Below are 237,548 nucleotides of genomic sequence, written 5' to 3'. Positions count from 1 at the left end.
TTCAAAAGGGGAATCTGGAAACAAGCACTTTTTAAAGTCTATCAGCCTAATAAACCATTGTATTCTACTGTGAATTCAATTTTTTGGAAGGTTCTCTTACACCATTTTAGTTCTCTTTCCTTTGATTAAGGCTACAGTGATTCGTGTACCTGGCTAACAGCCAGGAAGAAAGCCTTGTAACATAAAGGATTATGTTACAGGGTGAAAGTATCATCCCAGAGAAACAATCTTTACCATTGCTCTCTCCTTAATGACTTAAAATTATGAAAGGTTTAAAGGGTGCAGGACGGGTCTTCAAGAGAAGAAAACAGCCAATTAAACACAGAACTTCATCGCCGACTGTCTCCTGCTAACCTCGCTGCTACACCCCTGCAGATTTTCTGCACGACAAACAAAAGCAGCTGCCTCAAGTCTGGCACCCTTGTCCTTTCCTCTGGCAGCCAGGTGAAGAGCCGGACCCGGAGCCCCTCTCCCTGTTACCTGTCGGGAACGCGTGAGCTGTGCTGGGTCAGCAGCAGATCCCGGCCCCCGGGGTCACGGTGCAGGTGGGAATTGCTCAGAAGCACCTTCTCCACGAGTCACACCCACCTAAAGCATTACACAAGTGATACCCAACATCACTTAGCGAGCTTCAGGAAATAAATGCTGCCAAAACAACTGGACTGCAATAAGTTGGATTGGGGTATATCCTTCGTAAGGAAAGCAGCCATGAGACCTGCTTGTTAACATCCTTGCATGCTCATGCCGGTGCCTGTCTTCATCCTCACAATGAACTGGTCTTCACTGGCTCTCTGCAAGACCATGTCACAGTGGGACAGTGCAGGACAGGATTACCTTGCCTTAGAAATGAGTTAGACAAACACTGCCGAGACAGACTGTGAAAACCTCTGTTACTAATGGGAGACATGAAGCTGGAACACACACAGAGAGAAGCAAATCTTGCAGCCCAACGACTCCCTCTAATATGCACAGAAAGGCTGCAGATCCACAGCAGGAGGGTAAGCAGAAAGCAGCAAGGATGACTGGAAAGTCTTTGAAAGGGGTTCCAGGCATAAAATGCTTTGCTGTAGCTCTTTTCAGTACCTGCTGTCAAACACTTCAAAGAAAAGCTCAAGAGATACCAGCTGGAATATGAGAATAAGCTACTTACTCAAACATCTCAGCTTAATTCCTACTTGGAGACTCAGAGGTGATTGCTTATATCCCTGACTGGTTCTAAAGCACAAATTTAAACACTGTTCTTAGTCAAAAGTATCCAACTTCTCTTGATTCTCATAGATTTTTTTTTTTTTTTTGTCCAAGGACAAGAAAACTGAAGGAATCCAATGCCTAAGGAAAAAATGTATTTCCTTAAATTCATGTCTACTTCTTCCAAAAAGAAATTTAGTTTTGACAGCAACCTAGAATGTGAGAATCCTACCATGAAAGAAAAGTATAAAAATGCTTCATTCTAAAGTCTTTTTCAAGAAAAACAGTCTGATCAGGTTTTGGGGGGGGGGGGGGGGGGCGGGGTTTGTGGGAAGAACAACCTCCTTCTGCATGGAAGTGCTTTTCTGTCAGGAGACTATAAAGATACCTGTTAGCACCCACTAATTTTCACTGTCATCAAATGTTTCTGTTACCAAAGAAAATCAAAAATTTAATCCATTTACATGTTTATATATTTCAACTCTCCTATTATTTATTTTTTCAGCCTATATAGATAGGTGGTATATAATATATATAAAATATATAGATTACTGCCTTTGCTTCTAACAGAAATGCACTTTTACTATCTTCTTCAATAGCACTATAAGGTCCCTTTTTTTTTTTAATGCAGCAATTAGAATCAACATATTACTTTATGGAAGAACTCAAGAAATTTTATCATGTCACTACTTAGTCTGGCTTGCACTCTTTTTCTCTACCACTGAAGCTCAGCTTCACATTGACTAGATTGCTGGAGAACTTTAATTTTTACTGTAGTTATTGATGAATAAAATTAGCACTTCAGAATTCTTTACAGGTAGGCTTTTCTGCTTCCTTAAGCATGAAAAACAGGATAATTCAATTGCAATTCATTTTCAACATAAAGAAGTTACTGGAAATTCTTCTGAATTTGCTCCTTCTGAATTTAAAACCCATTTAAGTCAGGCATAAAGGAAGAATATTGAAAGTCATGACAATATGATCATAAAGAACTGAAACCATGGTTTTGTCATGCAGTCTGATGAAAATGAACAAAATATTCAAGTTTATATCCAATTTCTTACTGGGGGCTAGTTCTGCCTTTGATAGCACTGAGCCCATGTACGTTATATTTTAGATTATAAAGTATAATGCAATGGATTGCATTAAATGAGAAAAAAGTGGAAAATGCAGAAAATAGGATAATAAAGAGTGTCACTTGCATTTAAAAATCAGTATCTTTAGGGTCCTCTATCATGTGATAATGACAGAAGCAAATGTGATTTTTTGGATACAAGTTAATCTGTTAGGAGGTGCGTGTTCCACAACCAGATATTACACAACACTTCTCCAATTCACTCTGTGTGGTGGGCTGGACACCAGGCACCCATCAAAGCCAGTTTTTCACTCCTCTTCACAAGTGGATAGGGGAGAGAAAATATAATGAAAGGTTCATGCTTTACAGTCCAGGAGAGAGATTACTCACCAAATACCATCACAGGCAAGACAAACTCAAATTCAGCATATTAATTGAATTTATTGTTTACAAGTCAGAGCAGGATAATGAGAAGTAAAATAAACCTTAAAACTACCTTCCTCCTACTCCTCTCTCCTTCCCAAGTTCTGTCTCCTGTCCCCAGCAGCACAGGGAGACAGGGAATGGGGCTGATGGTTAGTTCATTACAGGTTGTTTCAGCCACTGCTCAAAGAGTCATTCCCTCCTCTAGCATGGGGTTCCTTACATGGAATATAGTCCTGCATCAACTTTGCCAGTGTGAGTCCATGCCATCTTCAACAACCACATGCTTTTAAAATACCTATACAGTTTGCACCCATTCAAAAGTGTTTTGGTTGCACAAACATATTCCATTGGAAGACAAGAAACTGATATTAATACAACAGAACCATAAAAGCTCTTTAGAACAACGTTCCAGTTATCACCATTTTATTCACCAAATAGATTATGGAATTGGCTTCATCCACCTACTTCTGCAAAGTATCCTAGGTGCTATTTTTACCTTGGCTGTTAAGTCAAGCAGTTGAAGTTTAACAGCTAAAAGTGTGTATCGAGTATCAGAGATGCCTCTAGCAATAGATAGAGCTTTCTTCAATTTGTCACCTTATTTGCATCACCCTTTCCAATGCAGTAAGTGAAATTCTCAAAATTTCTGTTAATTTTGTCATATGCAGTTCTACACAGTTTCCACTGATGAGGAAACTGCCGGCCATTAGGAAATCACTGGCCATTACTGCTGCACAGACAGGAAAAACAGGGTTTCATTTGCTGAAATCTGTTGATTCCAGAACTGCATATCCACACGACATCTTTGCCACCTGCCAGCCCTCAGTGTGCACAGCACAGCTGATCACTCCATGCCCACGCTGCAGGAGAGCTCCAGCTGCTGTGCAATCTCAGCCTTGCTTCATCAGGGGGAATCCACTCCTGCCACAGCAATGGCACATTCAAGTGCCCATTAAAAGGCTCCAAATGCAGGCACAAAGCTCCAAACACACAGCAAAGCAAATATGAATCAAGAAGAAACACTTCTACTTGCTCAGTCATCAGTGTAAATGCACATCCAGCAGGAAACAGCACTGGGATACCCCAGCTGCACATATTTTCAGGGATATCACATCAGTGAGGACAGAGGATTCCAGCATCTATTTTGTGTTGTAGTCTCCTCAGACACAAAAATAAAGATAAATGACAAACAGTAGCACCTTGTTGGAATGCAAGTCTTCCCAGCTTCCTTCCCACTTTTCATGTAGGAGTTTCCTCAGTCAAACAGCCCATACCTCTCCCACCAGGTGGCTGATAAGGATGTTCCTGCTATCTACAAGCAGCTCCACAGCATCAGTGTGCTAAAGCTTTTTGCCCTCTTTCGAATGTATTTACAACCAAGCTATCACCAAAATCAGACAGTCCAATGTACGCTGAACAGTTAAGACAGCTTTTACAGATAACAGAAACACACTACATGCTCTAGCATGTGGGATATGGGTTATAATTGTTAAAGTTGTTAAGAAGGCCCTGCAATAAAGCAATCTTCAGATGCATGAGGGGTCACATTTATAAACACCTGTCAGTTGCAAACAATTTCTTTACCGGGGGAACAGCTGCACTGTCAGAGACACTGTATTACAATTTGAACTTCAGAAAACATTCTTCTGTTATGCCCCTCTTAGCAAAGGATTTTACCTCATCATCACTAAGAAAATACAGCTATTGCAAAGGAAGGATGAAAGCATTTTTACATAAATTTTTTTACCGCTGTTTCACATCAGAATTAAACATCCCTTCTCTATTAGTTTAGCTTAAAAACTAAGAGAGAGAAGGTGTTATATTGAATTTGCCTATAAAGCGGTATAATTACCCCAAATTTTACAAGCATGTGTTCTCCTAGAAAAGGAATGCAAGCCACTATTTGCAGGGCAAGGTTTTTATAAAAATCAAATAAATTAAAACAAAAGCCCGACTTAGAGTTGAACAGTCCCACGAACATAATGTGAATATGCATAGCCACATACTTGTCATTAAACAGAAGCTCCCTTTGGAGAGAAGTGTTAAATCATCTCTGCACTTGGTCATATTTCTATCATTACTGCAGAAGGCAACTAGGGACGCGAGTTTTTATGAAAGCCGGACAGACTATTCCAACTCCCGTTACTATTACTAAAGGCGGCAGAGAAGCTCTGGAACCCCTAAAATAAATCCATTTTAGGGTGTAGCGGACCCGCCGGCTGGGAGGGAGGAGCCGTCCGGCCCGAGGCGGGCCCCGCCGCGGCTGCTGAGGGGGCCGCGGTGCAGGGCGCTGACAGGAACCTCGTTATAACAGCGGCTGCACAGGGGTCACCCCGGGTGCAGAGCGCGATTCCCCGCTAACCGCGGTGCCGAGGGAACACTCGTTAGTAACAGGGCCGCTGACACGGACCCCCGGATAGCAGGAGGTCCTGAGCGGATAACATATCCCCGTCAGTCTCGGGGCCTGCCCGGCTGTGCCCTGTGGCGGGGGAGCGCGGAGCCAAGCGCCGCCCGGCGGCCGCCGCCGTCACCAGCGCGCTGCCCATGCGCGCGGCGGGCGCGCAGGCGCAGGGGCGGGCCGGGCCGGGCCGGCGGGCAGCCATGGTGTACATCTCCAACGGTGAGGGGCCGGGGCGCCCGGGGGGCCGGGGCGGCCGCGGTGTGCGATTCCAGAGGTGAGGGGCCGGGCCGGGGGCAGGCCAGCGGCCGGGGGCGGCCCGGGCCCGCGCTGCGCAGAACGCGGCCCCCCAGAGCCGCCGCAGCCGGGACAGCCCGGCAGGGTCCGCCCGCTGCCGGTGTCGCGTCACCCCCCGCTGCCCTGCGGCCGAGCCTTGTTTGCTTCTAAAGCGGGTTTAGGGACTTTGACGAGTCCGAGTGCGTGCTGCAGACACCGGGAGCGGCACAGGGCAGCACGTTACTCTTTCGCGGGGAATCGGACACTGCGCTGCTGCTTCCTGTAGGTTTCCTGGACGCGGAGCCCCTGTGACGGTGCTGATCCCTTTAGTTCAAGTACTTGGGCAGTAACCTGCAGGAAATGAAACTCGCTGTCATGAAGTGCAGTTTCACTGTCCCAGCTGCAAACCCTGGACTTAGCAGATCTGGGTTTGTGTAATATACTGTATAGTATACACACTGAACGTCACCGGATGTTTTGTATCTGGATACGTTACAGGACAAGTTTTGGATAACCGGAGTCGGGCTCCCTGGAGTTTGTCATCTATAACAGATTTCTTCTGGTCAATAGCAGATTTTGTGGTTCTGTTGTAAGTAGAAGTTAATTCTTTTGGTGAACTTCATTTTAGATTTGACATCTTGTGGGAGTTACACCATGCTATCAGTAACACAACAATAAAAATGTTGTATTTACTTTCTAGAATTCCATATGTATAAATGCTTTACTACAACTATGTGGATTTGTTTATTAAGCACAGTATACTTAAAGTGAATGAAAAGTGACACTAATTTATTGGTAGTTCAAATGAGTTTTCTTACATTTCATCTATTTTGATACTCCAAAAAGAAAATACACACTCTTGTAAAAAGCATATACTAGCTGATGAAATAATTTTGCTGTTTGGATAATTTCTACCAGTGACAATAGATTCTGACTACGTAAAATTAATCACACAGCAGTAAACACAAACTTGTGGCCCCAGATCAAAGCCAGGTAACAAACAGAAAGTTCATGTGATGTATTCAACAGTTCTTAGTGGTTTCAGTTGCACATTTATGCATTTCTTACAGATTAACAAGAAAACTAGGTTTTATAGTTTAAGATTCACTGTAATTTGGAATTATTTCAGGTTTTAGTTTCATATGTAGAAGACAAATTGCCAAGATTTAAACAATAGTGACCATGACAAGATACACTTTTCATTCCTGAACACTACTTACTGTTTTTCAGGCCATTTCTTATCTTCCAAATAAAAAGTTAAAAAACTACGTGTAGCTATTAATTCACCTAACCCTTGTTTTAATTTTTCAGTTTCCAGAGCATTATTCAACCAGATTTGAGAAGAAGAGGCTACACGTCTTCCTCCTATTCAGGATACCATGATGGAAGAGGGTATTTTTTTTCATATTCACACCAGTTTTTTCCCCTATCTTAGTGAAGTGACATGAATCTGAGTAGATTACAGTTGTGATTTGCATTGAATTGGTTTGTCCAGGAAGGCCAAAATGGTTATCTGTAGTGTTCCAGGGCTGCAGGATCATGTCCAGGGAGACTACAGTTCCAGTGACTGACATGAGACTCCAGCAAGACAGGCTTTTGCTCAAGAAACCATTTATTCAACATAGGAACAAATTCAGCTTAGATCCAGAGACAGAGGGCGCTGAACAGAAGCAGGGTGATGGGTTTTGTGGGACAGAACCCAGGGCGGAGTTTAAGGTCTGGGTCTAATACGGACAGTGTAAGGGAGAAACCCCAGGGGCTCAAACCCAATCAGAACCCCTGGGCTGGCACCCTACAAGGGGTCCATCTCCTGAGGCAGAGGAATGGAATTCACACTTCCCAGGCTTTAAAGCCTCACCTCTCACTTTAATAGTGCTTATCTGAAAATAAATCTTTGCCTTTCTGGGCGGAGGGACCTCACAGTTACCTGCACTAGTGTTGGTAATGATACCCAGCTCTGGACAGCTGCAATAGCAGTACAGGCTAACACCTCTCTGAAAATATTTTTGAAGCCTGCCTAGGAGACAAGATATACCTTTGTTAAGATTCTTTTCTTAGACATGTTTATATTCAGCATTTGACTTGCATTAGTGTAGTAATTTCTTGTATTACATTACCTACAGATAAAACAAAATACTGTTACAGGGGTATAATTCCTATGAACACCACAGCCTAAGTGTTTGGTAGGACTGTGTAAAAGCATCAGTGATCTGTAGCTTTCTCACATCACACAGCAGTAATGAAACAGGAGAGGATTTTTGTGAAAGTGGGGCTGGGGTTTTCTTACAGCTTCTCAGGTGAAACTCAACTTTTCAGAGGTTCAGACTTTCTCACTACTGACATTCAAAGATGGTGTTACTGTATTTTTAGTTGAAAAGTTTAATGACAATAGAATTCCTTTCTTTTCAGGCCTCCAGCACATCCTCGCCGTAGGATGGGCCGAATAAATCACTGGGGTGGAGGCCCAAGTCCACCACCAATGGCTGGAGGTGGATGAGGAAGGTAATTCCAAATCTGCTGTATCCTGCTTTGCAGGGTTTGGGGTTTTTTTGATAGCAGTGTTAATTCAGGGTTAAGGTAGAATGGAGTGTTTTGTCTTCCTGCTGCAGAAGTTACCAAAACAGGAAAATAATCAAAATTATTCAATAATCAAAGAATTAAATATACTTCCAGTACAAGGGGAGAAAAAGCAGGGGGAAGGGATGTTAAAAAGGATTTTGGTTTAGGAATGGTGGGCTTTCAGTTTTACTTGCACAGAAGTTGATAAAGTGTGGCAAAGATTTTTTAGCACAGCTGATAAGTTATTCATAGCTTCTCATCTTTTTTGGCTGCTAACTTAAAGATCAGATTGTTAGAAAATGCATTTTTTGCTTTTTCTTGCATTTCTAATAGTTCTATGATACGTGAGGGGTTTTGTTAAAGTTGATATTTCTCAACAGAAAAGAAAGAAAAAATCAAGTTTTTACAAGACAGTAAAAATGGGGTTTTTCCCCTGTTACAATGATGCAGCCACACCAATCTTGAATTCCACTAAAGTGTAAAAATCAGAATTTCTTAAAAATAAAGGTAAAAAAGGTTTTAAATTTTTTACAGCTGCCTGATCATTTAATTCTGTTTAACAATCAGTTTGGCTGCTATGAGTTACAGCTGACACTGAGTGTATTTACAGTATGGTTTAATTTAACACTTAAGTAAACAATCCGTGTTTTTCATCAGTCACTCCCATTGTTACTATAATAAAAGTTACTATGAAAAAAAATCCCCATGTAGATGGTTAATACCTATAAACCTTGTAGGAAAAAGTTCATATCCCAGGAAACACATACACCAGTATTTCAGTTCACTAGAGCAAGGATAAGCTTCTTCCCAGTGGGAGAAAAACCCTGGGACATTGTGAGGTTTTTTTCTTGTTGAGTAGACACAAGGCCAGCAAAGACTTTGGAGATAGCTTTTGTGTAATCACAGCAATGCTCAGAAATAAAGTAAGCAAGTCTTTAGCATGTCACATTTAGCTAAATTAAAAACAATATTATTTTAAATGTTTTACTTAATTTTATCTCACAAAGAAAGGCCTCTTTAAATGTAGTGTTATTACTTTATCTTTCAGGTAAACGCCTGCTGAAGAGGCAGGCATAAGCATACACATCTACCAGATGAAGAGTTAGTGGTGGACCAAATGGGGATGTGTATGCCTGACTGGAAACTGTTCTGTGATAGAAGCAGGTTAATGAAGTTGTACTGGGAACTCCTTCTTCAAGGATCCGGTGTAACTGAACCACAGTTTCATTAAATACATGTTTACTGTCTAAAGTCTTTGTATAGTTTCTGAACATTTTACTGTAGTTGCAAAGTACTAAGTAAATTATATTTGGCTTGTCACAAGGCTGATTTTCTCATAATTTTTAGAAACTGAAAAAATCTGAAGTATAATGAGCCTTCTGCTATTCAGATGAGAAAAAATACATATTTATAGTTGATACAGATGGTCCCTCAAGAGCCAAAGCAGCACTTCGTAAGAGGTTTTGTATTCACTCTCTCGGGACGAACACCCTGTACTTTGCTGTATTTTCATCATATTAATAATACTCTAAAAGCACTTCAAAAATGCAGTTAACAAATTACTTTGTTTACAACCCTTGCTTCACTAAGGCACATAATGGGTTTTATAACAGAAACACCTCTTGAAACAGCTTCATTCCCTACTATAAACTTACTGAAATGTGTAAACAAATTTACTGTACAAATTTTGAGAGTTTTTTAAAATAAAATTAAGTATTGTTTTTATTACATGAAGAAAAAAGAGGTCAACTCAAATCCTGACAGCTATCCCAGAATAGTTATTTTCTTTCAAATGGGAACTATCTTTTATCTAATATACCTGTTTTCAGGATGGGAGTTTCTCAGTGTTCATGGAGTTCATTTGGGATTTATGGGGTTTGGGGTTTTTTTTTGCTTAAAGAGGGCTGCATCTATTTGAGAAAAAATTAGCTGACAAGAGCCCAGATTGAATTATTTTCCATATAGTGCCACTGCAAATTTTTTACTTAAGCCTCCTTAATAATTTCTTGTTAAGGAAACGTTCCTGTCTGACCATCCAGGCACCTCTCTGGCAGCTACATCCACACCCAGTAAGCTGAGATCTGAACTTGGCTGCTTGACTCCCTACACACACCATACACACAGTCAGACCAGGTTTCCCAAAGCAGAGTCTCAGTCCAGATCCTTAAAATAATTTAATCTTGGCACAATAAATAAATAACAGCGACGGTGCCTCTGAGGAAGGACCCCGAACAAAGGAATCCCAGGGCTTTTAAACCCTCAGTGTAAGCATGGCAGACTCTGGGGGTCATGGGCTGCTCCCGTGCCTGGGTTCCCTGCCCTGGCTGTGCCAAGGGCTGCCAGCTCTCGGCCTCACCGGGGGCTCCTGCGGCCCCGAGCTCAACGAGCAGCTCCAACTGCAGCTGCACCCCGGCCTACCTGAACTGAATTCGCGCTTGGCTGTGTGCCAGCAACTTCCAGCCTTTAAAACCCACATCTCCCCCAGCTTCAAACATCCTATCTGCACAGTTCATAAAGGAACTCGCTGCCCACAAACAGGAATGCCGGTCATCGTTAGCCCTTTACAGCGGTACCACGTACAACAGCTGTACTACAGCCTTTGTAATAGAGTATTTTAAGCTGTAGGAGGGCCGTATCCCCCTCCTGCAGCCCCACCAGCAGTACCAGCCCAGCTGACAGACTTTGGCTGGGCTCCACCAAACCCGCGGCAGCGGCGGGGCTGCTCCCCAGGCTCCCTGTGCGGCTGCTGGGCTCCTCAGCGCCGGGGCAGGAGCCCCGCACTCCGCTACAAGCGGGGCCATCCCGGGCAGCGTCCAGGAGCCGCCGAGCCCCCTTCGGTACCTGCTCGAGGGGCGGTGCCGGGCCAGGGCCCGCCCGCTTCCGCCCCGCGCCGGGCTCGGCGCCGCTGGGGCCCGGCAGCCGCGGCTTCCGCCCGGCCGGAGCATGACCCAGGCGGAGAAAGGCGAGGCGGAGAACGGCAAGGACAAGGAGCGCGACCGGGAGCGCGAGCAGCGCGGCGTGAAGCGGCCCATCGTCCCCGCCGCCGTGCCCGAGTCCCTGCAGGAGGTGAGGCCCGGAGCCGAGCGCGGCTGCTCGGGCGCTGCTCCCCCCCTGCCGGGGCGGGCCCGGCCCGGGCTCGGCCTTTTAAAGGCCTGCGGAGGGGGGTCCGGGTGGTCGCGGGGACTCGGTCTGACTCCGTGCGCGTTGTGCTGCTTTCAGCAAATACAGAGCAACTTCATCGTGGTGATCCACCCCGGCTCCACCACCCTGCGGCTCGGGCGGGCCACGGACACGCTGCCCGCGGGCATCCCGCACGTGATCGCGCGGCGGCACAAGCAGCAGGGCCAGGCGGCCTACAGGGACAGCTGGCTCCTCAGGGACGGCCTCAATGTAAGCGGGCCCCGCCGCGCCGGAATCCGCGGGGCCAGCGCCTGTTCGGGGCCGTTCGGTTTGCTGTGCAGTCCCTCATCCTTCGTGTTTTACCGGAAGACAATACGCCTCCTGCAAAACTTTTTTTCACCCCTTTAAGGGTTGTAGATGCCACCTACTTAAGTCAGTAGCCTTGCACCAGTCTCCTTGGGTTTTGTTTTATTTTATTTGTTTGCAATTAACTAAAACTGAAAAATGGATAGGTAGAGGGTTTGTACGTGTTGATTTCCCTGTGCTGTGGTCTGGTGCCACACTCAGTGTTTCCTCTGATAGAATGCCAGCTGTAGGATTAGAATCTGACTTCTCAGTTTGTGGATGTGTTGGTTACTCGTTAATTTGTGACTTGGATAACAGCAAGTCATTTTAGTCCAGCCTGGTTAAAAAAGCATACATAATAATCTTATTTGTAATCTGAATCTGTAAAAATCAAATTAACCTCTCTAATATTAAACCTCACCTTTAAATAATTGAGATCTGTTTAAACATTTTTGTTCCTACTTCATATGTCTGTAGAGTAAGTAGATAATGGCCTGAGCACATCGCTAGAGATGAAGTCTTGCAGCCACTAAAGGCAGTTAAAAGATTCAAGTTGACTTGAATAGGTGTTGGGAACTCCAACATAAAAAATAGTTTCTTTTAAAATGAGCTTAAGTCCATTTTGCATTGTACAAACATCTGTCCCTTCTACGTACTATCAACCACAGTAATGATTGTATTGTTTCCTAATAGTTTCAGTATTACCAGTATACAGACGTGGTTTGAAAGTACTTACATTGCATATTTGGGGTTTTCCTTAGAAACCTGAAAGTACTGAGCAGAGACAAAATGGCCTTAAAATGGTGGACCAAGCCATATGGTCCAAAAAGATGTCGAATGGAGCAAGGCGCATACCAGTGTCACCTGATCAGGTAATTCATTCTTAAGGTCTTATTAAATTATTCATTCATACAGCCCTTGGGTGTGATGCTAGGCTTTGTACCCTTTATAGACCAAATATGGATAAGTGCTGTTGTGTTATCTAACTGAAAGGGTGAGAAAATTAAGTTTGTGTTTCCTCAAGGGCTGGGTTCAAAGGCATGTTTCATTTCCTTCCATGCATGAAAAGTGACCAGTAAAATATTTATCAACAGGATTTGGTTTGTTTTTTACATTTCAGGCCAGGTCATACAACAGACAGATGAGGCCTGCCATTTTGGATCACAGCTCTGGGGCCAAGTGGACAAACACATCAAATCATCCCGAATTTTTGGTAGGAGAAGAGGTAAGATTGATTTTCCTGCTGATTGAGGCTTCATGTGTTTTAATGCAGCCATTGATCAGTTGCAGTCTGCTATAAGTTGGTATGTACTTAAAGAGTGGAAAGCTAACCAAGCACACTTGAGAAACTTTACTGCGGAGTAACTGAGTATTTGTTATCATTCAGCAAGACAAGAGGGTTTCCCCCATTTGCTTAACAAGTATCTTGGATCCTTTGCTGCTATAAATCAGGGTTTTTGCAGGGAGTAGGTGAGAACTTCTCCCATATGGTATAATTGAGAGAAAAGGCAAGAAATTGATAAAAGTATCACTTATGTGGAATTGCTACTGAGTAACTTGATATTTGTGGGCTTCAAAGTGTTTAAATTATTTTAGTTTCTAATATGAGATCATGGAAGAATATGCCTTTATATGCACTAGATGGCTGTGGGTAAGAACATTCAGACAATTTCAATGATGAATTTGCTGTCTTTTTATTTTAATGGCTTATAATCAAACCCTGTTACAAAGAAATCCACTGTATTGCTGTTATATATGTCTGAGCTCTGCAGTGCCTTCTTGCATCTGCTTCTGAAATACTTTTCTTCCCGGTTGTTACTCATTTTGATACTATTTTATTGGGAAAAGCAATGAAAAATCTTTCGTTTTCAGGCACTGTATGTTAATCCATTAGATTGTTATAATATCCATTGGCCCATTAGAAGAGGACAGCTGAATCTCCATTCAGGACCTGGTGGCTCCCTCACTGCAGTACTGGCAGACCTGGAAGTTATATGGTCACATGCAATACAAAAATACCTGGAAATACCACTGAAAGACCTGAAGGTGAGCTGTGAACAGCACATTTATGTGGTGTGGGCTGTATCCATTTCTCTAAGTGTTATTGTAAAAGAGAAGCAACTTGCTGTTATTGGTAGCCTCTTACTGGTGCTTTTCCTAATAAATACCTTCTTTCTGCTAGTGAGCAGGGTTCCCAAGACTTCATCTGGAATTTTGTCCATGTTTTTAAGACAAAAGCTGTTGATAGAACTTCTTACAAGGCTGTTTAGAAATCCCATGATAGTCATTTCATAGTCTTACTCTTTGATTGGGGTTTTTTGTTGACTGTAAAGGAAGCACCTGGGGAAGGGTTACCTAATACTTGTATAGTTTCTTATCCTTGCCAAATAGATGTTTGTCTCATGCCTCATGTACTTTTAAACATTCTAATGGCTACAGACTCTTGGCACTTACTTTGAACAACATTTTTTAAAGTATTAAAAGCCTACGCCTTTCCTAAGATTTTGGGATTTTTTTTTAATAAGTTGTATATTAAACTTTATTTGAGAGCTGGCTTTAATTTACTGTTCTTGTCTTCAGTACTACAGATGCATTTTGCTAATTCCAGACATCTATAATAAACAACACGTGAAAGAACTGGTAAATATGATCCTAATGAAGATGGGCTTCTCAGGTAAAAACCATAATGAAGCAAGTACTTAACGATTAATTGCATAAAGATTTTTTTTTTTTTCTTTTAAAGCACATTTTTGCATGTCAATCCCAGGTTAGCTGGGACTAGCACCCTCATCTTTTGCCAATTACATAACTGCTGTCTCTTTTAAAGGGACAAAAGGGTTGGCTAATATTGAAACAAGTATTTTGGTTTGTTGAAAAAAAATTAGGAAAACAGTTTATGTACATCTGGTAGCCAAGACCCTGCACTACCAGATTAAAAAAATAATTAAAATTTGGAGACAATACCTTTAATCTTGCAAAGGAAGGATCATTTGACCTTGCTCTTAACTTTTTTCAGGACTTTTAAAGCCTTATGCAAAAAAAAAAATAAATCTCTAAGTACCCCCACCCCATCTTAACTAAATATACAGGCTTTCAGTGCAGACTCAGGCTATTTGTAGATCTTTAAAAGACATTAAAATGTCCTTTAAATGTCAGCAACATGACTGTAAAGTTTGACATTAATTTAATATTTTTTTTATTCTCATTTTGCTAGGAATTATTGTACACCAGGAGTCTGTCTGTGCTACCTTTGGAAGTGGTTTAAGCAGTGCATGTATTGTAGATGTGGGAGATCAGAAGACAAGTGTTTGCTGTGTAGAAGATGGTGTTTCCCATCGCAACACCAGGTACCTTAGAGTGTGCAGAACTATTATAATCATGGACTTATTTGCTTACCAAAGACTTGACCTTTAAAAGGAGATAAAATTTCTATAAATTAGAGGTTTTCTTACTCTGAGGCATTTAACAGAGTCAACTGTTACAATGTGAACCTTAAAGAATTATTTTTAAAAGAACAGGCACAACTGATCCAGAAGTAATACTGTATTCTCCAAATTCTGTGGAAGTCATGATCCCAGCATGTCTAAAATATTCCTAGTATTTTTCTCCCTATCACTGCAGTCAGCCAGTATTTCAGCAACTACATTAAAAGAGCTTTTGTTTCTCCGTGCTTTAGGCTGTGCCTTGCATATGGAGGATCTGATGTGTCAAGGTGTTTTTATTGGCTTATGCAACGAGCAGGATTCCCATACAGAGACTGCCAGTTAACCAATAAGTTGGATTGCCTGCTGCTTCAGCACCTAAAGGAGACATTTTGTCATCTAGATCAGGTGAGAAGGGGCATTATTGTGTGTTATCCAAGTAATTTTCTTTTCCTTTACAGAATGTTATGCTGGAGAGTCCTTTTGTGTGAGTCCAAGTTAATTGTAAATATTTTACTCAGGAGTATAATGGCAAAAGCTGTAGAAGCTTTAGACTTGAAGTGATTGTAATTTGGTGCATTCTTCCTCTAGCTAAAAGGATTTCCAAACCATAGAAAGATAAGAACAAAGAAATTATTACTGAAAGAAGCTGATATTTGCATTCTTGTTGGTTTTCAGTTTCAGTTCTGTAAGATCTGCCAGCAGGTCTCTTCTTCCTGCAAAACGCTCATTGTAGAGGCTTGGGCATGTAGAAAGCTGTCTGGCACATCTTAATACATAGAAAAGACTTTAAAAAACTCAAGAATAGGTAAATAAAATCCATAATTGGAAAATAATTTTGTTACTTTTTGTTGTTTTCTGTAGTTAGATATGCAGCTTGATAAATACAAAATATACCTGTTTTCTTTTGTTTCCATTGTTTCTGACCTTAGGATATTTCTGGATTACAAGACCATGAGTTCCAAATTCGGCATCCAGACTCTCCAGCTTTATTGTACCAGTTCCGATTAGGGGATGAAAAATTACAGGTGATTTTTGATTAAATTACAAGTATATTGAGCATTCAGCCTCAGAGCCTCAATTTGTCTCAGTCCAGTGCTATTAAGCCCATGTGATTTATGGATTGTTCTTAAACTTTGCCTGTAGATAAAACTAATTCCTATATGGACAGGTGGGCCTAATGCAGCACTGGTGGATGCACAAGACTTTCTAAGTAGCTTTAGCCACAATGGTTGTTGCTTCATTTAAATATGGTAATTATCCTTCAAGTGCAAAGCATTAATGTTAATTTTGTAAGTTTTTCACCACTGAATTTTCTAGTGTATTTTGTAACAAACTACATTTGGGTACTTATTTATCATACAATGCTAAATCTGTAAAAAAACTTGTGTATTTGTTGGGATTTTTTTAATTATAAAAAACAGAAGACACTTTAGTATTTTACAAACTACCTGGAAAAAAAACACTGCTATGTAATTTTGAATTGTGAGAAAAATAAAACAAGACTTTTCTTTTAGCAGTAGTAAATGCCAAAAGAAGGAGTACTGTAGTAAAACCATGCCAATTCTCTCTTCAGGCACCCATGGCTCTGTTTTATCCAGCAACTTTTGGAATTGTTGGACAAAAAATGACAATTTTGCAGCACAGGTCACAAGGTGACCCTGAGGATCCTCATGATGAACATTACCTGCTGGCCACACAAAGTAAGCAAGAACAGGTGTGTGATTGCTGTTTTTATTTTTCATTAACTATCATTTAGTTGGGGAATGAGGACTCATTAGTTCATCTCAGAAATCAGAGTTTGTTACCTCAGTCAGAAGTATTAAAGAATAAATTTAAAGTAAGTAGTTACAGATGCCAAAACAATTCTTTAATTAGAAGTATGCATGTTTTAAGTCCTATAAGGCTTCATATTATGGAATTGATCAATCTGATGGGGTTCAAAATAAGCCCTTACTTAGAACATGAGGATTACAATGAAAATTAAATAAGGTAATAATGCAGGGCTTAGCTTTGCTGTGCAAAAAGGTGAAGGGACGTACAATGGTTCTTAGTTAAGTCTTTGTACTGTTCTGTAATCTGCTGTAACCTTTCTGCATTTTTCATATTTCAACTTGTTTTCTCATTTTTAAGTCTGCAAAAGCTACAGCTGACAGAAAATCTATGTCAAAGCCTGGTGCATTTGAGGGAGAATTGAGAGGTCAATCCTCAGACATTTCAGAGAGGATCTACCCGCAAGAAGTGGAATTGGGATCTTCCCAGGGTGACTGCATGATACCTGGCAATGATTCAGAGGAGCCTTTAACTGCACACATGTCCAGGAAAACTGCAATTTCTCAGTTTGAAGGCAAAGCCTTGGGCCTGGACAAAGCCATCCTTCACAGTATTGACTGCTGTGGTAAGAATTACATTTGTACAAATCTGTAAAATCCACCTCAGGGTGGATTTATGTAACTCCTATATTCCACCAAAGAAAGACTTGTCTCTAGGTTTTATCACAGGGAGAGTAGCTACACTGTTTCTTATGCTTGCATCTTTGTTGATATTTCTCAAGCTACATGTCCAAGGAATAGAAGAATTTTAGAAGCAATTGGTTTCTATCTGGTTTGACTTGCACTAAATTAATTGTAATACAGGCCATATTAACTTTAAAAAACAGATATATTTCTGTGTATTCATTCCTTCCAGCATCTGATGATACAAAAAAGAAGATGTACAGCTCCATCTTAGTAGTGGGAGGAGGCCTTATGTTTCATAAAGCTCAAGAGTTTCTTCAACACCGAATTCTCAACAAAATGCCACCTTCTTTCAGAAGAGTTGTTGAAAATGTTGAGGTCATCACAAGGCCTAAGGTAACTATTAAACTGGTTGAAATCTTTGAAAGAGTAAAAGAAAAAGATCTTCTTTTAACATCCCAGAGTAGGTGAATATCTGAGGTTTGAGGGAGCTTTCAGCCTGTAACATAGCACTGGCTGGTTAGAGGCAGGGAGTTAAAGGCATAGCAAGAGTGTGACTGGTACAGATCACTGAAGTGTTTATTAGCTCAAGGCCCTATTCAAAAAGAAGCAGTTAGTGTTGGCCCATGAAGGTAACCTGTCTCCTCAGCAAGAAATTGTATATAATTTATTTTTTAGTACTATCAAGATAGTAGAAAAACAGGCATTGAGATAAATTTTTATTTGGCATTAATCAGGCAAAACTTGTAAATATACTTCTATTTCAGAGCCTCCATTACTGAAGGCAAGATTTTCATGATGTGCTTAGAAAGCATCTTAAAAAGTGGCTTCTCTAAGCATCTTGAATATCAATTACATATTTTTATCTCACTATTTTTTCCTGGATAATACTGAAAAACTTTTCTCCTCCCCTACCCCACCATATTCTACCTGGTGAATACTGTTGGAAAAGTTGGATACAACTTTGGAGAACTATGCAAAATGAGACAAATGATTGTGCGCAATCTGTGTTTTGAATTTAGGATATGGATCCACGTTTAATTGCCTGGAAAGGGGGTGCAGTTTTGGCCTGTCTGGACACAACTCAGGAGCTATGGATATACCAGAGGGAGTGGCAGCGTTTTGGTGTCAGGATGTTACGGGAGCGAGCTGCGTTTGTGTGGTAACGGAGGTGCTTACAGAGGAACCTGTAGGAATGTCACTGAAGGGCCCTTTCTCCAAATGCCCTTTTTTTCCAGTGCACACAACTTGATCTTCTGCTGATATATATATTTTGTATTTTATTAGTATTAACTTCAACTGAGATTTTTCTGGAAGTGTTGTAAAAAAACTGAATTCGCTTGACTTCAGCTACCCATCATCTTTTGAATTGTATGCATTGAATTCTGCATACAGAGTACCACTGTCATCTCCAAAATAACTATATTTATATTATACAGGTTATGGATATTAAAATTGCACAATGTAGGAACTTAAGGTATAAAATATTATGTGACAGATGTTAAGCCAAGGTTCATTCCAGAAACATGTACACAGAAGCAATAGCTGAAGAGTGCAGCTGTGGGTTTAATGTAATATTCTGATTCCTACTCTAATGTTAGCAGGAGATGAAGTTGTTATATAAGTGATCATTATGGTAAGAGAAATGAAGAACTAAAACTGCAGTCACTGTTTGTACTTTACTATGTAATAAATTATTTTATTCAGTGGAAAGACAAAGAATTTGGAAGTGGAGTAATTTTTTCTTGCCCTGTACTTACCATCAGAACCTCTTGTTAGCTTTTCATTATTTGTTGTAAAGTCCACCTTTTTCCCTATTTTACAAAAGTCAATTTAATACACCCAAAAGATTTAGCTGCAATTTTATACAGCTAGCACATCTTCCAGTTTCATTCCACCTGGGGGCAGCGAGGCTGTGCTCCTCAACCATCCTGCAGCACCAACCGAACCTGGTTTGGTTGGGCAGCTGCCTTCAAAAGCACAGGGACTGGTTTGAACTGAAATATTGAAGCTGTAGAGCTTCCTGAACAAACTTGAGGGCATTCCTATTGCAGTATATATCTAAATATATAAAAATATCTAAAAGGCAGTCTTGAATGACCTTATCTAAAAGGATGCTTGCAGCAAAACTACAGAATACAAAAGCTCAAGAAGGTGAGAACTCTTACCTCAGTCTGAGATGGCACAAGCTGCCATAGCAATGAGACAGTCACAAATAGAGCAGCAAGGAGAAAACACTCACATCCTCTAACAAGTGATTGAAAGAGAAAAAAAATCACTTCAAAACAAGTCTCTAAAAGCTATTGTCAGTTGTAATAGTACTTATCAATATATAGTATTTATGGTTTCATTTATGTGTATTTTAATAGAATTTAGAGAAAATGCAGACAGAATTATTGAAATCATCATTTCCAATGTCTGTACATAGAAAGTATGCTAAAAAGCAGTGCAAAATGATTAATCATCAATATTGGAGTTGTTGATTACTGAGTTTTCTTCCCTCCTTTGAAAGAAGCAAGGCATATCAGTCTGAACCTGCTCCATGCCAATTCCTCCCATGTTACTGGAATGTATCTCCCCCTGCAACCTGCTGTCTCATGAGTCATCATCTCATCTCCCTTTTTGTTCAGTTTTACCCTGAGCAAGAGCTAAAAAATAACAAATTCCTGAAGTGCAGCATTACTCTAATAGGCATGAAACTTAAGAGAAGGAAGTCAAAAAGCAAAATTTGCCAAGGCTAGTATATATAAAGTCAGCTAAGACCAAAATCATCCACATCTTAACAGGATTTTAACATTCAAACATCTGTAAAACCAAAGCATTTATTTTTCCCAGATTTTTGCAAACATTCAGGTATCATATCATGAATACACCTGATAAACTTTGCAACAGAAAACTGAGTAGTTTTAGCTTAGTTTGCAGTGAATACTGACTTGAGAATGATAAATATTCAAGTATCCATGCATTAAAAAATAACAAATTCACCTGCACAGAATTCTTGAAATTTCTTTTTAAAGGCCATGTGCATTATTCAGTTGGCAACAAAGGGATAAGATATCATCACCAATTCCAAGTCCGCAAACCCATGAAATACTGGACACCTGCAGGAGCTCTTACAGTGAAGTAAAAACTCTATTTTTTCACATTCCAAACAATGAACACACTTAGAATTTTGTGCTCTACATCTACCCCTACTTAACTGCTGAAATTACTCAGTTATTTCATTAAACTTTTATACTCTCACATGTTTAGTGCATATTTTCTATAGACTTGTTATTTGCTTACTGAATAAGAGCATTGAAAGTGTACAAAATTATTTCAACACTGCAAATACACATCAGTGTGGTTTCAAGCATTCTTAATCACTGCAAAGATTAAAAACCACTTATATCAAGTACACATTTACTCAGTTCCACAGGGATCATTTACTCTTTGAGTAATTTTGGAGTAACTTTTTGAGTAAAAATGAATAATTATTCAGAATTGGCACTTGAGTGTAAATAACCAACCATCCAGAGACTGTCCATGGTCTTCTTAGCTGATTCAGAACAATAACATTAATATAATTTATCTAGAAAATTATTTATGGTTCAATACATTCTGAGTCATAAAGAAGGATTGGAAAAAAGCCCAGCATCTACATGCAACATCAAAGATATTGCAGCAGAGACCATAGTCCTTAGTTAATTTCAGGAAAAAGTACAAGATGTCACAACAACCTTGGTTTGTCTTCATTATATCAGCTTTGCTCTGCCATGAGCATTCTGAAAGGGTAAACAAGACTCCTGCGTTTACCGTCCAGACTGGCACTGACTTTTCACACAATCCAGTCGCTGGCCGTTTCTCAGGGAATTATGAGATACTCTCACCAGCAGCACGTTTTAACGCAGTTTAGTCACAACACGCACTACATCAGCATATCCTGAAGATATTCAGAGGACAAAGCCAATAGAGAAGTAACTTGTCTGAGTTATATTGTGGAAATATTAATTCTTCTGCCTACCTAGTGGGAAACCGTTCAGCATTAAGATTGAACACACACTTATCAATGATACAACCAAACCCGAAACCCGTCACTGCTGAGGTAATGAATCAGTCAACACAGACCGGCCCGGCGGGACAGCGCGTTTGCTGCTCTCCCTTCCAAGGCAAGGCTTTCTGCTGGAAACTCGCCTTGCACAGGTAAGGATCGCAATGAAAGCCTTTGGCTGCAAATTCCAGCTCAGCTTTCACGGACTGCCTTCGAGCGCAGCGCCCAGCGCTCACACACACAGAGATACCGTGCGGGGCACGGAGCGGGGACACCTGGGGCTTTCATCCCCAGCCTCGCTGCAGCTCCCAGCGCTTCCTCTGGAAAGCTTTCACAGCCGAGAGTGGGGGAAACGTTTTTTTCCGCCCCACTAAGAGCGGGGTGAAGTTGGAGCGCTCCGGGAAGGAGCGTGGTGAGGTCGCCTCAGCGCGGGGCTGGGTCTGGCCCGCGGCCCGGAGCCGGCGGTAAACCCATCCCGGGGGAACCTGGCCGAGCCGGCAGCCCCGTCCCGGGGGAACCTGGCCTAGCCGGCGGCAAACCCATCCCGGGGGAACCTGGCCGAGCCGGGGCACTGGCGGAGCCTGCAGGGTGCGGGAGCTGCGGGGCAGCGCAGCCGCCCGGAGACTCCGGCGGGATGGGCGAGGCTGAGGACTTCGCCCGGTGCCCCTCTGGGCGCTTTCGAAACGGCGTGAAGCCGCTCCAGCACATCCTGCACAGCGGCCAAAGGGTGCGTTCCGGGGGGAAGTCCCAGCCGAGCTCTCCCTCCGCGGCCCCGCGCTCGCAGGGACCACCCCGCGCTCCGCCCGCCGCGCTGGGCGGCGGCTGCCGAGGGTCGGCGGCAGCCCCCACACACAGCGGCCTCCCCAGCCTGGGCTGAGACAGACGCGGCCTGTGGGTGCCCCGTGGACCGGGACAGACCCATCTCCCTCCCGCTCCGCGGTCCAGGAGCGGTGCAGGAGGCCCCAGAGCTCACAGACACGCTTGTGCACAGAGCAGGAAGCAGGGAGGTAAGTCGGCTTCAACACTTTCAGCCCTGGAAGTGAAACTCGCCACAAAGTTTTTGAAAGTGAATGAACTTTCTCCACAGCAGGACGGAAGGGAAAGTTAGTCCGAAACATTCTGCAGCAGATACATTTAAACCTGTTACACAGCCTGCAGCAGGGAAAAACAAACAGACAAACAAAAAGCAGCCTGAGGAGCTCTTCCTCCTGCATTTTACACAGCCAGGCCCGACGGCATTTGGTGGTAACATGAAGGGTTAATGTCCTGACAAAGCCCCATTGTTCCTCTGCACTGTGTTGTCTATGTTGTGGACATCCCTGGGAGAGGGTCATGTTTTACATCTGCCAAAGAGGATATTCTTGTTTCTCCTCTGTAAACAGAAAAGAATAAGTGTTTCAGGCACAGTGACCCTCTCCTTTTCGTTTCAAAATCAGTTTAGAAGAAATGGGGTAGGATAGTGCTCATGCAGAGGGACCACTGAAAGAGGAGAGTGGATGTGAATCAATATGGCAAAAAGAATTGTGCATTGAAACTAGCATTTTAGTCCACTGAAATTACTGTTTTAATCCATTCAATCAAAACGTGTGCTAGATTTATATTAAATGAGTGACTTGATTTTTGACCTCTGCACTTCAGAACTCAAAAGCACCAAGGTTTGTGAATCATCTACACACTGACTGCCAAAGCCACTTGACTGTTACAGCCAGGACACTGCTGACTGACTTCACTCCCAGCTCTCTTTGCATGATAAAAATTCCCTCAGGTGTTATTCTGCCAGTCCTGTTCCAGTGGAAGTAAAAAAACAACAAAATGAGAAGAAAACCATGAAATAACATCTAACTATATAGCTGAAAAATATAAGGTGGAGAAGATTTAAAATGTACTACTTAAGTTACTTAAAAGAAACATTAGGTTTAGTTTTCTTGGTTGGCAGTTCAGCCTTCTATCCCAGACTGAGCGTGACCTGTCTTGAGTCCCTTAGAGAAGTCTTCACATATAACCCCAGACAGAGTTGCAGTTGTAGGTACCCATGGATTACATCAGCCTGATACAGTATTCAGAAATGTGTTACAATGACACAAAGAGCCCCAACACCTGGTTTCAGAATTCCACTGCCCACCTCTAGCTAACCAGTGTATGGTTAGCTGTATTATTATACTGTAGCAACAGAGTTTTCCTGCCGAGATGCTCCTGCTTTCCTGGGTCTTGTACTCGGGCACAGGCCCTCCTGAACAGCAGCTTCGTAAATACAAGCTTTTTTAAAACGAGTTCCAGATTTTGAAGCTCTACTGCAATACATTGTATTTTTTGGGAGTGTATTTTATGTTGCTGTCATATGCGTTTCTGCAACTCTGCTCACTGATTACTGAGGAACATTTTACTAGATGTTCATAAAGAGGTCATGACATAGGGGAGGCCCAGAAAAAGACATCCAGTAAGGTCCAAAAGATGTTTTTTGTAGGTAGTAAGTCCTACCCCTGTAGGACCACAACATATAAACCTCCCTATTTCTACCCTCTTTCCTTTTGACACAGCCACTGCAAAATTTAGAAGTGTTGGCCATAAAATTATAGTTCCCTACTGAGACAGTATCTTTCCCAGATTACCAGGGCCCAGGCCCATATTCTATCAACCCCTTCACCAATCTGCTGCTCCTGTACCAATAAAGTCCTGTGGCCCACCAGGTCTGCAGGTTAAACACAGGTACTACAAAACCATAACCCTCCTCACCACAACCAAAACAAGTAAAAAAACCTCTCAACCTTTGCATCCTCTGCTGTATCACAAGAAGCTGATAAACCTTTTTCTTCAAGAAAGAATCCTTTAATAGACTTCACCTGAAGAAAAAAAAAACCCCCTTGACACTGTCCCCATCTTCAGCTGGGAACGATTTTGAATTGTTTTCCATGTAAGGAGAATCAGCTGTGCAAACTTTAGGCTCAACATCTTTTTTTTTTTTTTTTATAGAACAAATTGTTCTCCATGTCTGGTTGTTCATTCAGAAGTTCTGGGGTTTGTAGCCCCAAACAAGTTTATTTCAAGTTTTTCTAAGAAAGGCCAGAGAGTTATGCTTCTTTCCATCTGTTCCCCAAGAGTAAAGGAACATACTTTTGAAAATGGGATTGTGTATAAAATTGTAATTGTACATGAAAATTTTTAACATTAAGCAGCAATTTACACCTAATTTTGTTACAGAGGATTCAACATATTTCAGGAGAATGCTTGCTTATCTCTTCAGCTGGACAGTGCTGGAAGAGATAAATGTAATGGACCCTGGATAAGTTGCTTTCTCTAGAATACCTAACAGCTTAGACATTGGCCAGGAAGCAGTATTATTTACTGCCCAAGGACACCCCATTTCACTAATTGTGTAGACCAGAAGGAACAGTTTCAGGGGGAGAGAGCAGGAGAAGCCCTTCAGGCTGGACAGCAGGCCTGTGACACACAGAAAACCTGGCACTGAGTGCCTGTGCCCGAACTAGTGCAACACAGAGATAAACCTGTGGTACTTCCAAGGCTCACTAGCTTCTCTGAAAGTAAAAAACTTGTCATTCCTACTCAGCCTAAGGATCTGGTGGTGTTAGATTGTACCTGTACTCTTGAAAGTTTAGTAGAAAGGCACAGATGAACAGATTTTGCTGTTCCCTGGGTTAGGAGACACACCTGCAAGGGTAGTTGGAAATGAGTTTGTTACATGTTTGTTTTGTGGAGACACTCTCTGGCAGAATGTGCGGTGAGAATACTCATCATTTCCATTGTGAATTGCCTTGTGTGATATCACAGAGAAGTTTTTGAAATTGTTATTGTTCTTGAATTCTTGCCTATTAGAGATGGATAAAGAGAAACTACAAGTAATGCAAAAGTTTCCGCCTCTTATGGGTTTGACAAATACTTGAAAATGTTCATCTACCCCAGGATCCAGAAGCAAAGCAAAATCAGACTACATATAATATAGGGTAGTATATTTGACTGCTGCATAGACCTCATTAAAAGAATAAAAAGACAGTAAATGGTTACTGGTTTACCAACATTGTTATTAATTTTTTGGATAGTGAAAATGGGTAAAGTATATACCGTTGTCACCTAAAAATGACTGACATTTTAGAGGTAGTAATGCTTACATCTTAATTGGTATCTTTGGGTTTTTTTCTAGGGTAAACCACTGGATTTTTGACAGAAATTCTGCAAAAGTGACTGTCACTAAAGATGTCATATTTAATGAAAGGATTTAAAGGTCACAGTCCTGTGATGTGCAAAGTAGCAGGAAACCTGTTTAAAGCACACACATTAAAGAACACATTAGGCATCAGTGAACAACAATTCAAAATTTCACGTGCATCATCTCAGCTGAGCTCTGAGAAGGCAAACTCTTATAGCTACATCATTGTAGGAGCTGGCTCAGCGGGCTGTGTATTGGCCAACAGGCTGACAGAGGACCCGCAGAGTTCCGTGCTGCTTTTGGAAGCGGGCCCTAAAGACACCCTGCTCGGCAGTACAAGGCTGATGTGGAAGATCCACATGCCGGCTGCGCTAACCTACAACCTGTGCGATGAGAAGTACAACTGGTACTACCACACGAGAGCCCAGCGGCACATGGATAACCGGGTGCTGTACTGGCCCCGGGGCAGGGTGTGGGGCGGCTCCTCCTCCCTCAATGCCATGGTTTACATCCGCGGGCACGCCGAGGATTACAACCGCTGGAGCAGGGAGGGGGCTCCGGGCTGGGACTACGAGCATTGCCTGCCCTATTTCAAGAAGGCACAGACGCACGAACTGGGGCCGGATCGGTACAGAGGTGGGAGCGGGCCCCTGCACGTGTCCAGAGGGAAAACAAACCATCCCCTCCATCGGGCGTTCCTGGAGGCAGCCCAGCAGGCCGGGTACCCCTTCACGGATGACATGAATGGATATCAGCAGGAGGGCTTTGGCTGGATGGACATGACCATACACCGAGGTAAAACATAAAGGGGTCCTCAAGTAATTTCTATTTCTGACCCAGAAATGATTTTGAAGTACGGATGTGTAATCTGCACTGAATGCCATTTGAGTGTTTAGGTTAGTAGCCAGCTGTGGCACTCTGTACTTACACCCCACTCAGCAGTTTGCTGTCGGTGTGCTGTGCATTTCATTGCAAGTTGCAGTGGTAGGAAAGTCCTGATTCTCAGTTAAATTCTGCCATTCTGAAATTTGCTTTGTTAAAATAATATCTTTAACTGTTATATCAAATCACATTTTCTTTGAACTCTATAAACTCTGTGAAGACTTTCCCTCTGTGGAAATCCTGGTGGTTATTGGCCAAAATCTGAAGCATCCTGAGCATGACTATTTTGATGTTTAATGTAAATATACATTGTAGGTCAAAGATGGAGCACAGCTAGTGCTTATCTTCGCCCAGCCATATCACGCCCAAATTTCTCAGTTGCAGAGAAGACACTTGTAACAAAAATCTTGTTCCAAGGAACAAAATGCATTGGTGTTGAGTATGTGAAAAATGGGCAAAGGAAAAAGGTAAGAGATTTTTAATTTCTAGTATGAAAGGTATGAATCAAAGCTAAATTATATAATTTTTAAAAAGTCTATTAAAAATGGAACTTTACTGTGCAAAATGTTCTTTTTTTTAGAGGTTATATTGTTTCTTTCAGTATATGATTCCTTGTCAGTTATCTTACAGTGGGTGATATTCCAGTGGTACTGATTTAGAGATTAACTTCGTCATCCCATGTCCATCTCCCAGTGCTGAGGGGACAGGCCATAACTTGATGTTACACAGAGTGTTGTGTAAGATGTCTGACTGGAGCCTGTGGTGCAACCGTGCCCTGTCCCAGCACATTCACCAGAGTGCTGCAATGGGGATGTTTCTGAAAAACAAGTCTGGCAGAGGAAAATCTGTTAAAGCCAGATACTGAAATCTGAATGGCTCAAGGGATAGATGATAAATCTTGCCTTATGGCTGGCTGTGGAATGAGTATTTCTGAGTTTCAGTTCAACTTCCACTGAAAATGTGATTGTGTAGGAGGAAGATTGAATTGTCATTACAAAACTCTGTGGTTCATTTTATGCCTCTTTCAATCCACTGACTTTTGTAAGACCTAAACCGTCCTCACTTCCCTTAAGAGCTGATTATGGACTGGTCTGTAACTAGGATATTGCCCAAAAGGGGTTTGTCTGCTAATAACCTAAAATATTTAGTCACAAATTATTATAAAAAAATTACAAAGTGTAATAATAATATCCTAGAGAGAGCTGAGTATAAGTCTTGATGGTTTGAATTCAGTAAGCCTTATAAAGCAGCAGACAAGTTCTGTGATTGAGTACCTGCCAGTATAAATAAGCTGTTCTTTGATTTTCTAAAGAACAGATCAAATCTGCTGCTTTCTAACTGGATTGCAAATTATAATCATTTTACCGATATGAAATAGAAGTTGCAGAAACTGTAACTGATTTCATAAGCTATTAAATTTCTGTGAAAACAGTAACTCTAATTGCTGTTCTTGTGCCATTATCAAGATCAATTTTGTTGAAGTCTTGGAAACCCAATTACACATGATCAAAGATTTTCCTAACTCTGGACCATTTAATTGTGAAATTCTGCAATTGCTATGAATTTTCATGCATATTAATACATGTATGAATTCTACATAGTGAATAATATATATTTATATCATGTATTGTACAAAATACACCTTCAAAGTATTTTCCCTCCTTCTCTCTCCCCTACTCCCCCGACCCCAGCATCAAAACTGCAGAATTAGTCTGCTTTTACTTTCTGAAAAATTTTATACCCATCAGGATGGAAGAACTAATAATTTTATTGCATTATAAACATCAAGGTGAAGCAACTGACGAGACTGAAGTGTTTTTGTTTTTACAGTCTATTTTAGATAGAATCTCTTTTACGTCAATCAACAACATAGTGAAAAGATCACCAAACCTGATTCAAAAATGATTCAAAACCTATTCACCAGCCAGTGACTTGTTATTTGTCTTACACTGAAGTCCTGGAGAACTCCCAGGTCCTCAGTAAGCTCTCTGACAAAAGTAGGAAAGGTAGACTGAAGATTTTTAAGTCTAGAATCAAGCAGAAAAGTATATTTATACTTTATATTTCATATAAAGGATGATATATTTTCATATAAAGGATGTTTTAATTTTTTATTTTCATATATTTTCATATAAAGGATGTTTTAATGTATTATAGACTAACCCAAAAAAAGTGTATCAAAGTCACTTTTCCCTCTTAGCATGTTAGCTGTGACATTTTGAAAAACTCTGTGTGGGCTAGGAATAACTACAGTGCTGACTTTGCAGTGGGTTTAGACTGAGCAAGCATCATTTGAATGCTGCTCTGAGCAAACTGGTACCAGTTCTGTGTGTACCATAAAAAATGTAAATAAGTTTGTCCATGCAAAATACAGCTCTAGGTACTGATTCGACAGACTCTGACAAGGTGTTTATTAGTCTTAGCACACTAAAGATTTCCCAGAGCAAAGCAATAATAAATAAAAGATAACAGCACTGGCCATCTGTTGGCCATATGGGATAAATAGTGGCAAAATTATTATTATTATTATTATTATTATTATTATTATTACACTTGGATGTTGCTGTAGCAACAATCTCATTTGCCATCATTCTGTACAGCTGAGGTGTCATTCAGAAAGGACAGGATTACAAATTAGTATGCATTCCATGCTAATCTGTTAAAACTCCAAGTCAAAGGTAGGGGAATAATTCAGCAGCCTGTATCATGACCAGCTCAGGGCTCAGGCCAAACCATTTGACGACAAGACTGTCAGCAAAACAAAATCTATGCTTGCAGTCAATTTAATCAGTAGTGCTTTAGTGAATGGAGGGGCTTTTGAGGACTACCATGAAATCAAACTTGGTTGATTAAAAAAATATAAGTTCTTGAGAATTTTTGAGCTTTGACCATGTCTATGAATTTCAAATCTTCCTTAGGAGTTTCAGTTTTAATTTATAAAGAGTTACTGAAAATGGCAGAGAAGCTTAGCTGCCTGATCCGAGTGCCACAGGTACCTTTTCCCTGACAAGTAGGACAGGAGCTGGGCTGAATGTTTCTGTGCCATACAGTTTGAATGGATTGTAAAGATGGGAATAAATACAGGAATGATCAAAGTAAAAGCTTGATTACTCCTCTCTGTGGAAAATTCTGACAAGACAGGAATACATTTAAATGAGAAAAATGTGAGGGAAGGGTGTCTAATCTGTTCCAGAGCAGAATATCCAAAGAGCAGTCCCTGAGCTTGCATTCAGCTCAGGCTTAATAATCTTAGGGCTTTTGTGCTCACTTCCTTTTAGGTTTTTGCCAATAAGGAAGTTATTTTAAGTGGAGGTGCCATAAATTCTCCCCAGCTGCTTATGTTGTCTGGAATTGGAAATGCAGATGATCTAAAAAAACTCGGGATCCCTGTTGTTTGCCATCTTCCTGGTAATTTTTTTTTCTTCTTTCATCTTCCTATGGATGCAAGTGAACAACCATTAAATTAAATTAATCATAAAATTGAGTTTTCTTTATATCAAGTTACAAAACACATGTTGAAGACATGTTTGTTACAAATCATTGGAAAGATGTATTGATTTTGTACAAATCAGTGGAAACATGCATTGATTTTAGAACTAAGCAACAAACTCCTACTCTTCCTTCACCACATTTGACAGTGAAAAATGCCTTTCTGAAGGCGTATTTTTATAGTTAAGCAGCACACTTTTCATTATGAGTTTTGAATTAGTTTTGATCCACAACAGATTGTATAAACTCCCACTGATATAAATATTCAAATATAGAAGAAATAACATGAACTTTTCCTTAAAGCTAAAGAAGTAAGCACCGTATTTAGAAGCTATATCTGGCAATATTAGAACAACTGATTTAACTTCCTATTTTCATTCTTGTTATGCTATGTTTATCTCAAACCTTATTCTGACATGAGCAAAAGGCTAATGTGGCTCATGGCCTTGGTCTGTGTCATCACTGCCCTTGCAAGAGGTTCCCTGCTTGAAACACAGTGGGCAATGCTTCTGTGTGAAATAACATTTTTTTCCCTCTCACTTTCTTCTCCCTCCCCCCTTTCAGGAGTAGGCCAGAACCTTCAAGATCATTTAGAAGTGTATGTCCAGCAAAAGTGCACCAAACCTATTACTCTCTATAGTGCACAAAAGCCACTTAACATGGTGAGGATTGGTCTGGAATGGCTTTGGAAATTTACAGGTATGAAGCAACGTGTGCATTCATTCTACCATTGACTGAGTTAGAATTATGACAGCCTTTTATCTGTGAGTTTTATAGTCTGGGAGCTTTAATATATAATCTTTTTCATGTTCTGGGAAATAACTGGAACTTGCAAATGGGCTTGAACTATTTCATTTCCTCTACACTGGAATATTTTCAAGTTTTTGTATCTTTGGAATGAAGGAAATCATTATACACCACTTTTAGTATTCCTAGATCTCGTGCAAAGACAAGTTCTACATTTTAAAATCAGTGCTACTAAGAAAAGCTATTGCAAAAAAGATGGAGAAAATATTCTATTTTAAATCAATGTGGTGTCAATAAAACATATTGTTGAAGTGACTTAAGTTTTCTGTATAATTATCTCAAAAAAAATTGTTTGTTGCTCTGATCAGAATCCCTTTGGCCTGCAAGTAAATGTTAGTAGACTTACCTTAAAATGACACAAGTATTTTACAGTACCTGGGTTGTACCTTAAGAATAATCTGTTAACATAACCCTTGATGTCAGTTAAATAGCTTGGCCAAAGTCGTGCTCTACATCACTTGCTGAATTATGTTATTATTTGGCAACTTATTCTGGGTATATGTGGCTTTTTACCATGCAAGTAAATATTGAGGGCTAGCTCACAGTTTTAAACAGAAATTAAAATAACATAAGGCAGATTGCAGGGCTTTCATCTTTCCCTTCAGGGCAGGCACTGTGGATGGCTCTGCCTTTTCCATGTGACGGATGGGATAACTGGAGTGCACGTCACGGAGGGAGCAGTGCAGGAATATCAGCATGTGCAGCCAGTTCCCTGCACACCTGTTAGGATCCAAATCTGCTTCTGGAGACAGACCCTTGGCCTGCCAGTTACAGTGAGATAACTGTAACACCCCCACTCTCAGACCAGTGGGATTTCCCAAGTTATGTGTATTTACATTTATCCAGGAATTAAAAAGCAGATGAAAGCGATGCACACTCCTTAAACTATGAGCCGTTCATGACGGATTTGCATTCCTTGCAATTGACCCTGGACATAGAAATCATTCACAGTAGTGCAACTAAGGGTTAACAACAAGTGGACTTGTTACTCTTCCGAGGTATTTAATGGCATCTTCTCCCTCCTCTGCGCTCTCTAGGTGAGGGAGCCACTGCCCACTTAGAATCTGGTGGTTTCATCCGAAGCGAAGCAGGGGTTCCTCACCCCGACATTCAGTTCCACTTTCTTCCTTCTCAGGTGATTGACCATGGCCGGGTTGCTTCCACAATGGAAGCTTACCAGGTGAGTTGGAGAGAATGTGCCAGTAAGGTTTTCTAGACATTGGCACAGAGCTTTATGCTCCATTATAGATGTTGATAATTTGGCTATATACTGAAAAATATTTTTTTCAGTATAATATGAAACTGACTGCTTAACCTCCTTCATTGGGGAAAAAAACACAGCCTTGTTATTTGATATTGCCACCAAATTTATGTTAGTTTTTATCTCTGGGAAAGAAGGCAAGAACTGAATTAAGTATTCACTCTACTGAAGTGCCCTAGAGCTGTGGGTTAGGACACAATTTTGTAGTGGAATCAGGTGTCCCCTGTTCCACTGTAGTTTAGACAAAGGTTTAAGTGAAAATGTATAGAAACACACATTTATTCACTGGCACAAATCCAAGCCCATTTTCAGATTATCATCTTGATCCAAAACTGAATTCCAGTTCTGGGGAACTGTCTCTGAATATATGTGTTTTTCCTTGTTAATCTCTTTCCTTCAGAGGCATAATAATTTGGTCCAGTTGCTGATTGTATTAGAGTGCTCTGATACTACTAAATGGGAATGGTTGTATTTTAAATGAAAAGAGCAGCTGTGACTTGATGTGACAGGCATATTTCCTCCCTGCAATGGAACTACATATTTACAAAAGAAATTATATAAAATGGAAAACTTTTCAATGGTATTTTCCACTATCTCTGGTTAATGTTTACATTTGCTGAATTTGTAGTCTGTCTAAATTAAAAAAAAAAAAAACAAACAAAAAAAACCCATGCTGAGTTTGGAAGTAGATCAGGTGGGATTGTGTCATGAGTACAGTGTGGGTGTTGCAGGTCCACGTGGGACCCATGAGGAGCACAAGTGTCGGCTGGCTGAAGCTGAAGAGCTCAGACCCAAACGAGCACCCCATCATTGAGCCCAACTACCTGTCAACAGGTAAATGCAGCCTCTCCTTGCTCTGGTGTCAGCTTATTTCCCACCTGTTCCAGTAGCTGATTTTTGTACCTACTCAATACCAGTTCAGAAGTGCTGGTTGGTACATCGTTATTTATTTTTCATTTATAACTAAGTCAACTAGTATGAAAAGAGGTGATTATGCAAAGCATTGTGTAAACTAGGAAGAATTTCCTGTTGGGGATGACATCGGAATTGTCAGTATCTGCTATGTCTTGCTGTTTGTTTCATGCCCACCTCTGCTTGTGAAGGAATGAATTTCTTTTGCTTCTTTGTGCTGAGACTATTTTCCTTTTCCTAGACAGTGGGTACAGCAAGATAAAGTGCAATTTCTCATAGTTCACATCTTCTCTTTTGGGGTTGTGCAATATAAGTGACAGTTTTGTTCACAATGAATGTAAATATCTGTGACTTTGAAAAATATTCTGCTTTATTATGGCTTTCAGCAAGAAGTGAGAGACTTTCCTTCCAGCCTTTTTTCTGCAATGCTGCTTTTTTCTGTTTTGCATTACTGCTAAATTAAATATGTACAATTTTTTTATTTTCTCTCTATACAGAAAGAGATATTTGGGAGTTCCGCCAGTGCGTCAAGCTGACCAGAGAGATCTTTGCTCAGAAAGCTTTTGAAAAATTTCGTGGGCCTGAACTTCAACCAGGAAGTCATGTTCAATCTGACAAAGAAATAGATGCTTTCATAAGGCAGAAGGCTGATAGCGCTTATCATCCTTCCTGCACCTGTAAAATGGGTCAGCCTTCAGACAGCACTGCTGTAGTGGATCCCCAAACAAAAGTAATTGGTGTTGAAAACCTGAGAGTAGTTGATGCTTCAATAATGCCCAGTGTTGTCACTGGAAACCTGAATGCCCCAACTATCATGATAGCAGAGAAAGCTGCAGATATAATTAAGGGTCTCCCATCACTTCAGGAGAAAAATGTTCCTGTATATAAGCCCAAGACCTTGGAAACACAGAGATAAGTAAATGTTCTCATCCTTTCATAAAATTTGCTATTTAGGCTTTCATCCGTATGTTGGTATCTCATACTGAATCATGAAAAACAACATATCCTATTAAAATAACTATTAATTTCAATTTTTTTTTGGTATCTACTGTTCTTTTAATCAGTCGGCTTAAGTTCCTTTTTTAGAATTATGGAATATACTGAGTTTGAAGTGACGAATCAGGATCACTGAGTGCAAGCTCTGGCCCTGTGCAGGCCACTCCAAGAATCATAAATCTAGTTAAATATGACCTTCTGTGGTAAATTCAAATTTTCTGTTGGAGAGAAGTTGTTTCTGAATGACAAGATGGTTGTACACATCAGTGAGAAATACCACACGATTGCACAAGGGATGGAAGAGATTTATGTGTGCTATTTTGAAAATGATTTTGTTATTTGATGAATTCAGACCATCTGAACTTCATGTTCAAGAGCTGAATTAGTTTGTATCAGAATTCATAGGAAATGGAGGAACCTGCATGTGCTCAGAATTTGTCAAATGTAGTTTTTACAAAAGGGATGCATGATTCACAAATCCTCACTCAAAGTTAGATTTCACTAAGCTCAGCAGTCTCCAACTGTATAGCATTCAGGGAGAAGACACAGTGTATTTATTGGAAACTTATTTTGCTAAAAAATGCAGAACTGGAGTTGATATTTATAAAAATCTACTGGAAAATTGTTATTTCTGGCTTGCTTTTTTTTTTTTCCCACAAGGAGCTTAGTAGAATTCTTCTCACAATTTAAGCTGATGTAGTTGTACCACTCTAGCAGTAAGAGATCTGCTCTTCCTATAACATCTTTAAAGTGACTGGTCTTGGCTCAGATGATTGTTTACAAATTACAATTAAAATGAAATGTTACTCACAATAACTGTATAAGGTCAGATATTGATGATGTGGGAAGAGGTCTTTTTAAATTAGAAGGCAAATATCTTATTCAGTGAACCACTGCTATATTCTAGTTAGGACTTGAAGCTTTGCTTTTTTTAATTTTCGGATGTGTAAGTTAAGATACTTGAACTTTCATGGCTGTTTTGGGTGTCAAACTAACTGTCAGGTACTGATTTAAAAAAAAGAAACTAAAGAAACTGAACTGACTGAAAGAAGGTGATTCCATTGATTATTTTGTATTTATTAAGTATTCCAAAGTAACTTCTGACTAAGCAGATGTCAAATCATAAAGTAAAAGCTTCTGTAGCCTAAGACTGCTCAGGAGTTGTGGCAAAGAGAATAAGCATTTTTTCAGAAAGAAAGAATGGAATTTTACACCGTTTTAACAGACTGTAGAAAACCTTGCTGACTCAGATGTTGGCTGGAGGGACAACTGCAGATGTTTAAGGCAGATACTTGTACCTGCTCTCTGTGAGGCAATGACTGGAAGCTCTGCTGAAGGAAAGGACTTAATTCCTTACAGCATCTGCATAAACATAAACAAAACCACTGAAGATGGAAGATGACAGCACTGAACTCTGCTCCAAAAGAAACAGGTAAACCCTTTCTGTGTATGTGATGCCTTCTTTTGAAATGAGGGGAGGAACAAGAATATTTCACATCATAGGTGATCAATTAGCAGAGTTAAGGAGACAATCCATCTAGTGCAACTTTTCTGTACTTCCTAATGGCAAATTATTCTTTCTCACCACTTATGTTTGTGATATTTCTCTTTAAAGATATTCAGTAAGTTCTAGTGTCATTTGGAATACAATTGGGATATTTTAAGTTATATACACTGGCGAGACTTACCACAGTCCTGTGCGGGTGAGAAGGGAGGCGATTTGGCAAGATGAGACACTGAAGTTCCTGCATTTGCAGAATTACAACATGGGTTTCCACTCAAGGCATGCAAGATGGGAATTGTTATTATGCAACTGCAGATGATTAACTAGCCACTGGCTTATGTAACTTACCACTGAACATGCACAGGCCTTTTCTCTGCTCTTACACCAAGCTCTAAAAAGAGGAGTAAATAGCAAGGTTAGGTATCCATGTGTCTGTCTTATGTTCAGGAGACATTGCTGCACTGAGAAATCAGATTAGCAGGCATTTTCTCTGAAACATCATCATCTTTTCTTGCAGTTCTAAGCACAGACATCTTGCAGATTCCTCCCCTTCTAAACACTTAAACAATTTCACTGCTGTAAACTGCAGTTGCTTTATTAATTCCAGCCTCGCTGCTGCAGAACATTGAAGCTCCTTCATGAGATCCCTTTGATGAAGTTCTGAAGGGTTTGTTGCCCTGGGGAAATCTAAGTAGCATCAATTTACCATTAGTTTCTCCTGTGTTGTATCTGGTTGCTGATATTGAATTCCTGCTAAAAATTTCTCTGAATTCCAGCAGCAAAGTCAAGTCTGCTAAAGGGTCCTTAGAACAGGTCTAGGTTATTCTAACACATCCTGAGGAACACTGGTAGTCTCATAGCTAAAATTAACCACCTTTTACCCCATATTGGACTGCAGAACACAGGTTGTAATTCCACAGTTTTACCTGCTTAGCACAATAGTGTGATTGTTCCCAATTCTACTCATATATAAATTTTATAAACATACAGATAATATATTATGTGTTCAAAACCAGTTAACAGTAAAAGCTGTTTGATTCAAGAATTATTAGACCTGCCAGCATGGCTTGGACCAGCAATGGTACTGCAAGAGAGAACACCAGCATCTCCATGGAAATGGCTTGCTGCAGATGCTCAGGCAGTTGAAGGTCTCAGACTGGGGACAATGACATTAAGAAAGAAAAGTGACCAAAAACATTTCTGTACACACATTTCAGCTGCAGTTTCAGTATGAGAAGTGCTTTTGAAAGTAGCAGAATATAGCAGTATTTGTAAAATTGCATTGTATTTAATTTCTGTAAGATTTTGTACAGCACAACCTTAAAAGGCACTTTCCAAGTGCCTCCTTTCAATTACTCTAAGACCTAATTGATCTGTAACCAAATTAGGCAGCTATATGAACACTGGAAAGGTGGGCTTGGAATACACATTCTCTATAAAATAAATATAGAAACAGATTTTGAGGAATAATAAAAGCATAAATAAATAATATATATATATCATTAAATAATAATGTAATTACTTTTTATATTATAGTTAAAATTAAGAGGGAGAACACAAGTATATATTATTACTCTCTCATAATTTTTAGTATCAATTTTTCTGTCAGCCAAGATCTAACAGAAGACACTGTTCAAATAAGAATATATTTTATAAATTCATTTTTTCAGTGAATTTACTGTAGAATCCTTACCAGTGTTTAATTCTTCACTAGTATTTTCTCTCCTTAAATATATATATAAACAAATGTGGAGTCTCATAAATGATAACTTAATTCTTGAGAGAACTTCTAGGTTTTTTGTACTAATGACTATGATTGGTAGCATTCTAAGGGTGCCAATTACCATATAATTATGTTTATATTGATTACTTGTTACCACATATCTCTGTAGTAAAACTGAACAAGTATTCTTTGAATCTATACAAATGTTCTCCCCCAAGCCAATAACTGTGTAGATCATGGTCTGCAACTAAATTTCCTCAATTGTTTGTTTTTGCAAACACTTCTCTCATAAAATTTCTTATCTACCATAAAGACTCTCTCATCTCACTGCTGAAGGCTGAGGACAAAGAGCATGAAAATACAGTAAGGTCAGCATATGGTTTTCTGTCTCCTTGGAGAAATCACTAATTATAAATCCTGTCACCCTGCTCAATCTGCTAAACCTGACCTGCTATCAAACATCCATGCAGGACAAAATACAAGTCTGAGATTGCTTTCCTCTTTTTTTTTTTTTTTAAGTTTAACTTCAGTTGCCTTGAAGGTGGTTATCAGAAGTGGATTTACCACAGTAGGTAGAAATTTGAAATCTACTCATTGTTATTTCATAGGGATAGCTCCATTTTGGCCTCCCAGATTTTGTTTCTGTAAGCTGGGAATGTGCAACAAAGTGAATATTGCTGGGTAACCTACCCAAGAGCTTCCCAAGACAGGATGGAAAATTTATTTAGATGCTTCAGGTATTTTAGTCAAATTTTCCTAATCGTTTCCATAGGTTTGTCTTTAGGGAAGTAGTAGTCCCTTTGGCACATGAATGCTCTAATTACTTTATTTCTTTGTGGTTAACAGCAACCATCCAAATACGACTTGCACAGTGTGATACTGCAGACTGATACCCTATTTCACACATTCCCTCCCATTCTCATAACATTGCAAATTTAACTTAACCTTTGCAACTTCTTGGTGAAAAATTATTAGTAAAAGAACTCCCAAGTATAATAAAATTATTACACAGTTTTATTTTGAAGAACATTTTGCATTTGTTTTTAATACAAAATGATGTAGGTCAAGAAATAATTTACAAACCTTTAAGTTCTTATCCTGGCATTTGAAATAAGAATGATTTCAGAGGAAGTCTGTAAGCTATTCATAGGAAACTGTCATTATGTACAAAATGTTTATTGACATGTTTTAAACATCACATTTGTAAAAATGTGAACTGGATTGCTATCTAGCATAGGAACCACAGGTAAAACCTGATAAGATAACTTGTTAGAACAAGTCATTGTTATCCAGTGCTAACAAAATAGACAGTAGCTTTCAGGGTGTTTTAATTATCCTCCAAGGTCATTTCAGCCTCAAAGACATTTCAGGGTTTTACTGCATTGTGAACAATATCGAAGCCCTCTCTTGATTGCATAAAAATAAATCTTTGAAATAGTACACATAGAACAACAGAAGGGTAGAGGCAATAAAATATTTTTTATATCAAGGTTTTTGGTTCTGTGTGGAATCATACTATCACATTTCTTCTCATTCCAAGCAGAGTAAATAGTACTGAAGTAAAGCATTTTCATTTACCTGTGAAGTATTTTCTGCCTCAGATATTTCCTGTGTCAATTTAGGGTATGTAGGTATTACATTTTGTCAAAACTAATTGCCTCATGACCAGGAATACCCTGGCATGAACTTGACAAGGTCTTTGGGTTTTGGGGTTTTTTGCATGGGGTTATTACAAAAATAAAATTAGAACTTACTTTTCAGAAAAAAAAAAAAAAAAAAGTTGAAATTACTTTAAATTTTTTACCTTTCCAAGTATAAGACTGAGTAGTCAACAGTACATCCCTTATGCAGAGAGATTCTTTTGACTCAATTATTTTTAAAAAAAATCTGATCTGTTGCCAAGTTCAAACTTGACACTTTATCCCAAAAAGAGATTTACACTGAGAGGTGGCTCTATTTAAATATTTATCCTATAGATCTATATATTCCAAGTAAAAATACTTCTATCTAGAATTCTGTGGAGAGTTACAATAATTAGGGTCCATAAATATTGCTGCAGTTCAATTACGGTACAATAATTACAAAATATAGAACATCTCTTTACAAATACAAATCATTGTATATTACAATTAATTTACAATATTTTCTACTATATAATTTTTAGCAAACTATCTTATCTAATTCTACTATAACCTGGTTGCAAGTGCATTAGTAAGAATGCAATTATTCCAGTATATTTTGCCCTTAACATGATAGTCATAAAACAGACCATCTGAATGATATTTTCCTATGTAAACTGATGTTACATATGACGGATTATTCTTTATATAACTTGTTTTTCCAACGATCTCTAACAGGTAGAGCGTGACAAATTGTATTTTAGAAGAGCATTAAGAAAAGAAATCAGGAGGCAAGTTTAAAAACAATGTTAGAATGGATATGCAATGGGTAGCTGATATGCTTTGAGCACTGAGGTAATGACATTATTGGTTGTCATCACTCATCTCATGTTGCTGTTTCCCACACAATCCTGTGCCAGACCTCTACAGACATTGTCACTGACAAAATCCTGCTCTACTAGGAAGGACAGCAGCACAAGGTTGAAAGACAGGCAAGATATTACACCTCAGAATCCTGCTCTAGCCCTCAAAAAACTGATTGTCACAATCTGCTTGGTTTCTAAATAACCTTATTCCTACAGAGGAACTGAAGACTCTGTGGGAGGAGACTTGACCTACCGCAGCTCTGTTCACATTTCGGCAACCTGGAGATAATAAATTTATTAGTTATGGCTTCCTTGAGGTGTGACATCTCTCATACAAAACTTGGATTGGTTATTCACTCCAGCTAGTGCCTAGCATCTTGAAACTACGAGGCACTTTTTCTGTTATTAGAACATTTTCCTTGCTAAATACTATAAGCTTGTAATGCATATCATTTCATCAGCTAAGTCTTCCTCGTATCGTCCCGTTTCCGGCTCTTCGTCGCTGTAACCAGGACCAAAATCTTGAAGTTCGTAATCTTGTCTACTTAAAATCGGGAACATATCCCCGTTGGTCCCATTGCTGATATTTCCATTGAGAAGGTTACTTGCTGCACTCTCCATCTCGTCAATAGTCATGTCACATGCATCAGCAATCTCGTGTTTCGTAGCCGAAACAAATTTAGGGTCCTTTGCATACCTTCCTAGGCCTTCAGATATAAGTACCTGGCAGAGGGAGGGGAGAGGGAGTTTCAGTGGAATTACAGAACAACAGACAGATCACAACACTGCTCACTGATGGAAAGCACCAGAAACCCCACGCTGAATCACTGGAGCAACCCACAGCCAAAGTGTACAGGTAAATACCAATTAAATCAACAATGAAAAGTCTGCAAAGCCCACCATGATGTGTGCTAATGTAAGTGGTGCTGCACTACATCTGACACTTCTCAGAGATTTGGCAGTAGTCTTTGCTAAACATCAATCATCAGGCTGATACACTAAAGACAACAGTTAATACGTCTCAGATGGTGCAGTTAAAACAACTGTCTGAAATACAGAATTTTATATGTTCTCAGTACTTTAGAGTTACATGGAAAAAAGATGTTGAACTCCCATTTGCAAAACACAACAAAATGTGTTATTTAGCTCACAGCAATGGAAAGGAAGTGATGGATGGAAGCTACAACCTTAACTATGATCAGAAATGCTGCACACACTTTATCTTCAAATCTTTATAAATATAAAAGGGAATTCTTATCATCCTTTAGTGCCCCTACAAATCCATCCTTGCAGTTGTTATTCTCCTCTCTGCACTTAGTACACTGATTCATGGAGGTTTTTTATCTTTTTTTTTTTTATCTTTTATTCAGATTACTGCAAAAATGGGGATTTATTTCTATAGAAACAACAGAGAGAACAGGCATATACGTCATTTCTTATTGCTATTGTGGAAGGATACTTCAGAACTGATGCACATTTAGAAAACTTACATTTCAACATTCTGAAATATCTTTAGTTCTCTGATCAATCTCTCACTAACATGAAGATCTGGATTCAGTAGAAATCCTTTACTACATGGCAGCTATGAATAAATTCCACTCTACCTAAAACCAATTTGTGGCTATAAAAGTAAACATCCATTTTCCATCAGAGAGCTGATGTGAACTTAATCATGCACTTTTAAAAGTTAACCCCAAAACTTCACAGACAGACTCTTGGCTCCTCCAGAGGCTCCTGCGGCACTCACCGCTTCCACCAGGCTGTCTGCACTCCTCTGCTTGTCGCTGTGCTTGTGCCTGAAGTCGTTGGGGACGGTCAGGCTGGCTGGTGTGAATGTCCTGTAGGAAATGTCGGGGTCATCCGTGTACCAGGAGCTCCTGTGCAGGGAAGGCAGGCTGCCATTCATGTGCTCTGTGGAGTCAGCCCTGTCCACCTGGATCAGAGGGGTGTAATAGGGGGAGCGGTCCCTGTTGGGAGGGGTGGCAGGTGGGGTGGCCCAGGAACGCGTTGAACGACTCGGTGAATGTTTATGAGCTTTGCTGGAATCCAGACCTGCCACAGCCATCACCTGGTAAAGGAAAGAATTTTACAAGTTAGTGATTTCAAATACTCAGTCATACTCATTTCTCGCTTCAGCAGTTAGCCCAAACCAATTATTTAGGCAGCAAAGTTAACATTTTCTGATGTGTAGTAGCCATGTAGCAGAGGAACGGGACTGAAATTGGTAAACTGACACAACAAAATGGTATTTTTTCCATTTTACTCATATCACTAAATCTTTTTGCTTATACAATATATTAAAGAAAACAAAGTATAGAAACATTCCTTCTGTCCAAGGCAGGATAGGAAGCTGACAGAATTTTCCAAGCTGGGCACTGAGCCTCAGAAGGTGTCTATCTTGTACTTGCAAATTGTAACAAATGGAGTTGAGATAGGTAAATAATAATAGACAGCTGCTGTATTATGCAGTCCTGGTCAAAATTTAGGGCATGGTGACTCTGAACACTGAGAGTCAAAGGGGCAGGCTACTCATTCTGTGTTTTGTACAAGGTCGATGTTTGATAAGCCTTGTGTCTAGCAAATATTACACTGGTTCTGCTTCAAACAGCAGTGAAAGTCAGGAGCGCAGAGTGGAGGCTGGAAAGATGTCATTCACTCTTAGTTAAGGAAGAGTTTGAGTTTACCTGCTGTTGCATTAAGTGAAGTGGCAGGGCCGTGCGATGGTGAAAATTAGGAGAGAGTGGAATGTCATCTTGGCTACTTTGTCGGCGGAGGCATTCGAAGTTAAAGGAGGATCGTCTATGTGCTACAGGGAAACCATAATTCATTAGAAAAACTAAACATTTTTCTCAAAGTCTATTATTTCCAGAATTCTGGGGCAAGTGAACTATGATACAAATAAAAACAGGTAAGAAACAAGTCGTGCTAATAGAATATGGCTGGTTATAAGATAAAGGACAGATTAATCACATAAGCAAAAGCAGTCCAAGGTAGAAATCATAGAAGCAACCTAACATAGGAAAATTGGAAGCAGCTGTTTCAGAAAACAAGCTTGTCTGATGCAGCTGTCTGGCTCAGACACTCAGCTGCAGAGTTTTGCCATAAACTGTTGTGACTTTCTTCTTCCCTCCCCCCATGGCTTCAAGCTTGGTTCTAACAAACCCGATTTCCCAAAGGAAATTTGAAGTCTCCAGTTCCTTGGAAGCAATGTGCAGTATATAAAACTGTGTCCAAGTCAACTCAGGTTGTCAGTTCCTGATGTTTATTCTGCTGCTTAGGACAGCAATCCTCCATTGTCCCTGCTGTTATGTGCACTTTCATGATAGAAAAGAAAAAGTAGAACTCTCAACTGAATCAAGATGTTTTGGCTGATGTGAAGCTGTTTCAGCTGATCTTGTTGAAATCCTGCAGAATGATGGGAAGCATGCGGGTACCATTCCCCTGTGCCAGCTTCAGTGCACAGAAAGCCTGGACACTGAGCTGCAGCTGGAATCCAGACCAACCCTCACAGCTGCGAGCACTGGAGTGGGACACTGGAGAGAACCTGGCTGTATCAAGTGTAGTGCCATGGAATTATGGCACCCCACAGTTGTCACCAGACACTTCATGCTGGATACTATCAAAGAGCCACTGAACTAAAATAGGCAACTCCACAAGGTGATTCTGTCTAACTAATGTGGATCTCTCCCTTGTCTCTATGACAAATCCAAATACAGGAAAGCAAGCCTTAGCTCCTGATCCTAATATGCTAAATTTCCCAATACCAAAATGCAATCCAAAAGTCCCTTCATCCAAAACAAGGCACTTCTTTGCATATGCTTCTCTGCAGAGAAGAGGCTGAAAGAAAATCTCAATCATTCCTCACTTCTGGAAGCTGCTCAAGTCCAGTGGTGAGATGAGTTTGGTACAGAAACATCCAGAAAGCTTGACACAGAGCTCAGTTTACTGACAGCACTGGATGTTATGTTCACATGGACTGAATCAGATGCTAGCAGGAACTGTTTAGTGCAATGCCCCGTGTTCTTTTTTTTTTCTTTTTCTTTCTTTATTTATGTGAGATGATCAAGGCTTCCTCCCAGTCCATACACTAGTTACAAATAACAGATTTGAAATTCTTTAAAATCTGCTTAGATACTGAGCTGCTAAAATCTCTCACCTCTTTTCCAGAATTATAAATAAATAGTTATGACAGGAGGTCTGACACCAATTGCTCTTATGCCATTACATTGGTGAAAGTCAAAGACTTCCTAAATTACCCTTATGCAACTTTGATCAGAACTAGGTCCTCTTATCCTGGGATATCAAATATTCTTATCTAGTACCTTAGCCTAGTCTCCTGTAGATGAGATAAAAAGCATAACTTCCGCTAAATAAATGACTGCCAAACACTGTCATTAAAACTTTATCTCCAAGACTGCAGTTAGAGGAAACCTTCAACCCTCCACTCAAAACATTTTCATGTGCAGACCCAAGAAAATTTCTGTATGAAGGCTTTTCTCCTGCAATCTGTGAAATGGATATGCAAAGCACCTATCTGCTTCTTTGGCTTAAAATTCTTCTGCTATCAGAAAAGCCTGTAGAAAGATATTCAGGGGTCTCCTTTCACAGTCCTTCCTTCATCTGATGTATTTCCCTTCTGCTACTGAAAGACAGCAGCTTTCTGTACCCTTCACTATTGCTCAGCTGAGTTATTTTCTCTCCGTGGTGCAAGACTCATTCTGCCCCTGTGCGCCTTAAGGACAGAAATCCAAACAGCAGAGACCATTGCCAGTCTTGTCATAAGGAGGTGGGAGCCTAAAGTGTGGATCTAATACTGGCAGTATTGCTGAAGAATGCAACCTTTATTGTATAAAAATATATCTTGCTGCTGCCTTTTACCACTGCTTTCTGTAGCTTTAAACAGTCTGAGACTGTAGCCCAGATATAAAATTATCTCAGTACACTTGAGAATCTCTGAGACAAGAAAAAACCTTAAAAAGAGGTTGCTTTTGCACTTGTAGTGCCACCCCAAGGACTTCCTCTCTGTGAAGTGTCAGAGGTCAAAGACCAAACCCGAGAATGTTGAGTCTGTGCCTGGTTTCACCAGAGGATTAGCACTGCTAATCTCTGCTCTAGGGCCTGGAACACATAAAGACAGAATTACAAGATAAGAAGAAATGTAGATAAGAAGAAATGTAGAAATGCAGATAATGCAATATTGTTCTTGAGATAAGGAAAAACCAAGGGATGCAGATATAAGGAAGAGAAGAAATAAAAATTAAAGAAACAGGAAAAAACATCTGTTGACAGTGCTATCTCTATAAATTGAAACATCTTCTCCCTCAGAAGAAACAGAATTTTAAGCATTGTTCCTGAGATAGCAGAATAAAGTACCAATGGAAATCTGAAATAAGATGCTTAAAATCCAAGGTTTTTTTTAAAAAGCCTTTTTAAACTGGAATCTGTCTGAATGCATTTGAATTATTTCAGATTTGCAAGCAAATTGTCCTGAATGTACTTACGTGGTGGTGTTGGAGGTAGCAGCCGTCTCCTAGGAGATCTTTTTGTATCATAACACATCTGTGAATCATCTTCCTCAAAAAAACCATGTGGGTGATGGTAACCTTTTGGTCTCTCAAAGTCTGAGTCATGGCAGTGATATCTACAGTGGTAATCATATCTATGCCTGCATTAAAAAACAAAAAAGAAAATATTCCTTCAGTGAAATTTTGTAAACAGTTCCAAAATTAGTTTCCTTCTAATTTTCAGGTATACTCTTTCTCCAGCAAGATAATTAACCACTGCATTCTGTAATTGCGCAACTCATATTTAAAATCCAATTTCTGTAAGATTTTGAGAGAGGGCATATACTTTTGTACTAGTAAAGTTACATGGTCAATTCTTAGGCTAAATTTTTAATCATACTGTATTTTCAATTAATTTAATCTTACCAGTACAGGCAGAAATATAAGACCTCAGTTGCTTAAAAAAATAAAATAAATACTCTCTTCTAGTCCTGCCATGCTCTCTTGAGAGCCCTGGTTAAGGTGCAGAAGCTCAGAATGGATTTAAGCTTCTTACACTCTGGATATTCTCATGTTTAAAATTAGATTTTGGAAGGGTGTTACTTGATGCTAACTGTCATACAAAAAAATAAGTGACCTGAGGCTTCTGTAAAATTTAGCTTTCATGCAAATCTCAGCCTTTATGCAAACCAACACAAATGCAGATTAGGGTGCCAATCTTACCAGAATTCAGCTGGTGAATGTAGAGGAGAAGGAGGAGGAGAATTAAGCATGTCTGGCACTTGAGCATATGCACTTCTGCATCTAAGATAAAATTGCAATAAATTCCTCTACTTCTGGGCCAGACTTGAAAATTTTAAAAAAATGGACTGAAGTGGAGATTATTTTTGAGATGCTACTGAATGTATTCAGTAGAAGAGAAACATCTTTGGAATACTCTCTGTTCCTACTCATCATTTCCCATTTCAGCAGTTGTGGAGTATTAATTTAATTAGAGAATTTGCAGTGTGAGTGTACTTAGTGAAGCCTTTACATCTGTGTACCTAAAATACTGGAATATTTTTGCATGCTATTTTATTTAACAAATATTTTTATTTAACAACAATATTTTATGAAACAAATATCCTCACCTGTTTCCTGACAACATACTGTCATCTTCATAATATTCTTCTCCACTGTAATACTCCTGCTCTCCCAAATAATGATCATCATTGCAATAGTCTTGGACTTCATGTTCTTCCCTGCGAATCGTAGGTCGGCGTCCATCACCAGTGTCAGATCTGTAAGCAGCAACCAAATAGTGTTTTTTTTCTATTTTTATCATTTATATGTTGTTTATTGTATAAGAGCTCCTTTAATGTGCTTCAAAGAGGAAGAGAAAAAGACAAGCATTAACAGCTTTCTAGTTCAGAATGTGGTGTTACAGCAGTGCAGAGCAGTGCAGTTCAGAACATGAATTATGTATCTGCTTCTTCTTTATTTCCTTGTGGTGCAACAGAAAAACAATAAAAGGATGCTCAGTGAAATTAAATACATTCTAGATAGTTTTATATGGTACACACTGTCATTTGGAAAAACACTGCCTCTCTCCAATGCCTGAGGTTTGTCAAATGGCTCAACTATTAAGAAGTTCTCACTGAAGTGTTAAAAAAAAAATCTGAAATGGATATGCAAATCTAGACACTCAAACCACCACTGAGCACCCATTTACCAATGCACTTCAATTCAGCCAATCCACCTCATATTTTAAAAAGTGTCTTCGAAAATATTTAGACAGAAGACTAGGAAAGATTTTGGGTCTCCTATGAAAGGAAATGTACACATTAACACTTATCAAAGCTATCACCAGTGGTTTTTCCAGTCTTGGTAAGTCAATTTTTAACAAGGGCTACAATCAGATGTGATCTTTAGCCTGTTGAAAACTGCAGAAACCTGCCTGGACTTTCAAAAGGACTTGAATAATTTTGAACTTTACCAAAAGTTTGTCCTTTTAAAATGGGCAGTAAAAAAATTGACTTAAAAATTGTCACTTGAGTTACTGAGCACATGCACTGTTATACAGTTAATTTAGAAATGAAACAGGAAAGGAGAAAAAAATAAAAAAAGGAAGAAGAAAAACTCCCTGTCCAATTTTGTCATAAAAATATCAACTCACCTAATATATGTTTCATAGTAGCGTGTTCTATCCAGGTAGGCCATGAAAATGAGAAAAATATTTTAAGAAAAAGTCATTTAGAGAAATTCTTCAGTGATTACAATGTCTGTGCTGTAACACAGCACAGTGTAATGAATTCACTTTAAAGAAAGCTGCTACTTTCAAACCCCAGTGAATCTTTATGCATCTCCCATTCATCAGAGCTAGACTTTAAAAACAGCTCATACATCAGAAGGCAACAGAAATGAAGATTCAAATTAATTTCACTTAGCTAACATTTCCTATAGTGTATTTATAAATGATTTAAAAACAAGGATGTATTTAAGTTTACCTCCGACTGCTTGGCCGTCTGCGCCTCTCGTGGTCAGTCCTGGAGTGTGAGCGGTAACTGTTTTCAGATCTATGCTCACGATTTCCAAAACTTGCATGTCTTCCATGGACTTTGGACACGTTGGCATTATTGAGATTGGCATTTGTTGAGTTTGGAACGTGCTTTCCTACCGAGTTGTGATTGTGATGATTGTGGTACACAGAGTTTCCTGCCTGATGATACATGTTTTTCTCAGTATCACTTGCAGAGGGAATTGAAGGCCGCTGGACGTGTAAGGGACGGTGTGTGGTGTTGATCTGCTGAAATGAATCTCGTCTGTCACTGCTAATGTGGTTTATGTGGTTGCCAAAGAGGGCACCATTCCTCTGTTTTAGGGGAAGAGAAAGAAAAAAATTATATCAGGTATCTTAACAGAACATGCTCTTGACAGTGACAACTGACTTTTCTCTCCTACATGCATAGAAAAGTAGCAATTCAAGTAACCTGTGATTTTTCTTTCTAATTTTATGATGCTTCAGATGGGATCTCCTGAAGTGACAGAGATGTGATTGTGGTGATGACAATATTGTATTTCAGAGTCAAATAAACAGTATGCCGTGATCATTATTCTTTTCCACACAACTAAAAGTGACACATCCAGCTTTCTCCACATTTTATTACGCAGGAGAAACCTAGATTCCCATACATGAACATGCACCAGCTTCCTCAGAAAGAGACATGTTTGCTGAATTTTTGGGAAGGCTTTGGTGGAGCTCTGTCCTGCTCTCCCGGAGCCCCGGTTTGCAGCAGGCTTCACTCAGACAGGATGGAGTGCCATGCAACAGCTTGCAAGCAAATCCCAGGTAGGGAACATTCAGCTTCAGTGCTCCCATTCTTTCTTCTCGCAGAGGTATAAGAAAGAGTAGTTTCTGTTCATCAGCCCTGGGGGTGTAATGGATGGTGAAAGGGAGGATGAGGTGCTAAGTTATGACTGTGACATGCAGCTCTCTTGGACACCTGACCCAGGTTAGGGAGCCTCCCTGTCTAGCCAGGTGTGGGTCCTGGATGACAGCAGTCTGAGTTGCAGCTCAATCTAGAGAAGACAGGAGGTAATGATGGTTGGCAGAGAAATGCATCTATTGATGGCAGCTGAGCCACTGTCTCCAGTGCCACGTCCTCCTTTTTGCAGAGGACGCTAGCAAGCTATGGGGCTTCTGCTGTAATTCCTGCAGAAACATGATTTTACATCTGCTTCTTATGAAATGCTTGGGAAAAATAAAGTTTTCTTGCTGGCTGACAAATGGTTTGCAGACCGCCTCTGATTATAACACCAAATTTACACATTCACCATTTAGGACTAAATAGGATAACGAGGAAACCAAATCTTTTTTCTGATTGATTCTTACTGAGATCCCTCATGGGACTGGAAATGGCATTTATATTTAGTTGATTTCTATGTAAACCCATGCATCCATTTTAAAATACACAACTCCCTGTCTGCTGTAGTTTGCTAGCATGTTTTCATTTTCTTCTTCCTATCTACCACAGCAGAGGTAAATACAAGTTTCAGCCTTGCTAGTATCAAAGTTTGAGATGGCAAGGTTCATGCCTTTTGATAGGATTTGCTCAAGAAAAAATAAGAATTAATGAGAAATAATTAGGGGCAGGAGAACCACCCTGCAGGAACTGCTTTCTAAACTTATGAAGAAATGCAAGTGTCCTGTTACTACCATTTCTATAGATTTATATATAAAATATACTTATTTATAAAATATTTATATTTTCTGATTTGAGGGGTTTAAAAGTATTACTAATATTGTATTATTTCATATTCAAGGTCACTCTTTACTCTCATATTATACAAAAAACAATTCACATGGTTGTGTTCTGACATTACTTTATAAACATCTTCCTCCTCCTCTGGATTGTTTTCCTCTGGTTCATCATCTTGCAAGTCACAGGATATAGCTCGGCGTATTTCTGGGCCAATATCATGAAGTGTCCTTAGTCCTGCCTAAATCAATGACAATACCATAATACATTAGGAAAGCAAATTCCTTTTTGCTCTTTAATTACAGGTGTTAAGTTTATTTTAAAGGACAATTAACAGTTTTTGTATCCTGACATCCACAGAGGATGCACCTTGCTGTAAGTTCCTTTACTGTTACTAATAAAAAGTTTTATATATTCCAGTACCACCCTGTTGAGGTGATCGTGTCTTTATTATCTCACAGTGTAGACACTGACTAAAACACCACTGATGTTTATGGACCACTATAGAAGAAAAATTAATCTTATTAAAAGGTGTAAGTAATCAGCAAGAGCTATAATAAAATGCATTTCAATGAGATGTATATTCAATGTCCAAAACATGTTTGCAGCCTGTGTCAACAAAGAAACGCAAGGAGATCTTTGCTATAGCAACAGCAATTTTAGCAGAGCTCAGATGGAAAAGAAAGCAGTGAAATAATTCCAGCTCATCTGCACTGCACTATGATTTGCAGATATTTGGTGTAAAGCTTCAGTTTAGGACAGAAACCCTTTGAGTTGGAGCAGCAGAGGCTCGGTGTACATCGCTTCATATTCCTCTCAAGTTTGCTACCACAAGCAACATTTAGGAAAAGGGATAATGCTGAAACAGTCCTGGACAGACCTGCACATCAGGAGGAAAGAGACATCATACACCACTCAGCCAAGAACTCAGTGCTTTGTACAGGCCTTCCTGCAACAAGGAGACATTTTTCCTGATTTAAGTCTGGCTGTTATGGTCCAAAGCAAGAAACACAATCTCTTGCTTTCCAGCAACTTCTTTCATCTTGTCAGGTTCAGAAGAAATCCAAGATGTGTGTGTGTTTAACCCTTCACTACCACTACACTTCCACTACTAAAAATCCTGCACAGCACTTGGCTCAATTTTTTATTATGATCTAAAAATCTGATTTATTCTTTTTTAGCATTTTTGAAGGAGATGTGAGGGCTGTCCCAGCACAGCACTGACATTGCATGTTACTTGCCCTGGGGGGAGCATGAGGATGTGTAGAGAATTTTGTGTGTTTCAGAGCTGCAGAAGGAGCTGAGAGACCCTGGAGGACCCCAAACATGGCTTGGTCTCACTGATGCTGTTTCTTCACACATTCCCAGGAGCACACTCAAAACTTCTGCTCAAAACAGAAACAGCTGCTTTGCTGGGGAGAAATGGCATTTATGCAGTGTGGGCAATCAGAACCTGGAAAGGGATGAACCAAAAAGCTTTGAACCTTAATGGTGTAGATTTACTTACTACAGGCTCCACTTCAGCTTTCACTCACTCCAGTATTTCCCTTCCTGAAAAAGGTGCTTGACTAATCTTACTATCTACATCTATTTGGCAATTCCATTTTCTTCCTCAGGGATGAACTTTGAGAGTTATGCTATAATTGAACAAGACTCTAAAAATCATTTACTAGTGAGTTAATATACAGTACTAGTTTCATGAATACATTGTGCTTTTTCCCACTTTTATGCTAATTGCACAGTCAAAACCTCAGCAAGGTTGCTAATGTCATCCTTTTGCAAGGTGCTAAAGGGAAGAAAAATTAACACTTTGAAGTACAGCTATTCAAGTGGAAGACCAGAGGTGTCTATTTACTTAGCAGAGACAAAGACAGTATTTATTTACTAGAGGACTGCTATTATATTTTGTTTATTTGACCATTAGCTACAAGAGCCACTTGCACTTCACACTCACTACCTGCTGACTTTAGAGCAAAGAGAACTAAAAAGAAAAAACCTTCAACTGTCACTTTAACATAAAAATAAACTGAGCTTAGTATCAACAGAATACAATTTTAAAATTGCTAAAAGAAGGAAATTAGCATCCAAAAAAATACCTGAATAGACCTACACTACAGCACTGAACATAAGAGACACAGCAAAGTCTTGATTGTCCAGAGGAGCCCATCTCTCAGCTCTGGCTGAGTGTGCTGCTCTAAAACTGCCCAAGAGCTCTGAGTTTTCAGCCAGCCTGGGCTGCCTTCAAGCTGTGCCCTTCTGTGAACACAGCACTGTCAGAGAGCAGCACCAGACAAAATTTAACTCTGACAAAATCTACTAGCTCATACTCCTGTCTGCCAAATTGTGGTAAAGCCCCACAAGTATATGCTTGGAAGCTGAGAAAAGCCACGTGTTTGACAGCAACACACTGAATAGTAATTTAATTTTGATTACATTTCTAACTGCCTTCTGGCTTACTTCTTGGTGAATTACCCCTCCTTTACTCAAGAGAAAGCAGGCAGCCTTTATCATCTCATCTCTCTCCAGCAGTACTCATTTCCAAGTAACAGACCTCTTGCATTTACAGTCAGCAGGGGAAGAGAGGAACCTGGCTCATGATATACAAAGGTATATGTTAGTTACATCAAACCCAGCAGCTTTATTCACTCACAGCCAGCACTGAATCTCTCAAGCAACACCAGTCTACAGAACTGAAATATTCCTCAGTTTATTTGCTCTAATGAACGACCTACAATAATTTTGTGAACTCTCTCCTCAAAATGACTGCTCCCACTCACTGTCTCATTTTACCTGGTGCAATCCAACAGCTTTCTAAGTAATCTAAGAAACATTTCTATGACAGGGAGCACCACATAATGTTACAAATGCTCATTCTGAGCTCTTACTGATAAGACAATTCTTCATTAAATCAGTCAACTACCACTAAAGTGGGACTGACATAAAAGCACAGGAATTGGTACCTTTATGTCAGTAGGAAAATCCCTTCTTTGAGCCACACTTAATGTCTTCTGCGAAGACTGAAGAGGCAGCATGGACTGATCAAACACTTGACTTTACCTTCAAGTGCTTCAACACCAAAGATCTCTTAAACAAAAGAGCACAAACAAATATCAAACCAGCCTTCCCCAAATCTCTTCTTTAGTTTACAGGGAAGAAGGGTCCTTCAGATACACATTCCCTACATAACATTGCACATTTCAGTCTACCCAACAAGAACCTGGGTGACAATGTAAAACACAAGAGAGCAGTGGGAGCACTCCATGCCCTTCATTTGTGAGGTTCTAAAAATTGTTACATTTAAATCAGAGATAAAAGCTGAGCAGATGGGGCTTTTCAAAAAAAGAGAGCCTGGATAGTGAATTGTCTACCCTTGCCAGAGGTGTGCTTGTTTCTTTTTCACTAAGACTGCTAAAGTTCTTAGGAGGTGGTTATTGCCCTAAGTAGAACTTCGTAAGACTTTTATTACATATAGAGATTCAAGATGTGCCACATTCCTGAAGCATCATGAATATTTAAAAAGTCAAATTTGAGTGTTACAGAGGAATTATTTCCTCACAGCCCTTGATCATGGCTCTAACTCTGTTCTACAGATTTCAATAGAAGTTTGCAAAAGAAGTTATTTCTTGTTCAGACACAGTGTTTATCCAAAATTTAGTTTTTGATTCCTTCCTTGCTTAATCTTTTTTATCTTGTAGGTGAGAGAAAGAGAAGTATCAGTCCAAAGATTACTTAGCAAAGCAGTGACACAGAATGCTGAACAACATAATTACATGCAAAACCCAAGAATGTCTTTAATTAGGCTTTCTCATAAATGCCCAGAATGACTTCAGATGAACATGGTAATTCTGTGCAGCTGTGCTCGGGAGGCACAACAGCACCTGCAATGTTTTCTGGATGGCACAAAGCACGGATACACCAGTGCTGGGTCCTAAATAGCATCTCAAGAGACAATGACTGATGCTTCTGTCTCTGACAGACCATTGAGACAATACAGATGTGTTTTCAAAAGCAGAAATAACAGAAATGTAGGAGTCCCTCATCCTCAGTGAGAAAAGATATCATATGACAAATAACTGTACGACTAGACAGGTTATTTATGCCTTAAGGGGCTTGAAAAGCACCTCACACCAAAACATCAAAACATTTGGAAGTTAAACATGTAAACATTTTGAAAAGTCTGCTTTTTACAAATGCCAAAAAGATTTTAAATCAACTTCCCACATCTACAGTATGCATAAAAGAGTAACACCATTTAAAATATATGTCTTATATTAAGAAATCTGTGTATAAAGCAGGACTCCAGTCATGAATTTCAGAAAAAATTCAAATGCTCATAAATACTGAAACTACAAAAAGATAATTTTCCATATACCTAAACTCAGTCCACAACCATTTTAAGATATGGTTCAACCTACATATAGATGCAGTTTAAGCTTAGTTCAAGAAGTGCAAGCACAATACCCTTATTTAAATAATATCACTCTCACCTACACTATTTCCAATCGGTAAAATACCTAGTGGTTCCTCTTCTGAGCCATCTTAGAGTGATACCAGGAACTGGAAGACACTGGCAAGCTTTGCTTCACAGACTTTACAACAATGCTGTATATTTATGTATATTGCTATATAAACTCACTAGAACTGGAAAAAAAACACAAACATTAATTCTAAATGCTTAGGCTTTCAGAGCTTCACAATCCTGGAAGCCTATGACTCTAAAAACATTCCTGTAAACCTTAAAAATGTAGATTACATTTATAGGCAAAGAACATGTTTTTACTATCGGCTTATTTTAGAGCAAAGAAAACTACAAGAGTAAAACACCTCACAGCTACACTGACACTTCAACATAAAAATAAACTGAGCTTAGTATGAACAGAATACAATGACAGAACTACTCTAAAAAGGAAATAAGCATGCAGAAAAATAGCTGAATAACCTACACTATAGCAGTGGACATAAGAGACATAGTAGTCAAGCCTTGATTGCCCAGAGTTCTCCATCCTGGCAGAGGCCGGCTCCCAGCGCTGAGCGCGCCGCAACTGCACAGAGCCCTGAGCCAGCCCAGGCTGCCAGAGCTGAGCCCTTCTGAGAGCACCACATGAACATGAGAGCACAATTAAATGGAACTTGAGCAACAAACCAACCCTCAGCTGACGCCTACCAGAGGGTTTGGCTTCTTCCTTTTTCTGTAACAGTTTACTGCAGGGTTAATAATAGTTGTAACGTTTGCAGAGAGAAAAAAGCATAATTAGTTTAATCTGAAATATGTTTCCAAAATCAGTCTCAGGTCAATAAATCAGTGCTTGTATGTACTTGGGATGTGAAAGAAAATATCCTTTAGCTTTTATTTTTGTATATTAACAAAGAGGGCTACACATAAATAGATATGAAATATAGATGTGTTGCATAGTTTTTACAATAAGTGTTTTCCATAGGAAACATAGTATAGAATTAGTTCATTCCCTCTCTGTGCTAGATGAAAGTAATTAAAATTGTTCATGCTTCACTTAACATCTATTTTACTAGCAATGTGACCACTGTTTGGCTCAATACAAGTTTCCAGCATTACATAAAGACATCCCTTTCTGACCCAGAAAATATATTTGTTGTCACTGCATAATTATCAGTCAATAGAACAAGAAAGGCAATGGAAGCCTTTTTTGTTAGTGACCTCAGGGCATGTGTAACACCACAAAAATGGCAAAAACAGCTGACTCAAACTGCTCACCCATCATTTCACAGCACTTGTCCTCTTGCCTTCAAAAGGGTGTGAATTCCCCTGGGTCTGCAGAAGACAAAGTGTGGGGTTCCAAGGGATGTTGTTATTGCAGCTCTGAAGATGATTTTGGTGATAATATGCAAGTTTAAACAAACTGTGGTTGCTTATCATTTGAAGTGTACTTTTCTGAATGAGGAGGAATTTGAAACTTCATGGCAGAAAGACTTCCTTGACTTAACAGCAGGAGCAGATAATCATTCCCTCTTTAGGCTCCTGCCTCCTCTCTGACACGTACCCAAACAGCAGCCTAGGTTAGGCTAACAGTGAATGCTACACCCTTGAGGAAAACCTGAGCTCTACAGAATAAAAATCACCCTGAATGAAGTTACTGTGGAGCAAGAAGAGGAATTCCTGCCTGCTGCATGCTCTGGCATACACAAGCAAATCCAGTTTTGCAGGGCGAGCTACTCTAATTTTCTAACTCAACCCAAATTTCCATGGTTTCTTTTCCTGCACCAAACATCTCCAATCCAATGTCAGAAAGAACTGCTTCCTTTATTGGAGTTGGGTGGAGGTTCTGGCCCCTAAACATGAGGGGGCTGCCAGGGACATTCTTGTGACACAGTTCACAAGTTTTGAGTTCACATAACCAAGAAAAAATTTGGGCAAAGGATGCAAGTTTCAGTTTCATGTGTTAAAATGCCTAAGTTTCAATGGCAAAAAACCCCTATTCTGTATATTCTAGTGTTCATTCATCCTGAAATTAAATGCTCTGTGCCTCCCTCTGAAGATAACATCTTCTAAGAACAGTATTTTTACACATGCTCCTTTGGTCACTCTGACTTCCTGAGTCCACAGACTGGATCTTCAGCTAAGTAATGTGACTTCCAAGGGAAGATTTATTCCCACACCTGGTGAAACAAAACTTATTAAAACAACTACTGTAGGCCACCAGAAAGCCTCAGTGGACTTTCTGAGCTCAGAATTTTACTCTGTGTTATGCAATTCTCTTCAGCTGACTAAAGACAGTGTGGATGGCTCCCTGTCTTTCATACTACACCTTTTCTGGAAGTGCTATTCTTGCTGAAAACGTTACATTTTATGACCTTGAACTCTAGTTGTAATATTGTGGAGATTTTGTTTTGCAGTTCTAAAAACCTTTTTTATCTTGCATATAAAAGATTTTAAATTATTCTGCATCACTTTTCTGCCTGTGTTAATGTAAGGTGCTCTGTCAGAGACAGCAGCATAAGAAGAACAAGTTTTTAAAAGTTTTAACTAAAAGCATGGCATTCAATTTAATATCCCAGGTTACAACCAAAGGACTAGTTTAAAAAAAGTGTAATTCCCTTGGAAAAACAGGGCCTTAGGCTATTTGACAGTTACAGGGTTTCCCTTCAGTGTCTTCAAAAGTACAGAACGAAATTATTGTAAAAAATTCCTCCTGAGTATGAGGAATAAAAGAGGGCAAAGAAATTATTATATATATATATATATATATATATAATTTTTAAAAAGCTGTTTCAGTCTCATAAAGCAGGGGAAATGGCAACATCCATTAATGTTTTGCCCAACAGGTGTCCTTTGAATTAAAACACAATGGATTCTGTCACAAGGAGCCTTCTGTCTCACAGGGGCTATTTGCTCTCTCAAGGCAGGAAAGTGTGACATGGCCAACTGTAAGAATCAGCAAGATTATGAAATTGTAACACATGTTTTTCTTCACTCAAAGTTTAGGAAGGGACCGTAAATCTCAATAGCAGGTTGTTTTTCTTCATCTCTTGCAAGAAACAGGAGATAAGGAAAGTCAGAAGCCAAGAGAGATTTCCTGGGCTTGCCCATCTTTAAAATGTGAATCTCACAGAGGCAGATCTGGCTGTCTAAATGGTTTAATAGGCTGTCAATTCTCAGAGCTAGCCAGATATTGTTTTTTTTGCTAGGCACAGAGGAAGCTCTTAGCAGGTTTTCTCAGAAAAATCATTTCTGTGGGGTTGTTCTTCCCTCCTCACCAAATGTCAATTAATGCAAAAACAGCACACCAGGCTAGATAATCCAGGAACTACAGGGTTTATTATATCCTTAGGAACCATGTTCTTCACTAATTAACTAGTTCGTTCACCCCAAGAGAAAGACACAGGTATCAGCTAAAACACAAGAGCATTTATAGCTCATATGGCCTTTGACACAAATTGGAACAGGTGACATTGCTTTTACCTGCTGATTTGGTTAAGGATTTTGCAGCATGACAACTGGTCTAAAATGGGGTGAGATATGAACTAGAATATGAAAATACAGTTGCTCTTGTTCTTTACAAGTAGAAGAATGAGATGGCTGGAAAACCTTTTCTTAATAGCCTAGTAAAAGTACTTTCCTTGTCTTATTTAAAGCTCTAAGCAAGCAGTTCCAATATAGAAAGGTTCTAAATGACAGAGTTCAAAAAATCACAGCCAGATGTAGGCCAGCTTCTGCTGCTCTCATCTCCAGTTCAGAAAGCAGGGGCTCTTAGCAGTGATATGACCATGACTACCAGACACTGTGAAATTGAGTTCAGAGAAACTTAATAAAAGCTGCTGCTGAAGTGACATGCCTGCCCTGACAGTAGGAAGCTGCTAATTAAAAAAAAAAAAATAGAAAGGCTCTAAATAGAAAAGGTATACATAGCCAAAACTAAAAATAAAGGTCCTGTATTTAATGTCAGATTTCAGTGTCAGGAACTCAGGCATAGCTGAGGGAGAGAAGGCTGACAAATTCTTTTTCTGTGGTTGCTCCATTCATGTCTTTATAACAAAGTCAGGTGCTGCAATAGTGAATGTGCACTGTGTTGGATTAATTAATGCTGGAGCACCTCTGCTATAGTGACACAACAATCATCACAACTTCCCTGAAAAACTGGGTAAAAGAGCGATACTGCATGTTTCTTAGTATATTGCTTACCAGAGAGATATGCAAACATTAATTGACCTAGAGTGTTTGAGAGAATAAATGGGAAAACAGTTACTATTCGTTTTCCAAGAACTGAAATAATATTTTCATGGTTACAAGGTTTTCATGGATCTTCAAAAAAAATTTCTGTAGTTGAGACACAAATTGGATCATATACCCATAAATTGGGCTGCCAAAAGTGATTGATAAGAACAAAGGTTTTTGAAAACTTTGAAGTTTGACAGCATTTAAATACAAATTTTTGGACAAAGCCTAGAAGACAGAGGTTGAAAATGGAAACATCCAATTTTTTATACATTATAAGGCCAAAAAGATTCTCTCTGATAATTTATACTAAACTGCTTATAACACATCCCACAGGACTATTCTCAGGGTCATTGATCACAAGAAATCAATTCCCTGTTGAAGTAGAACATCTCTTTTAGCAAGATATCCAGCCCTGCTTTAAAGCTGCATCCGCATATAATTGACTATTCTAACAAACACAGCATTATGACCTTGAATTTGACATGCTGTAACTTCCAGTTTAAAATTATATTATTCATTTATATGCTGGACTGGGATTTTTTTTTTTCCCCCAACCACAGGATTCAGGTCTCTTTGAAACAGTATTTCCATTTTTATTCAATCTAGTTGAGTTGCTACTGATTTTCTAGAAAGACAAAAGCAGAGAAGAGGAAGAAGGGGAAAAAGAATGCTATAATCTTCCCATCTACTAGCCCAGCTCATTTTAATACCATGAGAGCACTGTTTAAATCAGAAAAAAATGTTCCATGCCTTAAATCCCATGTTGCAGATTTCAAGTAGAGATTCATGGTCATTTTTTTTTTTAATTGAAAAATATTTGTCTAAGGAGAGAGGAAGAGCTGAGTCTTTCCAATTCCATCTTGCCCTTTTTCATTGAACAGGAAGCAGAGTCTGATACTAAACAAGAGGGCACACTCACATTTGAGAACTCAGTGGTTTTCTCTACATCATTATGTGTGCAACTTCAAAAGCACAATTGGAAAACAGCAATACTGAGGCTCAAAACCAACTCTGACCTCCTTATGCTCAAATGCTTCTGCAATAAAGAAGTCTGAAAAGTCCTTCCTAAAAATCCACCATCTTTCACTACCCTCTCAACTGTTTACAGCCTTTCTATCAGTTCCATATCCAATAATTTTCTCTTCTTTCAGGCATGCAAATGCAGTTCATACAGTCCTGGCAAGCCATGGGCACAAATACATAGCAAGGATTGTGACTCTTTCCCTGCTTGTTGCATCTCTTCTGCTTGTGGAGATTTGGAACACAATGGAAGTCAGAGCTGCCAGCAGAGACGTTCTTAGGAAATGGGAATGGAACAAATTACCCACTTAACACAGCAGAGACCATTTTGCTAAACTGAAGTACAAACCAACAGGGTTTTCATGAACAGGACCTGAATCAGGTTAACACAGTTCTCCTCTTTTAGAAAGGGATTTTCAAAACACGTTCCTAAATGTTGGCATCTGAATAAAAAATTATCAGAAGCAAACATATTTATAGTTTGTAGCAAACTGCTAATCATTAACTGAAATTCACCAGGTCCCAATCCAGTAAAAATGGTGCAGTGTATGATGTCTGGAATTATTTGAGAACAGCTTTCCATTTGCCTGTTTCAAAGTTCATTCTACAAAAGTACCAGTGGAAAGAAGTTGACAGAATTTGCTCTTTAGATCACATGTGCTCTATGGACTGCTTTCTGCAGGCCTATTGAGAGACAGAAGGCCAGATTTATTATCCTGGTTTCCATGTGATAGCTTGTTTTAAGAGATAGCAGTGTGTGACAATAATGCAGTATGTTAATACTTCCTATGAAAGAAATTAATGGATGCAAAATTCACAATTTGCAAATAATAAAAAAAAAAATAGGAAGGTATTTCACCATAGGTGGAAAAGAAAAAGAAAAATGAGAATTAATAAAAATGATACTGAATAAAACACTCTTTACTATGAGGTAATGCACAGTAGAAAGTTCCCTGAGAATCGGTTTGTAGCATTTTAGGTACACAAGAAATTGAACAGTTAAAGCAAAACAAAGAACATAAATGATAGCTCAGAGCTTTATTTATCCAATCAGCAACTTTAGACTGTGATTAATCTACTAGACTTGCTTAAAAATTTCATAACTATTGCTACTCTTTGAGTAATCCATAGAGAATAAGCTTTTGCACTTACCTTGTTACAGACAGAATAGCAGGATTAGCTTTTACTTTTCTGATGAATAAGGCCCAAAAGTGTCCCAGCTAAATAAAATCCTGGCAGCATTGCACAATCATCAATATTCATCTGCCTGCTATTTCAAGTAAGCTCACAAAATGGTTAGTTAAAAACATAAAAAAATCACCTGCAGAGCAATTGTGGTGTTCTTCGCAGGATATTTCCCCACCAGTCCTTGTTCTTTGCGTTTCTTGAATTTCCTAAAGTAGTCCTGTATCAGGAAGGTGGCATAGAACTTCCCCACGGTTACCTCATCATCTAAATGAACAGACCAGACAGATCTCTCCCAAGTCAGCACATTTATCAATAGCCTGTACACTCACATCTGATTTGGGGGGAAAATATGATGGGTGCAACAGGTACTACGCTTCCAGCTTACAACAGTGGAGCCTGTAAAGGGCCCAAAAGCAATGTTTCAGCAAGCAGGTTTGGTTCAGTCAGTTAAGTGAACTCATCCTGATAAAAGAGAAAATACAGTACTTGACCAAGACTCATGTATTTCTAAGTTTCTACCAAAACCATAAACAGGTTTGTATATACATAGAAGCTGAAGTAGTGGCTTTAGTTACTTGGAGTAAATAGATTAAATAAAACCTACTATGCCTCACATACACTGATGTTCATAAGAGTGACTCTGCCTTTTTTTTTCACTGCTGAACCAAATTTGCTTGTCAGTGTATGTCTTGTGTCAGCTCTGTAATGCTGAAAGGAATGAAAATAACTTCCATCAGTGACTTTAGTACAATTCAGACGACAGGCAAACAGCCAGGGCAGTAAAATGTAGCATTTTTACAGAGTCACTGTTGTGAACAAAAGCCAAATTTGAAAGTTCCCAAAGGCAGGTGCCTTGTGAGGATTCCAAAATGACCTGGTTCATAGCAGGTTAAGAATGGATGGGCCCGTTTATGAATGCATTGAATCATTCAGCTGGGCAAGTTTGATCTCTCAGTGACTAATGCTTGCCAGAAAACTAGAAATAGTTTTCTATTCAAAAACATTGCTTTTGTTGTCACACACTTTTTCCCCTAGAGTTATCTGACATGAAGTTCCATTTCCCTTCCTGCTGTACTGTTCCATCTCCCCGTATTTTTCAGTATCCAGAGGTAGATTTTGGCAAGAGGATTTCTGGCTCCTGTTGCACATAAAGAGGGGCCAGTGTGGTTTAGGCATCAACTGTTATTTTGTCCAGTCATGACTTGACTGAGCATGAAAATCTAACAAGCCCAGACACATTTTAACACACCTCTGTTAGAAATTATGGGCTTTTTTTAACATGTGATTAAAATAGAGTGCCCATGTATCTTATCAATAGTATGTGCAACTGCATCTCATTAAGGAGAGTATTTGTAGTACTATTTTTACCTGTAATGACTGGTTTTTATAATTTAAATTTACTTTCTTCTTTTAGTGACTTGCTGTCATCAAGGAGAGGATGGTAGGGAATCCATTCCATGGACAATACTTTTTAAATCCATTTTTACCTCTTGGATAAAATTTATCTCAAAGTGAAACCTCTACCATGCAAAATCAGCTCCTCTCATTACAATGTCTGAAGTGGGCCGTGTGCATGTGAGAAAGTGCAATAGGCTTTAACTGCAGTGAAAATGCACCCAGAATGTCTTGTCTCAGCAGTTTGTCTTTAAATTTAACAAAACAAAAATAGTTAAAATTTCTTCAAAAGATACTGGTTGGGAGACCAGTCTGCTGCAGGAAATATTTTAGCATATTAAAGAGCCTGCTCTGCCAAACTCTGACAACTCCTCAAGGGTCAGAGCCCCCCAGTTCCTGCTAGGAAAGGAGGAACTAGCAGGAAACATCAGGAACAGCTCACAAGAAATGCTCACCACCCTGTGGATTCCATCTCAGCAATAAAAAGCTTTTTAATTGACTCCATGAATCTCATTAATAAACTTTTTATGAACATTTGCTTTGATGTTCACCTGTAATCTTCTTTTGCAGCTCTTCAGGAGACTAATGGTGCATTGTACTAGGACGAGATCTCTTACACGTCACGTAACATAAACTTGCCTTCCCTAGTTCAGATCTGCAACGTAGCTCTGGTTTAACTTCCCAGATAAGCCTTTCCCCATCCTTCAAACTATTTCATTTCAAGTATTTGAACAGAACTCATAAGGAAGCGAGTTAGCAAATGGCTCCCAGAAAGAACAAGCACACAGAAGTGACAGACTCATAACAAACACTGCTATGGGTTGCACTCAGAGCATGTCTCACGTCAGGCTATGACACTGCACCACCACTGACTGTGCCTGAGATGACAACACCTGTGAAACAGCAGGATGCAGAATCAAAGGGCCCTTATTGACCACTCTGGACGTGCACCAGTTTTTCATCAGCACATCAGACAAATGCACCGCCAGTTTGCTGGGCTGTGCGTGCCCAAGTCTGTCTGTGTCCCCGCGGTGCTTGCGTACATCACAGGCACAGCCAGGCGTTCTGCAGACACGAGCACACAGGAACCGATGCCTGGCCAAGGGGAGCCAGCCTTGACTCTGTTTTCTTAGTAACACACATATAGCCAGGTATAGACAGGTAGAGGAAGGCAGCTAAGCATAACTGACCACAGAACAGACAAATTGCTAATTACAATTAGTGACAGCAATAGGAATCGTTTTGAAAGGAAGCTCTTGGAAGAGGCAAAAAGTACTAGGCAGGATTAAATGAATTTTCGGATTTTCAGGTGGAGACTGCGAATCTTAGAGAATACAGGTGAGTCTTTAGTGAGTTTTAGGTATTTCTCCTACTCTCTAGTCTCATGCATTCATTCATCAGACATTTGACTAGCATTCTATGTTTTTGCAAAGCATTTTCACCTTTCTGTACTGAAAACATGTTGCTAACTATTAACAGTCTCACTGAGTTATAGTAAGTTATTTAATCAGTACCAAGAATTAATTGTTTATCTCTAGTAGTTCTATTTATAGTCCAATGGGGGAAAAAACCCCCTTGCTATACTGATTAATTTAATTCTGCTCTGCAAATAAGTGTTCTGGAGACAAAGCCATGACACAGAGGACCCAGCATTCAGTAATATCAGCACAATACTGGAGCAAACTACTATAAACTGCACCTCTCAATAATTTCAAGTGCAAGTGATTTTAACATATTGAATTTGAATGTTTTGTTGACTTATATTGAAGAGAATTTTCCCTCTCTTGGGAAAATGTTATTATCAGCTGTCACTGGTGTTAATTCATAGACAATTTTCCATTGAATATTAAACATCAAAATTAATTTCTATTGTACACTAAGCTATTTTACACTCCTATGGCATAAGAATGTAAACTAGCTGTATTTCTCTTTTTTTCTAGGTGGTTTACAATATTTTCAATTTTCAGGTAAATCATAACAAGGTCCACAGAGGAACAAAGTAAACTGGAATTGAAAATTCATAAATCTGCAGGACTTCCCAACACATTCCCATTATACTATATGCCAAAGGCATCCTATTTCCTATCAATTGAGCACATCCAGGTTTTCAGCCTTCCAGCTACTCTGAAGAGCTACATTTGCAGAATAAACATTAGCAATGAATTTTAGTATAGCTGAAAATAAATACACAGCTTATACTCAGCAATGAAATGAAGCTGAAGTTAAGAGTGAATTACTATGTGAGATTAGTTCTAGGAATGTAATCTGTACAGGTTCTTTGTCAGATTGATTTAGGCAGGCAGAGCTCACTATTCTGAAGCATGCGTGTCTATTTCAATAAAAATGTAGGGGAATAAAGTTGGCAAGAGGCAACGCTAATTCCATGCCACCACCCTAAAACAGAATTGCTTCAGAATATTCGGAAAGACTCATAGTTGAAAGGAACAGAGGCTGCAGAAAAAGCTCAAGCACATAGTTACAACAATAACAAAGCGATTCATCTATGCCATGCAAGCATTTAGGTGTAAGGCTAAAAACAACAGAGTAGAACACAAAAGTTGTTTTAAATGTGCAGTATCAGTTCCCCTTTGGAGAGCCAATTTAGACAGATTTTTGGCTTCATCCCCACTGTTATCCAGCAGCAAGTGGCTCCTCCAGCCATAGAGGTGCTGCTGCTGCTCCTGGTGATGCCAAGAGCAGGCAGTGCTCCTCCTCCTCCTCCTCCTGGCACTGAGCATCCCCTTCCAGGGCCAGGGGCTGGAGTCTGAGCAGTCCTGGGACCTGCCATAATGCTCTGAAGGTACAATAAACTGCAGGGAACACCAGGGGATTACCATGGATCTGAGGATTGGATGTCTGGGTAAATATACCCTGGGCATGAGTGACAGTGAGACAGATCCTGCACCTTTAAAACTTTAAAAAGCAAGTAGAAAACAGTCACCTAAACCTACACTACAGCATAGTAATAAAAATGTATATATTGAAAAAGGCTAAATATATATATCAGAATATATATATTTACAAAGAGAGATATTGACATGTCATTTTACGGCACGTAAGACCATTTAATAAATGTGCCTTGTAGTTCTCACAAATGTTTGGTGTCATTTCAATTCAGATATCTCTTTAAATGGGCCACAGTCATATCTCAGTCTTACTGGCATAAATCTGAACCATTTCCATCATCTGTGCAATGGCTCTGGTTTAGATTAGTGTAACTGAGATAATTTAGCTTCTTGCTTTATTAATTTGGCAAGAAAAAATTTAAGCTGGCAATTATTTTTTCTCCTCCCAGAAGTATTCAACATATACAAGCAAATAAGCTATAATGTAGCATAGTACAAAACATGGTGTTTGCTCAATGCACTGAAATCAAGCTAGCTTATTTTGCTGAATGGTTTGAAATCAAGACTGTATTTGGGTCTAATAAGGTATTTTTTCAAGTAAGAAAATAAGCATAACATTTTTTTCCCTCTCTCTCTCATTTTGATCTAAGTTTCACTTATCAGTCCTCTATGTACTGTCTACTGCAAAAGGATATAATTGTCTCAGTATTTAATTTGCTGTTGTTTGTTGTCCTTCAATCACATTATAATTGCAAAATTTAGCTGTTTTATTTCTTTGCTTCCTGACACTCTAGAAAGACCAACATGCACAGAGAACAGCACATGGCAGAGTTTATCGGACTGACCGCCAGCAGGAGGGACAACTTGGTCAAGTAATTTCATGCTTGTTTTCTTCCATATTTTCTTTATGACTGCTCTAAGTTCTTCATTGGCTTGCTCCAGGTTACCTGTGGCAAGGAAATGGCAAAAGAGAGGATGGCAAATATGGTTCAACCAGCTGCAGTGAATGATCCTTTGGATATTAATTAGCTGTATAAAAGTAGAGACTGTGATAGAAGTCCTTTGGGGCAAACCCACGCTTTGTGATGCAGCAGACAATGCCCCAACTAAAGGGAAAAAAGGGCATATGACAGCAAATTCCTTGTGCTTTCAAATCCAGCTCTGGAGCACTGCAGAAGTCAAAGGTGATTTCCAGACCTTGGCCTCACTCTGTCATTTCTTCTGCTTAAATTGTTCAGAAAGTGATGACTTTTTTTTTATGAGCTACTTCTTCCTTGATCCAAAGCTGAGCCTTTATTTACTTAATCACAGTAATTACTCAGTTGTACAGGCTTGAAAGTTCAAGCAACTGAGTACTGAGCAGTTTTTCACCACCTGCATTTCTCACACAACAATGCCCAAGGGGCTTTATTCTAGGTTTGTTATTACCAGCAGAACCCAAATTCTCCTGAGAGCAGCAGAAGAAACAGAACTAAAAGCAGTAAAAAATGGCCAAAAAAATTTGAAAAATGTGTAAAAATACAAAGATCTTTGAAACATCCCACTATCTTTAAAAACCTTTTCCTCTTTAATGCAAATGAGAGAAATCTATTCAACCCAGTCAGAACTGGCCTTGACCAGACTGGGAACATTGCTTTCAAGTGCACAAAAGTTGCAGTTGCACCACTGTGGGATCCAAGGCACTGAGCTAAAAGGTAGAGAGGAAGGAGCACCTTGCTTGGGCAGGATGGGAAATTCATTCATTTCTTGCAGTAGAACTCCTACTATGCCAGTGCTGCACGTTTTTATCTGACCAGACGAAAACAGAATAATTTCTGAGGTGTCTTTGGCTCTGGCCTCACCATCCCTTTGCTTTCATTTTCTAGCAAATCATTCCTAGCAACAGTGAATACAATCCATGACCCAAAAGCAAACCAGATGCAGAGAGACCAAGGCAGTCCTACTCAGAACCAACAAAGAAATAAATTGTAACTTTTCCTCATTGTGCTTTCAGACAAGGGCAGTAAAGGCTTTACAGTGAAGAGCCTTACCTTCTGTTTTTATCTTTAGAGCAGTCCTAACCAAAGCAAATAAAGTAGCATTGAACATGACGGTCCCATCACTGTTTAGCGGCATATTCATGGCTACTAGCCTCTGAAAATGAGAAAAGGAAAATAAATTTTGATGCTGCTTGCTTTCAAAAATACTCCTGTAATGTTAATTTTTGAAAAGCTGATGTATTCAAAGAATAGTATTACTGAGAGGAATATAAATTATGTAAGTTCTTCAAAATAAAGTTGAGTTTTCCATCCTAGCTGTATATAATACGGAGTAATTAAGAACAATAATGCTTCTTTTTGGTATTAATTTCATGCATGCTTATGCACAAGTTGAAACTGTACAAAAGATTTCTTGAGCTATTTAATGAGCTAACTTTCAAACACTGAGTCCCAGTTTCTGACTGAGTCACACTGTGCCGTTACTAAGGACAAAAGCAGTTATTTGAGGGCATGGACTCCAGCTGCAGCTGTGTCCCAGGTCTCCCAGGGGTCCCTCATGCTCCATGAAGAGCCAGAGCACCAGCTGTGAATTGTCTCAGCCCATTCATTCCTCAGGTAACTCTTCAGTGATGGCGTGAGTCTCTTATGCCAGCTACACTGAACTGCTGTGAAAGGGGCTTTTCTCTTTGGGTCAGTCCATCCCTGCATCAGAGTTCTTCTAGAGCAGCATTGCTGTGACCCTGTCTGCCAAAATGACACAATTTCACCTATCAAAATCTTTTCCTAATGTCTGACTTGAATTTTCTTCTATTCTAGTTTAAAAGCATTAATTAATGAATAATTGATGTTAGCCTACATAGAGGTTTGATAGAGGTTTGCTGTAAGTAAAACTTGTGACATTGAGTTCCAGCCAGAGGTTTACATGACAACTTTACCTGTTTATAAAACAGATATACAAGGAATCCAAATGACAGTACTGTTGTAGCAATCCTTCAATTAACAGGTTTGATCTTATTCCCAACAAAATTGCTAAAATCTCAATATCTGTAATTCTGAAGTCATCAAATAATGTAACAATCATTCAGCTCCTTTGTATTGCTTTTCAACTTTTACATTAAAATGCCATTGATCTTCGTCAAAATTACACATTTGGCCTGACAGATTCTATAACATTTTAAACTCCTATTAATTTTCTGTCTTCTTGCTGCTACATATTGTCACATACTGTTATTCACTCCAGCCTGGTTTATCATCCTGCAATCAGACAAAATCAGGTGAAACCCACCTTGCAGGCCACTCGGTGAGGGCATAACTTGCCAAAACCAAGCGGTGGCTGAATCCGTCTCAGCAATGTCACCACATCAAGGTGCTTTATCCTTCCCCTAGAACCAACACACATCAGTTAACAAACACCCACTCCCAAAAAATACACCCTGTTCTGCTTGTATTGTTTTTACCAAATAAATCATATCAGAGAAATGATCTAACTTACTTTGCTTCAGGGTCATATTCTGACCATATTCTTTTGAATTCATCCAAATGGTGGGGGCCCAGAATAGACCAGTCACGTGTCAAATAATCAAAATTATCCATAATGACAGCCACAAATAAGTTTATGATCTAAAAAAAAATTAAAAGTAATTAAGAACAATCTTCCTTGATTATTTTGAATTTTTGTCAATTCAATATGCATTAGCTCAAGAACTCAGGTAATCAAAAGTTTTTGGCAAATATCATCAAATATCACTGAAAATATTTCCATTTAACTAAGTGGAAGTCTATCAAATAATGACATGATAGGAACATGGTTCTACTTAAGAGTACTCAATTGTTTGACATAGGTTACAACACAGTTTTCTTTCTCTTCCTCGATTTACCAGATCCCACTACATCAAACTGGAGAATGGATCCAATACACACATTATGACACAGTGTGTATCTCAGGAATAGGATTCAATTTCATGACAATACATTTTGTTAACACAGAAGGTGATACAGAGCAACAGAACATATGTTTACATCAGTTCACAGAATTTTGTTGGACCAGCTCTCCTTTTGCAAGGAAACAATTACTGTGAATAGAATAAATCAACCAGCTTATACCAGACACCTGCTATGAGGAAAAACCTATTTCAATGATTATTTCAGAGAAAATAACCCATTTGCACCACAGATTAGGGTGAAAGGTTATTGTTCACTTCTCACATGCCACACGTGAGGACATTTGTAGAAATGTACAAATCCAAGTTCTGCTAAATTCAAACAAAAAAACAGCATTAATACTCAGTCATGGGAATTGCAGCTCCATTATTAATGAATATTTAATGGTAGCATTGAGAAATGCATGAAATAACAGCTATGAAAAGACTGCTAACTCAGCTTTCAAATGTACAGCCAACCACCCTGCACACATGTGCAGTCAGAAGAAAACCTCACGTGTGGGAATTTAGCATCATAAAATAGGTTGGGTTGGTAAGGACCTCTAAAGGTCATCTACAACAGTTCCCTGCAATAAGCAAGGACATCTTCAGCCAGATCAGGCTGCTCAGGGCTCTGTCCAACCTCACTTAGGATATTCCCAGGGATGGGGTCATCTACCACCTCTCTGGGCAACCTGTGCCAGTGTCTCACCACTCTCACTGTAAAAATGGTTCGAAAATACAGGATTTAACACTCCATATGGAAAAACATAACATTGCCAAAATATTTTGGATGTTGGATTTTCAGTCATTCTCTCAACTCACAACTCTTCATTCAGAAGAAAGCCAAAATGCCAAAGTTCATTGCTGTTAATAAGCACAAGCTAAACTCACCAAGAATGCACAGAGCATGTAAAAACTGATAAAATAAATGATGGCAAAATTGCTTCCACATGTGTATTCTTCCCCAGGATTATAATCGGATTCTGGATCACAGCGCTTTCCAGGTAAACATGCCAACATGATTTCCTGCCAGGCTTCTCCAGTTGCACACCTTTATAACGCCACAAAGATAAATTCAGCATTATTTGATCAAGATGGATTAAAAATGTACTCATTTATTACATTCTGAGAAAACACTGGAAGGTGTACAAGCACAAATGTGAAGACAGACTATGAACATTTCAGAGCAGGAGCTAATTAAAGAAAAGTGCCGAGCAAGTTTCAGAACTGACAAGCATAATCTGACTTTGCAGACACATTTTATAAGGTAGACTAATGCACTTAGGCTTGCCTGTAAAAACTGTAACCCCAAACTGCGATTTACAAGTTAAATATTTATTGCAGTGGAGTTACTGTGTACAAAAGCAGTGTTGTGTATGAAAATCTGTCATAAAATTTCAATGTACATACTTGTAAAGGATGAGATTTCAGCTGTGGTTGAAGAAATGCCTGTCTCTAATTTCTGCTACTGCTTTTTTTCACATTTGCATAAAGCCTGTCTCAAGTTAAGGTTTACTCACCTGAAGAGAAGAAGCACAGCTTGGGGGAAAGTCTGAAAATTGTTGTTTCTGTTTATTTGATTGTTGTCCCTCATGGCCACTTTTCCAAATACCTACAATAAACCAGAATTTTGACTCTCATTCCAGTGACCTGTGCTGTCAGAGGCTGTAGGCCTTGCAATCTAAACTTCCTTCAGAATCCATGAAATTTCATAAAAACACTTTCATTACGCTTTAGATTTTTCATATAGTCATGTAAGTGCAGTAAATATATCACATATACAAGGAAAGGAAAAAAAAAAGCAGCACACCAAGTTCTTCTCTTGCACCTTTTGGAATTTCCTGATCAAGAAAATCAGAGCCAAATAAAAAAGCTCTGCCTTATACATAGCACCACTATCGAAGGAATGTTTCAACAAGCAACTTAAGAAACAAATCTCAGACAAATCTGTGCTGTTGTTTAGCGCTAAAAAAAAATTCTCTGATTACCTGCATTCCAATGACAGCATAGATGAAGAACAGCATGGCAATCAGAAGGGCAACGTAAGGCAGAGCCTAGAAAGGGACAGGTGAATTGTCTTTTAATAATCTCACACCATCATTTCTATTTCCATTTGCAAAAGTCATTTCTCTGTTCCACACAGATTTTTCCAAGGTTTTTCTTCCAATTATTACCTGTCACTTAATATTTGCTGCATGCAATACATACCAGCTTCATTGTATTTTAAATTACTTCTGCCAGAAATCCAGTGGGAAGATCATCTTTAGTGTTTTTAATTTTATTTTCATTACTAATTCTGACAACACAAAGATACTTCTTTCTATACAGTTACAGAGTTTCATTAACTTCACATTTATCAGTTTTCAGGAGCAATGATTGAAGTATCTATTTTGCTTCTGAAATTGTTTTTTTGTAAAAGATGTGTTAAATTCTTCTTTTCTAGTCATCTAACAAAAATGTGTGGAAGCATGAGATCTATGTATGTCAAAACTATCCCATCTCTTTTAAATATGCTAAATACCTTTTCCTGAAGTACCACAGAAACCTCACAGTAACAACTAACATTAAATGACAAAGAATGTCCCTCAGACTCACAGAAGTAATCAGTGAAATTAATTTTGTAATTAGTATGAAAATATATTTAAATACATCATTATTGATAAAATGAACTTAAATATTTTTGCATTCTACATGGTATTGCTTCATAAAATTTGATGTATAATGGTTGTAATTAAAAAGTAGATTTAAATAAATTGTGCTAACCTGAAATGACTTTATAAATGTCCAGAGTAATGTTCTGATTCCTTCTCCTCTGCTCAGCAGCTTCACCAACCTCATCACACGGAAGAGACGGAAAAAAGTGATGGAGATCCGAGCGCTGTCCTCAGAGTTCTGAAGAGCATCATGGAGAAGTCAAACCAAATACAAACTCAAACATGCAACACTTCCAGAAAAACAACATAAAGTGCAAAGGTGGAAGAGGTAAGATTTGGAAATGTATCTTGAGGGCCTGTTCACCTTGATAATCATGATATGAAAGGAAAAATTACATGCTGAAAACACAGGACCTGCAGAAATGCTTCACACACCACATGCATTTCCAAGTTTTCTGGTTTGTTAATAGGATCGCACTGGGTTTGTTTGTAATAGACTCCAAAAGAACACTGACAATGAATGCAAACCACTGCATAACACCTTTGCAGTCAGACAGGAATGAAAAATACAGAAAAACTTGGTGGAAAAAAGACATGGTAAAAAGAATAAACTCAAGTATAGGTAAAACCACTGGGGTCACTTTACTGATCTTACCCCAGACTCATCAGTTGTGACTGTTTCAGTTGGCTTTGGCTTTAAGAAATTAAGAACATTAAATATTAAAATCAAATTAAAGATTAAAAAAAAGTTAGCTTAACCATAAGCAAAATTAAGAACATTTTTAATTTCTAAAGGTAAATGAACATCTTTCAACTCAATATATGTCCTGGACAAAACATTAATTCCCTTATGAAACCATCCTCTTATGTTGGCTAACTCATGCTAAAACACTTTTGTCTGACTCATAATAAAATCTGCTGGTATAAAACATGTTTAAAAGATTCAATGGAAAGTAAATACAAAATAAAATATTTGCTCCTAGGTAGGCCAAAAAAAAAAGTTAGCCATCAATTTTCACAGGTTGTATGAAATCATAGCAGGAAGCCCAGCTAAAACTCACAAACAAAGCCTTGGAGCCAAACTAGCCTTTCAAGGTCCTTTTCTGCTCTGCCTTTTTTGAAGATTAATTACTCCATCACTGGAATCTAACCACAGTCAAGTAATTGTGTTTTAGATGACACCAGGAGCTCCCTTACAGCGAAGTTAATTCCCTTGAGGTGGCTCAGTGATGAGCACTGAGAGTGCTCAGCAGGGACAGCTCCTGCCTCTGCCAAAGTGCCAAACACTGCCAGCCCTGCAGGCTGACCCTGCCCCAGCAGTGCTCCTGAGGAGGCAACACTCAGACTCTCACCACCCCTGAGCTAACAGCATCAGGCGTGGAGAAAGGGATCAGGATTTGATTGATGTTTTGGAATCACAGATCTGTGCAGCCCTCAGGAGCTACAGGGAGCAGAGAGGCACGCACGACTTCTGTTCACAGAGCCAAACCCTGTGTGCTGTGAGGAACATCTCACTTTTCTCCTTTATTCTCTGATTTTGAAGAAACTTTCCTGAGAGCCTAAATGGTCACACACTTTGCAGAGCAGGCAGCAAAGCTTAAAGTACCAACGTTCTGTGCTTGCTTGACAAACTTGCAACAGCTTCTTCCAAAACTGGAGTGTCTTTAAAACATTTATAGCACTAGAAAAAATGGGATTCTGATGTTAGATCCCAGTGATGAGTCTTACCCTCTTGCCTAAAATATCCTCCTTTGAAAGGAGCACCTTTGAACAATTCCAGTCCTACAGAGCAGCAGTGAACACGATGCCTCCCCAGAGCTGCTCCCAGCGCACTGTGGATGCACACTCAGTGCCACACCTCACCTACTCAAATCTCACATACTGCTGCTACTCAAGACAAAACTTGAGGAGAAGGAAGGGAAAATTGTTGAAAATATATTATGTGAACATATGATGGTAAAGAAAAGCAGCAAGAGGTAGTATGTTTTAAAAATCAGATCATTGTTAAAATATTGCGTTCTCTATCATTTTTTTTTCCAAAAAAAAATAATATAAAGGCATCACTAGGGGGAAATGAGGTAAAAATAACAGTTTGCTCAACTATTTGCAAGTTATATATGGATACATTAATGTCCTGCAAGGATATCAATATATTCTGAAACAAAGAGTTTTTTAATTGTAGAGGGATTATGACTACATTTATGCATTAAATTAACCAAAACCCAGATCTCCTTATTAAACTTCAGCAAGCAGAGTATTTGTAAAATCAGCTGTAACATCTAAACTTTCTAAGAATTTATATAAAACAGAAGGAAAATCTGGTTCTATGGGAAGACAACTGGTTCATTAGAAATTCCCTGTATATTTCAGCAATTTAAATAAAATCAAAACATAATTAAGGAAAAATTCATTATCACAAACACCATAAATGTCAAAATATCACGGATCATGGAAGCAATCTTGCAAAGCTGCCTACCTAAACCAATCCCAAACCTGCACCAGTGCACACAGACCCACACTGCTACTGACTTTTTAGCACAGAAAAAAAATCCATTTAATCTAAAACTAAAGAAAAAAAGTTTAAATACACCTTCTGCAAATGAACCCTGAAATGTCATATTAATCTCTGGTGACTGACTCAGGTTAAGCTTGATACTCTCCTAAACAGTGACCAAATCACTTAATGTGCTTTGGTATTTTGTACGCTCAAAAACTGAGCATAGTATTTGACAGATAGAGATCAGATTAAATTACAGTATCATCACAAACTGACACTTGAAAAAATGAAATAAAATTTTGGGGTTGGCATTTGGGAATTTTTCCCACTATGTTTTATTGGGAGCAGGATGGGGCCCCAACTAAGTTAGCATCAGTATTAGGATGGCAATATATAATGGGACAGATAATACCAGAAAAAGGATACTTGGTCTTCCATATTTTTATTTAATCACATTTCCAAATGAAAAGAATAATGAGTTTGCATTATGACTTGGTTGTAAAAAAAAAAAATTCTCTAAAGGAAAAGGCAGTAAAAACAACATTTTCTACATATAACTGTCTTAGTAATTACTTCATTCTCACTTTTAAAAGTGCAGAAGTCAGATTACCCAACCTATGTGATCAGTTCTGCTGGAGCTGCTCCAGAATAATGATCCTTCATTTTACTTTTTGTCAGAAGGTCACTGAAGGTATTTGTGGTTGCACAGTGGTGTATGCCCAGGACTGCCCAGTGCACACTCCCCTCACAAATCTCTTTCTCAGCTTCTTTGGACTAAGAGGTCCCATTTGCCTGTTTCTGAAGGCTGATCTGATGCTGCTGGGGAGTGTTAGGATGTCATATGCAAGAGATTACAAATTACGGACACTGGAAAGTGCAGGCCAGCAATGAAAAATAAAAACACTTTGTTAACAAAAATCAAATTGTACAATAATGCCAAGGTGGAGATAAATTCTAGAAACAAAGTATGAACATGAACTCCCCATACAAGAGGAGTTTTTCCTACTGGAGCTGAAAATATTCATCACTGGGCAAGTGTTTTGAGTTCAATATTTTAGAGTGTATCTAATTTTTTACCCTCTTTGGCATTTGCATCCAATTATACAGCAGCTTAGTTTATTTTACTAATACCAATTTCACTGAAGCTAACGTAGTGATACACCACAAAAGAAAATATTATTCATACTTATTTATAAAGGAAATGCTCATCAGGGGGACAAAGTTAATGGTTATGTGTGTCCATCCAGCATGAATGTTCACATCTGGGAAACTGAGATAAAGATAAGACAATCTCCAGCAACAATAAAAGACAGACTGACAGAGTGTCTGCTTCCTACAGATAAGGAAAAAGCAGGCACTACCCAAGCACACAACTTTGTTTGCAGCACCAGTGACACTGTGTGCATGTATGCACATGAGAAGGTGGCACATTTTGATTTTGCACATATAAGGAAATATTAGAATAGACTTGAGGTTTAGGGGTACAGGCTGAGCAGAGGGATGATATCTATTGACAAGAAGGCAAATAAAAATATTACCTGTGGCCAGACAATCTACTTCCAGTCTCCTGTTTCCCCTAATTTTCCACCAATCATTCCAATGCTACTTGGTCCCAAACACTTGGGACAGGCTGGTCACTACTAGGATTTTTTTGTCCCCCTAAAGCTGGGACTGTGTGATTCCTAAGATGACAGGTGTGCTTCTGTCTGCTAGAAGTCTGGTCATGGTCACAGATGGAATAAATGGACAGCTTCTGCTTTCCCTGCTTGGCGGACAGACACACTGCAATGAGGGGAATGAGCACAGACACTGTCCTCATTGTTCTGCCTGTTCTGCCAGCCATGGACCAGTTACACTCAGGGCCCACGTCAGCAAAGCACTTCATAACCAAGAAATCTTGAACAAATCCTTAAATACCTCAAATAGGCAGTAATATATGATGTTTCTTTTTTTACTTAATTGAAGTGCAACAGAGCAGTTTTCTTCCTCAAACAATCCCAGTCCTCAATAAAAATAACCAACGATCAACCTAAATTTCTGACTCACTGATTAAAATGTTTGCAACCTGCTACAAATTTTGGTCAAGTACTAATGCTGCTTATGAAAAATGTAGCACACTTTCTAAACAGGAACTCCTTGTTACACTCCTCATGCTGCAACAAATGTTCAAAATAAACATCCTGCCTAAAAAGAACTTCAGTGTCAAAACTGTGAACAGTGTGAAACAGATTGGATCATGCATTGGAAGCAAACTCTGTGCTTAAACAAAAAATAAACATGATGAAAACCAGTGATGTTAGTAAATGGTGTTGGTCAAAAGCTTCTTTTTTACATATCATGCCAAAGGGTCCAAGAGTATGAAAAAATGACACATGATGATAATGTCCTCATCACCATAAATAAAGGAACATCTGAATGACAAACACATTTGATGACTATACCATATATAGCAAAACATTCAGGTTGCCAAAATATCTCCAGAAATGTGTGCTGTGCATCCATGTGCATAAACACACACGATTTGTTCAGAGAATAGTTACTGCAATTCAGATGTGAGCAAGAAATTTTCTTCATAGTCTTATCAGTGCCCTCTATATTCCCTGTTCAACATGAACCAAGTGGCCATAGATATCAACTAATTAAAATTTTAAGTCAATGTGAGAAACCCTCTGAAAAATTATTCATAAGCGCTTCTTCCCCTATAAAATATGTATTTATGCTCTAAATTCACAACTGATATGTTGGTATTATATGATAACTAATAAATATTCTGTTGTGCAATAATGTAAATAAATTATTTCATCATTAACACAATGAAAGCAGCTCAGAAATTTATCTCTGGCTCCAAATTAGATATTGCAACACTTTAGAGATTTGATGTTGCACTGAGACTTCACACTAACGAAGGCAAAGCTGTATGAGAATGCAGTTTTCTGACCTATCCTTAAGCCTAAAGAGAGATGTTTGCAAAACTTTACAAAATATAACAGTAGTCAAAAATACAAATTACTGGCACCAACATCTAAATTCTAACATATGATAGGGGTGCATAAAATGGTACTCAAACTGAATTGGACTCTTCTTGTTCAAAGCTGAATCCAGAATCTCTTACAGGAGGCAGGCATGAGGCTTTACTCCACTCCACTCCTCCACACAAGCACAAGATCAAGATTCAAGACAGATGGGTTTTCCTGAGGGGCTCAGGAGGAAGACATAAATGCTGTTCCTTTAAGCCCTATTTCAACAGAAAACCTGAAGATTTTTTAAATGTCAGGAATAAAATCAGTCCCATAGAGATGGCATTAATAATTTACATAAAATATGAGGAAAGGGAACTCTCTACTATTTTCTCAGTGTTTTGGCAGCACATGAATGGTAAAAGAAACTTAAATAAAAAATGTGAATTAAAACCTTCACAACCATTACTGCAACAATGTGATCATGCTTCTAAGTCATTCAGTGTTGGTCATCCAAATGGCTTCTGAGCTGACAAGTAAGATCATTCCTATACAGTCAGGCCAGATTGAAACCTGTATGTTATTTCCTTTTAACAACTTATTTATTCAGATTTTATTTCCAATTTATTTACCTGTCATTCTCATAAGTTATATATGTCCCTCTCCCAGATTGGACTGGCTACACTTTGTGTCTGCCAATCATTACTCTGCTTTTTTAGTTGAAAAAGAACCATTTCTATGACCACACAAGATCTTGCATGTCATGTGAAAGTTTCTGAAAACAAAAGGCCACAGAACCCAGAAGTAATTGTATAGGTTTTAGTAGTGGTTTTAATTATTTTTTTTATTGCTATACCACATGTATATTTACTTATATATACTTGCCTCTAATAATTTCTAAAAATAAAATGAACATGAAAACCAATTAGGTTCATAAAAGAAGGAGGTTGAAGGGAGGGATATTAAATGACAGAGTAAATTAAAAAGATAATCACAGAAAAATTTTTATTTCCAAAATATATGTTGCTCTGAGGTGGTTCATTTCTGGAGCTGGTCACTGATCCAGTCCTTGAGAGTGCTGAGCAATCCTGTAAATTGCTAAATACATTAAAGACTGACTTCCACAGACCCCAAAAATATTCAAACCACAGTAAATTTCTTGTATTATGTGAGAATGGGAGGTTACTGGATCAGAAGACTCAGCCTCAGGGAAGCATATATATTCTTATAAAATGTTAGAAAAATTAACAGCAAAATAAAAGAGATTACATTTAATTTCCAGTCTCACTGGCCTTTGCACTGGATCTAAGCATCCCCAGCTGCACTGTTAGAATGATGCTGAGCTGTTTCCACAGCCTGGGGCAATCACATCTGTAATCCTACAGGAATGTTTAGTTCACACTGAGGACATGAAATATTCACACCCACATCTCCTTTGCACTGTTCAATCAAGATGGTTGTGTCCCTGCAATTAGGACTGCAACAACACCTGATTTTCTGTCAGTGCAGGTGATTTACCCTGCTCCAAATCAGCCCTCAAACAAGGCTGAGCTTCCTCAGCTCAAGCAGTTTCTATAGTGGGAATTTTCACAGGTGCTATTTCAATCATATCAATGGGCTTGAAATCCCATTGGAAGCAAGGTCCTGTTAGCATCTCAGCAGAGATGTAGATTTCCCAGGATCACTGCCACTGTTAACAAATACAGGTAGAATGGCACAATTGAGAAGGCTGAAAAAAGATTCTGAAATACTGGATTTGGATGACAGAAATTTACACTAAACTAATCTAACACTAAACTAGGAATAGTTCAGTAGAATCAAAACAGTAAAAGTAAAAATCTATGAAATTTCCCTGGACACTCTGCAACATTAAATGTTTCATGTTGGAAATGGGAAATCAAGGCCAGAAATATACTGAAACCATAATACATTCTTGACTTGCACAAACAAAGCACAGAAAAGTGGCAAGACCAGAAACAGACAATGCTTAGTACACAAAGAGTCTGCAGTGTAAAACTAGAAGAAATCAAAGATGAGCATTTTTTCTCTTGTGAGAGTAACACGAAAACTAAAAAATGGCAGGGCTGGTAGTTGACTGTGGTGTGTATTTATCTTGGAGATCATTACTTGGTCTCCAGAATATTTTCAAGACCACTGTGAGAATTGCTAAATCCCAGTGTTCCTCACAGCTGACAGCTCAGCAGTGACCAGTTACAAGTAGTGCTGCCCAATTATCACTGCCCAAACACTGCTGAGAACAGACACATCTGCTTTGCTCATGGAAGTACCTCTGAGCTATCTTTCAATCTCTTTACAATCTTTTGCAGTTATGAGGGAAACCTATTCTAAACGATTGGTCTTTTTACTCTCCTCAAATACTCTGCTCACCTACACCAGTACTACTGTGAATGGAAATCGTGGATAAATTGCAAATACTTGAGCTCTAAGTCTAAGGGCAAAACTCTTTGGGGGGTGGGGGGGAACCCCTAAACTAAACAAAACAAAGGGAAAAAACAGTCAAAAATTAACCAGAGGCAGCTTTTAAAAGATGTGCTCCATGAAGAATAATTATACTTAAAGAAAAGTCTCAAGAGGACACTGCAGTTCTGGGCTGCCTGACCCTCCCTTGTCAGCTCAAGGTCCTTCAGTTCATGGAAAGATCCATCCCCACAGAACTGAGAAAAATCAGTCTGAAATCTAAAGGTCAGGATTAAGTTCCTCTGCTCCCATGTTCTCTCATTGCTCCTCCATTTTCTTTCCAGAAATTTAGTCAGTCATGAGATTGTCACAGTTTAACACAAGACCAGGAAGCAATTTCAGGGTGAATCTGTTGCCCAAACACCTATTATGTGCAATGGCCATCAGACAAAATTCTGGGAAAGATGGAGTTTTCCAAGTACATTAAGAGTAATTCAAACTTCCAAACACTTACTGCAGGATATAAAACACAAAAGGACTGGGAAAAAATAAACATTCTATTTTCCACAGCATGGAAAGCCTGACTTTCTACGTGCCCTTCTTCTGCTACCTCCTGAGATATGAATGCCAGCACCCCTCCCAACCCAAACCTCTGACAAAAAAAGAAATCATCGTCTGTTAAACCAAGCCACTAAAAACTTACAGAATCTCCAATTATCTTGGTCAAGTTACCTACAAAAAGCAATGGGCTTCAAGTAAGATAGCAACATAAGCTTAATTCCCTTTTATTAAATATTTTCTGTGCATATATAGAAAAACAATTTTTATTGTCTCACTGTGCTGTGTGCATGTGCAACTATACAAGTATATAAATAAATAACAGCAGCTTGTACAAACATCTGTATCAGTGTTTTGCTCTTTGATTCCAGGATTAAACATGCTTTTCTAAAAAAGGACTTTTTTGGGATTAAGTTTACATTTTCTGTATTTCTTGATGACAGCAATTTAGTGCATGAACAGTTGCTACTTACATTAACTTCTGTTATAGCAATATCAACGACGCTACCAACAACAATTAAGGCATCAAAAGTGTTCCATGCATCAGTGAAATAGTGCTGTTAGGACAAGCATTCAGCAGAAAGAGAGCAAGAGAAAAACACAAACAGAAAAAGAGAAGAAAAGGACAGTGTTATAACACAGAAACACTCTAGGCTTCTCTGATGTACCACTATACAATCTAAACTTTCCCTTTCATAGCTAAAAAAAATTGGTAGAAAAAAAAGGCTATTTATTTCCCATATCAACATAATTGACCTATGACTGGTCTGTACTCAAAACTTTAGAAACATCAGATCAAAATCTGTGACTTGTCCAGATGATGGAAATAGTGGGGAGACAGAGAAAGAGAAGTAGGGACTGGGGAAAGTAAGCTGGGATATACTCACATCAGCTTCACTGAGAACGACGTCTACTATGCTGCCAATAACGATGAGGGAGTCAAACGTATTCCAGGCATCACTAAAATAGCCCTGAACAGAGCAGGCAGGGTGCAAACGTTTGTGATTACACATGAAATGTCAAATATTTGCATACTTCTGTTTAGTTTTGCATAAACAGAAATTAGTTAAACAAAACCTGTGGTCTAATGAGAAAACAAAACAAAACCAAACAATATTGCCTACTGAAGGAAAAGCAACATATATGTGCATGTGTGTGTATATATATAATTATATATATACATGTACAGACACACACACAGACACACACACACTCTACACATGCAGAACACACCATCAGATAAGCACGATGTTGGCAAGCAAGCCATCATCCAAAATTGGTTTTGGGCTTCTAGCAAGGCTGAAAAATTCTTACCTATATACCCTAATGAGGACAAGACCCCTTTTGCTGTAATTCTGCAAAACCAAGCCAATTGAAACCTCCTTAACATCAAGGATTTTGTGGTAGTCTTACCTAAGTGATTGATAAAAATATTCAAAGGGTCAAGTCTCATCACTGGCTAAACACGCACAGTTATTAATGTGAAACTGTGCATAGAGATTAGAGAACTGATTTAATCTTCTATTCATAAACTAGGTCTAATATGGGAACTCATCCTACACTTGCAGTCAGAGGCTGATTCTGTAGCCAGTGAACCACAGCAACCTGAACAATTTCATAATGCTTTTGGTTGGTGCAGCCAGTCCAGTGTCTGAAAACTCATTTTCATCAATTGCTTCATCAGCTTTCTGACATTTTACATCTTTAAATATATTCCTCACGTGTGTGTGGGACATGGCTGCAAAGGGTTAGAAATGGCTATCATGCAATTAACTGTGGGCATAAAACTGCATGTTTGAGCAAAGAGGTACTTCAGAAGAGTCCTCCAGGTAGGTTCCAGTGTGGAACAAATCAAGATGTATTACAATTGTTAAGATGATTATGGAAACCAGAGTTTTCTGCAATATGTGGCTTTTTCCTAGCTATTATAGAAATCCAGAACTGCAAAAACTCCTGAACTTGCCCTTTACCTCATTCAGATGTATTAAACTATCATTCCACCATGACTAAAGAATGTGCATTACATGAGAAAAGCTGAAATGTACATTTTTTACATGCACATTTCTTGGTAATTAATTTTAAAATACTAACTTTTCAGCCACTATTGAAGCTCTAAAATAATACATTTAGCAAGAAGTTTAAAATTACAAACGTGCTAATCTAACCTTATATCTAGTTACACTTTTTATTACACTGTTTGCTCTAAATATAGTGTTTTAGCTGAGTAGTTTAAGTTATTACGTGAGTTGTTAGCAGAGAAAAGCCACATCCTTTCCAAAACTGATTTTAGAATTGGACTGATACTTTTCTCAAGATTTTAAACTGCTAGAATTTCTAGTAATCTCACAGTTTAAAGTAATGCACCTCAGTGCATTAATATTTGAGAAAAGGATTATTTTGAGTTCAAATTTGCTCTTGGAGACTGTGAGAGAGCTGCTACAGTAGACAACAGCTCTACATTTCTTTCTTGGAGAGGAAGCAGGGTCAGGAAAGGCTCATTACATTTCTAATGCTGCTCTTTTAAACACAAATTGCTACAATCATTCCTTTGTCTAAGGAAGGGACTGTAAGAGGAAAATGATCAGATTATTGTTATCTCTACAGCCCTTTGCGTTTCTCTGGTTCCTTGGGGTTAACCATCAATTCCAGTCTTGGGGCAAAAGCCAGCACTCGTGGATTTGGCCTCCTGAGGAAATGCCTCCACTCCAAAGAGCTCTTGCACAATTCCCTACTGCTCCCTCCTTACTCATCCTGCTCATGGGAATGAGCCATTCCCAAAGTTCTACTAAGAGTCACACTGAACCTCCCCAACAATACTGAAATGTATAATCCTAGTGAGATTAGCAGCTGCCAGCCAAAGAAAGGGAGCTGCTCTCATCATATTCTTCCTGATCATTCATATTCCTTATTTCTAAGTATCTTCCTTGATTTTAGAATACCAATATTTTTCTCTATATGTACACAAAATAAGAGACTATTGGCAAACAGCAAACACATAATCAGCACAATCCTGAGCTGTGCTATCCATCTTCCTCTACAGTGGGAACCAAAAAAGGTCCTCCAAATAAAGGATAATTTCAGCTACAGAAAAAATTAGTTTACTAGACATGCTGCAGGATAAAGCACTGAAATAAAAAAAAAATCACATTTTGGCTCAATACAGCTAAAACACTTTACAGCTAAAATAATTTACACATTTATTTATTTATTTTATGAAACTTTTTCCATCAGTATAGACAAATATTGTTCAAACTAATATGAAAAGCAAAAGCATACAAATAAACAAAAAACTAAGAGAAAATAAAGATGGTTTTGGAAAAGGGAGGAATGGACAAGTCACAGCAAATAAACATCATGCAAATAAGTTGTTTTCACCACTGCAAGGACCCAAGATCAATTCACTTACTAGCCATCTTTCCTTTTTTCTTACAAAAATCTGATGTAAAACGACATGGAAAATCATTACAAGTTTAAGCAACAACTGGCTACCAGGAGGCTGTACATACAGAATGTGTGGATGGATTATTTTTGATTCCATAGCTGTATTTTGTTTTGAATGGCACTGAACCATGCTGAGTAACAGATTTTAGCAAATGTGAAGAAAATGACCTGTTCTTTTAGCTTATATTATGAAAAATTTGCTCATTAAGGAATGTCAGAGGACAAAATCACAGATCCTGGGGAATATGTAGGCATAGAGAATTAGCAACAGAATATGTTTACAGACACCTACCACATAAATATTTTATTTCTTTTAGTAATCTCTTGGAAAATTTAGGGCCTCATTCTCCAAAGCCTTATGTGATCCAATCTCCCAGTCAAGTGTGCCAGACACCCAGCATCACCTTTACTATTGAGCACTTCTCCAGGTTTTATGTATTTCAGAGCTGGAAGGCACTCTGCAGTGCCTTGGTTTTACACAACACAATATCACAGGAGGAGCAGCAATCATTTATAGTTGCCTTAAGTTTATATGACCAGCAATACCAAAAGATCACCGTTTTCACAGGACTTTTGTCAACATATTAAGGGGACACTGTCAAGCAGATGAGATAAAAACTAACAGGTTCTTATCTATTATTTTTACAGAGTTAAATGGAGCTTTTATTTGATGCTTTGAACATCTCTGAAATAACTTTTTAAATGCACAGAATTAATAAATAAAACTTTATTCTGTCATACTAGCCTAAGAGACCCACCCACCAGTGACACAGACATAGAAGTAGTTACCAGTCTTCCCTCATGGACCCTAAAGCAAAGCATTAAGTTTGGTTTCAGATTGTTCCTACTATTATTAAACCTTAATAGAAGTTAAAGAAATTAATTGTTGTTTTAAACATGCATCTATTTTGAAATTTAGATTAAAGATGTTAAAATTCTGCTTAAGGCTGCTAGCTGATTTGTGATTATTAATGAACTATGTAATATGTGTTGCCAATAGGTTTTGTTAAAGAGAATCTGATAATTTAAAAGGTTACAATCTCCAAAGAATAACAGGAACAACCTTAAATATGTTTTATGCCATTCCTGCTAATTAATCTTTTCCAAAAGTCTGATTATTATCATGGTCTTTAAACCTTGTCCTGCTAATTAAGAAGTTTAAGGTGTTCTGCATCTATGGGGAACTTAAATTCAGGAAATGAGGCCCTTCCACTGGCAGTGTCTGCCCTTTTAACTCTCAGGGTTCAGATCCAGGGATGTCTCACAGTGAAAGCATCCAGTCAGATAGAAGCATGCTGCAACAGAATTAAAGCTCAAATTGTACAGAGTCTCAGAGACCAGTTTTAAGACATTGCATTTGCTAACGAGTAGGAAGCCCACAGTACAAATGGAGCACTGTGATTTGTACACTCATGATCAGACCACTGTGTTTGCCATTAGCTGCTATTTCTGACTACAGTCACAAGTGCATGGAGAACCATACAAGGATTCACAATCTTCTTTTAAAAAGCAGATGATAAAATGCAGCAAAGTCCTCTGTGCAAAACAAGGATATAGAACAGGAAATACAGATCAGGAAACACAACCAGCATACTCATGACACTGTGGTCCACACAGCTGAGCTATCTCCTCTGGGGCCTCATATTGTGTTATTTTTAATGTGAAACCCTTAGCATTTAAATAAGATAGCTGACACAAAAATACAAATAAATTCATTAGAAATGTACAAGGAACTGGACAGTGCAGAGCGAGACCACGGGAGAGCGGGTAAACATTCACCCCGAACTCCACAGTTCACATCTCAACACCAGATCTCAAGTGACGGATAATTTCTTCACTTCTGCAGGCAAATACGAGCTGGCTTTAAACCAAGTAGCTGTACAGCCAAGCTGAGTACTAAATGCAAGCTGAATAAATAGTTGTGTAAGTTTGGAAAGCTGCTGTCCACCTGCTGCAGCCTGAGCTCTGGGCAGCCGTGCTGGGAGCACTGAACTCCGCGCTCGGAGCAGGAGCGGGGCTGCCCACAGAGCCAGGGCTGCTTCACCAGCAAAGGGCACAGCTCACAGCCAGCCCCAAGGCAGATAGATATCCTGGCTGCTTTAAAACAAAGCCAAGGGAAAACAAAAAGTACCCATCTTGGATGGTGAGAGCACTAAACTTCAAACGGCTCATATGTGTTTTTCAAATTCCAAGTGTAGAAAGTGAACATATTTTACTTATTTACATAGCCCAGAGTAAACATTTGTTTCATTGTACTAAAAACAAATTTAGTCTGTTTTTTCATGATTAATTTCTGCCCTTCCTAAATGCAGTATGAGAACTGAACAAAAAGGCTGCATTAACTGCCACAGGACAGTTTTATCTTTTTTTTTTTCAATTATAGTTACCAGTTTCTCTTGCAAATCTACTTTTGAAAATGTGTCTGCATCATTCATATTGACAGTGTCCCTTTAAAACAAGGAATCAACCACTCAGTGTGGGGCCTTCTACCAAATATTATGTATATATAACTGAAAACATAAAAACATAAAAATCTAAAAATCTGTAAATCTAAAATCTACATTATTGCACATGTAAATTATTTATGTGTATGTTTGTAATACTTGGCTATATTTTATAAAGACAAGACATTATTTCACATTTTAGAATAAGAAATTATACAGGATACAGGTCTTTACTGGAGATTAGTGTCAAGTAATGAATGTAGTACCTAGAACAGGAGACTAAGGTAATGCTTGTAACAGGAAACTATTTATCTGAATTAGAATGGGACATTTTCATTACCTCAAAATATTCCAGATCTCATCAACCACTTTGTAAGACTTTTTTCTGATATCTGCATTTCATTTCCTGGAGTTACACTTCTACTATAATTTTTCTGACAGATAAAGGTGGGAAATGTTGGTTCTTTTTGTTCTCTGAATAATACACGAGTGTGAAACTCATTACACTTAATTCCTGTGGTGATGACCTAATTAAAGCATATCTTAAACTTACCTTGGGTTTGAATGCAATCAGTTTCAAAACCATTTCAACAGTGAACACTCCTGTGAAAACCATATTCATAATGTCCATCGCATCATTAAATAGCTTAGACTGTCCATAGTGCTGTGAATGAAAAATAAAATATTTACAAAAGTAAAGGCTTTAAAATATTCAGTGAATGCAAGGCAGACTAAGACAAAGTTGACAAAAATGCAGCATAGGGAAAAATTTTCCAGTAGAATTTACGAAGCACATCTATATACATGGAAGATTAGCTGAGTATCTCTGGTCAAGCATGGAACTGTATAAATCTGTTCTGTTTAGGCACTGAGCAGAACAAAACTGTCATTTCTCCACATCCTAAGGGAATCTCCAGAGAGAAAATTATTCCCTCAAAAGAGGAGTATTAGAGAACAATAGTTTCCCAAGTTTTCTATGCAAGGTTTTAAAATTACACACATTTGTGTCACACCTGCTTAGAAAGCCTGAAGTATGGTAGTCACAAAAGTAACACAGTGTGTAGGAGGTATATTTTTAAGAGGACAGTGTATGCAACTTTACTGAAAAGAGCAGAATGGTTTTGTAAACTGAATTCAAAATATGGCTTTTCTTATGAAAATCTGAAATACTAGGGAAAGAAAGAGACAACTAGAACATGTCACAGAAAAGTACTGTGATCAGGAGTGCTTCCTTTAAAATTCTACTTTCATAAAAAAATACAGGTTGCCATAATTTAAAGGCATTATATCATCCATATCCTTCCCCTCAATTTATGCCAACAGCTTCAAGAGAGTTTTTGCTTTTCCTACCTGCATAGCCAAGCAAAGGGTGTTCAGCATGATGAGAACAAACATGATGTATTCAAATCCAGTAGAGTTCACCACATACCAGAACTTGTACTGGTAAGGGTTTTTTGGAATATATCTACGGAGAGGACGTGCCTTCAAGGCATACTCTACACACTGACGCTGAAAAGCAAATACAGCAAAAACTGTCAGACTAAAACTCAGCAGTTAATCAACTGGTAATAAAATGATTAAGTAGAAATTGTTAAATATATCTCTCAAAACCAGTCTGTCTACTTCATTTAGGGCCTTCTGCTATTAAGCTTTAATAAAGTGCACAAGGAATTCACCAATCCTTACTTGATTATTCACAGCTCTATCTAACCATATCTACTACTCAGCCACATGCAAAAATCAAATAATGCTCATTAAATTCTGCAGGGTTTTGCCTTTGTACACTAATATATTATAGTATGTATGGGTATAGTACATAACAGGAATATTAAGTCATCTTTAAACCATTTGTTGCCTTTACTCCCTTTTCAACCACCAATAGGCCTGCATAGCATAAAACCCTAGAGTGGGCAGAATAAATACTGAGGTGTTACTGCTAATAGCTCAGTTAAATTGCCCAGCAAAATTATCTATGTAGGAACACCATGGATTCAACTCATAGTCTCTTAGTGCCCAAAATCTTCAGGGCAGGGCCTCCTACTTGTCTGGAGGAATTCTTACAAGCCCTGGCTAATGGGGCACATGGTGCAGAAAGAATCCTGGCCACAGTCTCATGCTTGGCTTTCCTTAAATGAAGTGTGTTACAGTCAGCCAAAAATACCTGGAAAGTTGTGACTTATGAATTTCTCAGTCAAAGGATTAAACAGTAAATGAGGACAGATTTTTGTAATTTTCATCCAAATATCCCCTGTGAATTTCTAAATAAACACGGGTGAGAAGTGGAACATGTTGAACCCTTGAACTTTGGACACTTTCAGACTATTCGGAACACAGAAACTGTTTTTCAGTTCTTAGTGCAAAACCTATCCATGTCTCAGGAAAACCTGGCTGTATTCTTATTAATGTGACACCAAAAAGCAAGATGCTAAGAAGCCAACAAGCTCAGTGGACACCTTTCACAACAAAAACACTGATGGGTTGGGCTCACAGAAAGGTACAACAACCTGAATACTCAATTAAATAAATACCCAGATAGTAAAAAACTCAAATTAATAAATACTAAGCTATGTGTTTGGTGCCCTCTTCTGCCCCAAAGCAGAAAGGAAGCTCTTCATGCATAAACAAAAAAGGCTACTTTCAAAATTTAAGAATTCATTATTTATTTTAACCTGATTTTTGTCCAGCTCACAGTTCTTGTACTCTTGTTCTCCCTGTTCTTGGAACGTAACAATCACAAAACCAACAAAAATGTTCATCATAAAGAAAGCAATAATGATGATATAGATGATGAAAAAAATTGAGATCTCCACTCTATAGTTGTATACAGGTCCTACATTCTCGCCATTTGAATCAATGGCTTTGTATAGCAGCCTGAAAAACAAAAAAATTTTATCTTTATTACCATTAAAATGAGAAAATAATAAAATATGCAAACTCAGAGGACAGGCTCCAGAAATGGTCTGATTTTCACTGTTACTGTTTTCTATTTACTGACAGTGCTTGCAATAATACAGAAACCAGAATAATCACAGCACACATTGTTATATTATTTTATTTTTCTGAAAGAATTAAGTTAGTGACCCAATGGTTGTAGTTTCCATTTATTTATTTCCCCAAATAAAATTTTCTCATTTAGGGAAATAGTGAGTGGCAGTTAGCTGCTCCTAGGTTTCTCTATGTGTGTACTGCTGTCTGATTTTTTACTAAAAGGTTTACTTCAAGGCCTAAAACTTTCAAATTAGCCTTATTTTAAGGCCATTGATGGATAAGCATTTAAAATTGTTACTTCCATTAGAGCTGAGGAGTAGTTCCTTATAGCAAATGTAGCAAGACCAGGCATCCAACAATATAAAAAAGTTCACCTTTTCTTACTTTTCCTGAAATATGGGATAAGTGCCCAGCATCAGGATAACAGGTTTCTTTATTTCCTCCCTTTTTATACCACCACTTAAAACTGCTTTATTGCCCAAAAATGTCTGGTAAATGATAGTGAATTGTTCTGGAAAATGCAACTCTTGTCCGAATGCTGTGCAAACATGGAGAACCCACTCACGCTGGCCAGCCTTCAAAGGTGGAGACTGTGAAAAGGGCCATCATAGCAGACAGAACATTATCAAAGTTGAAATCACTGTTTTGCCAGACTCTCTCTTTGACCATGGGACTATCGACATCTCCATCCTTATAAACGATGTAAATCCCTCTGTGGGAAAGAAACTGTCATTAGTGAAATACTGAACTGACATCAGAACTACTCAAAGCTCTAATCAAAGCTGTTTCTTACATTGCCTCCTCATGTTTGTTTTATTTCCTTGCTAACCTGTGTTTTCTGGTGGGATTAAGATGACAATTTGAATTTACACAACCCTAAGTGGCCTGACACATGCCTGCCCATACACAGTTTAAGTTATTCAGAACATAACGTGCCACATTCTTAGACCAAAGATCTCCTCACCGGCATTCCTCGGGGTTCTGTTTTGCCTCATCTGTGCACTTGTAGAATTTTCCCTACACATAAAAACAAAAAGCAATGACAAAATGCAGAATATGCAAAATACATGCTTTTATACTATGACTGTTTCAGGATGGGACCAGCCCAGTTCCAGCAGCAAACCACCAAGAATTCAACTCAGCTTTGCTTTTCTTGATGCACCCTAAGTTCTGAGAGTGTCTTACCTTAAACAGCTGCACCCCAATACAAGCAAACATGAATTGCAGCAGAGTTGTAACAATCATGATATTACCAATAGTTCTAATAGCCACAAAGACACATTGAACAACATGCTGGAAAGAAAGAAAAAAAAATGTTTCAATGCAATTTGTCACAGACTACATATCACAAAAGTAATTTTTTCATTCTTTTTTAAAATTACTATTTTCCTGTTGCCAGCATTATACCTAACACTGTAATCTGACTTTTCTAAATTTGCCTGTAAGTCTGTTGACACAGGCCTATCAACATCAACTGGCTAGAAATTACATAGGCACTATGAATAAACAACTAAAATGCACTGACAGGTTTGTTCACCACAGTCCAAACCTGCTCTCATTGGCAGCTCCTCCACACACAAACTGCTGTAACTGTGGGCAGAGCTTGGGCTGCTTAACACCAGATATATTTAAGAATCAGGAACTGATTTCTGTCCTTGCTCTGTGGACTTCTGCAGACAATTTCTTGTTAGCAAGAATTTCTAACCTGAGGCAGGACTGAGGGATCAGGCCAACAGAAATATAACTTAAAAAATAAAATTAAACACCTTAAGTCCTTTTGCTCTGTTTATTGCCCTTAGAGGCCTCAAGACCCTTAAAACTCTGAGAATCTTCACGACTGAGATAGCACTTGATCTAGGAGAAAAAAAAAATACACTGTTACTGTTAAGGTGACTGATTGTATTACAGAATAACAATATCCTTGCAAATTCCTGAAATGTGAAATTCAAAAAAACCTTCCAACTAGAACTCTCAAGATATGTATACAAGGGGTTGTTTATTCTTTATTGATTCTTTATTATTAGAAAATAGTATCTATCTCCTAAATACCATAAGAATCATTTTGATTTCTGGACCAAATTTGGAATTAACAGCTCAGAAGTTAGCCTAAGACTATAATGGCACAAAACAGTCCCCAAAGTATTCTCCCTCAAGTGTTGACAAGCTCTTTTGAAGACACTGTGTAAATCCTGTAAATCAATTAATCCTTCAATTTCCAACTAACCTGTGATCAAAAGATCTCCAATGACTTTGATTCTCTCTGTTTAGGTAGCCAGGACTGCACTTTGAGGAAGGGTGCAGAGTGTTTCACAGAACACCCTGTGGAACTGAAAGTTTGCTCAGTAGGAGCTCTGGTACCAGCAGGGTTCGGAGTGGGGAGCAGCTGCCTGACACCCTCCCCTGCTCTCTTCAAGTCACTAAGGCTTTCACAGATTATTTTTATTATGAAAAAACCTCTCAATGAATCAAGAGACACATTTAGACTCTTTTACTATGTTTAGTCTGACCAAACAAAACAAACAAAAAAAACCCTCTCCACAGCCACTTATAGTCCTGATTAAGGTACAACTTCTCCCCCCACAAACACTGCCTAGTTCCATATCCCCACAGGTCAATTCTGAAAAACCAAGCTCATAAATTAGATTGCAGATGTGACAATAGCTCCAGAGAAGGGATTTAAACCTCCTGAAGTTCCAGGCAATACCTACTGTACAGTGTCATGGTGATTTTCCCATTCTCTTGGTAATTGTGTGAAGTAGTAATTTGTTTCCAACCCATATTAGTAATGAATTACAACACTCTCCATGAAAAGCACTCCCTCTTGCCAGCCCCATCCCTGAGCACTGACACTGCACACCCACACACCATGGGGGAACAAAAGGAGCTGAAACACTGATTTCAGTATAAAAACCCAGAGCAAAAATAAATCATTCAGATTATAAGTATAGTACTTACTGAATCCCAAATGATACCAGAGAAACGCCCACAACCAGCAAATCCAGCAAATTAAAATAATTCCTGCAGAAGGACCCTTTATGAAGGAATGCTCCAAAAGCTGTCATCTAAAAATAGAATTGTTACACACTTAGTCTATATTTCAATTTATTCAAAATCACATTTAGGCTGTTTACAAGACACTTGCCTAGAGTGTGAATGCATACAATACTATTTCACTTCCTAAAATCCTTTGAGATATAAAACAATCCTTCCATGATCAGTAAATCTTTCATTAAAATCAGAAAAATTCTGCTCAAGCAACATCAATAAATATGTTAATTGTGTCTGATGTCAACAAATGTTTTATTTTTTGTAAGAACAGATGAGGCTGAGCTGATTACCCTGAATTAACTTGGCCTTTTTTAGAGAAATTGCTACAAAAAAACCATTTGAGATTTCCACATTTATTAAACTTTAGGGTCCAAATTCTGACTGCTAATTATTTGTGCTGTCTTAAGAACTAAAGGAGCTGAAAACGTACTTCAAACACCTGAGAGTCAAAGCTGCTGCAGAAGCAGGACAAGGCTGTCCTAAGGCAGCATCACAAGGCTATTTAGCTTTGGCTTATGGGAGACATGAGTGGGTATCTTGGAATAACCTGGAACAGACAATAGATGTGTATTCTGTGGAATCAGAGGTCCCTCAATTTTGCTGGTCTGGGGGGAATATAAAGCGTTGCTTTTCCTTTTAGAGTTTCTCTAAATTTTTTGTTTTCTGCCTCTATATTTGAATGAGAAAAGCTTACGAGGTGGATCTCAGATGCATCATTTGCAGGTCTCATTAGGAGTCAGTGATAGAGGCTCTATTAATTATGGCTGCAGCCAGCACCTGGGCATATAGTTTTGGGTATCACAAAGCTGAATTTGACTCCTAAATCCATTAATTAGACTTCCTACCATGACTGTAAGTACCAGTTAAAAATTGCACATAGAAATCCAATTAAACCATTAGATGCACAGAATCAGCAGCTGAAGAGATTACATAAATCTTTGCATAGTTATGGATTAAGTCTGAAGCAATGTAACTAAAAACTCATAACAAAAATAAGGATACCTCTGAAAAACACCTCGTAGTCAGCTCAGTCACATGAATTCTAATTTATTCAGCCTCAGGATCCTCTTACAGAGCCTGAATACTGAGCTATTCCTTGTTTTCCACAGGTAAGAAAATCTGATGTCATCTAGAGAACATCCCATACTGACTGTGCATTTTAATCCCTTTACTTTCTACTCTGTTCCTCAAGGAGTAGGGAAGAGATTTCATTCACTTCCCCTCACAGCAGATTACTACAGCTTTCAAGACTGCTCCTCAATGTAGAACAGAGCTACAGGCATTGGGCATCTCGGGGCACTGCATCCCAATTCAGTGTGCAGATGTTTCCAGGCCTTCTGCACAGCAAACATCACCACCAGTAAAGGCTGTACCTCTGCAAAGGAAAGGTGCATTTTTTTGGAAGCAAAAATTAATTAATCTCCTTATTCTGTTGTTAGGCTCTCTTTTTTGTGATCAAAATACTAAATATTCCCAAAAGCTAGAAGATTAAAAATCCTAAAGCTTTAACCTATGCCATGGCATGAGACATATAACATAGTTATAAAATTTCCATTAAATTAGCTCGTTCACTTACAGCTGTACAGAGCACATCTAAACTCATCAAAATCAGTGGGAGTTGAACACTAAAATAACCCTGAATACCAAACTAACATCTAGCTACAACTACACATTTACATTGCATATGATCTGAGCTGCACACAAAGTTTCATTTAACAACTCCCACAAAAAATCAGATCAATAATTGACGTTAAAGTACAGTGAGGTACCTATCTCCCCATCTTCACATGGAGATTCACTTCCATCACCACAAATCCCAGTGGAAGCATTTGCTAGAGCTCTCTAATAAGTTTAAATGGTGTAGGATCAGCACAATAGGGGGAGGTAGAAAGCACAAATCCCTAACCTGACCTTTGCTCTGATGTTTTCACCTTTCCCAAGTTATCCAAACAGGATGACAAACTGAATTTCAGTATCATGCAGGGCTTACATAAGAGAATTCTCAAACGCTTTAGAATGATGTTGCAGCTCCTCTGTTATTCACAGCCTCATTCATACCCCCAGCATTGTGCAATGTGGGAATCCCTGTTTGAGAGCAGTAACAGCAAGGGAGACTCCCTACATGTTGAGAGTTACTCTGGTTTAATGCTTGTTTTCTACAAGTTTCTTCACTACAACTGACAGTATTGCCTCTGCTTACCCTAATTTCAGTTTCTTATATTATTTTTTCCTGAAAATTAAGGAATACTATTGTTACTGCAGGTCAAGTTTTGAATTTTCTCCTTGCAGAACACACTCCTTCTGTACAGCTCAGATACTGTGGGAGGCACAGCACAGGACATGGAGGGCCCCAGCCATAAGCAAGCAAAGCCAGAGTCTGAGACATGTTAGTAAAGCAGGCACAGTGTCTGTGTCAGCTCCTGACCGCCCACTACATGTGTATGGTACAGTTTATTTTCCTTTACGTGTAAATGCACTACAGAGCTTCCTGGAGAAACTAGGGTCAGAAGTATCAACATTTTTGGCTGTGATGTAGCTTCTTGTTTCCCTGTAATTTTTATAATTCCAGATTTCAGCAGCCCAAGCTCTAGAGTTTCCTGCTTTCCTTGGATAGCTCATAAACTGCTCAGTGCCAAAATCTTTTGCAGTTTGCAGGAATGTTGCTTTTCTTAACACATCCAGTTATGCCTCTTTATCCTGCTCTTTATAATTCCTCTGCCTCCTAGAAAAACACAAATGGAACTGCAGGAGCTGGAGAACCTGCTGCTCAGAGCACGTGGAGTTTACTGACTCTCTTCTGCCCCAGATATAACAGTAACATGTTTTTATGTCCTCTCATTCAGAGCTGGGAACTATTCCAGTTTAATGCTACAGCTCTTTTCAATACTTCATTCTCTCCTTTAATTTGGCCTTTCTCTAGCAGGAAAACACCTGGATATTTATTTTAGTGTGCTACAAATAAGAATAATAAACTCTATAGCAAGCTTCTCACTGATGGCAATGTGAAATAAGGGGATAAACATTAAGCCTGGGAGAAAATTCACAAGCATAAAAATAGTCTTATTACTTACAGTACAGCTTATCTTGTAAACAGCCCAAATATTGCACCAATTAGTATTAATCAAATTGCATTGTGAAGAGTATGCACAGCAATATGAGCAAAAGCTGGGAGAAGAGATTTTGTTAAGCTTAATCCTCAACTGGAAATGCATAGTTTATGTACAGATTCTTAGTGTGCCAGCAATTTTTAAGTGTATAAATCAGGGTTACTCAACCAAAAACTTGTGGTGAGAATAAGCACAGAATGAAACAATTATGAATCATGTGTAAATCTCTGAAAAAACGTTTTTGCAATTTCCAATGAAAAAGTTTATTTCCTTGTTCAGCATTTTGTTTTATGTGAATGCAATTTTTGGTTATTTATCTTCTTTACCAGAGTGAGTCTTGTATACTGAAAATCTGAGTAACCCCAATAGATATTCTTAATAATCAGTACACAAACTATACATTAAAATACCAATTTTTGGCTCATGCATGGGTAATACATTTAAGCAAGCATAATTATGCCTGTCTGTGAATTTAAATGTATGCCCAAGATAAATGCAAAGTATCTTAGTGTGTAGATAGATAAATGCAAGATATCTTGCAAGCTCTATTGCAAGAAAATAGTTATCTACTATTTTAGCTCCGTGGATATAGTTCAGCAAAATAAATGAGAAATTACATGCTCCCTCCTTATAAGACTGATTATCTCTTTCAGAAATGCCAGAGCAAGGAGAAGGAAAAGCTCATGCGCAGTGTATTTTTCCCTTTTCTGACAACTGTAAGTTTAAAAAGGGTAAAAAATGAATTATCAAACCGATGTAATGATAAAAAATCAGCTTCTTCATGCACCCAATGGTAAAAAAATAACCAATCAAAACTATGAGGAACTGTCAAATTAAAAAATCCTCTAGTTTAAAAAAGTTTAGCTTTGATCGCTTAGAGAAAAGGCGAAGAACACTTCAAGTGCCTTTTCTTGGCAGGTGACACACAAGGAAAATCCTTTTAAACAAGCTTCCTTTAAAAACCTGTTACCTTCAAAATGATCTCAAATGTAAACATACTAGTGAAGACATAATCTGCATACCCTAGGATCTGGAAGGTAAACAAAAAGTTACAAACATTATTGCTAAAGCTGCTTTTGAGCTAACAAGGATCAATTAACAATGCATTACCTTTAACAGGATTTCAACAGTAAAGATGGCTGTGAAAGCATAGTCAAAGTAACCAAGTATCTGCAAGGTATAATACGTGCCACAGTAAGAAATCCATCTCTTAATAACTTTGACAACTTAGACCACATACACAACACCTGAATTAATCTAAGCAGATAGATGGAGAATTTAGACAAAGTAGTTTAAAATTCCAGCTACTGTGCAACCATTTTTATTTGCTTAAAAATTTAACAGATGCCACTGTGCTCAGGTATTAGATTGCACCCCTCAATAATTCACAGGACCCAATAGGCAGCAATTTCTTTCAATTCAGACTTTCCTCTACCAGCTTTCACAGATACTTTCTTCAGCCTTTAGCAGAGATACAGAATCTTAAATGAAGAATAAATACTTATAAATAATGTCTGTGTATTTTACCAAAGTATTGAATCACAAAATAAAATTTCAGTGGCTGCTTCTAGAGTGCAGATCATCCCCCATTCTGCTACATTATATTGCTCCTGTACAGGCTTGCCTAGAGTGCCACAAAGCAAATTAATGAATAACTAATCATTTAAAATCAATGCCACAACCCTTTTTCCTTGAAGTGGGAAGACAGAGCAGTGATTTATTTGTAGGAAATCTAAAAGAACCCACAAGAGTTGCACAGTGATATGAAATTTCTGAGCAGATTGTGGCTGTAGGATTGACCTCACTGCTGTCGACATGAACAGGATTTTCAGAAGCACACATAGTTGTGGCCACATCACTAACACCAAAATAAGTGAACTGCAGGAGGCTGAGAGTTTAGTCTCAAGGATCCAGCAATCCACCTAGCCAACAGTTGTGTACAAAAACCTCTTTCCCTGGGTTCAGCAACTAAACAAGTAGGAAGGAGAAATAAAATCAAGAGACAGCACACAAAGAAATTAGCCATATGAGATCAAATAAAAAGAAATAATTTCCCCCCATACTCCACTGAATATCCCATCCTTCTGTCCTTTGGTGTGGCTGAAAAAATAGGCAAATATTAAAGCCATTTGGCAAAGATTAATCAGTAACCAATTCACTCTAGACTTAAAATGAAATATTTAAAGGCATTCCAGTTTGTAGACTTTCATTCTGTTGCTGATCTGGCTGATGGAAGGAATGTGAAATTATGCAGGCCTGAGGCATCTGAGAGTACTTACAACAAGAGGGCAACACCTTCCTGAAATCCCTCACACATTTTGTCTGTGTCCCAAACAGAAATAATATTTTCAGTTACCAACCACTCTCCACTTACATTTTCCTAATGCTTCTCTAGTTACAAATACAATTATCAGCCCTTGAAGCCATTTCTATAATAACAATTTCAGTATTCTCCACCAGCTCTCTCTTTTTCCTGCCCATTAGTGTGATTTATTTATAGGATTACATTGGTCCAGCTTTATAGATATGGGAAGTACACTACTCTGCTGAATAGTGCATGAAGAGTGTCTTTGTGCTTTGGCCTCTTTTTAACTCTGGAGAAAGTTTTAGCTTTTAGCAAGTGTTTCTCTAACTCTGTAACAATCCCTACAGATCATTTGGTGTCTAAATCAGGAGATGGCTGAAAGTTCTGTCAAAGCATCCCCAAAGTCCCCACGAACCACTGCCAAGTTGCACCATCTCAGCTATTTCCTACCTAATCTAAAGAAAAGCCAACTCACAGGAACGTGAGAGTCTTGGTACACAGCTGATACAAGTGCAACAAGGCTAATAAAATCCATGGTCAGGAGAGTGGATTTATTTTTGTTTCTCTGTCTAATAATTGTGCATTTCAGTAACAGTTAACTCTTTCACCAGATTAAGCACTTGAAATGTGGGATTCAGGAATTTGTTCTGGGAGAACACAAGTGCTTAGTCCCCACATAAACTACAATTTTATTGAGTAATAGAGACAGTATTGAAATTAATGGTTTTTAGGCTGAAATGGCATTTTTCTCTGAATTAAGGCGAGAGCCGGGCACACTCAGATCCTCCTCTTACAGATGAGTTTAGAAAACAGTGAGATTTGTTTCATTTCTGATGCATCAAATCAGAAATCCAAATATCTTCGAGTCCAATGTGGGGGTAACTCAAACCCCTCAGAGTGGCCACAGAAACTTCCCTGAGAGAGGAGGGAACAGCCTTATGAACCCCTGCACTCACTAACAGAGGGACACTCCAGTGCCCCAAGACCACGTAACAGAGTCAATGAAGAGAGGACACACGAGAGTCTGTTCCAAACATGATAAACAGTGAGAATGTTAACTGGCATTTTTACATCAGCATAAAAACACTGTGAGGCAATAAGAGTGATTCAGGAATTGTACATCAGGTACTCCAGCTGCAAAGTAGGAAAAAATATGAAAATTATAGATATTATATCCAGCTTGAAAATATTTTATCCTGATATATTTATAGTCACAGAAAAAGCATTATGTAAACAATAAACACTTCTAATACTGATGATGTTCCATCAATAAAGTTAATTATCTTTAATGATTTATGCTTCTTAGAGCAAAAGGAATATAAATGTATAGCTTGAAAAAGGAGAAGGAATGTTTTTTAACATGAAAATTAAAAACCAGGCACCGTGCCCAAAGGATTGTATCCTGTGAGAGTATATTTATCTTCAGACATAAAAATGAAGGGCTTACATTATTTCGAAAAGAGTGGCTGCGAATTGGATCTTCTGCTGCTAAGGAAACACTGCTCAGCATGATGAAGACGAGGATGAGATTGGTAAAGATGTGGTGATTGATAAGTCTGTGGCATCCCACTCGAATTCTAAAGAGGAGATATAAAAATACCCCATTTTTGCACACAGAATTCAGCAGACAGTTAATACACAACATGTTTTCTGTTACTCTGCCAACACCCATGGAACAGAGCAACAGCAGTTAGAAGCAATGAGACTGCTGAAACCATTGGTCTGATTCTTCAGAATGTAAATAAATTCAAAGTCCAATTCACCCATGGTGAAGATGCACTTAAAGCAATCTGGGAAGGCTTGGTTTCCATTGGGTTATGAACACCACATGTTCCAGGGCTTGTAGCACTGTGCACGTGCAGTCACAGGTCAGAAAGACAAAGGCTAGACAACAAATCATTCCAGATCCCAAATTCAATTTGACTCTGCAAAATTACTCATCTTGTGAGATGCTGCTTTGGCTGCAGATCTCATTATGCTGCTTAGGACTCAACTCAAATCAGAATCTCCATGAAGATTTTCTTCTAGAATTACAGGACAAGTGGGTGTTGAAGGCTGCAAAGCTGTCAGGCTTTAGCCACATGACATGAAGTGTAACTGTGCATATGCTTAGAGTCATTGAGCCCTAGGTAATCACAAATACAGAGCAGGTCTGGGATTAAACTGACAAAATTAAACTGACATTGAAGTTGTCTAAATTCTGCTGAAGACTCAGAAGGTTCTTGGCTAAATTTTTTTCTCCTGTTATTAAGTAGAAGACTGAAGTGTGGTGGATCTTAATTAAGCAAATTGGCCATTTCAGACCAAGAATATACAGTGTTCTTTGAAGCTGAAAAGAATAAGTTTTCAACAAATTTAATAATTTTGCATCCAAAATATTTTATCTTCATCATCTTCTAAACTTGATAGCCTCTACCACTGAAAGGCAGCATTCTCCCATGCCAAATAAATATTAAGTAAGGGCTTCTACTGACTGACTAGTCAAGCTTGCTGTCCTTACCAGTGTAGAACTCCAAATGCTCTGGAGTTAGACCAAGTGGTGAAAGATTCCACTGCCTCCCCAAAATCCAACTATTACAGTTCTTGATTTTTTAAAATAATTTGTCTTTATCTTTGATACTTGTTTGAATCTGGGAAATGCTGTTACCCTAAGAAGAATATAAACAAACTTTCCCCTGCTTTTCACTTTTTCTGGTTTCTCCTCCACAAAGGTTACTAGGGTTACTAGAAATTGTCTCATGCAGAAGATGTTCAGATCTTTTATATCCAATGACTAACATAGTACACAGATAAAACACCTTAAAGGGTATTTTCCAGACATATGAGAACTGAGACTATATGTATTTTGTGGTAAGTAAAATAATACATTTGTCAAATTCTTCTCATTTACCATGTCAATCAGAAAATTTTAGGAGGGAAGCCAATCTCTTTTCTGTTGAAGACACTAGATTTCTACTCCTGATCTCCCTGGAAGGAGCTCTGTTACTTCACTGCTAAACCTTGATGTCTAAACCAGTATTTTTCAAAGTTATATTTACGGGTTGGTGCTGCTGAAAATGAAGAAGGCACTCCCTTCAGGGATTGGTGTTATCTTCTCCTTCATGTTGAGTTCTGATATTCTACGGGGACGTGGGCCTGCTGGTACCTCTGGTTCATCCTCCTCATCTTCTTCATCTTCACCCACTGTAAATTAAACATTATTTTTATTATAAACTAAAAAACATCGAGGTTTTGTTCATAACAGAAAAGCATAGCTTGTATGACAATACACGTGACTTGTAGGAAATATACATTCATAGCATGACTCTAAAAATCTTGAAACCAGAATGTGAATATCCAAATGTTGTCACAAGCTCTCACACAAGGCTGTGGGTGTGGGCATGCATGCCTGAGTACATGAAGACGCTTGGCTGCTCCTGAGCACCTGAGGACTCCTCTGGAGCCCCAGCTCAGCTCAGCCCCTGACAGCCCCGTCCATGCCTGAGCTCTGTTCTGGGAGAGCACTGTCTGCTCAAAATTCAGGACAGATTTCTGTGACATGCATCCAGACAATCAGGCAGAACTGATTTTTAGATAAGTATGTCCACTGGGCCAAGAAACAACTGACCAAACATCATCAGCCATGGAATGTCCTCTTTTGCCAAATGTTTCAGAGAAGTTTAGCATTTGCTCTCCCATCCAGATAGTGTTACCAAAACAGTCCTGAGGCTCACAATATTAACTCTCAAATGCTGCTTGTACTCTCTAGGAAGCTCCAGGAAAAGACAATGCTTAGAACCATTTATCCACTAATAAAAGAGCACAACTTCACAGACTTCAAAGGAATTGATTCAGTGCTCACCAAGAGCAAAAGTTTAGGATATTTTAGCAAACAAACGTGTTTCTAGCTGGGTATTCACATACCTGGTACATCACAGGGGGGATAGGGATCTTTATCCTCATCCTCTCCTTCTCCATATTCGCCAATTGTCACCTACACCAATGAAAGGGATGCACAGGAAGAAAAATAAATTTTAATACAGAGTGCAAAGCCCACAGGAAGCAAACCAAATAAGCCTCTGAAGTCAGAGAAGTAAGTTTTCTGAAGCAGAGTAACTTGAGAACATAGGAGAGCTTGACATTTTATTACTTTTTTTCAAAAATTATGCTTCTAAAGTATCCACATTTTCTGGCTGTGTAAATCACAAGAAGAATAGAACCAACACGCTTTGATAAAAGCTACCAAGAATGTTTGAACATAGGAGTTTATCATTCACTCATCTCATTCGATTTATCAAGCAAAATACCTACAGGGATCCTAAAAAAATTCACATTTTTCTAACATTAACTATTTTGTTCTCTAAGAGCTTCCCTTCCACTCTCAGGATATCTTGGAACCAAAAGGGTTTTTCTGGTTTAAGAGATACTGTGAGGATGCAAAGCATCAAAACTAAGTTTCCTTTGCCTGGAAAAAAATGTAGGGATGATTGGCTCATAAAAGAAATAGTACAATGCACAATACAAAGTAGTCCCTAGGAAAATCAGTAACATTGCTTCTTAGAAAAGAGACAAGTTTTAGGATAAACACCTTACTATCCTTGGGCTTCTTTTGATCACCTTCTGACTTCTCACTTTTTTTATTTTCCAGACTCTCCTTTCTATAAAACAATACAAAAACAATTACAATGCATGCTATGTAAAGACAGACAATTTTAAGTGAACTATACCAATTTTATGAAAAGTTGAAATCCTTATAATAAAATATTTAAAATATTTTGTACAGCTGCAGGTGTCAGAGCAATAAAATCTACTGCATTTGAATGCAATGATCCATTTAAAAGATTATGATTTTGAATACAATTCCAGAGGCTAATCCCTAAAATATTCAATGCATGATCATTACTCCTTTCTAGAGGGATAAACTGTGCCCTTGGACTCATACAAACAACTTTCATTGACTTCAACAGGCTTGCACTGATTTCAAAAGGTTTTCTACTTGTCTATATAAGGCTTAGAGAACTGATTCCACAGGGAGCTCTGCACTGTTGTGGCAACAACAGATAAATTATTGTGCTAATTGCACAATAAATCCTACTGTTGCAATGTTTAAATATCAGTAGGTTTATCATTACATTCTTAATTCACCCCAATTACTACCTTTTATCTAAAATCATAGTGTTTGTCTGTAATTCTAGTGTCTACACAAACCCTCTTATTTTTTCCTGAATCCTGCACATTTTGAAGATGGTAAAGATACTCATATTAAAAAATCCTTATGGAAGAATTCAATACCCTCCTCCCTCCCTGTCCTGCTGGTTCAACATGCCCATCTATTTTACCTTGCATTCTTTTTCCTTTCCTTTTCTTCAGCTTCTTCTTTCTGAGCTGTATTTAGACTTTCAGCATCTGCCAAGTTATCCACAGCAATGGCCAAGAAGACATTTAGCAAGATATCTATTTCAAATCATTTTAAGGACATTGTGCCTTACCATACTTGTATGGTTTATTATCAGCATAAACACTGACAATGTGAGAGATAAAAAACACATGTTCTCAACCTACAGCGTGGAGATTTGTGTAGTGCAAATAACACCCATTTAATGGACCAGACTGATACTGGCTGTAAAGTGAGCAGAGATCCATTAGGGTCACGGGTTTTAAAATAGCAGAGTGCTTGAGGTATTTTTTTTTAAATAAATTAAATTCAACTTCATGCTAGCCTGAGCAATCCCAAATATGAAATTGTCTATTATACTTGAAGACTGTTCAGGCATTTTGAAAAATTCATTTTTATAATGCACTGTCTTCATGTCTACAACAATCAGATCAAATTCTGTTCTTCAGTCCATATCAGTTAATCACAAATACTGATACAAATACCATATAATGCAGAAAATACAATGTTTTTGCCATTTCATCACCTCCTGACCTTTTAAGAACTTCTGGGAACGGCAGTAGTTTGTTTCTACATGGGGCCAAGGAAGGATTTCCAGCTGGCTGAAGGCAGGGAATGGGAATGTTCCAGCAGTCCCAGTGTGTGTGCCCTGGTCGCAGCTCACGGGGCTGCCCGAGCACTGGGGACAGACGCGGTGACGCTGCCCCACGGACCGGGCTCCAGCAGGCAGGGTCAGGCTGTGCTCCCAGGGAAGGAGGAGAGAAAATATTCCCTGCTTTCTGCCCTGGGGGTGGCTGGAGATGGCCTGGAGATCACTGACACTCATTCCTCAGGGAACAGGACACAAATCTATTTAATCTATCTACCACGAATCTATTTAAATATGTAGAGAGCACTTGCCCATAGCCGTGTACCCCCTCCCAGAGGGATTTTGTTGATGTCCCTGGCACACAGCCCCACCAGGAGATGTTTCCAGGCAGTGTAAAGGATACAGTTACCACAGATGAAGAGGATAATGAAATATATACAGACGATCATGCCTGAGGATGAGGGACCACCGTATGCCATTATGCCATCATACATGACAGCATTCCAGTCTTCACCTGTTAGGATCTAAGGAGCAGATATTAGGAGTAAATCAGCATCAAAAGCAAACAAAGAAACACATTTCCTAGGACCACACAACACAGCTAACCCACTGTATGTATAAAGCAATATCATGTTCTTTTCATGCATTGTTTTAAAATCCCCATTTAAACAAACATCTCCTGAAAGCTTGGGTTTAACTTTTATTTTCGTGCTATGCATTTATATGACTGAAAATGCAAATTTTCAAAGGTAAAAATAATAAAAAATGAAATTTAATTGAAATGTTATTGATCTTAGAAAGCCAAAGAGCCCTGGTTTTCAGTAATGCTACATATGTAGCAATGCCAAAAAATGTCTATAACTTAAAAATCAAGTTAGTATATGTTTTAAAGTTCCTTTTTTCTTCTTTTTTTAAGTACTGGCCAAAAATCTGTACTATGATAAAAATTCTAAGTATTGCAATGCAGGCTTTATAGGCACTCCTTAAATTTTTAACTAGCTTCTTAAAAATTATAAGTTCCATTCTGAGAAAACATGTACTATTCATTCTCCTTGCATTATTTCTAAAAATTAAATGGTTGTTTAAGAAAATTAAATGCACGCCATTTTCTGAAATTCATTTTTGGAGAGCTAAACTTATCCAGCTAATTTTCATTGCTGGTGAGAACCTAACAGGTTGGTTGCTCCTGAGTGTCTTCTAAAACTGAAGGAATCTCCATTCCTTTTTAAATAAGACAGCCTAAAATCTGAATAAAATCTAACTCAGCTGAATTGGAAAGTAAAGCCTTAAGTTTTTCTAGGGGCAATGTCAGATGAAATGTGAACACTCCTCCCCATAAGGAAATGTCTCATTAATATTTCCTTATCTTGAAATTAAGTGGAAAGATTTTCTGCTCTGGGCAGCCACCAGATAAGACTTCCACCAAAAAGCCAGGAAGATAACACCAAGGTGAATACTGCAGGGTCAGCTTTTAACTCTCTCCTACAATGGCTGAAACCAAATATTGTGGCAATGTACACAGCCAAGTGTGAAAATGGTGAGCAAGACCAAACCAAATAGCCTCATCCAGTATCCAAACTAGGAAAAATAAATTTTAAAAAAGCATCACAAGTAAGTGAAAAGTAAATTCTAAGTATGTCCCTACCATTTCACAAGTAGCAGACAACTTTGCCTTAAGATTTTAATAAAATCTGGTCTAAAGAAATTAATGCTTATTTTTATGTTATAGTGATATGACCCCTATGTAAATATGTACTCTTTAAAGGCTTATTATTTTTTCTTGCTTGAGAACAGCTGGAATGTTACCCAGCTAATGAAGTTAAAGAAAAGAATTCGATCAAAATAAATATAACACTCCACCTCTTTTTCTAGTCATGTGTTTGATGGATGAAGATTTAACTCTATGAAGTAACATGACAGCTATGTTGCATAGATAGATCAAAGATATGAAACAAATGGTACAAATGGTGCAAAGTTACCAGAGTACTGAATTTAATGAGCAGAATGCTACTTAAAGTAAACTGAATAAATAGTATTCATGGTTTTCTTTTCAGGCAACATGATCACTTAAACAGTTTTGTTGATCAGAGGTACAATGTCTCGTACGGCATGAAAGAAAGTTACCTGGAATACAGTTAAAAGGGCTTGTGGAAAATTATCGAAGGTGCTCCGTTTTGTTTGAGTTTCATCAAAATTAAATTTGCCTCCAAACAGCTGCATTCCAAGCAACGAGAAGATTATGATGAAGAGGAAAAGCAGAAGCAACAGTGAAGCAATGGACTTCATTGAGTTTAACAAGGATGCTACCAAGTTGCTCAGGGATGCCCAGTGCCTATAAATTAAAATGCGTGTGTTAACACACACCAAAAAAACCCCAAACAAAATAGTAAAAGAGCAGTGCATGATGAAGTATTACAAAACAATTGCTGATCACTCTTCAGCTATCCTTAGAGTTAGCAGTATTAGATAATCTTACCTTGTTACTTTAAATATACGCAGGAGACGAACACAGCGAAACACTGAAATTCCAAGGGGTGACATAATTTCCAACTCCACCAAAATGGTTTCAACAATGCCACCACAAACAACGAAGCAATCAAAGCGGTTAAAGAGAGAAACAAAATAGGCCTGTAGGCCCAAGCTGTACATCTTTACTAACATTTCACAGGTGAATAAAGCCAGAAGAACTTTATTTGCGATATCTGGAACAAAATATTAAAGAAAAAAAGTTCTGAATTGCCACATAGATTCAATTTTATTTTAACACATTAGTACGATACTTTCTATATGAGTTTGCAGCTTTTTGCTTAAAAAGGAAGTACTGCTTTTTTCATATAGGACTGTATTTAATGCTTAAGTGGCAAAAGTTACACAAGGATGTAAAGATTCCTGCCAGCTATAAACTATTCATCTTCCCAATCTGTTGTGCAGTTCACGGTTCCTGAGCTCACAGCTTGAGTCCACACTGTAACTGAAGCAACCAGCCCACAGCAAGTTCTGCTGTGCCAGTTCCCATTTCCTCCTTATCTTTCAAGCACAGTTTCATGATAAAAGTACAGGTATTTACAATTTAGCATTGTCAGGTCTGTGCTGCTGTGTTACTAAGCTGTGTTACAGCTATGGAAATCAAAGACCACACTCAGTCATTTCTTTTATCTCCCTCTGGCTGGGCTGAATATCCTTCAGACAGCAAACAACAAAATGGCAAAGTACAAAAGTTGCCACTGATGGAACGCAACTATCCATAGTCAAGACCAGGACAAATAATATTTGACTGTACCTTGGATCTGGGTCAGCCAGTCAGGTTGATTGTAATGCTCTGATGAGATAGTTAACGTGTTCAAAAAGACCAAGACAATAACAAGCCAATAAAATGTGACAGATTTTACTGCAGCCCTACATTTTCTTCTGTTAAAGCGGTTCCAGCGACGCCAGCGCCGACTGAAAGTTCAAATAAAAATAAATTTATTATTATATGGAAATAATTAAGGAGAATTTCCTCTGTGTAGAAAACAAGTGCAATTGTGTATGTGTGAGCAGGTGTATTTTCATAAATTGTGTATAATACTTCAAAAGCCGTGTAAATCATTACCAGTTGCAGATTAGGGACTGCTAATGTCTTATTCCTTTCTTTATCCTTCCTTATAGATTTCTAAATGTCAACCACACGATTTGGAGACTCCAATTGCCTGGGACATAATTAGATTAAACTGCATTTAATATTTCAGTGGGTAACAAAATACATCTATCTTTCCAAGGCCCCATACACTTAATAGCAATAAAGAAAAGTCAATGAATCAACTCATAATTCAAATTAAACTCAGTATAAAACTGTATGTTTTGTGTTAAACTACAAAGAGAATTCTGGCAGTATTGAAGAGAATAGGAATGCTGAGGTCATCTCTTAGAAATCTACCCTATAACATCAGAAATCTTCAGTAATTCCTAGAGATTTCTACTGATGTGCCATGAAATTGTGTCAGTGGGCAAATGTCTGTGGAATAAATAAGAGTGACAAGTTGAGGCTGTACCTAGATATGAGTTGGATTCACAAGTGAGGATATATCTTTGGGCTCATAAAACTAGACTCCTCTGCTTCACTTCTGGGAACTCTGGTCAAGCATTAACTAAGTTTTCTTTATGCACCTTAAATTTGTACTTGTAGTAATGGACATTAATACAGGTTTCAGATATCAGTACAAAGATGCTTCAAGCCTTTGCAGTATTCTAACCATATAAAGGAAAAATATCCTGTCCTGACCTAAATCAATGTGGTATTCAAGAACGTTCTTATCTTGCCAATCCTCTGCTATAAGGGCTGTGTCCATGGCCATCAGCAGGATGCCTCACTCCCTGGGTAGGTTAAACTGACTTTTTGTTACATTTACAGAACATCCTGTCATTGAAGTCCAAGAGACAAGAATAATAATGGTGGGATATCTCTACTTATAAAGCTCATAAGCAGGCTCAAACTGTGTAACTCCAAGCTTTCTGAAGCCAATGGGGCTATTTTTTTCTTTTCCCCAAAAGGATGTGTGGAACCAGTGACAATAAAGAATAGCTAACTGGTGTTATGAATAGGTATAAATAATACGTGAACAGGTATGAAAAACATAGGCACACATAAAGAGAAATAAAATCTCAAAAAGGAGAATAGCAGTAAATTTCTCCATTGGATTGATACAACTAAAGGCATGCTCCCAAAGATTAACTTCTATTTTGACTTGTAGTGCAGCAGGCAGGTGAGCTTGCAATGAAAAGCATTTTCTATTTTGATCCAAAGGCATTTTGACATTACGGTCAAAACAATATCCTTAATAAGTTATGGCCTGACTTACTTTGTGTTCAAACACAGTGTACTGACATTGCACGGTAACATTCCAGAAGCTGGAGCAAGGATCAGCCCAGAAGAGTGAGAATTGGACCAAGATTTTGCATTTACCTTAGAATGTGATTATAAGGAAAATACTGACCTGAACTTGGATTTTGAGATGGTTTGACTAGAAGAAAAGGAAAACACATTTTAAGAATGGAGGAAAAGTAATTAACAAATTCATTTTCTTTAGAATTTTGCATTGGCATTACATACACATAAAACAAATTTTTAACAAAATGCATCATGAATGCTGAAATTCTTTTGTCTGTTATTTATTTTCTGAAATACCATTTCTAAAGCCTTATACATTTTCTTAGTGAAAGAAAGGAAATCTCCTCTAAAACTTAGTAAATAAACCATGAATAAGCACGTAGAAGCTGCCTGGAAGTCATGAAAACCTGAGCAAATAAATATGGAACACCATGGGTTATAGAAATAATACTTGCGTACATTCAGTTATTGTCTAAAAAATACATATTTTTTAGGTAATGCACAATTTAACAGAAAACATTTAGTTTTACATGTCATTAGAAACTTCCATTCTTTTCTTATAATAATTTTGGACAAAAATCATACTTTATAAAAGCTTTCAGGAAATCACAATTCCACTGCGAGTTGAGTTGAATTGTTTTCTATCTTCTTAACCTGAGAATTTTAGGAGCTCTTTAATACTCTACTAATTTGCCTAATATCAAACTCCTGCAAGTGCCATACAAAGCCTGGCTATTTCAAGGCACTTTTGGCTGAACAAAAGAAGGATCCTTTGAAATGCTGAGATGATGAGGTGGGAGCTTGGCGCCCATCCGTGCACTCACCACAAACTCCCACAGCACGCCGGGCTCTCCCCTTCCCCGCTGACGTTCTCCGTGTTGACGGACTCGGTCTCGCTGGTGGGCATGCTCGCTGTGGGGACACAAAACTGCCTCAGAGCCAGCACCAAGCCAGGCACTGCACAGCTGGCATTTCCTGGCCTGTGGCAAGCATGTCTCCAGCTCTGCTGAGAGCTTGGAGGATCTGAGGAGTCGTAGATGAAGTCAGACACTTCATGAGAATAAAAAGTAGAGGAGGTTTGTACAGAGTATGCTAGCCCAGCAAAGGAATTAACCTGAGCTAGATTCTGTAACTTTCCACTTTGAGAAGTGTTCTGTTAACACTTTGGAGGTGCTTTTCAACTGAAGTGCTGTAAACAAGCTCGCTGATTCCAAGAAAAATCATCTAACTTCTGAAAGCAGGAACAATCACACCGTGGTCACACTGACCACTCTTTGCTTTTACTGACATTATGAATTATCGAGGCAAGATGCCAGAAAGTAAATGTGCCTGCAAATACTGTGTGAGCAGCAGGCAGGAGCATGGGGAATGGGAGAATGGTCCTTCAAAGCATGATGAGAATTACAGCTAATAAAAAGGGGACAATTACATTTGCCACAGAGTGAATTATTAGACATATAGCAGGTCATTACTGAGTGGTTAGCAATTGTAGCTGATGGTTTTTTAGACAAAAGTAATTTACAGCTGGGTCACCATTTGTCTTCAAATCAACTGAAATATAGAGGGAGGACACTTTATGTCAAAAAGTGTTAGGAAATGATGAACAGCCAAAGTTCTCAGTACTTCCTAGGGGAGAGCACTGCTACCATGTCTGCAAAGCAAGCATGAAAGGAAAACCTCAGGAACAAGAAAAGGGTGAATTAACGTTGCTGGTCTATACATTAGAAATACCATTTAAATTAGGAAACATAAGGCAGGTGCAAGATGCACTGAAATTACTGTAAAACAGCAAGAGAAAAAGAAAAACAGATCATTCTAAAGGCATTCTGGTGCGTACCCTCCATGTTTTGATGGTTTTCTTGTTTGGATTATTTTGTTTGGTTTGGTTTGTTGGGAAGGGTTTAAGGCAATGTCTGTGGACTGAGAGTACCAAGGGCAGAAGGGCTGTACTGACAACTTCTGATAGGGAAATCTCACTATTTTGGCAGCCTAAAGGATGATATGAAATTTAAGAATCAGACCCTGAATTTTCTGATTTCTGAACAAATCAGGAACAAAGTGATAACTGTTGGAACAATCTCTCTGCACAGCCCCTGTATTGCCTCAACACTGACATGAAGATAGAGGGGAGTGGGAAGTGCTGGTTTGGTTTCTGTGCCCATCAGTCCCATCCAAGCTGGAGACTGGCAGGTCTGTGCAGGCCAGGTGCTCAGCTACTGTTTGCAACAGCTGAGAATCTGTCCCCAAAGGCAAGTCACTGTCATATGAAATGCTAAACAGAGTGGCATAACAAAGAAAGATCCAAAATGTCCATGCAGGTGTTTGAATGAACAAAGCACTTCAGGCAGTAAGCACAGCAAAACCTTCTTTCACAAGGTTCTTCTGTTCTGGTGATTCTTTTAAAATATTACTGTAATGACTTTATATATTAAAAGTCTCTGGTTAGCACCTGCAAGTGTCTCAGCTCTAATATCATGCTTCCCTTTATAAATTAGTTTTAAAACAACAAATTTTTCTAGTCGTGTAAGAACTTCACAGCTTAAAGTCAGAGTTCAAAAAGAATTTCACTCAAAAGTAAAGAAAAAAAATCTTTGATGTTCAAATTCAACTATTAAAATTTCAAAGGGTTAAAGAAAAAAAAATCACAAAATTATTTCAAATGTAGTCTCAGGGCTTTGGAACTAAGAATTTTTATTTCAAAATGCCAGTGTCTTTTGAAATGTAAATAAGGGTTTTCCCTGTCTGGTAAAGAACTGAACTGGTTGTCTTATGCCAGGTGACTTGACTGCTGTTAGAAAACACATTGCAGTCACCTAGTGATGAACATTTCAGCACTTGTGATGGGAAACTACAAAATAAGAGTGCAGAAGTCTTGCTTCATACACAATTAAGAGCTGCCAGGAAAGCATAGCTAGGCCTACTTCCATCATTATTGCATATGTACAATGTGTCCCACACTTGTATTTCAAATTTATCAACTCTTCCATCCCCTGAAAAAAGTAAAATTACCTAGAATTTGGTTCTTCCTAAAGTGTCATTCCTGAGTGACAAAAAAACTACATTCAATGTAAGTAATGCAAATGCATGTAAAAGTGAAGTACTGTAATTTTAATTCAAGTCTACCCTGACTTTATGTGTTTGCCCACAGTAAGAAATACCAGCCCCTTTTGAACAGGATTTGTGAAGGAAAACAAAGTAAAAATATCTTTGTCCCTATTGAAGTAAAAGTCAGTTCTTCTAATTATTAAATACATCAGAATGTTACTGTGTTTCACACACCACAGGGATGTTGCTCCATCTCTATCAGTGACTTGCAGGTGCTGTATTACAAACAGAAGAGGGGAAAAAACCCAACAAATTCACATTAGAAACTCAGATGTCATTAAACTGTAATTCATATGTCAAAATTGAAACTTGACAGAAGTACTGAGAAAGGCACCGTGTGGAAGTCCAGCTCCAGCAATGCCAGCAAGTCATCAGGTCTTTAGCCAAGAGAAAACAGCAGCACTGCATGTCCACATCCACTCTGCTAATGCAAGCAACCTGCCAGGTCTCAAATGACTCCATTCCATGGCCACAGCTCCATAGGGGCAGGTGGTACCCATGAGGCAAACACAGCACACAATTTTGAGAGACTTTTGAGAGACTGACCTCAGCAGGGTCAGCTCTGAGATCTTGTAAAACTGGCACCCCAGTATTTAAAGGAAGATTCCAAATTTTCTCTTTTCTTTATTGACCTTTTGCCCTTATTTTGGCATTCGTCTGGAAAGATTATCTAGATTTCTAAATCTAATAATCTCTTCAATTCAGCTAACTGGTTTCAAACAAAAGAATGCTTGCATTAGACAATATAAGCAATCCATACAGCATGCAGCTTAATACTTTCCTGAGTGGATAGAAAACAGGTGAAATACATCAACTACTACATTTTGCTTCTGTGGATAAGAATGTAACATGAGAAAAACAATCCATTGTATTCACAAGGTACTCTATGGAGTTTTCAGACTTTGGAGCAGGGATTGCAATCTCCACTCCAGGATGTAACATAATTAATGCACAGCTAGAGCAAGCCACTGTCTATCAGCAGTGATGTGCCCTCGACAGGTAGAGTCAGGAGAAATAGATTCCATAATCCTGAAATACACCAATTCAGTGTCACTGTAGAATCCAGAAGCAGGCCAAATTGCAACCTGAATTACTGAATTGTGGTGTCAAGTGTTATTGTTAGAAATGTTTTCCTCTCTAATGTAAATTATTTCAACTTCAACTGTGCATTTTCAATCCATAGGCTGTTGTCATTTTCACACTGGTGCTTGTTGGGTAGCCTTGTGGTTACATGTGCTGAAGGAAAAGTGCTGTAGAAGTGGAGTGATCTGCACAGCTCATCAGTATTTGCTTCTGCAGAGAATCTTGGCATTATTTTAAACTGGTAAAATTTTAGACCAGTCTTACAAAAAAGTCATCTTCTGTTTGCTAGTAGCAGCCAACCAATTGCCTGAACTCCAAAACTGTCCTAATTCTTTCTCAAATTATGTGAATTCTCAAAATACATTAATTTTCTGAATCCTTTTTACCAAATTTTTGAGGTAGTCAAACAGTTGAACAGAGCGAAAAAAAAAAAATCCCCAAAGTGGCAACATTTTCATTACGAATTCATCTCAAATTTTCCTAAGTCTTCTGCCCAGAAAACACTTCAGAAAGAAGTGGCACTATCTCTTCTGACTGTGAAGCTTCTCAGGGTAAATTCAGTTTAAGGAGAGTCTGCTTGGAAGATGTTCTCCATGCTAGTGTAGCAAGACATCATTTTTCATAGTGCAGATTTAATGTTGTAGATCATTCTTATGGGCTCTCTCTTTTTATAGGCAGCCCATGGAAAAGCAATATAAGGTTGGCTGCATAGCAGTAGGAGTGCAAATTAATCGGGTTTTGTTACAGTAGCATCACTGAATCAACCACTTGTAGCCTGAAGGATGACACTGTGCACCTTGGGAATGTTGTATATTCTACACACATTGCTTTTAATGGAAATACAAGTAGAGGAAATACAAAGAAAAAGATTTAGTGTGGTGTTTCTAATCCAGAGACAGTCTAAGCTTCAATTCCTCAGATCAGCATAATCACCTCATGAACTCAGGAAGAAATAAACTTAGGCCATTAAGTTGTACTTTGGGAAAACCCTGCTCACAAAAGGTGCACCTGCCCTGCAAGGCAGAAGAATCCAAGTCAGTGCCCATGAGTTTGGGATGCCTTTGACTTGCAAGGTCAGGCACCAGTCATGACACAGCAGCCACAGCCAGCAGGTGACAGCAGGTTTTCAGCCAGGGCTGGGCTGCCTCCTGGCAGACATCAGAACCTGAACAGGCTAGTTTAAGGGCTGGGTTGAAATACATAGTTCAAAGTAAAATTGCAACTGTCTTCTCACAATTTTTACAGAAAAACTATTTCTATTCACATAGAGCTGAGTGAGCTATCAGACAAGATATGTAACAGTTGCACAAAGAATTTCAAGCAGAATCAGTGTTTGTACAAAATGAGTCCACGGGGTAGCAGCAATTTCTGACTTAGAATTCTGCATTCTCTAAAGTAACTGGATGAGTTTTCAACCTCAGTCTGGGCCACAACAGTGATTGTTAGGACACCAGGAAAGCCAGTTGGTCAAATAACTCAGTTGCAGATGGGATTAAAACTAGATCTCCTAATTTCTGCAACTGTGCTCATGTCCAAACAGGACATTTGGCAGTATTAAAACAGGCAGATTTGAAAATACCTGCCATACTCTAAACCTTCTATTCATCTCCATTGTGGGTGGAGAGTAGCGAATAAAACAAATTACAGAAACAAAACCATCAATAGCAAAAGGAGATATACAGTAAAAGCTTGTTGTGTTTTGTTAGATTCTACATCATAAGTATCAAAAGTAAACAGTAAATTTTATCATCACACTGTTCTAAGCTTACACTATGATGCATTATAAAACTCGTAAAAGACTTTTATTACTTTCTTCACACCTAAATTTAAAATACATTTTTGATCTGGTTTACCTGACTTTGGAAAAAGAAAACCTATCCTTCAAGAACGGCCAGAGACAAAGACACTTCAGTGGAAATCTGAAGGGATTAAACACTCTGCTTTAGGGAGGTAGAGCAGCACCTCTGTTTCAAACATGCACTTCAACCAGCAGGAGGAAGGTCTGCATGCACGAGGGGTTCCATGCTACAGAGGGTTATGCCTCGCTTATAGAAATGCAAACAATCTGTGCCCCTGAAAGCTACCACATCCAATGCAGTATTGGCACAAAAGAAAATTCAACTGCAAATCCGAACACGTTTTACCATGTTTATTGGAAGAACGGCCAAAGCAGCTAAGTCTGCTTTTCTTCTTGTCTTCCATTAAGTCAGCCAGTGTAAGCCCTGGGGAAGCACATGTAATCCCAGCAGTGACGCGGGAGGTGGCAGCAGTCGCAACGCAAAAAACAAAAACGTGTCCGTACACACAACACAGGCAAGGTTAGGCAAAACAAACGGAAATCACCGGCAGCACGACTGATCACAGCTGAACCCCTCACCTCTCACGGATCCTCGCATTTTGAGCTAAATTCGCAGTGCTTTGAAGGCAACGGAAGTTTTTACATTGACTTCAGGATAATCAGCTATTGGTTCATAATAAAGACTTCCAACTTTCACTAAAGATATGTTTACAATTCTAACGATTAAAAGGTGTTCTGTTATTCAACAGCATTGAATACCTGCCCGTTATCAGCAACAGAGATGTACAAATGCACAGGATTCATAAATAAATAACTTAATGACTTCCCTGAATAGAAATTTTCAAATGCTGGGGGTGCATTGCAGGAACTTCAACTGTAATTTTAAGTAACTACATGAGAAACTATCACTGACTTAACCATCTTTGAAATCTCTATCTTTGCCTGCCATAGAGACCTTCTGTATCCTAAACATCTTCATCTTTCATAATAAACCATTCATAAACATCTTCTACATCATTGAAGAGCACCATGGTGATCTTCCATTGCCATAAACCAGCAGTAATCTGGATCACCCAGAGGTTCAGATATTCAAAGTAGGGACACGGTTGCCGAGAAGCCTGAAAATTATTATTCTATCTTGGGACCCAGCTCTACTTCATGTTTCTAAAATGGCTCAAGAGAAAACTTCACCAATATATTTCAACTAAATTTATTTCCTAATAATATCTGAAATGCAAGGAAGTAGAGCAACTCAGCAACCCTTCCTTCTTTACAGGCTGTTGCAGTTGATATTAAGAATGAAATACCAAGCCATATATTTTAGGACATGTGCATAAATCCAGGAGTGCTAGGAGATTGCCTGTTCACTGGAAATTTCCACACAAAAGCATATATATCTCCCTGAAATTAAATTCTTGGCATTTCTCTTAAAACTCTTTTAATTACTTTCCTTCCATTTTCCCTCTGCAAGTCTTCTACAACCTTTAACTTAGCCTAAAATTATGATTAAGTTAACAGTTTAGACTTACATGTTCTTTCAAACTCAGTAGCTATGCAAAGTATTTTTTTATCTGTATGACCTCAAAGCTGTTTAAGGAATGCCAGAGCAAATGGGGTTTTTTGCAGCCTATTAACAAACATCCAATTTGAACAGGACGAGGTTCCCAGGATTTCACCTGTAAACCCAGCCCTTTGGCACCATAGCTGACAGCCCAGCCATCCAGCACTCTATGCAAACTCAACTACAATTCTACACATCAGCCTTGTACAACGTGTATTTACTCCATTAAATGTGCCATCTTTTACATTCAGGCTTAGGATTTTCTATTGGTACTCAAACCCACAGTTTATGTACTCCTTCCACACACTAGTAGCAATAACTAAGTATAGTGAACTCTGGTTTTTTTGCACTGTTCTAGATAAAAATTCTATTTGTGCAACACATTTTCCAATAGACATAAATTATTCATAAATCCTCTCCAGTGATGCTGGAATCAACACCAACCCACAGGTTGCCTTCCAGTCTCATAAAATCCATGTCCTTCCAGCCAGTAACATGGTTCCACACTCCCATACTCTGCTTTTACTGTGAGCTAAAGGACTAATAAAATTCTGAAACTCAAAGATTTTGAAAAACTACTACTACCTCTGCAATACAGAGATAAGTTTAAAAACAGATACCTCAATATGAAACGACATCATTTTTGTCACTTACTGCACCTGAAAACTACTGTGACTTAAAAGAAGAGTTCACAGTAAATTAGCAACACTAGAAGAAAAGCAATGATAATAATGTATAATTTCAGCACAGGAAATACTATTCTGAGTTGCCTTTGATAAACCATTTCCCTTTAAAAATACTCTAGCTAATCTGGTATCCCTGACTTTCCAGGGTATAACATTAATAACAAGGTACTACGTAGCATTAGAATATATACTGAAATTTGGACTTAGTGTTAAATCAGTAACCACATCCTGAGTCTGTGTTCTCATTTATGTACTGCTCTAAAACGTCTCATGAAATTTTTAACTACTACTCTGCAAACATGATAAAGAGGCTAAAATAACCTCTGCTAAATTATGACATTAAAATACTGTTGTTACTAGAATTTTCAGATATACAGAAATCAATTATAACTTCTAGTTTTTATAGGATCACAAAATTATCACAAAATTGTTCTTATACCTTGGGACTCGGGTTAGAAGCACAAGAGGGTCACTACAAGATAAATTACCTGTTTATAATAGCCTACTATCAAATAAATACATCATAAATTATATTTCTTAGTGTCAAATGAAAGTCCCACAAGATTTCATTTATTGTACACCCAGTTAAGACAAGTAGTAAAAATATTTCCTATTGTATTCTGAATATCAAAAAGAAAGACACAGAATGTCATTTTCCTACTTCAACAACAAAAAAAAATCCTCAGTATTATCACAAGGTTATTTCTTGACTGTAGCTTTGGCCATATTTTTAGGCTCTTTATTATTTCCCTTGCATGCTCCCACAGGAAAACACATTCTAAGGATTTACAATGACACTTAGTGGCACATAGCTTCTCTGCACTAATTCTTTCCAGAACATAAATAAAGCAAAGTTTGTAAGTCTCAGTAGTGACTGAGTGCAGACAGTGGTTTATACATGGACACCCCAAACAAAATTTTGTTATAAGATTCCAAATTATCTTCCACAACGCAGCATCTCCATATTAACAGACAATTGTTCTGCTAACCAACACTTCTGCAAACTGGGAAAGGGAAAGCACTGGACAGGCTGCGTTCCCTGCAGTGAAACACCCCCAGGAGGAGTCAAACCATCCCCACAGAAGCAGAGCAGAAAGAATACGTACTGTTCCTCTTGCCTTCTTCATCGGCCTCTTCATCATTCTCAGGGTCAATGTCTTCTGCCTGGGTAATCCAGTCCAAATATCCCTTCAGATCTTCTTCGAGCTGTTGTTTTTCACGTAGCTTCTGAAAGTCACCTCGGGCCTTGGCTTTTTCCCTTTCTTTGGAAAATTCTCTATCAAATGCAGATAAAGCAGAAAAAAAACACTGATTGACAAACTCCCTGGTATTTTGATCAAAGTCTTGGCACTTTGTGCAGATTAACAATGTGACATAGAAAATACACCGAAGATTTGAGCGCTGCTTTGAAAACAAGGTAGAGGTGCAAAGAAGCCATGGCAAATCCCTACCACATGACATCTCAACTTTCAGAGCTTTTATGATTCAATCAAAATTAAGCAGTATTTTTGACACTTCCCATAAGGGAAGAGTCCATTCTCATTTAATTACTGCTCTTCTTAAATCTTACAGATTTTAAAATTGCTTTTACCTACAAATATAAATTAACTTGCAATAATGAAGCAATTTCACATTTAAGTATTATGTTTCAGTGAAAATAAAATTGTAATAATTAATTCTAAAATCCTTCCTCTCCCAGCCATGTCCAAACATACAGTATTGCAGAACTCCACTATTGGGTTCTCCCTTAACTATATCACACATAGACTCCTGTGCTGTTGGAAATTTGCTCCCTGCAACACAACCAAGGAGTCCTGTTCTCACAGAAACAGAAACTTAAGCCTCTAATAATCCTTATTACCCCAGTCTCAAGACAATGTATTGGACTATCTATCCAGTTTAGTTCATGATTAGGATCAATCCCTGAATTATCATGGAATGATAATAAAAATAATAAAACCATGCTCTTTGACATGGAGATCGGATAAAATGGCTTCCTAAGGTCTTTTTCAACTTGAATTACCCTGTAAATCTAAGAGTCCCTGTATGCCATATGACTCAAGACAATTAACAAGTATATTCTCCCCCCACATCTCACCATTATTAGGATTTTTGGTGTGATCCAGAGCTCCAAAAGAGTAACCCCCTTTGCTACAAGGATCAACACATTCCAATTTATCTGTCGTTATGTAGTGTTAGGGGCAGACAAGAATCTTTTGGACTGTAAGTACACACAATTCAGTATTAAAAGTTAAGCTTGTTCTGACTAACACTTTAATCATTGAAGGGTTTGGGTTCTGAGGGACCTCAAAGCTCATCCCATTCCTTGTTCCTGCCATGGGCAGAGACATCTTCCCCTCTCCCAGGTCACCCCAAGCCCTGTCCAGCCTGGCCTAGGACACTTCCAGGGATGTGGCAGCCACAGCTTCTCTGGGAAACCTGTGCCAGGCCCTCATCACCCTCACAGGGAAAAATTTCTTCCTAATACTGAACTACCTCCATTCAGTTTTAATCTGTTTACCCCTTGTCCTATTGCTACTTACTTTAATCTTACAATAGGGCTTAAGTTAAACTTAAAAAAATGGCTAGAGCAATTTCATTTACTATGAATTTGCAACTCCTTTATTTATTGGAAAATTTCATCTGAAAATATTCCCTAATTAATATGCTCTTAAAGGGAAATTTATTGAACCATCCAATAATATCATTTTCAAGTGGAAAATACTATAAAATTAGCATAAGATAGAAAAATATTTTAAGAAGGTAAAACAATTGGCAATAAAAATACTGTCCTAAGAAAACAGAACAGAGTAACAGAAAGTCTCAATTTTTCAATATAATATTTCAGTTTAATGACATACACTATTTATTTAGAATTGGAAAGGCATAATCTCTCTAAGGGGTTTCTTATTTATTTTTATTAGCTTTTTTAGTCTTTAAACATGTCACAGCAAAAATTTAGTGTTTAGAGGACATCAGTAAATTTAAGTGTTAAGCTGTTTACATACGACCATAGAGATGCTGGAGGTTTTTTTAGTGTTATGTTGCAGAAGTTACACAGCTTTCTGCTGCAAATGCTAAGAGGCAGGCACTACATCCTTTACAGCTGAGGACTTAATTCAACAGCATTTCAGCTTGGCACATGGGGATCATCCTGTTCCATCTGATGGCACTCTAATGAAGCTGAAGAATGCCAGCGCTTGCTTTGCATTTGCTACCCTTCACCTCCCATCCAAGGACAAGATTCTGCAAGAGGCCATCATCTCCTCACAAAAATGCCAGTGAAAGAGAGAGTTCTAAAGATCTCTCTGAAAGATGATCACTCTGAAAAAAAACAGTAATTTCACAAGTCAATAAGAAGCTGTTTGGGTTAAGGAATGCTGGGTTTAAGCTTCTCCCAGAGGATTAGAGACTGTCCTTTACACCTGACTGAGGCAACGCACTCGTGACTCACTTCCCACAGGCAGTATCTTTGGAGAAAGAGCTATCATGGCAGAGTAGGAAATGAGAAGTAACAAGCCTTGCTGGCTTTTACTTAGTATTCATGTCTTTTTCATTTAAAGTCCTTCAGGTATTTCTCATTAATTCAAAGGAGATGTGATGCATGAGGGTGAAGTAAAACAAAAGTTTCTGTTATTATATAGAGTGAAGTGAACAAAATAATTTTTTAATTAATCAGCTGGCAAGGCTGATACTTTGAACAGCACTTCACCCATGGCTGAATCACTCTCTGACTTCACATTAAAACAGTGGAATGCAGAGAATTAAACCTAATTTTTTATATACACAGCTGATTCTGACCTTTCCCTTTAATGCTGCACAGAATTCAAATGCTGCCTTGCTACAGGCTGCTACAATTTATTAGTAGGGGGAGATGCAAGGGTGCTTATTTCCACAATATTTAAAAAATATAATTTTATTTTTAAAGCTTGATTGTTTATAAGGAACTATAAAACATGAGAAGACAATTTTCTTCAGAGGAGGGAAGAATCCAGGTCTATGGTATTTTTTTGCTGTCACATCCGCAATGAAGGGACATCCTTCAGACATATAGGTACATACTCCTTTTAGTGAAATGACATGAATAAGAAGGGAGAATTTAATAGAATTTGAAAGTAATGAGTTTCCTGTTGGCAAAACAAAAGCATCTCCTTTTTTTTGGCCAAGAAATAAGCAATTTGAAAAAGATGATGGAGGTGAGAAAAGGGAGATATGTTGGCTCTTTAAAGCTTCTGACAAAGACATCTAGAGAAAAAGATACTTGAATATTTAGATAAAGATACATAGACATTGGCTGATCTCCTGGAAGGAGGACTAAGGCAGCTGCTTGTGCAGCATTTCATGGCTGTGGAGTGGGAAGGGTGGGTCCAGGGCAGAAAAGAAAAGCTTTTGGCTCTGCAGGCAACAGGGACTGACATGGTCAGACTGGTGGCCTGAACTGGCCTCCCTGTCATCAACCCAGCACTCAGACCAGCAGCCTCTGAAGCTGACAGGCTCAAGAAACTGCATATTAATTGCACTAAGTGGACTTAAGCTCTGTAAATATTTGGTTTCACAAATGCCTGTGCTAAGAGCTAACTTTGAAACACATACTTCATTCGGGTTTGACAAAATGACCTGGATCTGATATTGGAAAGTATTTTGGGCAGGGGGTGCTGCATCTGCAGCACAATAGAGACATCACTTGCAAAATAAAGCATTGGATGGAGACTAATTTACATAATCTCATTTACTTTTAGTAATAACTAACCTACTATATAAAAATCAGAGTTTATTTCTGTTGCCCAAAAATTCCTTGTCTCCTAGCAGAAAGATGATCTCATTTCTCTGCTCAGGCACAACACCATCATCATCAATGGCTGTTGAAGCAGAAGCATATAAAATGCAGGGCTTGACTTCATGCTTCAATAGTCTGGGGTAATCATGTCAGATTTCTCTTTTTTCAGCAGAGTGAAATAACTCCTGCTGGTGTGCATCAGTTGGAAATGGCTTGATGCAACAAGGTGGAAGTGGCAGCAGGGAGTGCCTGCTGGGACTCAATTACATCTCCCTGGTTCTCACACCTTAAATTACAGGCAGGATCATTTGAACCAAAAATCCTAAGGCAACTTGTTGAAATGCCTTTGGTATACTCTTCCTTCTCTCTGTATATTCAGATATAAAAACTAGAGACACCTATACCAGCTCCTGACCGGCTGAAACCTTTCCCACGCTAAGGGCCAGGGATATTTCATCAGGGGCCTGTGCAGCACCACAAGAATTGCTGAAACTCCTGTGCATCTTTAGACATTGATGATATGAAGCAAATGGGTGCTTTTGATAAAGCATAAACCAGGACACAAATCCTTTGTTAGCCATATTCCTGCCCTTTTGTGTCACTGCAAATGCAGTGGGAAGGAGAGTGAATCTCCAGCAGTACAGAGCTCACTGCACACAGGCTCTGGTATGTGGAAAGTGTTAAGCTAAATCTATATGTAGAACTGCCACCCAGACATCCCAGACTCATTTATTCACAGAGAACAGTCACATAATAACAAAAATGTACTCACAGGAGTACAGTGTTGGCCACCAGACTTGCAGGAGAGGTTTCACACAGTGGTAACCATACCAACCAACAAATCAGCAGAATCAAGTCAGAGAACTAAAACTACTTCAAGTGTACAAGCTAAGCACAGACAGCAGCTCACAGCTGGGTGTAAAGTGTAACAGATGTGGAAAGACATAAAAAAGGCTAAGTAACATCACATCTTTAATTACAGGAGATTTGTATACATTATTTTCACCCCTTCTTTTAGGGGAAAAAAATTCACAGGCTGAACACTAGAATTATTACTGTAGGACAAAACCAAAAAATCCCAGCAGGAATTTTCCTTGAGCAAGGAACATTGGGCTCTTGCTGGGGAAATGCAAACTGGTATTACCTACCCATGGCTATCTCTGTGCAGTTGGTTAGTAATTAACAAAATGTGCATTCAACAGCTCCAGCAGCAGCTCTGAGGAGCAAGGGCCTGTACAGCCTCACTGTGCCAGGGTGCCCAAGGATTCTACGGGACCATCGGTAGGAACTGACAGATAGGGAACCATTTGATAGAGCAACAAAGCCGAGATCTGATGTTTCAGACCATTGTTAATTACATCTGCATATTAAGATGTGCCCCTTCTCAAGACCCATTTGGCTCAGAACACTCTGGACTTCTTGGAAGAAGAAGGGGCAGTTCTGAGCACAAGACCAAACATTGCCACCCCTTACATCAGGATGTGCCCTCTCAGTGGAGTTTCTGAAGCTTCCATGATTTGTTCCCTGCCAGGGGCTCACAGGCAAGCACCCCATGGGACTAATCCCCAAAAAATCTAGGTGTGGTGAGTTCAGACAGGACTGAAATAAAATCAGTTCCCTCCAAGTTCTTATTCAAGAGTACAGAACTGTCCACACTGACTTTAGTGGTTTCTGTCTAAGGCAATCAATTATTTACTGCTGTATACAGCTGAAAGTATTTTCTAATTATTGTTAGTATATTCAATTGACTGATCCAATATAACATTTCCTTGTCTTTTATTTATGTGAGTTTTTATTTTCACCAGGACACAGAAATTAAATGAGCTTGCTTCAGCTTATCATTTCCCGAGATCTACAGCTGGAGTCCCTCTCCTTGTTTTCAATGTAGATTCGGTTTATCTACAGGAAGGAGTTATATTTTCAGCAATAATTTTTATTTTATATTTTTCACTAAGGCCTTCCTGGTGCTGTTAAAAGGAACACTGTCAAAAACAGTTACTTTTCCTTTTGCTGAAAGGCTATGGATGGCAGTTTACTGCCGTTTTCTATTTGGTGCATCATTATTCAAATGTCTTTTTCTATGATTTTTTCCATATATACTGCAGACAACAGTTCTTAGGTCTACAAGCTTATCTGCACCAAATGTTATATTTCATATGACATTAATTGACAGATATTGCTGGGAGACTGGGGTGGATGAATGCACACCCTTAGCTTTTAGAATCGCTATGTACACACACTGCAAATATTACTAGCGGAAAGAAATTGAAAAAGTTAACATTCACTTAGTAACCTGCAAGATCACCTGTAGGAGGATGTAAGGACATGTCAAAGATTATGTTTTGGTGTCCTTTGGTAAGGTAATAAATTGAACTTATAGATTTAATAAAGTGTGTTTGAAATAAAGTGAATAAAGTGTGTTTTGTTCCCATGGCTACCCAAAGAAATACTAATGCCTTAGCAGAAAATGCCATCAGCAGAACCCATCTCCTAATGATAAGGATCATCTTCAGAATAGATTACCATGCACCATTAAAAGCCATGCCTCTTGATAAATAAGTTTTGAAGTTTTATAATTTATTTCCTCTGTTCATAGCAAACCAATTTAATACATGCTGAATTACTGACATGTCTATTTTAACTTTTTTTTTTTAATTTCAACTTTTTACACTTTCAGTATGTATGAGTATCTTCATCCTACCCTTTATTTGCTAACTTTCTAATAACCTTAACCTTATAATTTCTAACTCAATTTCAGCTCACTCTTTTGCACCAACAGCCATGATATGCTCTGGTCTTCTATGCTGGAATATCTGGAGAAGGCCTGTCCTGAGCTCCCAGTTTCTATGCTTAGTATTTTGTGCCAACAGAGAATTCACTTTTAGAGTAATGCAAATATTCCTTGTGTCTAATGCAGAGTAAAAAGAGGTTTTTAGAGTTTTTTTAGAGTTTTTTGAAAAAGCTGAATTAACTCAAGCCTATGAATTCTCTCCATCCTTGTTATTCAAGAAAATTTCTTAGGAAAAAATCTCCACAGTCAGCTGCCGTGCAAAAATTACAATATGTACCACATGCAAATTCCATACATACATTGTTTCTATTCATTTACACTACTGATATTAAAAATATTAACTGTACTTATAAGCATGTCAGCTTCTGCAGGCAAGACTGACACGGATCACCAGGAAATACTCACCTTCAGAAAGAGCTAGATGGAAAACAAAAGATCTGCCAAATCATCATTCTCATCCATTTTATAGTATCTAAATACATCAAACATGCAGTGCACAAGAGGCATTACAGAAATACAAAGGGGCAGATGGTCACAGAATAACAAAGGAGTGCAAAGAGAATAACTGAATATTTTAAAACAAAAAGCAGGTCAAAAACAGCAAACAGATTTAAATGTGCACCGCATAACCTGATATAAAGGAAGTAACACTTTCATACAGAAAAGGTATTAGGCATTCAGATTCCACTTTCAAAATCTGTATGCAAAGCCATGCTTTTCAAGTAAATTGGCATAATTTTTACTTTCTTGATATCTGATTGGTTTAGTAAAATTTAACTTTATCTGTAGATGTATCACAGACCAAGTTTTTGTGTTATGGTTTGAAGAGCACAAAACATAAGAGCCAATAACTTTTAAATAGAACCAAAAAAGGTATGTGTTATATATTCAATACTTGGCTCAGAATGAAAAATATCTTTCTACTATGAAAAACAAAAACATCCTTTGGATTTTACTAGTACAACAAATAGTATATCAAAATACTAGTAAATAAAAAAAAAAATCTGTAAAATTTAGACTAGACTAGTGGCTCTACACAGAACATATGGGGAAAATTACTTATGTACAACTGTCATATACTGATCAAAATAAATTAGAGCACCAGTATTCCACACTGGCCCTTGTTTGTCAGAGTTTCAAACAAGTATGCCAGGACATTCTCTTCACTTCTGTACCAAACATCAGTTTGCTATGATTGGTATCTTTTAGGAGTATCTCCTTTCACTTTCTCCTTGCACTTTCAATGTCAGTCTTTGGTGATATTTATACAGGATGTGTCTCAGCTCTCCAGTGTCATTGTCTTCAGAAAGAAACAAAAAATGGGAGTTTTAGGAAGATTCTTTCATGTATTTAGGGCAAACATGGATTCAGACAATTCATCAGGCACCCTGAGCACTCAATTGACCCTGGCTGACACTGCAGCAGAAAAATAAATTTAGCAATTAATGGCTTGATGAATATAAGGAAAGTTCACATCCCACTTTTCACTGCCATTTCCATGCATTGAAAATCCAAGGGAAGCCGGCAAGGATTGTGAGGAGCATTAAAGCTCTATGGATCACACAAGACCTAGAAATAGGTGGTGATTTCTAGTCTGCCAAAAGGAACCCAAGGACAAGGGGACATCTCTTCCCTCTATTGGAATGGCAGCTAAAAAACTACTCCATATTCCAAAAAATATATATATCATAATTTCGAAAACTTCACACAGTATTTTAACATATTAAATCAAATGTTAAGCTGATTTATGAGAGTATCTGTACATTTCCATGACTGCAGGAAAAGAAATTAACAAGTGCAACAAAACACCGACTTTGGTGTCATTTTCCCTGTAATTTTTTTTTTTTTTTAAAGACAGAAAAATCTGAAACCAATAACAATTTGAGTCATGGAAGGATGAATAGGAAAATTCATTATCTGTTACCAGACACCTTTACAGGACAGGAAGAAAACTAATTGGTGCTTGTGATGTTCTTAAGGGCCAGAGAAGGAACTGTGAGCCTAATCCTGTAATGACTTCAGTGGAAAGGGCAGTCACACAGCAACGTTAGGTAACAGCATCAAAAGAAGAAATAAAATACACTATAACTACACTCATTTATCTGTCCATCTTATTTCATTTTCCAGTGTGGCTGAAAGTTGGCCCTCAGTTTTGCAACAATTTTCACATTTGTCCTTGGATAAAACAAAGCTGATGTGACTGTATAAATCTTGGAAGGACGAGATAAAATCTAAAAATCGGCAGTGTTGTTCTAGCACTACCATTTTTCTTTTAAACATCTGCTTTATAAAGCAAGTCTGACAGTAAGGTAAAACTATGCTTTCCATGGTTTCCTGTGTGCAACAGTAATCTATCACAGATAAATGACTAAATATTTTAAAAAGCACATTGTAAAAGCATTCATCAAATAAAAGAGCTCTTGTAACGAAGTTACATCAACACCTGGAAATCTTGTTTGCTTATCTGATTTCCAGGAATATAATAATGCCTTATCATTTCCTTCAGATAGAATGGATCCAATGTGGCAAAACCATGAGCAGGGTTGCACACACTATCAGCATCCTGACAACCCCAGCTGCACTGTCAGGCTGCTTTCCATGCAAGGGAAGTTTTTCTGTTGGCTGACAAAGATGGCACAACTTGTCTGAGATTGCCAGAACAATATTGTTTGCTGTGTAACTAAAACCTATACGTATACAACCATAGTAATTGTCTTTCCAGCATTCAAATGGTAGTTGGATCTTTCATATATTTATCCAAAAATATCTTTACCATAAACTGAAGCTTCCCAAGCTCAAGTGTGTTAGAAATCAGGAAATGGCAAAGGAAATAGGGCTGTAAGTTCACATAAGGAGACTTTGTAAAAAGAAAATCTGGAAAACTCTTGCCACAAACTGCAGTTTTAAAGCACATTATACAGCTAGAACTGACATGGCTTTAGTTCTTGGCTGGAGCCTGGAGTGCACAAACCAACAAAAAGCTATGACAAACCCCACCACTGACAGCTATACAAAATTGATATATTATTATTGATAAATGTATCAGTTCCTGGTGCAGGTTGTCACAGCAGTTCACAGCTCTACAACCCAGGAACCACTGAACACTGTGTTGGGGTAGTGCAGCCACGCTCTCTGTGAGACAGGTCTTGAAGCACTTATTGAAAAGATTTTGCTGTATTTTGAGCAAAATATGTGACTGGTAAACATAAATAACATTCGAATGGCACTATGACTATCTGAAGAAAAGCAAAAGTTGGTCTTTCAGAAAAAGATACTTGTATATAACAACAGGGAAGAACATTTGTAAGGATGCACCACCCATCTCTCTGCACAAAATCTTTTTCCCTGCAGGAATATTATAGAATAAGTAGATTAGTGCCTCACTGAGTGAATATTTTTGGCAAGCATGGTGAACGTGATGTCAAGACAGATACAGGCACTCAAATCACACAGTTCAGTCCAAAGAGCAAACACTGCTAGGATGACATAAGAATCTCAAGTGCATGCAAAAAAGCCATTGCTGAGAAGCTGGAGTAAATGCAGAGGCCATCTTACAAGTAGCAGTAGCATACACAATGTTAACTCAACTGCTTACCCACTAAGTACACCAAGAACCAGGTTAAGTACGAAAAATGAGCCAAGGATGATAAGACTAACAAAATAGATCCATGGCCACTCACATCCTATTGCATCATTTACCTGTAAAACGCAAGGAAATAAGTTATGATTCAGTCATTCATTAAACAGCAGAGTCCTTTTTGCAGCTGCCAGATCACGTAGGTTCAACACAAAGTTTATGGCTTGTCCAGATCTTTAAAAGGTGAACGAACAATTGTTTAAATTTACTTACCCAAATTTTGATGTAGATGTGAAGCTTTAGAGGAATAGTTGAAATAACATCTACTGAGTGCATGAGAAGTGTTAGTCTTATTTTATAACTCTGCCAAAAGGACATGAAGAATATGTGCTGATAGGTCTAAATTCCGATTTTGGTGTTTGTATGTTGTTTATATGAGAGCTCCAGGAAAACTTTTTGTGCTGTAGTTAGTGGAGGAAGCAATAGAGGTTTACTGAATTATGTCATGCCAACTGAAGCTTCACCTGTATGAGATAACCTGTGTGTTCATGGCAACTGAATTCAGGACTCTGCCTTCATGATGAAAAAGGTGTATGCTTACCCGCTCAATACACCAAGAACAAGATTTAGTACGAAAAATGACCCAAAGATGACGAGACTGACAAAATACACCCATGGCAATTCAAATCCCATTGCATCATTCATCTGCAAGAAATAAGATGATCTTATAGAGTAGATCACTATATTAACAGCAATGAAGAGTCAGAGAAAGGAGAATTTGATCATTCAGGTTAGATAACATTCTAGGCATTCCTTCAGAAATCAAAGAACAATGAGAGCAAGAAGGCACTGGCCATATCCACTTTGCATTTCCAACACAAACCCCAAGATGAAATGCTGAGCGAACCTAGCATTTGGATCAGAAATACTATCAAACAAATGGAGCATTGCAACAGTTCTGTTCTTAAATGCTGAGAACATGAACTAAATTTAAATACCAATTAAGATGATGATCACAAAGCATATTGAAATATTAGGATTTTTAGTTCATGTATATCCTATTTACATGAATCATCATTTGAGAAAATAAACAGCAATGTGTATCTCAACAGTACAAGCAGTGCTACTTTTTGTAACATGGAATTACCACAGTTTTCCCTGAAATAAAGCAGACAAATGCAGTCAGACATTTTAAATCAATTAAAAAAAGAAATAAATGAGAATGAATCTGTGCAAAAAAGCAAGAACACAATTTTAGGAAAATGAAAATTTGAAAATAAATTTTTGAAGCACAATGGAAACATTCCAGGAAAACTTCTGAACATAAGTTATATCCAGATCAAAGTTGAATTAAATTTAAAAAGTTGTTGCTGATTTTATTTTTTTTTCTTTGAAGTGAGGTTGCAGTCCCTGAGCTTTCAATACTCTCTTTATAGACCCACACAAGGTTTTCTATAAAGATATCTTCCACTTGCTATTCTTAGCCAGCTCAGCATACTATCCAGGGATGGACTTCTGAAATACACACGGAGATATAAAAATACCTAGTCAGAAAAAGAGATATTTGTTTTTGTGTGTAGGATTCAGGTGCAAAAAGAAATTTTGATAAGTCACAAAAATAATTCTGACGTGAAGCTTCTTGGAAATGGCTCTTCTCGAAGAGGAATTATTCTGGCTTTTGCACTGGATTCTTGTTAAGATGCTTTATAGTCACGAAAATTCAGCAGACAATAAAATTACATATGGTACTGTAGGACAAACTATTTGCAAATCTGTTTTCTCTTCTCTGAATGTCACTGTGTTTGTTGTATCTGAAATTCGTGATTAGGCTTTGAGCTCTATTGACAGGAAAGTTTGACACCTCTCCTTAAAATCTCTTTTGGAATAAACCTACTAAACATGGGAACAAACATTTTTCAAAATTACTACTTCTATTTTTTCCCCTGTCTTTTAATTAAGTATCATAATCTCAGTTTCTACAAGAGGGCAGAACTGTGGATGGTTAGACAGAAGCATTAAGTCTTTGCAGGTTAAAGCCCAAAGGCACTTCTCTTCCATGGTGATCTGTGATAGCACCAGTTTATACTTCAAAGTAAAAAAACCTCCTAAGTAACCAAACCAGGTGAGTTTACACAGCACCTTTTAAGAATCTATATATCATCTTTTAAAATGCTTTTTTAATTGAACTGAGGTACTGAAGATTAACTTAAAGTTAATTTAAACTTAAAGTTCATACAAAACAAAAAAAGAAAACTTGGAAATACATATTTGATTTGGATTTTTTTTCCCACTTCCAATAAAACTGTATTTTGGAGAAGTTAAAATAAAAAATGGTTATAGCCATTCAGCAAGATTGGGATCATTACCTTCAATTTCAGGAGATTCCAAGCTTTCATCGTTCAGTTCTGCAATATTCATATGGGAAAATCTTTCACAATGCTGCTATAATACCTACTTAGTCTCCTGGGCAGAGCTTTCAACAACCCTTGGCACATCAGGGGCTTCTGTTAAGGACAGAGGCTGTGAAGTTTTGGGTTTTATCACCCAGAACCGTTCTGTCAAAGCGAGTCCCCTGCATTCGAGAGGTTTTAGCAATGAAGCCCCAGAGTTAATGTGTTGAACATCCCATTTCCCAGACTGAATTTCTGCCTCATCCCAGTGGATGCTGCCCTTTGCAACTTCATCCAAGCATAGGCATCCGGCCTTATGTTTTAATAATAGTTACTCCATTTTTTTAAGTATACTCATTATTTTATTACTTTAAAAATGAGTTTGCTTCATAGACTTGACTCATACCATACAGGCCAAGTGTTTCTCCAGCAATAATTGATCAAGAAAACATTTTAATTAAATTTCAAATACATCTGAATGCATTTTGCATCTAACAACTATACAATTAGCAGACAGTTGTTTCCAAGTCACCAGAGTTCAGAATGAAGACATAAATTCATCTGGTTTTGGTGCCAACATTTTTCTGCCATGTATCATTTTGAAAAACCTGAGATTTTCAATTTTACTTTGAGCAGAACTCCAAAAACAGAGCTCTGGCAGTGACTGCAATAAAACTCCATGCTCTGGTTTTGCTCATAAAGAGAACATTTTCAGGCAGCCAGGCATTCTGCTAACTTAGTTACACCCAGGAGCAAAGCTGAAATTCTCGTGGTCTGTCACAAAGGCTCTATTAGTAGGAGCAGCTGTGATTTGCATTCACTTTTTAATGTGCAACATATAAAAAATATTTCTCATTTATGCAGCTGGATTTTAAGCCCAATGTTTTAGGCTAATCTGAGACTAATGCTTCATGTAGCAAAAATTGGCAACTGCAGCTAACCAATACTAGAAGAAATGCCTCACTTCAGGCAAATGCTGAGCTATTTCAAAAGCTGTCCATAACTCAGGAACACCTGAACCTCGTAGAACACCTTGGAACTAATCTAAGATTGAATTCCTAAAAACTACTCAACAACTTTATCATTTAATTCTAGATACAATTAAACTCTAATTAAGTAATGCATTGTAATTTCTATTCATGAAGTAATATTTCAGATTGCATTAATACCAGAGATCAAAGTACAAAAATAAGTCCTTTCCTTTTGGAAAACTTTGCTGCTTATTTCATGCATGTCAAATGGCATTTTCCATAACTTCCATTTAAAGAAAGATTAAAGGAATTGATTTGCCTTCTGATTAAAAACTGAGACAGAGCCTGGTTAATATATAAGAACAGGAAAATCTCCATCCTCAAAACCAAGATATATTCGTTTGAAGGGATTAATGCTGACTTCTCACCCAAAGTGCAGAATAAGGAGTTAAAGACACAAATTCCAGATGTGCTAAAGCAACACCAGGAATTCAAGGATATCTCACATCTGAAATCCTCAGCAAAATGTCTGGCAAGAAACTCCTGCCCTATGGCTCAGGGATGTTTTGTGGCAAAGGAGGTGTCATATTTAATGGCTCTCAATGGACTTGTTCTGTCTTTCTGAGGCCATGAGGCTTTTAACTTTCAAAACACTTATGGCAAGGACACCACCAAGCACCATCCTTCTTGCCCTTTCTCATTTTAAAGTTCTAGCCCATTCTACATTTTGAATGTCAGTTCTCTGCAGTTCGTCCATCACATCAACCAGAGGGCAGATAAGATAATGGACAATATGAAGGAAAAAGATTCTTCAAATCTCTTCATTCACCATAACAGTAGAGGTGCACTACACATTATTTGTTTGGGTTACATGTAGGCGAGTCTTCAATCTTGAAGAATTATCTTGAGCTGATTGGACAAATTTGATACAGTCTGAAACTGCCTCCAGTGGCATTTGGATGAATTATCTTGTGAGTTGTGCTGTATTGGAGTCAACTATCATTACAACATGGCATAAGTGATCAGAGACCAAGACTGAAGTGAAACGGGAAAAAGTCAAGTTTACTGCAGATATAACCCTTATTACACAGCAGCAGATGGCACACTTCAAGCTAAAACATCAATTAGAAACCATTAAAATCTCATTTATCCCTATCTGTGGTAATTGTGAGTAAAATCCTCATATGCAATTGCATGCAAATCAAGGTCTTCACTTTTCTGTACACCTGGTATTCTTTTATTGCAAACTGTAGTAAACTCAATTTGCAATCAATATAAGCTCTGCCTGGGGTTAATGATAAAACCTCTAATTCTGCATTTGTAACATTACAGACACAATGTGCTGATGTATGAACCTATTTTGATTTTCCACAGTGTTTCAAACCCTCTTAAATTTGTTGAATTTCTTAGTTTAGGTTTAAACTTTGCCTTCCTCTTTTCATAACATGCCAACAGACACATAACTGGAGGGTTAATTCAGTGCTACCTGTAATCTGCCTCATCATCTTAAAAATTGTTCAGACTGACCAACTTGGTCCCTTGACAGGTGTAAAAATTCTGCAGACATCAGTATCTGGTGAAGTGAGACTATCCCTGCATTCTTGGAAGGATGGAAGGGAGGTTCACAAAACCCCAGATCAGCCTATTTATTCTACTCAGTGAAGAGCACACCAGAGAGATTTTCAAAGCTGCCTGGCTTCAAAGGTTTTGTCCTGAGATATTCTTGGCTGAACTGGAGTTAACTTAAAGCTGACTTAAAACAGGCTGTGCTTTGAAGCACAGCACTGTCCAGGTTGGTTTATAAAAGCATGGAATTTTATATTCAGTGCTCTGGAGTCAAAGCACAGATTTCCCTGACATTGTCCTGGCTGGACAGACTCAGCTTTGTTGTGCTTCTGACACAGAATATGGAGATGCACTGGTGGGCTGTGCACTGAGAGCACCCTCTCAAGCATTTCAGCTCAGCAGCACCTGGAAAAATGAAACTTCCATGGCTCAGGCATCAAGGTAGGCCTAGAGAAAGAGATTCCATCAAATGTAAAGTTGCCACAGGACCTAGAGAGCCTCATAATTGCTTAATCACCTCTTAAATTTGGCCTCTGTCTTCTGCGTGTAAACTGTACTGTGCAACTGCATATCACATATAAGTGACCCTCTCAAATTAAACCACAACTGCTTCAGCTTAATGAATTTGCTTTGATCAAACTGAACAGACATCATTTTCTTCCTTCTGTTGGTTTCATCCATTCTTTTATCCATTAAAATTTTGGTATCCCCATAAAGCATTTACTCTTTAAAACAATATTGTTTGTAAATTTTTACTATGATTGTTTGGAAACAAGTTTAGATGCCAGGTCTTTCTTTTTCATTCAGACACTGTACTGTATCTAATAGTATTTTAGCTAATTCCTGTTAGTGGCATTCCATTAATCAGCTTACTGTCTTTAACTGGGAGGAGGGGCTGGGCGGAAATCAAGTAATTGTTCCAAGGAAAGCCAAGATGTCAAACGTGACTGTTAAGAAATTGTTTTATATTTTTCAGATAATTATGCATCCCTGCTTAATCTGCAGAGCAGATGGACAGAACCATAACAAAATTAAGAGCACTACCTCTACAAAACAGTAACCCAGAGAAGGTTTGCTGTTGAGCATCACCAGGTTTAACAAAATCTGTATTCCATATATAACAAAATCCAAGTGTTTGACTCTGTCATGAATAACAGCATGTTAATTTCAGATTAATAATTTATTAGTGTTTGTACCAATTTATCTGTACAGCTCAAACTAATTTCACAAAAATTTATAAAAACTATGCTTAGATTTGGCTTGTTAAATCTAAGGGCTCAAAAATCTACTGAAATTAAGTAACAAATGCAATACAAAAATTGGATGTGTTTAGTATTGCTCACATACTGGATACAAAAAAGTAAAAATACAATGCATTTACTATTCAGATGATGTAAAATGGTTAACTTGGCTTAGGTAGCACCAACAAGCAAAGCCTCAATACTCTCGAGGATCTGAATTTATTTACTAAATTGTTATCTGGGACAGACCAGGAACCAGGATTGCTATAAAATAATTGTGGCAAAGTTTTTGGAAGAAACTCTAGCTGATGGACTAGTGGAGTTCTTAGCACTACCCCAAGTTTAGCCTCTATTTCCAATCCAGCTTCAACTCAATTTTATTTAAAATTTCTGGGGAGAAATAATAGGTTCTTCTTAGTATTTGCAATGATCTGTGACAAGAAATTAGTTCCACACTTTGACTGCAGTACAGGTCAGCAGTCAGCTGAGATACCAGATATCTTGTCAAAGTCAATCAAGTTCACCTCATGGGAAAGATATTTCCCTGTGAGTTAGTTTAAAATCCTCCTCTGGTGGGGTCTTTGTATTAAGATGCTAATTGGAAAAAAAATTATACTATAATCACGTATTATGAAATTATATATATCTCACATCCTTTTGGATCCTAATGCAAACTTTTAATCTGTACATTCCTTGGCTTGGTAGCTCTGTTTGCATGTCTGAATTGATCATTCTCTTTTTTCTATTTCTGAAATTAAGTCCTGTCTCTTTGCAATCCGAAACTGGATGCTTTAGAGCTTTTAATAACAAGAGACTATAAAGAGGTAATTAGCCCAAATCATTATGTAAAAGGCAGGGGAGTTAATCTTGATTTTTAACGTGAAACCAGATTCAAGTAATTTACACTCAAACAAAAAATTCTGCCTGAAATCTCTGGCTCTTTAGGGAGATTCATGCAGTATATTAATGCTGTCATCCAAATTTTCTATCACTCTTCCCCCAGCTGTACATCATGTGTTAACTTTCTGCCTGTGTAGTCAGGGAAGGCTGGGAGCTCTGTGCATGCAGCACATGGATGCCTTTGGGGATGAGCTGACTTGTTTCACTCCAGAGCCTCCCTCAGATGACCTGAGTGGTGCTGAGCAATGCTAGCAGAACAGCACTAAGCTTTCCCTAGGTACTTGAGGGGAAAAGGAAAAGGCAGGAATAAGTATTTTCGAAGACTTTTCAGACATGTTTCCTTACAATTTTTAACACAGTTGAATATTTGCAATTTACTGATTTACAAATGGAAAAGAGCTGTGAAGCATTCTTTGATTTCTCTCAGACAATAAGCTGAAATTCACTGCTGACCAGTATTGTTTAGATGCAGGGACAATGCCTTCCCTTTCTGTGGGTGGAATGGGACTAACACAGCTTAAATCACCCTAAGTAGTTGATTCCCACTAGCTTCTTAAATCATTAAACTCAAAGTTTAGACTATTGTTGCTTATTTGACTCTTGGTCACATTTTTGTAAAGGTATTTTTAGGAGACTCCTTGTCAGCACTCTGATGACAATTTTGATAATACTTCAAACATATTTCCCAGTTTTTTGTTTGTAGCCTATTAATACATTTTGTGCATGAGCCAGGGAGTTTTCTTGTGTGATATGTATTTGTAAAACATTTGCTTGTGTTTAGGAAATACCTTTGGCTTCACATCAGCTGGTTTCAAGTACACTATATCTGAGTCTATGCTTAAATATCCTTGAACAGGAGAATTCTAAAAGGTGTCAGGAGTAGAGATTGAGCTCCTGACCTGATCTGACTGACATTGATACAGTGGCTGTGGAGACACTTCAGCAAAAGTGCATGTAGACATACACAAGAGTGCAGCACAACCTGAACAGTCTGTGTTACAGAAATGATGGATTTTTCTCAGATGTTCAAAGACGGTTCAAGGAATATATTGGGAAAGATTAATTTCTTAAACAGGAGTCAGGTTCCTAACTGCTCCCTTTTTTGTTATAAAAGCAGAGGAACAATGAATATATGTTATTACCAAAAAAAGTAGAAACAGTTTTTAAAAGTTGACAGTAAAAGGTATATTTTTAAGGTATAAAAACCTGCCATCCATTTCCTTAAACCTTCTATGAATTTCAGGTATATTTTAGATTGCCTAGACATTTCAAGTAATGATCTCAGTATTTTAAACGAGAATCCTTCAGCAAATATCTTGTTAACATATCAGTAGGTGTGTTAATAGGCAAAACCATGTAAGACAGTGTGTCATTATTCAGCAATTTTAGCTCGAGTGCTTCAATCTCAGAAATCTCCAGATCAATCTGAACAGTGTTAGACAGTTATTAGAGAACTGGAGAGCTTTAAAATTGAAGTTGGCAATGCAGCATCTAACCATAAAATTGACCTAGTCATCAAGTTAAAATTCAGTAGCCACTAATACATTTGTCCCATCTTTGAAGGAACTATGCTGGCAACCCATCCCATGAAGTACTTGTTTCTCAGAGGCCCTGACCATCTCTCCTTCAAGCTAAAGTTGGATTATTCAAGTGTAGTAAGTCAAAATAACTTTACTACAGTGACAAAAAGAATAAAATGTGATCATTTTGGTGCTCATGGGAAAACTGGGGGTTTTGCTGGCAAGTATCGCTGCTTGTTACCTGTGTTCCCAAGTATCAAATGAAGCAGCTAAAATTAAAAAGCAATTCACTAAATACATGTTTGCCATTAATAGATTACACATTGAGATGTTTGAAAGGCATGGGAAAAATCTGGAGCCAGATATGCAAATGGAGATTCAAGTTCTGCAGTTCCTCAGAGCTTGGAAGCATAAACTGGAAATGAGGTAGAGAGGTGCTCTCAGCTTTGGAATGTGAGCCAGAGTATTAAAAACTTGGGCACACAGAGGCTGCCACTTAGCTGATAAGAACTGCACCAGGATCCAAAACTGAGAGCCTGAGCCTCCAGTGAGGGCTCCAGAGGAAACAGAAAGGACCATGACTGGGAATAAACACGGTCCCAATAGAAGAGGAGGACACTCCGTGATGCACAACCACAACCAGTTTGGGAGCACATGCGCTGCACTGGCTGCTGAGAGCAAGGACAACACCTCTTAACCTCTCAATTCAAACCTTTGCCACTAAGGAGTCGTAGTTTTTGTGGATAAACCCTGTAATGCCTGCTATGCAGCGAGTTACAAGTTAGAGAGAGTAAAGAGGCCAGAAGACACTAAAACCCAGCAGGACATATGGGATTGGACACTAAAACCCAGCAGGACACATGGGATTGGGATGCACACTGGTGAGCAGTAGGATGCCCACGTGAGTCATGACAATCTGAAGGGGGCCCAGCAGCAGCAGAATCAAGGCCTCAACTCACAACAGAGATGCATAAGAGAAAAATCATTATTGGTGTTTGGAGAATTTTCAGAGCAAGTTGACTGTCATTAACCAGGTGATAACGAGCTGTGCCAGTGAGTGCTGTTGGAAGCTGTCATTTTCAGCTGTCGTCCTTGCTGACAGAATGCCGCTTAACACAGTGCAAAATATTGCACAGATTTCACCCACTCACATTACACCTGCTAGCAAAAGAAGCCTACATAAGTTTATTTCACTGTTCACACAGTGACCAAATGAAAAATGATAATTTTGTGCAGTTTCTAATATTTGTGGGTTTGGTTTTATTTGTTTTGTATAAAACTCATTCACTCTGTATATTAATAACAGAGTTCTAAGTAAAAAGAAACCCACCAAATCCAGGCACATCGAGCTAAAATGGCTTCCTCGTATTCTTTTATTACCAACTTGGTATCCCCCTAATGCTTTTACAATTTTCAAATGAATTTCCAATTTTTAGCTAAATCTAGCCAGCTTGATCCAGTGATAAAATTAAAACACATAAATTGTCACTCCTCTTGTCCTCAGCAAGTAATTTCAGTTTGACAATGGGCAACTTGTTGGTCTATAAGATAGAAATAATCTGAATGCATAACTTAATTATATAGGCATCAGTTAAGATAGATTCAAAAGCCACCTGAATATCTGATTTTGACTGTATTTCACTAGGTCAATAAATATTTGCTTCACTGTCTAATAATCCCAGTATCATTTGTAAAAAAATGAAAAATGATGCCCAAGCAGCTGTAAATACATTCTACATTGGAAACTCCTTATAGAGAAAGAAGTAAAAACAACATGCATAGTTTTCAATTGTTTATAACTTTCTTAAACTTTTCATTTTGTCTAATCATGAAAATATTCAACATCCTATTTTAATGATTTTTTCTGCTGTCACTGGAGACTCTGCAAAGGTTTCTAAAGGGCAGCAGATTAATTAGGGCATCAAATCCCAGGGGAAAAAATGTTTAATTCTAAGATGCTAAAATTGTTTCTATATGTTTTGTAACAATTGTATTCTAAACAGAGCAACTCTCCAAAGCTTTTATATCCGTTTTCTTTGAAAAAAGTTGGATGAATTGTCAGCTCCTGAAATGCTGGTTTTCTTTTGCCTCAAAAGATACTAAAGGTGTAATTTTTTTCTAGATAGCCATGGCACACCTTCCCTTTTCAGGAAGAATTTAAATAATTGCCATCACCACGAACAAAAACCATGAAGCACATATTAATTCTACATTCACACAGCCCCCTAGAAAATTAGGGAGAGTTGGAGTGCAAACTCCAAGGAACTGAAAAACCTTTACAATGGGAAATCATGCAATAGCCTATATGTAGCCATACATAATTGTTATTCATTAGTGTTGAAGGCTTGTATGTTTCTAGCCAATTCCGTAACTAATAACAGACAGTGGAAGAAGACATCCATAGTTGCCTTGTTTTTTTGTCTTTCAATCCTAAAAGAATGTCATTTTACCACCTTAATATCTTTAACAGTGATAGGCTCCTAAAAACATGTCCATATTCTATACTTCAGTATCACAGATTTTATCTGAGACTACACTCTGTGTTATATGTTTTAGCAAGAGCTTATTTCACATTGATTTGCAACAAATGACTACATAAAATTGTGCGGTCATTCACTGGGTAAAACCACATTCTTAAATGCATCCAGTACTCCCCAACAGAGGCACTACTAGTAAATAATTCCACTTAGCCAGACAAACTTGAACAAACCCACAAAGTGAGCTGCTCTTAGCAATAAAACCTAAAGTTACACTAAGATACCCCTTGAGATAACTCATCCCTATTTAACAGCTTGCTAACAGATCCTTACCAGTAATCACTCTTCTTTCTTCCATACCTATTTTCTAACATTTGAACTGTTAGAATTGTGGTTTTTAATAAGCTAATAGCTTATTAGCTTTATTATTTCCTAATAGCTGCAAAGACTTACTGCTGAGTACCAAGTAGTACAGAATACTCTCACTGACGTTCAGCACCTTTGAGAGGTTCCATCACAGGCTTCTTGAATAACCTTGGACAAATCACTCATATCAGATATTGAGATACTCTGAGGTTCACAAAACTTAGAGTGGAGTGGGGTTAAGCAGAGACATGTCTATCTGTGTTTTTAGGTGACTCTATTCCTTTAAAATTCTGTGTGTTCATTTTCCTCCATTCTTCAGTTTTCCAGTCTGTGTCCAGCTGACTGTCGGTGTTGCAAGACTCTGGAAGTACCATACCTTACACCAAAGGAGCATTTAAGGATGAGGATTTACACAGTTAGGTTTTTGAATACCTTTTGCTGCTTCCATGGAGATGATGTCAGGGCCACAGCTCCTGTAAATCTGTAGTTTCTGAATGGTTAACATGATTTTCAGTCCCCATGGCAAACAATGTCAGTTGAGAGCTTGCATTGTTCTAATTTATGTTAACATTGTGAAAAATTCTGCACAAATACTGCAAAAAGAGAGCTCTTAAGCCTAATCAGTGAAGACATACTTAATATCTGTAGGCTCACACGAAAAAATGCTAGTCCAAAGGACATAAATGTAGTTTTACATTTATCCAAATGGAATAGGCAAAAAACCCTTAAAATAAGCAATGAATAAATTTGTTTCTAAAATGTCCTTTTAGCCTGAGGAATCCAGTAACAGGCTGTGACTGAAACAAGTATGCAGCCAAGCTTGTCTCCTGCAAAACTCACCAAGATTTCCTGTTGATGGTACCGTGAAACACAGCTCAATCCCCGCTTGAACAGAGAAGCTTGCTTAAAAGCACACAAAGCTCAGTGATTTATGAACTTACCCAGTACAACACATCAGTCCACCCTTCCATGGTTATACACTGGAACACAGTCAGCATTGCAAATGCAAAGTTATCGAAGTTGGTTATGCCTCCGTTCGGTCCAACCCATCCACCCTTACATTCAGTGCCATTCATGACACACTGACGGCCGTTCCCTGAGAATGCACAAGGTGCTGGATCATCTTCAACTAGTATATCTGGAAAAGGACCACAAAATCAGAGCTGTGAGTCCTCAAGTTTTCATGAGTTATCCCATCACATGAGGAAATATCAATGCTGTTGTGAGATAAATCCCAAATTCAAGCTGAGGAAAAGCAGCACGTCAGAGCTTTGGAGCTTTTAGTCTCTCTCAGATCTGGCCTTACAACCTCAAAAATGGGTTTATAAAAATAAGCAAGCAGTGGAAAGAAGCACAATATAATAATACACAGTTTCTTAGAAGCTTCTCCTGCTGATTTTTTCCTTCCTCTTCACTGCTGCTACTTCACTTCATGGCACTTCACATCAACACATGGACCATTAAGGAAAAATTGATCTAATTCCCACACAGAGTCATCTTCATTACTTAGCTGAATAAAAAGCACCCTTAGCCACCAGGCAGGATAGTTTCACTCTTTCAAAGTTCTCCTACAACACACACTTCCATTTCACTATTTCACCTAGACAGAAGAACACACATTTCAGAACTGCACTCCTCACCACACTGCAACAATCTGGATTTGCCCAGATTTAGTCACCCTTACTTTCTTCACTACTGGTATATCAGCTACACGTATCAGAAATGAAAACCTATTCAGAACATGGTCCAGTCTCTAACTGGTTTGATTTTTTCATGACTTTGGTATTTGGTTTCTTTTTTTTTCATTTAATGCACTGTACCTAAAACTGTGAACCAGTATAAACTGGGGTTAAAACAACTTTAGTGCTTTGGCCCCAAGTTTTATTTCAAACTGAAATCCCACAGATTTGAAAAACATCATCAAACCCTTACTATAATTAACAGTTTAATGACTTACCTGAATCAATAAGAAAACAAGATTTGTGCATTTTTCCAATAAAAAGTTCCAATCCTATAATAGCATAGATTATGATTACAAACAATACCAAAAGGGCAATATGGAGGAGGGGGACCATGGCTTTTATAATGGAGTTCAGGACAACTTGTAAACCTAAAAAAAAAAGAGGATACAAGATATGAACCATATTTCTATGTCTTACTCTATCAAATTTTATATAATTATACATTATTGGGACTAAATTATACAGACATGCAGAGACAATCAGATTTTTTTAAAAAACATCTACTACCCAGAACCACAAAATGTTCCTGTGACATAAAAATCTTTGTAAGAATCTAAAACTTTCTGTCTAATTAGTTCCTCTGTTAATAAAATTTATATCATAGGAGTCAGGGCTTGAAATGCGTCACAAGAATCTGTGGGCCCTTTTATAAAGAAATGGCACGTAGTCAGTGTGTGCCTGTAGGTCATCTTATATGACCTTTAAGAAGTTCTGAGCTAAAACAAAAACTTTTAAGAAAAAGTGCACTCAGCCAATTGTAGAACTGTCTTCTTACCCTGGGGAGAAAAATATAGTTAACTGGGAAAACACATTTCTAATCTGAACAAAATTATTCTTTCATCATTAATCCCTTTCAAAACTGCTCTATTTTCTTTTTTTTCAATTAAATATTTATCCAACTTTTGGCTTTACCAAAATGAGCTAATCCCAGACTAATAAAGTGCCAATGAGAATAAAATATGACTTTTTTATCTTGATAGACTTCCTCTCAGACATTTCATTGGACTGATTCTGTCCTCACTGAAGCCCTTTTGCAAAAAATCAATCACTTCCATGTTACAGTCCATGATATAATAAACACAGAATTAGCTTTCTTCCTTTGAATGCCTTGGAAAGAGCTGAACTGGAAGTCATGAACCTCCTATAGCCCAAATAGCTTCAATAATCAATAAAGCATTAAAATAAAATAGGAAATATCAGAAAATTCAATTTCTTTCTTAAACAATATTTTTCTACTTTTGAGCTTCCTAATTTATCTGATAGCTCTGCTGAGATAAACAGAAGGCACTCATGTGCATTGGAGGGGGCAGGAAACACAAAATGTGTAATGTGCTCTGGCATACTCTTACCAACATATAAACTATTTTAGGACCACCTACACTTTCAGAGGCAGGGTTTTAGAATAAAAAAAATAAAAAAAAATCCAAATTTTATTTTCTGGTGTATTTGCATCTTAACATGTAATTTACTTTTATATAAAACTTCTATAAAGGAAGTGTATTCCCCTGTCTGCTTATTGAACTGTGTAAGGAGATCATTCACTGACTGAATTCACAATCCCTTGTTCAACTTGGTTTAGGGTATCATTCGTCTTGAAATTCACTTTGTATACATATCCAGATAACAAAAACTCAGCTTTATCCCGTCTCATTTCTGCAGTGTCTGGAAGAAGACAGGTCAATAACCAGAGCACTCACATTCCTGATGGCAATGGAAATAAAGAGAGCAGAGCTTACTGGGCACTCCTGATACAAGTCGGAGAGGTCGCAGTACACGAAAGGCTCTTAGGGCTTTGACATCAAAGCCACCAGGTTTGCCACCTGAGTGGCTGCCACCGTCTGTTTCTTTGGTTAATTGTTCCAATATTACACTAAATAATCTAGAAAATGAGATGAAAGGCAAGGTCATCACTACCCATTTACCATGCAGTCTAAGGTATTACTTCAGAAATTATTAATATATTAATTCAGAAATCTGCAGTTGAACTGCAGATCATTCTGCAAAGCTGTTCAGATGTCAAATTGAGAGGTATATTTACACATTAAATCATGACAGACAGAGCTATGAAGCGCAAGACTTTATAATCCCTCTAGAGAATGAGGATCACACAGTTTCCAATAATTTAGCATTCAGCTTATATACACATTTTGCTATTTTTAAATAAATGAAGCTACTTTGCCACTTTTGTTCAAACATTTTAGCTTTAACATTTGGAGAATTAATCTTCCCTTTACAAGAAGAAATAGATAATAACTAAAACCATCTGGTTTAATTTTGGTGGAATACATGAACTCCAAGTAGCACAGCAGTGCAATATTCTACATACAGTCAGCAGAAACTGAATATTTTAAAAATAATTAGAGTACACCATTTAATAACACCAAAAAGATTTGTTTCTTACACATAACACCTCTGAGGAAAAATATATTCCCAGATGGCTCATTTATTATATTGTATTTTTTTCCCTGCAGAAATGAATTAGTCATTTATTAGAACAGTTTGCAAGACAAGACTTATTTTGCCTTCCCACTTTTAGCAGCAATTTAAAGTGATGCATGTTCTTGAAATTCAAATCAATCTTAGGTTTATTTTAGTTTGGAGCTCCATCTCAGATGCATGGGTTTCTAGACTGTCACTAGACCACACAAACTATATTATCCTTTGCACAGAGTCTGTAGTTCTATAGTTGCAGAGCTGCACTTCTCCTGAAAGGATTATCAAGTTAATAGAGTTTTGCAATCATGAGAAGTATTTCACACTTGTAAAGGATGCCTGAAATGTGCAGGGTTTTAGTTTGGTCATGAAAAGTTTTCACAGCTCTGGCTAAGAATTCTGTCATGCTGGGTAGTTGCTTAAAATCATGTATTATTTAATAGGTTGCCTAAAGTAGATTATTGAAGGCTTTACCCTCCCCCAGTAAGCAGCTGACCCATATCAGTCAATATCCATCCCTAGACTGCTTCATTCTGCTCCAGAGAAAAACTCGGCCCCAAAAACTCTACAGATGTCACAAGGAACATCAGCAGCCCACATACTGTTACACCAATTCCAGACACTGAATACCAGGTCCTGATTCAGCCCTCCAACTTAAGAGAAGCATAATTGCAGGAAAACAAACACCTCAATGATTTCAAGAGTCACTATTTGTGCTCTAAAGACAGACATTATTGAAAAGTCTTCTGAATCAACTCCTGAATTCAGAGAACCTTTCAGCCTGTCAGTTCATACAACATTCACAAAATAAAAGGGCAGGTACTATGAAAGCTTTATCTACTGGGACCTTATTCTTTCACAGACATGAGTGGAAATTACATGAGACCAGGAAGGTAAATAGACTACTCAAAGTAATTTGTACTCTGATGGGTTACAGAGAGAAGTGACAAAGAGTAGAAAGCATCACATTCACAGCTCTGTCTCCAGCTCTGTCATTTTGTGTTGTCCAGCTGAAACCAGGACATATGTCATTCCTAAAAAGCCATTAAGGTATAAAACTATTGATCTTCTTTATTGAAATTTACATCCATATTCCTCTACAGTTTACCAAAGTTTAAAGGTTTAATTAAGATTTGACCTTAAAAACATCTCTACATGTGTTTCCCTTTTGCTTGTAGATATTTCTTTAGATATAATTAAGATTAATGCAATTGGACTGCTACAGTTTCTGCTGAGAAAGCAGATTTCAATACATTCAATATAGGACATCATGGCAGCTCTTTCAAAGCTATTAGAATACCTAATGAAATTTCCCATTGAAGCTAGTCAAATAGAATCAGGTCCAGAAGTGATTTCATATCCACCTTGGGTTATATATGAAAATCAATTTTTCACTGGGCTTTTATGTATTAATTAAATAAATGGGACTCATGCTTGCTTAATCATGCAGGTTGTGTTCTTACTGAAAGAACAAAAACGTTGCTCACAGTTTTGTCAGTGTGTGACATGTTAGGAAAGGTCCACCTTGTCTTACAGGTAGGCTGATTACAACCTGCACAAGAGTTGATATTCCAAACTTTTGGATTTGAATTACAACTTAATTTTAGTGTGGTATTTTAGGCACTTGATAAGATATAGTCTTTTTCTATTCGTATTTTCAGCAAATTCGGTGTGAGTATTTGACCTAACTACATTTAGCCTCCAATAATAAGTGTTTTAGGAGTTAGTGGAAAATTTTTTAGTTATCATGTATTTAGGACACAGCCAAAGATAGAGGTCATGTTAATTAGACTGCTCCAGGGTTACTGTAACTCTGTGGTCACTTGACAAAAGAGAAGAGGTCTATTCAAGTGACTGCTTGGCAAGGGAACAGAGCTCGTGTGTGACAGTCTCCAACCTGCCCACGAAGCTTCCCCTTCAGGCACAGAGACCAATCTGTTGAGAATGACCTGACCTGATGAAGCATCTATTTATACACAATTTTTAGTCCTGCACCACAACTGCCTGCATGCCAAAGGACTGGCCCAAATACAACCTTCTCAGTAGCATTTAGTATCTCATAATCAAATAGTTACAAATCAGGAATTCTTATATTCCCAGTACTTCCCCAAATTTAACAATGCTTTACCACAAATTCCTTTACTTAGCATCTCCTTCTTTCCCTTAATGCAGTGACAACTTAAAAGCAGCGCACATTCTAATTTCTGAGCCTTTTCAATTACAGGCAGACCTTGATATGGTTTGAATTTAAAAACGAAATTAGAATTGTGCACTGCAAGCCAAGGTCGTGCTTGCTACTACATACAAAGTTATACACGGATAATGCTCTCTATGTTCTAGATAATAAATACTTTAAGAAAACAAAATTTAAAGTTCTGGTTGAACAGTTCTTTAACATAATCTCCACAACATTTGGGAAAGTGGTGAATAGTTACTCTCAAGATTAATTCCCTAGACAGATGAAGGTAGGCTCTAATGAAGTAGCACAACCACTGACATAGAGCTGCTGACACAAAAATAATGTATCAATAAGTAGGTGGATAATGTAAGTTCCACTCTTCTGAACCGGCACAAGGCCCTAGCAGTCCCTTCTCTGGGGCAAAGAACAAACTCTGAGGTTTCCTGGTACAGCAAGGTGCACAGGGTAAAGAATAAAAGGCATTTTTAACATATATTCTAACCCAGGCAAATCAAAACCATATCTCTGTCTGGGGCCTGACATGCAGCACCCAATTTTACTCAGATTTTGGGAATATCAAGGAATCACTGTTAATTCTGTCTCCCCAACCATTCTTCTCCACTTTGAAACATGTGGGCCCTCCCAGAGGTCTTTATGAAACAGATGAACTCCACATAACTGCAGTGAAGGGTTAAACAAATAAATAACAACGTGCGGCCCTTAAGAGATGAATATATGGAAAGACACCAGGAGTTTACCTTGAAAAAATCAGATGGAAAAGTTTCTGAAAAACAACTCTGGAAATCTCCAGCAGGACTCAGAATTCCCTAGGAACTTCTGCTATAAATACAATGCAGTCTATACCCACAGATAGCACTGAAAACTTCAGGACTTTTTAATTTTTTTTCACTCAGTTCATTCCTTTACTCCAAAGACACAGAAATCCAGCATAGGCTGCTACTCATAGCCAAACAGGCCTATACCTACCTCACTGTAAAGAGGTCACTTTAAATATTTGTATAATGGAAGATAAGCTACTTACCCTACTATTACTATTACAAAATCCAATAAATTCCATCCGTTTCTAACATATGCATTGGGGTGTAATAATAATCCATATGCTATAATCTTCAAAAATGTTTCAACTGTAAAAATTATCAGGAAGGCATATTCTACTTTTTCCTGTGGAAGACAAAAAAAGTACAATGAAAGATAATGAATGCAACAGCTCTTTTTACTATTGACAATTTACAACAAGTGGGTACTGATGAGCACTAAGGAAATACCTACACGGCAGTTTATTTCACAGGTTTTAATTGCATAACACTTAATGATAACTGTACTGACAAGGTTATAATTACATAATTCCACAAGTTTTTCTTGTTTTCACATTCTGTGAGGAAAAAAAAAGCTATTTCTGCAAACATGGAAGCATACTGTACCTGTGCTAAAGCAAACATCCCCATCCAGGTCAATAGGATTCTCTGCATTCATTATAACCAGAAAATGCTGTAGAACAGAGCCTTGGAAATATCCTTGGAAAATATACTTCGAATACTCCCAAGTATACCACTTGGAAGTGGTATACTTCCTTTCACTATTCAAAAAGTTCTAATTATTTAATATTTAATTTTACATTATCTTGCAACTTTTTAATCTTGAATTGACTTATTCTTCCTTCCATGTCACCAGAATTTCTTTAAAATACCCTACTATATCTGAAGAAATTTTAAGGTACTGTAAAACCACCTCATATCATTGAAGCTCCAACATCAGATTTAATAGTTTTTCAAATGTTATTAGTTTCTGCATTTTACCAAAATTCTTATTTCAGAGCTATATACTGAATACCTTTTCCTAGATTACTAGATAATTTAGAAAGAAGAAACCCCCAAAAATATTATTAGTATGCTTGACTTGGTAAATTGCAGAAGTCACCACTATCAAAACAGAGCAGTTGACATCTCTGTTCTTTTTACCTTCAGATGAGATGATTTCATTATATTCTGTAACATTTTGTTTATTTCTCTGTTGCTACTCAAATATTGGCTACAGCCAAGAATAAAAGGCACAAAGAGTATGTTTCAGTTTTTAAACCTGTTCAGGAACACATGATGCTGCTCATTTATCACATACAAGGTTAATTACATGACTATAACCACTCAAGATGAGCCTTCTACTATCATTACTCAAATAGACCACCAACATTACACACAGAAATACATTGTCCTTATTTGTTACACACAAAAATACACATTCCTTATTTGTCACACAGCTTGGCACTTTCATACACAACCAAAGGAAAACCCAAACCTTAATAATTTGCAACTTAAACGAAGATATTGATATTCTTATGTGCGAATCTTTAATTTGAGCAGCTAGATTTCTTCTCCTGCTAAAAAAGCCATTTAAGATAGTTATGCATTTGATGTGTTATATCCAGTTACAAATCTGACACTGGTGATTTAATGGAGTCACAAGATTACCAATAAGCTCTTCTCCAGGTCTTTACCTGCAGCATGCAGCACCCAGATCACTGTGGCAGGTAAGGCTCTCTCACTGCAAAGCAAAGAATTTCAGGATCTCATCTCCTGCTCAGCTCAGTCCTATGCCCCTGCTCTTCTCCCCTCTTTTGAGTACACTTCATTAACACTAAGGAGTTCACCCAAGGCTCCTCAGCTACTTTCCATTTTGGGTGAGATCTTCCAGCCCAGTGAAACCAATGGACGTCCTCCTTCTCCTCAAACTTCTTAATGCTTCTTTCAAAATTGTCCCTTCCAGTGACCCATCACCACTCAACGAGGACAGTTGCTAGATAACAAGAGTGAAGTGGCCTCACACAAGAAAGGTGAATGTCTTGCGCACCAAAGTCCACCAAGATCTCTTTGGCTAGAGAGCACCACAGAGATTACAATAATATGAATTATCAGCATTCCTGAGAAACACACTCAGAAATGCCTAAATACAGGAAATCCTACCACGCACACATTCCACAATAACAGATATTTCTGTCTCCCTGCAAACAACTAAATTTGCAGCTTGGTTATAGGAAGATAAATAACGTAGGAAAACATAAGGAAGACAAAAATATTATGGTTGTCATTTGCCATGGGCAAAATATGTATCAAAATCATAGTAGTAAAAGAAAATGTGAGACAAAACATATATGCTTCATCTATGCCAAATTTCAACTGCTTCTTCACTTAAAAGGAACACAGGATCCAGGACTGGATGGGACATTTTCATCCAAAAATAACATCATGGGTCCCTATGTCCACAGTCCTGTTTTATAGGCAACCATGTAATTTAACTCCATCCATTAAAGTAGCAGTTCCATCCTAAAACCCGTCTTTGCTCTTCACTGCTCCCCTTCAAAAAATATTCCAATGCTCTTCTGCTCTTTGGGCTAAACGCCAGCCCCAGTGCCAAAGTTACACAACTTCATTAAAGGTCACACAGCCCTGCAGCTCATTTTAACGGGACAAATCTGAACAACCCTGGCCTATCGTTTACCATCCATCTTTGAAAAATAATATTGGTCTCATTCCTGCTTATTTCACTTATGGAAGGAGGAGTGTTTCTTATTTCCTAAACACTATTGCAAGCATTAAATTAGAGCCATACAGAATGTAGAACAATCTCATTTTGAAACTCACCGGTGGGCTTAGGGTCAGTGTGTGTCACTTGGCAGACAGACCATAAGAAACCCTGACAGCTGCATCAACAGAAGCCATATGAATCTCAGCAAGGAAAGTGCTGCACCTTGGGTTAAATAATTCCACACCAAAGGGCTGAGAAAGGACGTGGAGGCCACAGTGGGCACTAACGTAAATTTGTTCTCATTTAAACCTAACAAATTCCAAATCTTCCCTGTTTCATTTTTCCTCCCTTCCTGCTTTCTTCCCTTTCATGCTCTCACACTTTACTTATTTATTTTAAAAGCACAACCTGTGTCTTCCACAGAGGCCAGATGATTGACTTGGGCCCACAGTTAACAACCTTCAAAGTCCAGGCTGTGCTTTCCTCCCAGACTCTGTGGCTCTTTAATGAGTAGGCAGCCAACAGATGTTCTCACGCAAACTGCAGAGTTAACAACCTGCTCACCCTCAGGAAGGCTCTGGCCGTCTCTTCTCACACTTGGATAATTTCCTGCTGGTCACTATGGACATCAATTTTTGCCTCTGCAACTCTGATACATCTGTAGGCCATACATCACCTTGTGTGTCCAGAGCTTAAGCAACCACTACTCAAGAGTAAATAACATTTAATTTTCAGTACTAATGAAAGAGTTGCAGAGGCAGAGTTGACTTGGGAAAATTAAACTAAAAAAAGTAAGAGATAAATTCAAAATACAGACTCAAGACTGCAGTTTTGATGCACACATTTATCTGTTCTCTTTTCTCCACAGTGCAGAAAACATATTTTTGTTCAAATTAGTTGATATATTCAAGTGAACACTTAAGTTCATTCAAAATGGAAGTAGGCAAACTAAAAAAGAAGACAACTACACAAAATAAGGAAATACCTGAGAGTGTGTATTGAGTGCTTGCAAAAGAAAATCTCTGTTAAAAGAAACCAAGAAGGCAGTTTTGGTTCTAAGAAACTGCAGAGATTCAAGCAGAATTTGTACATAAATTCTAATATCTATTATTGCATTTAGTTCTACCCTCCATCATAAAATTAGCATAAAAAAGTGACAGCTGTAAACCCAAAGAAGATATGAAGCACAACAATATGTCTGCATTCTGAAGGATCTAATCCTGAGGCTGTATAGATTAATACTTGTTTGTTCACTGATTTGATAAAGCTAGGTCATCTCTCCTTCCAGACAGCTGATTCCAGCAAGGCTGTCTGACACTTTTATTAATGCTGCTCGAAATCTTCAAGTCTCAGCAATCTTTTTCTGAATATATGATACAAGAGGACTGATAAGATAAACTGCTTTTCTCATGGAATTCATGGAGTTTGCCTTTGATGTGACCATGGAGCACAAAACAAAGGCTACCCTTACCCTATGAGTTTAGGTGGAATCATTAGAGCTTCATTTTCTAAAAAAAAGAAAAAGAAAAAAAAGAAAGAAAAAGAAAAGCAAGCATTTGCTTTCTTATTTTAAGTAAATCAGCTTAGCAGAAACCCTGTTGCTCAGGAAATCTTTTCCCCCACCCTAGCCAGATGGTGTACATTAGTCATCATTTATTATCTTCATATTTTCAAAATCTCTGAAAGAAATATGCAAAGCTACTGTTACATGTCAGAAGGTGACACACCAAAATTTTGCATTTACATTAAGATGTTTCACAAGATAACTGTTTCAAAATAGTAAGTCATTAATTTGCAAAACCTTAATCTACTATGCTAGATAATTAAGTCCTACTATATTAAAATTTCAATTCCCTTAGCATCAGAGAAGGGAATTATTTCTTAACTGAAGAAATGCATTTTTGCATCCAGACTAACAAACATGCATCAGTGTAAAACCTCCTCAGCAGATAAAGTGACTCAATTTAAGCAAATTAAGCAGACTGATCAACTTCCTGAAGTTTAGACACAACACAAGAGACCTTGACATTATTGATTTAGGGATCAAAAAGAAAAATCACATGCTGTTTAATAAGTTGTGTGACTGATGTTTTGACAACACATATAAAGCTATTTATCTTTTTGACAATCAGTCATTTTTTCAAGTTCTGGCACTGGGAAAAGACTACATCCATAAGACGGAAAAGTAACTTGAGTTTTGAATTTTAAAATATAACGATTTAATTTTTCACTTTGTATACCTGTATACCCCTGAAAATCACCCACGACATGCAGCACAGAAACAATTAAAAAATAGGAAAGTAAACCTGTTTATTGCCACATGTGAAAAAAATGTTATAGCAGTTTCCCAATACAGAAAATTAAACACAAATGAAATCTATACACCTGGCAAAAAGAAATCTATATACTTGCCTTTATTTAATAAACTTTAAAAGCAGAATTGAAGTCATGTACTACCAGGATTAGACATGGAAATTGCTCTCTATTAGAAGAATCGGAATTACTAATCACTCAACAATTTGGTGATAACTACTGGATTAACAGTGCCTTTAGATACATAAAAACAAACAAGGAGGGTGAGTTTGAAAAACATATTTTAAGGATTTGTGTTCTGATCAATCCAATTAAATCATGTTAAATCCTCATCAGTGCTGACCCATTGGAGGGAACAACCACTGCTCTCTTCTTTGTCAGGTGTCTGCATTACTGTCCTTGTAAGTGCAGCTTTGCTTCAGACAGTGCTCTGCAGCAACTTTAGAAAATATAATTATGTACACAAAATGATACTCCTTTAATATAGACCTGGGCAACAGATGTTGTTCCCATTATTCAAGTGCACATTTCATGTACATGAGACCTTTTATTTCTGAATACATTGAATACATGTAAAATCCAGGGCAAGACTGGGCAGGAATTTGGCATTAGGCCCAGAAACATGTCCAGTCTTTTGAGGGGCTTTATAGGACACCATCACATTACTGCAGATCCAGATGCTCTGACATTTCGGGCTGGTGCATCTGATGGCAAGGCTGATACTTGAAAGTCAACACCAAGTACAAACTCCATACTTAGAGTAGAAATAAGTAGGTGTTACACAGCATGAACATTCTTATACCAGTTCAATATTAAATGAACAAGATTTCACATTCCTAGCACCACTGCCAAGCAGCAAATCTCACAACATTTTTACTGTTTTCAAGGAGAACACAAAATCCTTTCATCTTTTTTGAACTGAGGATTCACAATCCCGTGGTCTGGTCACAATTAACAACAGTTCATTCTCCAGATCTCAAGCAAGCACTTGTGTTTGCAGGAACAGAACGTGCAATAGGAACATCTCAAATACTGAGTACAGCAAAGGAACAAAATGGATATGCATGCTATGTGCTGAGGTGTAATTAAAATTAACTGCAATTAAGTTTCTTAAAGTCCCTTTTAATCAATGTAGTCAGAGAGCATGTGAATAACCTACATCACTGAAATAGTACCTCAAGCTTCAAAGACAGTTTTAGTTTTACTTTTATCTGACAGGTTCTGGCAGCCAGAGGTAGATGAATAAGCAGAGCATATTTAACACTGATTACTTTTTTCATTATTTCCTGCAATCACTTCCTCTAAATGCACTGTAGATCTGCATTTCATCCTTGAGTGTGATTGCTTCTCATATTTTTAAGCATGTATTTTGCACTTTACATTGTAACACAAAAATGGAGATGTAAACACCTCTGTTCTGTAAATAAGCATTTGTACAGAGAGAAAAATGTTGCATCCAGATTTACAATTTTTCATACAGATTACAGGTATCTGTGTGGAGCCACATTGGTTTTATTCCTATAAAATTTCTATTTAGTACACATTAAGTATTTTCTGTTCATAAATAGGAAAAAAGCCAACCTCATTGCCTGTTTTTTCCTCTGTTATATTTAGGCAGAGCTCTGCTCTGGGACAGGTAATGCAGAGCTTTGCTGAGCAACAGCTGGGGAAAACAACAGACAAACACTCTGTGTGTACATTATTAAATCCACCATTGGCACTGCCTTGCACACCCTGACAGAGGCACAGACAACCCTTCTGCTTCATATTGTTGTGAAGAAATGAGGCAAATGCTGTGATTTTGAAGATTTTATCATAAATAACTAAAAGCAAAACTGAACTCGTGCAAATTGAGCCTCTACTAAAAAGTTATCAAGAAAGGTCCCACGAACCAATCACTTGGCAATGACCGAATTCTCACAAGGTGAGAAAGGCAGGTTGTGGAAATGCCAGCAGGCAGTGACATGTGAGTCCTTCAGTCCTAAATCCACTTGAAGATTGAGCACAGAATTCCAAAGAATCACACAAATGAAAGCCGGCCAACTAAGCAACAAAGAACATACCTGGAATAAAATCCAATTTACCTGTGTGTCTTTCTGCCCTAACTGATGATATTCAGGAAAACAAGGCCAGCAGTAGAAGAGAATATTTGTGTATACTCGCACATGGTCTCATAATTTTCCTTACATAGTTGAACAGAATCAGTGTCAAGTGATGAATTAAACCTATATCTACTCATAAAACAGCATTAATGTTAAATTATATTTTAATACCCACTATCAATTTTATTTATTTGTAAGGTACCAGGTTTTGGCCAGAACCCAGGGTATGAGAGTATTAGTAGGTCTCAGATAGCTAAGTGAACATATTCAAATTCTGAAAATTTCAAAATGAAGATAACTTTGTAATCCTTATAAATTAATTCTAATCATGCAGAAACCCACAAATAGAAAACAGACAGGAGCACTGACATCATTAAATCCTCTATTGACTTTAGAGCAAGCTAGGCAAAAAAAAACCAAACACCAAAACAACTCCAAAAGCTAAAAGAAATTGTTTTTCCTTAAAAGAGAAAAACTACAGCCCAAAATCTCACCAATTAAATCAAACTGTAATTATTTTGGCATTTCACAGTGAAACAGATAAAAAAATGTGTTTTTACAACACTCCCATCTGAGCTCTTCCTGTATTTTTTTGCTAATCATACTTCAAAAACATATATTGAGACCACTTATATAGTTCTTAAAATGCTGTCATAAAAATCTTTCAGCCATCACAAAAACTTTAATTACTCTGGTGATACTTCAATAGCCTGGATTTCAACCTACCCATTAACAATGCCTATTTTTCCCCCTTGTTTTCCAACACATGTACCTCCTTCTTTGAGCAACACAATTCTGAAGTGCCCAGGTCTGCTCACTCTGCACTCAGCTTTTCTGTAGCTGAGCTTGCCAAAGCAAAAGTCTGTCCCAACAGACGGACAATTCTCCAATGGGATCTGAGGGAATGTGGCATCCCAAATGAAAACAAAGGGAGAAGACCAAACAGGTAAGGGTTTTTGTATGTTAGCTGTTCATTCACAGCTCTATAATGATCTCATGCTGTGTTTTAAGAATGCCAAGGACTTTCTGCAAAAAAAACAAAAAAAACATTAAAACAATATGGAGAACAGATTGGGTCTGTAGTTCTGTTCTGCACTGATAGTGTCAGCAAGGAAACAGAACAAGGACACTCCTTGAGTAGGTGTTTTTCCCCTTGATTTATTCATCTGATTGCAAATCTAATTTCCACTTTCATTATGAAAGAACTGGACAAAACTGATAGAATAGTTTCATCACGATGCTTTACTCATTAATCTGTCAGATATATGACTCCATTAGCTCTTTGCTTTTGTCAGTTTAAGAACTACAGAATGATTTGTTAAGAACATACCCAGTGAGACAGCTTGTTTTTCTAAATACCTTCAGTAGGGTAGAAATATGCATTATGTAAGGCTTAATAATTTAGCTTGGTGGGGGTTTGGTTTGTTTGGTTTTGGGGGGTTTCTTTGTTAGTTGGTTTTTATTATGGTGGAACTGGTTTAACAAACACCCACCAATAAGGCTTTCAAAAACTCAAACACACTATACCTACCCCATGTCCTGGTCTGACCTTGAGGTGAATTCAAAGAGAGGATGCGGTTAGGCCTGTTACTTCTTTGGAATTTTTCTAACCATCCTTTTCAAGATCTAAGTGGAAGAGCCCCAGACCAGCAGTCAATCTGAGAGATATGTCCTTGCCTGTGTTCTACTATTGCCCCTTGCAAACCAGCAGCATCAAGAACATTTTCTCCAACCCTCTGCTTTTGGAGAGCAGTCAACTTCCATGGCCAGGATTGGGTATCTGTATCAGGACTGGCTACAAACTAAAATATTTTTTAAAAATTTCAAGGGCTTTAAAAAGTACTGGAGAATGTGAGCCCCTTACATTGGTTAAGTAATTGAAATTGCATTGAATCAATTAATTAATTTGTAATTAAGAAATTACAGCATTAAGAAATTTCTTCAGAGAAATGTGTATTTAGTTCTGACTTTGTTTTAAATACATCCTAACAACAGCTCAGCACTACAATTTCATACAGGAGATGCTGAATGCTATGCATGATGTGGATATGATGATTTGATACTGAGAGGAAGGTATGATTGCTAAATTAGTTCCAGTATGAAACATCTAATGCATTTCTGAGAACTAAATGCTGCATGGTCTAGTACCTCTTCCCAGTTTGTTTCTTTCAGAAAGAATTTCTTAACTCCTTAGACACACTTTGATTTTCTCTATCTATTTGTTAACAGGCAAAACAAAGTATTGCACTAAAACCTCTCCAACAAATATAGAAAGACTGTATTATTTATGAGCACACAGCCTGCCAGAGCACTAGAAGTCATAAACTACAGAAACATCAACAGCAATACTGCTGATGAAATACATTTTCAACTAAAAGAGAAGGCAGGATAGAATATTACCAGTAGATGTTGCCCAGAACAACAACTTAAGGAACCAAAAAAATGCATTTATCCAAACTGACAGGAGAATGGTCTGCAGTAGCCATGAAAATGTTAAAGCACAACTTTATCTTTGATAGTCTCAGTTAGCTGAACAAGATCTCCTCTGCAGTTTTCTTCTCCTGTGGTAGTTTTTGAGCCAAATGCTTGAGGTATCTATTTAATAAAAAAATTCATTTAGCAGTCAAAAAACAAATAATGCACTAAGAAAAGACTATTTTTGAAAGAATATACCATAGTGAATTCTAGATATGTGAAATACAATCTGTGGCTGTAGAAACTGGTATTTCTCTGCAGCAATAAAATGCAGGAAGATTCTCATTTTGTGTATCCACTACGTATTTGGATAATTATGAAAGGGAAGCTCTCTATGTTCTTTCAACTTGAACATGAGGCTAAATGAACATGGAAACATTTTCATCACACATCTGAGGGTTAGATTGCTCTGGCTGTTCCATAACAAAGAAAATGAGAATCTGTAGAAAAAATACAAGGGAAAGGTGCTCTTTTCCCATGACAGCGTTCAACAGAAGCCCTTTGCTCCTCTGCAAGCATAGAGCTCATGGACAAGAAATATTAAAAGGTAGAATGGCTCTCTATAAATAGAAAGGAGTTGCAAGAAAAAATTTTAAAGTTACACAGTTAAACTAACAAGTTGTGTCCAGTCCACAAACAAGACCCATGATATACCTGTTTTAATTTCAGCAGCGCTCAGGTACAACACTGATCCACTCTTACGAAAATACATTAAAAATTGACACATTTAGCTGGCTTCCAGTAACAGCACCACCATGAAGCTTTCCCCTGTTTTCTTCATTCTAACCACAGTAGAAAAGTGTTCAAAGTAACCCTAAATGTACAATATTAAAATAAAGAAAACCATGGAATGCTACTGATACCCACTGCTGAAGTATCAGAAGACTTGCCACAGTAGAAACAACTGAAATACCTGAATAAATTTGAAAACATTTTTGTTCATTTCCTCTGATCTGCAGATCAAACCTTACTGATAAAAAATCTTCAACTCCAGATAGAAAAGAAAATATTAGTCTGCCTGCTCTAAAACCGCATTTCTCGCTTCTTTATAGTTGAATCAAGTTTTTGCTCTTATCTTGTGGAATGTTGCTAACGTAACTTAGGGTCCCTCCAGCGCTTGCTACAATTACAATTCCAGATTCTGCAAATGCTTCTAAGTGCATCTTTGTAATCTCTAAGTTACAATGCAGAATCATTTTCTTCCTTTCATTTCCCATCCCATTTCCCATTTGGCATCCCAGGAGATGTATCTAGGTTTTGAATGTCTCATTTTGTTTTCCACTTCTCCACACAGAACACTTGATCAAGAAGATTATTTATTCCCATCTCAACTGCATCTAAGCCTGTTTTAATTTATTCCCCTATCTGGAATATCAGTTGTCCACAACAATATATTCTTTAAGTGCTCTGTCACTGTTTCAAGTTCACTTCTGTTATGACTATAAGACAGTTTGCTGTCTGCTTTTCTTCCACCTATAAAACTGCTTTCCAGCTGATATAGAATATCACAGTCCCTGTGATTTTTCTCCCATCTATCCAGTGGAATAGCCCCTAAAGCATATTTACAAACAGTATTCTTCAAAGTAATTACATGAAACTAGAGCCATTACCTCCCTCTTGGAAAAATTAGGTTTTCTCCACTGAAAAGCCAAAGTCTCTACTATACTCAAGGGGGGAGGCAGGGGGTGGAGGGTGGGAACTGATCAGATAAAAATCCCAGAGACCAAGAGCCAAAAACAAAAATAATTTTTTCTCTTTCAGCTATATGCACAGAATTTAAAAACCATGCCAAAGGTCATGGAATCATTAAGGTTGGAAGAGACCTTTAGAATCAACTGGTTCAAATATCAACCACCACCACCACCATAATCACCCCCGAACCTTATCCCCAAGTGCCACTTCCAGATGCCTCTTGAACACTTCAACAGATGCTGACTCCACCACCTCTCTGAGCAGCCTTTTCCAAAACCTAATCACTCCAGTTAATTTATTTTTTTTCCCTAATATCACATCTGAACCTTTCCTGACAAAATTAAATGGCCATTTCATCTTGTCCTTTCTCTTGAGATTTGGTAGAGGACAAGGGAGTTGTGGAGAGTGATAAGGAGCTCTGAATTGCCTTTCCTCCAGACTAAACAACCTCAGCTGCTCCTTGTACAACTTTCTAGACCTTTCCCCAGCTTCACTGCCCTTCTCTGGACACCAATGTCTCAATCTCCTTTTGAAATGAGGGCCCTACACTGGACATAGGATTCAAGGTAATTTGATTGCCAAAGTAAAGATATTTCTTTATTGCCAGAAGAGCTGAACTGAAAATTCTATTAGTCTCCCACTGTTTCAGTGAATTGAAGACAGCTCTAAAAATTATTTGATTCTCCTTCAGTGAGTGTAACTAGAATACAAATCTTTGTACCTTAATGGCCTGGGAGTTGCTGACATATGGAAGTCAGTTTATACTGCACATTGGTTTTTAAAATGACCACTGAAACACTTACAAATATTTTCACAATCCACTACTACACATTGAACAGCCAGTGAAAATATTGGAAAAAATAAGGTCCAAAAATTAACAATAACTCCCTTGATATGGAAGGAAGACTGACAGGAACTTACACTCCACAGGCATAATTCAGAACCACTTTGGAGTCAGCAAGCACCATTTTTTGTTTCCTTTTGTGAACTGACATTTTGACATCACAAGTTTTCTTCTCCGATTTCAACAGCAGTCCCTCGAATTTGAAAAGAAGGTCTTCGTGTCTGCAGAAAAAATGCCCAATACTCTGCAAATCAAGTCCTCAAAGTGCAACAAAATGCTTTAATTAAAGCTATTTCCTTTGCTTAGTGCTATTCCTAATTTATGATTTGCCAAAGGCACTGTTTTACTCGTGTTTCGATAGAATACTTAGCACAGCGTGAAATAGATGGCATCTCCTCTGTAGCAAAAGTGAAAGGTTGACTTCTGCCCTGGGCATCTTTTATTTTTCGTGAAAGCTTAGAGGTAGAAACTGAAGCATGATAATTGAACCTTGAAGAAAAAAGTAGTGACATTATAAGAACTGCTTCTGTCAAGTGATAAATATTCTGTGATGTGATATATTTAATTTGTACAAATCAATTCACAGTGTTAATAAAGATTAAAAGGCAGTTATGCCATCCAAAACGGGACATGCTGACAGATAGTAGACCACACCACTCCAAGTAATGGTGCAGGTTACTATCGGATGAAAACAAAAAGGATAAGTCATCTAATTTTTATTTTTTTAATAATCCTGCATTTACATTTATTATACACAGCATATTTAAAAGGTGGTTTTCATATTCTCCAGTGCCAAAGGCATAAACCTGAAAGTGCCAGTGGAAATAACAAGTGATGTAATAGAAGTGTGTAAAACCTGAGGCAATAATACGTCGCAGTCAGAACCCAATGGTTCTGCTCAAGTGACACACACATTTGCACTTAGAAGTTTTGCCTTTTTTTTCCTTTGGTTAAAGCTAGCACAGCAGCATTCTCCTAGTGAGGTGTGTCAGAACTAATGTAGCTGAATGTAGTTCACTGTAATTGAAAGTAATTCATGCTGTCACATTTACTGTAACGAGAGGTCACATCTCCAGGGCCATAAATGTTGTTCACATTAATCGTAACTGACACCTTCCTCCTCCTTCAGGGTAACGCAGCCATATTACATGGCTTACTTCACATCCTTTTTAAGCATCTGAACTTTTTTATGTTTGGCTGGTTTTGTGGTTTGGTTTGGGTTTATTGGTTTTTTAAGCTAAAAACAGGCAAAACCACCAGCAACAAATTCTTTCTTGTGCATGGTGGTAAAGTCATCTCACGGACAAGTATGTAACAATAATTATGATTACCCTGATCTCCAAAAATCCTACAGATTACTAAAAATTATGACCTAAAATCTTGCCTTTCTGGAAACAAAAAAGTTCTTACATAACAAATACATATAAGTCCATATTCTAAAAGGGCAGGCAGTATACAACACACTCCATAATGACCCCCTGGAGTACATGCATTAATTCCTAATACTTACATATATTAAGATTTAGAAATCATAAAACCCCCCAGTAAACCAGGTACTTATTTTGGAACACTTAAATTCTATACTTACATGCCAATGAATGAACCTCTATTCTCAACATGACTTTGTATACTTCAAACCTGATAATTCAACTAGGACACCATCTCCTTCTTAAATATTAACCAGTTATTTGGGAGGTTAAAGCATGTAAGTCTAAATCTTTTGATCCCTATTTAACAAAGTTACACACTCGAAGAAGTCCCCTCAAAGCACTGAACGCATGTGCACACCATAATTAACACAAGGTGTAGAAAGTGGAAAACTTCTAATCTGCATGCTTAGTTTATCCTGAAATATAAGCCAAAAGATGAAAGATGCTGAAGAAGTGCAACACGAGAGTCTGAAGTGCTTGTTGGCCAAACAATAATCTAAATTTCTTAGTTTTGTTTTGGTTGGGTTGACCAAGAACCTGGGTTTTCTCTTTGAAAAATTAAGCAGTATCCTAACTCAGAATTAAAAGCTTAGGGTTTGGGTTTTGTTCTAACAGATCCTTATGGGAACACAAAATATAAATTTAAGTTTACTCATAACAATATCCATCACAACTGATAACATTAATGAAAAAATGTTTCACTGATGACTCTCAGAATTGGGTATTAAAGAAGTGAAGAACAAAAATAGGAGCACAGATTCAAATTAATTTCTATAATAGCTTGGAATAGTGCTGTTTTTTGAAAGGCAAATTAGCCTTAAAGTTACAATTATTTGAAACTGATCAGAACTCCACAAGAAAATCAGCTGTTTGATTTCCTCTGGCATAACTCAGTAATAATGCTACTGAGACCAAATAAATTAGATGAGTATATTAATTTTAGAAGAATAAATGCTGAAAGACTCCAGACTCGCTGTCTATCATAGAACCCAGCTCTTCAGGCATAAATAAAATTGATTCTTTCAGAGACCAATTTTTCTGTTGTCTGATAATGTCATTTAATTTTGGTGAGGCATCCAGCAATTGTGCAGTTTCCTACAGTAGGATTTGGTGTAGAGATACACAAAACATTGCTGTGACCCCTGTAGTAAGTCTGCTGAATGACCTAAAACATCAAAACAACAAATGCATTACCTCACTGCAAAAAAAAAAAAGGTATTATGCTTATTCTTCTTATCTATAATTAACTTTTACTGTTGTATTTTTAGCAACATCACTCAACATTTCTCAGAAATAAATCTAGGTTTTTCTTCCAAACAGGTAAGCACTTCATGTTTCATTCTTACCACACTATTTCATAATATTTGTCCTGCACCAGTATCTACAACAGCCTTGATGGTGTTTGTTGTACCAAACATATTATCAACAAAGACAAAAACATGATTTACATTTAAAGTAGTTCCCCATCTCAGCCTTAGCTGCATTATAATTCCATCCATTTCTTACTCGGTAGAAAGGCATTTCAGCACTTCCACCAAAGTAACTCATTTATTCCTAATATCAAAGGTTATCATTAACCTATATTTTTCGAATATATTATCACTTGGGAAAGTAGCTCAAAAGTCATAGTGAAACCATATTCCAATAAATCACCATTGCCATTAATACCTCTGCACCGCTACAATTATACAGAATTAAATAACTATGGGCTTTTCTAACTAGGGAAGTGACTTTTGCTTTAGAAATAGTCTTTCCAGTTCTATAAAGATTAAGTCAGAAAGCAAAAATACATTTACATAATAAAACATGCACTCCCTATTGAGTCAGGTGAAACACAGCTACTCAAAGCAGGTCTATTATTTGCTTTGGACTTTTTATGTACTTCAATAAATCATCAACCACTAATTTCAAAGTTTTTGGTGAAAAGAAGCAGCAGCACTAATTACCAGTCTTCCTAAACTCGGAACATGGTTTTGCAGATATTCTAAAGCTCATTTTTGTACAATAATTTCACAAGGAGTATGCAGTCTAATACTTTATTAGGACTGGGGGGTAAATCAAGACAATATGGAATTCAAATTTTCCCCTTTTTCCTATTTTATTTCTTCATTCTTTGCTGCACTCTTTTCCAGCAGATTTGACAGCACTGAGAAATGAAGCTGTGGGGCCAAATCCTGCCAAAATGAATGTCCTGTTCACTCCTACTGGAAGTCTGTTCCCATATCTCACCCCTCTGGCATTTAGAAAGCTCTTCTAATCACTAATGTAACTTTACCCACAGCTAGTTGATACCCAGGTTGTTCTTGTGCCAACACTACCCTTTAGATAGAGCAGCTTTCCTCTCCCCCTCATGTTCCCCCACTGAAATTCTCTCTCATTCTTCAATTTTCCAAGCTGAAAAATGTCATGCTGTTATAGTTCCCTCTTAAGAAATAAGTTTATTTTACACAGTCATCCTATTATCCTTCCTCTGCACCTATTTATTTGAATTGATCCACAAGAGGATGATTAATTTACCCTCTGTCAGGGAGCAATTTCCATACTGTGACGAAGAATGCACATAAATCTGTTATGTAACTTTAAAATATGAATTTCTTATATGTCTGTTTCTATGAATCTCTTTAAGCTCCATCCCTTCAAATCCTTACTTTAGGGTCAAAATTGTCACCACTTGAACTCCACCAAAGAATCAACACTAGTTTCTCCAATCACATCTAACTGAAATCCTTCACATCAGTTTTTGGAGCTCCCCCGACTTCCATTTCAGTAGGCCACCTTAAGCATTTATCATTTCTATAAAAGCACATAGTGGTGCTTTACACGTCACATGTGGGGAGCCCTTTCCATAGGAATGCTTAAAAGACATCACTTTTCTGGGAGGAGAAAAGGATTATTCTGGTAGGTTTGCATAAAGTTGTCTTTTCCCTTGTTACATAAGCCTTGATGTCTGTGCTGTCAAGTATTTATCATGTCCAGAGTTAAACAGCATTTGTCTTTTAAGTCAAAAGAAGTAGGCCTGAACCCAGAATCTGGAAAGCATCCAGTTGTAGTAACGTTTTCTTTGGATGAAATATGTTGGACAAATGTAAAGCCTTTTTACTACTGCTACAAAATATGGTTGGATTAGGTCTTCAGGCTACGCACTTTGTCATTTAGATTCTGTGACAGCAACAAGCCATGAGAGGAGCAGAGAGAAGTTAGTCAGGCAATCAGCTCCTGTGATTATTAAAAACTTGACATTTATGTAAAAAAATACTTCACACTGAAAGAAATAATAATTTTCTTAACCTTTACTTGCACTCTTCTAAAAGTATGATTAATCAGGGGCTATGCTCTGTAGCTGTTTATTTCTCTGGTTTTTACTGCATGTATCGGCACAGGTCATTTAAAATGCTGTGACTTGTTCTTTCCCTGTCTCTTGAACGTGTACCTTTTCACCTTAACTTGCTTTCCCAAAAATAATAAACCTACTTCAGACAGAATCATTCTGATAATACTTAGTCCAGGTGAAAGTACCTATTTTGAAAGTCACACCATCAATTATTACAACTATTATCCCATCTGCTAAACAGGAATTCCGGAGTACATGACATTTTATGCCTCAATTAGGTTTTGGTTCATAAGAAAGGGCAGCACAGATGTGTTAGCAAATAAAATTAAATTACAGGGCATATTTTAATTCCAAACACCATTTATTCTTCCACTCTGGAAAATAATAAAAAGTCTCAGAAAAAGGCCAAGATAGGTTAGTTTAGCTTCTGAGTGATCCAGGGTATTTTCCAGACCAATACCCCCACCCCTGGCCAAGCAGCACTCTGCTTCCTTGGAGGATCTGAGACACCTCAAGCCAAGTCAGAAGTCAGGCAGCAAAATATTGGTACAGTAATGGCACAAGGAAATTCCCTTGACATGCTCAGGACAGAAAACTGAAGATAAACTGATACTAAGCTTTCGTCTCTCTAGTTTTTCTTCACCTCCAAGTTTCACTAAACTCCACAAAACATCAGTGCAAAGCACTTTTGCAAAAAGGAAAGTAAAAATATGCCATAATTGCTTATACACATTCCTGAGTGTGCTTCCTCTAAGCTAGAGAGTAATACTTTCTGCTCACTTGGTGTGACACTAGACTATGACAGCAGGTATTTTATTTCTAAATTCCTATTAAGTTTTGATCACATTTGTTAATTGGTTCAAAGGAGTCAAAAGTAATTAATACACATGTAAAATATAAAATGCATCAGAGACAGATGCATGCAGATATATTTATCTTACAATAGCAAAGTGACCATAAGATGAAAAGGTAGATTAGTATCAAATAGATCTAGCTGAGAAATAGCCTTAAAATTGCAGGAGCAAGGCACCATTATAAGTTGATAACCTGCAGCCTGAGAGGGAAGTCACTGACTTTGCAGCTGCACTGATGCTCATGCCCAAGCCAGTGAGCTTTAAATGCACCCTGCCTATTCTGTAACTAAACCTCTGGCTGCAGTGAACACCAGCTGGACCCAGCAGTTCGACAGTAAAAACCTGGTATTGGCTGGCAAATTAAGCTGTGTGATCCATGACAGCATTCTGGCTGGCCAGGGTCTCTATTCCAGCATCCAAGAGTTGTATGCAGAAATACAAACTCCACTGCGTTACATGGCGGGACAGAATCAGACACTGCAAACAAGAGCAGGAGCCCAGCCCAACACCACTCTCTGGAGCTGGGCCAGCTGAAAGGCTGCTCTGGGAAAATTCTACGTGCATCTCCTTTATGTTAATGTCTTAATGGTAGCTCAGAGAAAATACCTAATACACAGCCTGTATATTATGGACTATATATACACACAAACTGCGGTCTGCCTATAGCTAAAATAGTCTGTACACAGGTAATGCACAAACTACTGCAGAACAGAAAGTGCAACACTTTCCAGTTGTTGTAAACAGCAGTGACTCCTCACAGCTGCTCGTGCTGAGAAGTGGGGAGAAAGGAAGATCTCAAGCCAAGCCCCTCAGCTGGGCTTGTTCCCAAATCCATCTAAAGCACAGTACAAGGATAGGAGAGCATTCTCCTACCCTTCATAAACAAAGTAGGTCAATATGACCTGGCTGTGTTTCCTGACATGTTTATGCTGGCCAACTACTGCAGACTGCAAGGAAGACATTTCAAATATACATCCATCAGAAACTTTTCCATATGTTTGCTGTACCCTAACATATAGAGCCAGAGGAAGCAGGCAAAGGTGAGAAACTGAAAATACAGAGATATTTTTATTTATATCTAAATTATCTCTGCCCTGTTATTAATCTAGAGACTATTTCCTTGCCAGACAAATATAATGGTGATGAGTATTTGTTTTTCAAAAAAGTCTATTTCCTTAATTTTTTCTACTATATTATCTTTGCTCTTAAAAAAAAAAGGCAAAAATAAGTCTTCCATAACCCAGACACTGCTAATATTAAAATTACATCACTAACAATCTATTCATAGAGATTTGCATGATGTCTGGTTTGCAGCACAAAAATAGGCATAAAGTCTGAAAATTCTGTGTGTTTAGTTCAGTATTTGAACACAAATACAGAAGGTTCACTTAAGAAAAGATTACTAGAGGATTAAAACATGGGTGAAGAAAAGGTTAAAACAGGATATAGATCCTATCACCTTTCAAACATTGTTCAAACTCATTTTAGGTGCATAAGGGTTGAAATTGGATCCTTTGGGTATTCTTCTGCAGCTCCAGTATAACCAACCACCACACTCATAGCAAATCCTGCCATGAGTGCCTGTAAAACAGGTGGACAATCTGTTTGGCAGAAACTGAAAAAGCCAACAACTTCAATTGACTGACTGAATTATGGGTGAAGTTATTTTCTATTTAGCAAATATTAAAATTAACTAAAATTAAAATATTAATATATACACAAGTTTAGAGAATCTGCATTTAGCTATGGAAAGATCCAGATTCAGTGCAGGTAAAGAACTAAATAGTGAACTGAAGTGGAAATAAAGGATCATACCTACATTTACAAAAGGAAATAACTTTGTAAATCACAACTATCTATTTTCTGTTCTGTGAAGCACGATAACTGAGGAATTCAAGGAAAGAGTTGAATCCTTTAGGTATGCTGAGTGAGATCTGCCCTAAATTCTGGATTACATGGCAGGAACCATTTAATCCTTACACTGTGTCTACTTGGAAAATGCCAATTTAATAAAGTCTAGGTCAAGTTCTTCAGAATCCATCCTTATATCTGTCTTCAATCACTTGCCCAACCAGACCAAGTTCTTAGGAGATAACAGTAACTACAGTACTTGAGGCTCACAATGAGGCATCTGACGACCTGCATGAAGGCTGCCTGGATAGTATCATTTTGTAGATAAGGAAGTTCAGTCTGCTTCAAGCAATAAATTCACTTTCTGTAAAGAATGCAGATGGTTAGATACCAACAGGATGAATGCTGTATTGGCCTTACATGAAAAGATTTAAGCAAGCAGTTACTCTATTCATCAGCTATGCAAGAAATTTAATTTTTTTAGCGTTCAATTCCAAGGGAGTATTTATTATTATGGGATCACACCTAAATACAACATGTTTCATCATTTCACTGGAAAAAAACTGCATTCTGTAGAATGGATGTTCTTATATTGATTCTAAAATCACAAGCAAAAAAAACCCAAAACGTAAAGCTGGGATGCTTTCCACTCAATATTTTCATAACTACCCCACAGGAAAGCATTACAATGCCTAAACACTGAATGCTGTGCAGCACTTGTGTAGTCATTACAATACTTTGAGTCACTTGACAACTGCACATAATATTTGTACTTCCAGTGACAGAAGCAACCATGATAATGTACTTGTAATCAAACTGCCAACACCAAAAATCAGTTCCAAATTAAAGTCATTAGCCTACAAAACTTGAAGACAGAGGAGAGGAGAAAAAAGGATTCAAAAATATTCATTAAAATGTTATGCCTCAAAAGCATTACTTTTACTGTAGTTTTGGGGAATATTTTTGTAACATTTTCACATGCATTCATTCAAGCTCCAGAGATCCACAGCTGGGAGATCTGGACCCACAAGGCCCCATGTTCTTCCCTTAAAATTCTTCTCAGAGAATCCAAACCCAAGAAAAATCTGGAGGCTAAGGCTGTACATCTGCAGTATATCCATGATAGTTCAGACAGAAGTAAAAATTTGATTCACATCAGACATGGACATGACCATGCGTATCTTCAATTATTCAACATGGAACTTTTTTAAAAGTTAGACCTCTAGAGCATGTCAGATCCCTAGCAGGCCAAAGAGGCAACACCTGTGATGGATGAAGTGTCACTGAAAAGTTTATCAACTGAAAAAAAAAACATTTACCATACCTGAAAGAGTTACATGAGTCTGCACAAGCTGGGAGTGCTGCACCATGTGCACATGGCATTTCTGGTTTAGCACTTTCAGCTCCCAAACCAAATTCTACTTGCTGGACTTTGACTTGGAGGTCAAGTTTCCCACAGATTCTCATTTTACATCAGTTCTACATATAATTAAATACTTAATGGTTGTACATTCCGCCCTTTTATTCCAGCAGTGGTACTGGATTAAACAGTATTTGTCCTCACTTCCATCTTTTCACTCTTTCTCACAAAGACAAAAACATTTCAACTACATGAAAACACACTGGGCATATATTGATCCAGTTAAGTAAAAAAGGTTTATTAAAAACAATGGGGAAGGGTCATTTTCACACAGATTTGTTCATTGATCTGTCTCCCCTCACTCTGTATAGTTACTTCAGCACAGTCCAGGCAGGAAAAATATGCAATGGAGGATGAAGGCAATGTTCAGCTAAGCAAGGAGACTGAAAACTGTTCATCAAGTTAAAATCTTACATATTCCATCTTCAGGGGAAAAAAAAGAAAAAATAAATAAAGGAGGAGTTTCAGAAGAGTAAGAGTCCATACAAAATATAAAATTACACAAGAAAATACAACAGAAGACATATTTAACATATTTATCAGGGAAATTGCTGAAGACATATCAAGAGCTGGATCCTATAAGTAACTACAGCAGAAGGAGAAAAGAAGAAAGCAAAGTCAGCTTGATACCAGACTTCATCTTCCAGGAATTTGAAGAGACCATGGAAGTTACCAATAACAGCAACACAGCTAAAAGCTCAAGCAGAAACCCTTATTATCTGATCTCACACAACAAAAGCCTAGAGTGGTTTTGCCAGCCTGAAATCATGACTGCCAAAGCAACCCAGGGAAATGTTTAATAATCAGACTTCATAGCTATAAAAACAAGAACAACTCAATAAAATCTTCTCTCTTCCTCAGGGCCAAAAAGCAGTGCCCTTCAAGCAACCTAGAGGAAAGAAATTAATCTATTAATAAAGTGTCCCTTAATAAGTTCAGTAACTCCATTTTGCCCTCCAAACATACCTCTGACCAAATCTGCTCTTTCTTGGCTGAGATCCTATGTAAACTTGTCAGAAGAAAAGCACAACACATGAAACTGCGCTTAAGTACAAGTACCAAAGACTCATGCCATTCACTAAAGATGTGGGTCAGAAGCTTTGACTAGTCTCTAAACAAAGCTTTTCTTCAATTCCAAGAATGCAGAATTTTCTTCTGTCCTCTTTGAGCAGCAAAGACCATCCCATACAGCCCTGCAGACTGGTCAGATGCACATGGGCCATCTCCTGGAGCCATTCCCATACTGTGTTGTGCTGCTACTGCTCAAAGCCTTCACCTCACATCTCAAACTTTGCACAGCTTCACCATCCTGCATTAAGGTATTTGGTATCACTGTATCCAAAAGGTTTAGGACTTGAACAAAAACAGTGTAATAATACAGCCCAAGTGTTTCATGGCCTATCCAGGACTCTTTCAGTTCTATTACATGTAGGCATTGACAGATCCTAAAATGACCTTCAGAACTTTAAAAAGAGAATACACAGTAACCTACCTAAAAACAAAAGTGGAAAGAGCTACAAGATCAGCAAAGTGCTGCATGATAAAATGAGAGGTAATGCAATTAATATTAAAGAGGATACAAATATATATCTATCTAGACTAGGAAGGAAAAAAAAACTGATTAGCAAAACAAAACTTAATGAATGAACACAGTTAACAGTAGTCACAACTAAGTCAGCCTACACAGAAGTAAGTTTGGAAGAACTGAGTGAGTCTACCATAATTTTGCAGGCAGTAATTTGCTCTAGACAACATCACGAGATCTAAAGCATAATGGGAGCAAATTGGATTAGCACAAATTGCAAGGAAATTAAATGCAGGAGTACTCAAAGAGGAAAGAGACATGCAAATTGCTTTCATAGATCATGATTTTCTTTGGGACTGCAGAGATTAACCCAGCTTGTTTCAGTAACTGCAGGGGAAGTCTTGTTTAAAAGAACCTGGTTTTAACAGGGGAAAGTGAACATTTTTATGAAGACTTCTAAATGCATTTTTAAAAAGACATTACAAGATCTTTACAGCCCAGTTGAAAAGCCAAAGCTAAAAAAGACAAGACTTTGACCAAATTATTTTTTTCTTTGAATTGTCTTTTTTCCTCAGAAGTCCTTCAGGTTGTCTTTGCTCCTACAGGTCTTCCTGGAGGTAACCTTGTCCAATCTTCTAATCTCATAATGAAGAGCTCAGCAAAAGTTCACTTTACTCGAGCATTGAGTTCTTTGCTTCATACTCACTATACTCAAACCCACACCACAGAACATCAGAAAAGCCAACCAGTGGCGTGTGCTGCTTGTTCTCTTTACAAACAAATTTTGCACTGGAGTATTTTGCTGTAACAAGTTTCTTCCAATGCATGATGAAATAACCATGTTTCTAGAACACTGAGAAATTACTTGCAGCTTGGTTATACAGTACTGATCTTATTTTTTTAAATTAGCAAAAACTGTTGAAAATTCTCTAGATTCATGCTAAGGAGGCTGGAAAGGGAGAGTTCAAAAATGCAACGTCATTTTACTTTTAACAGCTTACACTAATATGTCAGTATTTACGTCAAATAGCCTGAAGAAAATATAGCTTTGTTTGGTCAATATTATTTAAATAGAGATGCTTTGTTTACTAGATTAAATTTTATTCATCTTTACTACAGTTTAATGTAGTTCTTCTAGCTATGTAATTTTTAAAAAAATCTTTCGGTTCAGATATTTTTAGTAAAACAACTGCCTTGAAAACACAAATATAAAATCCAAAATTTATCAGAATTAATTTCTCTCATATCTCTGCACCATTAAAATACTAAATGTTTAATACTGATTCTTCTTCCTATAATGAGCACCCAAGTACAAATAACAAGAAAGATCTGCTCACAAATATGATCAAAACACCTTCCTGACCACTTGGTGCAATGGATATAAAATAAATTCTCTGGAGGCTTTGCCCAACAGTGAATTCTGCAAAAAATATGGAATTCACCTGTCCCCAGAAATTATTTGTAACAGTTTTTAAAGCATTTTGCTTCAAATTCAGCAGGGTAACAAAGCCCTTTCAGGAAAAACACAGTACATGTAAATCACCTTGTGCTTCCAGAGGCTTCTCTTCTGCTTAAGAATCTCTGCAGGATTCTTAATTCCCTCCTTACAGCCATGGAATAACTTTCTAACGAGAATTCTGGCAAGACTTTAGAAGGTCATGAGCCTCAAACTATTTCTTGTTGACTACAGACATGTTGCACAAAGAAAAGTAACACATTCTCTCCACCGTGATCACAGTCCCTTCTAAGGAAATGATTGAGAACATGATGGAATCCTAAAATATTTAACAAGGATGTATTTTAGAAGCTGCTGCTGACAACTTTACTATTTCTGTGAGTATGTTTTACAGCATGACTTCCTTCCAATTCTGAAATATTACTACCTTATTTGGGAATACTGAGATCAAAATCTTACACAGGAGAAAAGCTCTTAAACTGTACAGAATGAAATGTAGGTAAATGCTGAATATTCTTTCATTACCTGTTGTATGAATTTTAATTTACAGCCTGATGACAGAAATGAAAGCTTGAATGGGCTGAAGAACATCAGGACAAGTTACAGTAACACTAAACTGGGAAAAAAAGCCCTCAAATCTGTGCTTTATCAGCATAATAGCAGTACAGAGAAATACACTCCTGCCAATACCTATGTTAGGCCAGTATTCACTGAATGACACCAATGTTCACAAAATAAATCACCAACAAGCTCAAGGACATTGGCAGTGGCCATATTAGCTGAAAAAAAAAATAATGAGAATGTACCTGAAACCAAACAGGGATCTGAGATTTCTCTGTTTACATTTATGTCCAACTCTCACATCCCTGGTCACATTCAGTAATAATATAGTCTGGAAAATTCTCATCTCCTGATAGTCATGTCAAAAAAAAATTATGCTATTTGATCTACACTTTAGAATACCTATAGAGTAAGGACTCCTTCCTCTGTCAACATACTGGGGTCCATTTCCTTTCAGTACTATGTAAGAATATAAATATTTACTAAAAATAGTTCAGCATGAAGATGAGTCACATCATCACGTCCTTGGAGACCAATTAAAAGTGAAGTCATTCTGATCAAGTGTTATAATAACCATCTAATAATCAAAACAAATACAATTACACCTTGAGTAAGTACTCTTTAATGCAAGAACAGCTGAATCATACCCGAAGCTTTAAAAGGTTGCATTGTGTGCAGAAAAAAATTCCTTACTTACAACGGGTTACACATCACAACAAGGCTTGAAATACCAGTTCTCTCTTTTGGAAGCAAGTTAGACTGTACGTGGGACATCAACTTAATTAAATTTTGCTAAAGAACTCACTTATTCCCACTCATTTGCCACATATCACAAATGAGAAAAAATTGGCAGGAGAAGGTACTGCTCCCTTTGGGAAGGAGACCAAGCAAAGGCCAGCTTTGAAATTTTTTTGACCTTGGCTCACACAAGTCCATAGGGCTGTGAGCCTGGTATCTCGTGTAAGGCTAGTGAATAAAAATGCCAGCAGGAATATTCCAAACCATAAACCTCTCCAGTTAATACCAAATGCCCCCAAAGAATGGTGAGAACCTGTCCATTGGAGGCAGAGTGACAGAAACTGGACACTTCCCTCAAAGGATCAACTTCAACCCTCAGATTAACCAGAATAAGACCAAACAGTATTTTCTGGGAACCATGAAGATACAGAACAGTGTTGAGCAGTCGCTCTGCCTTTTACATCTGCCCAAGCCCAGAAGGCAAATGCTTTTCTCTCTTTTAATAACTCAGTGGAAAAAAAAGATATTTAATGAGTAACATTTTGATTACCAACTCAATTTTCAGAGGACTAATATGTAATTTGTAGTGCCTCAATTTCAGATACTTATAATCAGCAACCACCTTTAAAAAAACAACTTCTTTGCAGAAACACTGCTCACAATATTTAATGAACAAATCACAGATGTCTTAGGAGTACATTCCTACATAAAAATCTAATTTAAGAATTCTGCATTAAGACCTCTTAATGAGCCTAGCCACAACTGAGGGTCCAACAGGCCAGAGTGCTTTCAATGAGCTCCTCTATCACAGCTGCCAAGATGGGTAAAAAAATTAATAATTAAAGTCTTTCCTGAATTTCCAATAGCATTCCACAATATCTGTAATAAAATCCTTTTTTTAAAATTAGTTTCTTCAAATTTATCAGCATTTCCTTATTTGGAAGAAACGTGCAATATTTACATGGGGTTCAACAGATATATAAATGTTATATTTGATGTATTCTGATATTCACAGTGCTTCAAATAAAAAATAGCAAAAACCACCTGGTGAACAACTGAAAAACAACAGTCAAAATTTTTGACTGTATGGCACTTTTTGTTTTAAAGTTGTAAACAAGTCTAGGAACTTTTTTCTATATTACCCCTACTATAAAAGTCTTTCTGAACAATCAATGAAGAAAACAAGATCCAATTACACTGCTGTGAACTCTATATGACAAACTGTTCTTGTTGTTTTAGATCAACATTCTGTCATTATTCATGCCAGAAAACTTTTCAGACACCTCAGTTTAAAAGAACACCACAATAACTGAGTATTTAGAATAAAACTGGCTGAAATCCATTTTCATGACAATGTGTGCTCATACACTGTGTTTCTGTATCCATTTACATTTGAATGCTTGTTCTGATGACTAAGCAAAGTCCTATAGAAGCTGCCTTATTTAATAAAAGCAGTTCTAGTGATTCTAATTAGGAGCATTTGTTATTCTACAGAGATGTAATTTACAGTAGGGTTCATAAAACAAATCATGATAAAAGCCAGGATAATATTCCTCAACCAGCTCAACATGATAGATGTCATACACATGAGTTAATGTTTAAACTCCTTCTCCAGCAGGAATAGCCATACTCCTGCTTTAGATGTTTTCATGCATGAAGAAAACACAAAGGTGAGGCACTAAAAATGGCCAGCCCAGGTGCACAATTCTCTTGGCTCAACTCTCGTTACAATACCTGCCCTGCTGCCTACAAAATAAGGTGTAGAGCAGTTAAGCAAAGTGTGCATACTTGAGCATTACAAATTTGAGGGCTGGCAAACACAATGCTGAAGAGAATTTAGATGGGTAGCACCTTTTCCTGACCACTCTCCTCTAAATTTGAATTAATACAGTATTGTAAATAAAACCAGGTATCTTTAACTGCGACTTTGCAAAATATTCTGAATCAATAAATAGTGAGTAAAAAATAAACTTGCAATTGAACATGGAACATACTAGTCCTAAATTAGTAATGTATCTATCAAAATAAATGTCTATCTCACAATTCAACATAAATGTACCTTTTCTACCAAATTCCTGATTCAGTCATATGTTCTCCTCATTTGACTACAATCCAAACACTTTATACACATGGAAGCACAAAAGTAGCTTAGAAAATCTAAGGGATAGTAAGCAGATCAATTCAAAGATTTCTCCTAATCTGGGCCAGACCAAAAACATACAATGGGATTATAAAATTAATACTGCTGCTAGAAAACAAAATAGGTGACCTATTTGTGATAGGAATAATTTAGAATACTTAAGCAATTAGTAAACGTAATAACACTTCAAGAGCAAAGAGTCATCTGTAACAAAGTAACATTTGAAAACTGCATCTAAAGCAACTCCCCTTACATAATTAATATGGTCCTAGATTAGTACATCCACCAGGGAAGTTTTCTTTATATGGAGCTCTGATTACAAGATTGCAGGAAAGCTAACGAGTTCCCAGGGCATGTGACTTTGGCATTCATTGTCTTCATCTTCTAATCCTCCACAAGGCAAACTTCTACACAGTACCTACTGAAGGAGAAATGCAAAGTAATTCCAACCAGAACACATTTAAACTATCTTTGATTTACCATATCACTAGATAAAGCAATTTTAATCATAAATCCCTCAGTCTTTAAAAAATACCTAGATGATGCTCCTGCAAATTCTTAGCTATTTGTTCTCAAATATACAGAAACATGAAGCTCAAAGTGTCCCAAAATGTGGCTTTTCAAGTACATTTAGAAATCAGAAAAGGATTCTGTCCCTTAACAAGAAACATGCATGTGTCACGCATAATCTTTATTCTAGGTTAGCAACATATCCTCTTTCTCCTAGATTAACTATTATTAATAGTTGCTACTTGTATCACAGTTTCCTAATCAGAAAATCTTAATAATGCCTTCAAGCCTATAAGGTCCTACATGGAATAATTGTTTCTGTGTGAGATATAAAATTGTTTTCTCCCATAACCATGGGTTGGGACTAGAATTTGGAGATTCTTATTTTCAGGCATGAACACAACCAAGAGACTCATGCTGCTTATTCATGTTAAGAGAGTCCATTCCAAAATATTACATAATTAAAAGTTACTGCAGAAGGAATGACATTCTATACATTTTTGTGACCTGTGCTACTATATATTTCCATTGACCAAAACCTGAAACTTGTCCTGGAAAATCAGGTCTTTGCCAATGAGCCAGATCAGCTTGGATTCACATGCAAAATATTCTTTCAATATTACAGTAGCCTATGATTAAACCAGGATTATATAATTGCATTTCTGGTGACTGGCTTGCAAAACCATTGCAAAATGCTTGTATGCTGTGTAGAAATGTAATCATTTCTTTACTACTATTTTCTTTTCAGTCCAGATTTCTTTTTTCCTTTAAGTTCTTCCTAATTCCTTCTTTGGACCTCTATATCAGACACAGCATTAACTGAGATGATAGACCTGGCCAAAATAGAAAACAGAAAGGGATCACTTGCTTTTCAAGTTGCAATGAGTCATTTGGGTTTTTTTAATTCATAGATTTATGTAAGGAAATGTCAGAAGGCTTGGGAAAATATAAAGTTGTAACACTTTTATATACAAGTTTAGTGTCTTACAGGGAGCTCCAGTTTTGCAGGGGTTTGTGATCTTACATGAGGTGCAATTCACTTCCTTAAAAAGATTGCCTGACCAAAAGGTTAAAGAAGAAAAAATTAAAATTCCAGAAAAAAGTGTTCTGCCAGTGAATCACCATACCAGGCTGCTATGACGCTCTTTCCACTCTAATCAACTCTGCTTTTAATGTGGTTTCTGTAATTGTACAGAACTTTATAGACAGAGTCTGTACCAAGTACTCAAAGCCACCACTTCCTAGCTCCTGAGAAGATACAGCATGTGAGGATGTATAAACCATAACCATTTTAACATTAATATCTTTGTCCACAGTCAGCAAAAATTTCATGGATCACACTACTTGAACACAAATTATTCAATATGATTCATTCCTTCTTCTGATACAGAAATTCCAATAGCAGGCTTTTAAATAAAGGTACCCAGTAGTTTCCAAGTCATTTTGGAATACTTAAAATTGAACTAGAGCTACTGGCATAAACAGGCCTAGTATATTTATCTGGCAAAAATCACAGTAATCATTATAATCCATGTTTATTGATCTGTACCTTTATTCCAATTGAACAAAACAATTATTTGGTTTGTTTTTCATTAAAAATGTAAACAGGCACTTTAAAAATCCTAAAGGATAATGTTCCTGATTAATGGCGTTCTTGAAAAATATGAAACATTAATCTATTTTGCTATACTAAAACAAAAAATGTATCTCACAATTCCTCAGCAATATAAAGCAGGTTCAATGAGTGTACTGAATCTTCCCACCAGTCTAAAAACATTTGAGTATTTTCACCCCCTATTACTGCAGTAGCATGGAAATCTTCTACAGAGGGGAATTATAGCCCTGGTAAGGTCATTGAAGACAAATCAGGGAACTCTTTTTGTAAACACTTGGTACTATATTTTTATTCAGACTGTGAAATTTTTCAAGTTTTAGTTTTTTCAGTACTCAGTCTGCAATCATGCACACCACACACACGCATACACACAAATTTCCTCTCTCTTCCAGCAAAGTTTCAGAGTTTCCACATTTTTGTGCTCTTGATTAATTTGGTGCAGTAAGATGGACTTTTATTAGTGATTAATTTTGCCATTATTCTTGCTAGAGAAGACACCACTTTTGAGAACGGACGGTGTTGCCAAGCTTGTATTCCTCTTTTACTCTCTGTGACACTGAAACAAGACTAAGTTCAGAGAAGAACCACTCCTAGACAAGGAATAGCTGGAAAAGGAACAGAGCTAAATAATTTACTTGCTTGAAGAAAGAAATCCTGTAACCTCCTTTCTCTTTTGTGAGAATTTTCATACTCACATAAGCAGCCCTTATACTGTGTGTGTACACCTTTCATAAGGAAAAAACCACAGTATTTCATCCTGCAAATAATCAGGATTTCCTGAAGGGCAATCAACAGATGAGAGGACAACATTTATTTTATCTTGGGTGTAGTCCTGCTCCATGTGTACATCCAAGTTTCCGACCACATTAAAAAAGAAGAGAACCTGACAAATGAAACACAACTGCACATAACCCTGTTTTATTTCTCATCTTAATTTCTTGTACTCTGACTTTTGTTAGAGAACTGAAAATTAATCCCATTTGAGCAGCAAACACCAAAATTGCTGTTTTCTGTCATTTTATGTGCATTTTAGTTTCTTCATAAGATCAAGAATCTGATTATCACATTTAAAAACTATGACTGTTCCAAATTTTAATTTAGAAAACTATTACAGCAACACTAGGAAGCCAGACTCGTTCAATAATAACACCGCTGCTTTGAAATTACCTCTATATTCAAGTAAGGAATCTGAGATAATCTAACATTCAACTGTTCTATTAATCTCTGTATTTCTCTGAAGAAAATCAAGGTTATTGCCTTAAAACTATCAGGACAGTTAGGCACTGACCCAAAAACACTTCCAGCATTATCACCTACCAAGTCCCACAGCACATCTGGGAGCAACAGTTATGGCCTCACTGGATTGGTTCTAAACTTTTCTTTGTAGTTTACATACAGGCACTGCATTTCTAATGTACAACTCTTAGTAGAAAAAAGAATTTATGTAACATGGTAGAATGTTGTACATTTGTAAACCCAGTAACAACTGCAAGTGCTTTTAAGTAGGTGCTCCTCAGAGCATGCACACCCCTCACTAGTCCCAAATGGTTTCTGATATATTAGAGTTTTGGGAAAGCATCTGCTGCCAAATCAACTTACACAGCTCCTCACAGCCACCTCTTTGGAGGAACATTTTGGAAGCTGTACAGGTTTGCAACCACCAAAAAATTTTAAATTACCCTTATGACTGCAATCTATGGTCATGCTCCAACTTTTCAGGATTACTTTGACTTCTCTGTCACATCACAGAGACAATTATAGCACTTTAAATGCAGTATTGCCAATAACAGGGCACAGGCTCTGTTCCCAATGTGTTGGGTCTGGCCAAATCTTATCTCTACCACCTGATGCTTTCCTTTCACTTGGTTTAGCTCTAACAACTGTTCCTAACCGCAGGTAGCCATGCCTGGTTTGGAGCGGGACAAATCAATTTGAGGGTAACGGAGAGCCAAGAACACAACTTATGTCAAAATTCAGTGTATACATGGTATGTTTTACACAGCTTGCAGACCACTGAAGAATGAGGAAGATCTAAATGCACAAGCAAACTTGTAAAAATTACCCCCAAGCAGATCCTAGAATGAAAAGCAGCCATCAATCAGCCCCTGGCTCACACGTGCAGCACCATGTAAGCCTGAGCTCCGCAGTCCCAGGGGAGAACTGCCCCTGCCATGCCAGTCAGCAAAAGTTTCAGTAGCACAAACACACAGAAGTGTCCAAAGCCTGACGTCCCCAGCACCTCAGTATACACGTTTCAAATGTAATAAAATATTTACCTAGCACAGAGGGACGTGAAGACTAATCAATAACATCCAATTATGCAACACATTTAAGAGATCCCTGGTAACACATTCCAGCTCTGCACACCTTGCTCACATGTCGAAGAGCAAGCCCATGTTGTGTGGGCATGCACCTCCAGTCCCAGGCACTGCTGCAGCATACCAGCAAAACCCACAGCTCTCCGTGGGGGCAGGGAAGAGGTTGTTGTGGCCAGATCAGCTTGCAGGACCACAAATTAAATTTTGGTAGCATTTCAGAGAAGCCATGCCTTGCTACCTGATGAAGAGCACTCATATGAAGGTTAAAAAGAAACTGCTTAAGATGCATTACTGGTCAGAGTACCAAACTAGAGCTGCTTCTGATTACCAAAACCACTCTAACAAGAAATGTTACTGCTCCTGCACAATTTAGAAGGAAGATCTGACAAGAAACAGATTATTACACAACAACTTAAGGTCATATGTGCCTCCTGTAATTACAAATTAACATTTTAATTAAGCACAAAACTCGTGTCCTATTTTTTCCTAAGCCTGTTTAATTAAATACACCATGACAGTGAAAGAGCTCTTTGGTTTACTATTAAATAATTTAGAATTTTGTTAGACCAAAGCAGAGACTAGTGACTATTTCTCATTAGGAGGGACAATTTAGTTTCTCATGCTTTTCACAGAAGATACAAAACATGTTCATTTCTGGTAAAGTATTACGAGCAATGCTTCCACTGTTATGGAAACATCTTTTAGGTTTCCCTTCCTCCAGAAGCATCAGCAAAACAAGACCAGCAAAGTACATTTTTGCTGTGTGATTTGCTTTGGCCACAGCTCTGCTGCATCAGCAAAATGACACAAAAACAATACCAGAACAGCAACTGTTGATCACATCCCCTTTCTGCCGCACACAAGGCTGTACTCAGACTTCCCACGTTATACCTCAGCTTCCTGTCACCCTTAGTAGCCCTCTGATGCCATCTAAGCCCTCCCAGCTGCTCCTCTGCAATACCCAAAGCTGTCACCTCTGTGAGATAATCTTTGTGAGCACAGACATCTATTCCCAAGGCCCAAGCTTCAGAAGATACACTGCGAAGATCAGGAAGTTATCCTGATGATCAAAGACATCCAACTCGCCAGAAGTGTGCCTGACAACAGCTTTTATATTTTATGATCAGACTGGAATACTAGGAGATCTCAGATCTCTGAGAGCATAGTAAAACCAATGTACAAATTCACCTAGGGAAACTACAAACAGCAGTTTTTTATAGCCAGACACAACAGTGACAGTGGTGGCAAACAGCTCACAAAACACATTGGAGACAGAAAAGCCTTTCCCCTGCTCTTTGCTAAGTATACAGGAGATCATAATACCATTACTGACCTCAACCTCTGACAATGTCAACAGAGAGCAGATGCTCTATTACTGGCAGAGCACTCTGCTCTTTGAGGTAACAGCAGCTTGACACAACATGCTTTAAACAACATCCACACTTGTCACATGGAAGTATGCAGATTGTTATAAGCATCTGTCAGCTTACCTTTAAAAATACCAAAATAGATAAGCTGCTCCTAACTGAAAACCTCACTTGTTTAATAATGCAGAAATAAAGTAAAATTAAAATAAATCCCAAAGAATAAACTTAACTCACTTCATTGTATGTATGCATCAAGAATTTTTCACTACAGGACAAGTTAAATTCAATAATTAAATCATCTGTGTGCACTGGGTCTTGGGGGGAAAAAAAGGAAAAAAAAATAAAAGAAGACACTATTTTTCAGCTGCTATGTTTGTTTTTTTTCCTTTCAAAGCCAGGACTAAATTCAGATATAATTCTAGAACTGCCGAACTATAGTCACAATCAGTATAACTAAAATAAGAACTTGGCAACATGTCTCTTCATGCCTTGTATGGTATTAAAGGTACCATCTGTGCACTTAACAAATTTATAATAATGTCTCATTACCAAATGTTGCATGCTCATGTATGTACTAAGGCTGCTACTCTGTAAATGCATTGAAGCATAAAAAGAGACATTAATTCTGAATTACCTGAACTAGTACAATTAACATTTTGGCCATGTGCTAATGTAAGTACCATTTATCCACAAAACAAACAGTCCACAGAGGGCAAAACAAAAACAAACAAGAAAACCTGGGTTTCCATTCCCAGAATTTTACTTCTTTTTCTCCACTCATTCTGAAATTGCATCACTCCACAGTTGAAGGACCAGCATTCAAATGCCAACATAAAATTATTGGAAAATTATATATTGCAATCCATCATGGGAAAGTTCATGCAAGCCCCTTGCTCAATTACTGCTGCCTGCTTTGGTCTAATCCCTGCTGCTGCTATGTGATAATAAAGCTCTCAACCTCACTCCCCTCCTGTGCTTCCAACGAAAGGAGGGAGACTCTGGTTGCCGAATCCCTCACAGAGGGGAACAGTTGTTAATATTGTGTGTCAAACTCGGAAATGAAACTGTGGGCAAACATCTGGATCCAGCTGTAGAGCAGAAAGGAGACCCCCATTCAGCTTATTCTTAACTGTTTATCACTGCTTAGTTTAGAAAAAAAAGTGAGTCAAATTATTAAAACTATTACAGTTAAAGTGTCACTTTGAAACACAAGGGTAGGGAAGAACCACAGTGACACAGTGCCAGGTAGATATGAGAACAAGTTCCCCCCAGCAGGGAAGAGCTAATGATGAATCTGGTTTTTAATACATTTCAATACATTTTTAAAACTACTTATAGCATTTCATATGTATAATTAAACTTAACTTCAAATCTGAACATTAGCCTTAACAGATTTCTAAAACCTCTGCATGAGTTTATAACAAAAGACATTTATCCCACTTTTGCTGATGTATTCCACTTTTCCAGCTAAAGGTCATGTTAAATTTTACAAGTGTTTGGATTTCAGAAAAAAAAGTAAGGCCTTCCATAAGACAGGTCTTCTGAATATGCAGCCATAAATGCTTTATGTAACACTTGCTTTTATAATATTCATGATGCAAATAAGTAACCTTATCAACAATTCTGAATGTTTTGGAAATGCTTGGAGTTTTCCAAAATTTAATAGCATTTATTTCTTCCTGTGTTTTCCTCCTTATCCCCAGAAAAACAATTGAGTCAAGATATGGTCATTTGGTTTGCCAAAATCAAAACTGGAAGCCAGGAACTGAAGTAGTCCTCACTGCTAATTAAAATCCTTCCACATCTCTGGTTTTTCAGCTATGAAACTGTTCAGATTGCATTCTTGAATCGTCCCTGTATGGGAACTTTATTGGTTTAATATCCATTTACTCTCCTGCAGGGTAACCCCTCTTCCCTGCTGTTAAGGTAACTGCACAGCAACCAATGAAGTCAGAAGAGTCACTGTGCTGTCGCCATAAATGCTTAATAGCACAGATGTGATATTTATACAAAATAACCCAAATCTATGCTGGCACATCTGGGCCTTTTAAATTGAATTTAAATGGTTAATAAAGCCAACACCAACAAAGACTTAGTTTAGACAAGAGGAAAATATTTTTTTAATTAGACATTTCATAAAGAAATTCCTAGTTTATATGACTACAAATGGAATCAATCCAGGTCTTAACTTCAGAAACAACCTCTTGTCATATCAAAGTAACGAAGTTTATATAAGAACATAGTTACTTCCCACTACATGCCATGTTCCTGATTAATACTTAAATACCATCAATATTAAGATCTCTGCTGTGCCTTTCAACACAACTCATTAAAAACATTTTCATTTCAACAGCGTCATGAACTGGGACATTGCCCAGAAACCGAACAAAATATCCAAGTTTATTAAATACTTGACTTTCAAACCCAAGAATATTAAATGCAATTCTCACCAAGTATCCAGGCACAAATTTAGCTTTAGGAAGAACGTTAGGTTGGAAGCAATACATTCACTTTGCTCTGAATTCATTCACAAATAACTGTTTCAGCCCCACCTCTAAATTCCTTATCACTCATTTATAGGCTCTGTCCTCTGTTCTGCAAGGATAACCAATGTGGATCATTTTTAAAGTCCTTGAGACTCTGCACATCGGATTCCCTGACTCCACAGGCAGTAGAGTTCTCCTGCTTAGTCCCAACCTCCACTTTGCCAGAAGTGTCAGTCTCCAAAGACACAAAAGGGCTCCCATTCTTACCTCTTTGTTGCATTAGCAAGTGAACTGCTGTCAGCCAAACAATCGTTACTAGTTTCAAATTCTAGGAGAGGAGTACCATAATTTATATAAATATCACCAATCAGGAAGAAATCAAATATCAAACAATAGTTAGGAAATGCCAGTGAGTAAAACAAAACCTGGGACCCCTAACTCACATGCACCCAAATCCACCTTACCTGGCACAGCTCTACACCTGTAAGCTACAATTACACAATCCTGAAATCCTACAAGTCCAAAAGCAAATTCAACACTATAATCAGAAAGGACTTACACCTCAAGTCTGGCAATATTCTTAATAAAAGACAGATAAAATGATACAACACCATTCCTGTGCACTGTCTCCACTGTCAATCAAGTATCCACATTTCAGTATCTTTCTATGCCCCCTTACCCTAACTGCAGGTTCAGATATTGAAACCCAGTGAAAACAATCATTGACACTTCAGCTGTTGAAAGGTGACGAACCACATCCTTATCACAGCTGGAGAGCTGAAATCAGCTTCAGACTATACCACTAACACAGAAACTAATATTTCAAATATGCATTTACTAGTGACCTTTTTAAACCTCAATCATGTAATTTTAGAATAGACTACAATATAAAAGCCCTTGCTTTATGAACTTCCAGCCATGAGCTCCCCTCTGCAAATTACTAGACCTCGTGTTGAATTCAACATATTATGCCCTAATTTTCTGTATGTAGTCATTGTTTAAAATATGAAAAATAAATTATTATATCGCAACAAATTTTGCCTAAGAATGTTCCATAAAGCAACTGATGCTGCAAGCAAGCTCTGTGACACTAGTGTTAATTAAAGTTGGTATTAAGAACCTGATTTTAGAAAAAGACCCAAAGAATCACAGAACACACATAAACAGACATCTGGCTATAAAAACCTGATATTTCTTTACAAGCTATCGAGAAAATCTTCATATGGGCAAAAGTTCTGACCCAAACTAAAATTTTGAAAGTGTTCTGCTCCAGAGAAAAAACCCTCAAGACTACAATTTCAGATAAATGAATTCTATATTCACCATGGGGTTTAGTGCATATGACCTTAATACTAATTCCACGCAAAGCATCCACTGAGGACTTGGCTATTTCCTTCCCCCTCTGCTCCCCAGACAAAACTGGATTCATGCACAGAGCTTGAGTCCAAGCTCACTGTGCAAAACGAGGGATAAAGTGACATTATGGTAGCCAAGAATAACACTAAAAAACTGCTGCCTTATTCTTCCAGAAGTAGTCAGCAGACTTGCAACAGATAACTAATGCTAATGAGACACACTAAATCTTCTACACTTTTATGGAAGGACAGGCAACAAAGCAGCACTTTTTCTCAGCATGAAAGAGCCCTCTCTTTAATGATTTTTGAAGTATTTATCAGCAATGAAAGCAACTCAGGGCATGGCTTTCCCAGCTGTTGTCTCCATCTGAAGATAAAAAAGAGAGGTACAGATGTCTGAGGAGCTAAATGAAAAGGCTCTTCTCTGAAGTACACAAACTATTACAGACACTAGCCTTCGGCACACAATAACTTTTTACTTCAAAAGAGGACAAGTTGTCTATATAAAAATTATGATATCAACTTCAAAAGTTACACTAACATGCATTTCAGAGGCTGACAGAAAACAAAAACACAGAATAGCAATATAAAGGGCTATCCAACACTAATTTATATGACTGAAAAATGGTGTATGAATTCCAGAATGTATTTCCTCATTTTCCTGCACCTCCAAAGAATCATAGAATGGTTTGGGTTGGAAAGGGCCTTTAAGACCATCTAGCTCAAACTTGCCTGCTACAGTTTCACCATTTCTGATCAAAATGAGATCCCATCACTAAGAGTCCATCCTGCTGTAAAGGTTATTGATGGCTGTTTTGTAAAATGTTTATCTCAGCAAACACCATCATGGTAGGCTGCCAGCACAAATGCAGCAAGTGTCTAGAGTTCCCTCGCACCCCGTGTAACAGCTGAGCCCAACCTTGTTATCCCCAGCCAGGAGGACGTGAGATGGTGCTGAAGGAGAACACCACACCATCAGGCTCCCAGCTTCCTCACCCATCTCCAAGTGGAAGCCTATGACCTGTGTAGAATAGGAAAACCATAACCAGCTGCTCCCAACCTGCCCCATGGGGAGCTCATTTTTGGGGCTTTCCCAGAGAGACCCCCAACCAAAGCAACTGAAATGCATAGGCATCCTGCATAGAAACTTTCTTTTAAACTGCAGCATGCCAATTATTTTGCCTAAGTCCTGCCCCCTCAGAGTGTGGACACAGCAACTAGACCCAGTGAGCTCCCCGACTCCCATCCAGCCTCCTCAGAGATGTGCACTTAGAAACAAGTAAATTTACAGAAAAAGCCACAGCTGTCAGCTGAGAGAATCTGTGACAGATCCTCCTCACTGAGTCTGGTGACCTTAGACAAGCACTGTAGCTGCTCATGAGATGGCTCCTTACTTAGGAATCTGCACCACTTGGAGACAGAGTCTCCTTTGGGAACTCGTAGAAGTTCTTATCAGTGATCCAAAAGCATCTAATGGAAAAAGAAATTCCTGTAACATAGTTTCATCTTTACTGTACTGATTACTACATACTTCAGTTCAGCAGCAGCTAAAGAGAGCTCTTTTCAAGAGAGTAGAATAATCTCCCACTTAAAATTTGAGTTACATTAAACAATTAAAGCAAGGGAAAGAATGCATGGAGGTGTGTACCAAAATCTGTGTACCAAAAACTGCCAAAATCCCACGGTTTTAGCTCCTAGAGTTTGGAAGACTTTGAAGTTAACAATTTTACAGAGGCATGCTCTCATATGACTGTACTCCTTACTTGCTATCCAGCTTCCCTGCTTTATTGCAGCTGCCTTTCTTGATCACTTAGCTGAAAGGTTCTGCATAACAGAGAAATCTCAGAAGAAATAAATATGCAGTCTGCCCCTTCTTAGCATCTAGGAGAGCTGAAGGCTACCATAACTGCTGGACCAGCCAGAAGAAGAGTTTGAATGGAATCATCTGTATTCACTTAGAGGACAGTGCCTCTTTTCATATCTTGGCTGGATATTTATTAAAACCAATGCAACACTGCAGACAGGTAACAATTCAGCCCAAAAGAGGCCCTGAAAATGAAGGTTGCTCCCCAGAAGAGTTTCCATTTCTCCTTACTGAAGTGCTCCTACTAGCAAATGTAGCATCATAATAATCAAAAACATGCCTGAACACAATCCCAAACCTCTTCTGATGAATAATTATAAAGATTCCATCAATGTGCACCTCATAAAGAGACTTTAGTCAATCCCACTGGAAAATTAGTGTGATGCTATTGTTAACATCATCTCCTACAGGGCTGGGGAAAAAACAGCTTTGTGAATCAGGGTTGAAATACTGTCCCTTTCCTGCCTTCAAGATTTCACAGGAAATTTTTTAGGAAATGAAGAGCAAGGAGAGCTTTCCAAACAAAACAAGCAAACTCATCTTGGCACTGTGTAATTTCAGTTGAACTTGTTTTCTGCTGTTTAAGTGCAATGTCTTATTTTCTCCTAGATAGTTCCATGCTTACTTGATGGACTAATTCACCATTCATCAGGTAATGAAGACAGGAACAGTTGATTATGTTCTGCTGCCTATTGTTGACTAATTTCAGTCCAAACATGTTTTCCTCCTACTTCAGCTGGAATCAGCAGCTTCTTTCACCATCTTTCAACACTAAGAATGTTATTGATTTTTTGTATATACATGTTAACTCAGTAATCTGGTAATAGAAATTTGTTTTCAAGAAAACTATAAGTCAGTCAATTAAGATACAAAATTAGACTAAAATCTTGGGACAAGAAAATAAAGCAAGAGATAGTTGTGTTCACCAAACATTTCGATTTGAGAAAATTGGATATTCTGTAGTTTACTTCATCACTACTGGCTTCATTCTTCACAAAAAACCACCAGAGAATGTGAATAATTTCGTGGTGGCATGATACAGAATATGTTTCTATTTACTAACACATAAACTAGAAAGATATTTATAATACTGTGATACATTTTAATGAGAAATACTGCATGCAATAGTATACTTAGCAACAGTGTTCTGAGCCAGCATTATGTGTAGGCAATATGTAATGTGTTACCATTGCCAATAATGTACAGAAATTATATTTAAATATCTGGAGATAAGCTGATTTACCTTAAATCATTACTGCAATCTGTCCGAGACCTGCTGGCTTTAACTTCTACCAAAGAAATGACTCAGAAGTGTTACAATGAAATGTTTGAATCAAAATGAGAAACTTGTGGCAGTGTAACATCTGAAAGGCACAGCTGACACAGCCTTGAAGGATGTTGTAAGTTCCACGTGCATATTCTGCTTACTTGTGGAACAAAAGTAGATGTATTATCACAGCTGCTACACTTGCTCAAAGGGCACCTTTCTTACCATCCCTTCCATTATACAAGAAATACCACTAGAATTCAGAATCTCAGCAGCACAGAACATGAAATATTGGGGGCTAGTAGTAGTATCCAAAAAGTAACTCTTAAATTGGAGGTGTAGCAGAGGGGGTAAAATGAGATTCGTATAGGGATCAAATTTGTTACTGGCATTCTGTTTAACATCTTTTACTACTTTGAACTTCAAAGTTTTTTTTGCCAAAATAAGTATTACAATAAACAGACAAAGCACTATTGAATACAGTTCTTAAAAGGAATCTGCTAACAGAAAATATTCCATCAAAAATAGTATCTGTTCCTGAATAAATAGTATCTATCCAGTACACACTAAATGAGACTAGAAATGCTTCACAGGCAGGAAAAAAAGCCCAACAACATTCTGGTAACCCAGATCACTACCTAGCAAATACTGGGTCAGACTCAATCTGATGTAATACTCCAGTGTGACACAGTCTACATGACAGTACCTCAGATCATCTTTCCAAGGAATCGAAGATCATCGTGTCATTATGTGCTCTGATTCAAAACATTATTTCTGAACAACACTATTGTAGCAATCACTGCATTCTTAAGTTTTGCTTCCTGACAGTAAAGAAAAATATCTACTACAACAATAAAAAAGATAAAATAGTTTGTTGAAGGAAGTACTGGAAAAAGTAACAAAAAAAATTGCAGGCAAGTTGGAGATTGCTCCATATCAGGTTTTTCTATAGAAAAGATGTTAGAATATTTGTCTCTGCTGAAGCATCTTTAGAATCAAAATGATAACAACTAAGCACAATGACAAGATTATGTTCTCTCAAAACATTTAAACAAAGTATGGTATGAATTATTAAGTGTGATGTGAGCTGTCTCATCTAAAACCACTGAACACAAAGGCCCTACAACCTCTGGCTTGAACTTCTTGAGCTGAGGATTACTGGATCCAGTACTGGGCATTTATTTTGTTCCCTAGACATCCTCTACTGGCCATCATTAGAGCCAAGATTGAGGGGTTAATCCTACAGTATCAGTACAGCTGCCAAAATTTGCTGTTCCTACATTAAGGAAAATCTTGATAAAACAAGAGTTGTTTCTAGCATGACCAAGTTAATTTTGGGACACAGATAATTCTTGACATTTATCTTCCAAATAATTACAGTGCCTAAGTTATTGATAAAAATAACCTTCTAGATATTTTCAGAGGTGTCAAATGCTTTTCAAATTTACATAAAACCCATATATGCCAACAAGAAATCTACAGCTCAGAATGAACACATTCCTCTATTTTAGACATTCATACACACAGAGTATTGTAAAATAGAAAAAAAAAACAACTGAGTGCTTTGCTTGTCCCCTTTAGAAGATCTGTGTCTGCCCAAGCTGAAAAGGTCTCCAATCACTATGCACAATTAGGACAGCAGAACACAGGCCAGATTTAGCCCTCCAAAGAATTTCTAAGCATCTCTGATTTTTATTTTTTCCTGCGATTTATCCAACAACAAAGGCCACTGCAAACCACAAAGTGCACAAAGTTTTACTGCTTATACAAAACCACAGGTAGCAACTCTAAGCTAAAATATCTATTTTTCTTAACTCACACAGAGCATGCTCGTATAGATATAGCACCAAATTATCAAGTAATCATCGCCTGTGTCAGTGGAAAATAGAGCAGCATCTAACTATTACTGAAGTTGTGGGAAACCATTCACCAATTTTAACGACTTTCGAAGTGTTATTATTTTCGTCATCAAAATATCACTGCTTATAAACATCTTTTAGTATGGGAAGAAAAACTGTATTGGGGAAAGCTTTAGAATAAAATGTGCCAGAATCCAACTATTTTAGTAGAGTGAAGATACACACAACACATGGCTAACGTACAAATGAGGGAATCAATTCTCATAAATGTTTATCAACCTAACAGCTACTGTCAGAGTAAATTTCATGATAAAGTCATGACATTTATAAAAAAATTAATCCACTTTGATTTTTGCCTCTGATTTTTTGACAAATTTGCTGTAACATGTGCTTATTTATAGGCTTCCAAAGATGAGTGAATTATTCAATCAATCAGTTTCTGGGAAGTACAGCCTTTTGCCTTTAGCCTTAGGAAGGAGTTCACTAGATGCAAGAAAAATATCCATAATGGGGTTAATATTACATATGGCAACATTAAGTTAGATAAGCTGCTTCCAATTTGAAAACAGGTACAGTAGTTAAATTACAAAGCTAGGTACTTAGAAAGGCAGCTTCTGTGTATGATATCTACTCTAGCCTTAGCTTAAAAAAAAAATTCTACAATCCCTTGAGATTCTACATCCTACTTAGAGTTATAACAATTCTAACATTTAATTAATTACAATCTGAAAGCTGGAAACGTCTCTGCTCCATGGGAGTCAAGTATCTTCATGGGATCATAAGAACACAGCAGTTTATCACTCATTAGCTAAGTCATTGTATCTTTAGTGTTCGTGGTTAACACCTCTTATCTGCAAGTAAAATGCATTCACTTAAAATATGAGCAGCCATGAAAAAGTGGCATTAAGATGATTCACCCTGCAATTGGGGTTGCCTCAGAGCACCACCTAGTCATTTCTAATCAAGTCAATACATGAAGAGAAATAAATATAAATTGATCTTTGCATAAGACACAATTTTAGGACAAATTCAGTTTAGTCTTCTAGATAGAATGATAATGATAAGTCCTTGTAACTTCCGTTTCTAAGTCAAAATAAAGGCCGCTAATTACCCCTTTTTAATTGTCAAAGAAATAAATATTCCACCACAAACTTAAATTTGCAGAGTAACGTTCAAATCCAAGGATTGAGCTTCAAGGGTTTTCTTTCATTCCAGTAGGACTTTAATAAGCACTATTCATGACTGAAGTCACAGCAAGTAAAAGCAAGGCAACATTTGCAGTTTTGCAACTCTTTTCTAAAATACAGTCAGAGCTTGATAAGGAACATCCTGAACTGTCTCTGCAAACAGTAAACGATGGACTTGAAACTCTCAGACTTTACTACTCATGGTTACTCCTCCAAAGTTTTAGAGGAGAAAGGACAGGATGTGCTGTTATACTCCAAGATTTCCCTCTCTTCACACACTGCAAGGGGGTTCCAAAATGTGCAGTACAGGAATAGCTGATGTTCCAGGGTCCCCCAGCTCAGTGTTGACCTTGAGCTGGAGTGTTTGGCACTCTGAATGCTGCCTGTCAGCTGAGGAAATGCCTCCTTCAGACAAATGTGAGCCCACGTATCTGCCCTTGCCCAAGAAACCAAAGTATCTCTATTATTAGTGACCTCTCCAATAGTTCAGCAAGGAGCAGGCACCAGCATTCTACTCCGTAATTACACGGACTAAGTGTGCACACAGTGACTATCAAGAGACACCCAAACCCTTTAAGTTCATTGATAGCTGATGAGGTTGCCTTTCAGTTCATATCACTCTAGATCTAGTTCCCAGAAGAACAGATAAGCTTCCCACTATTTATCAAGGTTAAAAAGTATATTGTGATATTAAAACATCAACTTAGGGCGTCCACTACCAGCTTTCTTGCTATGAAAAATGAAAAAAAGTGGAAGAAGGAAATTAATAAACAAATCAGCAGAAAACAGCCTGAGTATCTGGACCTCTGGCACTTTAATTTGTCCCTCACACTTGCCAGGGACTTATTCTGAGATTACTGACTAATAACAGGATAGGCCATATATCTCAAACACAAACTTTTCAAAATCCCATATGGGAAACATGAGTCTGATAACACAATACTTTTGTGTTTTGTGGGATAAAATGGACACATTCACTTGCATTTTAATAGTTTGAAGATTTAAGATTGCTGTGGGTTTACACTTTTTCTTCCACATTCTGCAAAAATGTTGTTTACATAGCTGGTTGAAAAATTTCATAGTCTCTTCAACAGAATGAATCTTCTTCACATGACAAATACCCATATCACAAAAAAAAAAAAAATTCTGAACTCCAAATATCCCAAATCCAAAGACTGAATTACCTACACATAAACCTCATTCTTTACTAGAAGTGAAATTTTTGACTAAGACCATTAGAAGTTTTGTACTTCTGAAAAAGCAAATTCAGTGCCATTTCAGTATTTCATGGTTGTGAAATACAACAGTGAAGTATTTCATGGTTTTAATAGTATTTTACAAGACCATATATCAAAGAATATATTTGACATATAATGTCAAATGACATATTTATTGTCCATCCCTGGAAGTGTTTAAGAACAGGATGGAGCTCTGAGCAACCTGATCTACTACAAGGGGCACTGGGGCTAGACCATCTTTAAGGTCCCTTCCAACATGAGCCAAGATTTTGATTCTATCTTCTTATTGCTAAGTGATGAAATGCAGAATTTAAACTAACATTCCTGAAGAGAGAATCTTGCAATTCAAAAACAGTGGTACCCTTCCCACCAGTTGGACAGCTCCCATTATTTGTGAACACTCAAGAAGATATCACCCTTTCTTTTGCCATCTGCAATTCCTGCTGCATGGGGTGTGGCCTGCCTTGGTTTCACTGACAGATCACCTGTTCAAGGAACCACTGAACTTCCCAACTAATTGAGAGTGCTTTTGCCACCAATATAACAAATAGAGGTTTAACATTAGCATTTCCAGATACACATGAAACACCGTATGGAAGCTTACTGTATCTTCTGAGACATCTAACATTAACTCCCCCAAATTTCCTGTCCTACTGCTGTTTACCTAAATGTCACTGCTTTTGCTGTATCACTATGGGAACAGTGGCTGTTCCTTCTGTTCCCATACTGCCACTACCAATCACTTTTTCTTCGCCAAAATTTGCTGCCAAAACACTCTGCGTACTCAAATTTAAAATATAGCCTCTAAAAACAAAATTCTCCAGAAAGCATTCACCAGAACATCAGCCAAACCATTTCCAGATAAAGACAAAGTAACTGTTTTAAGAGAACTCCCTAGATATCATTCCACTGTCTATACAAACCTTATTTACCATATCTGAATCCTTCACAGCCTCAAGCTTAATTTTCCTTTTGACAACCTTTTAAAGCAGAAAGCTATTTTATGGGCAGGAAACTAAAATTCTAGTAAGATAAATATCTTAAGAATACCAAGAAGTTCAGGGCAAACTAAAACATTTAGTGCTCATCCCTGAAGTTCTTGGCTAAAGTCTTACCTATGTTCTCTTACCCTTTCCCTTATGGTACCGAACTGACTTTCTTAGCCCGCATAGTTCAGTACTTCTTTTAAAGAAGTTTTGTAAGCATGAAAATTAATAAAGCCTGATCCCTTCAGCCTGACATTGTTTGAGCTTCAAGATAACAAGTGGCCTGCATGTGGGGGAAGAGGCAACACGAAGTTCCTCTCTCTATTCTCAAAAATCATGTAAAAATAACTTGGAAATGCTTGTTTCTGCTTTATTTGGTTGAAATCAGATGCTCTCAGATGCTGAAGCTAAATCAGCAGCCCATGCATTTTTCATCCATACTGATACACACTCTCAGCCATGCAGTGCTTAGGGAAAAGATGTGGGAAGTAGTCAATAGTCCTTACTATAAGAGACAGGGTCCTTTACAAAAATCACAAGTCTAAGCCATGCTGACAGGCCAGGTCTGTGCATGCTCAGTCTGCCTGGGCTCAGTCTGCATTAACTCTGGGTGTTAAGATTGCAAAGCCTCCAGCAAGTTTCCGAGTTCAGGGTAAGGCCTTCTTATGGCATTAGGAATGCAGACAGCACACATGCCTGGTTTAGGTGGGTTTGCACTGACACCCCCGTGACCACACAAACACACAACTGCAGCACTGGCCAGCAAAATGACATGGCTTTTGCCAAAAACATGTTTTAATGACTTTTATTTAAGTGAGATTGTTTAATTATACTTTAAAAAAATGTAGAACATTTTTAGTACCATTCAACTTGGTACTAGAATGGAGAAAAGCTGTTTTACACTGTGCCTTGAGAATTAGAGCAGCTGAGGCAACTCAACAGGACCAACAGAGCCAGTCACAGACTTTGTACCTGGAACTATTCATCTCTAGCTTTCAAACTAGGAACCATCATTTAATACCATGAGACTTGTAGGCACAGTTAACACTGTTCCTTTTTATCACTGAATTTTTCATTTAGTTTTTCTGAAGTCAGTCATGTCAAGAGATTTTTGAGACCTTATTTTAATAAACATACAAGAGGTACAAAATTTTGTAGGTTGCTTTCTTTCAGAGTTTTCCTTTGCTATAGCAAGAAACACATTTGACAAGTTACATGAAATCAGAACTACTAAGTATTCTTGTGATGAAGATAAGCATATAATCACTTAAATATCATTTCATGATGAATAACATTTAGGCCATATATCATTGGTATGTGTTTTAAAGGATTCTGGATGAATACATGAAAAAAATAAGTAATGGCATCATAATAAATCCAACAGAGTGAAAACTGCACTAACAAAATGTCTGATAAACATAATACAGCTTTGGGGTATTTGCTACTCAATTCCTTGGAAGGACTGCATTTGTCTGATTAGCTGAGCTGCAGAAGATGCTGTCTTGCTGGAGGCTGCTGCACTCTACAGCCACCGTCAGCAACCCAGAAAAGTATAATTCTCAAACTAATGAACCTTATTAACAACCACTTCTCATGCTCATATTCTTATATGGTAAAGAGATTTCCTTTGTGCTGAGAAAATATAAGCAGCTCCTCTGTGGGCTCCTTTGTGCCACTGGATCTCCCATAACATTTTGCTGAAATGCTGCCTGATAGTTCAGCACAACATACATAAGCTGTCAGGTGTGATTAAATTCAACATATCACCTGGTTTGTATCACATGAGAAAAGGACAGCTAAAGCAACTGGGCAAAACAATCTTTGGGATTCACCATTTCCCTCAATCCAGTATTTCATGTCTCTTATTTACTGTAAAAATTGCAACAAAAATAATTTTGAAGACTAAATTCTGAGCTTCTGCTGGTTATTTGTCTACTGTGATCCCTTCACCTTTACCAAAACAGACCATGGCTTGTATTATGTGATTTACCACACTAACAAAGAGCAAGACTCAAATCCTTAATAATGGCATCACCCAAAGGCAGAAGTCTACAAGACTGCAAACTGGTAACAGCTCTCTACCCCCTCTGAATAATGAACAGTGTGAAAAAAATCATAACAGCAACAGACTTAGACACTGACCAAACTTCATGCCTCTAAACCAAAAACGTACTGACGCAATACCCATTAATATTAAAGAATGGGGGGGGGGGGAAATCTTCATTCATAATATTCATGCAAATCAATCTGCCTACCATTTCAAAGTTTAATCAATCCCTATAAACATTGAAAAGTCAAATTATGTGTCATGGGCAGCTGTGCTGACTTCATTGAAAATCTCTGAATTTTGAGCATACATTTCAAATTTTTAAATAAAGTTTGTTTCAAATGCTGAAGTCAAGCATCTACATTTCTGAGAAATACCACATTGTTCAATCAAGGCATTCTTAAAAAAAAAAAATGGAACTCTAAAAGCCCTTTTCTTCATAAAAGTAACCACAAAAAAAATCAAACAATTGTAAGCGGCTAATTGGTTTTACCAAGTGTATTTTATACAAGAAACAACACTCAGTCTCAAACACTTCTGAGGCAGGCAGTGGGGGGGAAATACAATGATATTCAATTTGCAATTCATTAAATGAAAATGTTATCACAAATGATTACACAATGACAAAAAAAAGTCACTTCCATCCTAATTAATATTCTCCCACTATCACTATATATTCATTTAACCTTTCTTCATGGCCCTATTCTTCCAGACGGCCCTGCAAAATAAAGGTTTTGGTGCATGACAGAGGGATAAACAAACCTGAGTTCTCGCAAAATGAATGGTAAACCAAATCACACATTCAATTAACCATGACCAAAAACATTTTGTCATTAAAGCTCACCAGATTAGAAACTGCATTTCAGTTGATTTAACAGCTACACAAATCTTTTGAAGTACTCAGGGACCAGCTTTCTACAAGCACCCAGAACCGCTCAAATTAAGCAAGCCAGCCTTGACCAGCACTTTCAAAAGCCATGGATCCACTCTTGGATATTTCAAGACTCAGCACTTACAAACCACAATAAAAGCAAACACAATTCTCAAAACCTAATACACATCTGATGTGAACATATTTTTAAAAGAAAGTAAACACCCATACTCTGTATAATCTAGAGTTTTAAAATTGGCTTTATAGAAAAAAGTCCAAGCAATATTTATGGCACTCTGCATTTGGTGTGGCATTGTTTCCATGGCAACATAGAAAGCATTTCAATTCTATGGTGTTCAATTTTTGAGTAAAACTTTCAGAAACAACTTCCAGCATTTCCTTTAGCATAGCAGCTATTGTTGATGAATAAAACCATAATTAGTATTTTTTTAGATTTACATACTCAATATTGGAGTAAACAAGTGATTCACATGCTTTACATAAAGCCAGTAGTTTTATCACCAGGATTTTTCACGGGTTTTTTCAGAGTATTTCAAAATCTACTTTCACTCTATTCCAACAGTTTGCAGATAAAGTACAAATTTCTCCCGCTCATCTTAAATGCTCAATTTATAGCTCAATTATAGCTATTTTAATACCAAATCTAACTACTTTCCCCACTGACCACTCAACTGATACAGTAACTAATATGATTGTTCTGTTTTTAAATGAGCGGATTTACTTTTATTACACTTTTATTTATACAGTCTATACTTAAATATTTCCCAGGCATATCTTCTTCATCAAGCAGGCAGTAAGGGAAAAGGAGAATGGAGAATCAACTGCTCTCCACAGCATAAAGAAACAAAAAAAACCAGCCCAGTCTTCTCTAGCAGTGCAGCACTATTCTATTTGGGAGACTGACTTTAGGCTATAATAGAAAAATAAATCTTTCTGGTGTATGCTCTCTCTCCCCAGGCAGTTTGCCAGTAGTGCACTACCAGCAAATCTCTTTAAGGAGAGACAAGCCCTTAGCAGGAATTCCCCACAGGAACAAGCTTGCAACTTTGAACATGAAAAAAATATTTCAAATGGGAATGATTAAGTACGTCTTTTTGTAAGGCCTTCTGGTGTGGACAACTGACAAGCTCTCTCTTGCATTTAAAAAACAAAACAAAAAGTTTTGTAGTTTCATTGACTGAAATCTGTAACACCAAACTGCAGATCTTCACATCCCCTTATACTCCAAATAGACATTTTAGGATCCAGCTCCTTCAGCATGGGTTAAGTTGTACTGGGACACACAAAACAAACTAAAGAGGAACAAGGACTTGACTGTGCGATTCCCAAACCTCTACAAACCCAAACAACCTTTCTCTACCAGTTGGAAATTGCCCATCATCCTTGTCAACCTTCCTTTGGGAACATCCCTCTTCCTAAACCACAGAGTGAAATCAAGTTTGTTTCATTCACATAGAGAAGTACTTGACAAATGCAGTCATGTTCACCAGAAAAAAATCAAGAGCTATGTCATGTAACTGGGGCAGCACAGACAGTATAGGCCCAGGAATTTACTGCAGGATAAAGTGAGACTAAAACACTACCTCAGAATTTTCATCTGCTTTGCAGAGTTATGCATTAAAACACAAAGGAAAAAGAAAAAACTTTTCTAAATTCAAAATATGCATTGAAAAATCAAAGTAATCCATAATAATTAGCTAATGCGCATTACTCAAGTTTTGGGCCAACAATAATATTAAAAATTGAAATAGGAAGGTAGGAATGAGTACTAAATTACAATATTTTTTAATAATCTCCTTGCAGAAATATCATCTGTTAAAGGTTATGTACTGATGCATTCTATCTCACCTAATAACCATCAAATAACTTTATTATAAATTTTCAGAAAGATAAGGCATGTTGTTCTTGTAGTTAAATAGTTATTTCATGGGTTTTTGAACAAGAAAATACATGTCAGGGTGTCAATGTCCCTGAAAAGCAGCAAAAAAATTATCAAAACTATCCCTCAGAACATTTGCATATAGACAAAAAAACTGACCCAAGTCTCCTCATTTCAGTGAGGGTATTTTTTTCCAAATCTGAGTTAATGACTTGCTCACAGTCTCACTTTCTCCCCTCCCATTCTTACACAGTCATGTAAATACATTTCACTGACTTGAATCAATGCACAATGTAAAATTCCTGTGGTATATCACTTACAATTAAATCCTATATTTTTGAATCTTTTCCAGATTAAACTCAGCGTTTTTTTCTCCTACAAGAAATTCATCTGGTATCTTTAGTATGGGTAGCTTGGCTATGTATACACAAGCCAAGTGTATATACACACAAGTGATTATATGGTCCCCACAATGTTCTCCCCAAGCAAAGTGAAGTATTTTCAGAAGAGTCCAAGTTATCTTGCATCTTTCCTGAAAAGTTTACTTGGGTGACTTTTTATGCCAGCTAGCAGAGGCATTAGCAGAGAGCATTAGCTAAGACTGCAAAGGTAGGAAAATATCAGTAACACAGTATCAAAAAGTTATTTAGATTGGAAGATTTTCTAAGTGAGTGGAAAGAGAGCCAGGCCTTAAAGACTCTTGAGCAGAAAAAGTAAACACAGAAAAGACAGTAGATAAACACAGAAACCTTTCTAATATACAGTATTGAACACCTAGCAATTAAACAATCTTTAGAATTATTTACTAAATGATATTTAAATTTATAGACTCCTACAATCTTTTCAGATAATCTCCGTATAGAGGACAACTGGGTGCAAGGTAAAAACCAACAGCCTTTTCAATGTATGGATTAATTAGTCATGTGGCCTCAGAACTGAATGAGTCATCGAGTTGCTAATGAGATAAGGACAGGAAGCCTGACACCTCTAAGTCAAGAGTTCAACCGGTTCTTCTCAGAGTACTCTCCTGCTGTGCCCTAGATTGAAGGCACAACACTGGTTTTCCTCCTGCTGAAGGGACTCAAAGAGCCACGTAAAGCTACTTACAGAGGAACTCTTGGCCTGAAAGTAGGACACAAACATTACCTTTCTGTAGCAGTGTCCCCCACTACGGCTCTCCCAGTCCCAGGCATCCAGGACCATCAGCACCTGCCCTGCAAGCACAGCCTGGAGTGCCTCTAGCACAGAGCCTCGCTCAGAGGCTTCCCCACAGACAGTGCTACTCGGGCAAGGCTGAGAATCCTGTTATCGGGGCACAAAGACTTCAATTAACATTAGGGCCATTTGTGCACTAGAGGCAAACTCTACTCTTGGGGCTTTGCCAATTTGCTGTAATTTATACAGCTGGGTCTCCCACCCCCTGGCTCTGCTGTCCTTCTCAAGTAGAACACTGTCACCACACAAACCTTGGGGGTCTAGTCACAAGAGATGCCGTGCAACCAAAGGTTCAGCTCAAGCTTCAGGGGTGTCCTTTTCAGCAACTCTGGATGGATACTTTCTTATTGTTCATATTTACTTATTAAAAAGCAGGAAAGAAAAAGAATAACCAACAATGTCTTGACCATGGCCAAAATCCAGACTTGTATTGTGTTAGTCTGCCTGTGCACAATAAGAAGCCCGGTGCAAGTAAGGGCAATAGGAAAGGCAGCAGGAGGCAAAGCACAGAACAGAACATGGGACAGCAGGATGGTACCTTGAGGTGGGAGAAGGAGATAGAGAAAAGCATGCTGCACAAGAGGACAAACAGAAGAGAAAACACAGAGGGAAGCCAGAGGGTAGAGGCAAAAGATATCAAGAAAGAAATTAGTGGGAAGTTAAAGACAAAAGACATGGAGGGAAATAACATACCACAGATGAGGAAAAGAAAGGAAAAGACAGAAACAGATATAAGATTTACATACAGGAAACCCTTTCTGTTAGAAACTGTTTCTTCTCAAGCTCAGACAAGAAATTCTTCCAAAAGAGAAGAGCTCAATCAAGCATGGAAAGTTCAGATCACCCAAAATTTCTGAAGGCAGATGAAGGGAACTTCCTTAAAATATGAAGCAGGATTTCATCCCAAGGTACATTGCCCCTGCTCTGCTCTAACAGACAACTTCTCAGTTCAATAATAGTTTCCCCATCTACTTGGAGGAGAACAGGGCCCACTTGTATCAGTATATGCAATGATTAGGGACTAATTATTAATGAAGTAGAATTCAGGCTTAAGTTCATCACTCCGTACTGCAGTCTATGCACAACCTCCATGCGTTGAAGTTGCCACTGCAAACTTTCCAAGTCATAAAGGATGAACACTTAGACTGCCCAAATTCTCATATGTACCTTCTTATGAGCCCAACCAAAAATGGAAAAGTTTACATTTCTAATTCCCATTTATCAGTGTTCCACTGGTTTGTGCTTAGACCATTGCTTCCTCATTCTGAGGCCGATTACAAATTATGTCTATTTTGTATTCACAGAAAAACCCCACGTGTATAAACACTTCATTTTTCTGTTTACAAATTTTTAAAAAAATGAGCCAGTTCAGCTAGCTGATGGAAAGCAATTCCTCTATTCAATTCAATGTGGCAACACTGAATCAAGCTAGATATAATATCCATATGCAAACCAAAATTTATGAAGCTGAACGTGAACTAAAGCCAGAGTGGGGCAGTCTCCTAGCAAGACCAGAGTGCAGGGCTCAGGTCAGGCATCCATGTCTGTATGCAGGGAGCCAAAACCCTGCCAAATCTATAGGGTTCAATGATGATTAAGATTTGGTCTGTTCAAAAACCAGATGAAAGGTCTGAACATTCTGAGCAGAATAATCCCTAGTCCCACTGCAAGTCCTCTCTCCAACACTTATTGACACAAGCACCTCAAGCAGGAGGAAACACAGGATCCAGCAGGTTTCCAAGCAAGCCTAAGATTTCTAACTCAGCTCTTCAACTATATTCCCTCACAGTGCACTTAAATCCACACTAACCAAGGAAAATTGTCAGTGAAATACCAGAGGCGAGACATGAGCCCAGACCCCTGTTTAACATATTTCATGATGGAAAACCACTGCCATAGGAAAAGACAACGCTGTTCATTCCAGAGCTATTTATTTTATTAGATTGAACACACAGGATGTGTGCTCACTTATTGAGTTTTAATCTGTCCCAGCAGCTCAAAGTACATTGCCAGTATAAATTCCGGTCTTTGAGAAAACTTAGTGGAGTGAAACAACTTCAGGATAAACAGGATGCAAATTTAAATGAGAACTTGAGATCATTTAAATGTCCAAGTCAATTTCATATGCATATAATTGGAGGGGTTCAAGAACCCTTCTACTTAAAATAGATAGGGATTAAGAATCCCTTACTAAGAGAAAAAAAAAAAGACTCAAATCATTATTCCTTAGATTAGCCTGGCCACACTAGATTAAAAAAAAATCATCAGGGATGAAAATGTCCATTGTCTTTCTAAATTCTAGCACACTGTAGAATTGAAATTGGGTCACAAAAACCAGACAATAACCTAACAAAACTAATGCTAGAAACATTTTTCAAAATTATTAGCCTCTGACACAAGTAACTACTTTATCCTTTTCATGTAATGCTTTCTGAAATTAGTTATTAACAGATCTCAGAGTGGATTGACAGCTATGGAGATTTGTGCCCTGAATTTCTCAGGGGGAAAAAAAAAGTCTGTTGGTTGGCTGGATACACAGCTGCATAACTCTTTCTTTACACTGACCTGAATTATTCTGCCTTTCATCAGCAATTTTTATCCATATTTACTAATTGCAATTTAAAAAAATTAATAAATGGGTCATCTGCACAAAATAATCATTTTTTAGAAAAATAAACATATATGCACTACAAATTATACAAACATGCTCATAAAACAGAAGACCTCATATCAACCCTAATTTTCCAGGTAAATTAATCCAAAATTACCTACTTCTTGGTATCCAGTTCTTTATTTCATGAACTTCCTTTCCCATTCAAAGAGTCACATGCAGATTATGAGTGTGCAAGACCACTTAACTCCACTATTTCAAGATGGAGTTTAATAAAAACAACAAAATCATTGCAATGTAATTCAATATTGCCCATGAGTGATACCTTTTGTAAGTTTTAGAGAATTAAAAAAAATTAGTTTCCATTTTATCTTTTCAAGAACTACCCTAGTATACCATTCTCAGCCAAAGAAATACATCTCCACACACCACTTACTGCAACACCATCCTTTTTTTAAAAGATCATTTACAACAGCAGTAACAGCTTTGAAAATTCACCTTGATGTTCCTTTTGCTTTAAAATGTATCAATGCAAAATTTCCCACCATCCTCTCATTAAAAATTAAAATACCCAGTAAAATAAACAGCCAAATAAAACCATTAAAAACTGCAAACAGAGTAGATAAGTACACTAGGAAAGGCAGTAAACCTTCAAGTCTGAAATAAGTGTCAGAAACAGTAACAGCTAGTAAATATATGTAGTATATTTATATGTAAATATAAGCAATAGAAACAAAAATTAAAGTTTTTATGCCACAAATATATGGACACACAGAGCATAATATTAATGCACATTTCTCTCCAAAGAATTTTACTGATAAAAAACCTCATTTGGAACACAGGACAAACACTTAATATTGGAAGAAAAAAACAAAACCACGAAGCAATTCCATGTACAATTTTATATCACTACATACCAATTTATTTTACTGAAATTACCTATATTTAGTGCAGTCTCAAATACTAACAGTTAATCATGTTAAAAGCATAGTGAACAAATATAAAATAAAAATTCCAGAGCACTTACCAAATTATGATTAGTTGAATTAGAATCATCTTCTGGGAATGGGATGTAAACAGCTAAGGCCACACAATTGGCAAAAATAGACAGTAGTATAAATATGTCAAATGGTCTGGAAAAGCCTTGTTAAGGAATTCATGGCTTATAAGTATCTACAAACTCTTAAGTCTGGTTCTCCTTTGAGCATCAACAATGGTAAAATAAGTCTTTGCTTTAAGGCAATCTTTTGACTGATAACTCTGACAAACATTCCATCACCTTTAGTTATAGCACTATATATACCATATTATTTTCCATCACAATGATCCTTCAACGTCCTCTTCCTTTTTAAAAGAGTGAAAACTATTACTCATGCTGTCACAGAGCACTTTATATTAAATTCCAAAGATGAATATAATTATCCACTCTTAAATCAACATGCAGGTCATCATAATGGGCAAGGAATAATCATGGAGCTACTCCGTCCTCCTATGTAGGTCTCATTTATACATATTTGTCCAAATGTGGAAAATCACTGGAAATACAGTTCAGAGTAGAATATGAGAAAGATTTTCCAGAAAATCACAACTATTCTCATATAGGAGAGCTAGAAAGCTTTACAACTGACACAGGAAAATTCTGAGGCACTTCATGTCTCTGACAGTTGCATTCCTGAATCCTGGCTTTGGCCAGGACAGATGAAAGTTTAGGTGAGCTGAGCAGAAAACAGAATATTATGGCTGGCTTGGCAGCCACACAAAAAGAGGCTACAGACTTCTACAATGACAACAGCATGGACTGCAGCTCTGCTTTCATTACTACAGCTGGACAGTAGCAGTGGGAACCCAGAGATACCTTCTGCCTTCCAGAAAAAAATTTCTTCCTTTTCTTAAAACTCATGCGTACGAAGTTCATACTTCCATTCATTATTGATTTTCCTTTCTCACAAAGTATTGTGAGATAATATTTATAATAAAATAAATATATTTTATTTCTCACAAGGCTATTCTCAATGACCATGAACATGGAGGTACCAAGATGAACCTATCTGTGGAAGTTTGGAAAAGAAGTACTTTGGATCTCCGCTACAATTTTTGGCATCATTTCCTGTATTTGATGCACAACGTCTGGATAAGTTTTCGTAAGAGTCCTATAAATGACGGGGGTAAGAGTATTAAATACATTCAAAAGCATATTTTTGCCAGTTTAAAAAGTTCCCTGGGAAAAACAAACAAGCAAAGCTCATATATCCTATAAGATGTGTTAAATTTCGTTTGCTAGCCTATTAGAAGTTTGTCACCTTGAGGGCCACATTTATGGCTACAAAGTGGATCAAAATCAACAGCTGCTACATTGTGTACAAAATAAAGTTCCAACAGCATTTTCCAGACTGGAGTGAGCAATTGATACCATGACAGGACTGACAACCTTGTTTTATGATGTGGTGCTGCTGGGACAAATTCTCGCTGAGTTATTCCACTCCAGATCCATAGTAATTTCATTTACCTGACCTTAGCCAAGGAGAGGCCAATTTACTGAAATTAGTTGGACTTCTACCAGTTTAAATGAAAGAAGAAGCCATTTCGCTATCTTTAATTTGCAATTGAATTTTGTACAAAGAACTGAGAAATACCAACCCTATAAATGAGTAACAGCTCTTATTGCCAGGTTGGCTGTTCTGTTTATAGTAACAAATTGAGTTTTACTTCAGTAATCTACTGTCTTGAACAGCTGTTTCCCATTACAGGGATGTTGCCATGGCTAATAGGCTAACATTTTTCTCCTTGTACCTCAGCAAAACTATTTTCTATTTCAAACCTTTTCTTGGTGATTAAATAATATACCAAACCAACATGCTATCTGTTCTGCCAGAGAAATGCACATATTTCCACATCGTAACCACTGAACTAAAGGAAAAGCCATCCTTCCCATCACACAGGTCATCATGAAGACAAGGCAGCATCTCTGATCTCCCATTAACATGCTTCCAAATATGTTTGGTGGTAGACATAAGTTGCACAAGCTCAGAAGACTATTGTATTTCAGACACCTGTGGGTATTTAGAACATTTCCTTGCCTTAAGTAAAAGCCTTCCCTACTTTTAGTACCAGGAAAAACAATCTTTTTAAAAAGATTTCTACACCTGACTCATTTGCCCTAATGCAAATACCCCAAATTGCAATATCGAAGATACAGTTTTGACACCTTTGGCCATCTCCACAACACTGGATGGCTAAATACATTCCCACCCATTCTTCCTTATCTGGAAAGGAAAAAAAATACAATGCAGAGATTTCCTGGAATATAATCTTAGCTTGAAAATGTTCCCCCAACTTCTCCCAAAAAAAGCAACTGCTACAAGCTCTCCTCTGACTTTGAGCTACCTACTTCAGTAAATTATATTCTGTGTCAACATGACACAAGAGACTATCTTTAACAGCAACTGAAGCCAAATTAACTCCCATTGACATTAATGACAGTTACCCACACGTATTAGTGATGTAACATGTAAGTTGTGATGCTCTAAGAGATCCTGTAAAACAATCCCCTTTATACAATCAGAAAATGTAAGAAAATCATTTAAAAAGCAAACTGCAACAAAGGATACTTCCATTCTACTAGACTAATGCAGGCTCTTCGTATTGGATTGTTGAGGGATAAACAGAAAAGGGCACGGGGTGGCCGACTATTGGACGTATTACCCTGTTTTTTGCTCTTGGCATATTGCTGGCGTTTTCTTTGGGACAGAGATCCTACAGGCTGGGCTGTGGTGGTACTCATGTTTTGGGCAGCCTTTGCTTGTCTAGCAGCATCAATTGCAGCTTGCCAAGATAGAACAGTTTGCTTGGATGGTGCTGAACTGTTTGACTGAATAGCTGGTCCGTCACCAGGGAGAGGAATCCTGGTGCTACTTGCATAGTTCACCTCTGTGGGACAAAAGAAAAAAAATACTCTGTTATAATTGTTTTACACTAAAATGGGTCTAATCCAAAAAGATTGTTTTAAGACTTCATGGCTGCCTGAGGTTGACATTACATATACAGATATATGTGCATACACTTGTGCTGTGCTATATGCAATCGAACAGTAGAAAACATGTTCAGGAATCACTTTTACAACTTCAAGATTGACTGATTGATATTGAGACACAAACGCTTCTTATTTTGATTCTTGCATGTACAATGTCTTTTCTAACTGGATAGAAGCCCTCCTGTCCTTGTGTTTATTCAGTAAAACATGCCTAACCCCCAAGATCCAAGTTTGCTATAGCACCTTAGCATTTACTACTCTCCCAATTTATTTTGGTCAAAAGAATAGTTGTTTAAAATTCTTACACATTGTTCAATTAAGGATAAGCAGCAAGGTAGAGGGGGAAGTCCTGTAAGCAAGTTAAATCTTGCCCTGCTTTGCATTCTCAGAGAAAAATGCGTGGATGCCTCCCACAAGCGAAGATCCAATACTGTCTGCGATAAACACGTTCATAAAGCTCTGCTATCTTTTGCACTAGGAACCACAACCACGGACACATTGTAAAAGGATAAGCTTTGGTTCTGTAAAAGCACGGTGTTTGGTCTTGCTTTCACGAGAATTTAAAAAATAAACTGCACCTTCCAAATAATAATCGAGTGCTCTTTATGCAGATGACAGCAAAGAGGCAAAACACCACCTCCTTGCAAGGATCCTTCCTCGCGAGCTCTTTGACTAGCGCAACAGTCTACTCCTACATGCACCTGTAGGAAGGAGAGGCTCCTGAGTGCGATTCAAAACTTGATGCCTGGGTGGGGAAAAAAATGGAGGAACGGCACAATATACGTGCAGGGAATTCGGGCTGGCAAGAAAGATGACTGTGAAACGGATCTACCCGGGCAGGGGAGGAAAAATCGCTCCCCGTCAAGCAGCGGAGAGGCAGGGAAAGCACAGCCCTCCTGCTCCAGACGGGGGGCACAGACCACGGGAGCGCCGCGAACGCGCGTGGATGTGAACGAGGCCGGGGCCGGCCCCCGCTCCGGGGGCGCGGGAGCCCTAAGATGGCTCCCCGGGATGGCGGCGGGGAGTGGGGGGGTCACGGCGGGGCCCCCACGGAGCTGCCGCGGGGAGCGGCACCGGCGCGGCGAGCGCTGGCCAGCAGCGGCGCATCAACAGCTGGGTGACACGGGGGGCAGAGCCGCCGCGGGGACAAAGGTGGCACATCTGCCTCCAACATTTTCCCAAAGCATCTCTGCTTCCCCTCCCGCCCCCTCTTTTCTTTTTTTTTTTTTTTTTCCTCCCCCAGATATAAAAGCAATGGCACAGCCATCTCCCCCGCCTTCCGCCTGCCCTTCGGGATGCCATGAAACGTGGCTCGGCGCAAGTAAACCACCCACCTACCCATCTATCTATGTAGCCATCATCTTTTTAAATGGATGCTTGAAAGGGAAACAAAACCCGGGTGACTGCGCTCCTCGGGGGCAACACTAACTTGCTGCTGATTGAGGGGGGAGGAATCATTTATAAACAAGAGCGGGGGCCGTGGCAGCGCCGGAGCCCGTCGGCGGAGCCCCGCGTCTCGCCCCCGTGCGCCCCGCCGGGCAGGGGCCGAGCGATCGCGCCCGCCGCCCTGCCCTTGGCCCCGCCGCCCGGCGCGGGGCAGCCCCCGGGAGCCGCAGCTCCGGGCAGCTTCAGCCCCAGTTACTCATGGATGAGGCAAACGCAGCCCCAGCCGCGTCCTCCCTCAGCTGGTATTAATGGCCCCAGGACAAGGGACAGACGCGCATAAATCCCCTCGCACGTTGGTCACACGCCGAGGGCAGCACCTTGTCCCGCCTTCGCCTCATCCCCTGCCCTTCCCGGTCCCTCCTCGAACACAGCCGCTCATTCCTTTCCCACCCCAAACCGAGCCCATCCTCAACCCGTTCCCTAATCCCCCCAATCCCCGACTCCCAAATCCCTCATAAATCCTTCCCCGCCCCCTCCGTCCCCTCAACCCCAAGCACGCCGCTGCCCTTGGTGGGCGCCCCGGCTCTTACCTTCAGGGTGCTGCTCGGGCTGCTGCTGCTGGTGCATTTTTCTCACTTTCTCCAGCGCGTGAGAGGAAAATGAAAAAACAAAAAAGGGCAGAGACGCCCCCCAACCCCACCCCGAGCCAGGTGCGCGCTGCCCCTGCGCTACCCGCTACCCGACCCCCATGGTAGTGACTAGAGACGTGCGAGGGGCTGCCGCTGCTCCTCCTCCTCCTGCCGCTGCTGCTTCGCCGCTGCCAAATCCCTCAGAGTTTGGGCCAACATGACACTCACATCCGGGTGACACGGGATCTCTCCATCCCTAGCAACCCGGCTGCTGCTGCCGCCGCCGGTTCCTCGGTCCCCTCCTGCCGCTGCTGCCTGCTCCCCGGTCCCCCTCCTCCCGCCGCCGCCTGCTCCGCCTCGGCCCCCTCCTCCCGCCGCCGCTGCCGCCGCCCGCTCGCTCGCAGTCCCCCTCCTCCCGCCGCCGCTGGCTTTAACTCCCTCGCTGCTGCCACCGCCGGCGCTGCCACCTGCTGCTGCGGCCGGGCGGGGGCGCGGGGCCGCTCCCATCGCCCGGAGCTCCGGCACCGCAAACAGACCCGCGCCCGCAGCCCTAACCCCGTCACCGCCGCCCCTGCTCCCGCCCGAGCCCCCGTCCGTCAGGCTCAGGGCAGGGACAGCGGCAACGCTCGGGGCACCGACCTCGGCGTCAGCGGCTTTAGAGCCTCCCTCTCCCCGCGCTCCGTGTCCCCGCTCCTAGCGGCTCAAGGCTCTCCAGCCGCTCCGTCCCAGTCCGCACCCTCTGTTCTCACCTCCAGGAAAGCTCCCGATTTAGCCCAGCCCGGAGCTCTCCCCTGACCTGTTGAAATGCCGTCATTCTGACTTCAAGCTAACACTGGGATCTTCGAAGTTTATCCAAATAAAAAAACTTTGAAAAAAAATAATTTTGGCGTACCTTCTACTGCAGAACCCTCAAACATTCATTTAGGTTTTGTGTCTCGTTGGTGGTGAAGCTACCCCAGAAGTGCCGTGTACTGATACACGTGGCTGGAGGGACCGTGAGCTGTTACCACAAAGGAGACAACTCGGGAAGCCACCTTCCCTTCCGGCAAAGCAGTGTTTCAATCACTACAAAAAGTGATTAATGAAGTCTGGTAAGAATTATAGGCATAAATCCCAATCTGAAACAGAATTGATGCTTCAAAATTACAGTTTGTTTTCTCTTCAATGAACGTTTCCCCATATTTTTAAAGACTATTTCATTATTTCCTTTGGACAAGCCACAGTCAAACTCAATAGGTGTGCACCCCTTATCTTTGACAAAAAGTGGTATTTTGTTAAGAAAACTTTTCCATTAAACTATTTCTACTACATCTTTCCTCTGCCACTTTCCTATTCATGTGCCTAACCACTCTTTCACCCATTCTTCATCCACAACTACCTCCATCTAATTAATAATTAATAACATCTACAGACAGTAATTAGAAGTAAAGCAATAAGACCTTAACACTGCTGATAGTCTCCAGGGATCCAGTGAAGAATGCCCAGCCAGCACCTTTATAAGAAGCTCTTTGTTAGGTAGAGCCTATTCTCTTCAGCTTTACCTTTGTTAATTAAAAAAAAAAAAAATTGCAGCAAGGCTGATTTAGAAAGCAGCATGCTACAAATACATCTTGACCTTGGGTTGAGAGCTTCCTCTTTTCTAAGTTTCTGACCTGACTGGCTCAACTGTTGCAGGTTTAGTTGATTTGGGAAGGCACCACAAGTTCTTCATGGGTGTCATTACAGTGCAGGTGTTTCCAATTTAAGTATTCAACGTACTTAGGTACTTGCCTTACATGTCTAGAAATTAACTAGGACTTCTACTCTCAACAGTCAGATATTTAGGTGTCAAAAATGCTTGGTAGATTTTCAAAAGTATCTAAATCAAGATTAGTTGCCTAACAACCACTGCAGGCACTGAAGAAGGCACCTCATGTGCTTAGCAGGAGTTAGTGCCCAACCCAAGAACCTAAGAAGTATCTTGGCAAAGCTGGACTCCAGCATCCAAATATTTTTTATTTTTTTTTAATCAGGCTTATTAATTTAAGCACTGAGGCACTACTGAGAAATTCATATCTGATAAGGCCTGGATCTAACACAAACAAAAACATCCCCCAAAAAACAGCTGCTTCCCTTGCAAATATTTTCATAAATTTCCTGATTTTGGCCTCACCGAAGTCTATTTTCTAACCCCTAGTCCTTATAATGACCACAGCAATATATACTGGAAGCTACCAAATACTCCTAAAAGCCAGTAAAACCATGAAACAGAGAGAAAAAAATTCACAGTTGCTCCAAACTTGTAAGCATATAGTTGTGCAGATTTCAAAAGCAAACTGTCCCTTTATTGCTCAATCAAATTACCTACTATATTTTCAAATCAAAATTAGAGCTAAAAAGGAAATGCAAATCTGTTTAGAAACTTTTGAGGAAGTATTAAGGAACACTAATGGTCTTTAGTTACAAATGTGCTAATTACTGAAGACATCAATTCTTCTCTGAACAGCAGTTTTCCTTCTATAAACAGGCATCCAGTTGTTTCCCTAAGATTGCTTCACTTTTCTGTCACTTCAATATTGGTTACCCACTCCTGGAGGAAATGGCCAGCATTCTGTGGATGTTCTAGAATATGTCCCAGCTACTATAACAAGTGATGATGCTTTGAATGGAAATAACCATTGTCCAGAGAAGAAAGAAATATGGATGTTCCCATCTGCCATGTTTCTGTGCCACACCATACTCAGAGTACCTCATTTATATGTTATAGATTGGTAGAGCAGGGACTAGAGACATTCAATATTATAATTAATTTGTTGCAGATTTCCAACTAAATTACCATCATTCCCCTCTTGATAACATTTACTGCTCCTCAGGGATTTATTCTGTGCAAGGGAAAGAGGCAGATGAAGAAATTGCCTCTGAAGGACATCATAGGGGCAGAGCCCATTAAGAATTTCAGGGTGTTGTGCAGAAGGATAAATCTGCTTAACCAAAACTTCAGCCCCTATGAACTTGTGGAGTGGAGCATAGCAATACTGTGCAGCAGATCATTGCAGGAAGCAAAAACAAATCCAGTTGCAATGCATGTGGGAGGAACTTACGTAACAAATACGTAATTTTATAAAAAATGGGAAGTTACTGAAGTAGCCTTATCCTTAGCAAGGGAGGGATTCTCACTCATGCAGGTTAATCCATTATTAATTCTAATAGTCCAGCTGAAGTTATTACTATGCTAATATATACTAAACTATTACTATCCTTATTAATGGGAGGAATATTTTAAGGAAACATGGCTATGTTGCAAACAAGGATTCGCAGGATTAATTCTTATCCATGTTACGTATTTCTTTTTAATTTTGTACATATTTTCAGGTGCATGCTCTCTTCTTGTTTAAAGACATATTTTCTTCCTTCTCATCTGAAGTATGATGGAGCTACAGTTTCAAGATCTACTTCGAATTTTTATCTAAAAAAAAATAATGAAATTTAAATATGTCCATATATTGTTTATGTCAGATCAGTGAATATCACCTTTCTGATGTCACTATGAGTAAGGGTGACTCTTTAAAGAACTTAAAATAGCACATCGTTATTGTGGATGTAGTTTATATAGACAAGTATAAAAAGTACAGACTTCTGAAAACCTATTAACTTGGATCTCAAAAGTAGATAAAAATGTACATAAATGGATTTTAAAATACATTAATCCACTATAGGATAAAAATGATGAGAGGGAGGCTTAATTGTCTGTGTTATTGACCTTACCCACACTTGAGATTTAATAGGTAAAAGAACTTTCAAGGGGATATAACACTGAATTTTTATATGTCCTCTGCAAGAAAAGTCTTTTATGTTTTTGCATCATTGGGTTTTTCACTAATTTGCATGAGCAAAGTACCCTGATACTAAGCATAATTTTGATTTTCTTCTCTCCTATTTACTACTTGAAATAAAAATTCCAGATACAAGAAATTTACCACACTGAGGTCTTTCCATTTGCATATAAGCTCACCAAAAATACAAATTTTTGAAAGCTGAATATAAATGAAGTGAGTAACACTACTTCAGTCTAGCTGGAGATTGAGCTGCATATTTTGTGAAAAAAATCTCATTGTGAGAACTTTTTACAAAGACAGGGAGAGTGAGAGGGAGTGAGAGAGAAGAAGGGAAAGATGGAGGGAAGGCAGCAGGATGCACGGACAATGCTCTTTTCATCTGTTTGCCTGAGCTGAAGCCTCAAGTGTGTCTCGGATTGCTGTGGATTAAAGAAATGGGTGATGCTCTCCAGTATTGCTTACCAACTCAACAAAAGTCCAATTTATTTTTTCCATCCTCTCTGCAGAACTTTATAGAATGATACCCAGATAGCAAGGAACAACTGCAAGTATGATTTTGAATTAAATACTTTCTTTTATATGTCTGCAACTATATTTTTCATTATCTCTATATGCAAGTATAAACAGTGTCATCTGCTCTGAACACAATGAAAATCTGTCAAATTTAAAATCCAGTTGGACTTTTTCAAAACAAATTACTAAGAATGTAATGAAATGTGTTTTCCTGACTAATTAGATTCTTTGGCTTTGTGTGGCTTCAGTTAGGATGCTATTACTCAGCGACACAGTTTATATTCTTCCAGCAGTTCCCTCTTCTAACTGCAGTTCTCCACTATTTTCAGTGTTTACCATATCTTTTCACTAACTTGCTTTGACTGAAAATACAGCTAATTAAAAGTTGCTGGATAATCTGTTGTTCTTTATCTCAAAGCTTCATTTCCCAGCAGTCAAAAATCAAGAAATCATCTTATCCTTGTTCCCCTCTGTTCTACAGTCATGGATTATCTTCACATTCTTCTCCAGGGATCCCCTGTTATTAATAAATACTTTCCACTCCATGTGTTATCCACCTTCCAGAGCTCTCACATGCCTACGCCACTCCTGCTCCTTTGGGGCCCAAGTGATTTGGCTTTGGTGGGCACCAGACCCGGTTTCCAGACAGAAATTATTTCCAGCTCTATTACTGTGCTAGCAAGGTGAATTGACGTGGTGACAGCAGGACTACATCTCCTTAAATTTGGAGTACCCATATTTAGGATAGAAAATATTTAAACTGTTGACTGCAGGAACACATTTCAAACTGTCATTTAAGTAGATTCAAGATTTTCTCTCAAGAGTTTCATCTCTATTTTTAGGCCTCGGTAGAATGATGATTTCACAGATGGGCAACATAGCCAGCTACCAAAAAAATTCCACTACACATAATTGTGCTTGAAAATGTCACAGCAAAATGGATGGATGACTCACAGTATCAGCACATGTGCCTCATGCAAACAAATAACTTTTATAAATACAAGCCACACTCCAGGTTTTTTCAGAATGTTCTGCTGGTGGCTTGTGACGGAGTTTCAAAACCCCGCACCGGAGGCTGGAAGACTACTAAAAACTGCACAGACTTTAGACAAGCAAACACATTCGTGTGGGGGCTCTCCCCCGGCGCCTGCAGGAGACAACAGCCAGGCAGCCGCAGCTCGGCCGGGCCGGGGGAGGCTCCGGCAGCGGGGGCGGCCGGTCCGAGCGCCTCCAGTGGGAATTCCAGCCCCGGAGCTTCTCCCACCGCTCCCCGTGGGAGCTGCCCCAGGCGCTGCCCGAGCGCCGCTGCCGAGCGGAGCCCGGCCCAAAAGAACACGGGCTTTAGAGCAGAGTCCCTGCACTTCCTCCAGAAGCCCTTTGATTTCTCCTACAAAGCCCAAAGGAGCCCTTTCAAATGTAAACTTGCTTTGCACTTTTAAACCAACTCTATCTGCTGTGCTATCTGGAAGTCTTTTTGCCAGTACAAGTAAAATTTATTAGCTCTGTATGAAATATTAACAAACTGACACGGCTATTAGGGAATATGTAAAAATTCACGTTTTAACATTTAGCAGAACACAAAGTGAAATCAAATTCTCAGGTTACTAACCAAATTCCTCAGTTACTAAACGTCACATGTTACCTGGTCTTCAAAAAATGTTTCTCTCTTGGCGGATAGAGGAAACTTGAATTTAGCAAATTTCTCTGTAGAACCTTTCCCAAACAGATTTTAAAGATTGCTTTGAGAGACATTCATTGTCATAAGAAGACTACAGCTGCACGGTTGAGCACACCAAGGTCAAGAAATGTCCTACTTCATTCTGGGGCTGTGTCATGACACAGTTTCACATGATCCATTCCGCCTTTTGCAGGAATACGCACTACACCGTGTGCGAGACAGCCAGCACTTACAGCCAGAAATGAAAGGTAAATATTCATATTTACCTTTTCAAACCATTAGTTAATTTATGTATTCAGCAATGGATATGACACAATATGTATTTCAAACTTATTTTGTTGGAAGGCAATTTTCTACTGCAGCAAAACCACATAGGATTTGCCCATACCTGTTTCACAATGAGTAGGTCTAGAAATAGGCACAAACTGGTTTTAAAGTAGGAATTAACAACAACTGTAAGAAGAAAGCTTTCTCTCTGTGCTAACTGGTACCTACTGGGGAAAAGTCATGTGTCTTTGTTGGCATTGACACCCTACACTGCAGGAACCCCAGATAATAAGATCACAGGCCTATAGAACAAGGGGGAGACACAGCAAGTGCATTGGAGAATGGGGGAAGCAAATATACAGTGCCACTGAAGAGGAATACAGGTCTGGATTTCAGATCTAAAGCAAGCATTTAAGGTAATTTTTCTTTAAAATCTGTCAGACTTACAAATAGATCCAATGAGCTGCATTACTCACAGGAGTAAAAGATTACAGTTAAATAATTTAGGAAGTGATGTATAACCTCAATATTAAATGATATGACAATAATTTTTCAACTGCCTCACCAGGTAGAACAGAGACTGTCACGTAAAAGGTCCCATCTTTGGCTTTAACATTAATACCTTGAATAAATGATCAGTCTTTGTTTCTATGACTAGCTAAATACATGTATGAATTATGTATTATTCAAAAATTCCTTTTCCTGTCTTTCCAAATGCTGTAGGATGTCCAGATTTCTACTCTACCAAGAAGTTCTCTTCCTGGCTTTATGGTGACATTCAACAAAACACAGAACCATGTTAGGTCAAACCTCTGACAACGGTGCTTTCACTGGAGTTCAAAGTACTTGAAAGGACAAAAGCATAAATAAGGAAGCAAAGTAAATATCCTTTCATATCATAAGACTTTACTGTGCAGCTCTTGACAACACAAAGACCAGCTTAATGGACTAGGGAAACAAATCCCTATAGAAAAGCTCTGAGGGATCACGTTAGGCAACAGAGGAGCTTTCAATCAGTAATAGAGGAGATGCAAATAACAAAATTCCTTCAGCACACTACGGACTCTATGTGTTTCAGCTAGCAGGTGCAATCACCAAAAGGGGCTTGTGAAATACACTTTGTCACTTAGAGAGTTTGGGGATTTTTCTGTCATCAGAGACATCACTGCCCAAGCACATCAAAAGAGGATGTGCTGTGATGTGTTTAATTCCATGGAAATATTCCAGGTTTGCATCGTATTAATATTTCTAAAACAACCAACAAATTCTGTCACACTTTTGCTTTCTTCTGTGTGCCCTTGAAGCTAATTGAAAATCAGAGAGTGCAGCCAAATCTCAATAATTTATAATCACCTGCCTCACACAGTTGGCTTGTTGATGCAGTTGACTTACAGCTTTGAACTTATGTGTAAGGCTCCTCTCAATGACTGTGGAACTGGTGTCTCAAAGCAGGGTGCCACTTCCCAGGGAAGGGGGTGTATCCCACCATGGATATCGGCTTGAGACAGCTGACAGACCTGTCAACACACTCTGCAATTTCAAACACAACACAGCTCTCTTACACATGCAAAATAAAATTTAGGATCAGGTGGATTATGTCTTGGGGCTTTTCCAGTTTGTTATTGTAGAGAATTCTCCAAGTATTTCTCTGTGCAGGAACCTAGCTAGGCAAACATTGGACACTAATATCTTCAGTCATCTAATATGCATGTTGCTTTTTTTTTTTTTTTTTTTGCCCTGGGGTCTTTATTTCCTGTCTAATAAAGAGATTATTCCTGATTATTCAGTAAGATTTTGATCCATTTCTGCGTCTGAAAGGTTTGCATCATCAAATAAGAAACTAGAGATTATGACTACGAAAATATGTGAATAAAAGCAAAGGGACAGATGCTGAATCCATAAAAATTACTAAGGCATAATCTGTGTTTGCTGTTCCATATAAATACACAGTTTAGGCAAGAAAAAAAAAAGGCAAAAAACCCCACCAACATAGAGTAAAATCTCAAAATTTATTTTCAGCTTTTAGCTGATTTAGTAGATGAGGGGGGTTTGCTTTGTTCTCTACAAAGGCAAGTGATTGAGCTTATTTATCAGCATATTTTAATTCTTTAAAGATACAGACTGCTTCCTCTTGTCTCATACTGAATTTAGAAAATTGTAAACAAACCAAATGGTGAATTTCCCTTTAAGGTTCAATTTAGATAAGTTGATTTAGGTTTAAGGGCTCTGCAAAGCTGCAGCACATTTTGACCTACTTTGTGTACAATACAGTGGGTTAAATAACACTTGATGACAGTGAAATAATTTTTAGCATTTTTAGCCCACTGAGAGCTAATATAGTTAATGCAGTACTTAGGAATATAACCCACATGTGTGTGCCCTAAGCATATGAAATCCCATTCTAGAGTCACACAGTGTGGGCAGGTTACAGCTGTACTTTGTATCTTACACAGTCTTTCATAAATCCCAGCACAAATCTATTTAAGAATTCAAGGTATAAATAAAGGTGAAAGAGAAAAACACATTTCTTTTAAAAATTCTAGGAAAGACTTCATCTCAAGCATCACTATTTTTGAAATGTTTCTGTCTCAGAGGAACCTCAGAACTGCTTTAGCCCTCAGTACACTGTGTTCTCAATGGAAATTCAAATGATTGTGACCTTTGCCAAGGAGATCCCTGGCTAACAATACAGTTTCTTAGTATCTTGCAGTCAGGCATACACTGCAAGTTAAATTAAAGCACGTCAGATATTAGACCAGCCCTTAGACATAATCCTGGATTGCCAGAATGTGAAGATATCCACAAAGTACCTCTTTCCATCCATGCCATGTCTCCACAGAGCAGCTCTAATTGAAGAACAAATTGTAGCTGAAAGTCTTTCAGAGTGGAAAGGAGAAAAAAGAGCTCAAAAATATTTCAGGCAGTTTTGACAACAAGTTAAAAAGAAAAAAAAAAAAAAAAAAGAGGACTGCAGATCTTATACTACTTTCAGTACCTGGCACAAGAAAAGGTGGCTGATGCTGCCTTCCCCTTCACCCATATTCCTGAAGTGTGGATCTCACCTGGGAACACTCTGCAGGAGGGACTGAGGAACACACAGCTCACATCCACCCACACATGGACACTCACTCCAGTTAGGGAGTAGCTGATTAAAATGAGGCATTAAACTGCTCCTCATTTGTGGCAGTGAGGCACGGTGCTGCAATGCCTGGGAGGGAGAGCTTCAGAACTCTGGAGAGAGCAAATGGAACAGGGACTTCCAAAAAGGGTGGTTGTGAACATATTTTTTAGAATAATAAACTGTTTGGTTACATAGAAAACAGGGGGAACAGAGCTATACAAAAACAGACAGGAAAGCTTCATTGGGTTGAATTTTTGTCAAAAGTCTACCCTGTAAACCCATGTGAAACATTCTTTGTCTCCATCCTTCAAATCAAATTTTGTTTTCAGACAAAATATTACAATGTTATAACTTCATCAGAAACACTAATTAAATTATACCAAATATGAAAGTTTGGGGTTGGAGCACGTGCACAGAAAATGGATTTGATTTTGCCTCAGATGGAGAGGTGCCCACTATGAAAGCAGATGCCATATTTCACAGTGCATTAGCTGACACACTCTGCAGAAGGATGAGGTTTGGCTTCCTAGAAATACAGCACATAATCTGAAAAACGCAGCAGTTTATTTTTTACCTCTGCCTAAGCATCTTGCTTACATACAGATTTACCTTTTGGCAAGCAGAATCTGTATCTTTTCAGTCTGTGCCTGTTGCATCACCAAGCACCACCTTCTCTGCTGTGCAAATGAGCCAGCAATGCAGCAGTGGCCTGGGGGCAAAGGCTGACTCAGAACCACTGGAGCCAAACATCAATGCTTCCCCGAAATAGGCAGACACTCAATATCATTGACTTCCATGAGATCTGGTATTTCTTTCAATCCAGCCATATCCAGTGCTAAATAATGGACAAACCAGGAGTTGGGGCAAGGAGGGAAGAGCAAGAGATTGCAAGAACATGAAAAAGATCAGCTATTCTAAGCATAAAAGAAGGATGAGACTGATGGGGATGACTAAGAATGTCAAAAGAGTTCTTGAGGAAAAATAGAGGGTATATGACATATATAAGAACATGAAATCCAAAGAGGATTAAGAGAATTATGAACTGGTACTGAAAGGATGCAAAAAACCCCCAAACCCAACAACAGCACAGTATAAGGCTGCCAGAATTGACAAAGTGAGAAGACTGCAAAGAAAAACAATAAAGGATTTCAAAATACTTAAGTGATGTGAAGATCAACAGGAAAAACAGCTCCAGAGCTGTTAACAGAACCTGTGCACAGCAGGAGTTAACAAAACAATAAGATAAAGCAAGAAATATAAATGCCCATTTCTATTCAATATCTATGCAGTAAGGAGAAGAGAAATTCCAGAAAAGAGAACACAGCTTGCAGAGGACACTGAATAAGTAAGATTTTAAGAAGAATAAAATAAGTTTTAACCTTTGTGTCATGTAGAATAACCAGTAACACAAGGAAGCTGTGAAGATAGATTATTTGCAACAAATATACTTAAAATGTCAAACAACAGTGACCCTTTCACAGTGATTTTGCAGAAAAAACTCGGGCTGAAGACAAAAAGTGAGTGAATTTACTCTAGCCTTCAGAAACAGAATTTGAAAGAGCTGGGAAAGCAGAGATGACTCATTATAACCAGAGTGGCCATTGATCCTACCGATACTAAAGCAGAAAATCAGTGACCAGGTACGGCATTAGGAGAAATAAAAAGTGTTCCACAGCAATCCACAATGGGACATCCTTTGCAAATATAGGATGTTTCAAATTTCATTTTCCAACTTTACTTTGAAGTGAAGTCAATCTGAGGCAACAGTTTGCAATCTTCCCCTGATTTCTGTCTTTTTTCCACAGAAACCAGTGGCTCACTGCTGAGGCAGAACCAAAGCACAGCAGCAGCACCCGTATTTTCAGTGGGAATCTTACTAAAATCTGACAGCACATCTGAAGGAATAGGTGCTTCAGGATCTGTCATGAGCCCTATTTCAGCATCATAAAATAACCCCAAAGCTGAAAGTTCTTCCAACAGGGTATTTATCTAATATTCTACTTGCTTTTTGTATAAAAAGTCAGTAGGCCCGTTCTGCATCAAATCACTGGCCTTAGATTCAGCAGCATGAAGGAAGGGATTCACTGACCCTCTTAGATTCACAAGATATCAGACAAAATTGAAGAATGTAAATTTTTTTTGTAACTTAACGTTAGTTTAATTAAACCCTTTGTATCAAGCAAGTAACTTAGTCAACCAGAGAAAAAAAAGAAGCTGGTACCTTCCTGGCATCTTCACACCTAAGCATGAAGTAACACTGTGTAGATTCTTCTATTAATTGACACATTTTCTGCTGTGAAGAGGTTGTTGAAATAATGTCTAAAGACTAAGAACTGCCAAAAAAAAGGCTGCAAAATACATTTTATCCAACCATTCTCTTAATCAGATTCAGAATACTTCTGACCAGGTTTTTCACATGAAATAAACTCACCACTGTGCAATCTGCATTTCTTTTTCTCTACACATTCCCCATTTTCTGAGTGCACATTCAAAAAACCTTGTAGTTTTTCACCTTTATGTCATTGAATGCTGCCTAATATAAATGTCTGGACATGCTTCTTACCTCCTGCCTGACCTTCCCCTAAGAGCCTCCACTCTCCCGTGTTTCAGGCTGTGCTGAAGAAACTACGGATGCTCTAATTGATGACATTACATCAAAGAGATCCATGCCAAAGCTCCTTGGCCAGCAGCACCACTGCTGATGTCAGCATAGCTGGAAGAACAAGGCTAGTTAGCTAATTGCTTTACAGAACAATCATGGACAGTGCAGAGCTTGGAACCAAGTGTTTTGCTGGGGCAAGCAGGCAAAATGCCATTGAAGGCACCTATTCCCTGGGCCAAAATTCCCCCCTGCAATGACAGCCAGCACAGAGGTTTCTGGACATGCTTATGAAACCAAGGAACAAGGTTTCTGTAGGTTTGCATCCCACAGAAGCACGGCAGTAATTTTCTGCTTTAATTACAATCAGTCTGATCACTTGTGGGCATCCCTACACAGTAGCTCTCATTGCTTTGTATTGATTTTATCAGCACCAGGAAAGGTTATGCATTTAGGATAAAATCATGGAATTACAAAACCAGAGGGAGCTCTGCTGCTAATTACAATAGTGTTAAGACTTTCTGCTGCAGGAACTACTCCAGCAGTACAATGAAGATTAAATGAAAGACAATTCACTGATGTTAGGTGGCAGCTCGGTGATAGTGCAGTGAACACACAGGTGGAATTCAGATTAGTATTCTTAATAGTCTTATATATATCAAAGAATATGTTCCATAAGATTTGCCATGATAGATTCTACACACTATAAAATATACCTTTATCCTATGGTTCTCAATAGAACCATACAACAAATAATTGTAAATACAATAAATCATGTCAAAAATTATTATTTAATGAGATTAAAGTGGCACATTTTAATATTAAATAGTTTTTAATGGAAAAGAAGAAGGAAAATTTAAATACCTGTTATAGATTAAAAGTGAAAAATTACGTGATGCTACTGAAGTAACTTACAGTAATTCAAAGATATTAAAATGGGCATGGAAATAGAATCAAATTTGTAAAGATAAACCACAAAAGCTTCAGGAAAACACACTGTGTTGAATAAAGTAATACTTTTTACTGGAGAAACAGTCTTCTAATCATGGTACTTCTGCAATGAAGTAGCCAGGAGAAACACCAGTTTAGTTTGAGTCATCACTTACTATTTAGCATGGGATGTAAAGTATTAAAGTAGTAACTCTCTGGAATTCTACAGAGAAATCTAAGAGACAGCATAATCATTTTTAAGTTTCCTAAGTAATGCTTTTCCTTCTTTTTTAATAGCATAAAGACTTTATTCACTATAAAGACACTCTCATTACACCAATATATTTAATCAAAGCACTACTAAAATTAACCTTTTTTTTTTTCTTTTTTTTTTTTTTTAGTCAGCAACAAAGAATGAATGTGGCCACTTCAGGAAAGTCCTCAATAGTATTTTACTTCTTTTATATTTAAAAAGGCAATGCATACATTGATAAACCACAATGCTCTCTTGAAGGACCTTCTGAATTCATAATCAACCCATGACAGTTTTGAGTTCTCATGAGCACTAATTTGCTTTTGCAAATTACTTAATGACTAGCAAGATGTTTTAATTTGTTTTAACTTGTCATCGTTTGACCTCTAAATAAAACCACTATAAACCTGTATGCAAAGATACAACCTATCACCCCAACTTGCACTCCTGTGTGCAGGAATTCCGGTGCTGCAAAATCATTCTATACTCACTGACCATTGGATTAAGCAGTTCAAGAGAATAAGTATTCAAATTCTAACTGCACACAAGTTACTTCTTACCAAAAGAAAATCACATTTTAAGTCATTCTCTACTGGTACAGGCTTTTTCCCTTTAGATGTAAAGCCTAATTATATAGAAAAATCTTTTATATCTCAATTACATATGCTTGTGGTTTCATGATGTGAACAATACAGTATCAGACATTATTTTTAAATTTTCCAAGGACAGTCTCCCAGCTTGGAAGGAGAATTCAATATCAATATCAAAATTCAGCTTTAGAGGAAAAATAAAAGCTAAGTCGTGCCAAACAGTGTAAATGGAAGGACCAAGGTAATTTTATGTCTGTCAGCCTGACAGCGATCCTGAGCAAAATAATAAAAAAGACAGCACTGGAGTTTTTAGGTAACAGTAAGGAAGTAACATGATTTATACAAGTTGGCACAGGGCATAGGACAATGGAAAATAAATATTTTAGACCACCTTGACAGCTTTTTCCCTTTGAGACTAAGTGTCTTGGTAACATTATACTTAGATTTCTCTCTAACATTATATTTAGATTTCTCTCTGGTATCTGACATTTCCTTTTGGTAACTAAGGCAGGATGATATCAGTGTGGCATACAATGGATTAAACATTGTCTGATGTCCCCTATGAAGGAAGTGCAAACTGTGAGCCTGCAAAGGACTTTCCATCACTGCTTATTCTCCTAAATCTCAGTTCGGTCTCAGTCATAGCCATTGGACATACTACAATGACTCATTCATAAAATTACGTAGTTCAAAATAGACAGTCACAATAGCCTCTCACAAGTTCAAAATCTATACTTTATATAATCTTATGTAGAATCATTGTTAAGTGAAGATCATTCTTTCAACATCTTTCCAAGGCACAAATTAATGGTTCCTGTATCAAGTATCACACATTCAAATGCTATTACTGAAGGCAGAAAAGGCTATTTGTGGGCAGGTAGAATGGTGCTGTTTTCTAAAAAAGCCTGAAGTTTCTTCTTTAAGTCAAACATGTATTGGTTTCTATTCTAAATTTCAGAAATTAAATAACCTTAGTAACATTATGAATTAAGAAGGAAAATGAGAAAAAAATTAATAAATCAGTATAGGTAATGCAGTAAGTCTGACAGACGTATAGATCTATATTAATGCATCAGTATCTCAACAGAAACCTTATGTTTCATTATACGTAGATATATTTATCTTCTAGAAAGCACAAATCCTAGATCTTGTAAGATTTTATGGAAAGTATTCAAAAACATTTAGGAAAAAAAGGAGGTCAGTTCTTGAAGAGAGCTCCTCTGTTCCTCTTTAATGTCTGCATTAAATCATTTCAGCTAAGCAATCAAATATTTGCCTCAGCCTGTGAAACTCTGGTCTAACAACAGATATCCACTATCAAAGCCAAGCACGAGGCCACATAAGAAACCATCTGAAGTCATTTCCACATGTGTGTACAAGGTCCCAGTGTGACTCCAGGAAGGACAGATCTCAGACAGACAGCATTTCACTCAGTTAAGCAAGGAGGAAGGAGAAGAGTTACAAGGCATCAAAGGCAAGAAAGAAAAAAATTATGAGCATTGGCACAAGTAAAGCCCAATGCAAACGACAAAGTACCTGTGCCTGTGTGTTGTGTTAGGTTAGAGCACATTTACATTTGTGAGGAGATGATAAGAGCTTTGCTGAGAGAAGGTATTTCTCTCTTGTTGAATTGCCTTTGTTGAAGTGGTTTCCATCTACAAGGCACAGACCTCCAGAATGCTCAGCTAGGAGAGCTTTCCTTCCTAATGGCAGCCTATTACAAAATCCTTTTGATTTTGGTAGGTTTGCAGGTTTTGTACTTTATTCATGCATGATTTATTTATAGAATATCTACTCTGCATTAAACTTTATTTACCCTGTCTCCTTTTTTAAAAAAATAGTCTCTCCAAGGTTCTTCTAAATTTACTCTGTTTGCCTAATTCACTTGGGGCAAGTGTCTCAGAAGTAATTTGTTCCCAGTTCTGGAAGCCAGAGTATAAAACTGGATTTTTGTAGGTGCCTGAAGTTAAAGGTATGGCCCGTGGCTTTGCTGGAGACTGCCTGCATCTGTGATTTGGGATTGACAACTGAAAAAGGTGCTCAAAGAGAGAGAAAGTGACATATGACACTTTTCCCAGTGAGCTGGGACACTCTCCTATCCTGCTTAAACTGGCCACTTCACTCACAGTGCTGAAGATACAAACTGATACATCTGTGCACATTGATGCTGAGATAGGTAAAACTGATTTTAAAAGATCACACACTATGTATTTATTATACATATTATACTTTTCTTAAAACAATATTCAAATACAATTTTCAACAAAATTATGACCACAAAATGCGTGCAAAACTAACTAGAAATAGCTTCTTCATATGTAACATGTTTCATTCCTTTAACTCCTGAAACAGCCAGAGTTTATAGTGAATATTTTACTTCCAAAAAGTATAGTGTGAATATAGTGAATATTTTACTTCCAAAAAGTAGCAAATTGTTGCTTTGTGATCACACCTTTTTCCTGTTCCCAAGACAGCAGCAATACTACTTCATCTGCTACTACCTACTCTCGTTTCCAAGCTCATATTTTAGTGGTCACAGCAATATGTTTTTGCAGAGGAAGTAAATGACATTTTCCTGAAGGCATCTTCTAGAAAAAGCTTTTTGCTGCACAAATTCAATAAAAATCTGTGAAAAAAGAAGCAACTAAAAAAGAAAGAATTTCACATCATTTCTCATAAATGTTATTCAGTACTGAAAACCTATAGTAATAAAACTTTAGAAACAGGCCTAGACAGAAAGCAGTTAAATACATGCAGAAGTAATAAAATGTGACTAACGTATTCCTTAAGTTTCTTTCTGGTAATTTTTCACTCCATAAACACTACTTTCTTCAAAAAACAGTTTCAGGATTCAAACAGTGTGAATAGGGTTAACAAAGTGGAAGCAAAACCAGGGCTGCTCAGTCTACTATGCCTTTAATTTCAGAATTTTGTGCCTGTACTTTTCATGTTTTTCAAAGACAGGAATATCCCACCAAGCAATCTCTGTCATCTGGATACATCATCAATTGTTTCCCATTGACAGTACTTACGTAAGTCTGGGAATTAAAACAAAATTGCAGGGTTTAAATTATCCATCATCTGTTAATTAGGATCTATTTTGAGTTTCTAATAATTTTAGAATATTTTTTAAGTAGATGTTGTCTATATGTTTTCCATCCTCTTTTTCTATTCTTTCTCACACTAAACAAGACCCTTATTCAGTTTATGTGTATTTGACATTGTGAGTGTAAGGGAGATAACAGATCCACATTATCGTGTAGCCATATCTCAACAAAAAAAAAAGTCACAAAAGTCATATAAAGACACATAGATGAATGAACTTTTGTTGGTTATTAAAAGGTTTCAGAAAAGTTAAATAACTATTTATTTTTCCTGCTCCTCAAGTCCTCTCTAATCATGGTTGCTCTTTGTTTGATCACTCCTCAAACTGAATCCAGAACAGCACCTACAACTGGCAGTTCAGTGTTTGTGTGTGTGTGTGATTTTGGTGTTTAGTTACCATGAGAAAATTATTTCTTCCATTTGGTTCTCTGAATTTGTTTCATGCCCATAAAGAGAAGCCTTTACTGAAGAAATTAAATGTTCTTGCTTAGTATAGTTCCTGCTGGGTTTTATCTAGACTAGGAGTTCATGCAGAAATTTAGGATTAGCTCTGACACCAGTGAAGCAAGTTTCAGAACTGGCCATTTCCATTTATCCTCTTTCTGAACTGGGTTGAGAACTAGGCTTAAAATTCCAGTGGACATTTGACTTGGAGCTCACCCCGCATATTAGTCTGGGATAGAAATACAATGTGCAAAGCTGTGCAGCAGTCATATGAATTAAACTCTTCTTAACTGCCTCAGAGGAATGTCTCAAAATGTCCACTGAGATGTTTATTTTTTTGAGCTCAGCTGATAAAAGCCTGACCTGAATAAAGCTGATGTTTATAATCAAGAAAAGGCAAAACTCTTAAAGAATTGTATTTGCCAGGAGATGGACTCTCACTTCAGTAGCAGAGTGAGCACAACTCCTCATTATGAACACTGCCACAGAGAGGTCCACTGCATGTAAGAAATAGAAGTATGAAATAATCTTTCTGTGGTTTTGGCTGCTCACAGAATATATTTGTATGGCCACCCGCTACCACACAATAGTAAAGCACAGTTCCACAGAGAAATGAAACAGATGTTTGCCAACTGGCATTTGTGAGCCAGGGAACAGCCTGAATGGCACTGTCAAAATACATTTTCACTTTTATGGCCCAGGAGCACAAGAGTGACTTGAAAGCTGAACCATCACATTCTGCAGGGTTTTCAGTCAGAATACTATCAAATGGGTGTAAAAGATATGACCAGAGCAGAAGCTGTTACAGTCTCTCAAACATAAAGCACTAAGAATTTTATATTAAATTATGGCATCATTAGGAAAATGATGTGGGTTTAATCCCTTAAAGCTGGGCTAAAATTTCCATATTGTATGTGTGAACACAACATAAGCATTCCAAACTCTTGCACACCACATACAATGCACAGTACAATGGTGGATCTAACAGTTGTAGGAGCAGACAAGATCAACAAATAATTTATTAAATGACCTTCTAAACATAAGAACTAGAGAGATAATATTTCAGAAGACAAATAGTTGTGTGAAGATTTACCTCTTAAAAATTACAAAATTACCTTCATCTGCCTGCATCATCTGAGAAAGGTGAGTGTCTGTAAGTACAGGAGCTGACACCGTGTCACAAGGCTTTATGCAGGGAAAAAAGTGTAAGCAAGGCTGGGTTTGAAAATGAAACAAGCGGAATTTGTATGAGACTGATTCTTACAAACCAGAAAAAGATCCTGAAGACAACATTTGCCACAAAACTGTATTTAACTTCAGAACATTTGGGATAATGCTCACATATTTAATTTAAAACTATATGGAACAAATATTTAACTTGTTTCTCACATGTCACATACACACTTGTCAGAATTGAATGTTCTGAACAATAAAGACCCTTCTGTTGTTCCACAGTGAAAGACCTCTAAACAGATGGATATCAGGTCTTCACTGGGAAGAGAGAAGAGTCTCAAACTCTTCAGAGAGTGGAAAATTATCTCAGTGGTGGTTGTCCTGGTTTCCACCTCTGCCACCAGAATAATCTGAAACCTGAGAGCCACTGGTTCCCCCCACCCCTTCACAAGCACATCTCAATCTCATACTGGTGAGGAAATGGCGTGGGCTGACCTACACGATCATTCCCTCACTGAAGTTTGCAATTCTGTGCTCTCTGCAGTGATGATGAGAGAGCTAATTTATGAATGGCTGGGTCACAAGAGAATTAATGTACCACAGCAATGGAGCATGATATGCAGATTGGAGAGGGAGAAGAATGTGGAGCTCAGCAAATCCGTTCTTTCTCATATAAGCTGATGCTCAGCTTAGGGAAAAACCATACTAATGATGCAGCTGATGTCTTGTTAGAAAACATCTGAACTGTGACCAATTTTTCTTGACAAGAATTTTTATTCTGTATAAAAATGAGATGCTTAGTCATACAGAAAATAAAGACTAAATCAGTGATGTAATTTCATTCAGTGATGGAATTTCAAAAAGGTTGGGGTTTCTTCTTTTATTATAAAGAAAATCTTTTAACAAGTCTATTGACTAGCCCATTAATAAGCTCTTTCCCATCAGTATCAAAAGAGAAGTGAGAGCACAGTGCCTAGAGGATAAACAAGGATATAAAACCTTTTCTCACTGTTTTAAAAGTCAAAGTTTCCATGTCTCTGCATTAGGCTGTATGTGCATGTTCATGCACAAATAAGAGTGACAAGCAACAAATATCCTCAACAATTTTTAGCCCCTTGCTGTACACGAATGAAAGGCAAATATAGAAGAAAATGTAATGTGTCAGACATCAACACACTTCTTCTCCCCGCAAGATACATGCGAGTTCTCCATAGGGAAATCTGCAGGAACGTAATCCTTAGAATAGAATGCAGACTTGCTGATGATTTAACGCATACATTTAAGTGGGGGGAAAGGGAAATGAGCTAAAGTAGTTGGGACAAGTTTCAGCAGCAGTTAATCAAAGTTGGTATGTGAGCCCTGAGAACAGGGGGCAGAGGAAGGGACTGTTGTCAACCACAACATAGTCCCTCTGAAAATGAATTTGTAGTTTTCCCTTAGCATCCAGTGAAAAGGAGGCTGCCAAAAAAAGGCCACTGGGCAGAGGTGGCTGAGAGCAAAGCCACATATCTGGCTGTCTCTTTGCAGAGCAATTTTTTCCATGGCTGTCTGGCTAAGCCACATATTTGGTGTCTGTATAACCAACACAGATACACACATTGCCATAAATACCAGAATTACCTGCTGTCAAATGTTGCCTCTGTATGCAGGGATGAAAAACTTCATTATTTCTTGAGCAAAAAATATATATATTTGGTTTTCTAAAGCTTTCCACTTGACTTAACATTTTGAACTTCCCATAAGCTTTTTGGAAAAGTGGTACAAGGGCCAAAAAGTCCAGAGTCTATTACATTTAGAGTTATGTTGGTATTTTTGGAAGTTTTCTTAACGTTTACTAGACACTAAACAAATCAGTACTTTTTTATAAATCAGCTCATATATATGTCTCAAAGAGCAATCAGAATGCAATCAGAATAATGCTTAACACTCAAATCATACTATTCATTACATAACTTTGTTTGTACACTCAAGAAAATAAGTGTATCTGTCCCCTGTATGTATTCTCAATTCAGGATCACTGAGATCCTGTATCTGTTCTGGAGGTGCTGTGTAACTGCAGTCAGACACTTCTGCCAAGGGCTCTTTGTGAATTCTTCATGTCACACTGCAAAACGAGAGTCCAGAAAATCATTCCAAAAAACCCACACCTGGATCTTATTACCATTGCCACCCAGCACAGCAGGCTCCTAACCAGCAAACCTTTGGACTCCCAAGTCTTCTCCTAAATGTTTAAAAATTATATACAAAGATGAATGGATTAAGTTTCTAATTTTCCTTTTTAATATTAATCAGAACCACTGCATTTGAAATGGAAATAAGATGAGGCATTGAGAGACAAAACAAGATTTGTTGCTATAACAGGTCTGGGGTAAGAATAAACTTCCCAAATTTCTGACTTTCCTTCATCTGCTGTGATCTGCCCCAGAGTACAATGATGGTAAAGCCTAATAAAGCAAGGAGGTTACTTGGGGGTTTTCCTATAAATTTTCTTTTGCCCACATGCTTTATGACCAGCAGAAGGCTGTCAACAAAGATCCCAGAAACTTGTTTTAACCAAAGAGTGAGGCACAACCCAGAGAAGGCTGTTATCATCTAGTTTGCAATTCTGATCCTCAGAAGCTTCTCCTGATGATTTTGTATCTTCTTTAATCAAATCTGACTCAGAGAATAATGATATCACCCCCACTGCCGCTGTTCTCACTCTTATAAGCATTGTCCCTCAAAAGACTTAATGAATAACTGGTGGTAGCTGTCAGCTCAAGAAATCAAGTGTTACACACAGTTGTAGGGACAATGTGTCTGTGTGCCTTCTTCAGGTAGTGAAATCTTGAAAGACCAAGGGGAATTAGAGAATGATCTGAAGAGTTTGTGCTGTTTCTTATGGGAAGCATCTTGAAGCAGTGTTCCCCAGAGCTGCACTTGTATTAACACAGTTCCAGGAACCCCACAAGTCATACCTACTCCAGGGAGCCCGAGAAGTAGGTGCAAGGGCCCTGATATAATGCTGCTGTGTGCAAAAAGCAGAAAAGAAAATGAGAGCAAAAGTAGGTATGATGCACAAGAATCTCTGTGAATCAACATCATTTCCGTACAGTAAAGCAAAGGAAAAGTGGGAGGATTTGAGACAAAGCAGGTGAACTTTTGAGGCATGAGCATTTTGATTCAAAGTTCGTAATAAAGGATGAGAGAAAGACAGATCTCACAGCGACAGGGAAGCACATGAGATCAAAGGAAAGCCTGTATCCTAAATTTATTGACAGCAATGAGTTAATTTGTTGCTAGTATAACACACTTGAAGGGTCTGCCTCAATGATCCTGCCAGAGCTATTCATTACCTTGTAGTAATTAATACAGGCCTAACACTGGTTCAGTAGTTGAGTGAGAGTCACAAAAGAAAGAACAATTATTTTGCCACTGATCTTTCTTTCAATAGAGCATATTGGTAGAACAATATCAGCTGGAAAGGACCTCTGAAGTCACCTGGTCTGATCCCCTGTTCAGAGCAGAACCATTTTGGTAAGGATGTTCACGGTCTTGCACAGTCAAGTCTTCTCCATCCAAGTCCGATTTCATTTCCCCAGGCTCCTATCAGTGGATGTCTGTGGGCTGTTAAAATCCCTCTGCACATATATCTTGTTTTACCTTTTTAAATATATGCATAGGGTTCTTACTTTGTTCAAATTACCACTCAGTTAATCTCAGGCAGTATGGGAAGATGTGTGGTGGAGCTAAAGGGATTATAGTTCCCTCTTCTTTAGCATTACCTGGTCACATGGCAGAAGAGAGCCACACATCCACCCACATGCTAATTGCAGCTGACTGGAATCAAGCAGAGGCTATTCCCGGAGCCAAATCCTTGTCTAATGTAAAATAGCAGGGCCTATTCAAGATGAAACAACTTCTGCCATTTTAGAAAAGCTAGATATATAATCCAAAAAGCATCTTAAAAATTTGTTTCTGCTTTCACTGAAATCAAAGGAAAACTCCACAGGATTGTTACTTCCATCACTGCAACATCAGGTATGTGCAGACAGGGAATGGGCACTTCAGTACAGATTCCTATCTAGTCCATATATTATTTGTTCTGTCTAATGTCAGAAATGTTTTGGACAACATCTCTTCACACGGGTGTGCAGACAGCCAGCTTCAAGTGGCTTACAGGCTGAAACATTAACTCCTACAATATCAACTAACACTTCTTTACTATGAGCTAAATTTTCTTACTCTTTGAGGCTTCATTCTTTTCCCATTTACAATACAAAATGTGCTGTTTCTCCAACCTCAGAGGACCCTGGCCTTACCTCAGGCAGTGGATAAAAAATAAGGTGTTAGAGGGGGTGATCACAGCAGTCAAAGTTAATGGCAGTGCTGGAATGGCACTGCAGTATCGACCATCTTGCTGACAGTGTTTTTCCTTTTCAAACCTTAAACTTTTCCACACCTCTAAAAAGAAGAAGGCAGCCCCCAGAGAGGAGTCCTTCTGCCCCACTGAACAATTCACTTAACTGCACAACTTCTAAGCCATAAACCACTTGAGTAATCCCACTGCTCAACACGGGATAAAAGGAGAAAATAGCATTAAAGATTTAAAGTAAAGAACACAGCAAACTCAAATGATAGCTGCACCATTCACGTCATTACAGCTAAGGGTTTGTCAGCACTTTCATTATCATGCTCATTCCTCTGCTGTCACTCCAGGCTAAAATTTGGCAGAGCATAAAACTTAAAGCCCAGACAGACACAATAAGAACACAGCAAAAAGGAAAGCAAAGGTTTCAAGGACAGCATCCTAAGATACCTTTATGTGTCAGAAATAAACAGTATTTTACAAAGCATGATGTAAGAAATTAAGCTAGCAAAATTATCTCTTCTCTCATTAAGATGGTGTCATGGAGAGGGGATTGAACTGGAGGCTCAGTGACATATACAGCTATGAAACTACTATGAATCCAGAAGAGTAAGTATTAGTGCAGTAATTTCAGTTAAATTTATGCTGCAGTACTAGGGAAATAAATAAGTTAGAAAGGAAAGGCAGACCACACACAAATATTGCATCTGAACCGAAGAGATCAGACTTCACTTTGGTATATAGGAAAATGTGACTGTTTGGCCTGGTTTGGGGTGCCAAGTGCCACTAACGAGCAATTGCTCTCAAGCACTGTAGAGTACCTTCCTTCCTGTCTCCTTTCAGCATTGAGATTGTTGATCCAACAGTCCAAATATCCAAAATACAAGAAGAAAAGGGGACTAAGCATAGGAGCAAAATACCTGTTATACCCCAGTGGTAACCCTTACATTTTTGCCATGAATTACTTGCCCCCTCCATTCCACTCCCTCAGCTCCTTTGTCCATCGTGTGGATACAGAATGACCCAGAGTAAAGAACTGAGACCAGAACTAAACTATGACAGAGGTCAGAGAGGCTTAGGACACTTCTTGCAGTAACAGAGGTAGTTAATGCTAAGTGTAAACAGACACAGTATTAGTTACTTTTTTTTTTAAGTTTTTAATAGGGTTGCCCAAAGAATAACAAAGATAAAGTTACTGTTGCACAGACTTCATGCGTTGGATGGTTTAATCATCCCCATCTTTGTCAGTTCGCGTTGTGGGACTTAGCACAAGACTTTTTAATTTTGTTTCAGCATCAATGAAGATGCTTCTTATCTTTAAAAAGCACTTAGAGATGAACAGCACTATTTATACAACATATGATTGCTATTATTATCTCAGTAAATTTTTATGAGGATTTGAAGAAATACAGTAAGTCAAAAAAGAGAGTACTTCTTTCCCCTGTTCAGAATTAGTTATAACAAAGAATGTAAGGTAACAACTACATAGGTCACCTAATCCCACTGACTTTGTTAGGGTCACATCTTCCTTGACTTCCTAAATGAGTGAAAGTTTGGACTGTGATATTCTCTCAGCAGCTTTTGAAGGAGGGCAGCTCTGCATCCTTCATAATAAACATTCAAGTGTTTGAGAAAGTCTAGTGCATCATTCTTAAGCAGTGCTACTGCTGAACATGTTAAAACTACACTGTGCTCATCTTAGGAGAGCTTTGATGGCTATAAGAAGCAGTATTAAGAGCAATGTTAAAACAAGCATCTGCCCACACAACATCAGTTTAATTTGGTAGCAAAGATACTATTGTAATTTACAGTGCTGGTGCCTAAGAACCACAGTTCTGCCATAAGTTTATCAGGTCATGCATGCCTGTTATAATATAAAATTTATTGTCATTTATGACAGAGAAGAGGTAGAGCTCCACTCTCTTGCTTGCCTGTGCTGTCAGGGAAGGGCACACTGCTTGCATAAGATACAGGTCACACTTTCAAAAGCATTTTCCTGGCACTCTCAGTCAAAAGGCAAAAGCCTTTGTGCAAAACGCTGATGCTTTTGAGATTCAATGATTTAGCGTGTCACTGCACTGGCGTAACAGATGGCACAGGAGAGTAGAATGAATGAACAATGACCATGTTTCACTTTTTTCAGTGTGCAATCTTTCAGCACTCCTGATACAAGGCATCTATTATTCACTCTTTTCAAATCAATCTGCTCCCTTTGTTTAACACTACCCAGTTAATAGTGAGATACATCGCTTGAAAAATTAGGTAAAATGTGAGTGCAGCATGCAGAATTAATGGGAGAAGAGTCAGAACTTTTTTAACCTGAGGTCCTTCTTCCCTTCAAACAGGATCCCCGGACACTGAGTACTGTCTTCATTGTGTGTCTGACCACACAGCTCCCTGAATCAAGCTCAGGCAGTCCTCTGCTCCCAGGCCTCCTCTGCAAAGCACAACCCTCCTATGCCACTGAAGCCCCAGCCAACACCTGAAGCCAGGTTTCACAGAAGGTTAAGCATTTTTGGGCTTAACATAGATTTTGTGATTTATACAAAGATAAAACAATACAAGGATAAAACTGATAAAAAGTAAGAAAAGGAGATAAAAGGTTGAAAGTCTTCAAAGCAGCATTCACATGAGTGGTTTAATTATTTATCATATTTATCGCCTCACTAGACACAAGGAGCAAAGACAGTGGATTATAAAACCCTGTTCTTACCCACAGGTAAATTGGAAATAGCTGTAATATGAATGCAAAGGATAACCTCTCCTCTCCTGCGAGTCAGAAATCATTGATATAAAGCAACACTTTTTCTGACCTCAGGCAGCTGTTTCACATGTTCCACTGAGTACAGAAAGGAAAGAGTGATACTTTTAAATACCAGTGTGTATGTTAGCATGGGAAGTGGATGTGTCAGGTAGAAAATAAATTATAAGCTCTTCAAGTGCAAAGTATTAAAGCATCAAGCTATGAAAAGCACTGCAGCACTCTATAGTAACAGGCCAAACATTAGTCTAAAAATGTTACAGAAATGTTTACATAACCGGATCTAAGGACCTAATCCAATGCTCATGGACTTCAGTGAGACTAAAAATCTTGATGCAACTACTTTTTTTCTTTAAATAATCCCTTGGAACTGCAAAAACAGTTCTGTGCTATGTATTTGGAGACCAAGGGTTTTCTGCTGATAAAAATCCCAGAAAAGCCATAATTTTCTGAAGCTACTCCTGTCTCTGAAGATTAATTAACACTGGCTTGATTTAATTTTAAGGTGCAAAGAAACATGATTTTTTTGGTCTTGATTTCCTTTGATTTTAACCAGTGTGTTACTGATACACAGTTCTTACCTGCTACACATTTCTTCTCATCTGACAGCTCTCATGCTTTGATCATCACGACTGCAAGAGGAAGCATGCTGTGTAATAAGGACACAGATCCTACTTCAGGGAGCAGTGTGGCAAAACACGTTTAGTTAGAGAAATAAATTGTCTATCCTTTGGAAAATTCAGGTATTTAAAAGTTTATTTCCATCCTTAGTGGATAAAAAATATTGAAACCCCAAAATGTTCGGTGCAACGTAGATTGCACTGTCTTTTAATTTGGGAATATCAGCCAGGTCCTGCTGAAATATTTTTACAGTAATATTGAAATATTATAGCCCATACAGCCAAAAGTTTGCACAAGAAAAAATATCCAAATGAAAAGTGTTCAATTTCTTTTTTAAAACATTCTGAATGGTTTCCATATCAAATTCTTCTTGACATATTTTGAATTAGATATTTTTCAAGAGTAGAAAATCTTTTTTGTACAACTTACTGGAAATTTTAAATTTTATTGGCTTTCAAAGAAGCAGTAAAATAAGATAGAATCACTGAAGCTGTCCTGACTTTCAGGAATGTGTCTGCACTTGCACATATTTTATAAATCATGCAACCTGCATCTGTGATCCATATTCAGGGAGAGAGAAAAAAGAGAGAATTGAAACAGCTGCTAGTATTTCAATGTCTATACCAAATTCACAGAATATGAGGTTTAAAAGCATTTAAAAGCCAACATCATGGGCATTTTCTAAGCTAAATATTTTATAATAACAGAAATAGTCATTACAGCAACACTCTTGAAAGAATATAAACAAATACTTTTTTACAAGATTTATCCTTGTGAACTGCTAAAGACACCTAAAAGTTGCTTTTATTCCAAAGACAGCTTCCACATCACCTTTTTTTTTTGCATAATTTCAAAGCCTTAAATGACCTCCAGCCAGTCAGAAACATGTGTCAAATTATGCAGTACCTACTTGCTGTACTGTTCTCCCAACCCCAGATTTTTTATTGGAATTCTGAGTGAACAGAAGACATTCAAGCATGAAGTCTGGGCAAGGTCAGCATGCTCTCTGCCTGAGCTGGAAATTATGTGGGAACTTCCACTTGGTTGGTCTCAGTGCAGTTTCAAAACAGTGCAAAAGGGTTTTGAGGGAAGCAAGGTCATGGAGAAACTCATCCTCAGCCCTACAAGGTGGGAATCCACCCTCTGTTGAAAGGCATTATCAGCTTTTCCTGCAATGCATCCAAACTCATAGCAGGGAAAGCCTGGTACATCCAGGGGTTTGTAACAGCAGCAAAATGACCTTATGGAGGATGCTGCATCCACTGCTTTGTTCCTGTCCAAGTCCTGTGGCAAGAGGAAAAGGAGCTACTTTCATGCAAAATGCAGGGATGGAGCCATTCCACCTGCTTGTGCACAGAGAGTGACAGAGCAGAGCAAGTGCCTCTGAGTCAGGCTGAAATACAGATACTTGTCCACAAATGGATGAGGTAAAATGGAATTTTTCACAATAGTTTTGCAATTGTTCTCCCAGTTGAAAAATTATATTAATTTCCTTCTGAAGGTCATTAGATTAGTTCTAAGTGTACGATCTATGAAGTAGACAAGAACTACAGTGAAAAAATCAGGAGCCAGAATGACCCTTCACTAGTATATACATGGAGATTAAAGGCAATTTAACCTCTGCCATCAGTGTGGAGGTTGTGCAGTTGTAAAACATCTCACATCCAACCCTGTAGCACATCCTAAACCAACACCATCTTAAGGCTGATCCCTCAGCTGTGGAAACAGGCTGGTTTAAACGCATCTTTGATCCCCTGACAAATAGAAAGATCTTGTTGCACAAAAAAAAAAAAAAAAATTAAAAATAGATATGGGCCAGGACTTTGAAGATAATCAATTCAGTAGAGAAAAAAAAAAGCCTCGTAGGCTTTGACAGGTCTGTCTCATACATATGGAGTACCTGTGCATCACAAAATGTATCAGTCAGCATGTCAGTATTAATGAATAATGAGAAATACAAGGGAGAAGTCAAAGCCTGAGAGCAAAGGACAAGAAAAGCTTCAATGACTTTTCTATCTCTCAAGTTAAAGGTGTGCTTCCTAAAATACCAGAATTAAAACTGAGTTACAAAGTCTACTATGCATGGTACAAGTCCTGTGCACCATCAAATATAAGGAATACATTAAACTTGCTTCTCTCAAACTAACAATCTTTATATGTGCTGCTGAAACACCTGAAACTGTGCTTCCAGTCAGTGTGAACAACTCAGGATGAAATAAAACTTCAGCTTGCTTTACAAAAACAAAATACAGTAGCTCCAGTGGTTAGTGAGGTACAGAAGCTGCAACAGTGGTGAACAATCCTCCAGACCTTCCCAAAGAGCAAACTGGACCCTCCATCTGAAAGGCTGCTGAATTCAGGGTAATTTTTTATCTAATTCCACTCAACCACTTAATTTTAATGAAAGCATTCTAAACAACATTTAATAGCATTTTAGTAAGGAGGTTTTTATAAAATAAGAAAGGAATCATCATCATAATTTTAAAGTACCATTACTAACCCTTTCTGCCTCAAAAAGTGACTACTCCTTTAAATAAACTTTTTAAAATATGTTTATGGGACCATGAGATCCTGCATCTTCTTTACCATTAAGACCAGTTCAGTTTTGCTGTTCATATGAAAAATGTTCTGAACTGACTCAAGGTCCAACCCATTAAAGCCCAAAAATGTTCTGGTCTGTGTTGCCCACACCCTTTTACAGACCCAGGTGTCTGGTCTGTAACAAGAGGACAGTGCTTGATATAATAGTTTCAATCCTGTTCTTTAACACATTTTGGTTCTGGTGTGAGCTTCATTATGAAAAATTGCCTTCATTATGAAAAATTCCTTTTCTGTGCTTTTTACTGCTTTAATATTCTAATATTGTTTGATAAAACAACAGCAAAACTTCCCTACCACAAACACCTCTAAAGAAGGGGCAGGTGTTTGGTCAAGGAAGAAATAACAGACATCATAATATAACATTTAGGTCTCTGCCTATTAAATATGAATATCTATGATGATAGTTTCTTTCTTTGTACTATACACATTTCATAAAAAACAAAGCTTCATGATTTAACAAAAAATTAAAATGTAGCAGAAAAGTTCTATAAGAAACTAAAATGCAAATTATTTTTTAAAATAAAGGATGAAGGGTTTTTCATTATTTTCTATGCCCATATCATGAAATACAGCCATATACATTTAAACTAGAGCTAACAAGCCAGGTGCCCAGTTTTATTACAGTTGCTTGTAATGGGAGTCTCTTCAAATTAATCTACAGCACAGTAAACTATTCAGCAAACTAAAACGTGGAGTTAAAACTTGGTTTCCCTGAAGGAAAAAAAAAAAAAGTTGCAGTAGATGAACTATGATGCTGTGTAGAATAATGTTTTAACAATTGTTAAAGTGCTGAGTTTTGAAGGAAGCATTTAGTGGAAAGGAGTACCCAAAAATAGGAGTGTGCTTCCTCCTCACTCAGCAAATCCCAGCATTAAAACTGACTCTCAGTAATACCTAGGAAGTACCTGTGCATATTCTTTGTGTACTAAGATGTCTTAGATGTGCTGCCAGAACTGGTCTTAAAACAGAGTTAGACTCAGCCATCAAATCTACCAACCTTCCATTTTCACAGTTTATACAGTAGTATGTTTTATAGATCAAAACAGAAATCATCTGATAAGACATCAAAAGTAACAAAAAACCTGTGCATTTTTTACAAATTGCTGAGAAGAATGACTATGGTACAGAGGCTCTCTTTTCAAAATAACAGCTGCTTTTAGCCTGCAGGAAAGAGAAGAAAAGAAATTGGGCTTTTGGATTCCAGCAGGGGTTCAGCAAAGGGGATAAAGAGCTGGCAAATTTCAGAACGCTGCCTTAACTCATGCATACTACCAGGAGATGTTCAGTTTGTAAAACAACAGCAAAAATTAGGGAGGGGTGGGAGGTTGTAACGGTGTGACTTGAACTGGCAAATGAGGTGTTGATTCCAGACCACATGTATTGAATTCTCCCCCAGAAACCCAAAGAACAGTCACGGAGTCCATCCTGTCTCCGTGCTGCAGAATACAGCCTCCTTTGCTCGGAGCAGTCAGTGCAGCACACGTATGAGATTCAACTTCACCTTCCTGTGATTATCTTAGTGCATTCCCCAGCAATCTTGTCTTATCCACTTGACAGCTGCCGAGGGACTTGGGCCGAGCCCAGCACTGTCCCCAAGCCAGTGGCACGTTAATGGACAGCAGCACCACACAAGATGTGACAGGGCAGCCGAGCACAGGGTTTATCTTGCATTTCCTCCATCCGCTTCCCGAGCCGCTGCACAAGTGTCAGCACTTAGCAGAGCTGATTCTCCCTATCTAAGCAGCCTTGCTAAGGCTATGACAGGGATTCCTGTTTGAAATGTTATTCTGCATTCCAAACCAGGCCAAGATTGCATTAACTGAGGAAGAAAAGGATAGTCAGTAACTCCTGTAAAATTATGCCCACATCCCCTCTTGAGGAATGACTGGAGCTAATTCACTGAGCTCTGTGTTCCAAGAGAAAGGTGTGAGAGAAAGGTTGGTTAGCAATTGAGAATATATGCCCTGTTATTTCCTTACATCTCTTTTGCCATTAAATATACCAAATAATTAGTGCTTTGTTATAAAATACTGTTGAGGCTGCCTGAATAGACTTGTAGTTATTTAATAAATTACTCAGCAAAAGAGTGAATTTAGCCAGGCATCCACTGGTGAGGAGACTGCTAATTAACTGATATCCAGGCAGGCAGCAATTACCCTTCTCCTCCCAGACAAGAATATCTCTATTCCAAATATGTGTTGGGAAAGAATCAAGAGCTATAAAATATACCTCTCTTCCAGTAGGAAGCAACTTGGAATGGCACAGCAATCAACCTAAAGATTTCAAATGATGTGAACTAAACACAAAGCAAGATAAAATAAAGAATCTGTGCTTTATGAAGAGAGTGAACTGGCTTCAGAAATAAGTTTCCAGCTGGGACCAGATTGCAAATGCCTTTATTCACTCTGCAGGAGTGGTTATTCACGCGAACAGTCCCTGCAAAGCCAGGGAAACAAATTCACATGAGCATGTAGTCACAACTGTGAACACGGAGCTTGCCATCTGACCTCCAAAAGCAACAGAACCTTGTGATGCTTCTACTGAAAATACCATAGGGACCTTGGGGTTGTGTTTGTTTTCCTTAGATATGATTTTGCATTGTATATTTCATATATCATGTTTTTTGAGGAAATTAGCTGATGTAATATTAATTTATGGAGAGTTTTTAGTTTTTACACATTTGGTCAAATTTCCAGGTTGGTATCTCAGCAACAGATTTGTAGCAAACAGGATGCTGAGATTTATCAGGCTTGCGCTCCTTTTGGCTTTTTGGACATCCAGCCATAAGGCAGACTCGCCATGGCCACCTGGGGCTGAGGCTGTGCTGGTGGGCACCCACCCACATGCACATCACACAAATGTGAGCACAAAGGCAACCAAGAGACTCCCCATGGTGAGCAGGAATCAGGGATTCTTGGAAGAGTGTCCAAACAGCTCTGCATCCACCATTTAATGATCCACAAGGGAAAGGATGTGTTTGGAACCGAGCTGGGCTGATTACAAGAG

At 38.2% G+C, this 237,548-nt stretch overlaps 5 protein-coding genes across 9 annotated transcripts; 3 read left to right on the top strand and 2 right to left on the bottom strand.

The window, feature by feature from the left end:
- Positions 1–5,241: 5,241 nt before the first annotated feature.
- Positions 5,242–9,245, top strand: SELENOK (selenoprotein K). 2 transcript variants are annotated; one of them, XM_014251541.2, is made up of 5 exons: positions 5,242–5,309; positions 5,862–5,952; positions 6,675–6,755; positions 7,773–7,865; positions 8,971–9,245. In XM_014251541.2, exons 1-5 carry the CDS (start codon positions 5,291–5,293, stop codon positions 8,972–8,974), a joined length of 288 nt encoding a protein of 95 aa, XP_014107016.1. In that variant the 5' UTR covers positions 5,242–5,290; the 3' UTR covers positions 8,975–9,245. The 2 variants fall into 2 exon arrangements, with proteins under 2 accessions (XP_014107016.1, XP_005522179.2); XM_005522122.3 differs by lacking the exon at positions 8,971–9,245 and having other exon boundaries at positions 7,773–7,869.
- A 1,573-nt stretch (positions 9,246–10,818) lies between these two features.
- ACTR8 (actin related protein 8) lies at positions 10,819–18,987 on the top strand. Of its 3 annotated transcripts, XM_005522123.3 has the most exons (13): positions 10,819–10,988; positions 11,142–11,312; positions 12,149–12,259; positions 12,508–12,612; positions 13,260–13,433; positions 13,968–14,061; positions 14,602–14,734; positions 15,064–15,217; positions 15,742–15,837; positions 16,386–16,526; positions 16,943–17,207; positions 17,498–17,661; positions 18,288–18,987. In XM_005522123.3, exons 1-13 carry the CDS (start codon positions 10,866–10,868, stop codon positions 18,429–18,431), a joined length of 1,875 nt encoding a protein of 624 aa, XP_005522180.1. In that variant the 5' UTR covers positions 10,819–10,865; the 3' UTR covers positions 18,432–18,987. The 3 variants fall into 3 exon arrangements, with proteins under 3 accessions (XP_005522180.1, XP_087918153.1, XP_014107317.1); XM_088062027.1 differs by lacking the exon at positions 11,142–11,312; XM_014251842.2 differs by lacking the exons at positions 10,819–10,988; positions 11,142–11,312 and adding an exon at positions 11,322–11,452.
- Positions 18,988–21,088: 2,101 nt separating this feature from the next.
- LOC148183219 (uncharacterized) lies at positions 21,089–24,108 on the bottom strand. Its single transcript, XM_088062060.1, has 2 exons — positions 24,061–24,108; positions 21,089–22,667 (listed from the first exon to the last, which is right to left on the bottom strand). Exon 2 carries the CDS (start codon positions 22,627–22,629, stop codon positions 21,580–21,582), a length of 1,050 nt encoding a protein of 349 aa, XP_087918186.1. The 5' UTR covers positions 22,630–22,667; positions 24,061–24,108; the 3' UTR covers positions 21,089–21,579.
- CHDH (choline dehydrogenase) lies at positions 22,165–34,429 on the top strand. Of its 2 annotated transcripts, none has more exons than XM_088062058.1 (8): positions 22,165–22,302; positions 25,452–26,252; positions 26,655–26,806; positions 29,618–29,747; positions 30,393–30,527; positions 31,673–31,815; positions 32,628–32,730; positions 33,306–34,429. In XM_088062058.1, exons 2-8 carry the CDS (start codon positions 25,505–25,507, stop codon positions 33,722–33,724), a joined length of 1,830 nt encoding a protein of 609 aa, XP_087918184.1. In that variant the 5' UTR covers positions 22,165–22,302; positions 25,452–25,504; the 3' UTR covers positions 33,725–34,429. The 2 variants fall into 2 exon arrangements, with proteins under 2 accessions (XP_087918184.1, XP_087918185.1); XM_088062059.1 differs by having other exon boundaries at positions 22,250–22,302; positions 25,689–26,252.
- Positions 34,430–38,101: 3,672 nt separating this feature from the next.
- CACNA1D (calcium voltage-gated channel subunit alpha1 D) lies at positions 38,102–207,310 on the bottom strand. Its single transcript, XM_088062045.1, has 52 exons — positions 207,163–207,310; positions 206,616–206,788; positions 205,685–205,729; positions 203,287–203,605; positions 200,706–200,811; positions 145,753–145,892; positions 141,835–141,977; positions 140,314–140,466; positions 139,298–139,494; positions 126,944–127,047; positions 116,887–117,056; positions 108,372–108,459; positions 107,654–107,680; positions 105,961–106,121; positions 105,157–105,382; positions 104,805–105,012; positions 103,084–103,204; positions 102,036–102,150; positions 101,285–101,354; positions 100,621–100,690; positions 99,756–99,900; positions 98,165–98,294; positions 95,523–95,582; positions 95,383–95,442; positions 91,213–91,319; positions 90,024–90,111; positions 89,443–89,550; positions 89,222–89,274; positions 88,823–88,969; positions 87,939–88,140; positions 86,620–86,778; positions 85,823–85,933; positions 80,272–80,355; positions 79,858–79,941; positions 71,610–71,648; positions 71,064–71,192; positions 70,289–70,354; positions 69,821–69,912; positions 69,192–69,351; positions 67,871–67,998; positions 67,664–67,760; positions 66,430–66,532; positions 65,245–65,346; positions 60,292–60,422; positions 49,383–49,499; positions 47,507–47,871; positions 47,176–47,202; positions 46,151–46,300; positions 45,018–45,181; positions 42,201–42,322; positions 41,264–41,584; positions 38,102–40,239 (listed from the first exon to the last, which is right to left on the bottom strand). Exons 2-52 carry the CDS (start codon positions 206,638–206,640, stop codon positions 39,946–39,948), a joined length of 6,633 nt encoding a protein of 2,210 aa, XP_087918171.1. The 5' UTR covers positions 206,641–206,788; positions 207,163–207,310; the 3' UTR covers positions 38,102–39,945.
- Positions 207,311–237,548: the final 30,238 nt, after the last annotated feature.

The sequence above is a fragment of the Pseudopodoces humilis genome, chromosome 13 (genome assembly GCF_049639895.1).
Source record: "Pseudopodoces humilis isolate 2021_Gansu_Grassland_sample_001 chromosome 13, ASM4963989v1, whole genome shotgun sequence".
In the NCBI taxonomy this organism is placed as follows: Eukaryota; Metazoa; Chordata; class Aves; order Passeriformes; family Paridae; genus Pseudopodoces; species Pseudopodoces humilis.
The sequence above is the reverse complement of the archived record's forward strand: the minus strand, read 5'-3'. Positions and strand labels throughout refer to the sequence as shown.

Coding starts and splice junctions, on each gene's coding strand:
- ACTR8 (XM_005522123.3), top strand. CDS start 10,866: ATGACCCAGGCGGAGAAAGGCGAGGCGGAGAACGGCAAGGACAAGGAG. Junction 12,260..12,507: donor TACCAGTGTCACCTGATCAG/GTAATTCATTCT, acceptor TTTACATTTCAG/GCCAGGTCATACAACAGACA. Junction 17,208..17,497: donor TCACAGTATTGACTGCTGTG/GTAAGAATTACA, acceptor CATTCCTTCCAG/CATCTGATGATACAAAAAAG.
- CHDH (XM_088062058.1), top strand. CDS start 25,505: ATGTCATATTTAATGAAAGGATTTAAAGGTCACAGTCCTGTGATGTGC. Junction 26,807..29,617: donor AAAATGGGCAAAGGAAAAAG/GTAAGAGATTTT, acceptor ACTTCCTTTTAG/GTTTTTGCCAATAAGGAAGT. Junction 31,816..32,627: donor CCACAATGGAAGCTTACCAG/GTGAGTTGGAGA, acceptor TGGGTGTTGCAG/GTCCACGTGGGACCCATGAG.
- CACNA1D (XM_088062045.1), bottom strand. CDS start 206,640: ATGTTTGAGGGTTCTGCAGTAGAAG. Junction 65,347..66,429: donor TCTAAAGATAAAAACAGAAG/GTAAGGCTCTTC, acceptor TCCTTGCCACAG/GTAACCTGGAGCAAGCCAAT. Junction 60,423..65,244: donor AGTTGTCCCTCCTGCTGGCG/GTCAGTCCGATA, acceptor CTGTTCATTTAG/ATGATGAGGTAACCGTGGGG.
- LOC148183219 (XM_088062060.1), bottom strand. CDS start 22,629: ATGACCCTCTCCCAGGGATGTCCACAACATAGACAACACAGTGCAGAG.